The sequence below is a fragment of the Garra rufa genome, chromosome 1 (assembly GCF_049309525.1).
Source record: "Garra rufa chromosome 1, GarRuf1.0, whole genome shotgun sequence".
Classification (NCBI taxonomy): domain Eukaryota; kingdom Metazoa; phylum Chordata; class Actinopteri; order Cypriniformes; family Cyprinidae; genus Garra; species Garra rufa.
The window spans coordinates 53,647,627-53,935,984 of record NC_133361.1 but is presented as its reverse complement, the minus strand read 5'-3'; the positions used below and the strand labels follow the sequence as shown (position 1 = coordinate 53,935,984).

Sequence of the window (288,358 nt, the reverse complement as noted above, 5' to 3'; positions counted from 1 at the left end):
GTTCTAACTAAAGACTGTGGTGTTTGAGAATCTTCCCAAATGTAATAAGCTCCAGTAGCGCAATCAGTCAGCGCGCGGTACTTATAAGTCAGTACGCAGCAGAGCGATGTCGAGGTTGTGAGTTCGAGCCTCACCTGGAGTAAGGTTTTAGAAAGCAAGAGACATTTCAGAGGTACAGGAGTTCATGGCTTAACATAAAAGATGGTTTGAAAGTCAGATGGGTTTAATCAGTTAAAAAAATGTGCATGGACTATTTTGAAAAATCGTTCTAACTAAAGACTGTGGTGTTTGAGAATGTACAGTATGACTTTTCTCCTCAGAATTGTGAGATGAAATCTCAGAATTCTGAGTTTTTTCCTCAAAATTATCTGTTTATATCTTGCAGTTGTGACTATTTTCCTCAGAATTACATTTATATCGCGCAATTGACTTTTTTCCTTCAGAATTGCGGGATTAAATCTCACAATTATGACTTTTTTCCTCAGAATTGCTAGTTTATATCCCGCACTTGTGACTTTTTTTCTTAATTGTGAGATATAAACTCAAAATTCTGAGAAAAAAAAAAAGAGTCAGAATTGTGAGTTTGTCACAATTCTGACCTTATTTCTCGCAATTATTTGTATCTCCCAATTCTGAGAATGAAAGTCAGAATTGAGAGCTTGTATCATGTGATTATGAGAAAAATTCTGAGAATAAAACAGAATAAAAAGTCGAAATGATCCGTGGCCAAAATGGGTTTCTATAGTTTATTTTTAAAGAATGTGTAAAGGAAATTCTCAAAGTGTATGTAAAGGATAGTTTGCCATATAAAAGAGTTAAAAAAAACTTTTCATTTTCATATGTATATGTATATTCTTGAATCGTCTTTAGACGATTCGTTTTCTTCTCTTTTCCACTTTTTTTTTTTTAACCATCCTAGTTGGATGGTGTTTTTTGTTTTATTCCACTGTCCTGCATCTCGTTTTAAAATGCAAAAATATGCTGTTTGAATTGCCCCTTAGGCCTTTGTATCACAACTTAAACTGCTGCTGAAGCATCACAGCTTATCTTTGGATAAAATAGTCTGACAAAAATTTCTCTTGACCCTTCGACCCCTCCAAAACACATCTGATTGAGATCAGCCCAAACCCTGACTCTTTATTTATTTTTTAACCTTTTGCACTTGTTTGTGTTTTTAGCACATTGCGGTTCATATTCTGTTTATGTGGCCAGCCTTTTTATAGCTGAACTGTTGTGTCTCTTAAGTGTTTCCTATTTATGTTAAGGCTACTTTTGGTTGACTGGGATGCCTGTAACAAGGCAATAATTTACAGGTAGTTGGAAAGGTGGCATCCTTTTGACAGTGCTATTTTGACTTTCACTATGTGCGTCTTTATGTCAACATTAGTGGATGCTTTCTGGCCCTGCATAGACAGTAAAGCAACTGACATGTTCAAGGCCCAGAAAGGTAGTAAGGACATTGTTAAAATAGTCCATGTGACATCAGTTGCTCAACTGCAATGATATGAAGCTATGAGAATACTTTTTGTGCGCAAAGAAAACAAAAATAACAACTTTATTCAACAATTTCTTCTTTTTCATGTTAGTTAAGACACCTCTGCCAATTTAAACACATAGGATTTGGTCAAAAACCTTGGAAGCTACCTGTCTACTGCCTAAAAGTGCAACAGGATTCCAATAAAATTAGCATGCCTATATGCCACTACAAAGCCCAGTATATCCGGCATTAAAATGTTCAGTAATGACAACTGGTTGTACACAATCTACTTTGAATATGAGCGCCACATTTTCCCTATATTGTACTTTATGAGTCATAAAAGCCTGATGCATCAAATATGATTCTCCACAAAAACAAAACTTCATGCATATGCATCTTGAATGCATTATTTCTTTGCCAAAAGCAGTAATCTTAGAAAGCAGCACAATGTTTCTGCCAACATTTTGCATCAGAGTAGTCTAGGCAGCTTAATAGCTTTTGGAACAAAGTTCTGAAGTCTGTGAATTTGTCTAAAGTCAAGTCATCACCTTTAATTGTGAAAAAAATAAAAAAAAACAGACGAAACCAGCGGGCAGTTAGAGGGTGTCTGTGTGCGCCTCACCCCTGGATTCCCCATCCCTCTCGAGAGCCTCCATCTGGGCTTGTGCAGCTTCAGAGGAAACGTTTGGATTGATGTTGTCCGACAGAAGGGTCAAACCGACAGCCTCAAGCTCATGTCGGATATTAATAAATAATTTAATTAATTAAATAAGTAAACAAGACAGGTTTCCTCTGTATTGATGCTGAGATTTGCACTGTTTGCACAGTTTTGCGGTTCTCACCATGCAGTATGTGCCATTTCAAAGTCACACTGAAATATCTCATATATCAACCTTTTTTTCTGTAAGAGTGGCCATTTGTAAGTTTTATGGGTCTGGCTTCCTTCCAGCTGTTTTTAGCTGTACAGAACATTTCGTTTTGCTGCTTGATATTGCAAATTGGTAGAGTTGGAGTACTCGGACTTGTACTCGGACTCGAGTCCAATTTTTAGCAGACTCGGACTTGTCACGGACTCGGATGCGTTTTGACTCGGACTCAAGCTTTTCGGACTCGGGAATAATTGCCGAGTCCAGGGACAGTTGACGGAAATTTTACTGACTCGCATTATTACGAAAGTGACATTCAGTATTCGCACTTGTTTAAAAGTCTTGCCAGAACTTGAAAGCCTGCTGGTTTCTTTGCATACACAAACCCCCAAAGTGCGCTCAACAAAAGCGCCTCTCAGTCAGCGTGCAAATGCTGAATTAAGTTTACTTTTGGATGTTATTGCTACACATTTACACGAAAAGTAAAGTCAAAATGCACCGTCTTGGAGAGTATTAATGCAAATGCGGTCGGTTTTGTCTTGTGAGTGAATTAAAACAGTTGGGAGAAATACAGATGTGTCACAATATATGATCGGTGTATCCGCTCTTAAAGCGACAGCAATATAAACCTGCTGCAGCAGACTGCGTCATATTAAATTTGCCTATTTTATCTCCCAATTCAGAATTTTTTTTAAATATGTTGTTTATATGTTGTATTTCGGACTTTATAACTCAAATGAACTTTTCTGAGGGGAAAAATGTCAGAAGTGTGGGATTTAAACTCATGATTTTGAGCTGAGGGGAAACGGGAGAATGTCATTTCTTATCAAAATTGTGAAATACAATCTCGGAATTGTGAAAATAAAGTTTTGAAATATAAACTCAATTTTACTTTTTTTTTTACTCTTTTATTCCATGGCCTCCATAGACTGCTTCTTAAAAACTGTCACCTTACAGCCTCATTTTCATCCAAGAAAAACAATAATCAAAATGCCATCTACCCTGTCTAAGGTCTTAACATTCATCATATAAAACTCAAAACAGCCAAAATCAGAGATAAGAGGTGAATTTTCTGCTCCTCAGGTCTCATTCACTTAAGCTTCCTACCCCGTTGAATTTATACATTTACTACTGTATATAACAGCAAATAAAGACAAGTTCTGTCCTGCCCTATAATTTGTCACATTCTAAAAGCTATTTCACTCTGAAATATGTCACAATACATAAGTTATAACTTCTGTTACATGGCTTTAAAGTTTGCTGAGCAGGACACCAATTATAAGATGGTGTGAAATCAAAAATCCAAATGGCAATATGCAATAGCTGTTTGCTTTTTTACATTTAAATTGTTATTGCCTTATTCTAGTTGTAAAGGTTAAAACAAGGTTAAGATACCGACAAACAGTAGTGTTTAGTTGGACTCGGACTCGACCCATTTGGACTCGGACTTGACTTAGGTGGACTCGACCCAACACTACAAATTGGTGTGTCTTACCATACCATATAAGTCTCACCCATAGGCTTACTTCCACTTTAAGAAAAAGGTGGATAGGTCTGTGTCGATTGGAGTTTTTAGCATGCTGACAGGACGTCTATTGATTGTAACATTCACACCTCTAAAGAAGCGTTTAACCTCTCTGTTTAACCTCTATTTGTGCTGATCTAATTAATCCGGTTGATTATATCTTTCGCTGAGGTTGTATTATGTGGCCTTCTGCTATCTCTGAGGAAAGATTTTGCAAAACGTGTATTCAGTGATCAGAATACTTATGGCTTGACATGTATGGTGAAATGTGGACTATTTCTGTGGCTTACAACAGTTTGAGCACAATGCTCAGGCTTTCAGTTCTGAAGTGGTAAAGCTGTCATTTGGTATATTGGCTGTCAAAATAAATCAATGTTTTGACAGAAAAAACATTGTAAACTGGTCCTGAGAATTCCATATTTTGTTTAGTTTTTTTTTTATCATTTTACCAGCTTGTATGTGAGATTGGTTAGAAGCTCCCATGTGTCCAGTCAAAAAAAAAAACAATTCTTGGCCTCAATTAAACCTTCATGTCAACCTCTGCTAACAGCTCCTGTGTCAAATGCGTTTGGTCTCGCTGAGCAGTACGTGTTGGGATCTAGCACAGATGAGAAAGTCGCTGGAATGCTGTATCAAAGACAATTTAAATTTGAATGACAGGAAATGGAATTTACTGAAAAAAAAAATCTTAGAAATTTCTAGGAAGTGTTCATCTGGTTTGGAGTTTGTAAGATTGATTGAGTTGCTGTTTTTAAAAAAAAATACTTTAATTCAGAAAAAAGGCATTAAATTGGTCAAAAAAGAGAGTAAATACATATAATGCAACATTCTGGCATTTATGGTTGAGGTCATAAGTTTACATACACCTTTCAGAATCAGCAAAATGTTAATTATTTTACCAAAATAAGAGGGATCATATAAAATGCATGTTATTTTTTTATTTAGTACTGACCTGAATAAGATATTTCACATAAATGATGTTTACATACATTGAACAAGAGAAAATAATAGTTGAATTTATAAAAAATGAACCTGTTCAAAAATGTACACACACTTCATATTATTGTGTTGTTACCTAAATGATCCACAGTTGTTTTTTTGTTTTGTTTAGTGACCGTTCTTCATGAGTCCCTCCCTTGTTGGTCCTGAGCGGTTAAATTGCCTGCTGTTTTTCAGAAAAATCCTTAAGGTCCAACAAATTCTTTGTGTATTTGAACCCTTTCCAACAATGACTGTATGATTTTGAGATCCAACTGAGGGACTCATATGCATATGCTTCAGAACGAAACACAATGCATTTCGATCTGGGGTTGAAAACTTTTTGAATTTGAAGATCAGGGCAGCCTAAATGTAACTTATTTTGTCCTCTGGGGAACATGTAAGTATCTTCTGTAGCTTCTGAAGGGCAATACTAAATGGAAAAAAATATGATATTTAGGCAAAATAAGAAAAATGGTACACATCCTCATACTGTTCAAAAGTAAAAAAGTCTCAATGCATCATTTTTCATTCTGGAGCATCTGTTAGTGTTTGAACCTTCTGTAATAGTTGCATATGAGTCCCTCAGTTGTCCTCAGTGTGAAAAGATGGATCTCAAAATCATACAGTCATTGTTGGAAAGGTTTCAAATACACAAACATGCTGGAAAACCAAAGAATTTGTGGGCCCTGAAGGATTTTTTTTGTGAAGAACAGTGGGCAGTTTAACTGTTCAGGACAAACAAGGGACTCATGAACAACTATCACTAAACAAAGAAACAAAAAAAAACACACAGCTGTGGATCATTCAGGTAACAACACCGTATTAAGAATCAAGTGTATGTAAACTTTTGAACAGGGTCTTTTTTAGAAATTCAACTATTATTTTCTCTTGTGGACTATATGTAAACGTCTTTTATGTGAAATATCTTATTCAGGTCAGTACCAAATAAAAAATAACATGCATTTTGGTAAAATAATTAACATTGTTCAGAATCTGCAAGGTGTATGTAAACTTTTGACCTCAGCTGTAAATGCAAATCTAGTCTCTTGAATTAGTTACTAACATCATTTATCCTTTAGTTAATGAACAAACTTACAACCAGAAGTCACTTGATTTTAACAGTGAGGCTAGTGTAAGTATTTCAAGGGAATAATTCAAGCTGCGTGCCAGATATTGTGTGTGTGCCTTTATGGGGCCATTGAGAAGATAGAAAGGGCAGGAAAGGCTAACTAGCTTTCTTTAGAGATATTACCCTCTTGTTAAAAGAGAATTTGAAAATTATGCTCACAATACGGGCGAGATGGCCACACGGCAGTCTTTTCTCATTGACGTGGAGTTGACTGATGGTCCCAAAGGGCTTCTTCGCCACATTCAGGTTGTGTGGAAGAACACTGGTTACACTGACATTCATAAACCTGTCAGCTCCTCAATAGTATCACGTTTCTGTTCGATATTCACTGCTCTAGCTTTAATTGCATGGCCTTGAGATCATCAGCAGGCAGCTCTTAGTTGAAGTCATCCTGACCTGCCCTCATCTCGAGAGCTCCTTATTCAAAATTTCCACTCTCGGTTAGCGAATGCAATTTTCTAGCATCTATTCAAAGCTCCATTTCTTATGGAGAAAAACTGCATTTTAAGGTCAATGTTCATGGTAGACTTTGGTTATCAACTGTGAATGATGGTCTTTCAATCCTGCAGCCCATCTCCACATTCTTGTATTTTTTCCTACTGCTTCTCCTATACGTCGGACTGATATTGACAGTAGTCATTCTTAAAAAAAAGGATACATAAATTTAAACTGTTTTAAACTTTTTTTTTTTTTTTAAGGATTAGTTCTTCCAGAATGAAATTGTTCCTGATAATTTACTCACCCCCATGTCATCCAAAATGTTCATGTCTTTCTTTCTTCAGTCAAAAAGAAATTCAAGTTCTGAGGAAAACATTCAAGGATTTTTCTCCATGTAGTGGACTTCAATGGGGATCAACAGGTTAAAGGTCAGAGTTTCAATGCAGCTTTGAAATTTGCATACTTTTTAACCACAAACGCTCATCTTGCACAATGGATTTCTTAATAGAAGACGATAACTATAAAGATAATGGTAAAGGTATAGTTCAAAAAAATCATTCTCAGTATTAAAGAATAGCAGAATCCACACCACAGCTATAACGATAAAGGCAAAGAAAAACAGTTGCTGCTTCTCAATTGGAAGGCTGCGTCCTCTAGAAAGTCGCATTTGAAGGCTGCACACGTTATCAGAGATGTCTCATTTAAGAAAAGTGACCATTAAATTGCAAAAAATGAGAAATTACAGTATTTTGCACATCACAAGGAATAACGGTAAATTTGATTATGCTTACTGTTCTTAAAATCTGTTATCTTTTAAATTTGAAACGATTATTAGAATGTTATCTTTATAGTTATAGTTATCGTTCTTAACGGGCATTAATGCACTATAACTCTTAAATAACACACCATCTGCACTACACCTAAACCTACTCGATAGGTTTGATACACATAACTGCGTATCAAAAAATGATTACAAGTGCTCACTATTTTCCCACCTCCACTGTTCATTTCTGTTGGAAACTACAGTGATATTGGTACCCAGTGTTGTGCAAGTTACTTCCAAAACGTAATACATTATATATTACTAGTTACTGTCTTTTAATAGTAATTAGTTATATTACAATATTACTGTCTCTAAATTGTAATGCGTTACACTACTTTTAAGTTACTGTTGAGTTACTTTCATCAAAATATCCACAGATTATAAAATGCCAAAAAAAAGTTTATAGCTGCTCATTATACATTAAGTTTAGGATAGCTAGCATAAAATTATAAAAACATATTTAGGTAGGCCTACCGGTATGTCTATTAATGTTACGTTGTAGTTTAGGTTAAACACAGATAAGCACAAACCTCATTAATACTTTCAGAAATAACACCGGTAAATAAAGTGAAGTGTTATAATGTACAATCATTAAACACAATGAATAGCCTATAGGCTATTTTAAATGGTTTTCAGAACAAAACAAGAATGAAGAATACAAGTTGCTAAACAAGCCAAAACGAATGAGGGTAAAAGCGAAACTAAAAACAAACGGTGTTGTTCTCGTGCAGCCTACCTCTCTCATTCTGCATCAATCCAATTAAATGTGTCCATATTCGTGATGTATTTGAATGCTAAACTATTATGTAAACCAGGATTTGTATTTAACGCGCTTATAAAACATCCTCCTCACATGAGCAAATATGTGTTTGGCTCGAGCTCAGGCTGACGGCACGGATACTATGCAGTACGCACTATTTCATTTGACCAGTGACTGTATTTTATTCTTATAATTAACAGACTGCAACTTTTGCAACGCTGTGTGTGCGTGAGGCGCCGGGGCAATCGAATTGCGGAATAACTCCGTCATTTTTGGTCATACAGATCATTTAACTGCAGTGTGTTTACTTTTATTTCTGTCATCTTGGTTTCCTTTCCGTGAACTTTCGTCACAAAAGTGAACCAAACTCAGCAGCATATGTCACTCAGTCTTTTCGTTTTGAAAATCAGATATATTTCGCGTATTCATCCATTTTATATGCGGACTATGATTTAATAAAAACAGATTTAGTCATTTTTAGCTTAATTTTTGTTGCTTATGCGCTCGTCCGTCATTTTTTCTCTTCTCCGACTCCGCAGCTCTCATCATTAGTTTAGTGTTACTGGCACCAGCAGGGCCAGATTAACACTTTGTTGTACCCTGGGCAACAATATTCAAGGGCCCCATCATCACGACCCCAGGATCACCATAATATGGTCATATATAGAATATGTTACTGTAATATACAGTAAATATACTCAATACTTCAAATCCTAACTGTCATCATATTTTGATTTACAAATATTTAAATGCTCATAGAACTACAAATGCAGTACTATGTCCCCTATCAAAGACATTCACTCACATATGATGCTATGAAAACAAAACACATCAGCATATGTACAGTATAATCTGGTAAAATTGACCCACTGCATTGAGAGGGAGGGAAGTATCCTCCATTTTCACAAAAAATGAATAGATAAGCAACCACTTTCAAACCATTTGCCAGTAGCCAACGTTACTTTTTTTCCCGGTACTTTAGCCTACTTTGTGTAAAAACGAAAACATTTATTTCAGTGAAACATAAGTCCAAAACTCTCTATTTTAACATTTTGAACAATCTTTTGCGTTTTTTTTTTTTTTTTTTTAGAAATTCTTATGTGTTTTAATTTTTCTGATAATCAAATGAAAGCATAAACATTTATTTATTTTTAATCAAATAAAAAAAAAACTTTTAATTTTTGGCAAACAAACAGAGGTTTACTGTCAAAATCAATACATGGAAGAAATTATATTCAGTTTAAAACGTTTAAATAATAATTGTAGTATTTTTTCTACAATTAAGTGGTTAATCTTGTTGTAATATTTATTTTTTTGTTTTATGTAAATTATTTAAATAGGAATATATAAACACCTACATTATACTGTACAAAAGGAATACAAGCCTAATATTGTTGTTACATCTTGAACCGTACTTTTATTTTGACAGGTTGCCGGGAAGTTTCTGTGTGTACAATAAGATATGATGCTAGTTTTCTTAAATGAAACGGTAAAAGTGACACTCACAGCATTTTTGGAGATTGAGTTTATCTGTTCATGTGAGGTGCAAATGCAAAAAATTACTGTGAGCGTCACGCGTGCTTCAGTACGCGCGTAGTAAAAAAAAAACGCGTCTCCACCATTCATATTAAAACGGTCTTTTTGCATTTCAGTTTTCACAGACACTAGTCCATATCGCGATTTGAATTAAGTGACAGACAAACTTTTGATTTATTAATCCAAAAATCGACGAATTCCGTGGTATTCCGCGCTATAGTAAATTCCGTTTTTATGAATGGAGTGCGTGATCCCGTCCGTGTTTTCGCGGAGGAGACATTGTAAACGCGCGACTATGCAGAGACAGAAATGACATGCCTTCGTGTAAATAAGATAAATAACATAAGGCAATTTATTTTGCTCGTGCCCTTGCTGTCCTGGGCCCTTTAGATGTCGTGGGCCCCTGGGCAATTGCCCAGTTGCCCGTATGGTTAATCCGGGCTTGGGCACCAGTCTAGATGTTTCTAGGAGTTACTCGTGCTGTTTCTCCATAACGGGAGTGCGTCCATCTCATAAATGTAGAATCCGTCTCTGCAGTCATCTCAGCCATCGAATTCCAGCAACAGGAAGACAAAATATTTTACTTGTGGACTTTTTTTAATTCACAAATTAATGTTGAGTTAAAATATGTTGATGTAACTTGCGTTACTGAGATTGTAACGAGTAATATTATTACCCAAATTGTATTAGTAATGCGTTATATTACCGCGTTACAGCAAAAAGTAATAAACTACTGTAACATATTACTTTTGTAATGCGTTACTCCCAACACTGTTGGTACCATATGTATTTTGCATCTTCTGAAATTTCCCACAGGTATGTTTTCATCATAAGGTCAGGTTGGATGAACGGTAAAAACATTGACACAAACAGAATCAAGTAACAAGCTCAATAATTTTAAAAAGAAATGTAAATAATTTAACTAGTGGTGGGCCGTTATCGGCGTTAACGTGCTGCGTTAACGTGAGACTCTTATCGGGCGATTAAAAAAAATATCGCCGTTAATCTATTCTCAAAGTTGGGTTGGGAGCTGGGTCCAAACTACGCAAGATATGATGACTTTCACCTTGATATTTTAGCGCGGATGATGTATACCTAGTCGAATTGCACTGTAGGGGGCGAGAACGAGTCTCCAACTTCTGTGAAATTACCACATCAAATGAGACGTGCAAAGTCTGCAATGGATGCAGTTATGAAGCCGCTTCAGGGCAGGTGCGTAGCTAGACCCTTTTTACTGGGGCTCGCGCCCCAGTGAAAATCTGCTGTGCCCCAGTAAAATCTCAAGTTTGAGTTATAATTTACTTTGATAATCCCGAAATAAAGACATTAAACTATATGCAACAACTGAATTGACGCTTCTAAAAGCAACGCAGTTTAATCGAAGACTATGCACGCAGATAGGCTATTCTTTCCCGTGCGCGTCTGTGTATTTAACGGCATCGCGCACGTCGTGCAGCCTTTTGCGCAGAAGTACTTGGTTACACAAGTTTGTATAGGTACTTATGTTGTAAATGCAATTGTCAAGCAGTTTGTGATGCATTTTGGAAACAGGAGATGAGCGCCTGATCTAATGCGCCACCTGGCCCGTTCTCGAAGACTTACTTTTAGTCATTATTTGGGTAGCACACATATTCTGAATGCCTTCAGCAGAATTCAAATTAGCCATTTTAATCTAGATTAATCTAGATTAATTCCAAGATTTAATCTAGATTAATCTAGATTAAAAAATTAATCTATGCCCACCCCTAAATTTAACGCTAATATACAGTGGTGTGAAAAAGTGTTGGTCCCCTTAATTATTTATTTTTTGCATGTTTGTCACACTTTAATGTTTCTGATCATCAAACAAATTTAAATATGAACCAAATAACACAAGTAAACAACATGCAAATTCTAAATGAAGTGTTTTTTGTTTTTTTTGTGAAGGAAAAAGCATAATTGTGGTTTATCAGACCTGAGTTCAGTTTCTGTAGCCACACCCAGGCCTGATGACTGTCACACCTGTTCGCAATCAAGAAATCACTTACAAATACAAACTCAGGAACAAATGACAAAGAAAGTAATTGAGATCTATAGAGTCTGGAAAAGGTTATAAGGCCTTTTCTAAAGCTTTGGGACTCCAGCGAACCCAACAGCGAACCACAGTGAGAGCCATTATCCACAAATGGCCAAAACATGGAACAGTGGTGAACCTTCCCAGGAGTGGCCGGCCGACCAAAATTACCCCAAGAGTGCAGCGACGACTCATCCAAGAGGTCACAAAAGACCCCACAACAACATCTAAAGAACTGCAGGCCTCTCTTCCCTCAGTTAAAGTCAGTGTTCATGACTCCACCATAAGAAAGAGACTGGGCAAAAATGGCCTGCATGGCAGAGCTCCAAGACGAAAACCACTGCTGAGCAAAAAGAACATAAAGGCTCATCTCAGTTTTGCCAGAACACATCTTGATGATCCCCAAGACTTTTGGGAAAATACTCTGTGGACTGACGAGACAAAAGCTTTTTGGAAGGTGTGTGTCCCATTACATCTGGAGTAAAAGAAACACAGCATTTCAGAAAAAGAACATCATACCAACAGTAAAATATGGTGGTGGTAGTGTGATGGTCTGGGGCTGTTTTGCTGCTTCTGGACCTGGAAGACTTGATAAATGGAAACATGAATTCTGCTGTCTACCAAAAAATCCTGAAGGACAATGTCCGGCCGTCTGTTCGTGACCTCAAGCTGAAGCGAACTTGGTTTCTGCAGCAGGACAATGATCCAAAACACACCAGCAAATCCACCTCTGAATGGCTGAAGAAAAACAAAATGAAGACTTTGGAGTGGCCTAGTCAAAGTCCTGACCTGAATCCTATTAAGATGCTGTGGCATGACCTTAAAAAGGCGGTTCATGCTGGAAAAACCTCAAATGTGGCTGAATTACAACAATTCCTGCACAGCGCTGTAACAGACTCATTGCAAGTTATCGCAAACGCTTGATTGCAGTTGTTGCTGCTAAGGGTGACCCAACCAGTTATTAAGTTTAGGGGGCAAACACTTTTTCACACAGGTCCATGGGGGTTTGGATTTTGTTTTCCCTTCATAAAAACTGCATGTTGTGTTTACTTGTGTTATCTTTTATTAATATTTAAATGTGTTTGATGATTTGAAACATTAAAGTGTGACAAACATGAGTTTAATACTGAATTAATTATTTAACGCAACTTGTGAACTGGTTCATTGAAAACGAATTGACTCAAAAGAATCAGTTGTCCCTAAATCGGACATCACTATCGCGTCACGCAGCAGTTCGCAGTTTCTAAATATCTATATTAAATGTTCTTAACATCTAGTAAAAGTCATATTATTGTAGTTTTTGGAATGTAGAAAAGTAAATGTTTATGAGACAAAATACGTCGTTCAAGATATGAGTAGACCTGTTTTGTTTACCATGAGAATGGGTGTCCAGTAATGTTTCTGAGAGCATGTTAGTGGAAAAAGCCAGCACATAAAGGTCTTCCTAGTCATATTGACAGGCTGAAAAGAGTCCAGTGACTGTCTGGCCGTCCTCATCGGTTTGTTTAGCTGGTCTGTTTAGCTGGTCTCTCTCCCTCAGCCAGTTGTTTAGGTTTATTACACTGTTGGCCTGACATTCTCATGAGGTCACGGACATCAATAATGATTTCCTCCAGCGTTTGATCACAGCTGGCTTTCACACGATTTTGACTTTACCTGTCAGCAGATACCTAGTTAAGTCCTATGAGTTCCAATGGTAAGGCATTAAAATTGACTTACTGTATACTCACCCTAATGAAACACAGCTTCGCACAGTGAGCAGTATGCATTGAACTATAGATTTGCTTTCTGAAGTTAAGTTAAACAACAAAAAGTATGGAGATGAGAGAAACAGACAGGTTTGTTATTCGTCTTAGACTGGTGCAGAATGCAGACTATTTTCTTTAGAAGGAAGTGGCCCGGAAAGGTGTTGATTGACCGAAATAATTAACAGGAAGTGTGAAGTGCAGAGTGCTGGAGGACGAGCAATGGCAGTCATTACAGTGATTCGTTGTACAGGATGAAAAGGTCCTTTCTTTCTGTCTGTCTCACACGAAGCGGAGACTGTGGACGGGTCAGTGCAGGTGCATCATGTCACCTCCAGCTATATGACCTTTAACAGACGCTTGATTAAATGATCAATAAACAGAAAGAGAAAAGATTCATCCTGCATTCTTCTGGCCTCTCTTCTCTTTTCAATATCTACACTTTAATAAAGAGCCGCATGAGGGCTATATAAAGCTGGGAATATATACACCCTATAATGTTCAATATATATTATAAAATGTATCATTTTGCTCCTGGATGATGAATGCAGTATTATATAGTAAACTGCACTTCATGAAACGGATGGTTCCATGTGTGATTCAGTTGGGAAATGTTTAAATGCTTGAAGATGTTGCTTGGCAGCTAGCAGTTAGGATAGTTATTGAAGCCCATTTCCACTTCTGAATAAAAAAATAAAAAAAAAGGTTTTTTTAGACTTTTTATCTTACAATTCTGACTTTTTTTCTCATATAAACTCAGAATTATGAAAAATGAAGTTAAAATTGCGTGATAAATTCACAATTGCGAGTTTCTTTTTTTCTGTCACAATTGCAAGTTTGTATCACAAAATTCTTTTTGACGGTTGTGAGTTTATCATGCAATTCTAACTTTATTTTTTTGAATTCCGAGTTTTTTCCGAGAAATTAAGTCAGAATTGCGACTCTAAAGTTGCAACTTTTTCAGAATTGAGAGATTGTTTCTCGGAATTGTGAGATATAAACTTGTAATTGTGAGTTTATAAAGTCAGAATTGTGATATGTAAACTCATAATTCAAAGAACATAAAAGTCTTTTTTCCCCTCAAGATTGGACTTTATATCTTGCAATTGTGAATTTTTTTTTATCACAATTCAGAGATAAAAGTCAGAATTGCAAGTCTATATCAAGCAATAACTCTCAATTGTGTTTATATGGCAAACAAACTCACAATTCTTTTTTATTACACTATTGTGAGAAAAAAGTCAGAACTGTGGGAGGAAATAGTCACAATAACTTTTATTTTTTATTCAGTGGCGGAAACGGGCTATCATAGATAATGGACAACATTAGTTGGAAAAAATACCTTTTTAATAAGGATGGTTGATAAATGTTTTTAAGTTTTTAAATGTACTGTTTATAATATTCATTTTACAATATTTTAATTTTTTTATTTTATTACATTTGAATGCTGTTGTTTTATCAGCCTATTGTTTATTTGTATACTTAATTAGTTCAATTCCTCTTTATTCTTATATACATACATAGATTTAGTAAGAAATTAAGACTTAAGGATGCGTTAAATTGATCAAAAGTGACAGTAAAGACTTTTATGATGTTACAAAAAATATATATTTTAAATAAATGCTAAACACCAAGGTAGTTTTAAACATTAATAATAAAAAGAAATATTTGTTGCACAGCAAATCATCATATTAGAATGATTTATGATCATGTGGCACTGAAGACTCGAAAAAATCAGTTTTGCATCATAGAAAGAAATAACATTTTAAAATACATTCAAATAGAAAACTGTTGTAATAAACTGTAATAATATCTCACAATATTACTGAACAACAAAATTCAGTCTTGTTGAGCATAACGGGTTTCTTTCAGAAACATCCAAAAATCTTGTATGTAGTTGGATCGATATCAAAAACTGTTATATTGTGCAGTGCACCTTCAACAAGCATTAAGCATCTTTTCCTCAGCCCATAACAGACTTGCTTCAGACCTCTTCTGAGAAATCCACTTTTGTCACACAGGTTTATGTGTGTGGACAAACTGTGCCCTTGCAACACCAATAATCTGCAAAGTTGATTTGTTGAGATCCTTCTATAAGTCCGAGCCAAGGCCTTGTTTTATAGTCATTATTTATGGCTGTAATGCTAAATGTTTGCCTGTCTGAAAATCCGTTACTTCTATTTCTTTGTCTGCTACTTCATCCATAATGGAGAGTGCGGATTTATGCCGCCCTTCTCCTCCGCCCCGCAGCCATCGTGGAAACCGATACTCTGTATTGGTGCCCAGGGCCAACGGAGGACATGCAGGTTAAATCATTTCTAATACAGCCTGGCATCCCATAGATTACCTTCTAGTTTCATAGGGACAACTTTGTTTCAGCAAAGCTGACTGCTCCAGAAAAAAAACCCTTGAAAAGTTCTGATGCAGGGCTTTTGCTTCGACCTTGTTGTCACCTTTGTTTTGTTGCCAAGTCGGAAGGAAAGCTGATCAAGAAGGTTGTAGGGCAGAGGTACTCAACCCGAGCTTGTGCACGAGCCAAGCTGACTAATTTAATTTGTTCACAAGAGCTACATCTTAAAAATGCCCCTCTGAGCACTCACTGCATGTTGGGTGTAAGCTTTCATTTCTTTGATGGAGATTTTTACATTTTCTGAAGGAAATCTGAGTGCTGATTTTCTGGGCAAAGCTCATTACTATGATGCTAGTGTGTTGCTAGGGCTCTTGCTAAATTATTTTGAGTGATATTACGCTTGTTACTCTGTGGTTGCTAGTTTGTTCTACTGTAGCTGGTTTATAGGGTTTGTTTTTAACTTAAAGGGACAGTTCACCCAAAAATGAATCATGTCGTTCCAAACCTGTAAGACCTTTGTTCATCTTCAGAACGCAAATTGAGATACTTTTGATGAAATCCAAGAGCTTTCTGACCCTGCATAGACGCAACGCAACTGACACGTTCAAGGCCCAGAAAGATAGTAAGGACATTCTGAGGTTCAATAAAGTGGTATTATTGTGAGGGTAGTTAATGGCAGAATTTTCATTTTTAGGTGAAATATCTCTTTAAACCATAGTCTCTATACGATATTCTAGTCTATAGAGACATTATGAATGAATGTTTTCCCTGTTTTATAGTCCTGCAGGCATACATTTGAAGTTTAATCAGTTAGAAAAGTACTTTCCTCAAGTCCATTAATCAAAATGATAAAGGCATACACTTCTCAACATCATTGGACACAGAAATGTTCCAGTTAGCATTCCTCTCTGAATGTTTGGAGCTTCATTTCTCCACTTTATTTTCTGACAAGCATTTGTTCAATTTAGCCCCAGGTTCATTCTGATTGGTCAGCGGCAGTGAGAGCAGGAGAACATCATGATGATGTGATTTCCAACAATGCTAAAAGTTATTATAATTAACAAGACACAGCCGAAAGCTTAAAGTGCAATTTGAGGGGAAAAGTGTAACATTAAGTCATCAAAGAAGCTGCTTGGTCACATTAAAGACTTTTTCATTTAGTTTTTTAAATCCAACATAGGGAGAAATTAAAGCTTGTCCTCTTGTCTTAAGTATTTGTGGACTTAAAGGGATAGTTCACCCAAAACATTTAATTTGATGTTTATCTGCTTAACTCCAGGGCATCCGAGATGTAGGTGACTTTGTTTCTTTAGTAAACACAAACAAAGATTTTTAACTCAAACTGTTGCAGTCTGTCAGTCATATAATGGCAGTCAATGGTTACCAAATCTTTAAGAGTAAAAAAAAAACCATACACAGACAAAACCAAATTAAACCCTGTGGCTCGTAACGATACACTGAGGTCTTAACACATGAAACAATCGGTCTGTGCAAGAAACTAAACTGTATTTATATCATTATTTACCTTATGTTTTTTCACTCTTAAAGATGGCTACTGCATTTGCCAAAAATAGAGTTTTTTATATTAATATTCAAACAACCAGTACAGATTTAAAAAGTAACACAATAGTAACATGATGGATTACTTACTAAAGTTACATAATTTGTTACTTTTTAGGGAGTAATGCAATATTGTAAAGCATTACTTTTAAAAGTAACTTTCTCCAATACTGAATATGGTTTTATTATTTAAAAAAACCAAACAAATTTATTTTACAAATTGTTTTCTTTGTGATATCTTTCTTTAATATACTCTACTGTTTAAATGTTTGGGGTTGGCACATTTTTTTTTTTTTAAATGTTGTTTAAAGAACAACTAGGGCTCAAAAATACAGTAAAAAGAGTAATTTTGTGAAATATTATTTCAATTTAAAATAACTGTTGTCTATGCAAATATATATTCAAAAAGTAATTCATTCCTGTGATGCAAAGCTGAATTTTTAGCAACTTTACTCCAGTCTTCAGTGTAGGTCTGCCCTTAGTCTCGCATAGCCAGACCTTCAGACTGACGGCTGAAGGTCTGGAATTCATGGCAGCTTTCATTGGCCAAGGCCCGCCCATAAGACCGTTTGATCGACATGTCAAACAACCAATCACAGTTTGTTTCGTTCAGCGTCACGTTTCGGTACGTGGAAATGCCCCCACAACAACAGACTGGCGTGCAACAAGTCAGTCATTGAAATAACCAGCATTGAAAGTTAACGAAGAAGAGGGAGAACAAGCAGTAAGTCAGTAATTTGTTCGCAAACTTCGCAAAAGTGTATAACAACAATGGCGTCTGCATAAGCACCTTTTAGCAGAATGCAGAGTAAATCAGTCTTCGCTTTGTTTCCCGGCGGACAGAAAATAAACGCGATACTCGCGTCTCCCGGAAATCTGGTCAAATTCAACTAATCAGATGACGACTTCGACATTCCTGAAGTGTTTCCAGTTAAGTGTACCATATGCATCAGACGTTCAGCCAACGTTCCGTGGGCGTGACTTCTGAGGCTGAGACTAGTCTGCCTTTGACTAAAGATTTTTCTGGTCAACTAGTAGTTGTTTATTTTAAGCATTAGTCAACTATTAGTCGCATGTTTATTAATAAACCACATAAATTATAATAATGAGCCTTCAATTGCCTACATAGCCTAATAAGCACATGCAAAAAAGCTTGCCACAGTGCACCGGCAGATACAATACGTGAAACTGGACCACAAAACCAGTCTTAAGTAGCATGGATATATTTGTAGCAATAGCCAAAAATACATTGTATTAGTCAAATGTATCGATTTTTCTTTTATGTAAAAAGACAAAGTCTATGATATTTTGTAAATTTTCTACCATAAAAATATTAAAACTTAATTTTTAATTAGAAATATGCATTGGTAAGAACTTAATTTGGACAACTTTAAAGGTGATTTTTTTTTCAGTATTTTGTTTTTGCACCCTCAGATTCCAAATTTTCAAATAGTTGTATCTCAACCAAATATTGTCCTATCCTAACAAACCATACATTAATGGTCTAGGCCAAGATCACATATATGTGTCGGGAAAAACAGCAACGGACTGTGTTAACGTTTTAATAATTTATTCATAAAGTAGTGCTTTCTTTTTTTTTCAGCTTATGAGATGAAGTCGTCGAGACACTGACTTGTCATCTCCGCAGTAATGGATGCGCCTGTATGCATGTTTCATATGGATTACATAATCTGAGAGTATTTGTTTTCTATTTGAACTGGATCATTTAAAAGTAGACATTTCACTCTTTCTATATTTTTTTTTCATGTCTGTAAGGCAAGTATACACAGAGTTTTGAAGTTTTGCACTCAAGTTCACAGAGACTGAGATGGCAGAAAGTGCATCCTGTTTGCTTGAATTATTTTACAAAAGCACAACATTTTGTTGTTATTGTGAGTACACACAAATAAACTTAGAGTTTGTACAGATTCAAAAGGTGTATTACTTTTATCTGTATGACCAAAAATGACAGAGTATTTTAAGAGCAAGTGACCGCACCAGCGCCTCCATCTGTCATGCAGTGAACGCATTATGGTTCAGCTTCCATGCTCCAATAGCGCACATTCAACAAGGTTAAAGGTTAACATTAGATTGAGAAGCCATGTAAAGTTGCTACTACATATGTCTTTCAGATGAAAAGCCATATTTGAGGTCGATGAAAGATAGGTGAGTGTTTGTATGTCCTGCCCGACGATCTGTCAGTACTTCCTCTTCTCGTCAGCTAACGGTTAGTCGACTATTGGGGGGCATCCCTTCTTCAGTGTCACATGATCCTTTAGAAATCATGCTGTTATGCTGATCACCATTGTGCTGCGTATTAATTTTGTGAAAATGTAACTATATTTTGTTACGTAATGCAATGGCCTTCAGACATTTTTAAGTGTGACTTAAGTGTCTAAACACTTCCTGAGGCCTCTCTCTTCTCTCTTCCGTCCTTTTCCTCTCCTCAAGGAAATGTCAATGCATATCAAGTCTTTTCAGTGTTGCTGTCACTCACACACATAGATCAATAAATGGCACGCCTCCGTCCTGTAATGGGAAGAGCAGAGGAGAGTTCATTAGCACTCCGGTAATAGATTATTGCTCGACTGAATGGAAAGAATGAGCGGAAACAAACGTGATGAAGCCTCGGTCGGCATTCCCGTCATACTTGTGATGTGAAAATATGAACAAATGCATGCTTAATTATTCAGGAATTATCTATATTATTTGAAATACTTCAGCATGCGAGTTAGTTTCGCATTAGTCTCTGAACAGAGGGGTCTGCAGAATGAAAAACAACACCCTTGATAATAAGATTAAATTAGATTTGAGACCAGAGGTTGTTATTGTGTGTCAAGGACAGATGAAATATGCAGGTCACATATGCAAACATGCTCATGCTCTTTTCTGTTCTGGTTCTTAGCCATCTAGGAATACATATTAAGGTGTTTTCTTACATGGCAACCTCATGAAATCACCTTTTTGTGAAGCTGTGCAACACATTTCACATGAAGATCAAATTATGGCACTTGTGCATAAAAGGAACACTCCACTTTTTTTGGAAATAGGCTCATTCTCCAACTCCCCCCGAGTTAATAAGTTGAGTTTTACCATTTTGAAATCCATTCAGCCGTTCTCCTGTTCTGGCGATATCACTTTTAGCATAGCTTAGCATAGATCATTGAATCCTATTAGACCAGTAGCATCGTGTTCAAAAATGACCAACGAGTTTCGATATTTGTTCTATTTAAACCTTGACTCTTCTGTAGTTATATCGTGTACTAAGACCGGCGGAAAATGTAAAGCTGCGATTTTCTAGGCCGATAAGATTAGGATCTACACTTCCATTCCGGCGTAATAGTCAAGGAAGTTTGCTGCCGTAATATGGAGCAGCAGGCGGAGTAATATCACGCAGCACATGAAATTAGTTCCCAGCAAGTTAATGTTCAATGTGACTGCCGTGATATTACTGCGCCTGCTTCGGCCATATTACGGCAGCAAACTTCCTTGACTATTACGCCGGAATGGAAGTGTAGTTCCTAATCTTATTGGCCTAGAAAATCACAGCTTTACATTTTCCGCCGGTATTAGTATACATTGGTCTAATAGGATTCAATGATCTATGCTAAGCTATGCTAAAAGTGATATCGTCAGAACGGCTGAATGGATTTCAAAATGGTAAAACTCAACTTATTAACTCCAAAAAAAGGCTAGTGTTCCTTTAAAAGTGTGTTATAGACTTAAATCAAATTGCTAGGAAACTTTGTGAACAGCTAATTTCATTTTTCCCCATAAATGAAGTGTCCATTTCTACTTTACTGATGGGATTTATGGTGTCAGATAAATGCCTGAGAAAAGGTCTTTCGGCAACCAGAGTGAAAGTCACATTTATAGGCTATTATGTAATTTCCCTGATGCAGTAATTTCTTTCTCCAGTAATATTTCAATCTCTCTCTTTTTCTGTTTCACTAACTCTTTGTCATTCATGAAATTACATCAGATTGATTATGATGTTTCTCTTTTGCTGCTCTCTTTTAGAGATGGGTGAATCCATTTAGAAGAACTGATGATAGTGATATTGGATCAATTCTGACATTAAAAAACTTCCACCTACTTCAATTTAAAACTTAAGTTTAGTCACTGGCTAAAATGAAATAATACATAATCAAATTGTCTGTACAAGTGATTTGAATTTAAAGTATTAAGACTTGTATGGCTTAATATAACATTAATAAAATATAACAAATTATGGCTTTTACTGAAATAGGGGAATGATTTACTTTATACATATTTTAGACTATTTCGATGACGTGAAATGGTTGCACTCGGTGAACTATTGATGCTGCCAGTTGCTATTTTTACTAACACAACTCAGAAAATAAAACACTGATACTATGACCTGAACTAATGAAAGAGCTTACAGGTGGCGATGGATGTAAGTATAGGCTTAAACCAAATGCCGTGCCATTGATTTTTCTCCACAAAGAGTCTAATGGCGCTTTTCCACTACACAGTACCAGCTCGCCTCGGCTCGACTCGACTCGGCTCTGTTTGGTTTTCCACTGTATAAAAGTTGTACCTGTATCGGCTTCCAGGTACTTTTTTTCGTACCAAGCGAGCTGAGGCGAGCTGAGGCGATACTAAATGTGACGTGAAAACACAGCAGACTGCCGATTGATCAGAGAGAAACGTCACTATTCACTGCGTCATCATTGCACGCGCCAGCAATAGTATCCAGAATAACCCCGCCATTTTTAAAAAAGTTTGGCCAGAGATTGCGTGACATATCCAATCCAAATATTATGGCAACTCGGAAGAATACGCTGTGGTCAAACGAGGAGGTGCAGACAGCGGGTGTGTGTCGCGTAGAAGATTACATCACGGCAGTTTCTTGCAGCGTCGCTCCAGGTACTATTGTGGAGGTATAGGTACAATTTACAGTGGAAAACCAAAGAGAGCCGAGTCGAGCCGAGGCGAGCTGGTACTGTGTAGTGGAAAAGCGCCATAAAAGCCCCCGGATATTGAGTGAAATCCACTCTGAGAAACTTCTTCAGTGGCTGCGAAGTCATGACAAGCGTCGGCATGTTTACATCCTGCCAGGATGACATCTAGCGTTTCTTGTCTCTGCCATTTGTAAGCTCTTTCAGTAGCTGTGGTCTACTGAAAGCCTCAAAGGCATCAGGGCTGAAGTGGAAAGAACAAAGACATTGGTCTTTAGTAAGTTTTTATTTGTCCTCAGGCATCTTTCCATTCTTTTCTCCTCTTCTCATCGCTAGGAAAGCAGTGAAGACTTACATTGCTTCTCTTGATGCCCTTCAACTGAAAATTACAACCAAAAGCCGCACAATGTGGCACTGTATCAGTATTTTATTTTCTGTGTTGTGGTAAAAATAGCAACAGGTAGCACCAGTAGCTCACCAAAATCCATTGGTAACCATTTCACGTCATCGAAATAATGGTCCACATAGTCCAAAATATGCATAAAATGTGTTAATAATGTAATTCTTTTATGGGTGTTCTGCAACATATTTCAGTAAGAGACATTATTTACGTTATATTAAGCCATATAAGTCTTACTACACATGGTTCCCTTTAAGAAAAACCCTTATAGCTTAAAAAATTAGTTAAAATTAGTAAAATTGTATTAATTAGTTAACGTAAAACATACACACTACCAGTCAAACGTTTTTGAACATTAAGAGTTTTAATGCTTTTTAAAGAAGTCTCTTCTGCTCACCAAGCCTGCATTTGTTTGATCCAAAGTACAGCAAAAAAACAGTAAAATTCTGAAATATTTTTACTAGTTAAAATAACTGTCTACTATTTAAATATATTTAAAATGTAATTTTTGCCTGTGATTTAAATTTTTTAAATTAATTTTAAGCATCATTACTTAAGTCACGATCCTTCATTTTGATTTGCAAGTAGAATTAGAATGAGTAGAATTTTTTTGCGTTTTTTTTAATGAGTAGAAAGCTCAGAAGAACAGCATACTGAAATAAACATTGTTTGTACGTTATAAATGTCTTTACCATCACTTTTGATTAATTTAAAGTTTTTTTTTAATTAATTTATTGTTTTTCAATACATTTAGATTCGGTCTTATAGCCCTTTCCTGACTTGTGAGCAGCCACAATGCACAGCCGCAGGTCCTCAGTGAGCTCCTTTGTCTTAGCCATGACTGTCCACAAACCAACAGCAGAGAGCTTCTGTTTTTCACCTGTTGTTTCCCAATGAATCAGGGTAATTAGGATGGTTTAGAACAACTTGGACTATTTGGAATGGTACAGAACTTTGGATTTTCCCATAGACTGTGACAGTTTGCAAAGGGTATGAATAATTTTGGACATGCCACATAAAAATTGATGATAATAATAAATGTTTCTTGAACAGCAAATCAACATATTAAAATGATATCTGAAGGATCATGTGACACTGAAGACTGGAGTAATGATGCTAAAAATTTAGCTTTAATCACAGGAATAAATTACATTTTTAAATATATTCAAATAGAAAGCAGTTTTTTTAAGTAGTAAAAATATTTCACAATATTACTGGTTTTGTATTTTGGATCAAATAAATGCAGGCTTGGTGAGCGGAAGAGACTTTAAAAACAATAAAAATCTTACTGTTCAATAACTTTTGACTGGTAGTGTTTATATAATGCATACATTGCAAAAAAGATTGAAAAAGTAAAAAAGAAAGTAAACATTAGTTGTGTGTGTGTGTGTGTGTGTGTGTGTGTGTGTGTACCTGGTATTCATCACGTTGTGGGGACCAAATGTCCCCACAAGGATAGTAATACCAGTAGATTTTGACCTTGTGGGGACATTTCTCAGGTCCCCATGAGGAAACAGGCTTATAAATCATGCACAATGAGTTTTTTTGAGAAAGTAAAAGTGTGCACAATCTCCTGTGAGGGCTAGGTTTAGGTGTAGGGTAGGTGTAGGGCGATAGAAAGTACGGTTTGTACAGTATAAAAACCATTACGCCTATGGAATGTCCCCATAAAACATGTAAACCCAACATGTGTGTGTGTGTGTGTGTGTGTGTGTGAGAGAGAGAGAAATAATTACCTTGTTTAATTTCACGCCATAAAATATCTAAATTAGGAAAATAATTGTGCACAAATGTGTGTGCATCTTTCTCCTTTTCCCCTCAGAAATGAGCCGTCTTAGCTAATGAAACAAACACAACAATAATAGGCTAATTAATCACAACGTGTTTGTTTGCTCCTCACATGCAAAGCATTGTATTTCTCTAAAATCAATTAAAAAATCAATATTTACACATGAGTGCAGAGTAATGATAGTATGTGAAACATCTGTGTGCATCCTTCATCCTTCACGGAGAACGTGTTTGGTGCGACTAAATCAGAACATGAAGAATTGAGTAAAGTACATGAAGTGACATTGAGCTAAAAACATTCTATAAACGCAGTCCTGAACCACGTTACTGCCGAGGTAATGTTGTGATTAACTAAATAAGCCTTCATCGGGGGTAAGGATGATATCCGCTCATGTCAGAACACATGCGAGACCAATTTCATTCATTTTGACCTTTTTTGGTCTGTTTCCGAGAGCGTTTTAGATCTGGCAGGTGTGGGCTGACTCGATCCTCAAATTGAAGAGGTCTTTAGGGAAGCTGAGGGAGAATTTCAGTTTTGTATTAGAGACTGATTGTGTTAGCAGCTATTTATTTTCCATGGTTTAAGTGGGTGAATTGCTAAGTGCTCTTGAGGGAACAGCTGCATCTAATTTGTGGATCCTTCCCAGGTGACGTTCGATCTCATCGTAATTAAGAGCTCAGAGGTTGGGTATTGATCGTCATTTTCTGTGCATTTTACAGCATGTTATTCAGTAGCTGTTCTGAAATGGATGGACGTGAGCAGGAACTGGTGACCATTGAAGTGAGACTTGGTGAGCATATGATATGTCTTAGTTGTAATTCATAAAATTATTTTAGCTGGTCAAACTCTGCACAAGTATATTAACTCGCAGTTTGTTAGGACATTGTGTTCCTCATCCTTTCCATTTTTACACCTTTCTCCTTCCAGTCTGTTCCACCTGGCACTCACAGACACATTTCTCCCTCTCTTCCCCTGTCCATCTTTGCTTCCTCACTCCTTCTTAACCACATGAGTCTTGAGTCCCTCGGTGGTCGAGGACCAGGCTGAGAGCTTGTTCTCCTCTTAATCAAAGCAACAGATGCGATTAGTCTGGAGCGGGTGGCACAGGCAACTCTACCCCTGGGTAATCAATTTGCAATGGCAGATGCTCACAGGGGGAAAAACTTGCCTGCTGCCCAACAGCTGTTCGCCAGTAAGTATCAAGGATCCCTGGATTCACCCTCAGTCTTGCTTTCAGCTGGGGGCTATAGCTATAATCTTTCTTTGTAGTCAAACATAAATAGAGGGAATGTCTGAATGATTTGATTAAATCAGACTAAATATACAGTGTCAACAAGTTCAAAGTCAGATCGGATCAAATAGGCTATTCACACAGAACAGATTTTGTGTTAAAAAACAACTGGATTGAGCTAAATGGAGGCTGTAGGTCCATCAAGAAGCATTATTAAAAGTTGAACAGCAGGTTTCAAACAAAACATCTATTTGCGTTTACTGTAGGCCTTCAGACCAACGCTGAATCCAAATATCCCTACTTCCTTTTAGTAGATGGAAGAACAACATGTGAAGAGTAGTACATTTCCTTAAGAATAATGGTTCTGTGAAGAACCCATTGCACAAGAGGTTCTTTATAGTGGAAAAAAGTTCTTTAGATAATTAAAATGTTCTTTACACTAAACAAAATAAATGGTTCTTTAAAGGAACTGTTCACTGAAAGTCTGAAAGTCTTTGGGCAACCAAAAATGGTTCTTCTGTAGCATCACTGTGAAACTCCTCTTTTGTAACCTTTATTTTTTAAGAATGTATGTACAAATTCATAGTATCTATAAAACAGTAGGTGAAAAGTACCCTGATGATCTACTATTTCCCAGCATCTGGTTTACACTTTTTACTCTCCTTCAAAGCCATGTGAGAGCAGTTGCGAAGTGACCAACAGCATACGCTCCTAAAAATAAAGCTTCTTTAAAAGGTTCTTCACAGCGATGCCATAGAAGAACCATTTTTGGTTCCACAAAGAACCATTCAGTCAAACGTTTTTTAAAGAACCATCTCTTTCTTACCTTTTTTTTAATCTGAAGAACCTTCTTTCGCCACAAAGAACATTTTGTGAAACAGAAAGGTTCTTCAGATGTTAAAGGTTCTTTATGGAACCATTTAGATAAAAAAGGTTCTTCTACGGCATCGTGAAGCACCTTTATTTTTACGAGTGTACTTTGTAATTTGTTTCATTGTAAAAGTTCACTAGCAATTTCTGAGTGATTTATTTTTGCAGTCTAGTCCAAATTTAATTCACACTACACACACACGTTATGGAAGCCCATTTCTGCCACTGAATAATAAAGGTAATATTGGGTTTTTATCTTGCAATTCTGATTTTTTTTCAGAATTACTTGATATACAGTAGTCAACATTTGAAGTGGATCAAAAAAGTTAATCAAAATTATCTTAAGACGAGAATGAGTATTGTTTCGTTTTTTGACAACTTTGATAAAAAGTTTTGATCCACTTCAAATGTTGACTACTGTAAACTCACAGTTGCGAGTTATTGAATCAGACTTGCAAGATATAAATTTGAATTTGTGAGGAAAAAAGTCAGAATTGCACCTTTTTTATCTCGTTTTATCTTTTTTTTTTTTTCAGAGTAGCTGATATAAACTCACAATTGTGAGAAATTGTGAAAAACAAAATTTCTCACAAATGCAAGTATATCTCGCAATTCTGACCTTTTCTTGCAATTCTTTTTTTTTTTCTCAGAATTGGTAAAACTCATGATTGCGAGTTATAAAGTCCAATTCTGAGGGGATAAAAAGACTCAGAATTGCAAGTTTCTATCTCACAATAACTATAACTCACAATTTTGTTATAAAATCAGAAATCTAAGAAAAAAAGTCACAATTGTGAGATATACTGTAAACTGTACTAAACTGTGTTTATCTTGCAATTCTTTGTCCATAGTTTTTTTTTTTCGCTGTTGTGAGTTTATATCACACAATACTGACTTTTTTTCCTCAGAATTGCGAGTTAATATCTCACAATTCTGAGAAAATGTTCAGAATTGCAAGTTTGCGAGGGAAAAAAACAAACTTTTTTTCTTTTTAATTCAGTGGTGGAAACAGCCTTCCATACATTCATACCATATAGATGACCTTTTAATGTTTTTTTTTTAAATGTTCTCATTCAAATGTAGGGTAACCACCTGTCCCTTCTTTGTGCTGTACAGCACAGCATTTTGTCCCACACATCGCATATTGAGAAAATGTCCCGCATTTCCATCATTCTGTTGATTTTTATTTGATTTGCACTTTGTCCGAATCTTTTTTTTTTTTATAAGTCTTATCCAATGGTTAAAAGGAAGGAGTAAACACATCACTAAGAGGCTGTGACAGCTGTCGATGAAAATGCGGAGTGAGTGATTCCCTGTGTTCCCTGTCAGAAGACAAACTTGCCCATGTTCTGGATAACTCGGTAAAGTAAAAGTTATTTTACAAGGTAAGGCAGACAAGGCAAGGCAGAATACAAATGTTTTTATTAAGTTGGATGTTATATAACAGTTTCAGGTTGTGTTTTAGTGTTGGTAACATGTCCCACATTGTCCCACACAAGCTTAGAAATTGTCCTAAATTTGGTTTGTTTGGTAGTGGTCACCATATTCAGATGTAGTATCTGCTCAGACAGTATGAGATTTCCACAATCTGGACATACTAAAACTTGCTGTCATCTCCTATAGCCTTATGGAATAGTATATTGTCCATTGGATGCACACAGAATCTCACCAGAAGTGCTAGGTCATCCAGGGACTTTATGCCTACTGTTTTATGAATACCGTGAAGTGTGAAATTGGACATACTACTCTGTTCACATACAGTTTGTCTCCTTTTTTAAAAAAAATATTAATTTATGGGCAGGGCAGCATTGGGTGGAGAGAGAGGGGAGCAGGATTGGCAATGGACCACGAGACTGGATTCGAACTCGGGTCTGCGCACTAATCACAAGGCTATTGGCGCCTACCAGATACAGTTTTTTACACTGCAAAATTAAGTCAAAATTAAGTGTGTTTTTGTTTGAAACAAGCAAAATAATCTGCCAGTGGGGTAAGAAAAATAATCTTGTTTTCTGTTTGAACTAAGATTTTTTTTTCTTACCCCATTGGCAGATTATTTTGCTTGCTCTAAGAAAAAAATCACTTAATTTTTCATCATTTTTACCCGTCTAGAAAATCCTTCTTGATTTAAGAATTGTTAGATATTTTTAGATATATTAAGTAAGAAAAGCATTTTTTGCAGTGTACCTATGACATCGGAGGGAATTTTGTAACAGCCGATTTTCGGATGCAGACATTTTTTTTGTGAAATCCCAGTTAAAAAATGTTACTGACCAATCCTTCCTCTGTCAGTTTTCTCACAATTTTTGGATTACAAGTAATAATTTTATAAACAATGTTCAGTTGTCTGCATAGACTAATGTGTTTGTTTTAATTTTGTTGCCAGATATGCTTTTTTGCCCGTCGAAGGGACAGTAGCCACTGACTTGCATTTTATCAATCGCCAAGGACCACAGTTTTAGCTAAGAATCTTCTGTACTGTTCTACTGAAGAAAAAAGTCACCCGCTGTACATCTTGGAAGGCCTAAGGGTGTGTGATTTAAGAGCAAATGTTCATCTTTGGGTGAACTATCCCTTTAATGTTTCACTAATGCTAAAATATTAAAGCAAAGATAATACAACAATCTAGTGTTTAAAAGGATAGTTCACTCAAAAATGAAAATTCTGTTATTAATTACTCACACTAAACCTGTAAGACCTTCGTTCATCTTCAGAACACAAATAAGACATTTTTGATGAAATTCGAGAGCTTTCTGACCCTCCATAGACAGCAACGCAACTGCCACAGGTCATGCTTTCCTCTTGTTCACAAACAAGGTGCAGTGAATGTGTGGCGAAAAAGAATCGTTGAATAAAGTTTTTAAAATAAAGTCTTTACTTTGTTTTCTTTGTGCACGAAAAGTATTCTCGTAGCTTTGTAGAATTACGGTTTAACCACTGATGTCAAATGGACTATTTTATTGATGTCCTTACTACCTTTCTTGGCCTTAAACATAGTAGTTGCATTGCTGTCTATACAGGATCAAAAAGCTCTCGGATTTCATCAAAAATGTCTTAATTTGTGTTCTGAAGATAAACAAAAGTCTTATGTATTTGGAATGATATGAAGGTGAGTAATTAATGACATTAATCAATTGATGGGTGAACTATCCCTTTAACTCCACTAGTTGATCATCCTGACTGACCATCTCTAAATTAAGCAATAGCTGTACATTGATTATGGACACTATGTAGCTGTAAAAAAAAACCCAACCCTTGTTCTCCTCCATATGTTTTCCTCTCCTCTGTGGTCCTGACTCACTCCTGACGTGGCATGGATGGATATTGCTTTCTGTGCCACCAACAGTGGTCGAAAGGAGACAGATGGTGCTGTTTTGGCGCCTGCACAGTAAAACTTTTCCCGGCCTAAAAAAATATTGCAACGAATGGCGATGGCAATAAAAACAGCAACAGATTGATGGATAATTTAAGAGAAAACGATGATCGGGAATTAAATCTAATCAATGTTTGAATCGTTAAACGTGATTATGATGGACGGAAAGGAGGTGCGGGCACGGCTTTGCCTTTCGAGCAGCTGTCGATCGGAAAAGAAACGCCGGCCAACGTTTAGCTGCACACAATCTGGCAACTCGAGCCGCCAGTGCAGCTCACCTTGGCTAACTGGAATTTGTAGCATTACACTAAAAGGCAATTATTTCTACTTTGCTTGTCAAAGCACGGCAAGAGTTTGACAAATGATAGCAGGCCGTTTGCAGCAATGTTCATCCATTTTAATTAGGGCATTGGGCTCGTGAGAAGCCTCTTCTGTTGGACACTGAGTGTGGAGTGGCACAAAACCACTGCCCAGGAACAGTGTCTCCAGGAAGGACTGCGGGACAGATTGTCCTCTGCATGTAGTTAAGATGTCTGGTGCATTTAGTTTGAAACTAGTACTGATTAATGGTTTGGAATCATTAAGATTTTTTATTGTTATTGAAAGAAGTGTTTTATACTCACCAAGACTGCATTTATTGAGTTAAAAATACAGTACAAACTGTAATATTGTGAAATATCATTACATTTTAAAATAACTGCTTTCTGTTTGAGTATATTTTAAAATGTAATTTATTCCTGTGATCAAAGCTGAATTTTCAGCACCATTACTGCAGTCTTCAGTGTCACATAATCCTTCAGAAATCATTCGAATATGCTGATTTGCTGTTCAAGAAACATTTATTATTATCAGTGTTGAAAATGGTCATGCTGCGTATTTTTGTTGAAACCATGATACAGGATTTATAAACTTTATTTTGTAAACCTAATGTAATGAATGCAACCAAACCTAGCCCCTAGCCTCTCTGAGTTCACAGAGCTGGTAATAATAGACAACAGTCACTTTCTAGGAAAAAAATCATCATGACAAACCTGTCATTGAATCTGACAACTGAATAATAATGACATGCCTAGAGGACAGACATGCAATCCATTTTTAACCAAATATGTTGTTTATGTAAATCTAAGAATATATGATGTCTCATATGATTAGACATAAGTTTGTGCTGTCAGTCAGAAACTTTATCGTCAGATTTGAAGTGAATCAGTCTACCTTCTTCCAATAAAACACAAAACATGCCCTGAAGCCTGAAGTCAGTGAAAGGAGGTGCTTAAGGTTGACCAAAAGATGTCAAACTGAATATATTTTAAAGAGATATTTTATTATCTATTGATTTAAAAAATATATTTTATTAGTATTTTAGATAAATATACACTGTCGCTCAAAACTTTGGGATCATGTTTTTTTAAAGAAGTCTTATGCTTATCAAGGCTGCGTTTATTTGATCAAAAATACAGAAAAAACAGTAATATTGCAAAATGTTATTACAATATAAAGTAATGGATTGTATTTTAATATACTTTGAAATATAATTTATTCCTGTGTTGCAAAACTGAATTTTCATCAGCTGTTACTCCAGTATTCAGTGTCACTTGATCCTTCAGAAATCATTCTAATATGCAAATGTATTATTATTGTAAATCTATGCAGTTTTTGTTATTAATTTAACACATCCTTGGTGAATAAAAGTATTAATTTCTTTAAAAAAAAGAAAGAATAAAAATGTACTGACCCCCCAACTTTTGAACAGTAGGGTATATTGTTACACTGAAAACCCTAATAAGTTGACTGGACTAAAGTGATTGAGTAAACTCGTTGCCTCAATTTAATTGAGTAATGAAGTCTTGCATATTTAAGTTTATTTAACTTAGCGGTTTTGTAGACTACACTTAAATCGTTCAGTTCAATAAACTTTGTACTTATTCAATATACTTAAACGATTATGTTCAAATGCACTTATATATTTAAGTTAACTCAACATGGAAAGTAACTGAAATAAACTGAAAATTATTTTTGACTGCATTTTTAGTGCACACACCGAACTGAAATAAAACAATGAACAAGATAATTAATCTTAGATTTTTTTTATTGTCAAGATGTCACAATATTAATGAAAATACAGTTAACACTATACTGTAATCTAAATCAGTTATAGCCACACTTTAAGGTGGCTAAACTAGTGCAGTACATCAATTGTACAACTTTATGCACATATGTGACCCTGGACCACAAACCAGTCATAAAAATTTTACAAAACTGAAATGTATACATCATATAGAAGCTCAATAAATAAGCTTTCTGTTGATGTATGGTTTGTTAGGATAGGACAATATTTGGCCGAGATACATCTATTTGAAAATCTGGAATCTGAGGGGTGCAAAAAATAAAAAATACTGAGAAAATCACCTTTAAAGTTGTCCAAATTAAGCTCTTAATGCATATTACTAATCAAAAATTACATTTATATATATTTATAGTAGGAATTTTACAAAAAATCTTCATGGAACATGATCTTAACTTCAACAGTTTTGACCCATACAATGTATTTTTGGCTATTGCTACAAATATACCCCAGCAACGGTTTTGTGGTCCAGGGTCACATATATACTTCACTCAAGTATCAAGTATTTATTTTAATTTAAACATTGCATTTGACTATTTAAGCTTTGCGCAAACATAGCAAACTAAAATAAAACATACTCAGCATATTGTGTATTTCACCAAAATTTCATAAAAAAAAATACTGAAATATTACTGTCAAAACCATACTACATATGTGTAACAATATACCAAATTAACTACGACACATCAGTTGTAGAACTCTGCATTTAACAATTTAAACATTATTTTTTATTCCAAGAATGTTAAAGTATCACATTGATTTCTTAAGCAAAAGTTGGTTTGCCAGAGACTGCACTCTTGGCTTGAGAGCATTCTGTCCCATTGGCATTAGTACACGCCAGATGAAATCAATCTTGTTGGTAAGTGATCTTGGTTAATTCAGGTGTAGTGCGTATATCAGACCGAAGAGAAGTCAGATTGCCTGTGGGAGGTCCTGCACTTTGTCCATCACCACTTGGCCTTCAAGAATTATTCCAACTAAAGAAGTCAAATGCAAGGAATTGGAAGACAGAAGATCAGTGTCCTCCAATAAGATCCCCACTGGCACATCAAGGATAGTGTTGTGATGATCAGGTACCTAGTGAAAAAAAGACGTATAAATATAGTATTGTGATCAGAAATCCAAGGTTTATCATCAATGGATGTTTAACAGAATGCCCGCTTTTTTTTTTTAAACACTAATTCTAATCCAACATGGATATTTTCTTAGACAAACTGATACAAACCCCCTGGAGCCGTGTTGGGCAATTTAATGATGGACGGATGGAATTTTTTGAGATTCAAAATTTCATCCCCCATTCACTCTCATTAAAAAGCTTGGAAGAACCAGGATAAATTTTATTATAACTCTGATTGGATGGCTTGATTGTCATTAAACCATGGGGTAATAATTTTTGGGTGAACTATCCCTTTTAAGAACAGATTTACTTACTAAACATGACTGGAAGAAAGAAGAATCATCATCTCCAAGCATGATAGGCAGTCCCCGAAGAACAAGGGTTCGGACCTCAGTTGGCTGGGCTGACTTTAAAACATGAAATTCTATTAAAGCCAAAAAACTCAATTTCAATCTATTTTAAGCATTTGTATGTGATTTAAATTAAATTTTAGATTATAATACATAAAAGATTACTGATATGAGAAAATAATAAATAAATTACATTGTTAAAATAAATACTGTCATTTACTCACCCTAATTTTTTTCCAAACCAAGCTGTTTTGATGCACCACTCACATGTACATACTAAAAAGAAATTCTAGGGAAGTCAGTGCTGCACCAAAATAGTTTGATTACAAATATTCCTTCAAAATATCTTCCTTTGGTTTCAGCAAAACAAAGAAATTTATACAGGTTTGGAACAACTGCGGGTGAGGAAATGATGAGAGGATTTCCGTTTTTGGTTTCTATCTATTTGGTTTCTATTCAAGTTATGTTAAAATAATTACTGACCTTTATTTGCTGTAAAAAGTTCAACAAGCGCTGAACAGGAGACCCCCTTTTGGTTTTACAAAGGTCCATGAACTGTGTCTGTCCAGGTTTTTCTAGAATTCCTGCATTAGATTTTTGCCTTTAATTCTGTTGAACTCCATGCAAACCTTGGGGGAAACATCAGGTCACTAATCACATTAGCTTCCACACAGAAATGCTTTACAGGCTAATAAATAATTACTAAATAATGAAGGCTAAGAATTGGTTTTCTTTATCATGTTAAAGGAATAGACCACAAAAAAAAAGAAGAAAAAAAAAAGAAAATTGTTGTAAAACACATGATTTTATTTTGCTGAACAAAAATGCTTGCAGAGTCAAAAACACAATACTTACATTTCCACATGTAATTGTCTCATGTAACCTGTAACAGAAAAGTTGAAAATAATAAGTTTAACAATCAGTAAAAAAAAAAAAAAATACTCTATAATTAAGATTGTAGTCTTACAGCGTTATCCAAAAATAAACCTAAATGTGCATACTTTACAAATGCTCTGTACAAGTCAAAATTGTCGACTTTTCATTCATACTTTGATAACATTATGCACAATATATTGTTAATTAATTGATCTCAGAAGTGGCTGTCATGCTCTTTCCCACAGAAATACAAAATTACACTATGATTAAGTGAATTAACTAATATGTTTCGGTTTTACAAATCAAAAAAAGACTAATTTGATATCTCAGTTATCATACCATCTCAAATCCATATAAGTTAACGTTAACTTACTTGATAGCTACGCTGTCAAAGTTTGACCATGGCTGTGTTGTCTTTTATTATAGAAACGTACCACAAGGACTTAAATAAGCATATTTCACTCAAAATCGTCACTTTATATCAACATTTACATAATTTACTTACCGAACATAGAAGAAAAACATCTGTCTTCAAACTTGTCAGCAACAAAACAGACGACGGCAAAAGGACCAATCCGCTCTCTTGTTGCTAGGCGGAACTCCTTGCATGTCCAATCACATTAAAATAAAGAACTGCGAAATGTGAGCATGTAAGCGCGGGCCATTTTCAAACTATATTAATATGTCAGATTTCCGGTAAAGCACTTTCGCTATTAGTAGTTGGAATGTGATTTTGCGCTCTCTGTAGATTTTACAAACTAGTTTACTATATGGATTACATAAAGATTGGCATACTTTGTGCTGTTAATATCTGGTTCAAGCGTAAAAAGAAAATTCTTGCAAAACACTTGTTTTTACCATTATGCACGCACCACAGCTGAATGTGGATGTGGGGAATCGTATGATTTGCACGCCTCTCCGAAGGGAGTAGAAGCTCCTCAGCTTTGCTTAAAAGCATTAAAATCAAACTGTGCAACCCAGTGTCACAAAAAATAAAATAAATAAATAAAAATAAGTAGCCCAAATGTGTTCCCATTATGGTGAATAATTGTAACTGAAGCAATTTGTTTTCTGATTTAAAAAAGAGAAAAGACCTTGCACATGGTATTATAATTTTTAAAAAAGGAAAAAGACTACATTTGTGAAACTGACCTTCTGAAAATGTTTTTTTTTCCTAAGGATTAATCATGATTTTGAGCTCACAACACTTAAAATCTTAAGTTTATGCATTTTGATGGTAAATAAGTTAAATTAACTTAAATTTTTAAGTGACAGGACCAACACACAAAATTGTAAGTAATGTTTAGTCAACATAACTTGATTGTTTAAGTAAAGACAACATTAGGGTTTACAGTGTAGAAAACCTTTCTGTTTTAAATAAATGCTGTTCTTTTTACCTTTTATTAATCAAAGAATCCTTAAAGTATCACAGGTCCAAAAAAAAAAAAAAAATAGCAGCACAACTGTTTTTTTAGCACTGATAATAAATCAGTACATTAGAATGATTTCTGAAGGATCGTGTGACACTGAATACTGGAGTAATGATGCTGAAAATGTAGCTTTGTATCACAGGAATATATTACAGTTTAAAATATATTCACATAGAAAAAAAATATTCTAAATTAAAATAATATTTCACAATATTACAGTTTTTTTTTTCTGTATTAGTGATCAAATAAATGCCGTTTTAGGCTCTGCATTCCAGGATTTTTCTCCATATAATGGACTACTGTACAATGGGAGCCAACGGGTTGAAGCTCCAAATTGCAGTTTCAGTGCAGCTTCAAAGGGCTCTACATGATCCCAGCTAAAGAATAAGGCTCTTATCTAGTAAAACAATCGGTCATTTTCTGTCTGTCTGTATTTTTGATCAAATAAATGCAGCCTTGATGAGCATAAGAAACGTCTTTCTTTAAAAACCATTAAAAATCTTACTGATCCCAATCTTTTGAGTGGCAGTGTAGCTAAAAACTAGCAGTACACCTTAGAAAACATTTCAAATTAAACAATTATGGTTAAATTAAACTATTTAAATAAATAATAATGTAGTAACAGCAGGGTTACATGCAAAATGCGAGATGCCACAAAATTGTACTTTTTAAAAAATGTAAGTATTTATTTAAATATTTATTTATTAATTCATTTATTCACTATTTCAAGGTGGGCCACATGGCATTTGATGTGATTAAGCCATGCATAGAAAGCAGCAACTGTAGTGTTCATTTTATGTTCGTTTTTTTTTATGTGAAATTGTTATTTTGGTAACACTTTGGTACAATAAGTTTCATTAGTTAACATTAGTTAACTACATTAGTTAACATGAACTAAGAATAAACAATACTTCTACAGCATTTATTAATCTTAGTTGCATTTACTAATCACAAGTTGTTTTTTAACATTAGTTAATGCACTGGGAACTAACACGAACAAATAAAGAATAAATGAACAAAGATAAATTAATAGTGTAATAAATGTATTGTTCATTGTTTGTTCATGTTAGTCCATACATTAACGAATGTTAACAAATGACACCTTATTGTAAAGTGTTACCAATATTTTATATACCGTATCTGATAGTGTAATAGATGGGCCTTCCGGTGCCTCTGTACGATGGGTCATTTTTGTTTTTTTGCTTCTGTGCGCTCAACGGAGATGGAGAATAGGGGGAGTGTGAGTTGTGAGTTTGGAGGTCATGGTAACCAATTGGTATAACTCGGCGCCACTATCCTCCCAAAAACACCTGGTCTCCTGGGAAAGCATTGGCCTTGGTCTTCAGACAAGTTTATACTAGTCTAGAACAAACCGTTTATTGTGACGTTCTATGAGCACGAGGCCATGGTAACAGACGCTTGAGATACTGAGAGACGCGCCATAATTTCTTGAAATCAAAATGACGTGCACCCAGGTGGGGAGATGGTCGAGCCTGATCAACTTGGCTCTCTCTCTCACTTGGAGGTTGTCTTAACTGCACCCAAATTTAAAGTATAAAAGATGGGACTTTTTGTTGGCACAGTGGAAGCTCAGCCGTGGGACAAGCGCGCATCGCCCGGCATTTCTCGGACATACGTGTTGGTCTTCTACTGTGACTGCAACGGGCTCCCCAGTCTTTGAGAGGGAAGATGATGGCACGTCTCTGAGTTGTAAATATGGTCTTTATTCTTCTGCTTGGGGTTCAGCATATAACTATCCAGCTTTGTCTGTTCTTTTATGCTTTTACTTGTTGATTATTATTGATATCATTATTGACTATTATTATCATAATTTGATCAGCTGTGTTTTACATCAATAAACAGTTGAACTGCTTGATTAGTATGGTGAACGGACCTTTTATTGGCACCTCCCCTTGTCGATACACACCACACTTTGTCTCACCTTGAATTTTTCAGAAACCATACTAAAACATTATTGGCGTTGTCGGCAGGATACAAATAATTTTGTGAGACGTTTAAAGTGATTTTGGTGTTAGACAAGAGAAGGTTTCAAGGGTGTTTGGATTGAGGGTATTTTGATAGAATGTTTTGCAAGAAAGTGAAGGAGCCCGAGCCTGATGTGCTTCCCGAGTGGGATGACACTTTGTATGAGTCAGTGGCCAGAGAACTCAGAAAGGGCGGAGGGTTACCTCAGTGTTGGTCTGCTGCGCTGAGGGATGCCGACCCGCATCAAGTTGAAACATGCTTGAAAAAGGTTGGTGTCTCAGAAAAGGATCCCTTGAAGGGCTTGCAGAGCCGCTTGTGGATCGTGTTAACTGCTTACAGAAAGCAGCATGAGCGGGCAGATCAGAAAGCTAAAGAGATTGAAAATTTGATGAAAGAAATGTCTGATGCCTTAGGGCGCGCCTCATTAGCGCAAGGTCAAGCTGAAATTTTGCACCAGCATCTTGGTCAAATGACTGGTGTGGCAGAAAAAGCTGCTTTACAGGTAGCCAAAGTTAATGCTAAAAAGAAACGTAGACCAAATGTACGTAAGGTACGAGCGTTTGTAACTACAGCAAATGCAGGAGGATGGGACCCATTCATTTGGGATGGGAATATTTGGGATTCTGATGATGAGATGAGGGAAGTTGGCCTTCTAAGGAAGGACAATGGCATATTTTGAATGAGGCAGTCTCATGATTAAGCCAGATGGTCAAGATGGTGCAGAGCTCATGGAGAAATTAAGGGTAGAACACATTTAGATGATTTAGCTAGACAATTTGAACCTCTAAATTCTAATTTGATTTTTCTGTGCTGTTCATCTTTTGTGAACAATGGGGAATGCAAGGCAGGTTGAGCGGAAACAACAGACTAAAAGTCTTAGTGTCAATTAATTTGGTTGCTTGAAAATGTGAGTTGGCAAATGGCAAAACAGCTGAAATGCTGAAATCTACACGGACTCCGTTATGCCTTTGGTGGTGTTGTGCAGGACTTTGGAGCAGATTGGCAGCAGAGTGGTTTCCTCACTAAGAGGTGAGATGGATGAACCCTTGCTGACCAGGCAGCCGCGGTTGCCGCCGCACGAACGGCAGAAATCTTCACTGCTCAGGCATGTCCTCTGCGCACTGAAACACCGCACTCACAGCTCACAGATAAAGCCAAGATGCAAATCTGTGAATTTGATTGATTCTAAATCATCAGATGGATAATAGGCTCCAAATCTTGCTTCCTTTTCTGTTCACACAGATTCACAGTGTGTGTCCGTCACTTAGGCATTTTTAATTTGTTCATGTTTAAACAATATGGGCGAGGGGATTTTTAGGAAATATGCGGAAGTAGTTAACGGATGCGTAATGTCAAAAACACAATTTGGCAATCCTATTCTATTTAATTGGGAAGACCTGCACCACCAGGGCTGTTTTGTGAATTTATGATTTAATAACTCTTTATAAAATACCAGGGTTATTAAGATGTTTTGGTTATAGTTGGCAAAATTTTCACTATTAATAGCCACTGCTGTCTTAATAGTTAAATATTGGTTTGAGATATCATTCCCAGAGGGGAACATCAGGCAATACTGATTCTGACTAAAGGGAAAACACTTTAATGGTCAGGTATGTCAGGAAGTCTGTGGACTTCATTGGATTTTTATAGTACCAACAATGACATTCGTCATTTGAAAAAAGTTAATCACACTCTGAGATTATACTGGTAAATGTGGTATGTCAGGGCTAACATGGTTAGACGTGCTTTTCTGTCTGTGCATGAAATGAATTATCGGCTCAGTTTTGGCTGGAGGTCAAAAGTTGCTAAGAGAGATCTTGCTACAGTATGGCAAGTGTGCACTTAATTCAAATTTTCTTCTGATACATCGATTGGTTTTTAAATCAGGCTTTAAGATGTGTAAAAAAAAAAAAAACACCTCCAGAGGGGGCGGACATAAAATTGTGCCAAAAATAAGAGTTTATCATTAGCAACCCCAAGCAAAATGGATACATATTAGACATTGTGAATTTGCTCATTAATTTTAAATGAGACCTGGCAAATGCTGTAGAAAGGAGTCATGAGAAGAACCTTGTCTTTTAGTGACTTGGGGGCCAACCTCATGATGAAGATATGGCGGGTGGGGGGCTACGATGATTAGCTTTCACCGGACTACAGTCTAGTTGCCAGATGGTCTCTATGTTTTTCGTTTATCTATTGAGGTTATAATGGAGTCAAAATAATTCCAACAAAGTTTGAACAATTTTGGTTTTCAAAAGAACAGTCTCTGTTTTCCGTTCTCTTGTTTTTGTGTTTTCGCAGATCAAGTCTGTGGGCGACCTTCGAGAAATTTGCTGAGAGGTTTGAGCCTTACCATAAGGGGACGGTTTGTGTCGACAAACAATGGCTGACAGAATAACAGGAACTTCAGGGAACTTCAGAGAGAGAGACGGAACTTCACAATTTTCAAACTCAAGATGGTTCTTTGGGAAGAACAGAACAAGCTACAGAGACATTTCAAGAGCAGACTACTGAGACAACGAAGCGAGAACTGACCACTGAGACATTTCATGGATAGATACATTCTGGGTTACGAAAGAGATATCAGTCATTTTATATTGCTGAGGTTGTGTTTTAAGTTATGTATTTGTCATGTGAGTCAGTCAGACCAATTCATGGGTGGTTTATTGTCATCATGCTGCAAGAAAATGGTCAAACTTGACGTGATGTGATTTAATGATTTGTCATGATTAAAAAGTCATAGTGATGTGATTTTGGTTAAATCTTAAAGACCTTAAGGAAATTTTTTTCATTGGTTCAGCACATCATGACATTTGTATACAAAGATATTACCTGTATCTGGTTTGATTTTAAATGGTGCACTCCAACTGACAGTTCTACTTTTAAATTGATAAACTTGCCAGACAATTCGAATAATTACTAGGGCATTAAAACCCTGATGCTGAGATGCTAAGACAACAAGCTAAACTTCATTAAGGGCACATAATTTGGATCAATATTGGGGCCACTTTTCAATTATTTTAAAGGCTTTAGTCCCCGTTTCAGGAGTGTTTATCATCTTACTCTTGTATAGTGCCATAAGAGTGTTGATTTGTCTTATCAGACGTTTGCCTGTCACAAGGCCATTCACATTCAGGCCATCACCTAATGTTAGACACACTCCCCCAACCGATGCTTGTACGCGGGATGACAGAAATGACCTGTTCTTTTGAACATGTAGAAGGGAAAAGTATGGACTGGCCATCCAAACTTTTTGAAGATGTTTTGATAAAGAATATGAAGGTTTGCTTGCAATAATCATTTAGTTTTGTCATATATGATTAAGAGGGGGGAGTGGAGGATCTGAGGATCCTCAAATACAAACTGTGTGTGTTTTGCTTCGAGAGAGCAACCATACAATTGTGTTGTTTTATATTCCTTTTCTATATTCTTAATTTATATTTTCTGTTAGAAGAATGTGTATGAAATGTATTCGAGTTTGATTCTCCGTTGAGCGAGGGGCCGAATGTAATAGATGGGCCTTCCGGTGCCTCTGTACGATGGGTCATTTTTGTTTTTTGCTTCTGTGCGCTCAACGGAGATGGAGAATAGGGGGAGTGTGAGTTGTGAGTTTGGAGGTCATGGTAACCAATTGGTATAACTCGGCGCCACTATCCTCCCAAAAACACCTGGTCTCCTGGGAAAGCATTGGCCTTGGTCTTCAGACAAGTTTATACTAGTCTAGAACAAACCGTTTATTGTGACGTTCTATGAGCACGAGGCCATGGTAACAGACGCTTGAGATACTGAGAGACGCGCCATAATTTCTTGAAATCAAAATGACGTGCACCCAGGTGGGGAGATGGTCGAGCCTGATCAACTTGGCTCTCTCTCTCACTTGGAGGTTGTCTTAACTGCACCCAAATTTAAAGTATAAAAGATGGGACTTTTTGTTGGCACAGTGGAAGCTCAGCCGTGGGACAAGCGCGCATCGCCCGGCATTTCTCGGACATACGTGTTGGTCTTCTACTGTGACTGCAACGGGCTCCCCAGTCTTTGAGAGGGAAGATGATGGCACGTCTCTGAGTTGTAAATATGGTCTTTATTCTTCTGCTTGGGGTTCAGCATATAACTATCCAGCTTTGTCTGTTCTTTTATGCTTTTACTTGTTGATTATTATTGATATCATTATTGACTATTATTATCATAATTTGATCAGCTGTGTTTTACATCAATAAACAGTTGAACTGCTTGATTAGTATGGTGAACGGACCTTTTATTGGCACCTCCCCTTGTCGATACACACCACACTTTGTCTCACCTTGAATTTTTCAGAAACCATACTAAAACAGATAGATCTCACAAGAACAAACAAGCAGATGGATTTATGCCTCTAATGCTTAAAAAAAAAAAAAAAAATTGTGAAAAGTGCCAATGAACTATGAAAGCAGGAAGAATGTGCTTGGACTGATGAAGGTCAAACATGGCAATGACTGGTATGAGGGAATGATAGGAGATTTGTGTCTGATCATTTAGCAGTGATAGGGAGGGATGAACGCTGTAATGGAGCTTTCCCTCAAAATGATTTCTCTGAGGGAGAACGGCAGTTTTCACTCACATAAAGTCCCAGGCCTGTTAAATGTTCAGTAATCACTTTTTTCCCTGTTTTAGCTCCTTCCCTCCTTTCATTCCCATCACTTTTCTACCGTCCTCACCTCTCTCTTTCTCTCTCTCTGTGCATTGAGGCCTTTTATTAGTCCATTTTAGATCCTGGCAGAAAGGTGGAACACCGATAAGGGGGAGTCACGTTGATCCCAGAGTACAAACAATGGGATTTCTCTCCTCTCATCTCACATCATGCCAGAAGGCAAGAAAATGAATGTTTGTCCTTCGTAGCACGGGTCACTTCCTTCAGGTGAGTGCCTCTTTATTACGATGCCACTGTGTCCACAGGAGGCTGAAACTGAATCTTAAATAGCATACATGGTTATACTGCTTATGCCAGCGACAGAGATGCGGCCTATATGGCCGATATCTTAAGCAATGGTGCTTATGCAAGTTTTAATCTGGCGTACTTCACCAGTCAAAAACTCTTAAAGGATTACTTCACTTCCAGAATGAAAATTTCTTGATAATTTTTCAACCCCATGTCACCCAAGATGTTAATGTCTTTCTTTCACACATCCCAGCAGGGCCTAAAATTAACACTCGCCAAGCGTCAAATGCAAGTAAAAATCGGTGTTGGAGAGTATATGCTAGTCGAAAGGTGCGTCCATCCCTGCCTACCAGTGTGCATACTGTCCATTCTATCTGCCCTAAATAAGAATGAAAATTACTACTATCACATAAAATTTAGGATGGATAGTATGCACATTGGGATGCAGTGCTGGATTTATTTTGCTCATTATTTGTGCTAAATATGAACATGGACTGACCTGAAAATAATTACACCATAAATGCATATAATTTAAGTAACTGCCTGTTTTTGAGTGGTAAATTTTCTCACATCACTTGCCATTGGCAGATGTGGCAAAACGTTTTGGGCTCTGCATTCCAGGATTTTTCTCCATATAGTGGACTACAATGGGAGCCAATGGGTTGAAGCTCCAAATTGCAGCTTCAGTGCAGCTTCAAAGGGCTCTACACGATCCCAGCCGAGGAATAAGGGTCTTATCTAGTAAAACAATCGATCATTTTCTTTGAAATTGATATACTATTTAACCACAAATGCTACACTGTAAAAAGTTTTCCCCAGTTTCAACCTAAAAACTTAAGTTTAGCAGCTGTCTTAAAATTTTAAGTTAAAGCAACTTAAAACTAGAAGTCATTTCAACTCACGACAATAAAATTAGTTAAAATTACTTGTACTTTTAAGTTGATTTAACTTAACATTTTAAGGCAGCTGCTTAACTTAAGTTTTTAAGTTGAAACTGGTGAAAACTTTTTAGAGTGTAGTCTTGCACTATCTATGTGATGCACATGTGCGTTTTCACGCATCGCGTAATCACATTTAAAAAGTTACACGTGGTTAGTTCTTTGTCTGTGTACTTTAGTACAAAAAGATTGGGTAAAACTCATTCAACAAAATCTTATTTTCTCCTTCAACTTTAAATTCATCCGTCATCGTTGTTTTATCTTTTTTGTAAAGGGCTTATGACTTTCTTTGCACGCTCACTTTGTAAATACTGGGTCGGTACCTCCGTCTATAGCATGTGTGCGTGATTACGTAATGTGCAAGGTCGAGCTAGTGCAAGATGAACATTTGTGGTTAAAAAGTATAGAATTTTTTATTTTTCCTAGAAAATGACTGATCGTTTCTCTAGATAAGACACTTATTCATCAGCTGGGATCATGTAGAGTCCTTTGAAGTTGCCCACCACTGAAGTCCACTATATGGAGAAGAGTTCTTCAAAAACATTAATTTCTTTTGTGGATGAGTAAATTATCAGGAAATTTTCATTCGGGAAGTAAACAACTCCTTTTAAGGGGTCATTGGATGCAAAACTCACTTTTACACGTTGTTTGAACATTAATGTGTGTTGGAAGATGGTGTACACAACCACCCTACAATGATAAAAATCCACCCAGTGGTATTTTTTTTAATATTTAAAAGTAATATCCCCTTTTTAAAATCAGGTCATTCTCAGCTTCTTGTCGGTGTGACATCACACAGACAGAGGCCACTCCCACGATAGTTGATTGACATGAGTGCCTTACCTTAGACCTGTCCTCACCGAGCCGAAACAGTCCGACTCTGATCGCCATTGTGTGACTCAGGTGCAGGGCAAGACAAGAATGTCTCCGATTGAGTGATCGAGGTGTTCTGTTGTTGGATGTAATAATGAACATAGCAGTAGTCATTTACTCCTGACATCTGAGCTGCTGAAGACGCAGAGGAAAACGTTACATTCGTTTTTAAATGGAAAGCACCGATCCTGATCTACATATAGAACATCGTCTATGTTCGTGCAAATCACTCCTGATGCAGCTTCACCCACAGCAGAAGTGAGTATAAGGTTTTTTATGCATCTTTGCAAATGGCCTTTCTTAATAATGTGCTTGTTGGCAAGTTTTGCCGTTAAATGCGGCTAAACGTGGCTAAAGTAAACATTACGGCTCATAATCCCACAGCAGAGCTCATTTGCATTTAAAGGACCATGCAATAAAATGAGTTGATGTTTTGCAGAGCTGATTTTGACAAGGTAAAAGGGTGTTTTTTTTACACTAATTTTGAGAATTTTTAACCAAAGTATATTATAGACTTTTCATTAAAGGGATGGTTCAGAGTAGAATTGACTTCATTGCTATGCACTCCGAAGCCCATCTAAATACCCCATCCGAAGTTTTTTTTTACCTTAGTCAAACATTTATGGAGATATTAGAGTTTTTCGAATTGCTTGTTACAGGAGTGAATGGTACATGTGATGTATCTCGTAAATTGCACCACTAAACGTGCAAGTAATCTTACCAAACTTGTACAGTAGTGTAAATAGGTAATGTACTCACAAAACGCTGCATCAGAACATTTGTAAGTCCACCATGAGTGTTTTAAAAACACGTTTTACACGAAAACTACTAGTCTCAGAAACTACAAGTCGACGTCACTTCCCTGGTTTGAAAAAAGCACGTAAAAGTCCTCCTACTACATCTGTGTGCATGTCAACTTGTAGGAGGACTTTTACGTGCTTTTTTCAAACCAGGGAAGTGACGTCGATGTGTCGCCATTTGTAGTTTTTGAGACTAGTAGGGATCGGCTAAAACGTGTTTTTAAAACACTCATGGTGGACTTACAAATGCAATTTACGAGATATATCACATGTACCATTCACTCCTGTAACAAGCAATTCGAAAAACTCTAATATCTCCATAAATGTTTGACTAAGGTAAAAAAAACTTCGGATGGGGTATTTAGATGGGCTTCGGAGTGCATAGCAATGAAGTCAATTCTACTCCGAACCATCCCTTTAAGACCCTACAGAATCCTATGAACTTGAAAAATGTGTTCATAGAACGTTTTGTGAAAATTCCAATCAAGTTATGAAATGATTGAAGTATATGACCAGGTAACTTTGATTGAACATTCTATTAACCTTTTGAGAAGAATGTTTGTTTGTTTTTTGTCCAGAATGTTAGCCAAAGTTCTGAGAACTTCCCCTGTTGATCAGACATCAGTAGTCCAAACAGGATATCCATCAAAGTTTAATGCTTAGTAGAGGGGTTTGTTTAAATCCCTAAGCATAACTTTGAGCAATAGTAAATGTATCCAGAGGTATTACTGAAAGGTAATGATGATTTAAGCAGGGATTTGCTGAACCCGTTTGCGTCGGAATTCAGTTTCATCCCCCTAAATTACAAAATCACTTTACGACCCCTAGGCCAGCCGCTGCTGCTGCTGCTTGTAAACTTTGTGAAGTGGAACTATGAGTCTGTGTCTTACAGTAGATTAATGTTGCCATTTCTCCTATGAGTATCATCAGCTGTGTTTGGCCTTGCGAGAGAAATCAATGACTCTGAGGATCAGCTATGCGTGTGTGTTCAGTTTTGATGCAGGTGAGTGAAATAAAAAGACATGCAGTGCATTCGTTAAGTGAAATGTGGGAGTACAAACTGATGGGAGTCAGTAAGAGTGTGTTGGACCATTGGAGGAATTCAGCAGGTTTTCGTCAAAATAAAGAAACACCTAATATAAAGGGGGGCCTAAGGATATGCTTCCCTGGAGAAAGTGTTTGCAAAAACACCACTGAAATGTTCAATTCAAATTGAGAGAATTATTTAGAATTTTCTTGAAGGTTCATGTGTAGGCTTCACGATGCATTTTTAACGTTTTAACTCCCATGAGAGATAAAAACGGAAAAGAGTGAAAAACTCTTGTTTTAACTGATTCATTGGCTTTTCTAAAAAGCAACATGGAATATTCACAACAAAATTGTTTCTCAGGTTAGTTTTAGTGTGCATCGAGTGGCAGGCGCCACTGTAGGTATTTGTCTTTCAAATACCGTTTATTAAATTCGTTGCACTTGAATAATTGAAAGGTCGTAAATTAGGCAAAACTGAACTAACAGCTCTGGATAATTAATGATTGAGCATTTAAACAATCTGGCCTCATTTCTCTCTGCTGTAATAATTAGTGTGAGCCATAATGCATGAAACGTGTATGAATGGCGGTTTGTTGCTCACTTTATCACTGACTGCTTAAATGTTTCGTATACGGTTGGCGGTCGCAAGGGATTTGTTGAAATGAGATGAACCCTTAAACAATTGCGTCCAACCAGAAACTTACAGGAACAATGCAGTACATTATCATGTTCCCATATGTGGAAATATGTATTATATAAAATATTAAACCTATTATTTTTGATAAAGATCATATTAGTTTTCACAGTTAATGGAACATGGGGTGAAATTTTAATGATTGCATTACTAGTTTGAACTGATGAACTGAACTGAAAAAAAAAATGAAAATCAAAAAAATAGTTTAATTTTGCAGGAATATTGATTTGATTGCCATTTTCACATATTTTAATTTTTTATCTGTTGTTATAACATTGCAACCCATTTTATTTGCATCCTGAATTAAAATTCTGCATCATTTTTGGTTACTTTGAAAGGCCATTTCTGCCACTGAATAAAAAAATAAAAAAGGTAATCATGACTTTTCTCATAACTCTGACTTTTCTCGCAATTGCGAGTTTACATCTCACAATTCTGACTTTTTTTCTCAGTTGCATGATACAAACTCCCAATTCTGGGTTTGACCTTTTAAAAGTTTTATTTTTTTCTCAGAATTGTGAGATATAAACTCACAATCGCAAGTCATAAGGTCCGAATAGTGAGATATAACCTTGCAATTATGAAAAACTAATTCTCTTTTTTTTTATATTGCAAGATATTTTGCGATTTATAATGTCAGAATTGCGAGATATTTCAACTCACAAATATGACTTTATCTCAGAATTGTGATATAAACTCGGAACTGTGAGTTATAAAGTCAGAATATAAACTTGCAATTGCAATTTTTGTCTAAAAATTGTGAGATGAAATCAGATTTTTTTTCTCTCAGAATTGAGAGATAAACTTGCAGCTGCGAGTTATAGTCAGAATTGCGAGACATAAACTAGCAATTCTAAGAACTGAAGTCAGAATTGCAAGATATAAACTCGCAAATCTGAGTTTTTTTCTGAATTACGTAATAAACTCGCTATTGTGAGTTATGAAGTCAAAATAGCAAGATAAAAACTCGCAAATTTTGACTTTTTTCTCATAATTTCTTGATATAAACTCACAATTGTGAGTTTTAAAGTCAAAATTGCAAGATATAAACTTGCAAATCTGACTTTTTCTCAGAATTGCGTAATATAAACTCACAATTGTGAGTTACAGATTCAAAATTGCAAGATATAAATCGCAAATCAGAATTTTTTTTCTCAAATAGCGTGATATAAAATCTGAGTTGCAAGTTATAAAGTCAGAATTGTGAGAAATAAACTTGGCTAAACTTACAATTTAGATTTTTTTTTTTTTTCGGAATTGCATGTTTATATCTCACAATTCTGATTTAATAAGACAAAGTAGCGAGTTATTAAGTCAGAATTGTGACTTTTTCTCAGTATTGTGAGTTTACAACTCACAAACCTGACTTTATAACAAGCACTTGGAAGTAATAAAGCAAATCTGACTTTTTTCTCTTAAATGTGTGATATAAACTTGCAATTGAGTTATAAAGTCAAAATTTCTCACACTTGTGAGATAAAAATTCAGTTGCGAATTATAAAAGACTATGTTCTCAGAATTGCACCTTTATCTCACAATTCTGACTTAACTTGCAATTAAGTGAAAAAAGTCAAAATTTGTGAGTTGTATCAAGCAATTCTGACTTTTTTCACACAACTGCGAGTTAAGTCAGAATTGTGAGATAAAGGTACAATTCTGAGAACATAGTCTTTTATAATTCGCAACTGAATTTTTATCTCACAATTCTGAGAACATAGCCTTTTTTTCTCTCAAAGTTGGACTTTATAACTCGCTATTGAGTTTATATCAAGATGAAGTTAAGTTTATATCTCACAATTGTTTTGAGATAAAAAATCGCAATAACCTAATACACTATTACTGCTTTTATGTTGCTGTTTGGTGTCCAAACAATGATCCTATTCCTAATGATCCATAATGACTTACCGTTTTTAAAAGTTACAGAGTTCAAGAAGTACTGCTTAACAGGAATAACCCTAATGAAAAACACAATGACAAAACAAATGTTGTTGACGTGGAAAAAAAAATTAATCAGGAAAAATAAACGATAGAAATGCACGATATTCTTCTTCTAATGATGTGAAGTGACATCATCCTCCAAGAAGTGACATCATTTTCCACTTTTAAAAGTTCCAGAGTTCAAAAAGTCCTGCATAACTGGAATAACCCTGATGAAAATCACCATATGACAAAACAAATGGAATGAAAAACTAATCTGGAAACAGAAGCAATAGAAACTCATGATGTTCTTCTCGGTGGCGCCCTTGGAAACAATTAATGAGAGATCTTGGTAATGATCACAATGTGTGTGTGTGTGTGTGTGTGTGTCGCTTAGAAGAAAGTGAACAGAAAGTTAAAGGGAGGAGAATTTGTATCACTCGTTCTCCACTGCCCACCCCAGTCTATCAGTATGTACACATGTCCACCCACATGAATGTATGTATGTGTCCACGGTCTGCCACGCTCAAGGGATTAAACCCAATGACCCAAAGCAGCTGGACGTCCGCCTGGCGTTAGGCTCCGTCACATGACCTGAAACAGTTGGTGGCCTCGGCGTTAGGCATCAGTGCCACATAAGGACATTTGAGTTTCCTGTAACACTCAGCTAATGGTTTCCAGGAAGCCACCCTACGATGCTTTCAGCTCCAAGTGCGTGGACTTTAGAGTTGATAACAGCGGGCAGTAATTAGATTTCATGCTTATGTTATGCAAATGGAAATCAATCAATGCTGACATCAGCGGGAATTATCAGAAGAAGCTCCATATAGACTTTAATCAGAGTAGACGCCATGTTTAATTTGTCATGGATAAAAACGAGCCTGTGAGGGACAGAGCTACAATCTGTTTAATATGTCGTACTGTTACTTATCCCATTGTCGTCACCGAAACCATTTAAAATTTGGAGGTCTAGGAGATTACAGACATTTATAAAGAAGGACATTGATGCCAACCTTGATGCTTTTATGGCACTTCTTGTGCTTTTTCAACAGCCTTGGTCACTTCATGCTCTCATTGTACAGTGGAGATCATAATTAGAGAACAACCTTTAAATACTTGAAATATTGTTCATCTTTATCGCACAAAATTTGAAGGAATATTAGCTGTAGGTATTCCACTGCTCTACTAACATGGTTGACAAAACAAGGCCTATCAATAGAAACCTTCATTTTGTGGAAAACACAGTGAACAAAATTAGAGAACAGTAACAACTGTAGCACAAAAGAAGATTACAACTACAATTTCGGAGGGTTACAGCTGTTAGAAATTAGTAGGACGTATAAACTTGCTCTCATCACTAAAGTGAACTTTGGACCAGTTCTCCTTTAGTGACTGCAGAGTGCACTTTCAGTCCAACTTCTCTTAAACCTGCTGAGACAGATCCTTACCTTGTTCAGCGCTGACCTGACAAGATATTCCACCTGCAGTGCTGAACCGATTCCTCATTGAGAGTCTCTGCATTATTCTGTCTTCTCATGCATTTGTCTTACGTTGACGGCCAGCCTTTCAGTAACACCCTGAAACCGAGTTACACTACAGTGGTCAGGGTCATACAGAGGTTTTCCAAAATAGGTTCCATTCGAAACAGGCCTTGCAAGGGTCGATCAACAAAGTTGAGCACTCATTCTGTGCATCAGGTACAGAACTTCAAAAAACAGATGCATAAGTGCTGCCAGCATTGCTTTAAAGATTGCAGAAGTAGCTTGTCAGTGGTCAGACCATACGCCGCACACTGCAACAAGTCGGTTTGCATAAGCGTCGCCCCAGAAGAAAGCCTCATCTGAAGCTGGCTCACAAGAAAGCCTGCAAACAGTTTGCTGAAGACAACCAAGAGTATGAATTTCTGGAACCATGTCCTGTGGTCTGATGAGACTATAAGATAAACTTGTTTGGCTCAGATGGTGTCCAGCATGTCCTGGTGAGGAGTACTAAGAAAATTGTGTCTTGCCTACAGTCAAGCATGGTGGTGGTAGCATCATGGTCTGGGGCTGCATGAGTGCTGCTGGTACTGGAGAGCTGCAGTTTGTTGAGGGAAACATGGATTCCATTTTGTACTTGTACAATCTGAAGCAGAACACGATGCCTGCCCTCCAGGAACTAGGCCGAACGGCAGTTTTCCAGCATGATAATGATCCTAAATACACCACCAAGATGACAACTGCCTTGCTGAGGAGGGTGAAGGTGATGGGGTGGCCAAGTATGTCTCCAGCCTTTTTGGGAGACTTGAATGAATTAGTGTCATTGTAAACCTGCAATATTTGAGAAATCACAGATTTGGAATGACCAGCTTCTCTTGCAATGGCTGAAAGTGTCGTTCCTTTGGCCATTGCAGGGTTTCAGTTACCGTAGAGCAGCCTGCAATCTTGCAATCTCAGTGAAAATTGGAGAAGTGCTGCCAGTTAAATATGGGAAACTCGCACCAGGTGCCAGATTAAAGAAGTGAATTTGTTTTATGTTTTTTTGAGGATAACATTTCAGGATTTCTCTCCATATAGTGGACTTCTATGGTGCCCCCCGAGTTTAAACTTCCAAAATGCAGTCTAATTACAGCTGTGGAATAAGTGTCTTTAACCTCAAATGCTCATCTTGTCTAGCTCTGCGTGAACTCTGTGTATTCTGGTCCAAGATAGTTAGGGTATGTCGAAAAACTCCCATCTCATTTTTTCCTCCAACTTCAAAATCATCCAACATCATTTGATCTTTTTTGCATGTTCACTTTGTAAACACTGGGTCGGTACTTTTGAAGCTATATAGGACAATTTTGAAGTTGGAGGAGAAAATACATACCTCAACTGTCTTGAACCAAAATACCACAGACAAGATGAGCATTTGAGGTTAAAAAGTATATAAATTGTAAAAAAATTTTAGAAAATAACCAATTGTTTCACTAGAAAAGATCATTACTCTTTGGCTGGGATCATTTAGAGCCCGTTTGAAGCTGCATTTATGCTGCACTTTGGAAGTTCAAACTTGAGGGCACCATAGAAGTCCATTATATGGAGAGAAATCCTGAAATGTTATCCTCAAAAAACATAATTTCTTTACGACTAAAGAAAGACATGAACATCTTGGATGACAAGGGGGTGAATAAATTATCTGTAAATTTTAGTTCTGGAAGTGAACCGACAACTCGGAGGTATCTGTAGGTCTTCTCTCATTTTGATCAGTTATTTTTCAAATACTTCATTTAGGTTTTTTATACTGTGCTTCAGAATACAGCTAATTTATGAAATATGCTTAAAAAATGGCCCTTCTTGACACTGAAACTTAGCGAATTATAGGTTGTTCTCCAATTTTGATCTCCACTGTATATAGCAAGTAGTGTGAACATTCATATAAATATCTCCTTTTGCATTCCACAGAAAACTAAAAAAAAAAAACATACTGTGCTGCTTTGGAACAACTTCAGGGTGAGTAAACTATGACAGAATTCTCCTGTTTTTGGTGAAATATTCTTTTAAATAATATGTCTACTTTGACTATTGCCCATAAATTTACCTTGTGTCTGCACAGCTTTAGTCTGCATAGAGGTATAGTGGTGATTCACTGGGTAAAGGTCTGGGCTGATCCACCGAAAGTTCAAACCCTGGAAGGCATGATATAAATTAGTACCAGTGTGTTGCCAAAAAATGTTCATGCTCTATTTGCATGAGAAATGAAGAGGCCATTTTTGGATATATTAGAACAGCTCCTTTGCTCTGACCTCACGACACCACTGATTTATTGTGAAGTAGGGCGGTCATCTGATTAAATAATGTAATCAATTTAATTACACGTTATGTGGAATTAATCTCAATTAATCACAAATATATACATATACATATATATATATATATATATATATATATATATATATATATATATATATATATAAAATTCTAAGAGATTTCATTATAATGGCAGATGAAAGCCTTAATAGTTTCCACCCTGACATTTTCTTATCATTTTCATTTCATTTTAGGTGTTTTTTACAACCTTTAACACCTACTTTTTAATAATTAATTGTATCAAATGAATGCATTAGATTGGCAGCTGGCTTGTGAATATATGTGTACACATGCTTTTTATTAGCATACATCTTTTTTTCGTGTTGTCTGCTGGACTTGTACTGTCTCTATCAAGCCTCAAGCCATTTCTTTCCTCACACACTCCTCTACTGATAGGATCCGGAGAGCTATTCTCAAGGTGACTCTTAACATCTGGGAAAATTTATGGAGTGTGAGGTAATTTATTCAGGGTGAGGATGTGCAGGGAATGCTGTTTCATAGCTGCTCCCTGTATGAAGAATATCAATTACTGTGTGTGTGTCTAGCTCATATAGGGGTATCATAAAATTAACATGTGATGAGATGACAGAAGATCACTGGGGTGCCTCTCAAATCCGATACATTGGAATGAGTGCTTCAAGTGCTTAATTGGTGGAACTGTTAGTTGTCCGATAGCGTTTCGCTTCATTGGACGGCAGTTTGCCAGTTTGCCTAGTCATAGACGCAAAGAATTGTCCTCAGTTTGTTCATCTTTGGAACACAAGTTAAAATGTTTTTGATTGAATCCGAAAGCTTTCTGACATGTTCAAGACCCAGAACGGTATGAAGGACATCGTTGAAACAGTCTATGTGACATGGTTCAACCATGATGTTATGAAGCTACAAGAATACTTTTTGTGCACAGAGAAAACAAAAAATAACTTTTTTTCAATAATTTATTCTGTTCTGTGTCAGTCTTCGATGTGCATTCATCAGAGCACCATGGCACCCTGCCGATTTTATCCCATGCATGCACCATTTAGATTTTCTAGAGATAATGCATGAATTTAGTGATCATGCTGTAATCTGTCGAGCCATTTTGTCCATTATCCGAGCGGCTCATCTCTAACCACCCATGAGAGTCCATTTGAGTGACCAGCAGAGAGGGACCTCCCAATGGGAGCCGGACCCATCTGCACGGCCATAAAGTAATGGATGATGAAGATCAGATGCCATCATGGTCTGCAATCTGCTGCTGCCCCGCTCGCTGCATTGACACCAGCTTTACTGCCCCTGTGCCACCTGACTCATGGTGCACACTGATGAGTTCCCCAAGATGTCATGGCATCTGCCCACAAAATCGAGGCTCATGCCAGTGCACACGGAAAGGGCAGTGCTTATAGTTTGCAGGCGGGGTCTGTTGGAACCTGGGTGGATGCCAAGCAGATTGTTGATGAGGTCTTTACTATCTGCATTAATGTGATAGTGTCTGGCTCATACGCTCTGCTTGTGTGTTATAGTCTAGATGCAGTACTGATGTTTGAAAAACTTACAGTATATATAGAAGTAAAATACCAAACTGCAAAGGAAAAAAAAAAATAAAGAGATGGGAGTTTGGTTTGGTTGATTCAGAAACGTACAGTGCCTTGCAAAAGTATTCATACCCCTTCATTTTTTTCACGTTTTGTTATGTTGCAGCCTTATGTTAAACTGTTTTAAATTCCTTTTTTTACATCAATATACACCCCATAAACCATAATGACAAAGCAAAAAAACAGGTTTGTAACAACTTTGCAAAAAACTGAAATGACAGTTTGGGACACTTGAAATGTAGCTCAGGAGCACTCATATCGCTTGTAGATCAGTTCGAGTGGAGTTAGACTTTGGCAAATTCATATTCAAATGCATATCAGAGCGAAAACCAAGCCCTGAGGTCAAAAGAACTGCATGTAGTGCTCAGAAACAGGCTTGTGTCAAGGCACAGATCTGGGGAGGAGTTCAGAAAAAAAAAAACTACTACATCAAAAGTTCACAGAACCATGTAGCCTCCATTATACATAATGAAGAACCTTGGAACAACTAAGACTCTTCTAGGACTGAGTAAATGATGCAGAAGGGACTTGGTTACATTGATGACCATGAATCTGATGGTCACTTTAGTTGAGCTCCATGATCATATATGCAAATGGAAGAAGCGTACAGAAAGACAAACTTCACTGCAACCCTCCACCAATCCGGTCTTTATAACGGTGTGGCCAAACTCAGTCCTCAAGATTCTCTGGTCTGATGAACCTCAATTCCAAACATGTTTGAAGTAAACCAAGCACTGCTCATCACCTGCAGAGTACCATCCCAAAAGTGAAGTGTGTTGTTGGCAGGCTCATGCTGTGGGGCTGTTTTTCAGCAGCAGGGGCTGAGGGACTTGTCAAGAAAAGCTCAATGCACCAAAATATAGAGATAGCCTTAATGAAAACCCAGTCCAGAGCATTCAGAACCTCAGACTGGGCAGACGGTTCACGTTCCAACAGGACAATGACCCTAAGCACACAGCAAGAGTGGCTTATAGACAACTCTGTGAATGTCCTTGAGTGGCCCAGCCACAGCCTGGGCTTGAACCCAATCAAACATTTCTGGAGAAACCTGAAAATGTCTGCCAGTCCCCACCTAATCTGACAGAACTGTAAAGGCGCTTCAACTAAGTACTGAGTTAAGGGTATGAATACTTATGCAATTTACTTATTTCAGTATTTTATTTTTAATAAATTTGCAAAGTTGTCACAAAGTTGTTTTGTGCTTTGTCATTATGGTGTATGGAGTGTAAATTGATGTGGGAAAAAGGTCATTTAAAGCTGTGTAACATGATAAAACGTGAAAAATTTAAGGGGTATGAATACTTTTGCAAGGCACTTTATAGTACAACAAAGTGATAAATCAACCAGACGTAATTCATTTTCAATGACAGTTTCTGATTTGCCAATGATATGTGGGTGTGTCCATATTTTATGCAAATGAGCATTAACGTGATGTGTGAATCAATAGCTTATCAGATACTGTCAGATAAAAAAAACAAACAAGACACTCTTATTCTGCTTGTTTTGGCTCAACAAATGGTACAAGTTTAAAGCGGGGCTATTTTTTTTGTTTTTGTTTTTTTTTGTTTTTGTTTTTGTAATTACATACTTCATCTTAGATCTTTTAAAAAAGAGAATTTAAATTAAAAAAAAATCACAAAATTGCTTTTTAAAGGATTAGTTCACCCCTGAATTAAAATTTTTGAATTCATCCCATGTCATCCAAGATGTTAAAGTCTTTCTTTCTTCAGTCGAAAAGAAATTAAGGTTTTTGAAGGAAACATTCCAGGCTTTTTCTCCATATACTGGACTTCAATGGGGAATCAATAGGCTGAAGGTCCAAATTGCATTTTCAATGCAGCTTTAAAGGGCTCTATGTGACCCCATCCAAGGAATAAGGGTACAGTCTTGGAATAAATGCTAGTCTTGCACTAGCTCTGTGATACGTGTCTACAGACTTTATGCATTAACAGTGGTGGACAGTAACGAAGTAGTTGTACTTCGTTACTGTACTTAAGTACATTTTTCAAGTATCTGTACTTTACTGGAGTAGTTTTATTTTGAGTAATTTTTACTTTTACTTCACTACATTCCAAGGCATAAGATCGTACTTTTTACTTCACTACATTTCAAAAACATGTCGTTACTCCTCATAATATATCACGTGTTCCGAGACGCAGAAGCTGATTCTTTTCAATCGGTTCGCAAATCGCAACAAACGATTCATTCACGAATTGGACTGATCCAATTGCATCTGTTCTCGAGTCGACAACTTATTGATTCAAATGAGCCGTTTAGAGCGAGTCTCCCGTCAACTGGATTCACAAACAAGAACCGGGAGATCATGTGAGCGCGTGCGCGAGTGATGCTGCGAAAAGTAAGTTATAATGTCGCATTTTAGGATTAATTATTGTTTCTGTCAGTTGTTTGCGAACTAAATCTGCTGTAGAGGGTGATGTATTTAAGCCCTCTGAAATGCTTGAATGCAGACACATTAACATCATTGTCTCTTTTTAGGTAAAAAAACATTAAAATAACGGATTAAATAAAATAACTCATGCACGTTCATATTCCTCGCTGCTATAACATTAACAGCTTTATTAAAATGCTACGTAGCCTATGTATCTCTATGTGACGTCTGTTTTTAAATTGTTTATTAACGGTATATTTTTTTTTATATTGTTCGGATCAACTAGCCTAGTAGACAGATGTTTATACAAATGTTAACCATACTGAAAATAAGTAAATATTGTTAGCTGATGCTAACTTCCTAACAAACAAGCTTGCTGGTGCTAAGTTGAGGTAATTTTCAGATATGAAGTCCACATATTTATAATCAACCACCTAGACAGTTTACATCTGAGGGAAAAACAAAAGATGTGATGTTCAGAACATGGTACAGAACTACAGTAATTATCAAAGTGGGAAGTAAAGCCCTCTGGGGGCATTTGGCCAGGAGTGTTTTTACACAGACAATGTTTGAGAAAAAAGGAGACATTTATAACTGTGCCGTTCTGCAAAATAACAAGCTTTAAAAATAACACCTTTTCTTACTGGTTGAAATGAGATGGTCAAATCAGTTTTCCCTCAGGTACATGGCAATGTAAGCTTCACAGTGAACATTACTCTTGTCAACGTAGTCCATATCAACAACACTTGACTCCATGTAGGCTAGTGATTATTTTGGGAAAATCCAAGGCTTTTTGAACAGTAGGATGTTAAAAAAAAAAAAAAAAAAAAAAATATATATATATATATATATATATATATATATATATATGCTAATATAAAATTAAATTAAGTAACCTTTATAAAATATCAAAATAGTTCAGTACTTTTTTACTTAAGTACACAAAAAATGTATTACTTTTGTACTTTCACTCAAGTAAAATTGAAAAAGGAGTACTTTTACTGGAGTAATATTCTATTATACATATCTGTACTTTTACTCAAGTACTTGATTTGTGTACTTCGTCCACCACTGTGCATTAAGTAATCCAGTTGGAAAGGTTAGTTCCTCATCTGAGTACTTTGGTTCAAAAAGGTATCCCATTTTCTCCTCCAACTTCAAAATTGTCAGACGTCATTGTTTTACTCTTTTTTGGTAAAAGGTGTTTGACTTTCTTTGTGCGCTATCTTTAAAAGTTGGTCAGTACTTCCATCTATGCTAGCCTAGGTTGAGCTGGTGAAAGACGAGCATTTGTGATTAAAAAGTATTTTTTTTTTTTTAAGAAAATGACAGATCATTGGCTTGATTGTGTAGAGCCCTTTAAAGCTGTATTGAAACTGCAATTTGGACCTTCAAACTGTTGATCGCCATTGAAGTCCACTGTATGCAAAAAAATCCTGGAAACATTTTCCTCAAAGCCTAAATTTCTTTTTAACTGAAGAAAGAAAGACATGAACATTTTGAATGTTTGAATGAACTGTTTGAATGTTTGAATTTTGAATGAACAAATTTGTATAATTTTCAATTCTGGAGTGAACTAATCCTTGAAACCTTATAAAAATGTTTTTATTTATGCAGTTCTTGTTACCATCTACAATTTCAACTCTTCCTTTGTTTCATTTTGTTAAAAAAAATTCAGCATTCATTGATCACAGCCTTAATGACATTGTATGATCTGCCATGTCAACAATCCCTCCTTTCTTATTAGATAAAATTAAATAAGGCTTCTTGAAACCATTCTTCACCTCAGTGTGGTTATGAAAAATGATAGCTCATGTAGGCTTAGAAATTGATCGGTCTGTCATCAAGCTTTGATAAATCTCAGCAGTGAAGGGCTTTCAATATTGATGTCATTTGTTTCCTAAAGAGGTCATCGTTAAAACCCTAACCTTCTGATCTTCAGCCACGCCCACTGTTCCCTGAAACCCCGCCCATCAGACGTGCTACGCAGGACCTGATGAAATAGATCCATCCATCACGTCCCAGTTATCATCGTGGCTTTCTCTCCCACTCATGTACATTCATGAGCCCCAAAGTCATCTGACTAGTCTCTGCCAATGTCCAATTATTCATGTTGTGGCTCAGACAAAACACCATCGTGGATGGGAGTGTGGAGATGAGAGGATAAGCCTCAGATTGTTTCTGCGTGCCAACTGCATTCTCTTTTTGAGATGAGACAATAAATCTTGTGATTGGGAAGTTGGCGGATGAAGTTCCTCCGATAACAATGAGCGGCAAAATGAATCGCGCGCATTCGCAGACCAAATCTCTCTTAATGAAAAGCTTCTTCTGTCAGCAGCTTTGAATGACACTGTTATATGTGCTATCTCTCTGGTATGGCTGAAAGGAGAGTTCAAGGTTTCATTCTTCATTCAAGAGCCTGGTCCTCATGGTCCATCTTGTTTCATCTCAAGGGTACTAAATGAAGGTGGGTGGACGCTATAGGTCAATATCGTGTCCTGGCTGATTGGCTCACTGCCTAGATGTGCATCATCCTAAGTTGGCATGATTAAACATAATATTCCCCAGGGTCAATCGGCCCATTTGTCTATCCATTATTATACTGACCTTTGCACTTTACAGGCGGAGCGCTGGAGCCCTTCCAGTCCTCCTGGGGCCCTGAGGGAGAGCTAAGACCACAACGGTGCTCAACAGAAAAGATGAATGTTAGCAACCCACGTCACATCTTAAAGACATAGGAAGGTGAGTGAGATTAAGTGCATGCAACCTCCATGCTGAGTCAGCGTTTGACCTATTCGCCATGCGTCGACTGCTTCAAAACAGGAGGTCAGCAAATAAAAGACCACTGTTTAATGTCATACTGGGTTCGTGTATGCCTTTTTAATGCAGTCCATGCATTCCCTCCACTGATATATAAGATTCCTACAGCATAATCTGCAGATGTAATGGCTTTTCCATTTGGCAAGTATGAATAGTAATACATTTGCCACTATGTAGAGTGAATGAAGAGTGAAATTGTATTCATGAAACATTCTTCATCCTAGGACATACGTTTATGGGGTTATATGCATGCAATGTTTTGTAGACGTTGTTGTCTAGACTTTATATTTCCAAGAACGTTAAGGGAGCAAGAAGATTAAGTGAAAGTGGCTATAATATTTACCAGTGCAAAATGCATTAGATTTTAGAAAGTTGTACTTTTCAAAGGTTAGTTTTGGCTTTAAAAGGTTTATTCTTATGAGGACTGGGGACATCAATCTTTCATTGTTCTAGAAAATACTTTTGAATTTCCAAAACAAATCATCATTACTTCACAATTAATGATCACCAAACTTCTCCAAGAAGTTGTCTAATACAGTGAGGGAAAAATTATTTGATCCCTTGCTGATTTTGTACGTTGGCCAACTGACAAAGACATTATCAGTCTATAATTTTAATGGTAGGTTTATTTGAACAGTGAACAACATAATAACAACAACAACAAAAAAAGTTAGCATTTTAATGAGTGAAATAAGTATTTGATCCCCTATCAATCAGCAAGATTTCTGGCTCCCAGGTGTCTTTTATATACTGTAGTAACTGAGGTTAGGAGGACTCTCTTATAGGGAGTGCTCCTAATCTCAGTTTGTTACCTGTATAAAACACACCTGTTCAAAGAAGCAATCAATCAATCAGACTCCAAACTCTCCACCATGGCCAAGACCAAAGAGCTGTCCAAGGATGTCAGGGACAGGATTGTAGACCTACACAAGGCTGGAATGGGCTACAAGACCATCACCAAGCAGTTTGGTGAGAAGGTGACAACAGTTGGTGCGATTATTTGCAAAAGGAAGAAACACAAAATAACTGTCAATCTCCCCTCGGTCTGGTGCTCCATGCAAGATCTCACCTTGTGAAGTTTCAATGATCATGAGAACTGTGAGGAATCAGCTCAGAACTACACGGGAGGATCTTGTCAATGATCTCAAGGCAGCTGAGATCATAGTCAAACAATTGGTAACACTACACGCGAAGGACTGAAATACTGCAGTGTGTGCAAGGTCCCCCTGCTCAAGAAAGCAAATGCACAGGCCTGTCTGAAATTTGCCAGTGAACATCTGAATGATTGAGAGGAGAACTGGGTGAAAGTGTTGTGGTCAGATGAGACCAAAATCAAGCTCTTTGGCATCAACTCAACTCACCATGTTTGAACACTGCAAAAAAAGGCTTATCTTACTTAGTATTTTTTAAATCTTGTTTCTAGTCAAAATATCAGAAAATTCTTAAATTAGGATGCATTTACTAAATAAGCAAAATGACAAGAGATTAAATCTTGTTTTAAGCTAAATGCACTTAATTTAGTTATTTCTCTCTGGAAAAGAGTAAAATTATCTGCCAGTGGGGTAAGTAAAATACTCTTAAAACAAGAGTATTTTATTTACCCCACTGGCAGATAATTTTCGTTTTTTTAAGCAAACTGCACTTAATTTAGTTTATTCCCCCTAGAAGAAACACAATCTATCTAATATCATTTTAATTATTTAGTAAATGCATCTTAATTTAAGAATATTTAGATATTTTGACTACAAACAAGACAAAAACACTAATTAAGATAAGTCTTTTTTGCAGTGAATGAGGAGGAATGCTGCCTATGACCCCAAGAACACCATCCCCACCATTAAACATAGAGCTGGAAACATTATGATTTAGGGGTGTTTTTCTGCTAAGGGGACAGGACAACTGCACTGCATCAAAGAGACGATGGATGGGCCATGTACCGTCAAATCTTGGGTGAGAAGGCAAGGCAAAAAAGGAGTGGCTCAAGAAGAAGCACATTAAGGTCCTGGAGTGGCCTAGCCAGTCTCCAGACCTTAATCCCATAGAAAATCTGTGGAGGGAGCTGAAGGTTCGAGTTGCCAAACGTCTGCCTCAAAACTCTAATGACTTGGAGAGGATCTGCAAAGAGGAGTGGGACAAAATCCCTCCTGAGATGTGTGCAAATCTGGTGGCCAACTACAAGAAATGTCTGACTTCTGTGATTGCCTACAAGAGTTTTGCCACCAAGTACTAAGTCATTAGTACTTATTTCACTCATTAAAATGCAAATCAATTGATAACTTTTGTGAAATGTGTTTTTCTGGATTTTTTTGTTGTTATTCTGTCTCTCCCTGTTCAAATAAACCTACCATTAAAATTATAGACGGATCATTTCTTTATCAATGGGCAAACGTACAAAATCAGCAGGGGATCAAAAAAATATTTCCCTCACTGTATTCTTGCATTCGACTTGTTTGGTTCAATGCATCAAGATAAGAAATTACTTGAACATGCAGCTGACGCAACATTTTTGGTTTTTCATTACCAGAAGACACAAAGACGGAAGTCCTTTTCAATTGGCCTCATGGCCATCCCATCATTTATTAAACAGTGAAATTGCTGTGGAACTACAGATGGCAAATCAATTCTTCACCGTTCTTGAAATCGGATCTGAATTACATTGGTGGAGTGACAAAATTGGACAATTAATGGCTTTCTCAAACCCCTGGATTTAGAAAATTCTTGGAAGACATTTTTGTGTGGCTATGTTATAAAATTCTCCTGTGGTTCTCCGGATTTAAAATGGTTAAATGCCCTGGCATAAATAAAAAACAGTTTTCAAACCCTTTTGGTTTTTAAAGCTGCCTTAAAACATGCTACATCCAATCGTTTGCAGAGAATGAGTGTTAACTGGTGTAATGGCATTTAAAAAGTTTAAATAACAATAGGTTATAGATTAAGAACAGTTCATTATTTGTAACTCTTATTTTTTTTTAAGTATACTGAAACAAGTCTCCACAGTAATCACTTGTACATTCCCCCGTCCCATCCCTGCTGTCTGAGGGTATTATTGCACTGAGATTACCACCTTTAGTCCACCTTTATCTTTTTTGCTTAACTTTGTTTAGCAGTTCCCAGCGTTGCTCCCTCAGGGGAAACTGTCTCTGGAGATCTCTTAAAAGGTTTTTAAACCTCTGATTCCAGACTAGATACCCTACCCCAAGGCCGTGGGGCATAGGGACTGTGTACGTTCCGTGCCACTAGAACCTGCCTGCGGTCCCTGCGCACGGAAGAGACCGGTACAGTATGCATTGACTCCTCGTTTGAGCGTACAGCCCCCTCGTAGCCTCCAATAGCAGTGTTCTGGTACAATACAGGTCTGCCGCCTAACTGGGGAACCAAGGCGGCATTTTCAGGGCAATGGTTGATGCATGGGAACAGATGGCACGTGTCTTTAGAATGCTCATGGAAGTGAGCGGGTCCTTGCGGTAGAGGACCCAAATAGACCGGCAGGTCTGTGTAAGAGTTCAGGTACGTTGAGTAGTGTCCGTGCACTAGTGTGGACGAGGAGCGCCGAATGGCCGCCGTATTCTGTAGAATCGCCTCCCGGTATGAAGGAAGGCGGATGGACTTTGAGTACTTGAACTTCTGCGGCTTGTACGGATAAGAGCCCATGTGGGCTGGGTCCAGATAGGCTGGCTCCACAGCCATGTTGTAGCGTAGGTTGTTACCAGTGTTGCCGTACATCTTCGAGGGCTTGGGATTGGTCACCACCACTCGAGGGAACAGATCGGGCATGTTAATGCAACCGGTAGAGGATGCTGAGGTGGAGGGCTTCTCATCCAGCTGCCGGATCCTGTCACCACCCCACGTGGCCCTGAGAAAAGAGGCGCGGCGGTTCATTTTATCTTTCCCCAGAAGAGGAACGTCGTCCATCTCCGGTTCCAGATACAGCTTAGTGCAGGAGTTGCAGCTAGAGCCGGGTCTCTGGAAGTGGCTTCTCATGCAAGGTGTAGTATGGGAATGGTTTTCAACAAGGTGGTTGCTTTTGAGCTCAGCCAGACAAGACTGGGGGACATCATAGTCGTCCCTTCGCCGAGTTTCCGGAGATGCTGCTACATAGCTGTGGGACCTCTTTTTGCGACCTAGACCTGCCATGTATTGTTTATGGCTTCCCGAAGGTTCCTGGTGTTCTACGAAAATGTCTGGTACCTGAAAGTCACGGTAAGAGACATAGCGAGAGGTAGGGTGGTGACAGGACTGGTCTATGTACACATGGGGTTTTGGGGCTGTGGGAGGTGGTGGGTCTCTCATGGCAATGTGGGGACTGCTGAGGCTAGATATGGGTAGCGTCCGTTCGTAGATGTGGTGGTGGCTGGTACGTGCGGGAAGAGTGTAGCGCAGTGAGGTAGGCCGTGTTCCCCCAAGAGGCTTCTCCAGCAAGTGCTGAGTGGTGCTATTTATGGTTTGAGGGTACGGTGAGTGGTTATCCATAACGCTGGCTATGCAGGGTAGGCGGCTATGGCTGAAGTCCGTTCCTATGAGGCAGGTAGGAAGACTAGGTCTGGCTGCTTCTGGATCACGTCGACTCCAGTTCTCGATGGTCTTTGTGGCATTGTCCAGGGAGTTTTCAACTCTCGCAGATGAGACAATGTCCTTAGCGGTTTGGAGCATCTTCAGCATGTTGGCCTGAGTGTAACTGGTGGTGACATCTGGGTTCTGCATGCTTCCTTTATGATCCGTATCCTCCACACCACTGAAGCAGCTGTAGATTCCCTTTAGGGAGGAAACAAGGAAAAATGAGGCTGGTATTTTAAAGTGCATCCACTTAAGAGTTAAGGGATTAGTTCACTTCCAGAAAAATTTCCTGATAATTTACTCACCCCATGTCATCCGAAAATGTTCATGGCTTTGTTTTTTTCAGTCGAAAAGAAATTACGGTTTTTCTCCATATAGTGCACTTCAATGGTGGCCAACGAGTTGAAGGTCCAAATTGCAGTTTTAAAAGGGCTCTGCACATTCCCAGTCAAGTAATAAGGGTCTTATCTAGCAAAATGATCAGCGCCTTCTAAAAAAAAAAAAAAAATAAATAAAAAATAATTATATACTTTTTAACCACAAATGCTCATCTTGCCCTAGCTCAACCTTATACATTACGTGTCACAATGGAAAGGTCTCGCGTGACGTAGCCGGAAGTACCGACCCAGGGTTTGCAAAGCAAATGTGCAAAGAAAGTCAGATGTTCTTTACAAAAAAGATAAAACAACGATGTTGGACAAATTTCGATGAGTTTTTTGCCCTACCCTACCTTTTTGAACCTAAGTACACAGATAAAGAACCAACCATGGATGACCTTTCTGACGTGATTACGTAATGCGTGAAGATGTGCACATGCATCACAGAGCTAGTGCAAGATGAGCATTTTTGGTTGAAAAGTATATATATTTTATTTAAACAAACAAAAAATTGGCTGGGATCATGTAGAACTCTTTGAAGCTGCATTTGAAACAATTTAGACCTTTAACCTGTTGACCACCATTTAGGTCCACTATATGGAGAAAAATCCTGAAATGTTTTCCTCAAAAACCTTAATTTATTTTCGAGTGAAGAAAGAAAGACATGAACATCTTAGATGGTGTGAGTAAATTATCAGAATTTTCATTCTGAAAGAAAAGTAATACTTTATGAACTAGTATATATATTGTGTTTTGACTGATCTTAAAACACTGAGAAACAGTTCTAATGAATGGCAAAGGTCTCACAAAATTGATTTGCTATAATTTAGCCGCAATGACCTAGATGAATTAAAGTCACACCCACTTTTACCACATTAAAATCCTATTAGCTGATTTTACGGGTGGTTAATTACCTGGTGACTGATAAGATTCTCTGTTTATCAGTATTATAGTTATCTCTGAGAGTGGTCGTAATTAGCCAATAGAAAAGCAGCTGCCTATGCATTTGAAATATTCCACCTTTAAATGAGGTCTTCAAGTTTGTTAAGCTTAAGAATGTGCTTAAAAAGGGCTTTGGCAGCTATGTTCATAACCCTAAGACCCTAATTTAATTTGAACAGCTTTTCCCTTGACTTTTTGTGCTCGTTCACAGCCTGGAGTTCCCCTGAACATCAATTCCACCACATGTTTATGTTTCTAAAGTCTCTGCTAAGGTCCATTTGAAACCTTCTTTGTACAATTCTCATTTGCACTGTGCTCTTGTTGATATATTTTGCTACATTCATGGTCTTACAAGTTGCTATAAAAAATGTCAAATAGTTTTGAGTTATTATGGATTTATGGATTCGTAACCTTGTGCTAAGCAATTTGTTAACAACAAAGATGACATAAAATTTACCCTGCTAATGGCCAGCAGGCAGTCCAAGCGCTCAGACCTACGGACAGAATGCCGTAGCTTCCAGTACAGTAGATGTTCCCAAGCAAAGACCAGCAGACTGAGACCCATTGCCACTAGAAGCATGTAAAACACTCCGGCCATGTTGTCAATGTCGAGCTTAGAGCTCATCACCTCCTTCTTCTCGTTACGACAGATACCAGTGAGCCACACTGTCTGGAGCTTCTGAGTGTCACCTGTGATAGATAAGACATTTCTGTCAGACTTGCGAATCAGAGCTCATCTAGCAAAAGTATGTTTCTGAAGTACCATCAGCAAGGAACTGGAGAAGAGCGAGGTCTATGGGGCGCTTCCAGCGAGATTCTTTCTGAAGGGCGATACCGTAGCCTGTTGTTGCGAATACCTTCCCACTACCGATTGTCACCAGTTTACACCCTTCATCTTTACCGGCCATGTAGTTAAGCACAGCTGCATCGTATATGAAGGCATCCAGCTTGCTGTTAGCATGAAAAACAATTGAGATAGTTAGTAGAAAATATAACACATTTGTTTTAAAGATTAAAGAGATGATTACAGTAAACGCACCCAGTTTTGAGACTGTTGAGTGCATCCTCAACACCTTTCTGGTTGTACTTAACCATGTGGGAATGCATTTCGGGATAATTGCTCCTTATATTTCGTTCTGTGCTGCCATTGGGCACGGTCCCAAACCGGAATGGAGGATATTGGTCTTGCGGTTTCTGGAACTGAAAGGCATTTCAACAAGTATTTAACTTTGTGAACAACGTACAGTCCAAGTGTGTGCTAAAGAAGTGGTAAAAATAGATTCCTGGATGAGTTACTTGGTTAAGGATTAATGCATTTTAATAGATTTCCAGGACTGCTAGATATGCCAGTAATGGCTTTTGGCTGGGAAAGCTACGCTGCTGGAAACTGTGATTGATTTTTCTATAAGCTGGATTTCTGTATGGGAATTTATTCTAGGTTCAGACTTCGTCTTCGCCCTCATCCAAGGATTCTCACGATTCTGTATCTGCAAATGCCACATTACATACAATCTAATTCCAAGTTAGAATATGACTGAAATTAATCCTCAGGAAGAAAGCAGGAAAAAAAAAAAACGGCTGCAGTGATAAAACTCGGACCAAAGCCACTGGGTCATCATTGCTCTTCTCAGTCTCAAGCCCCAAGTGCTTCTCAGTCAATTAATTCTCAGCTCTAACATTTGAACCTCAAATTGTCCTTACAAAGTCAAGAAATTATCTCGGCTGCCTGACCAAACATGCGGGGAATTTTAATATTACTTTTGCCTTGCTAAATTTCTCCTCGTTTAGTTTTTACGTGATTCCAGCCATGTTCATTAAGTGCTGGTAATGTAATATCAAATAAATGTAATATAGCCACTAAGACAGCACTTCAGAACTCAAGGCATGAATAATTGTGTTGTAATGTAGGTAACCTTGCTAGTGTGAATGAAGGAGAACAGTCTCTGAGGAGCGAGTGGACGTGATTGTATTCTGGCTGAGTGCGTGTGACGGACTCCAGTGCCAATGAATGCGTCATTCTAAGTGTGTTTGCTGTCGCCTGATGGAAGAACACAGCATAAGTGTTGTCTTTCATCTGTCCTGTCGCCCCTGACCACACTAAAAGTTTACTGCTAACTGAGAAAAAGCAATGTAGAGCAGAACATTTCTTTTAGGAATGTATGCATCTGCACTTGTTTTGACGTATCTATTTAAAGTGATGCGTCCATGTAACGTACCTTCTTAGTTTCTATCTTGCCATTCTGACTTTATAACTTGCAATTGCAAGTTTATATATTACAATTCTGAAAAAAAAAAAAGTCAGAATGGCGAGATATGAACACAATTCAGAGAAAAAAAAGGCTGAAGTGCAAATTTTTATCTGTCAATTATGGCTCAATTCTGACTTTGTAACTCGAAATTGTGAGTTTATATCGTGCTATTCTGACTTTATAATTTGCAATTGAGTTTATATCTCACAATTCTGAGAAAAAAAGTCTGAATTGCAAACTATAAGCTCATATTTCAGAGAAAAAAAGTCAGAATTACAAGTTTTTATCTCTCAATTCTGGCTTCATTTCTTGCAATTGCAAGTTTATATCTCACAATTCTGAGAATAAAGTAAGAATTGGAAAATATGAACACATTTCTGAGAAAAAAGTCAGAATTACAAGTTTTTATCTCTCAATTCTGGCTTCATTTCTTGCAATTGAGAGTTTATATCTCACAATTCTGAGAAAAAAAGTCTGAATTGCAAACTATAAGCTCATATTACAGAGAAAAAAAGTCAGAATTACAAGTTTTTATCTCTCAATTCTGGCTTCATTTCTTGCAATTGAGAGTTTATATCTCACAATTCTGAGAAAAAAAGTCTGAATTGCAAACTATAAGCTCATATTACAGAGAAAAAAAGTCAGAATTACAAGTTTTTATCTCTCAATTCTGGCTTCATTTCTTGCAATTGCAAGTTTATATCTCACAATTCTGAGAAAAAAAAGTCTGAATTGCAAACTATAAGCTCATATTTCAGAGAAAAAAAGTCAGAATTACAAGTTTTTATCTCTCAATTCTGGTTTCATTTCTTGCAATTGAGAGTTTATATCTCACAATTCTGAGAAAAAAAAGTCTGAATTGCAAACTATAAGCTCATATTTCAGAGAAAAAAAGTCAGAATTACAAGTTTTTATCTCTCAATTCTGGCTTCATTTCTTGCAATTGAGAGTTTATATCTCACAATTCTGAGAAAAAAAAGTCTGAATTGCAAACTATAAGCTCATATTACAGAGAAAAAAAGTCAGAATTACAAGTTTTTATCTCTCAATTCTGGCTTCATTTCTTGCAATTGCAAGTTTATATCTCACAATTCTGAGAAAAAAAGTCTGAATTGCAAACTATAAGCTCATATTACAGAGAAAAAAAGTCAGAATTACAAGTTTTTATCTCTCAATTCTGGCTTCATTTCTTGCAATTGCAAGTTTATATCTCACAATTCTGAGAAAAAAAGTCTGAATTGCAAACTATAAGCTCATATTTCAGAGAAAAAAAGTCAGAATTACAAGTTTTTATCTCTCAATTCTGGTTTCATTTCTTGCAATTGAGAGTTTATATCTCACAATTCTGAGAAAAAAAAGTCTGAATTGCAAACTATAAGCTCATATTTCAGAGAAAAAAAGTCAGAATTACAAGTTTTTATCTCTCAATTCTGGCTTCATTTCTTGCAATTGCAAGTTTATATCTCACAATTCTGAGAATAAAGTAAGAATTGGAAAATATGAACACATTTCTGAGAAAAAAGTCAGAATTACAAGTTTTTATCTCTCAATTCTGGCTTCATTTCTTGCAATTGAGAGTTTATATCTCACAATTCTGAGAAAAAAAGTCTGAATTGCAAACTATAAGCTCATATTTCAGAGAAAAAAAGTCAGAATTACAAGTTTTTATCTCTCAATTCTGGTTTCATTTCTTGCAATTGAGAGTTTATATCTCACAATTCTGAGAAAAAAAAGTCTGAATTGCAAACTATAAGCTCATATTTCAGAGAAAAAAAGTCAGAATTACAAGTTTTTATCTCTCAATTCTGGCTTCATTTCTTGCAATTGCAAGTTTATATCTCACAATTCTGAGAATAAAGTAAGAATTGGAAAATATGAACACATTTCTGAGAAAAAAGTCAGAATTACAAGTTTTTATCTCTCAATTCTGGCTTCATTTCTTGCAATTGCAAGTTTATATCTCACAATTCTGAGAAAAAAAGTCTGAATTGCAAACTATAAGCTCATATTTCAGAGAAAAAAAGTCAGAATTACAAGTTTTTATCTCTCAATTCTGGCTTCATTTCTTGCAATTGCAAGTTTATATCTCACAATTCTGAGAATAAAGTAAGAATTGGAAAATATGAACACATTTCTGAGAAAAAAGTCAGAATTACAAGTTTTTATCTCTCAATTCTGGCTTCATTTCTTGCAATTGAGAGTTTATATCTCACAATTCTGAGAAAAAAAGTCTGAATTGCAAACTATAAGCTCATATTACAGAGAAAAAAAGTCAGAATTACAAGTTTTTATCTCTCAATTCTGGCTTCATTTCTTGCAATTGCAAGTTTATATCTCACAATTCTGAGAAAAAAAGTCTGAATTGCAAACTATAAGCTCATATTTCAGAGAAAAAAAGTCAGAATTACAAGTTTTTATCTCTCAATTCTGGTTTCATTTCTTGCAATTGAGAGTTTATATCTCACAATTCTGAGAAAAAAAAGTCTGAATTGCAAACTATAAGCTCATATTTCAGAGAAAAAAAGTCAGAATTACAAGTTTTTATCTCTCAATTCTGGCTTCATTTCTTGCAATTGCAAGTTTATATCTCACAATTCTGAGAATAAAGTAAGAATTGGAAAATATGAACACATTTCTGAGAAAAAAGTCAGAATTACAAGTTTTTATCTCTCAATTCTGGCTTCATTTCTTGCAATTGCAAGTTTATATCTCACAATTCTGAGAAAAAAAGTGTGAATTGCAAACTATAAGCTCATATTTCAGAGAAAAAAAGTCAGAATTACAAGTTTTTATCTCTCAATTCTGGTTTCATTTCTTGCAATTGAGAGTTTATATCTCACAATTCTGAGAAAAAAAAGTCTGAATTGCAAACTATAAGCTCATATTTCAGAGAAAAAAAGTCAGAATTACAAGTTTTTATCTCTCAATTCTGGTTTCATTTCTTGCAATTGAGAGTTTATATCTCACAATTCTGAGAAAAAAAAGTCTGAATTGCAAACTATAAGCTCATATTTCAGAGAAAAAAAGTCAGAATTACAAGTTTTTATCTCTCAATTCTGGCTTCATTTCTTGCAATTGCAAGTTTATATCTCACAATTCTGAGAATAAAGTAAGAATTGGAAAATATGAACACATTTCTGAGAAAAAAGTCAGAATTACAAGTTTTTATCTCTCAATTCTGGCTTCATTTCTTGCAATTGAGAGTTTATATCTCACAATTCTGAGAAAAAAAGTCTGAATTGCAAACTATAAGCTCATATTTCAGAGAAAAAAAGTCAGAATTACAAGTTTTTATCTCTCAATTCTGGTTTCATTTCTTGCAATTGAGAGTTTATATCTCACAATTCTGAGAAAAAAAAGTCTGAATTGCAAACTATAAGCTCATATTTCAGAGAAAAAAAGTCAGAATTACAAGTTTTTATCTCTCAATTCTGGCTTCATTTCTTGCAATTGCAAGTTTATATCTCACAATTCTGAGAATAAAGTAAGAATTGGAAAATATGAACACATTTCTGAGAAAAAAGTCAGAATTACAAGTTTTTATCTCTCAATTCTGGCTTCATTTCTTGCAATTGCAAGTTTATATCTCACAATTCTGAGAAAAAAAGTCTGAATTGCAAACTATAAGCTCATATTTCAGAGAAAAAAAGTCAGAATTACAAGTTTTTATCTCTCAATTCTGGCTTCATTTCTTGCAATTGCAAGTTTATATCTCACAATTCTGAGAATAAAGTAAGAATTGGAAAATATGAACACATTTCTGAGAAAAAAGTCAGAATTACAAGTTTTTATCTCTCAATTCTGGCTTCATTTCTTGCAATTGAGAGTTTATATCTCACAATTCTGAGAAAAAAAGTCTGAATTGCAAACTATAAGCTCATATTACAGAGAAAAAAAGTCAGAATTACAAGTTTTTATCTCTCAATTCTGGCTTCATTTCTTGCAATTGAGAGTTTATATCTCACAATTCTGAGAAAAAAAGTCTGAATTGCAAACTATAAGCTCATATTACAGAGAAAAAAAGTCAGAATTACAAGTTTTTATCTCTCAATTCTGGCTTCATTTCTTGCAATTGCAAGTTTATATCTCACAATTCTGAGAAAAAAAAGTCTGAATTGCAAACTATAAGCTCATATTACAGAGAAAAAAAGTCAGAATTACAAGTTTTTATCTCTCAATTCTGGTTTCATTTCTTGCAATTGAGAGTTTATATCTCACAATTCTGAGAAAAAAAAGTCTGAATTGCAAACTATAAGCTCATATTTCAGAGAAAAAAAGTCAGAATTACAAGTTTTTATCTCTCAATTCTGGCTTCATTTCTTGCAATTGCAAGTTTATATCTCACAATTCTGAGAAAAAAAAGTCTGAATTGCAAACTATAAGCTCATATTTCAGAGAAAAAAAGTCAGAATTACAAGTTTTTATCTCTCAATTCTGGTTTCATTTCTTGCAATTGAGAGTTTATATCTCACAATTCTGAGAAAAAAAAATCTGAATTGCAAACTATAAGCTCATATTTCAGAGAAAAAAAGTCAGAATTACAAGTTTTTATCTCTCAATTCTGGCTTCATTTCTTGCAATTGAGAGTTTATATCTCACAATTCTGAGAAAAAAAAGTCTGAATTGCAAACTATAAGCTCATATTTCAGAGAAAAAAAGTCAGAATTACAAGTTTTTATCTCTCAATTCTGGTTTCATTTCTTGCAATTGAGAGTTTATATCTCACAATTCTGAGAAAAAAAAGTCTGAATTGCAAACTATAAGCTCATATTTCAGAGAAAAAAAGTCAGAATTACAAGTTTTTATCTCTCAATTCTGGCTTCATTTCTTGCAATTGCAAGTTTATATCTCACAATTCTGAGAATAAAGTAAGAATTGGAAAATATGAACACATTTCTGAGAAAAAAGTCAGAATTACAAGTTTTTATCTCTCAATTCTGGCTTCATTTCTTGCAATTGCAAGTTTATATCTCACAATTCTGAGAAAAAAAGTCTGAATTGCAAACTATAAGCTCATATTTCAGAGAAAAAAAGTCAGAATTACAAGTTTTTATCTCTCAATTCTGGTTTCATTTCTTGCAATTGAGAGTTTATATCTCACAATTCTGAGAAAAAAAAGTCTGAATTGCAAACTATAAGCTCATATTTCAGAGAAAAAAAGTCAGAATTACAAGTTTTTATCTCTCAATTCTGGCTTCATTTCTTGCAATTGCAAGTTTATATCTCACAATTCTGAGAATAAAGTAAGAATTGGAAAATATGAACACATTTCTGAGAAAAAAGTCAGAATTACAAGTTTTTATCTCTCAATTCTGGCTTCATTTCTTGCAATTGAGAGTTTATATCTCACAATTCTGAGAAAAAAAGTCTGAATTGCAAACTATAAGCTCATATTTCAGAGAAAAAAAGTCAGAATTACAAGTTTTTATCTCTCAATTCTGGTTTCATTTCTTGCAATTGAGAGTTTATATCTCACAATTCTGAGAAAAAAAAGTCTGAATTGCAAACTATAAGCTCATATTACAGAGAAAAAAAGTCAGAATTACAAGTTTTTATCTCTCAATTCTGGCTTCATTTCTTGCAATTGAGAGTTTATATCTCACAATTCTGAGAAAAAAAAGTCTGAATTGCAAACTATAAGCTCATATTTCAGAGAAAAAAAGTCAGAATTACAAGTTTTTATCTCTCAATTCTGGCTTCATTTCTTGCAATTGCAAGTTTATATCTCACAATTCTGAGAATAAAGTAAGAATTGGAAAATATGAACACATTTCTGAGAAAAAAGTCAGAATTACAAGTTTTTATCTCTCAATTCTGGCTTCATTTCTTGCAATTGAGAGTTTATATCTCACAATTCTGAGAAAAAAAGTCTGAATTGCAAACTATAAGCTCATATTTCAGAGAAAAAAAGTCAGAATTACAAGTTTTTATCTCTCAATTCTGGCTTCATTTCTTGCAATTGAGAGTTTATATCTCACAATTCTGAGAAAAAAAGTCTGAATTGCAAACTATAAGCTCATATTACAGAGAAAAAAAGTCAGAATTACAAGTTTTTATCTCTCAATTCTGGCTTCATTTCTTGCAATTGCAAGTTTATATCTCACAATTCTGAGAAAAAAAGTCTGAATTGCAAACTATAAGCTCATATTTCAGAGAAAAAAAGTCAGAATTACAAGTTTTTATCTCTCAATTCTGGCTTCATTTCTTGCAATTGAGAGTTTATATCTCACAATTCTGAGAAAAAAAAGTCTGAATTGCAAACTATAAGCTCATATTACAGAGAAAAAAAGTCAGAATTACAAGTTTTTATCTCTCAATTCTGGCTTCATTTCTTGCAATTGCAAGTTTATATCTCACAATTCTGAGAAAAAAAGTCTGAATTGCAAGTTTTTATCTCTCAATTCTGGTTTCATTTCTTGCAATTGAGAGTTTATATCTCACAATTCTGAGAAAAAAAAGTCTGAATTGCAAACTATAAGCTCATATTTCAGAGAAAAAAAGTCAGAATTACAAGTTTTTATCTCTCAATTCTGGCTTCATTTCTTGCAATTGCAAGTTTATATCTCACAATTCTGAGAATAAAGTAAGAATTGGAAAATATGAACACATTTCTGAGAAAAAAGTCAGAATTACAAGTTTTTATCTCTCAATTCTGGCTTCATTTCTTGCAATTGAGAGTTTATATCTCACAATTCTGAGAAAAAAAGTCTGAATTGCAAACTATAAGCTCATATTACAGAGAAAAAAAGTCAGAATTACAAGTTTTTATCTCTCAATTCTGGCTTCATTTCTTGCAATTGCAAGTTTATATCTCACAATTCTGAGAATAAAGTAAGAATTGGAAAATATGAACACATTTCTGAGAAAAAAGTCAGAATTACAAGTTTTTATCTCTCAATTCTGGCTTCATTTCTTGCAACTGAGAGTTTATATCTCACAATTCTGAGAAAAAAAGTCTGAATTGCAAACTATAAGCTCATATTTCAGAGAAAAAAAGTCAGAATTACAAGTTTTTATCTCTCAATTCTGGTTTCATTTCTTGCAATTGAGAGTTTATATCTCACAATTCTGAGAAAAAAAAGTCTGAATTGCAAACTATAAGCTCATATTTCAGAGAAAAAAAGTCAGAATTACAAGTTTTTATCTCTCAATTCTGGCTTCATTTCTTGCAATTGCAAGTTTATATCTCACAATTCTGAGAATAAAGTAAGAATTGGAAAATATGAACACATTTCTGAGAAAAAAGTCAGAATTACAAGTTTTTATCTCTCAATTCTGGCTTCATTTCTTGCAATTGAGAGTTTATATCTCACAATTCTGAGAAAAAAAGTCTGAATTGCAAACTATAAGCTCATATTTCAGAGAAAAAAAGTCAGAATTACAAGTTTTTATCTCTCAATTCTGGCTTCATTTCTTGCAATTGAGAGTTTATATCTCACAATTCTGAGAAAAAAAGTCTGAATTGCAAACTATAAGCTCATATTTCAGAGAAAAAAAGTCAGAATTACAAGTTTTTATCTCTCAATTCTGGCTTCATTTCTTGCAATTGAGAGTTTATATCTCACAATTCTGAGAAAAAAAGTCTGAATTGCAAACTATAAGCTCATATTACAGAGAAAAAAAGTCAGAATTACAAGTTTTTATCTCTCAATTCTGGCTTCATTTCTTGCAATTGAGAGTTTATATCTCACAATTCTGAGAAAAAAAGTCTGAATTGCAAACTATAAGCTCATATTACAGAGAAAAAAAGTCAGAATTACAAGTTTTTATCTCTCAATTCTGGCTTCATTTCTTGCAATTGCAAGTTTATATCTCACAATTCTGAGAATAAAGTAAGAATTGGAAAATATGAACACATTTCTGAGAAAAAAGTCAGAATTACAAGTTTTTATCTCTCAATTCTGGCTTCATTTCTTGCAACTGAGAGTTTATATCTCACAATTCTGAGAAAAAAAAGTCTGAATTGCAAACTATAAGCTCATATTTCAGAGAAAAAAAGTCAGAATTACAAGTTTTTATCTCTCAATTCTGGCTTCATTTCTTGCAATTGCAAGTTTATATCTCACAATTCTGAAAATAAAGTAAGAATTGGAAAACATGAACACATTTCTGAGAAAAAAGTCAGAATTGTGAGAAAAAAGTCTGAATTGTGAGATTTAAAATTGCATTTCCGAGTTTTTATCTCTCAATTCTGACTTTGTAACTGGGAATTGTGAGTTTATATCTCACAATTCTGAGAAAAAAGTCAGAAATGCGAGATATGAACAAATTTTTGAAAAAAAAAAAAAAAGCCAGAATTGCGAGAAAAAAATCTGAATCGCGAGATATAAACATTTCTGAGAAAAAAAGTCATAATTATGAGTTTTATCTGTCAATTCTGAGTTAATTTCTCTCATTTCCAACTGCGAGTTTGTATCTCACAATTCTGAGAAAAAAAGTAACAATTGCGTGAAAAAAGTCTGAATTGCGAGATATGAACACATTTCTGAAAAAAGTCTGAAATGCGAGAAAAAAAGTCTGAAGATATAACATTTTTGAGTAAAAAAAGTTGAGTTTATATCACACAATTCTGACTTTATAACTCGCAATTCCATGTTTATATCTCATAATTCTGAGAAAAAAAGTCAGAATTGTGAGAAAAAATGTCAGAATTACATAGTTTTTATCACTCAATTCTGACTTTGTTTCTCGCAATTGTGGGTTTATATTATGCAATTCTCAGGAAAAAAGTCAGAATTGTGAGTAATTATTAATGACAGGATTTTCATTTTTACAATATAGTATATAATAAAAAAAAATATATATAGTATATAAATAAATTTTTTTTGCTATAAATGCAAGTGCACTAAATTGCAGCTATCGAAGTTTGCGCAGTTTGAAAGCAACAGTCAGATCTCTACATGATATTCTTGCCCTCTGGCTATTTTGCCCTTCAGGCATTTCGTACTTTGTGTAATGCCTCCCAGGCAGACTCCAGAATCCAAACGCATACAAAAACATCTTGCTGTCAGTGTCTAATTCCCTGGTAGTCAACCCGTGTGGCTCTTTAATGACAGTGTTGTGGCTTGAAGTCTCACTTTGTCTTCAAAATTGCCCTTTAACAGTTTTCATCTGAAGCTCGTCAGTTGTAACAGCTTTCAATATCATTGTAAATCACTTCACCTTGATGTGTCCCTACACAACCAATTAAAACAGTGTCACAGAGTTTTCTAAGTAGGATAACTAGTTAAAGCGATGGTTTCTGTCATTAATTACTCAACCTCATGTCGGTCCAAAACCGTTAGATCTGAAATGAGCTTTCTGACCCTGCATAGATACCAATGCAACTACAAGTTTTAAGACCCAAAAAGGTAGTAAGGACATTGTTAAAAAAGTTATTTTTGATTCCTTTGCACAAGAAAAGTATTCGTGTAGATACATGAAATTAAGGTTGAACCACAGATGTCACATGGACTATTTTAATGATGTCCTTACTACCTTTCTGGGCCTAAACGTGTCAGCTGTGTTGCTGTCCATGAAAGCTCAGAAAGCTCTCGGATTTTATCAAAAATATCTTAATTTGTGCTCTGAAGATGAACAAAAGAAACATGAGGGTGAGTAATTAATGACAGAATTTTCATTTTTGTGTGTACTATCCCTTTAACTAGGAAATCATTACAACTAAGCACAATCCTTGATTACTTTTAGACATCAGTATGGCAAAAATGACACCTAGTGTACAGTACATGATTAACAAAAGCATACTGTATATAGAAGAGCAGATATATACATTAAAAAAAGTGTTGGCATTATACTTGCACCTCTAAGTACTTTGTCATATTGCCAGTGTTTAAAATAGTTTTAAGGCTTTAAATTGCCCATAAATGTCTTATTAGAAAAACACAAATTAATGATAGTACTTAAATCAAAGTATTTCATCATGAAAGTGTACATATTTATATACTTCATTTTATCAGCATAAATCCTTCGGCTTTAATTAAAACCCGTGCCCAAAATGGCCATTTGTGATGAGAGAGACACTGGCAGCTCTTACCTTCTTGTCACTCAGTCCAGAAACGGTGTCAATGTACTGCTCCTGGATCATGAAGGCTGCCAGGTTGGCCGTGTAGCTGGCTAGAAAGATCACGGCAAAGAAAGCCCACACCAGAACCATGATCTTACTGGTGGTGCCTTTGGGGTTTTCAATGGGCACTGAGTTGTTGAAGACGATCCCCCACAGCAGCCAAACCGACTTCCCGATGGTGAACGTCGGCCCACCTGGCTCTGAAATAGAGAATATTAAAGTTCAGTTCAGGTTTTGGAAGAGCTTGATGAAAAATTTGGTACATTGTTGGTACAGCAATGGGAAAACTAAACAAAAATTATTTTTTCCCCCCCTTATTTATTATACAGTGATTTACTTGCTCTCTCTTTTGGAAGCCCGTTTCTGCTACTGAATAAAAAAAACAAAACAAAAAACAATTGCCAAACAATCTCACAATTGCCTGATATAAAGTCACAAATCTGAGAAATAAAGTCAGAATTATAACTCACAATTTTGACTTTATTTCTCAGAATTGCGTGATATAAACCCGCAATCGCAAGTTATAAAGTCAGAATTGCGAGACAAACTGCAATAAAAAAAAAAAAAATCGCAATTCTAAAAAATGAAGTCAGATTTTCATTATATAAACTCAAAATTGTGAGTTGTAAAGTCAGAATCGCAAGATATTAACTCGCATCGACTTTTTTTTCTCAGATTTCCGTGATATAAACTTGTAATTGCGAGTAATGAAGTCAGAATCGCAAGATATAAACTCACTATTTTTTCTTTTTTTCTCAGATTTGCATGATAGAAACTTGCAACTGATAGTTATAAAGTCAGAATTGTGAGATAGAAACTTGCAATTGTGAGTTAAATCATAATTGTAAGACATAAACTCGATTTCCCCTCAAAAGTGGCCTTTTTACTTGCAATTGCAAGTTTATATCACAATTTCGAGAAATAAAGTCACAATTTTGAGATTCACAATTTTGACTTTTTTTCTCAGAATTGCATGATATTAACTCGCAATCGCAAGTTATAAAGTCAGAATTGTAAGACAAACTGCAATTCTGAAAAATAAAGTCCCAATTCTAAGAATTGAAGTCAGAATTGCATGATATAAACTCAAAATTGTGAGTTGTACATTTAGAATTATGAGACTATTTCATTTTTGACTCTTTCTCAGATTTGCATGATATAAAATAATTGCTAGTTATGAAGTCAGAATTACAAGATATAAACTCGCAATCGCAAGTCATAAAGTCACAATTGTGAGTTAAATCAGAATTGTGAGATATGAAGTCGCAATTTTGAGAAGTCTTTTTCCCCTGTAAATGTGGACTTTAACTTGCAATTGCAAGTTTATACCACAATTTCGAGAAATAAAGTCAGAATTGCAATTCTGAGAAATAAAGTCCCAATTCTAAGAATTGAAGTCAGAATTGCATGATATAAACTCAAAGTTGTGAGTTGTACAGTCAGAATTAAGAGATATTAACGGGCATTTCTGATTTTTTTTTCTCAGATTTGTGTGACATAAACTTGCAATTGCGAGTAATAAAGTCAGAATTGTGAGATATACACTCAAAATTGTGAGTTGTACAGTAAGAATTGTAAGATATTAACTCTCATATCTGACTTTTTTCTCAGATTTGCATGATACAAACTTGCAGTTGCGAGTAATAAAGTCAGAATTGTGAGATATAAACTGACCATTGTGAGTTGTAAAGTCAGAATTGCTAGATATTAACTCGCAATTCTGACTTTTTTCCTCTTTTTTTCTCAAATTTGCATGATATAAACTTGCAATTGCGAGTAATAAAGTCAGAAAAGCGAGATATAAACTCAAAATTGTAAATAAAGCCACATTTTTAAGAAATTAAGTCAGAATTGCGTGATATAAACTCAAAATTGTGAGTTGTACAGTAAGAATTGTGATATTAACTCTCATATCTGACTTTTTTCTCAGATTTGCATGATATAAACTTGCAGTTGCAAGTAATAAAGTCACAATTGTGAGATATAAACTCACAATTTTTACTTTTTTCTCAGATTTGCGTGATAGAAACTCCCAATTGCAAGTTATAAAGTCAGAATTGAGAGACAAACTGCAATTCTGAAAAATTAAGTGAGAATTGCATGATGTGAACTGACCATTGTGAAGAGTTGTGAAGTCAGAATTGCAAGATATAAGCTCACAATTTTGATTAGTTTCTTTTTTTCTCAGATTTGCATGATATAAACTTGCAATTGCAAGTTATAAAGTCAGAATTGTGAGATATAAACTCAAAATTGTAAATAAAGCCACAGTTTTAGGAAATTAATTCAAAAATGTGTGAGTTAAATCAGAATTAAACTTGCAAAACTGAGGTCTTTTTCCCCTTAAAAGTGGGCTTCAACTTGCAATTGTAAGGTATATTTCACAATTTACAAAAAAGTCAGAATTGCAAGAAAAAGTCTGAATTGCGACAAATAAACATAAAAGTCACAATTGCTAGTTTTTCTCTCAATCTCTCAATTCTGACTTTATAACTTGCGATTGAGAGTTAATATCACATTTCTGACTCTATAACTATAAATTGCAAGTCAAAATCTCACAATCCCGAGAAAAAAAGTCAGTGGAAAGCTAGAAACCTTTTAAGCTAGTGGTGGAAACAGGCTTCTGTAAACTCCAAATTCCATTATAATTAGAAAACTGCACATTACTATAATACTAAAGATTATAATTAACAACAAACTATTGAAAACTATTCATTTCAATTGATATTTATTTTTAGATAAAATAATCAACACACAAAAAAAACAATTGTAGGCATTATTTTTTTGTAACTGCATACTTACTTAATTTACTCAGGTGAACAATAATAGCCATTTATTTGAATAATAATAACAACACAAGGTCACTGACATTTATTCATGACATATTTCATATTTTCAGAACTCTTGTATTAGTGAGATATGTTTTTTGAGTTTTGCTGTTCAGATGGATAGGAGAAAGACAGCGACAATCCATACGAAAGAAAAATCCCAAATGAGATATCTTTAATATCTCAGTTGTTTCTTCTACACAGCAATGCTTTTAAAAAGAAAGCAAATGCTCCTCAGATCTGTAATCTCATGTGTTTCTGTAGAGATCTCAACAGAATCGTAAACTGTGCTCACAAGTCTGCAATCAGAAGTTAAAATTCTCAATATGAACTCAAACATTTTTCATCAAGCTCTTCCAAAACTAACTTACACTCAGCTCCTACTGTAATGGCAGCTATCTCATTTGTATTTCACCAAAGAAATTTTATGAAAAACTAAATGAAGTTAAATTAAACATAAATTAGAGCTCATTTAATTTAACTGAGCTATGAAAGCATAACATCTGAGCAAAAATATGTTGCTCTAGTTACATTAATTATCTTTTCTCCTAGCTTAAGTTCTATCAAACCTGTCATGTTTGATCGTTTCCACTGTTTGTGACATCTGTCACAGTTGCTGAAGTGTTAGCAGAGGCAGTGAACACTGACCTTTGGCACTGACCAGGCTGCGGTTGTAGCCCACAGGACTAAAGTATTCAAAAACGAACACAGTCACCGCCACGACTGTAAGACACATGACAAACATCATCACCCACACCGCTGGGCTGTAGGGCTCTGAAAGAGAGAGACGAATGACGTTATTCCCAAATGACACGCTTTTTATTCTAGCAGGACTGTGAAACCTTTTTAAATTTGTATACGCGCAAAATGAGGTGCAAATTAAAGTAAGCACAATTCATATGCCATTAAACAAGAGAAACACTGGTTTCTGTCTCACACAAATAAGGCTGCACAGTAAATATTTAAAAGTACAGCTTGTTTTATGAAATGACAGTATGCTATTGTATTTTACTATGAATTCTGGGTTCTGGGAAAGTTTATTGTTTGCAGTGTAATGGAAAAATGTGTGAAAGGATTTATAGGATGGCTAACCGACCACATCAGTGAAAATGAAATAGTGCCAACAGAGGATTTAAGAATAACAAACCACTGTTGTAGTCAGCACTGCAAACCGAAAGGATGTCACTATTATAACTAACAGTGATAAAATATAAATATTCCATGGAATGTCTGGATACTGGATTCTGATTGGCTGGCAGGTGTGCAGTAAAACCGTTGCCTTGGTAAGAAATAAAAATATATTCCATTTTGAAATATGACTTAAATCTCATAATCTTAGATTTTCTTATTTCTTAACGTGGCACCAAAAAGCATTCATACCTTGGCAAGTAACTAAAATAAAAAAAGTTTGTTCAAGTACTAAAATGCAAATGGCCAAGATTGAGAGCACCGGTAGAAGTTTCGACTTTATTCTCGAAATTTTTACACTTTATTCTCAAAATATTTTGACTTTATTCTTGTAATTTCGAATTTATTCTTGAAATATTACATTTTTTTATCTCGTAATCTTAGATTTTTTTTGAAGTTTTGACTTTCTTCTCAAAATACTTTGACTTTATTCTCTTAATTTCGACTTTATTTTCGAAATATTACAGTTTTCATCTCATAATCCTATATTTTTTTATTTCTTAACATAAATACTAACTAAAATGCTGTCATACCTTGGCAATTGACTAAAATAAAAAAAGTTTGTTGAAGTACTAAAATGCAAATGGCCAAGATTGAGAGCACCGGGAGAAGTTTCGACTTTATTCTCGAAATTTTTACACTTTATTCTCAAAATATTTTGACTTTATTCTTGTAATTTCGAATTTATTCTTGAAATATTACATTTTTTATCTCGTAATCTTAGATTTTTTTTGAAGTTTTGACTTTCTTCTCAAAATACTTTGACTTTATTCTCTTAATTTCGACTTTATTTTCGAAATATTACAGTTTTCATCTCATAATCCTATATTTTTTTATTTCTTAACATAAATACTAACTAAAATGCTGTAATACCTTGGCAATTGACTAAAATAAAAAAAGTTTGTTGAAGTACTAAAATGCAAATGGCCAAGATTGAGAGCACCGGTAGAAGTTTCGACTTTATTCTCGAAATTTTTACACTTTATTCTCAAAATATTTTGACTTTATTCTTGTAATTTTTGCTTTTTTTTAATATTTGACTTTATTCTCGTAATTTCGACTTTATTCTTGAAATATTAAATTTTTTATCTCGTAATCTTAGATTTTTTTTGAAGTTTTGACTTTCTTCTCAAAATACTTTGACTTTATTCTCTTAATTTCGACTTTATTTTCGAAATATTACAGTTTTCATCTCATAATCCTATATTTTTTTATTTCTTAACATAAATACTAACTAAAATGCTGTAATACCTTGGCAATTGACTAAAATAAAAAAAGTTTGTTGAAGTACTAAAATGCAAATGGCCAAGATTGAGAGCACCGGGAGAAGTTTTGACTTTATTCTCGAAATTTTTACACTTTATTCTCAAAATATTTTGACTTTATTCTCGTAATTTCGACTTTATTCTTGAAATATAAAATTTTTTATCTCGTAATCTTAGATTTTTTTTTAAGTTTTGACTTTCTTCTCAAAATACTTTGACTTTATTCTCTTAATTTCGACTTTATTTTCGAAATATTACAGTTTTCATCTCATAATCCTATATTTTTTTATTTCTTAACATAAATACTAACTAAAATGCTGTAATACCTTGGCAATTGACTAAAATAAAAAAAGTTTGTTGAAGTACTAAAATGCAAATGGCCAAGATTGAGAGCACCGGGAGAAGTTTTGACTTTATTCTCGAAATTTTTACACTTTATTCTCAAAATATTTTGACTTTATTCTCGTAATTTCGACTTTATTCTTGAAATATAAAATTTTTTATCTCGTAATCTTAGATTTTTTTTTAAGTTTTGACTTTCTTCTCAAAATACTTTGACTTTATTCTCTTAATTTCGACTTTATTTTCAAAATATTACAGTTTTCATCTCATAATCCTATATTTTTTTATTTCTTAACATAAATACTAACTAAAATGCTGTAATACCTTGGCAATTGACTAAAATAAAAAAAGTTTGTTGAAGTACTAAAATGCAAATGGCCAAGATTGAGAGCACCGGGAGAAGTTTCGACTTTATTCTCAAAATTTTTACACTTTATTCTCAAAATATTTTGACTTTATTCTTGTAATTTTTGCTTTTTTTTTAAATATTTGACTTTATTCTCGTAATTTCGACTTTATTCTTGAAATATTAAATTTTTTATCTCGTAATCTTAGATTTTTTTTTAAGTTTTGACTTTCTTCTCAAAATACTTTGACTTTATTCTCTTAATTTCAACTTTATTTTCGAAATATTACAGTTTTCATCTCATAATCCTATATTTTTTTATTTCTTAACATAAATACTAACTAAAATGCTGTCATACCTTGGCAATTGACTAAAATAAAAAAAGTTTGTTGAAGTACTAAAATGCAAATGGCCAAGATTGAGAGCACCGGGAGAAGTTTTGACTTTATTCTCAAAATATTTTGACTTTATTCTTGTAATTTCGATTTTTTTTCTCAAAATATTTGACTTTATTCTCATAATTTCGACATTATTTTCTAAATAATATGACTTTAACCTCGTAATCTTAGATTTTTTTATTTCTTAACGTAGCACTTAAACGCTGTCATACCTTGGCAATTAACTAAAATAAAAAAGTTTGTTGAAGTACTAAAATGCAAATGGCCAAGATTGAGAGCACCGGGAGAAGTTTCGACTTTATTCTCGAAATTTTTACACTTTATTCTCAAAATATTTTGACTTTATTCTTGTAATTTTTGCTTTTTTTTAAATATTTGACTTTATTCTCGTAATTTCGAATTTATTCTTGAAATATTAAATTTTTTATCTCGTAATCTTAGATTTTTTTTGAAGTTTTGACTTTCTTCTCAAAATACTTTGACTTTATTCTCTTAATTTCAACTTTATTTTCGAAATATTACAGTTTTCATCTCATAATCCTATATTTTTTATTTCTTAACATAAATACTAACTAAAACGCTGTCATACCTTGGCAATTGACTAAAATAAAAAAAGTTTGTTGAAGTACTAAAATGCAAATGGCCAAGATTGAGAGCACCGGGAGAAGTTTTGACTTTATTCACGAAATATTTTGACTTTATTCTTGTAATTTCGATTTTTTTTTCTCAAAATATTTGACTTTATTCTCATAATTTCGACATTATTTTCTAAATAATATGACTTTAACCTCGTAATCTTAGATTTTTTTATTTCTTAACGTAGCACTTAAACGCTGTCATACCTTGGCAATTAACTAAAATAAAAAAGTTTGTTGAAGTACTAAAATGCAAATGGCCAAGATTGAGAGCACCAGGGGAAGTTGCCGGGCCACCAGAATTGATTTAAATATATGTGGTATTATTAGCAAAAATCATAACGTGTTATACTCGCTGGGACAGTATGCTTGGAAAAATATTTCACATCTCTGCATTCATTAGGCCTATTTGTAGTGCGCCAGCAACCCAATAATAGCAATAAGCTTTGTACTTTTGGTATTTTTAATATAAAACAAGGTCTCGGCTTTCAAAATCTGTTTTGTAATAAAAATACAAACAATGTGTCATGGCGGGTTAATTTGCTGTATTCATTTCATTAAATTATACCGTTTTCGTTGTGAAAATTCTACCACTTACTACGCAAAAACATCCAATCTTTCATTGCTCACATGTATTTAATAAAAACAAAAATAACACATTTTAAAGGTTGAAGTGGACTCCAACTCGTTAACATAACATATACTGTTTTCTTTTCTGAGGTATATAAATGACTATTCACAAGCTGTTTTATTCATGGTATAATACAGTAAATGATTGGAAATAATATTTAACATCTTCCATTAATTATTTGTAGTGTGCCAGCCACCCGGTAATCACAATAATTTAGTGCTTTTTTGCTTTTAATATAACACAGCTCAGGTTTCAAATTCTCTCAATTTCATCACGAAATGCAAATTATAAATGTGTTTTTCCTGAGGGAACATCAGACAAAATTAAATTCTTTTTTTTTTTTTTTCAATTTTAATGAATGAAACAAATGTCTCATTGAATATTGAAAACTTCAGTCAATTCTTATAGGATGTTTTGTAAAGCGTATTTGAGTAATGAAAGGGATTGAAGGGTAAATTAGCGATTACTGTAAAGCTTCACTTAATTTCAATTATACGGTACATATATACAGAGTAATAATTGGTCCACTTTCACATCTGCTATATGCTTTAGCCATAAAAACAAAAACATGACCAGCTTTGCTGTTTTGCTGTCAAATGTTTCTGAATACTCTAAAATGTTATACAGTGTGGTTCACTTCATTAATAGTTTTAATTTTAGTACATTTTACATTAGTAATTCTTACCCAGGAAGGCTGACGGAGACACGGTTCCATTGCTTCTGGCCACCATCACACTGATGCCAGTCTCCACAAACGGCACAGAGAAGTCAATGATCTCAGAGCGCTCCTCATTTATGGTCAGAGAGCCAATAGCCATGTCCGCTCGCTTATAAAACACCTGAGAAGAAAGACACAAATATATATACTAGCAATTTCTGAGTGAAAATCTTTTTTTTTTCATTGTATGTACATATTTTCGTGAATAAAATGCAATGCAATAGAAGTTGATTAAGAACTGTCTAGACATCTACAGCAGAAAGTAAGTCATACGGGTTTGGAAATTTCATTTTTGGGTGAATTGTTGCTTTAATATCCATGAACAAGTCTTGTGGCTGTGCTACTCTAGTAATCACTATGTGTGTGTGTGTGTGTGTTTGCAGATTTACAGTCCAGGTTCTCTCTCTCTCTTTCTCTGGTTAACCCACACCATGCATAATGCCCCACTGAGCACAATAGTTTTTCTGCATCCCAGAAAAAAAGAAAAAAAGAAAAATAGGACAAAGCAGGAACACGAGCCACAGTCTGAAACTCTTTAGACGTCAGCGTGCATGAGACGTCGACTTACTTGATGGAGATGTTTATTTACAAGGTTGTTTGTGTCGTTTTAATGCCAGTCACGTCGGCTGGAATGAACAAGCTTTTAGATCCATTCAGGAGTCAACAGTCTTTCTCTCATATAGGTTTAAGTTTTGTTTTCTTGTTTGGCTTGACATCGCAAATGCTAAACAACTTGTAGAACTAGTTTACATAGAATAATAGCTTTATGTGAAAAACATTTAAAGCATTTGTAACCCATTTTACTTACTGTGTGCATAATGAAGTATTTTATTTAACAAAATGTTATTTAACAAAATGTTTTCATCAGGAACTGATTGGATGCTGAAAAGTGGTCTTAAAGTGAGAGGTTGTTGAAGGACAGGGGTTTTGGTGACATTAATGTAGAGAAATACGCAGAGAACCAATGCATTTTTTCAAAATAGGACCAGCAATGTGTATTAAGAAAGGTAATTGTGACAATTACTAATAATAACTGAAATGTTTTCTCACCTCTCCGATCATACCGTTCCAGATTCCTCGCACCAGCTTGCCATGTTTGCCATTGGTGACCAGGTAGAGGTCGTAGGAGAACTTAATGTTGCGAGATAGCTTTTTTAATATGTCTATGCAGAAGCCTTTGCAGCACAATTTGGTGTAAGGCTCAGTGTGTCCGACTATCCTGTGGGAACATAACAGGAACAATACCATGTTAAGTTTATGATAGCAACACTAAAATCATACAACAAGAAAAAAAATCTGTTGGAAGATACATCCAAAGCTGTACTTTTCAATAGCAGAATCCACAAGAATTTTAAAACCGAACTTATATGGAACAGTAATGTATATGGTAGTGCAAATACATTAATACAGTTTTTTGGATATTTGTACTTTACTCAGTATACTTTTGTTGACTTCTGCTTACTTTGTTGACTTCTTCTTACTGTAATGCAAATTAAAGAGAAAACTGAAATATCTGTTGATTTCTCGAACACAATGTTAATCAGTATCCACTCACTGCTCCAAACACTTGAGTTTTGTTCAGTGCTGAGTTCTGAAAGCCCATGAATCCTCTCATTATAACAAACAAAGTGTAGACAGTGTGTAAATAAGAGATTAATTGTGGAGTGTAGGGAGCTTCTTTGATTATAATGGAGCTTTGTGAAATCTCACAAGATGAGTGACCGCTTTTAATGATTATTAAGGGAGTTTGCAAATGTGCAGTGTTGGGAAGTTACTAGTTACATGTAACGGAATTACGTAATTTAATTTCAAAATAAATGTAATTGTAATTAGTTACAGTTACTAAGAAAACATGTGTAATTAAATTACAGTTACTTCTGAAAAATGCCAGCGATTACAAATGGGATTACATCTGAATTTTTTCACACACTCACCCCCACTTACAGATCTAATTGACTTCTTTCATAAATTGCAATTAAATTGACTGCTCTAAATTGAGACACCAATGTTTCTGGAGTTTAGACCACAGTTTGATAATTTTTGCTTGATCATTTTTCTTGGCGGAAGCGGAAGCTTTGTGTTTGGTATTCAGTATTATGTGGACAATTTCTTAATTCTGTCACCCTGGTATCGTGGACTCACTCTATTTGCTCCTAAAAAGTGCGCTGCTCCTAAAAAAGCCCTGCTTTTATATTTCTCCAGACCCTTATGTTACATTTATGACTGCAAAATGCAAAAAAATAACTATTGTTATTAAAATAATATTGGTCATAGTGATATCCAGTTCACAAATGAATATTTTAATCACTTAAAGTTTTTTTAAAGTGTCAAACTTGTCAAACTGGTTCACAAGTATTATGGATTGATTTAGCAAATCACAAATCTGAATCGAAATCTCAGGAAGCATAAACACACCAAAAATTGCATAATAGATCTCAACAGATCTCCACAAAACTGTAAGTCTGATACCTTCCTGATTCCTCTAATTAGAAAAGTAACATGCCATCTTTCCACAATGAATCGATGAAACAAGCACTACCAGTAATGGATGAATGGAGAGCTGCAAGTGTTCCTTTTTTGGCCTGGTGTGGCCTAGTGCCTAAATAACTAAAAGGTTGTAGGTTTGCATTCAACAAGAGCTGATTTATGAGCCATGAACCATCATTTAAGTTACTCCTTATTTACGTACTTTCTAAACAATGAATGATGAGCTGTAACCGGCAATTTCAGTCTGAATGATTTGAAAATATCTCTAAATGTTCAAATCAACCCTAGACATGCACATTGTTAACTTTTAAATAGGTCAGACGTAACAAGAACGAGCTCCTGTATATAATCTATTTGCTCCTGTCATTAGTTACTCTGACTAGTTTTGTAATTATGTTCAGTGCCAATCCATTTGCCACCGTCAACAAATAAATACAAAAAGGGCCATTTCTGTGCAGATATCTGAAATGAAAAACCTTTCAGCAGTGGCTGTGCCTCATTAACATTACATTGTTTCCTCGGTCTTGGCCTGTTTCCTGTTTCCTCGATTATGAATGTCGAGTCAAAACTTACGTCCAATCACGAGTGATTAACGACAGCTCCAATAAATCCATTCACGCTGTCTAACGGCAGTGACGGCAGAGGCTGTTTGTGCTTTACTACGGCCAGATGGGGAATAACGCTGCATTCTGAATGTATAACAAGGAGCCTTTATGGTTATACTCTCTAAAAAATTGCATCAACGCACACCTGAAAACGTGTGCGTTAAGAAATAAGAAAATGTCCTCTGGGAGAACCTAAAAATGGCAAGTAACTAAGATTAGGGGAGCGCTGATAGTGAGACGTGACGAGAGGACGTGTGACGTCAGCAGTGAGTGGGCGAATGGGTAGTGGCCATCACAACGGGTCCTTGTGTTTCGTCGCAGCTGTGACAGATGGAAGGGCAGCCGGGCCGAGCCAAAACAAATCCAACTCGAATTAATCACAAACAAATAAAGATGCGGGTTCACTGGGCTGAGCTTACGTCGTATAATAGCTGTTACTGTACAGAGACTGTACATGCTGCCATCAGGATAAAACTGTTGCTCAGATGCTCTGTTCTTATAGAAAGGGACGTTGTGTGGTATTTACTCAGTTATTTACATACAAACTGAATAGCCATGTTGTATCAGTCAGTCTCTGTGTTTAGACATTGTTTAGACTGGCACAGAAAAACTAAATAGGAAATAAAACGAACTTCAGTTTTCTTTAAAATCTTATTGACAGTAATGTTATTCCAGGACCAACCTGATGTTTATCCAAGAAAAAATTCACAATCACCATGTGCAGGTGCTCTCATCTACAGTTTGGTGCTCATGTGAGTAATGCATATTTGAGTCGGACTCCTACATTCTCCTCTCTAAAAAGGAGAAAGTAATTGCAGGAATCAATATTAAGTGCAGACTCTTGCTGTTGTAGTGAGGAAGAGCATCAGTTTCAGGGAGTGGGTTAATGCATTACTGAAGTGGTAGTAATGTCCATCCAGTTCACATTAGTGGGATGTGTGGCAGAAAAGCTACCCGAAACACTTTCACTGCTACCTCAACAGGTTCACTTACTCAGAGAAACGCAATCGATACGCTTAAAATGTTTCCCGAGCACCTGTGATTTGAGCGTAAATGTGTGCCTTTAGGAGCATTATTATGGCTCAGCTTTCTGCACTTGAGCATTATTTGTTTTCAGAGCTCTGGTTCATTTCACAATGCCTGAGGAAAAATAAACAGTACAGCCTTCAGCCACATCTCCAGTCTGGATTCACAATGAGAATTACCACCCCGGAAAACAACAGCAGGCCTCCATATTGGCTTAACATAGACTGCAGGCAATAAAGGGAGCATGAACACTCCTTGGTGTGTGAGAGAGTGAATGTGAGTGTTTGTTTGTAAAATAAGTAGAGCTGGATTTAAAAATTTCCTGAAGAAAATGTTATATGTTTGCTCATATAAAAAAAATGCTGCCAGAGTGTTGGAGTATGTGATTGAAATGCATTGCTAGTTAGTTCCTAGAGTGTTCTGGATAGTTGCTAAAATGTTATGGGTGGTTGCTGGTGTGTTTTGGGTGGTTTCTAGGGTGTCTTGTACTGGATGGTTGCTAGGTGGTTGCTATAGTGTTATGGATGGTACCTAAAGTGTTCCAGATGGTTGTTAGCGTGTTGCTATGGTGTTAATGGTTGTTGGTTGAGTGTTGCATGGTTGCAAGGGTGTTGCTATGTTTTCTGTGTGGTTACTATGGTGTTCTGTATCATTACTAAGATGTTTTGGGTGGTTGCTAGGGTGTCCTGCACTGGACAGTTGCTAGGTGGTTGCTATAGTGTTATGGGATGTACCTTATGTGTTCCAGATGATTGCTGTTGTGTTGCTACAGTGTTAGGGGTGGTAGATACAGTGCTTTGCATAGCTAAAAAGGTGTTGTTATGTTTTCTGTGTGGTGACTAGGGTGTTCTAGGTAGTTGCTAAGATGTTTTGGGTGGTTGCTAGGATGTCCTGTACTGTATTGTTTTAGATGGTTGATATAGTGTTATTGATGGTACCTGAGATGTTCCAAAGGGTGGCTAGGGTGTTGCTATTGTGTTAATGGTTGTTGGTTAAGTGTTTTGCATGGCTGCAAGGGTGTTGCTATGTTTTCTGTTTGGTTACTAGGGTGTTCTGGAGAGTTGCAAAGGTGTGGTTGCTATGGGTGATTGCTAGGGTGTCCTGTGCTAAACAGTTGCTAGGTGGTTGATATAGTGCTATGAGTGGTACTTGAGGTGTTCCAGATTGGTGCTAGGATGTTGCTATTGTGTTAGTGGTTGTTAGTCGAGTCTTTTGCATGGTTGCAAGGGTGTTGCTGTGTTTTCTGTCTTGTTACTAGGATGTTTTGGATAGTTGCTAAGGTGTTATGGGTGGTTTCAATGGTGTCCTGTAGTGTAAAGTTGCTAGGGGGTTGCTATAGTGTTATGAGTGGTACCTGAGGGGTATTAGATGGTTGCTAATGTGTTTCTAAGGTGTTAATGGTTGTTGGTTGAGTCTTTCGCATGGTGTCAAGGGTGTTGCTATGTTTTCTGTGTGGTTTACTAGGGTGTTCTGGATAGTTGCTAGAAGGTAGGTAGGGTTTTCTGCGTGGTTACTAGGAAAATGTGGATGGTTGCATAGGCATTGCTAGGTGGTTGTTAAGTGTTTTGGGTGATTGTTAGACTGTTCTAATGGTTTCTGGGGTGTTGCTAGGTTTAATGATTGTTAGGGCATTGAATGGTAGTTGCTATGGTGTTCTTGGTAATTTGCTAAATGGTTGCTATGGTGTTACCTGTCATATTGCTATAGCTATGGTTTTGTGTTGTGGTAGTTAGAGCATTCTGGATGATTGGTAGGTTGTTACTGTACATTTTTTTAGATGGTTCTTGGTGGTTTCTAGGGTGTTGGCAGGTTGTAACAGTTTTCTCGGTGGTTACTAAGGTTTTCTGGATAAATGCTAGGACATTGCTAGATTGCTATGTGTTCTAGGTAATTTTTAGTGTATGTTAGGGTTTTTAGGTGGTTTCTAGGAAGTTCTGGATGGTTTCTAGAGTGTCATCAGGTGGTTGTAGCAATTTTCTGGGTGGGTGATTATTAGGGTGTTCCGAATGGTTGCTAGGGCATTGCTAGGTGGTTGCTGGGTATTCTGGGTAACTGTTGACAGTGAGGTGTTGATAAGAGGTTGCAGCGGTTTTCCGGGTGGTTACTTTTGTGTTTCAGATGGCTGATAGGGCATCGCTAGGTGGTTGCTAGGGTGTTCTGAATGGTTGCTAGGGCGGCTGGTAGGATGTTACTTACTGGTCCAAATCAAAGGAGTCCAACCTCATGACTCAATAATTGTGGTCTTGGCACACCTCTCCTAAAGTAACATCCATTTCTGTAGTGCAGATGGTATTGGAAAAGTTACTAATGTTTTTGACTTAAGGTAAAGCGTTTGTTCAAAGCAGTACTAATAAAGATGGACAAAAAGGAGAGAAAGAAAAGGAGAGAGAGGAAGACAGATGCAAAATACAAAGCACTCTAATGACACTCGACACTCTCTAACCTTCGCTGTAACCTCTTGACTAATGGTGTGTAGCATAAAGGGGATTAGAGGCAATGAGTCACACTAAACACCCACCCACACGAATCACCATGAAGCACGACAACTATTTGTTTGACATCAGTCACAGCATCAAAGCATACAGTACAACACAAACAGCCCCCCAAAACATATCTGGACTCCAAATGCAATGACATTCAGACAATGGAAGTATCTTGTAAATGTCCAAATATTTTTTCGCCCACTGTTAATTTATCTTGTAAGCCTATTTCCCATCCATGCTAATTTGTTTTGTTTTTTCGTTCAGCCCTTCAGATTTGGCCTCAAAGTAATGAGTAGAACATCCTGAGGGAATGACTCTTAAATAACATGTTAATGGGTCTACCACAACACTGTATGTGTGTGTTTGGAGAGGGGAGGCAGAGCGTGAGGGGTTTGAGACCCTCCGCTGAGTCCAGTGCAGCTTTAATCAGCTCTGCTAATTACCGCTCAGTTCTCATGAGGTGAGACACAGTCCTGTGAGTATCTAGTTATCTTCATCCAAAGCTGAACGCCAGAAGTTCTCAGATCGAAGGACCAAAAATAGACAACTGATCCTAATGCTTTACAAGAGCTGTCAATTCTTAAAAAAAAATAATTAAATGATTTGCATGATATGTTGAGACTGATGAAATAAATTGCATATTAATTATATAATTTTTTTCTAAATAATAAATAAGTAAAATAAATACAAAAAACAAAGCCAGTAAATGAACATATACACTTCCAGTCAAAAGTTTTTGAACAGTAAAATTATTGTTTTTAAGCAAGTTAAGTATATTATTTTTATTATATAATATATGTTACATTCAACTGTTTTCTATTTAAATATATTTTAAAATATATTCCTGTGATCAAAGCTAAATTTTCAGCATCATTACTCGCAGTCTTTAGTGTCACATGATGCTTCAGAAATCATTCTAATATGCTGATTTGCTGTTCAAGAATCATTTATTAGTATTATTATTATCAATATTTGAAACTCTTTAGAGAGTACATCTTTTTCAGGATTCTTTGATAAATAGAAAGATCCAAAGATCAGCATTTATCTGAAATAAAATGCTTTTGTAACATTATACACTATTCCATTCAAAAGCTTGGAGTCAGTACAATTAATGATTTTTGGGGAAAGAAATAATAGAAAATAATACTTTTATTTAGCAAGGATGCTTTAAATTGACCAAAAGTGATGATAAAGACATTTGTAATGTTACAAAAGATTTCTATTTCAGATAAACGCTGTTCTTCTGAACTTTCTATTCAACAAGGATACCTGAAAAAAAATAATAATACTCAGCTGTTTTCCACGTATAATAAAACACAATAACTAAAGTTTCTTTGAAGGTCAATATACAGTATAATATAATATTGAATTTTTTTCTGTTTCTTTTCTTTCCCTTATTTAGTTTCCTTTTTCCATGTTGACATCTGTTTTATATTGTTCTATCAAAAATTCTTTTTTGCAAAAATCTGGCATCTCAAAATAACAGCAACACCTGACCATCTGCAACCAGAATTGTATCCAACATAAGAGCAAAAAACAGTCAGACAGTCACATTTTCTCATTCTGTTCAGTAATGAAGACTCTTTATGAAGACTCTATCCCTTAAGACGAGCCCAAGTCTCCTTAATTATCCATTGATAAAGTGCTCAAGGATGCTTGTCAGAAGTTTACGGTGCTCTGCGCTTGGCTGATAATGACCACTGCAGCTTCTGATTGGAAAAGGTTACCAAAGAGGCTTCTGGGTATTTCGCTTATCACTGGCAAGGTGCAGGAAGACCTTCGTTCATCTTCAGAACAAACAAGCCTTCTAACCCTGCATAGACAGCAACGCAACTACTGTATAATAAAAACATTATTTTTGCTTTCTTTGCATACAAAAACTATTCTTGTAGCTTTATAAAATCAAGGAACCACTGATGTCACATGGACTATTTTATAAATGTCCTTATTACCTTTCTGGGTCTTGAACGTGTCAGCTACGTTGCGGTCTATGCAGGGTCAGAAAGCTCTCAGATTTCATCAAAAATGAAAAGACTTTTTAGCAAGACACAGTTACTTACGTTTCTGTCTTGTTTGATTGGCGTCTGCAGGGGACAGTGTTACTGAGGCAGGTGCCAGTAGTAGGATCCACAGCTTCTACAATCACAAAAGGCCTTTCCTCCAGAGTGGCCACTGTTAAGTGACGGTTATCAGACACATGCTCCAGGAAGGTCCCATAACGTGGCCAGACAGGGTACCTCATCTGCAGAATACCATACTCGTAATTCCCCACCTGTTAAAAAGAGAAAGAAAGTAATGTGGTTAAAGCTTAAAGCTGTTGAAATTATTCCTTAGATTTTTACAAATAAATAACTTTCACTCATAAAACAAAGGCAGAGATCCAAAACTCTATTTTATGCATTGTAATTATCCTAATATGCAAAATAAAGGACTTGAGGGACTGTTATTTATCTTGGTTTTTCTCTGTTTGCTGTGTTTACACTTGGGTTGTTATGTATTCATTGTGCAGAATTATAAGCTTTTGTTAATTTCCTCTTGAACGGCTTTAACACACATCATTGTTAGTCGTGTTAGGGCAAAGACAAGACCCATGAGGAAAGTGCCATATACAATAGGAGAACTTCTATTTCAGCCTAATCAAGGAAATGAAAGCAAGGCTGTATTTAAATGACTTCAAGCCGATGCAGATCTCTTGAGTAAGCACTTTCTGCCGGTTCCACTTTATTAGTTCGGATGCAAGTAATCTTTGTGTGATAATTATATTCATTAGATTTTATGATGCTTAGCAGTATAGACAAATTGTAATATATCGGCTAGCACCTTTCATCACCATATAGACCGCAGCTTAGGGAAAACTCAAAACCACAGAGTGAAACTAATTACTGTTTTTATTAAGCAAGAGACTGTCCACACTTAGTCATTTGGTGTGAAATTGGTCCCTGACTGGAATGCCACATGTGGTTTCTTTTCTGACAAATGCGTATGTCGTGCTAACTCATAAAGTAACAGTTCTTTGGGATTCTGATAATGAAAGATTTCAGATTTGGTCGGAAATGCATCACTTAATTACAATAATAGCTGCTGCCTGCTTCAGTGAGACACTTCACAACCAACTAAATGAAACACAACAATACCAGCCATTGCTAGTTGGTTGTAGTACTAGTTATCATAGTTATCACAGTTATAGGTAAATTATCATAGCGCTAATAGTAATTGTGTTCGTAATCGTAACATTGGTTATCACTGTTTAAAGTCAGAATGCTGGTTATGATTGTGTACATGTTCACAGTGCTAGTAATCATAAAGTTGTTTATAGTGCTAATTATCATAGTATACATTATCACAGTGCTAGTTATGATAGTGCTGGTTATCATGCCCAGTAATCATACAATTATAATAGTGTTGTTTATAGTGCTACTAATTCTAAAGTTGTTTATACTGATAGTTTTAGTACTGATTATCACAAAGCTAGTTAGGAACTTTGAAAGATCGCTGTCGCTACAGATGAATAACAAGTTGCTTGAAACGGCTTTGGCCGCTACAATGAACGAGTTAGACTTGGCTTTCCATATAAAAGAGGAACAGAAAACCGAAAACTCGAATCGTTCCTTTGCAAGACTTTTGCCGACTGGATACGGCAAGAGTTTAATCTATCAGTTCACGAGTTCACGCTTACATATAATTAGCCGGAGAATAGTAGTGCATGTTTGGCGTGCTGTCCGGTGAAGGGCTCCGAGCTCGGGAGTGGCCCGAACCCAGAGTACGTTACCCCCCAATAGGAGTAGCGAGAACTCGGAGTGATGAGATGGGGTGGTGGAGGTTTACTGATAAACCATCGAGTGAATTGAGGTGAGTCAGCTGTATTTAAACCTATGGCGCTGATTGACTTGTGATGTTTACGCTAAGCATCTGACGCGCTTCTCCCGAACTTTGTTAATGAAACATCATTTAGCTCTGCTGGTAGCTAAGCGTGTATTGTTGTGATTGGTCGTGGCGTTGTCCAATTGCGTGCAGTTAGAGTTTCAAATGCATGCTTGGTGCTGCCCCTCGAGTTAGGCAGTTTTCATTGCTCGATCCCAGACCCATAATCTTAATAGATTAGGGTCTGGATTTTTCCAGGCTACAATAATACAGCTTCAGATGCACTTTGGCATCTTTACAGCAAATTCGTTGATGTGTTAAATGAAAACGGCTTTGAAAATCAACACAAAATCCATAACTTTTTGTCAGCATGATCTGAAGATGATACGAGTCAAATTTGGGGAAAATCCAACTAACGGTCTAGGAGGAGTTCGAAAAAGTTTTCTACAATAATCAAAATGGCGAACAATAAGTTCGGACAATCTTGGCATAATTGGTATCAGTGGTCTTAGCATGACCCAAGGAATATTTTGAGATCACTCTCATTACAAGAAGCCATTTTATTAGCATTTTTCTAAATTTCCTTATAACTTTTGAATACAAGGTGCCACCAAACTTTTTGAGTACTGTCAGGGTATGGTGCCGAAGACACCTACCAAATTTCGTAACGATACGTTAATGCGTTCGTAAAATATAGCATTTTATGACAAAATTCAAAATGGCTGACGCCCAAAATGGCTGACATGGGAAAACTGCAAACCACTGAGAAGTTATAAGCTAAAATAGCCATTTTTCATATCTCCTGACCACAAGGTGGCACTGTGACGAAACACTGCAAGTAGCCTCAGATCAACACACACCAAGTTTTTGTCTCAATATGCCAAAGCGTTGCGGAGATATTCATTTTTGTGCGCTTTTCGTAGAATTCATTTGCGCGTTATTCGAGAACGGTTTGTCCAATGAAGATGATCTGAGCCAATTTTGGTGAAAATCAGACAAACCGTCTAGGACAAGTTCAAAAAAGTAGGTTTTTGAAACTATTAAAAATAGTAAAAAAAAAAAAACTAAACCTTACGATTTTTGAATTTTGGTGTTCATTCGAATCGGCATGAGCCAAGGATTCAGAGAAAAGTTTTTTTAAGAATTTTGATTTTGTGGCTTACGGTTCAAAAGTTATCAGCAAAAAGAAAGTGAAAATTTGGACAAGTGGTGGCGCTGGAGAGTTTGAGTTAGAGACTCCAAACATGCTATGGTTAATGTTGAGACTGTCCTCTATCAGTGTGCCAAATTATACAACTTTCCCGCAAGTGGTTCTATGGGCTGCCATAGACTTCGACAGCGGAAGAAGAAACGGAAGAATAATAAGAACGCTAACGGATACAATAGGTGCCTACGCAACTTCGGTGCTTGGCCCCTAATTATGATGCTCCATAAAAACTAAAGAATCGATACCCCTACAATCTTGAAGTAATTCTGGCATCTCTTGCTGTAAATCTTTACTCTGGATCACAGTACAGTGAATGAAGCAAGGCCAACGTTTGGCGTCTCCTCCTTAATGCTCTCCACTCACACCTGAGGGCACCTTAGCAGCTCCTGACAAAAAAGGTGTCATTGGAAGATGACATTAGCGAAGTCATAAGGAAAGAGTTATCACCGGTCTTCAGCCTCACTCTGTTTGAAAAGTACAATCTGCTGCCTAATAAATTACCTACACAGTAAATTACAACAGCAAAGCAAAGAGGCCTGGAATGGAAAAGCACTCTTTCAGCCCGCCGCTGAAATAGATGTGCAAAACAGCCATAGATAAGAGTTGTATATCTCCCACCTGAGGCAAAGGACAATGGACTTTACCATGAGAGACAAATCGTCAGCGAGAACTGAGAGAGTCACGTGTACAACACAGAGAGATGATCCATTCCATCAAAAGAAGTTCATCATGCCTGCTGTCATCATGCACCAAGACTCCTTGTGAATACATGAGCAGGATAAAAGAGGCCTCATTCTTTGAAGAAAGTTAAAAATCTCACTCTTTGTTTGTCAGGCTCAAAGAGAGTAGATAACAAAGCCACAGTGACTGCAACACAAAGGGAGAAATATCTGTTAAAGGTAGGGTTCACAGAAAAATGAAAACTCTGTCATAATTTAATCACCTTCATGTCGTTCTGAACCCGTATGACATTCTTTCTTCCGTGGGACACAAAAGGAGAAAGACTGCCCATGCACTTGCAATAGGGAACCAGTTTGAGAGTTTTAACCAACTTCTAGTAGTCTAACTTCTAAAGTCATCATTTACTAAGGCATCATTTACTAAAAATCATTAGCATCTGCCCTGGGGTGAGAAATTTCTGAGCGATTTCTGATTTGTGAATGAATCACTCTTTTAAGTCTGATTTTTTCAAAGAACCAGTTGATCATTGTCATAAAACCAGTTTCAGAATCATCTGAACTCATCTGGTTTTGGAGTACAGCTCACTGATTCAATGCAAATGAATAAAGTGAAAATTATCAAACTTAAATTTCAGTCTATTTTTCACATAAAGCTACCATACTTCAGTGCACAGATCACATAGACTACTTTTATGATTGTTTATGATCCATTTTTGAAGCTTGAAAGCTTCAAAGAGCCACTGGTGGTACAGTCTTTAACATTTTTCCTTTTGCATTCCACAAAAAAATTCAGTCATACTTTAGTTTGGAGACCAGATCTTACTGTTAATTCAATATTAACTATAACTTTTGCCTTAATGAACTCTTAATTTGCTGCTAGTTAGTAAGGTAGTTGTTAAGTTTGGGTATGGGGTAGGATTAAGGGATCTAAAATATAGTCATACAAAGTAAAGCATACATATCTGCTTTATAAGTACTGATTAAAAGCCAATCAGTAATGTGCATGCCAATAAGCAACTAGTTAAAACTGAGAATTGGTCCTTAATATAAAGTGTTACCATAAAGTCATATAGGTTTGGAATGATGTGAAGGTGAGTAAATAATGATAGTTTTTATTTTAGGGTGAACTGTTCCTTTAAAGGACTAGACAGTGGTGAGATTAAATACAGAGCAACATCTAATATTCCTCATCAAATCTCTCAGCTATACTATTTACATTTTTGAGCTCTACTGAGAAACCTGTATGGAAGCAGAATAAAAAAAAATGTAATTTCGACTTTTTACTGTACATCGCTTTTTTTTCTCTCATTCCTGACTTTTTTCTCACTATTGTGAATTTATATCTCACACTTCTGAGAACATATGTCAGAATTATGAGAAAAAAATCAGGACTGTAAGATGTAAACACACAATTGTGAGAAAAGAGTCAGAACTGCGAGTTCAAATGCCACAATTCTGACTTAATAACTTGCAATTGTGTGTTTATATCTTGCAATTCTGACTTTATATCAAACAATTCAGTGAAAAAAAGTAAAAAACTTGAGTCTATATCCCACAATTCTGACTTTATAACTCAACTGCAAGTTTATATCTCGCAATTCTGACTTTATATCTCAATTGCGAGTTTATATCTTACAGTTGTGACATTATAGCTCTCAAGTGCAAGTTTATATCACATAATTCTAAGAAAAAAGTCAGAATTGCAAGTTTATATCCCACAATTCTGACTGTATAACTCTCAGTTTGCAAGTTTATACCTCGCAATTCTGAGAATTGCAAGTTTATATCCCACAGTTCGTACTATATAACTCACAATTGTGATTTTATATCTTACAATTACGACTTTATAACTCACAATTGTAAGTTTATATCACATAATTCTGAGGAAAAAAAGTCAGTCGCAATTAAATTGTTTATTGTTAAAGGTTTAAAGGTTTGTTACATATTACCTTTATTTTTTATTCAGTGGCATAAATGGGCTTCCATACTTCTGAGACTTGATACTTGATAGGATGTTGATTTATAAAACTAAGCCCACTAAGTCTTATGAAAGAGCAGGTTTTCCAATTTTCTACTGCGAGGATGTTATTTATTGGTGCATGTATGCCAATTAAACTGAAAAAAGGTATTTTTGGATGTTTTGAAACACACGCTCTTGCTAGCTCTGTATCAACATCTTATCAGTGTAAAAGTGGCAGAATCCTATTGTCATGAGATTCCACTTTGTTTTAAATAGCAGAAAGCATCTGATTACAGCAGTCTGCGTGTGTTCAGCATGGAGTGATGACCGTGTTGAGTCTGATGCCAAATCAGAATGGCCGACATCTCATTTGGAGCTTTGTTACATGGTTTTTATGTCTTTCTCTCTCTGTGGTGATCCAGACCAGCATTGCATCACTCTCAGTTCCTGATATAACTTCACTCCACCTGGAGGGGGGAGAGGCTTTGGGCAAGATTCCACACCCAATATGAACCGAGTCCAACCTGAAGAAAATATCAATAGCGAGTAATTGCTTAAAGACTGCTGGACGCAGTTTTTTGAGGCCCTGAACCAAAACAAACTGTCTTTTCGGGCACCTTTCCCACTGGCTGTATAAACACTGTTGGGGTTGCATGAAAATAGTCACTTTGAAATGTTTTTGCGCACATTTCCATGAATGAATTCAGGCAGAGTGTTTCAATTTGTATCACCTGCTAACGCAGATGTGTGAAGACAGGCCGAACACTATAGATGTGCTATCATTCATGGTGACCACTATAAAAACGCAGTGCATGTGAGAATGGTTTGCTCATAAAACCAGACAGTGCACAGACGATGTCATCTAGCTCTGGTAAAAACATGAATGTTTAATAGGACGTTTCCAATTTCCATTCTCTGAACATAAAAAGTGAAAGTTGACACTTTTCAAACTAATAACGCTAAGGTGTATGTGCTATTTATCTATGGCATTTTGACTCACAACTAGCCTGAAGGCAATGAAACCTGTGGACGTGCATTAAAATTGATGACGCCATTGGAGGTGTAACCTTTCGAATAGAATATGGCAAGAGAAATTGAAACGTTTCATAGCTTCACAGGCAAAAAATATTCATACCTTATCCCACTGTCTCCCGCGGTCCAGAGTGATTATGATCATGGAAGGGTTGACCAGATATCCATCGCTGTTGAAGGAAAAGTCAGTGTTCTCCCAGGACACATTCAGCATATGCCTGTAAAAACAATCAGACAGATGTTTATATTAACATCATGTCATATCAATTATGATTCTAGGATATGTCATGTCACTTTGCAAAAAAATAAAAAATACGTCTTGAGAGTCAAAAGCATTCACTGTGTGATGAAGCATCAGAATGTAGGTCTTATGACGAAAATGTACCTGTGGGAACTTTTTCGTAAGACGCAGAATACATACCAATACCAAGTACATATCACTGCAGTTTCCAACTGAAATGAACATTAGAGGTGGTAAAACAGTGAGCACTTGCATGGAATTGGACTTAAGATGTGGAATCCTTGGGTACGAATCCTGTGAAAAACATGACTAATGACTTTGTAATATAAGTGTAAAGTATACACAGTTGAATTACGCATTCATATGAATTGTGTTAATGTTGAGCGCACAACCCAGTCTCACGGAGCGTATGGTGCTGTCCAGCTTTGAAGTCTTTCCTTTGCATGTAACAGGTTTTTTCGTTGTTTTGTGTATAGAGCCCTGAATAGGCCTAAAATCTAGCCCAGCTCTTGGCAGAATTCCTGGTAAGCGACTTGCCAGACTCCGACCCAAGATCGTCTTTTTGGCCACTTCTCCCAAAACAGCATATAGGCTACTACCATTTTTTTTAGCTATTAAAATAGTTCAGTTTTGTATATAGGCCAAATGACAATGTAATTATATTTCGTTTCAGTTTTTTTTTAAGTTAATTTAGAAAAACGTTTAAAGCATTTTTTTCCGTTAAATATAAGTTGTTGTTTTTTTAAAGAAGCGACCAGCGGCAGACCGAGTTCATATGCTTGGTCAATTTAGCTTTCTTAAATCATCACGACTTGCCTAAAATAAAATCTATAGATATTAAAGAGTTCAAGCATATCAAAATGTTAGTTTTAAACGTTTAACCTGTATGTGCGCTGTTAGACTCATATTCTATCGTCTGTGCGGAGAGCGGAGGCTAATGCGCGCTTTACTAGACATGGAGCAAGCGTGATCTCTTGCATTGCAAACAGCACGTAAAGGTAAGAGTAATAGCTATTATTCGTAACTGTAAAGGATTTATGTATATTTGCGTGCCCTCACAAACAATATCAACAAATTGATGTGCTTTTTCTATTAAAAAAAATGGAATCGGCTCTCTTGTTCAGGAACAGGAATCTTTAGGCAATTGTGAGGCAAATGCGTTAGCCTTTTATGTGCACTCGATTGCGGATTTGTGGAACTCCTAAAAAAAAAATGCGCTGAAGGCGCGCTCACTGCTGCCCGTCGGGCTCGGGCTGGAATGCAGGGCTTGTTTTAAGTTTGTGCCTATTTTTTTTCGTTTGTGTCAGTTTTAAATATAATTTAAAAGGCCGTTTTAAATAAATTTTAAATGTGGTGTGTAGGCTACCAGAGCTGCTTTTCTTTATAAAAAAAAAAAAAAGACACAATTTCTTCATTAAGTAACTTTTACGTCACGAATATCGATTATTTTCTTAGCACCCCCACATATTGGACTAGCCCCCCGTTACCCCCATTAGAGAAATGCCTGTCTGCAGATTAGAAACGACGGCGGCGAAGAAGGCGACAGGGAGCTCAGGAAACTGAGTTTATGTTGTGGACGCGATACGAACATAATGCAATTCATTGACGGACAATAGGAATAACAGGAATAATGGAAATTCCATGTAAACCGGAGAGAAGAACTTTGCTCTTGACATGTAAACATCATAATGCGATTAAGTCCTTACTATGATTATTGGAAATAATCGCATTATTCGTGCCCATGTAAACGTAGTCAATGATTCAATAATCCATACATAAAGACATTTCAAACAAATCATTTCAAAGCATTTTAAACTAATTATTTGAATGGATGATTTAATGTATCACTCATTAAGACAGGGACCTGCCATCACCTACTGGTGGTTTTAAGTATATTTAGTCTCATGCAAGTGTGTTGCACGAGTCCCGAAAAATGAAGGCAAAACGTTTTGATCGCCCCCCGGTGGCCACCTGCAGTATAGGTAATAACCCCCGCCCTCTCCGTGTAATCTGTGAGCCAAACTAAATAATCGAATAACACTTCAAATAATTTTTTCCCAAAGATGGTTTCCATCGTGTGAGGTAGTTCTTATCATGCTGATTCATGTTCAAGTGTTCGTTTTTCTAATAAGTTCGCTTTTAGGTCGTTATTTGATAAAAACGGGATGTGGTGTCATGATTGTGATCTTGCAATTGATTCTGCGGGAGTTTGGGTGGGACACTGATACCGTGGCTCCACCTCACGACTCTACTACGCAGACTCCGGCTCCAAATTACGTAATTTCCCCCAAGATGGCAGCGACCATATTGAGATGCTTTAGTTTTACTTTTCTATAGTGGAATGAAGCAGATACGTCTCATCCATCTTTTTTTACAGTCTATGGTCTCATCGGGTGTTCATACAGTGCCTTGCAAAAGTATTCATACCCCTTCACTTTTTTCACATTTTGTTTTGTTGCAGCATTATGTTAAACTGCTTTAAATTTGTTTTTCCCCACATACATTTACACTCCATACATCATAATAATGACAAAGCAAAAACCAGATTAGCAAATTTTACAGATTTATTAAAAATAAAACACTGAAATAAGTACATTGCATAAGTATTCATACCCTTAACTCAGTACATAGTTGAAGCACCTTTACAGCCTCAAGTGTTTTTGGGTATGATGTGACAAGCTTTGCACATCTGCATTTGGCAATTATCTGCCATTCTTTGCCTCACCTTTTCACCTCTCAAGCTCTGTCAGCTTGGATGGGGGCTGGCAGACATTTTCTAGAGTCCTAGTTGTTCCAGTCGTCTTCCATTATGGATAATGCTTCTGTGAACCTTCAATGCAGCAGATTTTTTTCTGAACTCTTCCCTAGATCATTGCCTTAACGCAAGTCTGTCACTGAGCTCTACAGGCAGTTATCTTGGCCTCAGGACTTTTTTGCTCTGATAGGCATTTTCAGCTGTTAGACCTTTTCTGAGAGGTGTGTGCCTTTCTAAATCATACTCATTCAAATGAATTTGCCAGAATTTAACTCCACTGGAAGTGTAGTAACATCTAGAAGCAATATGAAATCCCCTGAGCTAAATTTTGACTGTCCCAGAAAAGGGTATGAATACTTATGCAACGGGATCTTTTCAGTTTTTTATTTTTTAATAAATTGGCAAAGTTGTTACAAATCTGTTTTGTGCTTTGTCATTATGGTCTATGAGATGTAGATTGCTGTGGGAAAAAAAAGTAATTTAAAGCAGTTTAACATAATGCTTGGGAGGGGCTTCTGCCAGGTGGCTCCAGTCTCATTGCGATATGGCTGACATGGATTTTATTGAGAGGGTAGCTGCGCTTTATGTGCTATGAAAGGCTGAAAAACGACTTGTTGAAATGTTTAAGCGTCCAACTATGTGCGAATAGCGTGATTTATTTGCGATTTAAGTCGCCTCTGGTGTGAAAGCCAGCCTCAGACATCACACCCATCAAATGCTGGCTGAACGTCTGATGCATACTACACACAAAATTGGAAACACTTCAGGGTTTTCGAAGTCGTCATCGGATTTGTTGAATTATACTGAATTTCCAGCAGTATACTCAGACTGTGTTTTGTGGTATGTAAAAGTTTCAAGACACTTTTCTGTCCCCTTCTCAGTGTTTTCACAGATTTTTTTATCCTCTCAGGGTTTCGCAACATCCTAGTAATTATTGTTCGGCTTAAAAAAAGAACTCTGCAAACCTACTCTGCTGAAAATATCAAATTCCCACAGCTACAGAAAACACCAAAACCATGCCAATGTATCCACTCCAGCCTCCCAAAGGACACTGCCACTCAGACCCTCCACTGGAACCATCCACATCAAGCTGCTTCCAAACCCAGGGACAGACCTCAGCGTGGAGCAGAACCTAAATGCATGATCACCAGTGATGTGCGGTGGTGGAGGCAAAAAATGAAATGAGGAGACAAAATCCTCCAAGTTTTTTTTAAATCAAATGTAAATTTATGTCATACTCTACTCTTTACTTACTCTATCAGAAAAAGAAGATTAAAAAAACTCTATTTTATATTTTTACTTTAACATTGTAATCAATATCCTATTTATTAAAGCCAAGTATGAATCTATTCCAAAATATTAACTTGTAAGTAATGCAGTAACAATTTTATTTGTGAACATACAGTACAGACCAAAAGTTTGGACACACCTTCTCATTCAGGTGTGTCCAAACTTTTGGTCTGTACTGTAGATATGAATTCAACTGTGAAATTATCAAAGCTGAATTTTTTTAGCATCAATACTCCAGTCACAAGATCCTTCAGAAATCAATATTCTGATTTGCTGCTCAAAATACATTCAGGTTTCTTTGATGAATAGAAAGTTTCTTTTATAACGTTATAAATGTCTTTATCATCACTTTTGATCAAAATGACCCCCTCCACCCCTCCAAAAACAATTATACTGACTCCAAGTATTTAAATGGTATAGTGTATAAAGTTACAAAAGCTTTTTTATTTTAGATAATGCTGATCTTGTACAAATGTACTCAACTGTTTTAAATATTGCTAATAATAATAACAATAAATGTTTCTTAAGCATTATATTAGCATATTAGAATGATTTCTGAAGGATCATGTGACCATGAAGACTGTAGTAAGGATGCTGAAAATTTAGCTTTAATTACAGGAATAAATTACATTTCAAAATATATTTAAATAGAAAGCCATTATTTTAAATATTAAAAATATTTCACAGTATTTCTGCTTTTGCTGTATTTTGGATCAAATAAATATCCGCTTGGTGAACAGAAGAGACTTCTTTAAAAAAAACATTAAAAATCGTAGTGTATTCATTTGGCAGATACTTATATTCAAAGCGACCTGATATATATATATTTATATATTTATATATTTATATATATATATATATATATTCTTCCGATCCCCGATCCAGCTATTTTTTCAATATCGGACCCGATCCTAATATCGGATCGATGCACCCCTAGTAAAAACTTTAATAAACAGAAAAATATACAGTACAGACCAAAAGTTTGGACACACCTTCTCATTCATTTGAATTCATTCATTTGAATGAGAAGGTGTGTTCAAACTTTTGGTCTGTACTGTAGATTCAGTTTACTTTTAACTATTTTAAAATTTTAAGGATCATCAGTCATCAAAGCTTAGTAAATATTGGTTACAGACAATATTTACTTTAAATTTCACCAAGCTGATTACTCACTAAAAACTTCCACATAATATGTTTTTTTTAATGCCATTTCAAGTCTTATTTTGATGTAACAAAGTGGTTATATCTAAATATGTAAGTTGTTTACCTACTTTTTTAATTAGGTTTCCCATTAACGTTCATTCAGACTGATTTTGATAACGAGGAATGAGCATGAACACAAGAGACAGAGCCGAACATAACCAGTCATATCCAATCACATCGTACATTGACTCCTCCAAGAAAACACTTCTGATGATCGCATATTCCACCATCAAAATTAAAGTGCATCTATCACTATTACTACAATCACTGGAGAACACACATTTTATGCCAAACTGTTTAGGGTCAGGGGGTTGAAAAATCTGAAAAAATCGGCATGTAAGAATATTAATGACAATGGTATAATTTAGATATACTCAAACCAAAAATGATTCACATACCAGATACAGTTTTTGATATTTGTTTTACTAATGGGTGCAGAATACTATAGTTCATTTAGTTAAAATTCTTCATAAAGTGGATTACTAGTAAAACCGATTAAAATTTGGGACCAAACATTTGATTTGACACTTTGTTACATACCTCTCTCTTAAAATTATCTGACATTATCACGATGAATTTGTTCTGACAGTTTAACTCTTGAGTTCTTGTCATATTTTATTACTTAAATGTTATTAAATAAACTGTGATAATGTGAGAAATGTTGAAGGTGTCTAAATGAATTTTGGTTGGACTGTGCCTTGTTGATTTTTCTAAATGATCCGACTTTGATTTTCACCCACTGAACAATAAAATCAGTAGAAAATGTAAATATACAGAACTGAGCCAAATCTAGACTCTTATTGTTTGGGCTAATAGGCAAACACTTAGAAACACACAGTGCACTTTAGCAACCAGAAACTCCTATAACACCCTTGGAACTTCAAACAACCTCAAAACTATTAATTTGATTTGAGGCAATAAAAAAACAATAAGCAACCATACAGAGCAACCTAGCAACTGCATAACAATCTTAGCACCCTGGCAACTTTCTAACATCTTGCCAGTGAGTTTTGCAAAGGCAAACACAACTAAAATCCATTTCTAAAGATTGTTGCCTGCATAATTCTCCAGCTCGTTTCTTGTTCCTCTGTTCGTTCTCCAGACAGATTTTGTGGTTTGTATTATGTTTTGTCTGCCTCAGTGGAATTTGGATTGATGATTTCAGCTTTGAACCTTTTGTCTTTTATATTTGCTCATAAACTGTGAATGCTACATCTTCTGAATTCTCTCCATTAGAGACATCAAAAGTGCAATTTCTCTTCATAATACAAACCAAAAACCTCATACATTTTTTACACTGGCATTGTTATTGCAGCTGATCAGCTCAAGTTTACCAGAGCTTTTAGATCAAGTGGAATACATCATTAGACCAAACTCAATTAGCGCTTTGATACACTTTTGATACTGAACATTGCATCACAGCTCACGTTATTGAAAACATGTGCCCTTACGCACTAAGCATTAATAAATCAGATAATTGCAGCCACATGTATCATCATGCAGCATAATTCAGACTCGATGTGGACAGCCTCGTCTCATCCTCACACACACACACACACACACACACACATACGTACAGCGTCCCAGCGGAGGTGATGAAAGCCCCCTGAGTATTATGAGCAAGCTCAAGTGTCATCTGTGTGAAAAGCTAGAGTAATCTGATAATCTGCTGTAATCTCATTAACAGGTAAAATGACTTAATCGCAAGAGCATTAAAATCAGACTTAATTAAAAACGGCCCATCAATAACGAGGGTGACTCTTGTGGATCAAGATCGTTTCAGTGGCATTTTATCTGTATGCCCTAAAACTGAATGAGTAACGAGAAAATAAATCCTCTCAATAGCAAGATTATATTGTCAAAAAGTCATGCTACTAGGGGAATGTTAATGTGAACAGCTCTGTTCCAAAACCTAGAGAGCAGCCTCGCTGTCTACAAATACATTTTTGAGTTTGGCATGTTGCTAAGATAACAGTGCGTTACTCTAATAGAGGGTTTGCACTTACATTACGGTTTGGTCAGTTACCCGGATGCGCGGCCATATTGGAGATACTCAGATGTAAACAACAGCATAAATTGCATGGGTAATGTACTACTGAATACATTGTTCTGCTAATTTGTGCTGTCTAAACCATGGGAAAAAAATGTGGAAGCTGCTAAATCATATAGAGAAGGACTTAGTAAGCAGGAAAGGGCGCAATATTTTGACAAACTAAAATAAATAGGTGGAAAAGATACAAGCAGTATTAATTAAGATATTAGCCTAATATTTCACCGACCTGACCGGAAATTATAAGAACAAACACGAATGTTGTCAAGATTCTGGAAATCCTGGTTCAGTTTGGCCAACCACAAATGCCTTTTGTTCCTCAAAGAGAGTTTTTTGCACTCTTCTCTTTGATTTGTTATAACTTTTGGCAGTCTATAGCAGTGTTGCCAAGTCTGCGGTTTTTCCGCAGAATTGGGCTACTTTTACACTGTTGCCTTTTAGTAGTTCTTTTGATGTCCGGGGGTTAAAACGACCCCAGTTACGTCATATTTAGCCCCGGAAATGCAAATTTACCATGGAAACCCTGACAAAAAAAACTTGTATTTTATCCCCCAGAACTGGGGGACCCCCTCGAAACGCTATTGGGCTAGTTTTGAGCTAGTTTTGAGTAGCAATTGGGCGGGTTTTGGAGGGAAAACCTGGAAACCATGGTCTATAGTATTCCAAATGTTTATCCTGGTCTGACCGATTAGTACAGCCCAAAACATGACGATAATTGACCATTTTCAGCAGCAATAATCAGCAAAATATGCACGTTTTTTTTTTTTTCAGTTCAGTGGCATTGTATGACAGATTCATGATGCATTGTGAAAACACTCTATACGCACAAAACTACATAAAACAGTTAATTTAAAATTAAACATTAGCTGGTTACAATTGGTCTTTCAGCCTGGCCAAGCTAGTTAGCTGTTTTACCTGGGAGGTCATCTTATTTCCCAGCCTGACCTGTTGAAAAGTGTCCAAAACTTGCCAACAAACCAACCTGACCAGACTGGGAGACCAGCTAACACCAGAAAACCAGCTTAAGGGATTGAATTATCTATAATTCTCTGTATTGAACTACATATGTGACTCTGAACTACAAAAAAAAGTCATAAGTAGCACGGGTATATTTGTAGCAATAGCCAGAAATACTCTGTATGGTGTACTTTTATGCCATTAATATTAGGATATTAAGTAAAGATCATGTTAACATAAAGATATTTAGTAAATTTCCTACCGTAAATATATCAAAATTAAATTTTTGATTAGTAATATGCATTGCTAAGAACTATATTTGGACAACTTTGAAGGCGATTTTCTCAATATTTAGATTTTTTTACAGCCTCAGATTCCAGATTTTCAAAAAGTTGTATCTCAACTGAATATTGTCCTATCCTAACAAACCATACATCATTAGAAAGCTTACCTTTCAGATGATGTATAAATCTCAAATGTTTATATTTTAAAATTACCCTTGTGACTGGTTTTGGGGTCTAGGGTCACATATATGTTTGCTTTTATCAATATTTCTCTCAGTGTAAATTCCCCCAAGATGTAAATTGATGGACTGGAGTCATGCAGATTATTGTGCTGTTTTTATCAGCTGTTTGGACTCTCATTCTGACGACACCCATTCACCCAACTCATCTTCATCGTGGATGGCCTGAAGGTGAGAACATTTTCAGACATTTTTAATTTTTGTTAACCATTTCTTTAATGTAGTAAGACAAAATATATTCATAAATTGCAATATTTTATTCAGTGTCACTTCTCAAGTACAGCATCTGCATATTGTTTCAATTATATATGTGAACCTGGACCACAAAACCAGTCATTGGGGTCAATTTTGTGAAATTGAGATTTATACATCATCTGAAAGCTGAATAAAGAAGCTTTCAATTGATGCATGGTTTGTTAGGATAGGACAATATTGAAATATTGAGATATTTTGAAAGTCTGGAATCTGAGGGTGCAAAAAATCAAAAGATTGAGAAAATCACCTTTCCAGTTTTCCAAATAAAGTTCTTAGCAATGCATACTACTAATAACACAATAACTTTTGATATATTTATGGTAGGAAACATACAAAATATCTTAATAGAACATGATCTTTACTTAAAATCCTAATCATTTTTGGCATAAAAGAAAAATCAATAGTTTCGACCCATACACCGTATTTTTGCCTATTGCTACAAACATATCCATTCTACTTAAGACTGGTTTTGTGGTCCAGGGTCACATATTTTAACTGGAAAATGAAACTAAAATATATAGAACAAACAGGATTTTAGCAGTGTATGAACTTTCATGTAAAGTGTTGTGTAAGGATTCTACAATATATGTGTTGCACAGATAAAAATGACAGTATACATGTTGTGAATGACATGAGAAACCGTAAAAATACCACCTGTGGTATTTTACAGCAATGCACACACATTTACAGTTTTCCCACATGATTTACAACCAGTGACCTTGGGCTGCACCAAATGCAGCGCACCTTTCTCTGCCTCGGCCGCTCAAACTCTGGCTCCCATTGGATGATTAAAACATTTTCTGACGAAATAGGATTTGTTGCGTTCCCTGGCACAGATGGCACCAGATTGCTCTTTTGGGCAGCCCTGGCAAGAAAGTGTGCATCACACATTATATCTTCGCTCTGATCCCTGTATCTAAATCCGGATGGCACAGACTGGGCAATGTGCAGCAAAGTGAGCACCCTGCTTTTTGGCTCTGCGACAAAAAAAACTGCTGGCAGAAGTTCAAACCTTCCTGTCACTTTATATTCATCCACCTTAATTCTGCTTACGTGACCCTGTTGGGTCAGGTAAATCCGAAGGTTCTTGGGAGTTTCTGTCACTTTATTGTAGATTTCATAACATGGCACATTTGTACATGTGGATTTCCCCAATATCCTCGATCTGTTCCAAAATCTCTTTCATACCATGGCTGCATCCAAATTTACTTAGTGTCCCAACTATAAGGTAAGCGCTATTAGGATTAGTGCATCCCAAATCAAAGTCCATTGAAATTTCATTTAATTTCTGATGGACTTTATATATTACTTTCTGTTCATTTCTATTACCTATTTCTGGTAGACTTTAAGTATATTGCCCACAACCCCTTGCATTAGAGAAATGAACTTTGCCAGTGAATGTGAGGAAAAAGCTATTGGAGTTGTTTTTAATAGAGATGCACAGTATATCTTTATATTTATATACCATATTGGTTATCTGCCAATATGAAATATTTGTAATTTATTGGTATCCATTATTTGTGTTCATTTTTCCCATTTGCATTTAAATTACTTCAGCCATCATCCAAAGCTCACTTAAAAGCTCATCTTTAAAAACACTTACAATTTATTAACACTGTTAAATGTAATCTTTAGCAAATAATTGTATTATTATTTTTATTAATTACTAATGAATTATTAAATTAATCATTATTTATATATTAATAATTTTATTAGATAGTATTATTATTATTAATACTATTATATTCAAACAAAACAATTAATTGTGTGTTTTTGTTTTTATTTATTATTAAATTTTAAAATATATGCAAGTATGTACAAGTATATACATTTCCCCTTCAGTCGAATCACTTCGACGTTACATGGGATCTCGCTTGAGAGACCGATCATCTCTGAGCCTTATATCAAAAGGCCAATTGCAAATTGGCGAGTGGACGTGCGCGGCGGCCACGCCCCCGTACATACGGGTATATAAGATGGCCGCGCGCATCACTCAGTTAGACTTTTGCTTTCAGAGCCTTTCTGCTCGAGCCTACAGACTTCAATTGAAGGAAGAAAAAGAAAGACAACGTTCCTGAGCTCTTCTCCGCTGACGTGCTGCCATCTAAAAGAGATTGACTAAAAGAGTGTCTTTGGCAGCCGTCAGCGGTATCCTGCGGGCGGCCGTTTTAACGGCCATTAAAAGCCTCCTGCGCTCCAGCGAGCAGCCCCAGCAGTGCACAGAGTGCCGCGGTTCCTCCCTGGGCAGACCAGGATCTATAAGAGCAATTTCTCACGGCCGTGAAGCGTCCTTTTCAGGATGGTATTCCGGCCGTGCGCTACTGGATGTGGCAGTTTCCTCACTTCTGAGGACGGACATGAACGCTGCCTCACATGTCTGGGCTTAGAACATGCTGAGGCAGCGTTCACGGATGGTTCATGCGAGCATTGTGAGTGCATGACCATGGTCACGCTGAAAAACCGCCGCTCTTTTGCGAGACGGCTCCCCTCTGCGCCCCGCGGCCCGTCGTTAAGCCGTCAGTGCTTTTCGGCCGCCGTGGCGAGGCAAAGGGGGGATTTAAAGGTTACGGTGCAGAACGCGCCGCCGGCTTCCAAAGCCCCGCGGCCGTCTGCACCCCAGCGTGGCCCCGTTGAGTGGCCAGAGCAGTATGCTTCCCCGGTATCCGGGCCGAGCATCTCCTTTGGCGCTCCACCAGAGGAAGAGATGTCTGTCGCTGCGTCAGAGGGTGAGTCTGACGGCGAGGCGGATATCTCGCCGGGCCAGCGCCCTCCCGTGGTTGCTGCTCCGGCTGACATGGACGCTGAGCTGTCAGCTATGCTCCTCCGTGCCGCCAGGGGGATCGGCCTCGAGGTGTCAGATCTACCTCCTGCCGATCCCTCTAGGCTTGGCGACTGGTTCCTGAGGGGGGCGCCTGCGGTTCCGCCGCGCCCTCCCTCCGTTCCATTCTTTCCGGAGGTGCATGAGGAGCTGGTCAAAACCTGGCGGGCGCCGTTTTCATCGCGTCTCCGCCCCAGCTCCTCCCCCCTCGCCACCCTCGATGGCGGGGCAGCCCGGGGATACGAGTCGGTTCCCCAGGTGGAGCGCGCTGTCGCGGTGCATCTGTGCCCGCGTGGCGCCACCACCTGGCGGGACCGGCCGCATCTACCCTCCAAAGCGTGTGAGCGCTCGTCCGCCCTTGCGGGCCGCGTCTACCGCGCTGCTGGACAGGCTGCCTCTGCCCTCCACGCCATGGCCACCTTACAGGTCTACCAGGCGCAGGCGCTGAAACAGCTGGACGAGGGTGGTCCTGATCAAGAAGTGATGCAGGAACTCCGCGCCGCCACCGACTTCGCCCTTCGAGCGACGAAGGTCACGGCGCGGTCTCTTGGTCAGGTGATGTCCACGGCTGTGGTCCAGGAGCGACACTTGTGGCTCAATCTGGCTCAGATGGCGGACGCCGACAAAGCTCGCTTTCTCGACGCCCCCATCTCCCAGAGCGGCCTGTTCGGCGACACTGTCGAGGATTTTGCCCAGCAATTCTCGGCAGTCCAGAAGCAGACGGAGGCCATCAAACATATCCTGCCCCGCCGCGAAGTCAACATCCCCCGCCGGTGGCCCCGCCTCCGCCTGCCCGTCGCCGAGGGCGCCCCCCTGCGGCCAGTAGGTCTACTCCAGCTCCCGCCGAGGGTCACGAAGCCGGGATGGCTACCCGGCGCAGAGCCGGCCGCAGGAGAGCGGCGCCGCCCGCCTCTCAGGGACCGGCCAAGAAAACCCCCCGCAAGAAATCTGCGAGGCGTCCCTGATGCGGGCAACCCAGAGGTGGTGGAGATTGCTCTTCGGGGGACAGTGACATCAACTTCCCCACTCCTGGTGGAGGGCCGGGAGCTTCTGTGCACACAGAACTTAACATCGCCGCCGGCCTACGGGTCGGCGGTACCCACTTTTTCACAAAAAGAGCAAATTTCCTCACCTCTGGGGCCTCGGCCCCGAGTTCCCCTCTCGAGCAGAACTTACACTCCTCGACGTCGGACTCGGAGCCCGGCATCGCCAGCGCGGGATCCAGGGAAGAAGGTAAGCGCTGCTTTTCGCGGCCAGACTCTCCCCCAGAACTCAGCGTTCTCTGGGGTCAGTCCCCTTCCCCCCGCCCCCTTAGGCTGCCCCACCGCGGTCACGTCGGTCAACGTTCCCTTGATACCGCTAGCGAGCCGGTTGAAGGCGTGGCTTCAGCTCCCCAACCCCTCGCGGTGGTTGATACGGACGGTACGTCTCGGCTATGCGATTCAATTCGCCAGGCGTCCGCCCAGGTACAGAGGTGTCCATTTTACTACTGTCCATTCGGACACGCACGCCACTGTCCTGCGTGCGGAGGTTGCAGTCCTACTGGCGAAGGACGCAATCGAGCCAGTCCCTCCAGCCGAGATGAAGTCAGGGTTTTACAGTCCCTACTTCATCGTGCCCAAAAAGAGCGGTGGGTTAAGACCCATCCTGGACCTCAGAGCTCTGAATCGGTCCCTTCTCAGGCTGCCGTTCAAGATGCTCACGACGAGACGCATGCTAACCTGCATTCGTCCCCAGGATTGGTTTGCAGCCATCGACCTGAAGGACGCGTACTTTCACGTCTCGATCCTTCCTCGTCACAGACCCTTTCTTCGGTTTGCCTTCGAAGGCCGAGCGTATCAGTACAAGGTCCTCCCATTTGGCCTGTCCCTCTCTCCCCGCGTCTTCACCAAGGTTGCGGAAGCCGCTCTGACCCCTCTTTGGCAGTCGGGGCTTCGCATTCTCAACTATCTCGACGACTGGCTCTTGGTAGCTCACTCACGAGATCTGCTGTGCGAGCAGAGGGACCTAGTGCTCCGGCACCTCAGCCATCTGGGCCTTCAGGTCAACCGAGGAAAGAGCAAACTCTCCCCAGTGCAGAGGATCTCTTTTCTCGGCGTGGAGCTGGACTCGATCAATATGACAGCCCGCCTCACAAACGAGCGCGCGCAGTCGGTGCTGAGATGTCTGGACTTATTCAGACACAAACCAGCGGTCCCTCTCAAAACTTTTCAGAGGCTCCTGGGGCATATGGCAGCTGCAGCCGCGGTCACGCCGCTGGGCTTGCTTCATATGAGACCGCTTCAGCGCTGGTTACACGATCGAGTCCCAAGACGGGCATGGCACCGTGGCACACTTCGGATTGGCGTTTCCCCGCAGTGTCGCCGCCTTTTCAGCCCGTGGTCAGACCCTGTCTTCCTTCGGGCCGGAGTTCCCTTGGGACAGGTTTCCAGGCATGTCGTGGTGCACACAGATGCCTCCACCACGGGTTGGGGTGCTATATGCAACGGGCAAGCAGCCTCGGGCTCCTGGATAGGACCTCAGCTGCAGTGGCATATCAATTGCCTCGAGTTGTTGACCGTGCTTCTGGCCCTTCGTCACTTCCGATCGACGCTGCGTCAGAAGCACGTGCTTGTTTACACCGACAGCACTGCGACTGTGGCGTATATCAATCGCCAGGGCGGCCTTCGCTCACCTCGCATGTCACAACTCGCCCGCCGTCTGCTCCTTTGGAGTCAAACGTGGCTGAAATCGCTGCGTGCCATTCACATTCCAGGGGAACTCAACCGTGCAGCGGATCAGCTCTCACGGCAGTCCACCCACCCCGGAGAATGGCGGCTCCACCCCGAGACAGTCCAGCTGATTTGGAGTCGATTCGGCCAGGCTCAGATAGATCTGTTCGCCTCCCCCGAAACCTCCCACTGCCAGCTCTTTTTCTCTCTGACCCAGGCTCCCCTCAGCAGAGACGCCCTGGCACACAGCTGGCCTCCGGGGCTCAAGTACGCCTTTCCCCCAGTGAGCCTCCTTGCACAGACCCTGTGCAAGATCCGGGAGGACGAGGAGAAGGTCTTGCTGGTCGCGCCTTATTGGCCCACCCGGACCTGGTTTCCAGAACTTATTTCCCTCGCGGCAGCCCCTCCCTGGAAAATCCCCTTGAGGAAAGACCTTCTTTCTCAGGGGATGGGCACGATTTGGCACCCGCGTCCCGACCTGTGGAACCTTCATGTCTGGCTCCTGGACGGGACGCGTCAGACCTCGCCGGCCTTCCCCAGGCCGTGAGAAACACCATCATTCAGTCCCGAGCCCCCTCTACCAGGCAGGCTTATGCTCTGAGGTGGGGTCTGTTCGTTGACTGGTGCTCCTCTCGAGATGAGGACCCCCAGAGATGCACGATTGCAGTAGTGCTTTCCTTCCTGCAAGAGAAGTTGGAGCGCAGGCTGTCCCCTTCGACTCTCAAAGTCTACGTCGCTGCTATTGCGGCGTATCATGACGCAGTAGATGGAACATCCCTAGGTAAGCACCCACTGGTCGTGAGGTTCCTTAGAGGTGCCCGGAGACTTAATCCTCCCAGACCGCACCTCATACCCTCTTGGGATCTCTCCGTCGCCCTCCGTGGCCTACGGGACGCCCCATTCGAGCCACTTGCCTCAGTTGAGCTAAAATTTCTGTCTCTTAAGACAGCGCTCCTGACTGCACTGGCCTCCATCAAGAGGGTAGGGGACCTACAAGCTTTCTCTGTCAACGAAACGTGCCTTGAGTTCGGGCCCGGAGATTCTCACGTCACCTTGAGACCCCGGCCCGGTTATGTGCCCAAGGTTCCCACCACGCCCTTCCGCGATCAGGTGGTGAACCTGCAAGCTCTGCCCCCGGAGGAGGCAGACCCAGCTTCTGCGCTGCTCTGCCCCGTTCGTGCTCTGCGTACTTACGTAGACCGTACTCGGCACTTCAGGCGCACCGAGCAGCTCTTTGTCTGCTTCGGAGGTCAGCAGAAAGGGAATGCTGTCTCCAAACAGAGGTTGGCCCATTGGGTGGTAGAAGCCATCTCCCTATCTTACTTATATCAGGGAGAGCCATGCCCCTTAGGTGTTCATGCCCACTCCACTAGGAGTGTTGCCTCATCCTACGCGTTGGCTCATGGCGCCTCACTAGCGGACATCTGTAGAGCTGCGGGCTGGGCGACATCCAACACCTTCGCTAGGTTTTACAACCTCCGCGTAGAGGCCGTATCCTCCCGTGTCTTGACATAAGACTTAGGCGAGCGGGAGGATGGCTGGTGTCGGCTTGCTGCGCCATTCCCACGGGGATCCGTGCGCTATTTCCCAGAATGTTCCCTCCGGCGAACCCTGGGTCCTCCGCGCCCCGCAGTCTGGCCTAGATGCGGAGTAGTCCCTGACTGTGATCCTGCCTGGGTCTCCTTCGCCCCGCAGGTTGTGGCTTAGTTTTTATTATTCCAGCGGAGGAGACCGCTGTTTCCCTCGTGTATCCCTAAAAACCTTTATGGATATATTGAATTATTCTCATTTCCACATGTAAAGATTTCATGTGCTCCGCCCCCCCAACCCATGCTTCAGTACAACTGGCATCCCTGGAAGGGCCCCCTTATTGGGCCTCAGGGCGTTGGGAAGGTTACGTTACACTTCGCCTGCCGGCACGTATACTTGTCAGCACGTGAAGTCGTTGCGTAACGCGGCGTCAGGGTCGTGGCCTTTTCCATAGGGCTAGTTCCCATGTAACGTCGAAGTGATTCGACTGAAGGGGAACGTCTAGGTTACGAAGGTAACCCACGTTCCCTGAAGGAGGGAACGGAGACGTTACATTCCCCTGCCACGCCCTGGCGTCGCGCTGACGCCGGCTCGTTCGGCTCTTCAGCAAAAGCCTAACTGAGTGATGCGCGCGGCCATCTTATATACCCGTATGTACGGGGGCGTGGCCGCCGCGCACGTCCACTCGCCAATTTGCAATTGGCCTTTTGATATAAGGCTCAGAGATGATCGGTCTCTCAAGCGAGATCCCATGTAACGTCTCCGTTCCCTCCTTCAGGGAACGTGGGTTACCTTCGTAACCTAGACGTTATATTTATACTTGAATAATATTATGTATTGTTTTATTTAGTTTATATACAATAAATATTGTATACACACACACATATATAAATAATTGAATAACAAGTATGCTGACATACAATAATATTAAAATATTATTATCATATAATAATTATTAATTAATTAATTAATTTATTATTATTAATGCATGAATAATTTTATTAAATGTTATTTTTATTATTTTATTTGGACAAAATAGTATATATTTTTTTAAAACACCCATTAATCAGCCACAACATGAAAATAATTTCCATTATTGACCAGACTTTTTGAATGTATGAATCTTAGGGTTAGACGGTGGAGTTCATCCAAAAAAAAGAGTAAATTTTGTCATAATTTACTCTCCTTCATGGCATTTCAAACTTGTATGCATTTATAATTTCTGCAGCACATGAAAGTAAATATTTTAACTAATGATGGCAAACAATGTATGGGCAAAAAAAGTCACTGGAACTGAAAATGTTTGGTTACCAACATCTTCTTTTATATTCCACAGAAGCAAGAATGTAATATGTTCATGATGGGTAATATCTCAACCACTAGTGCCATCAAAAGAAAAACTGTGAGCCCTCACCTGTAGAAAGTGTCATTGGCGGATGGCCGCACCGGACTCAGACAGTCCATGTGTCCGTCAGGAATAAAGCCTCTCTGCTTGCGGAAGCTCTCCACTCCTTTCACCACGATGGCTACACCATCCCTCACCCTGTTCCTCAAGCTCATCTTCCAGCGATCGGTGATAATGCTGATCAATCCAACGGGGAAGCTTTCTGGAGGAGGCATGTTGGGGTTTCCCACCGCAAGGCTGGGGATAAACCAGATATACCCCGGACCCACCAAACCCACTTCCCTGGCCATGCTGAAGAGGTACTGGGCCTCGTCGTGCGAGCAGTACACCAGCAGCACCTGCGCGTCGATCTGCTGAAGCAAGCGGTGGGCACGGAGGTCGTTCATGCCGTCTGCCGACATGTCAAACGTCAAGATGTCCTGCAACTCCCAGAGGAAGTAAGACGTGTCGATAAAGGAGCGGATGTAGTCCACAAAGGTGTCGTAGCCCGGGTACATGCTGGTCACCACCACAAAACTGTCCCAGTTGTACTCCTCCATCATCTTGAACATCCCATTGATCTGCTGCTCGATGGAGGAGCCCAGCTGGAGGAAGGTAGAACCGTCACCCTGAGAGAAACACAGCAAAGTGACAGCTGGACATCATTTCTCCACATTAAAACATTAAATGTGTGTGATTTCATACCATATTGTAAAATACAATAGTACAAAAGTACACACAAACAACAATATAATACAATAAGTAGGTTAATTTATAATGCTAAAATATTATTTTATTATTATCATTTTCAGTCCATAATACATTATAACTGATCAAATATGAAAAGTATTACAATGATATTTTATACTATTATTATAATTCAAGTTATAAATGTATATAAAATATAGCAACATATTACTGTAGCATACTAACTACTAAATATGAATACTATATTAAATATAATTTTATATTAATGTAATAAATTAAATTGCTAAATATTATTCAATATTGAATAAAATATTTATATTAATATTATCATTATCACTGACTGAATAAACAACAAAACCTGATGCATTAATATAGAATCTAAATGAAAGATAGGTGTGTTTGTGTATATATAGATTGTTCAAACTAAAAATGTATTAATATAATAAATATTACATAATTTATACAATATGAAAAGTATTAAAATCATACTATTAGGGCAAATTATAGCTTTATTATTATACTATAAATGTGTATTAAGTATAGTAACATTACTAAAGCATACTAATATTCAGTCACAGGTGTGTTTTGACTGTTCAAATCATTTTATTAATTTAATAAATATTACAATAACAAATTATTATAATTTATCAAATTTAAAAATTGTATAATTATATGTAATACTCTACTACAAATATAAATAATAATTGTTGTTGTTGCTATTAATGTTACTATAAATTAACATTATTTATTTAAATACAGTGCCCTCCACTAATATTGGCACCCTGGGTAGATAAGAGCAAAGGTGACAGTGAAAATAAATCTGCATTGTTTATCCTTTACATCTTTCATTCGAAAAATTCACAAAATTCTAACCTTTCCTTTAAGTAAAATGATGGAAACTGTGGGGGAAGTTTCATTATGAAGTAAATGTTTTTCTCTAGTTCACGTTGGCCACAATTATTGGCACCCCTAGAGATTTGTCTAAGTAAAATATCTCTGAAGTATATTCCCATTAATATTACAATTGTTTTAGCACACCAGGGTGGCTAGGTGTATAAAATTGTTCAGCCATGACTTTCTGTTCCACGGGATTATAAATATGAGGAACACAAAAGCCAAAATTCCCTTAATCATCCATCAATCCATCACAAGAAGTAAAACCAAAGAATGTAGTTCTGGTGTGCAGAACAAGTTTGTTGAGCTTCACAAAATAGAAAGTGGCTGTAAGAAAAGAGCTAAAGCATCGAAAATCCCCATTCCCACCACCGGGGCAATAATTAAGAAGTTCCAATTAAATGAAGATGTTACAAATCTGCCTAGAAGAGGATCACAGTTGGAGAATTGCAGAGAACCGTTGAGTCTTGGGGTCAGAAAGCCTAAAATAAAATGATCAAACAGCCCCTACATCACCACATGTTGTTCCAGAGGGTTTCAGATCCCCCCCAAAAAACTCCAGCATATTCATTTGTCACACATGGTTGGAACTTCAAACAGGACTGGCTTCTATGGTCAGATGAAACTAAACATGAGCTTTTTGGCAGCTAACCCTCCAGATGGTTTTGGTGCAGACAGGGATAAAAAAAAGTACCCCATGTCCACGGTTAAAAATACAGCTGGGTCTTTAATGTTGTGGGCCTATTTTTCTGCCAGAGGTCCTGAAGCCATGTTTAGATACATTTAATCAAATACCAGCAGATAAAAAATCAAAACCTGACCGCCTCTGTTGGGAATCTTATAATGAGCCTTGGTTGCATCTTCCAGCAGGACGAAGATCCAAAACTAACATCAAAATCAACTCAAAATTGTGTCACTGAGCACAGAATGAAGCTTCTACCATGGCCGTCCCAGTTCCCTGACCTGAACCCTGCATAGAAACTGAAGAGAAGAAGCACCAACTTGAAGCTGGGAAGAGAGAGATTCTGGAGAATCTAGAGAGATTCTGTATGGATGAATGGTCTCTGATCTCTCGTCAGATGTTCTCCAAACTCATTAGACATTGTTGGAGAAAACTCAGAGCTGTTATCTTGGGAAAAGGATCTTACAATAATTGGGTGCCAATAATAGTGGCCAACGTGAACTAGAGAAAAACATTTATTTCATAATGAGATGTTTTACTTTAATGACAGGTTAGAATTGTGTGAATTTTTTGAATGAAAGATCAAAACGCTAAATTATGCAGATTTTTTTTTTTATTTATCCACATTTGCTCATATTTACCAAGGGTGCCAATATTAGTGGAGGGCACTGTATAATAATTACAGTATACAAATTAAATATTAATATATTTACTATAAGTTTACAGTATTTTTAAACAATCATCATTTTAAATAAATAACATAACTTATAATTATTCTAAATTATAAATAAATATAAATGATACATTATTATAATATCTAAAATATGAAACATAATTATACTACTAGTAATATTACCATCATTATTATTATTGTACTTTGTTATTGATGTTATTAAATATTTAAATATAACTTTCACACACAGCTATAGCATGCTCACTACTAAATTACTTTTTTATTTTTATTTTTTTTATTAAATTTATTTTAAAAGGGACCATGTACAATTTTAACATAAATGTTTCTATTTCATGCATTGTACCGAATTTAGCCATCTGATATATATATATATTTTTTTTTTTTTTGCAACGTTGTTATTAAATATATAACTATAACTGTTACATATTACTATGACATGCAAACTACTAAACTGTAATATTATACAGTATTTACTATAATTTCATATTGATATAATAACCATCATCTAAACCTTGGTGCTTTAATATAGAATCTAATTAATATTCAGTCACATGTGTCCAAAATTACTTTGAATACAGGTCATCCAATGAAATTATAAAGCCATAAATATTTATTTTATAAATGTCCTTTAATTGTGATTAATGTGGCACAAAATAAAGCACACCCTGCACATGAGGTTACAATAAAACCTTTATATGCCAATTAAAAAGTAATTGCTTATAGCCCATAATCACATTCTTCAATATTATTAAGATGAAAGGTGTTTTGACTTTGCGGTTGCATATTTAATCATCCACGCATTTCAATTTTAGCATTTTAAAACAGAATGCCAGTGATGAAATTGTCCTCAAGCTTGATTTCATCCAAATTTACAGTTCCCTTGGACTTTGAGAGAAATTACAAGATATAAATATCATAGCCCAATGACCACAATTACTTCTACAGTCTAAAATAACTGCTATCATCTCGCATGCACATCTGTCTAAACTGTCCAATATTCAACGCTTACCAAAATCTGAGCAAATTCTGACTGTCTAAACATGACATTTTGTTATAAAAGGTTTATCCACAAGAGAACGACTACAAACAGCTCAGATAAACAGGAGCCCCTAGATGTATTTAGTGTGTATAAACAGCATTTATCATTTTAGAAAGCGTACATGGGGACTGAATCTAAACTTGACCGAGTTTTTATCTCATAGATGAAGGCCGACTGCTACAGCGAGAGGATTTCATATTGAACCGCGTCCTGAGAGAGACTTTCAGCGTTACACAGTGATGTCCTTCAGACAAAAGCATTGGGAAAGTAGGGTAAGCCTGTTCATTAGACGTTCTCAGTTATTCCACCTGTTCGCTGACCCCTTTAACTGCTCTAAAAATCACAATGCTTGAATGCTCATGTCATTGAACCACCATTGCATTTGAAAAAGTACAAGTTGTGAGACCAAGAACAGTTAGAGCAATATAATGGGTTAGGTATTTATAGGTATATAAGCTGGTCCCATTACAAAATGACAAGCCTAGTTTCATATAACAAGATCTGTGGAGTTTAGACAGCACATCTGAATCTTCAAGTCAGCAGTCGTAGTGTAGGGGGTCAGAACATTTTGTAAGGACCAACCTCAATATTTATCATAGAAGAATCTGTTAAATCACTGCGTCTTTAAAAATTTTGAGTCTTCACTTAGAATACTTTTCTATAGACTCTTAAATCCAACCTGGTCTCATAACAAAAACGTACCTCTGGGAACTTTCTCGTACTGCCATGTAGGTTTCATGACATGTTCGCGGTGAAACGACCACTGAGTGACGCTAAAAGAGTGTTCGTTTCTTTCCCCCTGGGTTTTCCCGAACAGTAATTGCTCTGCTGTATAGCCATTCAAACCAGTTCAGTTTTTGCTGATGACATTCTTTTGTTTTATGCCTGCGGTAATTACGAGTGACACATGTCATTATTGTCTATTAAACAGTGCCGCCTAAAGGAATAAAGGTGAATGGCATCTACTGAATCATCAGATATTTTAATATTTGTGCCAGAAATCTTTTCATATTGTTTATAATCAATAGATTGAGGAATACTAAGAACGTTGATGTCTAACTTTAAAAAATGAAGGAGGGAGAGGGTAGTGAATGACGTATCGGGTCACTAAAAACCTGAGGTATGCATTGAAGGATTAAATATCTAGAAGGCCTTTATTAACCCCCAGAACCATGTGGAGCACTTTTTAAGATGGATAAATGCACATTTTTGGGCTTCAAAATCTCAACACCCATTCACTGCCATTATAAAGCTTGGAAGAGCCAGAACATTTTTAATATAATCTGATTGTATTTGTGTGAAAGAAGAAAGACATATACATCTAGGATGGGGTAAATTTTGTGAATTATTCTTTTAAACACCCATGCACTAGATTTACTCAGATCATTTTATTACAAAAAAAAAAAGCTAATTTACTAAATGAGAAAAGAACATAATGTGGCAAACACTCCAAATTGCTCTTATGTGAAATGCCTCTGAAAAGCGAACAGACTGCGATGGTACATTGTATTGCATAATGATGATAATGCACTGCTGGTGGAGATTATGTCAACCTTATTTCATTTTAAATGTAATCATTCTGTCTCTCTGCTCTCTCTCACCCGTATGTAGTGTAATTGGTTATGAATGTGAGAATGCATGTTATTGCTTTAAATTTAGCTGGTAGCTCAAAGATATCGCCAACCCCTCTGTCTCCACCTTGTTTTACTGACATCACTGAGCCCCAGGCTGGCTCTTAATGCAATGTTGTTCCTTCTAAAGCATCAGTGAGCATTTGAACCTTCTGTAATAGTTTCATGAGTCCCTTCAGTTGTCCTCAGTGTGGAAAGATGGATCTCAAAATCATACAGTCCGCGTTGGAAAGGGTTCAAATACGCAAAAATACTGAAAAACCACAGAATTTGTGGGACCTAAGGGATTTTTCTAAAGAACAGTGGACAGTTTAGCTGTTCAGGACAAACAAGGGACTCATGAAAAACTATCTCTAAACAAAAAAACACAGCTGTGGATCATTCAGGTAACAACACAGTGTTAAGAATCAAGTGTATGTAAACTTTTGACCGGGGACATTTTTATAAATTTAGCCAAAACTGTTGTCTGTTGTCTGTCTCATATTTAACCACTACATCGGAGTCAGCGACAAATTCCAGAAGATCTGGTGAGGCCACTGAGACCCTGAAGCTCACATCTCTAAAAACGTCAAAGCAGATTTTCAAATAGACATTATCTTTATTAAGAAACCACATATTTGAAGTCTAAACAAGTACATTCTTGCCTAAAAACTCTTAAAACTACATTGAGTGACACAAAAACAGTATTATTTATAAATTTAAAGTGGATTTGGGCATCCCCATGACACTCACTGTGAGAAATAACACAACAGTGAAACGTTTCTGATATCACAAGAATATCGCATTTCTCTCATATAATCAGATTCCACACTGCAAAAAAAGATTTTCTTACTTAGATTTTTTGTCTTGTTTCCAGCCTAAATATTTAAAAATTCTTCAATCAAGAAGGATTTTCTAGACGAGCAAAAATGATTGTCTTGTTTTCAGAAAAAAACTGTCAAAATTAAGTGAGTTTTTGCTTAGAACAAGCAAAATAATCTGCCAACTGGGTAAGAAAAATAATCTTGCTTTGTGTTAGAAATAAGATTTTTTTAGACAGATTTTTTCGCTAGTTCTAAGCAAAAACTCACTTAATTTTGACTATTTTTTTCTGAAAACAAGACAATCATTTTTGCTTGTCTAAAAAAATCTTCCTCGATTTAAGAATTTTTTGATATCTTGGCAGTAAACAAGAAAAAAAAATATCTAAAAATTCTTAAATCAAAATCTTAGAGCAAGCAAAATATTCTGCCAATGAGGTAAGCAAAAAAAAAATCTTATTTCAAACAGCAAACAAGATTATTTTTCTTACCCCATTGGTAGATTATTTAGCTTGTTTCAAGCAAAAAAACACACTTAATTTTGAGTATTTGGTCACACTTTATATTAGGTGGCCTCAACTATTATGTACTTATATCAAAAATAAGTACAGTGTACTTAATGTGGTCATATTGCATTGCAAAACACTTTTGCTTCTATTAAGGTGGGATCTGGGTAAGGTTAGGGACAGGTTTGGTAGTATGGGTAGGTTTCAGGGTGGGTTAGGGTGTAAGGGCTGTGTCAACAGTGGTAATTACAGAAATTAATTACAAATGTAATTACATATAGGTTTTTTAAAAAGATGTGGTACAATGTAAAAACATGTATGTACACAATAAGTACACTGTACCAAATTATTAATTTAAATGTAAGTACGTAGTTGTTAAGGTCACCTAATGTAAAGTGGGACCGAGTATTTTTGCTGAAAACAAGACAATAAAAAATTAGTCTAGAAAATCCTTCTTGATTTAAGAATTTTTAGATATTTTGACTGGACACAAGACAAAATAATCTAAATAAGAGAAGCATTTTTTTCAGTGTATCCACCAGGAGATGAATTAAACTAGTTTAATTTCTAAAAATCTGCAATTCATGTTCTAATCACACATACACCCTTTCACCTGGTTTTCTCTTGATATCTCTGCTTATTACTCAACTATAGGGGACCTGCTCCAACCGAACGAAGAATATAATAGCTTAGCCGCTTATGTCCGCTTTATCGCCACAGGAAACTTCCCTCGGTGTGTCTCTCCATGTGTGTGATAGATAGAGAGTCCAATGTGTTCAACTCACAAAGACCTGTGGCTCTGCGCGCAGCCAGATAAAGCAAATCTCTGCTCTGTGTCTCCGAGGAGCTTCTAGGCAAAGCAAATATCAGTGAAACGCAGCGAACCAATACAACTTATGAAGAAATCATAAAGGTATATTGGCAAAGGAGGTGTTCATTTGCCATTCTATTTCTGAAAACAGTTAACGGCGTCTGGTGTCTGAGCGGCTCGCGCAGCCGAAAGCATCACGAACGCCACATTGATCCATGATTGACTGCTGAGAGGAAACACACAATGATTTCATTCTCATCGTACGGCTGACGTATGAACGCTCGCTTCGTCCGAGATTAGATTCTGTACGTGGGCCGCAAGAACAACACAGTCCAAATAAATGAATTTTTGTTGACTAAATTGGATTCTGGCTGTTGTGTGTGGATCAAGGGCATGGTCATGAATGTCTAAAGATTTTTAGCTTTGTTTTTCAAGGTAACACATGAACGAAATAGCCATAAGACAATGTTTGGCTCACTAAGAGAGACGTAGAAGCTTTTATTTGGTTCCTTTGAACCTATTCATTGTATAAAAGATTGTTTATAGTGGAAAAAAATTCTTAGAATTACAAAAAAATGTTCTTTATACTAAGAAAAAAACGGTTCTTGGCATCTGAAAGGTTCTGGACAAACAAAAATGGTTGTTTTATGGCATCCCTTTATTTTTAAGTGTACTGCACAAAAAACTCAGAGCAAAGTTAGTTTCTAGACTAATATCCTTCCATGTCTTTTTGCTGGAGTACACGTCTAATAAACAGGAAATGGATGAAGGTGGAAGAACTCATCTGACTTGCCTGGAACGATGCCTATCGGTTAATCAATACCAGAGTCATTTTTTTTTTTTAAAAGGCCTAGGGAAAGTGTTACATTTGCATTTATCTGTGTCTAAGTTGGCCACACTATTGCAGCAGTTTTTTTTTAGGTTACTATGGCTACATATACCAGCTCATTTCTGTTAATCAGCCACTGATTATAAGTACTCTAAAGGAAATGTGTCTTAAAGTCATTGTGACCTTGCCCTGCAGTTTTGAGTGCTTTCAGTCTAGCCAATGGTTTTGTTTAATTGGATCTTGGGTTATATGGTTTTAAATGTGATTATTTTGTTTTGGAACTTTGTTTTAGTGGACACCCTGTCTCTTATTATTACAGACTATTAAATATGACCTAATCGTATTAAACAAATGAATGCAAGCTACACTTTTGACTGATTCATCTTAGGCAGTTACTTTTAAGAAGATTCTAGCCAATCATGATAGAAATCATCTATATACATAAGTCTTAAAGGTACAGACACACACACACACACACACACACACACACACACTGGTATTGCTATCATTATGGAAATATTCCATCGGCGTAATGGTTGTCATACTGTACAAATTGTATTTTCCATCCCCTTACCCTAAACCAAACATTCACCTCACACAAACTTTTTTTAGATTTTCAAAACACTTCATTCTATATAATTCATAAGCGTGTTTCCTCAAGGGGACCTAAAAATGTCCCCACAAGGACAAAATTTACTGTTACTACTATACTGCCCTCCAAAGGCAAAGCACAGTAACTACACATTTGTTCAAAATTGTCTTAAGGCTTAAAATGGAATTTGTGACAACTGTTTTGTGGCAAAGTCTCCTGGTTCAGTTTTGTACCGTTTCAGAGAAATGTTCAGAGAAACGAGAGTGTCAACATGTTTGACTAGCTGTTGTAAAAACTTTAAAGGCATTTTTCTCAGTTTCAGTGTTCGCGTAGTTACTGCACTTTGCCTTTGGAGGGCAGTATACTTGGGGATATTCAGTCCTCATAATATAGTAAATACCAGGCACACACACACACACAAAACCTTCGTAAAAATGGTCATGAAACATCAAATTACAGCCATTGTAAGTGAGAGGAACCTTGATTAACATTATAATCAGACCTGATGCTACAAAAGTGTAGAATATTGCAATAGAAATTTAGTGTCACACAAGTTAAAACAAAAAAGTAGTAATATTTTGAGAATTAAGTTAAACTTGTGAGAATAAAAAGGCTCAAATTTGAGAATAAAGTCATAACACATTAAAGTATTAAAGGAGGCCTATTATGCCCCTTTTCACAATATGTAAATGTATGTTGCTATCCAGGTGTCCCCAGAGTGTGTCTGTGAAGTTTCAGCTCAAAATACCCCTCAGATCATTTATTATATCATTTTGAAAATGCCTATTTTGAGTGGAAGCAGAAACATACTGTTTTCTTGCATGCTCTTTAAATGCAAATGAGCTGCTGCTCCCTGCCCCCTTTCCAAAATAGGGATGTGCCTTTACAGCTCAAACTTGGATACTCTGCTAAAAAACATCTGTTTGGTTTTCATTGTCGTGTCTATCACACTAAAATCGTGCATTTTAAAGCCACATCAGTTTAAACTTCTGATATACGGTTTTCTAAACACACAAATCCAAAGCGCATGCAGAGAAAGCAGCTGTCACACAGCATGTGAGTACTAAACTAAGTTCTCTTTCGTGTCTTATTGCGCTTACACTGTTAAACACACAAGTTTATGTTAAAAAGACGTTTAGTTGCAAAAACAGTTGGGTATGTCTGTGAAGGTAAACAGCTGGGAAAGAAATTGCATGTTTATATTAGATCTGTGTGGCAGCAGCGTAATGTACAGTAAATAAATCAATAAATTCACTGCTCTCTTGTCTCTCTTGTCTCTGAGGTTGGGACTCTAAATAGTGTTCAGTGCTGGTCTGTGCAGCCAGAGACAGAACAGTTAGCATCCTTTGCTTGAACTTATGGCATGGCATTAGAAGTGGTACACCATTGTCGCTTGCAAAAACAAAATGGCAGTGCCTTGGGTAGAAACGTATAGATTAAGCGGTGGTAAAATTATAATAATATTCCCTTTCTACATCACCGGGGGAGCGAAATATGATGCACATTTTGCAGAAAAAGGCTTACCAAAAAAAGTTACTGGGTTGTCCTTTTTAATGTTTTGTGGGTTGGTAAATGCACCCGATAGCACTTAACGGAACACTCCACTTTTTTTGGAAATAGGCTCATTCTCCAACTCCCTAAGTTGAGTTTTACTGTTTTGAAATCCATTCAGCCATTCTCCTGTTCTGGCGATATCACTTTTAGCATAGCTTAGCATAGATCATTGAATCCTATTAGACCAATAGCATCGCATTCAAAAATGACCAACGAGTTTCAATATTTGTCCTATTTAAAACTTGACTCTTCTGTAGTTATATCGTGTATTAAGACCAGCGGAAAATGTAAAGCTGCGATTTTCTAGGCCGATAAGATTACTCGTTGGTCATTTTTGAACGCGATGCTATTGATCTTATAGGATTTAATGATCTATGCTAAGCTAAAAGTGATATCGCCAGAACAGGAGAACGGCTGAATGGATTTCAAAACAGTAAAACTCAACTTATTAACTCGGGGGGGAATTGGAGAATGAGCCTATTTCCAAAAAAAGTGGAGTGTTCCTTTAAACACGGAAAAAGTCAGATTTTCATGATATGTCACCTTTAGCATTTTGAGAATTAAGTTAAAATTGCAAAAATAAAGTTTTAGTATCATGGGATTCAAATCATATTATTTTAAGAATAAAGTTTCAAGGAAATAACATCTAAGGGGACTTTAAGTGCTAAATGCAACTGGATGTACTGTACTTAAACAACAACCAAGAAGAATCAATCTCACATTTCCCTTGTCATATAAACATTATCTACTGCCAAAACACTTACCCAAGAGGAAGACGATATTTTCACACTAAGCACTTCCTTCCTAAACAAAAGCCATTATAAAAAACAATTAACGTGACTGAATGTAGTCAGACAGTGGAAAATCAAACTCACTTTGCACCATCCACAGCAGATAACTAACAAGCCTATAATGGACAGTAAGAGCAATGTGCAGAACTTTATGTTAATGGTTATGGTTTAAAATATATTACTATTTAACCGTATAATATTCTTTTAAAAGGTCTAATATCAAATTCTCAGAACATCATGACTTTTTTGTAATCATATACAGTTGAGGTCAAAAGTTTAAAAACACCTTGCAGAATCTGCAAAATAATTATTTGACTAAAATAAGAGGGATCATACAAAATGTATGTTATTGTTTATTTAGTACTGACCTGAATAAGACATTTCACATAAAAGATGTTTACATATAGACCACAAGAGAAAATAATAATTGAATTTATAAAAATGACCCTGTTCAAAAGTTTACATACAGTTGATTCCTAATAATGTGCTGTTACCTGTTTGTTTGGTTTTTTTGTTTAGTGATAGTTGTTCATGAGTCCCTTGTTTGTCCTGAACAGTTAAACTGCCTGCTGTTCTTAAGAAAAATCCTTCAGGTCCCACAAATTCTTAGGTTTTTAGCATTTTTGTGTAGTTGAGCCCTTTTAAACAATAACTGTATGAATTTGAGATCCATCTTTTTACACTGAGGACAACTGAGGGACAACTATTAAAGAAGGTTCAAATGCTCACTGATGCTCCAGAAGGAAAAACTATGCATTAAGGGCCTTGAAATTGAACACTTGAACTTATTTGGTCTTCTGGGAACATGTAAGTATCTTTTGTAGCTTCTGAACGGCAGTAATGCATAAAAAAAAATGATATTTAGGCAAAACAAGAAAAAATGTACACATCCTTATTCCATTTAAAAGTTTACACCCCTGGCTCTTAATGCAATGTTTTTCCATCTGAAGCAAAAAAAAAAAAAAAAAACAGCTGTGGATCAGGTAACAACCCAGTATTAAAAATCAAATGCATATAAACTTTTGAACAGGGTCATTTTTATAAATTCAACTATTATTTTCTCCTGTGGACTGTATGTACACATCTAAATAAAAAATAACATGCATTTTGTATTTTGTATTGATCTTACTTTGGTCAAATAATTAACATTTGGCAGATTCTACAAGGTGTCTGTAAACTTTTGATTTCAACTGTATATCTTTTTCTATTTATTAAAGTGGCACCAAGACTAACAATCACAGAACACAATCTTTTTTACTTCAGATATAGCTCTCAGACTGAGACAATATAGGCCAGTGATCTGCAGCGAGACAAACTGATGAAATTTCTCTGTCATATTACTGTATGTGCAGGAAAGGTGGGCAGCAGGGTGGCCATCTGGCATATCGGTGGCATTCATCAGTCAGAACCTGAGATGCCTGTCAGCAGTCCACCGGGTACAGCTGTGCAAGCCTGCAAATGAGAGCTTGAAACTTGAAAGAGCTATGAAATAATAGTTCAGAACAGATTTGGAGAAATTTAGCAATACATCACTTGCTCACCAATGGATCCTGGAGCCTGGACTCTCATTCTGACAGCACCCATTCACTGCAGAGGTGATATAATGCTACATTTCTCCAAATCAGTTCCGATGAAGAAACAGCTTCATCTACATCTTGAATGGCCTGAGGGTGAGTACATTTTCAGCAAATTTTCATATTTTTATGTGAGCCGTTTCTTAAAACTCATCCTGGGATTCATATTACACATACTAGGGCAATATGTCTTTAGAAATACGTAAGTGCATATTGTATATGGTATTTGTATTGCTTTTCCTAGTCCATTTAAAATGTAGGGCCTATTTGTCATGTTTTTACATAGGCATGACTCAAGATGATGAAAATATGACGCTCTCATGACTGACAGTGCAAAAGACTAAAGTTAAACACTTAAACACATATAAAACAAAACTCAATCTCAATCATACTTTCATCTCAATAAGCTCTCTAAACTGTTGCTGTTTCTAACAAATAAAGATGAACACATCAGTAAATAAACTTTCTACTCATACTTTGAGTGCATGAGGTTTGGGATGATTACACACAAAAATATAGCTGTAAGCAGCAATTACGGGGCCAAGCACTAGGCAAGGGAAGCATTAGAACAAGTGTAGCAAAAGAGGAATTTAAACCATTTTAAAGTTATTTTAGACCAAATGGGTGAAAATAATAAAAACAACCACTAATAATATGATTTAATCAGTTATCCCTTTTGACCACAAGTTGGCACTGTATCAAAACGTTTTTGAGTACATGAGTACTTTCAGGTCATGTGTTGTATATACAAAGTTTCGTAATGGTATACCAATGCATTCGTAAAATATAGCATTTACTATCATAATACTCTATTGAAGTCAATGGCAATTTCATGTTTTGTTTAATTATAGCGCCACCAAGAGGCACAATCCCACCAAATTTTGCATGTGTCCTTAGAGTGTGCTCATACATATGTGTGTCAAATCTGGTGAAAATATCTCATTTTGTTTTGGAGTTACAGACATTTTTATATATGAGAAGAGAAAAAATGACAGATTGCTGACTTTGTTTGCATTTTTTGCCTTACTATCAAAATTTTGGCAATTGAGCATTACCATACAATCAGCACTCTATGTTTCTGAATTTCCTACGGTAGTTTCATGTCGATCGGAGTAACGGTTTCTGAGATATTGGCCAATGTTTTTTAAGCGCTAAAATGCAACGTTGCACAAAGCATAAGGGAAAACCTGGCATGTTTGGTATCGCTGGACTGGCATGTGAATATTTAATTTGGCTCAAATTGTAGCCAATAAATTGGCTCAAAACTTCCCAGGCTCCATCAGGGCATTGTGCTGATGACCCATACCGAGTTTTGTAATGATATGTCAATGTGTTTAAAATATAGCATTTTACTACATAATTCAAAATGGCCGATGCCCAAAATGACTGACATGGGAAAATTGGGTATCATATGACTCGGCATGATGCACTGAATCTAAAAAGAATTTTTGAATTTTGGCAAAACCAGTGAGAAGTTACAAGCAAAAATAACCACCACTAGGTGACACTGCGCTGGTAGCCTCAGGTCATGCTTGTTATAACACACACCAAGTTTGGTCTCAATACGCCTAGTCTCGCGTAGCCAGACCTTCAGACTGATGGCTGAAGGTCTGGAATCCATGGCAGCTTTCATTGGCCAAGGCCCGCCCATAAGGCCGTTTGACCGACATGTCAAACAACCAATCACAGTTCGTTTTGTTCAGCATCACGCTTCGGGGCGTGGAAATGTCCCCACAACAACAGACTGGCGTGCAACAAGAAATAACCAGCACTGAAAGTCAACCAAGAGGGAGAACAAGCAGTAAATCAGTAATTTGTTCGCGAATGTTGCAAAAGTGTATAACAACAATGCCGTCTGCATAAGCACCTTTTAGCAAAACACTGAGTAAATCAGTCTGTGCTTTGTTTCCCGGCGGACCGAAAATAAACGCGACACTCGCGTCTCCCGGAAATACGATCAAATTCAACTAATCAGATGACGACTTCGACATTCCTGAAGTGTTTCCAGTTAAGTGTGCCATATGCATCAGACGTTTAGCCAACGTTCCGTGGGTGTGACGTCTGAGGCTGAGACTGAGAACATGCCAAACCGTTGCGGAGATATCCTCACATCCAATTTTTTTTTTTTTTTGTGGTCGTTTTTCAATTTTTCTTTGATAGGACAGGGGAGACATGACAGGAAGTGAATGGAAGACAGAGATGGGGGGTGGGATCGGGAAAGGTCCACGAGGCGGGATTCGATCACAGGACACCCGAGGTGCAACTGCACCATATTTCGGCACACTGCCCACAAGGCTATTGGCGCCGACCCTCACATCCATTTTTGCGTCCTTTTCATAATTCGTTTGCGCATTATTTGAGAATGGTTTGACTAATCAACTTGAATTCCATAACTTTTTGCCAGCATGGTTTGAAGATGATCTTAGCCAGTTTTAGGCTCTAGGACGAGTTTGAAAAAGTAGGTTTTATAAAAAAATTTAAATAGAAAAAAAAAACTAAACCTTACGATTTTTTAATTTTGGTGTTCATTCGACTCTGCATGACCCACTTCAAAGAAAATTCAGAGGATTCAGAGAAAAAAAGAATTTTGATTCTGTGCCTTACGGTTCAAAAGTTATTAGCACAAACATGAGTGAAACTTTGGACAAGTGGTGGCGCTAGAGAGTTTGAGTTAGAGATTCCAAACTTGCTATTGTTAATGTTGAGACTGTCCTCTATCAGTGTGCCAAATTACACAACTTTCCCGCAAGTGGTTCTATGGGCTGCCATAGACTCAAGAACGGAAGAAGAAGAGGAAGAAGAAGCAGAATAATAAGAAGAATTCTAATGGACACAATAGAATTGGCCCCTAAATAGCATCTCAAAGACAATAAACAAAACTCTCTAAGATAAGTTTCCAGAAATTATGACTTTAGTATGAAAAACAAACTATTCTTTAATCCTTAGATCCAGACACTGGCTGATAGGATCTACTAAGATCTGTCTATCTGTCTATCTATCTATTGTCAAGAACATGTCAAATGTAATATATTTCTTAGTCTGGTCAAAAATGCAATAACAGATTTATTGAAAGATGAACCTGCAATATTCTTCCACTAGGCATGCTGCAGCCTTTTAGCAATAAAGATGTTCATAGCCAGATATATGGATTTACCATTAGAAAAGGGAATATACTGCTCTAGCGCAGCGAGTGTTTTGAATATAAATATAGTCGGATGCTGAAATACAGCTACAGAATCACAAAGCAACTGTTTCAGCTCTCTTGACGTCAGCAGTCCATTTTATAGCTTCATATTGTGCCCTAAATAAACATTATATTTTTATATTTATTCATGGAGCTGTGCTGTATGTCATTGTTCATAGCAATTTGCATAGAAGCAATAAAACAGACAGGGATCATCTATTGTCCCTCGCAGTCCCATTTGGAAACGAAGCAAAGGTCAGCTGATCTTGGTTTCACTTCAGTGGCCTGAACAACACAGTGACGCACAAACACAGAAAAACGATGAAGTGCTTGGCCTTTATTAAAACTGTTCACGTACAATAGTTCTCTAATGACCCGCCCAAATCCAGGCTCTTTCCTAAATAACTCAGGTAATACCACCTATTTTAGACTTTTCATTAAAGTTGTGAGTACAAAAGTTGCACATGTGCACAGCAATTTTCTATTATGGACTGCCTACAAACAATGACGCTTATTGAACACGTCAAAATTGCAAAAGCTGACTAAAAATGGACATTTCCATTCTGTCTGGTCAATTTGTGGTATTATCAATGACATCCGCTTCTAAACATCATGTACAGAATATGAAGCAAATTAATGCTTAATGATGTTTACTGCACAACAAAACTTTGGAAACTAGCCCAATGGCAAACTATATTCAGGCTTGGAAAATCAATAGAGCTTGTAAATAATGATAACATGATGAATGATGATTCTCTAATTAGCCACTATTTCCCCAGTGCTTTGCCGAAATACAAGGGTTTCTGGAAATGAAAACTGGACTCGATCCTGTGTCCCAAGATATTTCAGCACTGAGAGCCTGCTGCTCGCGTCTAATTTGACTTTTTTTCCATTACTTTTCATCAGGGACTAATACTGCTCAGTCATACGAGTATTGTATTAACAAAGCCCCACTTAAAAAGCTTTTTACGGAATAGGAAAAATCATAATGGCCAATTAAATCAACTAGCTTCTCTAATTAAGACTGCCGTCACACTAGAGCTCTTGGTGTGGACCCAAATCAGTTTGACGTCAAGAGAGAGGTTTGTTTGCTTTTTATTGTGCGCAGCAATATTTCAATAACAGTACAACTGGCTTATTGAGTTTTTACCTAGCAACAGTTGTAAACAACCAGGAGTATTCATGAAATAACTTTTACATTTGTGATCCTAGACATTGCTTATTTGGGTCAAAATTATCGATTTTTCTTTAATGCCAAAAATCATAAGGATATTAAGTAAAGATCATGTTCCATTAAGATATTTAGTAAATTTCCTACCATAACTCAAGTATATCAAAACTTAATTTTTGAATAGTAATATGCATTGCTAAGAACTTCATTTGGACAACTTTAAAGGTGATTTTCTCAATATTATAATAGAATAATATAATATATAATATAATAATAATATAATTGCATTTCGGCTAAATATTGTCCTATCCTAACAAACCATACATCAATGTAAAGTTTATCTATTCAGCTTTCAGAGAATGTATAAATCTCAATAAAAAAAATTGACCCTTATGACTGGTTTTGTGGTCCAGGGTGACATTTATGCTTTTACATCTGGTAGATTATTTTTCCAATGCGAAAGTTGGAATTGCCCCACTTAGGCTACTCTCCCAGGTCCTCCGTAAAATGGGCTGCACACACTCAAATATTTGTGTTGTACTGTTCTGGTACTGTGGTGTAAATACAACTTAACCAGATTTCTAGTTGTGTACTCATTTGGAAGGCCAGACAAAGTACTTTCGCTTCCGCAACGAAACACACAGTGTCTCCACAACATGATGGCAGCTGCAACAATACTACAGAATAAAAGTTACCTTTTTATTTTGCGTACACATTTGGGTGGTGTTGTGCAAATCTTCCCACACTGTGATGTAGACATGTGGGGGCGTGTCTGAATGAGCCGTTTTAGGAAGGCGTGGCTTAGTCTTAACAATTAGAAAGTTAAATCTCTTTGGGTTTGAGACTTTAATCTTTGCAACTTAACAGATGCACAGAAAGCTTGTAACACTCCAAAGACAAAGGAAAATATGAAATCGCACCATATGACCCCTTTAATGAAGAAAAAATACCACAACTTTTGAAAGTGAAAAATGAAAGTGATCTGCTGTTAATTCACTCCCCCTCATCAACATTTCCTATCAGTACTGAGACTCAAACCCAAATCCGACTCTTTAACCATATGGCCACAACAGCCCCTTTTAGACCTAAAAGTACATTTATGCATTTTACAAACTTTTTTTTAGCAACTTACATTTTTCAAGATTTTAATTTTATAAGTTTGTGCATTACCTGGGATTTGAACCGTCACATTGCCATTGCTACCGCCATGTTCTACTGTTTTGAACTATTGGAATGCAAAAAGTATGATTAAAAAAACTAAAAATGTCCTTTTGTAAGGTCCCTACAAAAAATCAGTAAAAATAGAATACAATGCACTGTATTAATTTGAAGGAGTTTTAGAGTTAAAGGGATAGTTTACCCAAAAATGACAATTACCTCATGACTTACTCAACCTCAAACTATTTTAGGTGTGTATGACTTTCTTCTTTCAGACAAATACAATCAGAGTTATATTAAAAAATGTCCTGGCACTTCCAAGCTTTATAATGGCAGTGAATGGCTGTTGAGGTTTTAAAGTCCAATAAAGTGCATCCATCCATTATAAAAAGTGCTCCACATGGCTCCAGGGGGTTAATAAAGGCCATTTATAAACCGTAATCTTTAGCGTCCGCTAACTCTTGTACATGCGTTCACAAGAGAGTTAAGAGAGAAGAGCAAAATTAAATACCGGCCACAAATTAGAAGTACTACACAACTTGTAAAGAAAAATGTCAGAGGATTTCGATATAAACAGAGACTAAGAGAAGACTGCTTTTCCTTTGGTGTAAACAAAATATGGGTATTGCGAGTGAATGTGTGTACAAAAGTAAGCAAGAGATTATGGTTTATAGTTTTAAATATGGATATTTTTCTTACACTAACACATTGATTCGCTTTAGAAGGCCTTTATTAACCCCTGGAGCTGTGTGGAGCACTTTTTATGATGGATGGATGCACTTTATTGGACTTCAAAATCTCAACACCCATTCACTGCCATTATAAAAAGCTTGAAAAAGCCAGGATATTCTTTTATATAACTCTGATTGTATTCATCTGAAAGAAGAAAGTCAAATACACCTACAATGGCTTGAGGGTGAGTAAATCATCGAGTAATTTTCATTTGTGGATAACCTATCCCTTTAACGGAAATGGCTGTTTACAATATTTTAGTATAATTATAGTTTAACTGTATATCAGACTGTTGCCACTAGTTTCCTATATAGCGTTCCTAGTTTCATGTTTCTCACAGCACTTTATTTCTTCTCAAATAATAACATTATTTCATCTCAAATCGATATTTCATGTCCATTTATTTATTTATTTGGTAAGCATCCATGTAATTAGCCAGATACTGTACAGTCGGACGAAAATAAACCCCTTCAGGGTGATTCAAGACCTCTCTACCACACATCAGGGTCTGGATGACCCTGTGAGGGTTTATTTGTATGCTGAGCTTACATTATCCCTTACGAATCTTTGAAGGAACCGTGGAAAAACTCGGAGACAATCTTATCTCAGCATGAACACCCAGAAATGAGAGTATAACTATCCAGGTCAAATGACTTCAGAAACTGGCACGGTGCTCGACTCTGACCTTGTGAGGCAGGACGACGGCAGATCCCCCGCTGATGCCCACTATGGGCACGGCCGTCTGCGTGGAGATGAAGTCTAGGATCTGCGCCACGGCCTCGGACCCAATGTTATCTTCAAAGACCACCCCGTGCACCCTGTTAGCAGCCAGCGTGTCGCAGATGCGCGTCAGTAGGGTGCGCGGGTTGGTGTTGTTCACCAGCACAGTGATGGGGTTCACCTCCAGCGGCAGGTCCAGGAAGTTTTCCCGGCTCAGGCGCCCTTTGATCTCCATCTGGTAGGCGGAGCCGCTGAACACCACCGCCACGTTCACGGTGGGCTCAACCATCCCGAACGGGCGGCACTGACAGCGGGGGACGGAGCAGACAGACAGCAGCAGCAGCAACGGCAGCCACAGTGTGTCGCTGAGACAGCCTAGATGAACGCCCATCTCAGTCGCCTACTGCCTGGATGGAAGAAAACACAAACGGGTGTCAGTCACAGGGGATGGTGAAGTTTAAGTGGCTGAAACACATAATTAAGGATTACAGCGCCTCAGTAAGAAGTCAAAACATTAAAGTAGAAAACATTAATTACCAGACTGAAAAGTCTCAAAGTAAACACCTCAACTGATCTGTTGAGTTTCATCTGTTTGATCATGTAAATGCTTGAATATAGCTATCCTTATTGGATTTAAAAAATATTTTGCACATATGCACCAAGCTGTAATGCGAAGCTTTACCAGAGACCCTTTATATTAGGATATCTGTTTATATTATAGTATATTTTATTTAAGTTTAGGGCTGGGTTTAAAACATATTTGTGACCCTGGACCACAAAACCAGTCATAAGGGTCAATTTTTTAAAATTGAGATGTACAGTATACATCACCTAAAAGCTGAATAAATAAGCTTTCCATTGATGTTTGGTTTGTTAGGATATGACAATATTTTGAAAATCTGGAATCTGAGGGTGCAAAATATTGAGAAAATCACTTTTCCAAATAAAGTTATCAGCAATGCATATTACTAATCAAAAATTTAGTTTTGATATCTTTATGGTAGGAAATGTAAAAAATATCTAACATGATCATTACTTTATATCCTAATGTTTTTTTGAAAAAAACAAAACAAAAAAACATTAATATTGACCCTTACAATGTATTTTTGGTTATTGTTACAAATATACCCATGCTACTTAAGTTTTGTGGTCCGGAGTCACATTTCACAATTCAATTAGATACTGATTCATAAGCTTGCGATTCGATTCAATTTTATTTGGATTATTTTGGATATACAGTGCTTAACGAAAGTATTCAAACCCCTTTATTTTTTTCACATTCTGTTATGTTGCAGCCTTAAGTTAAACTGCTTTAAATATTTTTTCCCCACATCAATCCACACTCCATACACCATAATGACAAAGCAAAAAACATGTCTGTAACAACTTAATAATATTAAAAAAAACTGAAATTATTCCATTGCATAAGTATTCATACCCTTTTCTGGGACACTTCAAATTTTGCTCAGGAGCATTCATTTCTCTTGTTACTTCACTTTGAGTGGTGTTAACCTGTGGCGAATTCAATTGAATGGGTTTGATTTGGAAAGGCACATACCTCTCAATAAAAGGTCTAACAGTTGAAAATGCATTTCAGAGCAAAACACCAAGCCCTGAGGTAAAAAAAAAAAAAAAACCTGCCTGTAGAGCTCAGAGACAGGATTGTGTCAAGCCACACATTTGGGGAAAAGTTCAGAAAAAAATCTGCTGCATTGAAGATTCACAGAAGCATCCATAATGGAAGAAGTTTTGGAACAGCTTCCTAGAGCTGAACCCAATCAAATATTTCTGGAGAAACCTGAAGATGTGCACCTGCCCCATCCAAGCTGACAGAGCTTGAGAGGTGAAGAAGTGAGGCGAAGAATGGTAGATAATTGCCAAATGTGCAAAGCTTGCCACAACATAGCCAAAAAGACTTGAGGCTGTAAATGTGCTTCAACTAAGTACCACATTAAGGGTATGAATACTTATGCAATGTATTTATTTACATTTTTATACATTTGCAAAATTGTCACAAATCAGTTTTTGTTTGTGTCATTATGAAGTTATTTAAAGCAGTTTAACACACTACTGTACCTGAAAATTAAAGCACTGTTTGTGTTATTGGTATATCAGCATTTGTAACATGTAGCCTATCTTTGTTCTTATTTTTTAATAAAAAAAAGACAAAGATTTTTACCTTTGCCCACTTTGGCCTAAACATCTGCTGTTCTTTTTATTTTATCTTTTGTTACCTTGTAAGGCTTTGGTTTTATAATAGAAAATTGAGTTTGGCTGTACTGCTCAATGGATTTCCAATGGATATAATTAATTTGTATATTTTTCACAGTGTGTATTTCGCACACATGGAATTTATCTGTTGTGCACACACAGTGTAAAACGTGTGGTATTGTAAAAGGATCAGTTTCATCCATGTAACAACATTGCCATAATACTTCATAATCCAGACAGCAGACTCGTTCTGTTGTCAGTCAGCATTAACATATCAGTGAAACATCATTTAGAACTATTCTTGTATTAAACGTTAGAGGCCATTAGAGTTGCATCCAGAGATTGCATGTTTAGAGTCAGGGAGTCACCAGGTTGTCCAGCTGCTGCCCTAGAGCCGCCACTTTCAAACCCAATCCAACAGATGGAGTCCACAGGAAAAAAAAAGAAAGAAAAAAAAATCTCCTTTTCTCAACAAATGCAGAACGTGAGGATTTATGACCCCTAACTTGTTTGCCTTTGTGGCCTTTATTTTTGCAGAGTGTCTAACATAATCCCTGAAATGAAAAGTCAATAGGCAATAGATGGTATGAACACTGGCCTTAAAGTTACGTTATTGGATTTGAAAGATTGTTTTAAGCCGCCAATATGATATAAAAAACCTCAGACGTAAAACCATATCATATATTATCTTTCATTTATAACTCGCCCAATCTTCCTTTACGCTCTGGAGTCTCAGATCCACTAATATCAAAGCGGTGATCCTTAAACAACATCCGTATCGACACGTAGGGTTATCCGTCAGACTCAGTGCTGTTTTTAAAGGGATTCAGGTCTTTGAATGGCTTTAGCTGTCCGGCCGCCTGTAGGTCGAAAGCTGCGGAGATGCCACTTTTAACATGCTGACCAAATTTACCGTGTCTCATGAGCCAGACACTATGTAATCCTCCGTAATCCCTCCTAGTATGTCATGCTTCACGGCCTGATGGTATCACCTCATCTGACGGTCTCATGTGGCAAAGAAGACTATTCCTGCACTGAGCCTGAATGGCAGATTCACATGTTACATGTTTTATACAGAAAATGTGCCATACAGAATTGGTGCAAACTGCTGTTCCACAACCAAAAAAGCATTTAAGTATTCAAATCTTAGATGGTTACTTCTATTATCTATTGAAACCTGCAATAATATGTAAAATATCAGTAAGCTTAATATATATAATCATCATTTATTGGGTACTTTCATTTGGGAGGTGTCTGTCCCAAACGCTAACCCCTAAAATTTAAACTTATGAAAATGATATTAAAATATTTTTTTTGCATTTTAATCCATTGTTGTTTTTAAAATATCTTTTGGATTTTGTAAATGGATGTCAATGGAGGAGAGGCTGTACTATGCAGAATAAACTACTTTTTAGAGGAAATGGCTTATCATTTTATGAATCGACAGCCTATCTGCTAATCTTCAACACGTTTTACACTAAACAATACTTTTGGATTGAGCTATTCTTAGAGTTTCCCACGAAAAAAGGGCTGTTTTATAAGAGAAATCACTGACTTTTCGCACCAGGTGGGATTCAGCTTACGGCACTTTTCATTCATTCCTATGGTATCCGTAAACAGCGATTATGTGTCCCACAACTCTGACTTAAATTCAATGACGTCAAGGCTGTAATTAGGGATGGGATGATAAATCGTTGGAACGTGAATCAAGAAATTATTCTGCATCGATTCTGAGATTTCTGAACACATCACGATTCTTTCGCAAATCGATTCTGAGCTTAGTTTTGAACAGCAGATGGAACTTCTTGCTTTAGAAACAGCCATGCTCTGCTTGTGTCCAAATTGTTAATTTTTCAGCTAGGTATCTAAAATTGTCACTACTGAAACAGTCATGACCGAAACATGTTTCAGTAGTGACATCGTTTTTTTGTGTGTGTTTTTTCATAAAATTCATTTTTTATATGCTGAAAAAAAAAACAGCTAAAACCAGCCTAGGCTGGTTGGCTGGTCTTAGCTGGTTTAAGCTGGAAGTAGCTGGTTTTAGCTGGTGGTGTCCCAGCCTGACCAGCTAAAACCAGGCTGGGAAAGTGGCCAAAACCCCTCTAAAACCAGCCTGCTGACTAGCTATGACCAGCTAAAACCAGCCTAGGCTGGTTGGCTGGTCTTAGCTGGTTTAAGCTGGAAGTAGCTGGTTTTAGCTGGTGGTGTCCCAGCCTGACCAGCTAAAACCAGGCTGGGAAAGTGGCCAAAACCCCTCTAAAACCAGCCTGCTGACTAGCTATGACCAGCTAAAACCAGCCTAGGCTGGTTGGCTGGTCTTAGCTGGTTTAAGCTGGAAGTTCAATTCAATTCAATTCAATTCAATTCAAGTTTATTTGTATAGAAGTAGCTGGTTTTAGCTGGTGGTGTCCCAGCCTGACCAGCTAAAACCAGGCTGGGAAAGTGGCCAAAACCCCTCTAAAACCAGCCTGCTGACTAGCTATGACCAGCTAAAACCAGCCTAGGCTGGTTGGCTGGTCTTAGCTGGTTTAAGCTGGAAGTAGCTGGTTTTAGCTGGTGGTGTCCCAGCCTGACCAACTAAAACCAGGCTGGGAAAGTGGCCAAAACCCCTCTAAAACCAGCCTGCTGACTAGCTATGACCAGCTAAAACCAGCCTAGGCTGGTTGGCTGGTCTTAGCTGGTTTAAGCTGGAAGTAGCTGGTTTTAGCTGGTGGTGTCCCAGCCTGACCAGCTAAAACCAGGCTGGGAAAGTGGCCAAAACCCCTCTAAAACCAGCCTGCTGACTAGCTATGACCAGCTAAAACCAGCCTAGGCTGGTTGGCTGGTCTTAGCTGGTTTAAGCTGGAAGTAGCTGGTTTTAGCTGGTGGTGTCCCAGCCTGACCAGCTAAAACCAGGCTGGGAAAGTGGCCAAAACCCCTCTAAAACCAGCCTGCTGACTAGCTATGACCAGCTAAAACCAGCCTAGGCTGGTTGGCTGGTCTTAGCTGGTTTAAGCTGGAAGTAGCTGGTTTTAACTGGTCTCCCAGCCCAGCTAGGCTGGTTTTAGCTGGTGGTGTCCCAGCCTGACCAGCCAAAACCAGGCTGGGAAAGTGGCCAAAACCCCTCTAAAACCAGCCTGCTGACTAGCTATGACCAGCTATGCTAGCTATGTTTTTTTTTTTTTCAGCAGGGTACAGCTGTTCAGAACTGTGCTAGCTAACCATGTGCTGATTAGCATCTTTGAGCTAGGTTCGAAAGTATCTAAAATTGTCACTACTGTAATAGTCATGACCACAGACTGTAAAAAATATGGACGTAGTGTCCTTGACGTCACCCGTAGGTTACTGAAGAGCGTTTTTGAAGCTCATAGTGAGCGGGAGTCAGCCGTCGCCATCTTGGAATCACGTAATCACGCGTCACTCCCGGATAATTGAAAATGGGCAAAGAGGCGGGGAGGGGGTGGAGCTGGTTGCTGGAACCACGCCCACCTACAGTGACAGTGGTGACAGCAGCGGCAATCCACCTGTCACTCAAGTGACCACGCCCTTAATTATGCAGAACTGCTGTAAAGTTGGGCATTTTAACATGAGGAGTCTATGGGATTGACTCCCTTTTAGAGCCAGTCTCTAGCGACCAGTGGATGAATTGCAGTTTATGTCACTTCCGTATTGGTTTCAATAGAGAGAACGGGAGGTTGCCGCTTGGTCATGACCAAAACATGTCATCCATGTTGAAAAAAACAGCATATGCTGGTTAGGTAGGTTTTGATGCTGGGATGCAGGTTTTAGCTGGTTTATGCTGGTCCTTAGCTGGTCATGTTGCTGTTCATGGACCAGCATAAACCAGCAAAAGACCAGCATGAACCAGCTAAGGACCGGCATAAACCAGTATACCAGTATCAAAACCTACCTAACCAGCATATGCTGTTTTTTCAAGACAGATAGTGACAAAAGGGAACACATACTCCTTTGGGGAAATAAACAAAATTTTAGTGCACTAATGCAAATTTCTAGTATTTTAGTATGTTTTAGTAGTGTTTTAGTATGTGGGTTACAATTCCGTTAAGTGATGTGGTCGCTACCAAAACATTACTGTCACTACCGAAACATGGGATGTTGTGTCAAAAATAAGACGTTATGATAGTGTTTGGTTCAATGTATATTCAAACTAATGAATCCTTAACTTTAAAATCAGTATGATTAACTTTATGCCTTTTACAAAGAAAAAATTGCTTTCAAAATACAACAAATCTTATAAATCACACTCGAAATATTGTTAAAAGTGTAATTGTTATTGATTTACCTTTAAACACTTTTTTTAATAAAATTGCAAAAAGTATATTTACAATGCAGATGTAAGCTAAATCTTAATAGGTCAATGTAACCCTTCTAATTAAGTTATATATTTCTGTGTTTCAGTAGTGACAAATTTGGGGAGAGGACAAATAACCTTCTGAAAATATAATATGAGAATTAACTGCACAATTACTAGAAATGTGAACCTTGGATATTATACAATTTGCATGCATACAAAATTTGTGGGAAAAGACATATTTTTCCAAGATGTTTTCAACACTGCCTTTGCACCAGTTCTATAGAATGACCTATATACACTAACGTTCAAATTTTTTAAATGTCTTTAAGTTGTTTCAAACCTGTATGACTGACTTTCTTCTGTGAATGATGACAAAACGTTTAGTTTTTAGGTAAACTATCTATTTAAAGCCATTTGCTATACCAAATGTGAGGGATATAAATCAAGTTCTGCTACACGAGGAATCATCGATATACAGCAAAGTGCAAAATGTAACAGATTGGCCAACTGGCTCACCAGTGACCTAACCAAATGCATTACTTTTGTCGATATGGCCTTTTAATTCAGGTATATGTCAAACAGACAAATGAACCATATTAAAACATGCAGTGAATTTGATTAAAGCACATTACTGGTGAACGCGAGCTAAAGCAACGCGGAGCATTTTATACACTGACACTGACAGATTTCAACACAGCAGTTGGCAGATTGCACATGCATGCTTACTCGGAGGAAAGAGACGCACGACACACAGTCCGCATGGCCTTGTTACCCTTACACAAATATCCATCAAGTGGAACAAAAAGTAAATAGGCACACTCTCATTTTTTCCCAATAGCTCTGACATATATGGCTACACTCTAATTTCAATGCACAAGCTTGTCTGTTCGGTTGATTGATTACAGTTGCTTGTTCGCTATAACAGCTGTGAGAAATGTTCAGCAATTTATTGATATAAATTGCTACTGTAACTGATGTGAAAGCAGACGGCGTGGTGCATTATTCATAAGTCCATATGTACAGCGGATTGTGATGTACATGAGTTAATAGGGTTGTAGAATCAAACGTTTTTTAAACATGATCTGTCTTGACTAATGTTTATGAGAAATTAAAGAGCGCCCTTCTCACATCTGGGTTAAATCTCATGAAACCTTTTAAGAAGGGTCCAAATTATTTGAATATATGTATAATATAATATAATATATAGTTCATATTTTGTATACAGTATTTGTAAATGAATAAATATGTAGAAAATAAGCATATAATAATAATAATAATAATAATAATTCATGACAAAGAACTGCTTGACTTTCTATGGAAGCCCATTTCCGCCACTTGCGCAATTGCATGTTATTAAATCTGAATTGTGAGATATAAACTCGATAAAAGAAATCAAAATCAGAATTGCAAATTGAGTTTATATCACAAAATTCTGACTTTATATCTCACAATTCTGACTTTTTTTCTCTCCTTTCAGACATTTTTTCTCGCAATTGCGAGTTTATATCATGCATTTCTGACTTTGTCTCAAAATTCTTAATTTTTTCTTGCAATTTTGACTTTTTTTTCTTACAATTGCAAGTTTATATCACAATTCTGAGGAAAAAAAGTGAAATTTGCAAGTTTATATCACAATTTTGAGAAAAAAGTCAGAATTGCAAGTTTATATCACAATTCTGATTTTATATATCACAATTCTGAGTTTTTTCTCGCAATCTGACATTCTTCTCACAATTTTTATAGTTTATAGTTTTATAGTTTATAGTTTGCAATTGCGAGTTTATATCTCACAAGTCATACTTTTTTTTTACACAATTCTGACTTTATTTCTTACGACTGTCAGTTTATTTCACACAATTCTGACTATAGTTTGTATTAATTGTATTGTAATTGTATTAATTTGTGTAATTGTGAGTTTGTATCACACAGTTCTAAGAAAAAGTCAGACTTTTTTCCTCACAATTCTGACATTTTTTGCTACTTTATAGTAGCAAGTTTATATCTAAGAAAAAAGGAAAAGAAAGTTTTTATTACACAATTGTGAGAAAAAGTCAGAATTTTGATTTTATAACACACAATTCCGACTTTATAGTTCACAGTTCTGAGTTTATATCTGAAAAAAAAGTAAAAATTGTGAGATGAAGTATCAATCACCTTTTTTATTTTTCATTTAGTGGTGGAAACAGGCTTCCATAACTTCCTCATTGTCTTTACTGTAAAGCAAACAATCACACAATTCTGACTTTATATCTTACAATTCTGACTTTTTTCTTGCAATTCTGACATTATTACACAGCAAACAATCACACAATTCTGACTTTTTCCTTGCAATTCTGACATTATTACACAGCAAACAATCACACAATTCTGACTTTTTCCTCACAATTCTAACTATTTATCTTTACTTTATATCCTAATCATTTTTTGGCATTAGAAGAAAAATCGATAATTTTGAACTACTTAGAACGGTTTTGTGGTCCAGGGTCACATATATATTATTTAAATGATTTCTACATTAAATAAATAGCTAACTTTTTTACTAATTAACATTTTAGAAATCCTATAAATTTTTATCTCCTTTTTATAGCTAAGTTATGTTTTTTCTTTTAATTTAGAGGTAATATGTTTGACATAACGGCAAATGTTGAAATGTCTGAGAGCCATCTGCATCCCTATAATCTGCTGTTTGGTGCTAAAAAGTAATGCCTGCCACAACATAAAAGCATTTTCTCTCTCTAAGCCTAATATCCAGAGACAGCTATAAACAAGCAATCTGTAGGTTGTTTTCCCGGGAAATGTAAACACTGCATCTGTTCATTTGAGTAACCAAACTATCCCAAAAGAAGAAAGAAGCTCAACCAATGGCATGAATTTGAGGGCGGGCCTATCTGTTTGTCCAACCAATGGCACCCCGGGGAAACCATCCTTAAACAAGCGTCATTATTTTTCCAATTCGCTTTGGTGACTCTAGAGGCACAGGAATAAAACACTTCATCCAAGAGCTGTAATCCAGTCTACCAATCTACAAGTCTATAATTTATACTCCATTTCCCCTCCTCTCTCTCACACTATTTTATTCTCTCACTCCCTCCGCGGATTTAATATGTGTCACTGTCCTTGCCTGTCCCGAGCTGCTATCAGTAGAAAGTTTGTGTGTCTGCTCAGATTAGTGACCTCTCTGATTTGGCTCTGTGTAAATCAGAGCCGCCTCTGAGAACATAGACCGGATTAGATCAAAGTAACGCTCGCAGATCCAGCCTGGCATGAGACTCCCCACCGTCTTCCTCCCATATTTCGCTCCTTATCCGCCAGCACTCTTTTTTTTTATTTTGGACAATGTCTTGAGTGAAAAACATATGCAGGTTAAGTGTGCATTCTGCAGGCCTGATTGAATCTCTAGCAGCAGGAACTTAATACAGTGCTTCAAACCTCAAAGAAGTGTTTAACACCCTCTAGTGGAAGAAATAGAGAGGAAAAGCTCTAATCAAAGCTCTTATTTGTTTGCTATTGATATTTGATACCATAACATCAATTTGAACAAACATACCAAAATATCCCTGTAAGATCAATCAGTTTTTGAGCTGGAGTCTGATTTAGTAAGTCTGGTAACTGGTAACCTCAAGGTCATTGTCGCTGCAAGTTAAACATTTCAAAATAATCCCATTAAAAATTCCCATTCAAGTCCTCGCACATTAGAACTAGACGTTTTTCAAAAAGTATAGTTCTCTGGAAAGTATTTCCATCCATCCCTGAGCTCATTTTCCCATTCAGAGTCTTTGATATGTCATAGGAAATTATATTCCAGATCCAGTTCCATCACTCTGGCAAATTCCTCATAATGGTACAGAGACATTTAAAAGATGCAATCCTTCCCCATAACCCCATACTTGAAAAGGTACATATCCAAGAGTTGATTGTAATATCAAGAGAAAAAAGGAAATACTAGGCCAATGTAATAAGCTCTCCAAAAATCTTCTCTTCCTGTGCTTGACCTATCAGATGAAATCAAATTGAATGTTGCACAAGAATTACAGCATTTCATGCAAGAGCCAAAAGACTCTTTAACATACCGTGTAGCTTTACATATTATAATCACTATATATTATAGAAAATTTTAATTATATTAATTTTAATATATTAATTAATTTTAAATATAAGTAACAGTTTTTTATTTATTTATTTTTTAAAGATTTTTTCATGTCAAATGAACTTTTGCCTTCCTTAGTGCCATGCAAAAAATTATATATTTTTTAATTAGATATTTGATTTTTGCATGCGTCGTGGTACTCTCGAGAAACGCACGGTTTTAACCATGTCCTTACTACCTTTCCGGGCCTTGTACATTTCAGTTGCATTGCTGTCTATGCAGGGTCAGAAAGCTCTCGGATTTCATCAAAAAATATCTTAATTTATGTTCTGAAGATGAACCAAGGTCTTACGGGTTTGGAACAACATGAGCATTAGTAATTAATGACAGGGTGAACTATTTCTTTAAAATAAAATAAAATAAAATTTGGGTAAAGCTAGGTTAAACATTATAGCTTGCTTGGTGAACTGATCCCATAAAATGCCCATGGTCTTGTAGGGGATTTGAAAGAGTGATTTCAAATTAGACGCACCTTCACTGATCTCATTTTTGGACAAACAGTGTAGTCAATAAACAGGCGCCATTATTGTCACATCAGATCAAGGTCAGTGCTCCATTTTAATCTGGATCTTGGTGAGTGTGGTGCTGACGAATGTTTAAACTGCAGCATTCATTCAGCCTGCCATCAGATTTCGCCTCTTAGCTATCGTAACTCAACATCCGGCTGTCTGTCACCGGCCCGGACAAGCTCCAGGTTCATATTTACTCGTGTAGTCCTGATTAAATGATGCCTGTCATTATGGCCTTGTGATAAACATCAGTAACAAGCTGTCACATTAATGCGCAGATATACTTTCTCCCTGTTGCGCCCGCAGCCGTTCATCATAATTTTCATGCTCCACACTGTTACCCGCAGCTGACTGTACTGTACCCTACCACCAGAAATATCAGCATAGCACACATGACATTAAAATAATGCAATAAATATGAACTAAATAACAGCTGTGACATAAAAACTCCCTGATGTGCATAACTGATAAAAAAACAATAGAATCATAACAATTAAAATAAAATATAAAGTGTCGTGTAGAGAATTAGGTGATAATAATAATAATTAACTGTAAAGGTTTTGTTAAATATTATGCTTTATCCCTGAAAGTGATTTCTAATAACCAGTGCTTGTCACTGAATAGATAGATAGATTATAAGTAATTTAATAAAAAAATTTTTTATAATTTTAATGATAAAAATAACCGATACGGCAATAAATAAATAAAAATGTTTATACAGTATTTAGTAATAATACTAATACTAATAATAGTCGTGATAATAATAATTATTATTAATAATTGTTATTATTATTTACTGTACATGAAAATGTGAACTATGATAGATAAAAATATTTATACAGTATTTATTGATAATAATAATAATAATAATAATAGTCATGATAATAATAATTATTATTATTATTTACTGTACATAAAAAAGTGAACTAATGAAGATAATAATATATAATAATGTAATTATAATAATATAATTAAAAAATAATATAATTAATATAATATAATCTGACATTATTTTGATGACAAATAACCAACACGGCAATAAAAAAAAAACTAATAAATATTTTACAATATTTATGCAGCATTTATTAATTAATTAATAATTATTATTATTTACTGTACATGAAAAAGTGATCTCTAACAACTAATGAAGATAGATAACTCTGTATATAATATATTAAACAATAATATAATATAATATAATATAACATGACATTAATGACAAATAATAAACAGGCAATAAATTAAAAAATAAATAAATACATTTAAAATTTATTGATAATAATAATAATAATAACAATAGTCATGATAATAATATAATAATATGATAATAATAATTATCATTATCATTATCATTATCATTATTATTATTATTATTATTATTATTTACTGTATGTGAAAAAGTAAACTCTAATAGATAGATGACAATCAATACAGCAATAAATGAAAAAAATATTTATACAGTATTTATTAATAATAATAATAATAGTAATAATAGTCATGATAATAAAAATAATAATTATTATTACTGTACATGAAAAAGTGAACTCTAATGACTCATGAAGATAATAATAAATAAATAATATAATTAATATAATATAATCCGACATTATTTTAATGTCAAATAACCAATACGGTAATAAAAATAAATATTATAAATATTTTAAATATTTATTTTTTATTAATATTATTTACTGTACATGAAAATGTGATCTCTGATCACTAATGAAGATATATAGATAATTCTGTATATAATATATACAAAATAATCTAATATAATATGATATGACAAATAAAATATTATATAGAATAAATAAATAAAATATTTATACAGTATTTATTGATAATAATAATAATAATAATAATAATAATAATAATAACAGATATAGACAGCAAAATATTATTTTGTATGTAAGTACTATATTTAAAAATATAAAATAAAATGTGACATTATTATTTACATGACAAATAACAATATGGTAATGCAAATAAATAAATATTTAACATATTTATACAGTATTTATTATTATTATTATTATTATTATTATTAATAATAATAATAATAATAATAATAATAATAATAATAATAATAATAATAATAATAATAAAATGTTACTGTAAAAATTACTTGTTGGCTTGTTAAATACTATATTTCCACTACAAAAAGTAATTTATGTTGGTTAATTCCTTTTTTTTCCACATTAAATGTTCAGTAAAATTAAAAATACTTTCCTGGTAGATCTAATGCATTTTAAATATTTTCCATGTTACAGTTTGCCAATTAACTTTATTTTACTGTAGTTTTTTTCCTGTTAAATACAGTTTTTATTTGTTAAATGCTGACGAAGACAGTCACTGCCAAAACACCTACACACCTACACACATCTACTCTAATACAATGGAACATTTATGATTTATATATCTACTTCGAATATCAATCGATTATGATGCTTCCCAGCAGGCACACAACATCATAAGACACTGATTATTTGGTTAAATTTCGGTTGCAATGTCAGGTGACCAAAATTCAATGCAAATTCAATGTCTAATGTCAATATTAAATTGATGTCCAATACTGACATCAGCTGACTTTGACGTTTAGTTGTTTTTAGGTTGTGTAACCAAAACTAAGTCCAAGTCAAATTGATGTCAACCCAGTTTTCATTCTCAACCAAAATGCAACATCTGTCTGATGATGGGGTCCATTGACATCTGCTGGGGTTTTGCATTCAAAAGAGTATAGATACAGCATCTACTGGCAGTTGGTATCTGCCCATGCCTAACCTGCCGAACCATGACCCCCTGAATTCAATCCACAAACCTTCAAACACACAATTACACCATACAGCCCAAGCTCTCGATATCAAGGGTTTCTCTAGTTGCCCTACATCTACTTATAAGCTTATCACACTAGGTTAAGGCTCCTTTAAACCTTGGAATATTAAGCGTCCTAAATTGCGGTGCCCAAAGATCCACAATGTGAATTATTAACCCAAGGTAAATTACGAACAATGAAACACAAGGAGCAAAGTAACCCATTATGCACCACGACTGGCCTGGAGAGTTGTGCCCACTGTCTCGGTGGTATTGTGTTTGACAGTGTATTTTAGCATGCGCACGTGCTCATAAGGCACTCATTAAGGCTGCTGCATGACTGTGGCTTAACGAGCCATTAAAGAGCCATTAAGACTCATTAAAGCACAGTCATGCAGCAGTCGTGCTGGCTTAACATGACACTGACTGATTCTGAGAGCTGCTGCAGGTAGTCAAACGCCTCACTCAAGGTGACTGCTCTAACATTACACAGCCTTTTCCACGTCCAAATCTCACTGCATTTGAATGCGTAATAATGAAAGTCTTTCTCATTTTGTAGAGATCTGATAGCATCTTTTAAATAGAGAGTCGACCTTGATCTGCATCAGTAGATGCCAAATGTAATGCAAATTGATTTTACATCATCAAAACTAAATGTGAATGGCGTTTGCATGCGCATGCCAACACAAGGCTAAGTTGCCAAAGTGTTGCCAAGCATAAATCATATGTGTGATCAGTGAGAAAAGTATCAGCAGTCAAAAAGCTAGACATTTTGATGGCTCCTAAACCATAAATTCACTTACTTGAGAGTGACTTTAAGCATTTAGTTTAGCATTTATGTCTGAAAAAAAAAACACAGAAGCTATTCATTTTCCTTTAATTACACTTGTGATATCCACTAATAAATAATAAATCATGGGCTAATTCATACGTGGGTACTGTGACAACCACAGAAGCGTCCTGCGGTGTAACATGCTTCGCTCCATCTGAACAACATTTTCTAATTATTACTCATGCATTTTCATGACCTTATGTTAATTGAGAGACCACATGGAATAAACATTCATTTGTCACACCGCAGGACCATTTAGTGAACTGAACAAAATGCAAAAAGTAATTGGCAAACTTTTAAAAAGGTTCCAACAGCCCTTATACAATTTAGCTTAATATATTATACTCAAAATCATACAGTCCAATAATGACTATGATTTTAAGATTCATCTTTTCACGCTGAGGACAACTGAGGGACTCATATGCAACTATTACAGAAGGTTCAAACGCTCACTGATGCTCCAGATGGAAAAAAAATTGAAGATCAGGGTAAATTAACTTTTAAAAGTATTAAGAATCAAGTGAAGAATCAAGTGGATGTAAACTTTTGAACGGGGTCATTTTTAAAAAATTCATCTATTACTTTCTCTTGTGGACTATATTTATATGTAAATGTTTGGTACTTTCCCGACCTTAAACAAATAACCGTTTACATGCTTAGGACATTTGCATTGTGAAAATGTACAATGAGAATTCAGATATAAAAACGCTGACTTGTAATGTGATGTGTTCTCAATAAGTAAGGGATAATCAACGGTTTGCCGTGCATTAAAGGATTTTAAATGCACGACGTGGAGGCTCCGCGAAGTGCATTTTAAATCCTTTAATGCACGGCAAGCCGTTGATTATCCCGCTTATTCCATGGTCATTTGCCAAGTTATAGACAAGTTAAAACTTGAATTGATATTTGCAGCACAATATTTGACCGAATAGGTAAAAAAGACGGTTATTTTCGTCAGTTATGACACACAGCTCTAGCATTCTGCCTGCTTCAAATCAGACACAGAGATGAAATAGTGCGGTAAGATCACATTTATTTGAATGAATTATAGCATTTATTTAAAGTAAATTATCGATCGACCGAAAGAGAGCGAGAAGGCGAGGTAGATATGACAGTTTTATGTGTGTGTGTGTGTGTGTGTGTGTGTGTGTGTGTGTGTTCGTGTGTTTAGTGTATGTGCGTATCTGCCTGCATTGCTGTGCGTCTGCGCGTCTCTCTCTACAAACAACGAATTCATTCAAAAACAGCAGTTTTACCACTTCGCTGATGAGGAATATAACGTAGCGATCTAGTATGATATTTTACCAATAAAAATCGCGGGGAAGTGCTGACAAGAAGTTTATGTATGTGCGTAGCACAATCCGATCTCCGACCTCTCTCTCTCTCTCTCTCTCTCTCTCTCTCTCTCTCTCTCTCTCTCTGCTTTTGCGTGCATCAATTAAAGCAGCGCATTAATATAGAAAGGTGATTAAACTGACTTGGAACTACCAGTGCATTAAACGGTTTTACTGCACACCTGCCAGCCAATCAGAATCCAGTATCCAGACATTCCATGGAATAAAATAGTATAATTTCCTATTTATTCAATGGAATGTATGCAACTACTAGGGAATACCAATATGGTGGTGCGGTGGCTTCACTTTTATGACGTCACGAGCAATCCAGTTCTCTATTATAGATCAGTGGTTTTGACACAAATTTCACAATTTGATTTGATTCACAATTCACAAGGTTCCGATTCAATATTGATTATTTTGGATATATATCAGATTCAGTACCAGATGCCAAATCTTCTCAAGGAAAAAAAATCGCTTAGCTAACAATAACAGACCGGTGTGTAAAACTCTTGAATGTATTTTAAACATTATGCTGTGAAATTCAACTTCTGGTTCGCGAGTCAGCCAAGCTCGTTGAATTGTAGGATAAAGGATTTCTACACAGTGGTTATATTGCACATTAAAAGCAAGCAAGTTAAATAATTAACATAAATCTGATCCTAAACTCTCAACAAAAGGTCATAACCTTCTTCGCACAGTTGCTCTCTCATCAGCATTAATCTTGACCATCGTAAAGGACACGGATCTGGTCCTGGACCAGCGCCTGGGACATTCTGTAAAGATCTCTATTAACCCAGAGTCCTAGAAAGATGCAAAGAGTCCATCCATCAAGATCTTTTTCCCCAAACACATTTCTCACTCACTGTCAACCTTCTTCGCACAACAAGCCGATTTCCTTTTTCTTTTTCTGGGTCTGCTTTTGCGTGAGAGTGAGGATTTTTTTTCCAGGCTGTTTAACTGTAATAACATCTGAAAGGCAGCAGATTACGCTGGAATTGAAAATGTGTTGCAGGGGCAACGATCCATTTTACTTGAAACATGTAGCTGTAGACTCCATATATCTTATATGGCACCGCTGTTAACGGCAAACTCCATCTACTGGGTTTTCATGTATGTATAGTTACGTACACATATGTGTGTGTGAGGGCTATTTGGAGTGCGGGATCACGATAAGACGGCCTTAAGCTGAAGTTGTGGCATCCGCCACAGAATCTCCACTCAACCAGATGTCATTGGACTGCTTTAACAGCAGTGTATCTGCTTCCCTCGGCTCTCGCTTTCTCCAACTCACACGGCCACTGACCCACTCACACAGAGTAATCCGTGTATAAACATACCACTTTGTTTTGTAATCTGGCTTGAGGATTGACACCCTTTCGCCCCTCGGTCTCTCACCGTGTTGAAAATGTAGTAACTTTCAGTGACCTTTTGCACAGGGAAGGGAAGCAGCTGTGTTAGTCACATCTGTAGTGTGAAAAACACTTGATTTTACAAAAATACTTGAAGGGGTAGTTTGTCTAAAAATGAAACTTCTGTCATGATTTACTCACAAACCTGAGGTGCGTTTCCCAAAAGCATTGTTAGTTATATTGAACTGCATTGGTAACGACAGAACTTGCGACCATAGTTGCTTTTGGGAAACCCCTGTGTGACCTTCTTTTGTAAAAAACAATACAAAAAAAGAGGTTCAGAAAAATGTCCATTTAATTTCTGCCCATATGATGAAAGTCAGAGGGGTCCAACGTTATTTTGTGCCAAACTGACTAGTGTTTGCTTCAAGTAAAATGAATACTAATACTATTAATAAAAAAATAAATAAAGTTCGATTTAGAAACAAAAATGTAAAATGTAAAAAGTAGTAAAATTAATTATTTAATAGTAAAATTAATTGTTAAATATTTTTAGTAATAAAATAAAGCTAAAAAAATGTAAATGTTGAACTGAAAAACTGAAAAAAGAGTGGTAAATGTAAAATGAAGTAAGTAGTAAAATAATAGTAAATGAGTAGTAAATTAATTATTTAAAACTAACATTAATTTTTAAATCTTTTAAGTTCAAAATACAAAAATAAAAGTAAAAAGTGAAAAAGTTAGTAAAAGTAAATTAAAAAAATGTAAGTAAATTAGTAGTAAAATTAATTATTTAATACTGTCATTAATCTTTTAAGTTCAAAATACAATAAAATAAAAATTAAAAAGTAAAAAAAGTTAGTAGTAAAAGTAAAGTAGTAAAATGTAAAATAAAATAAATGAGGAGTAAATTTAATTATTTAATAGTAACATTTATTTTTAAATATTTTGAGTTCAAAATACAAAAATAAAAGTAAAAAGTGAAAAAAGTTAGTAGTAAAAGTAAATTAAAAATTTTTAAGTAAATAAGTAGTAAAATTAATTATTTAATACTGACATTAATCTTTTAAGTTCGAAATACAATAAAATAAAAAGTAAAAAGTAAAAAAGTTAGTAGTAAAAGTAAAGTAGTAAAATGTAAAATAAAATAAATGAGGAGTAAATTTAATTATTTAATAGTAACATTTATTTTTAAATATTTTGAGTTCTAAAATAAAATAAAGTAAAACTTAAAAAAAACAAAAAATAGAAATGCTGCTAACTGAAAAAATAAGTTAGTAGTAAAATTTATTATTTAATGGTAAAATTAATTTTTAAATCTTTTGACTTCAAAAAAAAATCCAACATTAAAATAAAATTAGAAATATTGCATTGGCAACTAATATAAAAAAAATAAGTTAGTAGTAAAAGTAAAGTAAGCAGTAAAACGTAAAATAAGTAGTAAAATGAGTAGTGTATTTACTTATTTAAAAGTAACAATTATTTTTTATTCTTTTGAGTTAAAAATAAAATAAAATAAAACTTAAAAAGAAATGCTGACTTGGCAACTAACTGAAAAAAAAGTAGTAAAAGTAAAGTTAGTATAAAATGTAAAATTAAAGTATAAATAAGTTGTAAAAAATTCATGATTTAATAGTCAAATAAATGTTTTAATCATTTGACTAAAAATAACGTAGTAAAAGTAAAGTAGGCAGTAAAATGGAAAATTAAATTAAATTAGTAAAATTAATTAATAGTAAAATAATTTTTACAACTTTTGAGTTCTAAAATAAAAAAATACAAATCTGAAATGTTGCGTTGGCAACTAACTGAAAAAAAGTAAAATTACAGTAAGAAGTAAAATAAAGTAAATGAGTAGTATATTTAATTATTTAATAGTAATTGTTTTAATTCTTTAATTCTTTTAAGTTAAGTTATATCTTTCTGCCTTGTGAACTGAAAAAAATAAGCTAGAAGTAAAATTAATTATTTAATTATTTAATTAATTTTAAAATCTTTTGAGTTCAAATAAAATAAAATATAAAATAAACGAAAACTAAAGAAAAAAAATAGAAATGCTGCCATGGCAACTAACTGAAAAAAAGTAAAAGTAAATTAGTTGTAAATTTTTTTTAATCTTTTGAATTCTACAATAAAATTTAATAAAAAATAAAATTAAATAAATTAAAATGAAATAAAATAAAATTAGAAATGCTGCCTTGGCAACTAACTGAAAAAATAAATAATAAAATGTCAAATAAATGTAAATAAGTAGTCAAATTAATTATTTAATATTAAAAATTATTTTTTAAATCTTTAGAGCTGTAAATTAAAAAAAATAGCAAAAGAAAAAAAAAGCAGTAAAATGTCAAATAAAATAAATTTTAATAGTAAAATAATATTTAAATCTTTTGAGTTCTAAAATAAAATAAGATTAAAATGTAAATAAAATAAGTTAGTAGTAAAAGTAAAGTAGTAAAATGTAAACTAAAAGTAAATAAATAGTAAAATTATTTAATAGTAAAACTCATTTTTAAATCTTTTGAGTTCTGAAATGGAATTAAATTAAATAAAAAATGTTGGCTTGGAAACTAACTGAAAAAAATAAGTTAGTAGTAAAAGTGAAGTAGTAAAATGAATTATTTAATATTAAAATTAATGCTTAGGTCTGTAGAGTTATAATAAAATTAAATAAAACAAAACTGCCATTGCCTTTCATCTTACATAAAAAACAGTTAAAACAAACATTTTCTAAAATATCTTTAAAATAAATTCAGAATAAAGAAGCTCATACAGGTTTGTAAAAGAAAGTAAATGATGACAAATGATGATTTATGTTTGTCTTAGGGTTAGTGATTTGAATAAACTCCTAACCCCAAGTATGAACAATGTAAAATGCAAAGTGTAAAAATAAATTTGCAAAGGCATGCATCTGTAATAATGACTGATAAATATGCCATATTAGAGAAGTAATGTTCCCATTAGGAGTCTTATGCTGCAGTGCAGGGGAGCAGAGACATGCTTTGGTGTTTGCTGTTGTTTTCTTTGCATCTCCAGCTTTCTGTTTTCTTCTTTGCCAGAGGACATTATAGTGGACAAGGTGCACTTGGATTGCATTCTGAATACAAATACAAACACGTGTTTTGTTGACAGTTACACCTGAGCGTGCCAACGGAGGTTCCCCTCTACTGTGAGAGAGAGAAAGAGAGAGAGAGAGACACGTGCGTAATCACATTTCTACCTGCAGTCAAAGGAGAAAGGTTCATTTCCTGCCCGTTTCTCAAAGGAATTAGACTGATTGACAGATTATGTGGCCTTGGGAGCTTGTTGCTTCAAAAATGTACAATTTCCCCTACATGACCTTGGAGCAATCCTGCAAGCTCTGCTCTTTCATCTGTCCCTCAGTGGCCGTGCCACGCTTGTAATATTGTTGGGTTGAACTCATTTGCATCACTAACCTCTATACCCTTTAACTCAACGTCATGTGAAAAAGGCATTGCATTTCTGTTCCTAAAATATGGCAGCAAACACGTCCAAACAAATATCTGTCTGTCCGTCCGTCCATCCAGCCAACAATTGTTCTATTTATCTATCCGTCTATCTACCTGTCTGTCTGTCTGTCTATCTATCCATTCATTTGTCTGTCTGTCCGTTCATCTGTCTATCAATCCATCCGTCTGTCCATCTGTTTGTCTATTTATCTATCCATCCGTCTGTCTGTCTCTGTTTATCTATCCATCCACCCGTCTGTCTGTCTATCGGTCTATTTATCTACCCATCCATCTACTCTTCCATTTGTCTGTCTATCAATCGATCCATCCATCCAGCTTGTCTCTTTTTCTACCAATCCACTCGTCTGTCCATCTGTCTGTCATTTTATCAGTCTATCCGTCCATCCAGCCATCCTTCTTTTTATTTATCCATCCATCCGTCATACATCTGTCTAGCCATTGTTCTGTTTACTTATCCATCTATCCATCTATTTATCTACTCATCCATCATCTTCTATTTATCTATCCATCTGTCTGCCTATTTATCGACCCACCCATCCATCCGTCCGTCCATCTATTTATCTATCCGTCCGTCTGTCTGTCCATCCATCTGTCTTTTTATCTTTCCATCTTTCCATCTATCTTTTATCTTTCCATCTATCCATCCGTCTTATCCATCTATTTCTGTCTATCTATTCATCTGTCTTGTCTATTTATCTATCCATAAGTCAGTCCATACATCTGTTTGTCTTTTTATCTACCCATCCATCTATCTATCCATTCGTCTGTCGATCTGTCTTGTCTATCTATTTATCTACCATCCATCTATCCATCCATTTATCTATCATTCATCTGTCCATCCATCTGTATTGCTTATCTATCTATTAGTCTGTCCATCTATCATTCTATTTATCTACTCATCCATCCTTCTGTCTGCATGTCTATCAATTCTTCCGTCCATCTGTCTATTTATCTAACCATCTATCCATCTGTCTATCTATCCATCCATCCGTCCATCGATTTATCTATTCATCCATCCGTCTATCTGTCTATGTCTATCCATCCATCCGTCTGCTTGTCTATCTATCCATTCGTTCATCTATCTGTCTGTCTGGCTATTTATTTACCCATCCATCAGTCCATCTATTTATCTATCCATTCATTCGTCCATCTATTTATCTATCCATCCATCCATCCTTCTGTTTATCTATTTGTCAGTCCATCTGTCCAGCCATCATTCTATTTATCTACTTATCCATCCATCCATCCATCCATCCATCCATCCATCCATCCATCCATCCATCCATCCATCCATCCATCTGTCTATTTATTTACCCGTCCTTCTGTCCATTTATCTATCCATCCATCCGCCCATCTATTTATCTTTCCATCCATCCATCCATCCATCCATCCATCTGACTGTCTATTTATGTATTCGTCCGTCCATCTGTCCAGCCATCATTCTATTTATCTACCCATCCATCCATCCATCCATCCATCCATCCATCCATCCATCCATCCATCCATCCATGTCTATCCATTTATCCATCCGTCCATCCATCTGTCTGCTGTCTATTTATCTACCCATCCATCCGTCTGTCTACCTGTCTATCTATCCATCCATCCATCCGTCCATTCGTCTGTCTATCTAGCCATCCTTCCGTCTACCCATCCAGCATTTTTTTTTTTTCAGGTGAAGCTTTAGTGCAAGGTCTGAAAAACAATGTAAAAATAAAAACAAAATAAATCTTTAATATGAATTAAAAATAAAAACAACTAAAAAGAAATGTAAAGAAAAGAAAAAATATGAATAAAAAAATTAGAGGAATAATAGACAAATGTGTCCAGAACGGAATACAAGCATACTGAATACTGTGTGGTAAAAATGTACGCAAAACTGAATGCTGTATGCATTTAAAAATAGCAACAGAAACAGCAGGCATTATTACATAAATGTTTCAAACAGTACTATGCTACATTTTTATCACGTCTTCACATAACACATTTAATTCCTGGAGTTGAAAATTGTTTTTTTGCTATTTTAAATGGTAGTTTAGTAGTTAATGTTATTCTGAAATCAGCGGGTTGTTAAAACACTTGCTGCATTTGTTACATAATTTTTTTTATTTTTTAATTCTCCATATTTTGAGAATGACCATTAAGTGTGTGTCGTTGTTATCAGGTTCTCCTCACCGCTGGAGTCAGTTTAAAGTCATTTAAACATTTCATTAAGCTGATCAGCTCTGGGCGACACATAATGTAACAACTTGCTGACGAGGCATTGTCCTGTATGGTGTGATGCAGTGCTGGATGTTGCTTTTGAGAGACAGATCTCATCAAGTGGTGAGAGCAATGCCAGTCACTTATCTAAAATACAGGACAACACAACCGTCTTAAAGGAACAGCACACCCAAAAATAACTCACTCTTGTCATTATAAACATGTATGACCTTTTGTCCACACTTTGAAAACCCTACTTCATGTGGAAAGTATTGGTTGGTTCCTCACACAAAGCTATGTGAGGAATACTGTCGCATAGAGCAGCGTGAACTTTCTGTAAAACATCTCCCCTTGAGTTACACAAAGAAAAGGAAAGTCAAAAGAGTTCAAAACTACATGAGGACTAAATGAGGACAGAATTTTAATTTTGGGTGAACAGCCATGGTTCAAACAGTCATTGAATTTACTGCACTGTCATTATGGCTTTCAGCGTCGTCTTCATAAAACCACATCTATTCATTAAACTGCCAGCAAGAACGTCACTGCTGCCCCGGTGTAATTAATTTACTCCATGTGCCTCTGTGCAAAGATTGAACGTCGTTCTGTGGCATTGGGTGATCTCAGACAACATAAGTAATGTAATGTAATTCCTCACATAAACTGCTGAAATGTTTTAGTCCCAGTGTTACCGAACTGTGTTTGTTCACCTGTGGTGTAGCCTTACCACCTTTGTGTGTGTAATGTGTGTGTATTACATAAACAAGGTTTAGTGCACATCTAACAATATCAGTGTGTGTTTGGGGTGGATATGTGGTGCATGTTCGGCAGTAGTAGGGATTAAGACAGCATCTGTTTAGAAATGTCTGTTTGACTGCTGATATGACCCATTTGCACTGGTCGACACCCTGCCACACAGAAAACAAATCTTGCATTCGAAATACAAAGTTTATAAAGAAAGAAGTGGTGCTTGTTCATGCAAACTGCATTTTACATCATTATGCTTGTGTGTGTATATTTTATAAATTATGTTTTTATATTTTCTGATTTCATTTTAATTGTACTTAATGGTTTAATAATTCAAACTGTATTTTAACATTTTTTTTTTATGTCTATAGACATTTATTTTGTTAATTTCAGTTTTAGTTATTTAAGTTTTTTATGGTTTTAGTTAAAAACCCTGATTGTAAATCAATGCTAGGTTTTTGCTATGCAGTTGCTGAGATTAAAAATCAAACAAGCTGTCTTATTTTATACAGATTAAATGTCTGCACCAAAATGTAAATACAACTGATTTTTAAGAAAAAAGGAAAATGATGATTGCCAGTGAGAAACTCACTACAAGGAAGCTGGTGTGGGTTGCCAGGGTGTTGCATTATGTCTGCTAAAAGGATTGGGCATCTATCTAAACTAAAAATGAGTCTTGATAAAGTAAAGTTGAGGTCAAAAGTTTACATACACCTTGCAGAATCTACAAAATGTTAATTATTTGAGCAAAAGAGGGACCATACAAAATGCATGCTATTTTTATTTTGTAATAGTAATAGTTTCACCCTCAGACCCTGTTTCAAAAGTTTACATACACTTGATTCTTAATACTGTGTTGTTACCTGAATTATCTACAGCTGTGGTTTTGTTTTGTTTTGTGGTTTAGTGATAATTGTTCATGAGTCCCTTGTTTGTCTTGAACAGTTAAACTGCCCGCCATTCTTTAGAAAAAACCTACAGGTCCCACAAATTCTTTGGTTTCTCAGCATTTTTGTGTATTTAAACCAATTTTGACAATGACTGTTTGATTTTGAGATCCATCTTTTCACACTGAGGACAACTGATGGACTTGTGTGACTACGCAACTATTACAGAAGATTCAAATGCTCACTGATGCTCCAGAAGGAAACATGATGCATTAAGAGCTTTGAAAATTAGGGTAAAATTAACCATTTTTGTCTTCTGGGAAACATGTGAGTATCTTCTGTAGCTTCTGAAGGGCAGTAATAAATGGAAACATTATGATATTTAGGCAAAATAAGACAAATCTACACATTTTCATTCTGTTCAAAAGTTTTCACCCCCAGCTCTTAATGCACCGTTTTTTCTTCTGGAGCATCAGTGATCTTATTCAGGTCAGTACTAAATAAAAAATAACATACATTTTGTATGATCCCTCTTATTTTGATAAAATAATTAACATTTTGAGATTCCGCAGGGTGTATGTAAACTTTTGACCTCAACTGTATGCTTTTCTATTTAAAAATTGCAGTGACATTGAGTGCTTTGAGTTTCAATTCATTTTAATTCTACTACTTTACATTTAAAGCTGAATTGGAATTATGCATTCAGTTTGCTACCTCAATTCAAACTGGATTTAAATTGTTTGCATTTAAAAATTCTGATGCATTAATGCAAATCTCAGACATGCATACATTTCAGTAAACAGCTTGGTAAAAACTGCAATAATTAATGTTTACATGAAATCTGTTGTGTTGCGAGTATTGAGTGTTGACAGACAAGGCGAGTGGACCGTCGGCTCTATGCTGGTTGTGTTCTGTGTAAGCAGAGAACAGATGCATTGATCCCAGGGTTTGCTGGCTCCACACTGCACTGACTTGTCCACCACACTACAGGGTGGACAAACGCACACACACACACACACACACACACACACACACACACACACACACACACACACACACACACACACACACACACACACACACACACACACACACACACACACACACACACACTCTCTGACATAGAAGCGCACACAGGCATTTGAGAACCAGCACACACTCACCCTCTCCATGCCTTGGCTCAACTTTCCCAATCTCTTCCTCTGATCATCTTATCACTCTTATTTGGGAAGGACAATTTTTGTATCTCTTAAAGATTGTGTGTCTCTATTACTAGCTGATACTTAATCCTATAAGCCTACTATATCATACACATTTTCCAAAGCATATAAATTGTCAAAACGATCAAAACTTTGATGAATAACCTATTGTTCACTATCAACCAGAAGTATCTCTTCTGTCATCTGAATGATAGTTTATCATTTTTTAGCAAGTAAAGTCTGTTAAGTATCATTCAGTGGTGCACACGTGTCTTTTTGCGGTAAAATCTTTACTGATTTGTGCAAAGTAAATGTAATGCAAAGTTCTGTCATGAAACTCTAGATGGTGCCAACCTAACTCAATCTGATATAATCATATAATTACGCAGCTGTTTGGTTTCTTTTCATATCAGCAGCCAGTGCGTTTGCTGCTCAATTTTTAAATACTTGGCTAGTGTTTGCTGTAGCAGTTGCAGCACACTTCAGAAACCCTCCACCTTCCCCAGCTCCACCTGTATAGGTCGGCTACAGGGGGATTTCATGCATTTTATATAATGAGGTAATTTCATATATGTTATATGTGCAGCAGCACATTTTTACATGCTCACAGAAGCATCTCTCAAGCATCATTTTATTATTATTGCATGTATTTTTATACATTTAGCTTCACAATAAAAACTAGAGCTTTGATTATAAAACTAAGCATTTGGATCATCTTCCTAAGACATATTACTCGGAGATAAAGATAATCTGCTATACTGTAAGATCTCATGATAACATACTATATGAGCCATAAAAGCCAGAAGTATCAAATATGATATAAAATACATATTAAAATACATATGCATTTTTTAACTGTGATCTCATGGCGAAAACGTACCTGTGGGAACTTTTTCCCAAGACTTGAAATATGTACCGTCATGTATGTTTTGTGACATATTCGATGTGAAATTTCCACTGAGTGGTGCTAAAAGAACAGATGATCATACATATGATACATTTTATGTGACATTGGTTTTTCTACGTGTTACTGCAGTTCTGAGTTGAAATGTCCATTGAGTGGTGCTTTAACTCTAATGCTCCATGACATTTTAAAATAAAGCACCATCTTCACTACACCTAAACCTACTTGATAGTATGAACAAAAGCTAATGTGATTACAAATATAAAAACGCAATCGCAAGCATGCCGTTTTAGCTTGTTTTTCGATCTCTCATCTTTCAGCTCATTCATCATGAGTCATGTTTTTCATGGGATTGGTACCCGAGGATTCTGCAACCTGAGTCCAATTCCTTGCCAGCTGAGCTACCGAGCAAGCTTGTTACATCCAGATAGCAAATCATATGGAGTTGTAATCATAGCTTTGTCTAAAAATGATTACAAGTGCTCACTATTTTACCACCTCTAGTGTTCATTTCTGTTGGAAACTGCAGTGATATACTGGTACGTATTTCAGGTATTGGGAAAAAATGCCCACAGGTACATTTTCGTCAAGAGATCAGGTAGGCTTTTTTGGATTGAAAAAAAAAAAGTCTTAAGGTCCAAAAACATTCTGATTATCAGGGTTTTAAGGGTTAAAATAACTCTACAAATGAATAAAGGCCAAGCCTTACAGAGATAACTGAGCCACATCTGGGAACTAAAATATCCTAGACAAACACCCAGAACACTCTAGCAATGAAAAACCTCTTTGATGCAATAAAAAAACCATTGAGAGTTCCCTCAAAAGTACACTTGTCTGTTTCAAAGACTGCATATTAGTAACTTTTAATATAGTAATCTGTACCCCTAAGATATGATTATACAGTTAATAAGGGTTAACAGTACAAAGGCGAACCTTTGAGTTTATTTTAGATAAATTATTATAGATAAATCTATAGATAATCTATAAAACAGGTTAACCTTGAGAAATCTAGTGACCAATAAGTGCTTGTGAAAAATTCAACATCATTTCTCAGCTGATTTACACTTTAGGCTCTAGGCTCATACAGAATTTGGTGCAAAGCCTGCAATTAAGTCTTGAATGAACAGAGAACACCTCAGTCTTGACGTAACAGTTTGCCACCTGATGTAACTGTCCTACACTTCTACAACGTACACTGTGTCCTTCATAGTACACACTACACACGCAGAGCCATCCCCACACAGTTCTCCCAGAAATATGCTTACAGCGACAATGAAATCCAGTCTACTTGCTTATCACTCACAAAACTCATCAAATGAGCTTAAATATAGACAAGATTCCTGTGAGGGCAAAGTTCATTCTTATTATTAAAAGCAAAATCATCTCAGTTCATAAAACACAGTGTTATTCTGAAAGCAGAGCTCTGAAGGAGAACAAGGACGCAAGGGCAATCAGGTCATTCTACAAAATCTTTACATTTTCCACATAAATGCTTATATATGACATTTCTACCCATATTGCACACATACAACAATTGCTTTTTACCAGGCATCACCTGTTTTACTACTAATTAGTTTTTTTCTTTCCTTGAAAATTATTTTATGATTGATGACTGTTGACTGAAGAGTTATAATTATGATTGTAATGATGTTTTTCCACTTGCCCCGGAGCATATATTTAGCAGGGCTCTTTCTAATTTTGAAACTGTCACCCACCACTGCGATTTCCTAATAACTTTCCCTGAACATTTTGTGCGAGATTTCTCGTGATTGGATCTGAAAGACCAGCTTTTGTCTTTTCCTAGCCATTATCCACCTTGTTCTTCTGAAGCACCCTCTTCTCACTACGAAAGTGGCACATTATCACAGCTTCAGCGGGACGAATCCCAAATGCGTCAATGTGTGTGCTCCATAATAACTGCTCCCAACAGTAATTACTGAAAGCTGTCATTGCTTCCTATCCAAGATCTCTCAGTTCACCTCTCAACGGAATTCAATTTCTGCCGCTTTAACATTCCAGCACAACGACTTGAACGGGAAACGCGCTCCATCTGCTGTGGGAAGTGATTGATCTGTGTTGTACCTGCAAGTCAGGAACCACAGAGTGACATATTACAGCAACAACGCACATTAACCTACAGGTTTGTTTTCTAGTGTCAGTCGCACACCAATGAGAACTTTACGATTTCAACAAGCATCCAACCTGTGGGTGCACCGGCTTGAGATGACACAGTTTTGCAGCGCTGTCCGAACACAGTAAGGCACTTTCAGGATGATTCATAACCCAAACACACTTAGCATTCATTTCACACTGCACAAATCCTAAGTGAAATCCCTAAAAGCACAAATTAACAGGAGCGCAACTTCAAAAATCCAATTTAAAGTGCATCTATGTGTATGTGTGCTCCAGCAACATCCCTGCCAGAAGTGAAGGTGATCAGTTACCTGCTTTGGCAAACCACATCCAGCCCGGACGCCCGACAGCACATTTTCTCCTCCGTGACTCGTCCTGATTTTTTTCTTCTTCTTTTTTTCCCCCGTCCCCCCCTCCTTCTTTCTCTCTCTCTCTCGTGGCTCTTGTTTGATTCTATTTCAGTGTAGACAGAACAGCCCACTGTGACAGTGGCATGGTCTCTAGCAGTTTGGCAGAAGGTCACATCATCTTCCGTGAGGGGAGGGTGGGACGGATGGAGGGAGGGGGGAGAGGAGAAGAGGAGGTGGCGTGGAGAGATCGAGGGAGAGCGGATGCCAGAGGAGAAATGTGAGGCAGGAGACGGCTGTCCACAAGTGTCCTGGTGCAGACGCGCATAGAGCTCCTCATCCAGGATGGTCTCTGGTTAGGACATGTGTGCCTCAACTCTCATTGGACAGGTCTAAATCTGTCAGCGTCTCATCTGCGTCCAAATCAGAGTGGAAAAAACAATCAGTGATTTTTACACATGTGCAGAATTTTATATGTTCTGTTGTTCCATGTCAAAACAAACAAATAGGAAATGGAATTTCCGTGGAATTCTGAGTTCTTCTCAGCCTAAAGAACAATTCCGTTTACCTTGTTAACTTGTTTCCAACTCGTTCTTCAAGTATAGTCCTCATTCCACTAAAAGACACCGCAGATTACTCCAAAAACTGGCAGTTAGAAGGGCACACAGGTGGCACAGGCTGACAGGCGGAGCTTCTTGTTTTAGCCGGCTGTTGATTGCTAACCAACAGATATTTTAGCGTCTTATTCCCTGGAGTTTGTCATTTTTTTCTCGACTTCTGTAGTAAAGCGGTGTCCCATTCCAAGGTGCCTTATTTCAGTTTCCCCTGATGTTTTGTTGGACTTGATGTGTTCGTCTGTGGCTGTGGAGTGCAGTTGCGGTTCTCAGATTACTGTAGTTGTAATCCCGGCTCCTTCTGCACTCCATATCAGAGGCAGGACTTGTGAGCCGTAATCATTATGTGGTAAGGATTTATTCTAACTCTCTCGCTCTCTCTCTCTCTCTAACCCTCCTCCCTCCCTTCTCCTCTTCTCTGGACCCTCTTCTCTCTCTCTTTTTAAATAACTCTTCTTAAACAGATGGCTTCCATGATTGTGAGGCATTTCGACTCATTCTTTGAAGTCCAGGCATAGCAATTTCATACTCTGAGAATGCAATACTTTCGGCTTCGCCACACATTTTACTTTATAATCTTGTTTGTAACCGTACACTTGTGTGTACAGCATCTAGTTTGGGTTTTACTAGCAATAGCCCAAATGGTGTAGGCTAATAAAAGTCATTCTCAGTGCTAAAGCTCAGGAGGTGGATCTATCTTGCTGGACTCACTCTGTTAATGGTTAAAAAGGTGTATTAAACTGTTGAGAGGCAGAAGAGATTCCACATGTTTGAATTTTGTCATGTCTGATTGGTTAATTCAGCAATCCTTGTTGAACCTCTGAATTGAATTGCTGAAGCTGTTGTAATACCCTTAAGATTAGATATTTATACTTTATTTACCCTTAAAGGAGTAGTTCACTTTCAGAACAAAAATTTACAGATAATGTACTCACCCCCTTGTCATCCAAGATGTTCAAGTCTTTCTTTTTTCAGTTGTAAGGAAATTATGTTTTTTGAGAAAAACATTTCAGGATTTCTCTCCATATAATGGACTTCTATGGTGCCCCCGAGTTTGAACTTCCAAAATGCAGTTTCAAATGGCTCTAAACGATCACAGCTGAGGAAACAAGGGTCTTATCTTGCAAAACGATGGACTATTTAAAAAAAAAAAAAAATTCAATTTATATACTTTTTAACCTTAAATGCTTGTCTTGTCTAGCTCGGAAAGATGAGCGTTTGAGATTAAAAAATATATAAGTATATATTGTAAATGTTTTTAGAAAATAACTAGGGCTGTCAAACGATTAATCGCGATTAATCGCATCCAAAATAGAAGTTTATGATTACGTACTGTATGTGTGTGTACTGTGTGTATATATAATGTATGTATAAATACAAACACAAACATGTATATTGAAGAAAACTGCTTTAGATTTATATATAAATTATTTTTAGTTCTACATATAATCTAAATTAAATACAAATATAACTATCCACACATATAAGTATTTTTATAAGTCTTTTATAAGTATGTGTGTGTATTTATATATACATAATAAATATACACAGTAAACACACATTTAGTATGTAAACATAAACTTTTATTTTGGATGCGATTAATCGCGATTAATCGTTTGACAGCCCTAAAAATAACCAATCGTTTCGCTAGATGAGACCCTTCTTCCTTGGCTGGGATCATTTAGAGCCCTTTGAAGGTGCATTTAAACTGCATTTTGGAAGTTCAAACTCGGGGGCACCATAGAAGTCCATTATATGGAGAGAAATCCTGAAATGTTATCTTCAAAAAACATTATTTCTTTACGAATTGTCCTTATTATGAAAGTCCATTTGTGTGATTTTTGAAACACATTTAAAACATTTAAAACAATCACGCTTCAAAATGGACAGGAAAAATGTGGAAATCGATCCAAAAATTCCAAACATCAGCTAAGGTCAAATCTCATTGGTTCTTGAATGTCACATGACCAAACATTATGACATGTTCAGAGTTAAAGGGATAGTTCACACAAAAATGAAAATTCTGTGTTTAATTACTCACCCTCATGTCGTTCCAAACCCGTAAGACCTTCGTTCATCTTCAGAACACAAATATTTTTGATGAAATCTGAGAGCTCTCTGACCCTCCATAGACAGCAAGAGTCCATCCATGTTGAAGGTCCAGAAAGGTACCAAGAGCATTGACAAAATAGTCCATGTGACAATAGTGGTGTAATCATAATTTTATGAAGCTACAAGAATACTTTTTGTGCGCAAAAAATAAATAAATAACTTTTATTCAACAATTTTTCTCCTCTGTGTCACCCTAGCGCCATCTTGGAGAGTATCACAAAGCATGCGCTCACTTTCCTATAAACGTGACAGAGGAGAAGAAAAGTATTCTCGTAGCTTAATAAAATTACTATTAAACCACCATTGTCGCATGGACTATTTTAACGATGTTCTTACTACCTTTCTGGACCTTGAACGTGGAAGGACCCTCGCCGTCTATGGAGGGTCGAAAGCTCTCGGATTTCATCAAAAATATTGTAATTTTTGTTCTGAAGACGAAACGAAGGTCTTACGGGTTTGGAATGACATGAGGGTGAGTAATTAATGACAGAATCTCATTTTCGGGTGAACTATCCCAAATGTCTTCTGTCAAAGAGTTTGAAACAATCACAAATCTCTGAAACAATTAATCCACGCCATTTAGTAGGACGTGGAAGGTAATGGCTAAATGGCCAATGCACATTGTTTATCATGTCTAACAAGAGCCTTTTGCTATGACTCTATATTTAAAGGTCTAAAAATACCAAAAAAAAAAAAAAATCACATCTGCTATTGTGGACAGTACAATCTGTTGGTTCATAGGGTCCAGGTTTGAGGCCTGGCTCATGTCCTCATCTCTCTCTCTCTCTCTCACTACCGTTCCCGAGTCTCTCTGCTTTCCTAATAATACAAACTAAAAGCCCATAAAAGTAAATCTGGCCATAGAGAATACTGGGATATTTGCTAATCTAAATTTATTTTCCATTATAGGACTGTTACTATAAAGTCCTGGCAAAGTCTAATTTTGGACTTCTAAACATTTTGCAGACATATCCAATTAGAAGTTTAGATAATATCAAATATATCTCAGGGGCATTTCCTCTGAGGAGGGGAGAGCGGCAGTGTCTCCTCAAAATATTGGATGAGAAAAAAAAAATTAGTACAAAAATAAAACAAAGCCAGTATTACAAAATACAACTTTAAAAACATATAACTCACTTGTGAAACAGTGTCTAACAGTGAAACTAGCAGGTAAAGCTACAGTGGGGGGCAATTGAGAATGAATGGGGAAAAGTCACGTTAGTGGACTGGATATGACTGGTTATGGTTGGCTGTGATTGGTTCATGTGATAAATCCTGCCTCTTTTGTTCTGCGCATTTCACGTTTGCACATCAGTCCAAATGAACAATATAATAGTATTAATGGGAAGACTAAATTAAAATACTAAGTAAACAAATCACACACTTAGATTTTTGAACCATTTTGATCTACATTCTGGGAGTTTTTTTAACGCCCCGATCAGACAGAACGCGTTTTTTTGCAGTGAGAGGTGCCTTTTTTAATTGTTAAAAATAGTTAAAAGCTAACTATTAAAAAAAAAATAGCTAAACGTAAGTTCACAAATAAAATATATTGTTGTAATTATTTAACTTGAGTTATTATTTTGAAATAAATGTCAAATGTTTAAAAAAAAAATAACTATGAGATTCATACTTGGATATTGAATGTTGATTACATTGTTAATGTAAAAATATAAATTAGATTTTTTTTCTTTTCCTGATAGTGTAAGTAATGTTTCATTTTACCAAGAAAATGTGGCTAGGACATGAATTCAAGTTTGATAAAAAAATAAAAAATAAAATGTATATACAGTACAGACCAAAACTTTGGACACACCTTCTCATTCAGGTGTGTCCAAACTTTTGGTCTGTACTATGAATTCAACTGAAAAAACTTGTGAAAAAATATCTTTCAGGTGGTCAAATAGCAAATAGCAAATAGCAAATAGTGGAGCTCTGCAGCCACCTACTGGTAAAAGTTATTTGAAGTTGTTTTTTTTACTTTTAAAACTGGATTTTCCAAAAGATGGGTAAAAATTTTACACTAAACCATGTGAAATTATCCATGTTATCCCCATGAATTAAAGTTAGAAATGTGGGTCTTTTATAAAGTGAATTTTACATAAAAAAGCAGTTTTTGTATAAAAAACCCATTTAAAAAATATTAATTTATTAATTTATATATATTTAAAAAAATATCACTAACCCACTGAAAACTGCACAAATGTAGAGTAAAAACTTTAATAAACAGAAAAATATACAGTACAGACTAAAAGTTTGGACACACCTTCTCATTCATTTGAATGAGAAGGTGTGTCCAAATTTTTGGTCTGTACTGTATATATATATATATATATTAGGACTTTGATGTATATTTATCAGTGGTGTCTGACTCGAACTCGAATTAGATATAGAATTTATTAAAAACTATATATATATATATATATATATATATATATATATATATATAAACAGTTTATAGCGGCTTAATTTACTCGCCTAATAATGTCGAAAAGGCAAAACATTTCTTGTCTTGTCACATTTGGTTAGGAATTACCCTGCATGATTCACATAAATGATACTAGGCTATAGAGGGTTTGCACTTATATCACAATTTGGTCAGTTACCCGGATGTGCAGCCATACTGTGTGCAATACTCGGATGTAAACAACAGCATGGATTATACGGTTAATGTACTACTTAATATATTGTTCTGCTAATTTATGCTGTCTAAACCACGGTAAAAACGTGTGGAAGCTGCTAAATCATATACACAAGGACTAAGTAAGCAGGAAAGGGCGCAATATTTTGACAAACTACAGTCATGAGGTGGTAAAGATACATCCAAGCAGTATTAATTAAGACATCAGCCTAATATTTCACCTACCTTGACTGGAAATGATAAGAACAAACACAGAATTTGTTAAAGGAGTAGCTCACTTTCAGAACAAAAATGTACAGATAATGTACTCACCCCCTTGTCATCCAAGATGTTCATGTCTTTTTTTTTTTCAGTCGTGAGGAAATTTTTTTTTTTTTTGAGGAAACATTTCAGGATTTCTCTCCATATAATGGACTTCTATGGTGCCTTCCAAAATGCAGTTTAAATGCAGCTTCAAATGGCTCTAAATGATCCCAGCCAAGAAAGGGTCTTATCTAGCGAAACAATCGGTTATTTTTTTTTTTAATTACAATTTATATACTTTTTAACCTCAAATGCTTGTCTTGTCTACCTCTGTGTGTACTCTGTGTAGAGATTAAAAAGTATATAAATTGTAAATTTAGAAAATACGCTATTGTTTCGCTAGATAAGATCCTTCTTCCTCGGCTGGGATCATTTAGAGCCCTTTGAAGCTACATTTAAACTGCATTTTTGAAGTTCAAACTCGGGGGCACCATAGAAGTCCATTATATGGAGAGAAATCCTGAAATGTTATCCTCAAAAAACATTATTTCTTTACGACGGAAGAAAGAAAGACATGAACATCTTGGATGACAAGGGGGTGAGTCCATTATCTGTACATTTTTGTTCTGAAAGTGAACTACTCCTTTAAGATTTGAGCCTTGGAAATCCTGATTCAGTTTGACCAACCACAAACGCCTTTTGTTCCTCAGGCAGATTTTGCAATCTTCTCCTTGATTTGTTATAACTTTTGGCAGTCTATAGTACTCCAGATGTTTTTCCCGGTCTGACCAATTAGTACAGCCCAAAACATGACAATAATTGGCCATTTTCAGTAGCAATAATCGTTCAGTTTCATTTTGTTCAGTTCACTGCCGCTAATATGGCGTGAAAACACTCTATACACAAGACATATTTAAGATCACTGGACATTACTGTTGGTCGTTTAACATTTCAGTTGCAAAACAGTTGTCAAATGTTACCAGTTTCGCTACTTCCATCTTACCTTGTTAAAACTTTAGTGACACATCACACTGAAATTCGCGCTCTGCTTCCGTGAACGGTAAACCCCGCTTACTTTGAATTTATTGGCCATCTCAGTCATTTTGACATTGAGGCGACCAGCCTAAAATGTAAGTTTTAAACCCGTTTTGTCAGGCAGTTTTTTTAATGGGCAAAAATGTTGTTTTCTTCAGACTCTATAGTCTTATTATAATTATATAATTGCCTGGAGGACATCCTTTAGCAGTAGCTGCGGTCGGACGTCAGCGCTGATTGTGGCCGTTAGCACGTCAGCAGTTCCCGTTGGCGAGGAGTTGGAGATTAGCTCGACCGTTTGCGGAGCAACGGCAGAAGGGACACAGGAAGACTCACAGGTGGCCGCTGGGCGGAGGAGGACACACATGTCAGGATGAGAGAAAGAGAGAGAGGCAGAGATGGGCATATGCTCTCTCTCCACGACTTGGCCGAGGCGTTTCACACGCTAGAACGCCGAGCAGCCAACAGGAACAACAGGAGAGAGAGCGATATATAAAAGAGGTAGACGCTGGCACGTGCGCTTCAAATCCTGACACGTAAAGTACGCGTTCTTCCTTGTCATGTGGAAAAGTTGGTATTATTAGTCAGGGGACTGACGAAAAACGGGAAAAGGAGGGGGGAAAGGGCCCAACTTGGCACGGACCAGATCTCAGGAGAGACGTCCAAATATAGCCAGACATCTCAGAGTATTGAACAACAGCAGCTCAGCTTACGTCCTCAAACCTGCCTGTCCCTCTTTCCAATGCCCTCTCGCTCACTATTCTATTATCTTAGTTTCCCCTCACAGAGCAAAGCTCAAAGTGTGTTTCGCCTCAAGATTTGACATCAGTTGAGCTGCATCTACAAAACCACTTTTCTCCAGGTTAACAGGTGCATATAAAAATGTAAACTGATAAAAAGATAAAACTGACTAGAACTGAGTAGAAGTGACCACATGGTTTATTTTAGGAAGCAAAAAGCACATTTACTCTTATATGTGACCCTGTACCACAAAACCAGTCTTAAGAAGCACAGGTATATTTGTAACAATATAGGCAAAAATGCATTGTATGGGTCAAAATGAGCTATTTTTCTTTTACAGTATGTCAAAAATCATTAGGATATTAAGTAAAGATCATGTTTCATGAAGATGTTTAGTAAATTTCCTACCGTGAATATATCAAAACTTAATTTTTCGATTAGTAATATGCATTGCTAAGAACTTCATCTGAACAACTTTAAAGACGATTTTCTAAAATTTTTTTTTTTTTGCACCCTCAGATTTGAGATTTTCTCGGCCAAATATTGTCTTAACAAACCATACATCAATTGAAAACTTATTTATTATTAGGTCATTTTAAAAAAAAAAGACCCCTATGACTGGTTTTGTGGTCCAGGGTCACATATACTCTCATTTATACATTTTAGTTTTATCCTAAACTAAGTAAATTATATAATGATAACAACCCAGCAGTACAGCTATAGTTGAACGCTGTCATGATGTACTGATCAGTCTGTTGACCACTTCAAGATGATTAATCTTGCTCCAGCTGTTGTGACAGAAACTGTTGCTCGGCGTCACATTTCTCAGGTTCAAACTCTTTCATCTAGTCTTGAGGAATAGAAAGCAGTTACACGAAATTGCTAAAAGTATTGGGACACCCCCTTCTAATAAACAGGTTTGACCCCTTTAGTAATTTCCATGAGTACAAATCTTAATGTTTAAGGATATAATGATATTCTAGGGGATTGTGTGCTTCTAATTTTATAGCAACAGTTTGGACAGCATCCTTTTCTCTTCTAGGATGCCTCCATGTATAATGCAAGAAATAATTGATTCAGTCAGTGTGGAAGAACGTGACTGGTCTGCAGAAAGAAATGTCCTAATCACAGCTGAACATCTCCGACTTTAAATGCACACCTTGAGCCAAAAACTCATCACCAAACACCAGTGGCTTGTACATATGGGTATAGTAATTTTAGACACTTCCAAAACTGTTGCAACAGAGAGGAAAATACATTTTTTAAATACATGAATTATGTTTCCATCTTTGTTGCCACAGTTTTGGAAGTGCCTTTTTTCTGTTCTAAAGAAGGGGTGTCCCAATATGTTTGTCCATATAGTGTATGTACAAGTCATTGTGTTTGGTGATGAGTTTTTGGCTCAAGGTCTGCATTTAAAGTCACACCAGCGGTGTTCAGCTGGAACTGGGACTTGGCTTTATGCGGAACATTCAAGTTCTTCCACACTGACTGAATCAATCATTTCTTTTTGAACCTTGCATTGTCATGTTAGAAAAGAAAAGGCTCCTGTCCAAACTGTTGCTATAAAATCAGAAGCACACAATCCCCTAGAATATCATTATATGCTTATGCATTAATATTTGTACTCTAAATGACTAAAGTAGTTAAACCTGTTTATTAGAAGGGGTGTCCCAATACTTTTGGCAATATAGTGTATGTTATTAAGCATCTGTGCGAACAGCTGCAGCCAAGTATCTGAATTGTTTGATGGTGCCAAACCAATTAAAACTATATTAAATTTGTGCACTTTTTAAAACTTGGTGTACACTCTTAAGTGCTGGTCACATTACACTTTTCATTCACAATGCATTCATACGCAATGCAGGAGAACTGAAGCGCAAGTTAATGCAAAGAATTTCAAGTTCAAGTTTGGTGAACTCTAGTGTGAATTTGCACCAAGTGAAGCCAAAATAATAATAATTTAAAAAAATCCCCATTCTATGCATTTTTTTTATATAACTAGAGTTGTGTTCACACTGAAAATCCAAAAAAGCAAAAGTGCACTTCAAATCCCTAGAGGATGCACTGAATTACCTTTAAAAAATGGGCCTTTAGGCACACTGTTGCAGCATGATTCATATACTGTACGGCTGAGTATAGCCCACATAGTGCATAGAATAAGAATGCTTTGTGCAATTAAAAAGTTAAGGGATGTTCACTGAACCATCAATGCCAATAAAGAACCTTTATTTAACGAGTGTACAATTCAAATGTACCATGTTTGATAAACTGATGTCTGATTCTAATATCGCGCTACCCTTAGCAGTCCTGTGATGTGTTTGCCAACAGCACTGGAAACAAAAAAGCAGTATTATTCTGCCCTCTATTGATGTCACATGGAAGCTCCCCTGAGTACCTGTGCTAAGCACATGTACTGTATGGATTAAAAAAAATGTACCACAGTGTTTCCAGTTTTAAGTTCTTTGCGAAATTACAAAACACTTTTCTTCTAACAACTGTAAAGCAGCTCAAGTTGACAAACATTGACTGGCCTGGGAAATCTTTAGGTGAGAAAATAGCAAAGGAAACCACAAATGCCAGTGAGAAACATTTTCTATTTTAAACCAAACTCTTCATGGTCTAACTGAAAATTTCCACCGGACCTTCTGAACTTCTCTCTACTGTAAACATTCTTGCAGTGCTAACCACAAGGTATCTAGAGGGAACAAGACCTTATCAGTTTTACTTGGCTGTTTTTTAATGCTTTGGGTGGGTCAGTAAAGTTTTTTTTTACTGATTTTTTTTTTTTTTAATCAAATGAATGCATCCCAGGTGAGCAAAGAGAGACTTCTTTTAAAACTGACTCTAAACTTTTGATGGTAGTATGTATGTAATACATAATTCAATGTACAGTTGAGGTCAAAAGTTTACATACACCTCGCAGAGTCTGCAAAATGGTAATTATTTGACCAAAATAAGAGGGATCATACAAAATGCATGTTATTTTTTTCATTTAGTACCGACCTGAATAAGATATTTCACATAAAAGACGTTTACATATAGTCCGCAAGAGAAAATAATAGTTGAATTATGAAAAATGAACCTGTTCGAAAGATTTTTAATACTGCATTGTTACCTGAATACACAGCTGTGTTTTTTGTTCATGAGTCCCTTGTTTGTCCTGAACAGTTCAACTGCCCGCTGTTCTTCAGAAAACTCCTTGAGGTCCCACAAATTATTTGTGTATTTGAACCCTTAGCATGACTGTATGATTTTGAGATGCATCTTTTCACACTGAGGACAACTGAGGGACTCATATGCAACTATTACAGAAGAGTTCAAATGCTCACTGATGCTCCAGAAGGAAACACGATGCATTAAGCTGGGGTGAAAACTTTTTTAAATTTAAAGATCAGGGTAAATTTAACTTATTTTGTCTTCTGGGAAACAAGTATCTTCTGTAGCTTCTGAAGGGCAGTGCTAAATGAAAATAGAAATATGATATTTAGGCAAAATAAGAAAAATGTACACATCTTCCTGTTCAAAAGTTTTCACACCCTAGCTCTTAATGCATAATTCTTTCTTCTGGAGCCACAGTGAACATTTGAACTTTGCACTCTAAATAGTTTTCACCAGATTTAACTTAAAAATCTTAGTTCAGCAGCTACCTTAAAATTTTAAGTTAAATCAGCTTAAAACTACGAGTCATTTTAACTTACTACAATAAAAATGAGTTGATTTAACTTGAATTTTTCCAAAAAAAATTTTAAGGCAGCTGCTAAACTTAAGTTTGTAAGTTGAAACTGGTGAAAACTTTTTTACAGTGTGTGTAATAGTTGCATATGAGTGTTTCAGTTGTCCTCAGTGGGAAAAGATTGATCTCAAAATCATAGATTCGCAGAAAAACAATGAAAACCAAAGAATTTGTGAGACCTGAAGGATTTTTGTAAGAACAGTGGACAGTTTACCTGTTCAGGACAAACAAGGGACTTATGAACAACTATCACTAAATAAACAAACAAACAAACAAACAAACAAACAAAAAAATTGACAGTATGAACGGGATGTTTTTAACCATTCAACTATTATTTTCTCTTGTGGACTATATGTAAACATCTTTTATGTGAAATATCTTATTCAGGTCAGTACTAAATAAAAAATAACATGCTTTTTGTACAGTATGATCCCTCTTATTTTCTTTCTGTTGGTTCTTAATACCAGCAAGGGTGGTTGGCTTTGCCTTTCTTTTTTCTTGGTATATCGATGAGCTGCTTTTCTCAGAAATGTCTGCGAGATGCATAATGTGACAGTCTGACAGGAAAGTACCTTGGCAAGTAAATACACCCCTTCACATTACCACATATGATGTTTTCGTGTCACGTTCGCCATTTTTTTGGACAGGATGTCGCACACTGATGTTAAGAATCTGCAGTTCAGACTCACTATCACACCGTAGGTGTGAAACCCCAGGTTTCAAGAGTAGCTGATGAAAAGAAAGTGCAACTAGATAGTTGAAACAATTCACAATTTTAGAAATTATTAATTTATTCATATTTTAAATTAAAAACATCTGGATTTCATTTGATAACTGCAAAGGCACAACCATTCTCATGGTTCAGATTACTCAAAACACTGCCACACTCGTTTTTGTTTCTTTTCTTTTTTGACCAAGGAATGGAAACAACTTCAAAAAAGTGAAAAGGGAAATTCAATTTGTTATGAAAATGGCTGTCATACAGAGAGGATCCCCAGATCTTCTGATATGTTTCCTGTGGTTCTGTCAAGAGAATCAAAGGGAAAGAAAAAAAAACATCACGCTGGTTTGAGATCAGTCAGCATCTTGTGCGCTGCTCAGATATACAGCAGAAATAACCGTAGCTTACATATGCTGAATGACATATGATATAGAGTTTTAATGTACCGTAGGTCTCTCAAATCGATCAATAAATATGCCACAACACAAGAACAGAATTCAACAAACGAGTCTTAAGAGGGAAACAGCCGAAAGATCTTTCGATCTCCGCTTTTCCTAGCTACTATGGGCAGTGGTGTCAAGTTTGTTTGAAGGGTTTCAATAAAATATCTTGACCCAAATCTCAAATACACAGCAAACCATCAAATATGCACTAAACTGTGTTAGACAACGCTGTACACATCGAGATTGTCACTTTGTGACCATAGAAAAAAGTATGTAAGGACAGAAACATTTAATGTTTGGCAAGAGGGAAAAAGTGCAACAAAAAAACTGAGAGGTGAACATACTGGGGGGAAAAACCAGTGGCAAAACTGCTGTCATCTGCAGAGGTATGTATAGACTAGCCCTAAAAAAAAAAAAAATCAAAATACACAACCCAGCTGAATCACGTACACTCGTACACACGTACAGTGGACTCATGGGAAATTGAGTTTTGAAAGAGCCGGGCTATCATATATGGCATGGCAGTCACTGAAGGCATCAAGAACTAAGAAAGGTACCACTGACGAAAACAACTATCAACACTTCTCCACAGCCACAGATGGTCATTCGCACATGCACAAAAACACACGCGTTCACGCTAGCCGACGAAAACGATCCCGGGTCACTCACAATCGCACGAACAACACACGGATAGGCAGAAAGGATACATCAACGCACGACACGCACACTTACAGTCCATCTTTTCTCCCAAACAACCCTTTCAGGTTAACAAAAAGCTTGACTGAGCCAGTAGCCAATCAGAGTTCAGTCCGTCGCGAACGACTCTTAGGATCCAGTTGCAGCAGGTTTCATTTGTGTTCTTGCGTCGAGATTCGAGAGCTATTTTAGTGACCTCTACACCCTGTTTAAAAGTTTGATATGATTGGTGATCGTGTTCATGTTATGAGTGAGTGAGCACTATTTGTGTTTCTGTTTGCCTTGTGTGTATGTGCGTTTGAGACGTGGACAGGCATGGGAATGTACATACAAACATGTTGTGTAGATATGCAAGCTGCAGCATTTTGTTTTTTAGATGCATGTGTTGGTTTAAGTGCATGAAGGATGGGTGAGTGTTATGTGGGGTGTGTGCTTGTGTGTGTGTGTGTGTGTGTGTGTGTGTGTGTATTTAAGTTCTTAGTTATCCATGCTTCCTGTGGTGAACAGCACCCTCTGGTCGGTTCGGGCTAGCTTGGCGGGCGGTTCTAGAGATTCGTCCCCGATGGGGCCTCCATCGGACTGCAGAGACAACTCCTGACACTCATCATCGGTGTCTTCTTCTTCCTCCTCTTCCTCTTCTGAGTCACAAAGACATATAGAGATTGTCAGTTGTAAAACTACATGTTTTATTAAGTAGTGAAAATCATTTATAATCTGCCAGATATTTAAATTACAATGAAGTTTAAATTACATTTTACATTAGTGAAAATAATAATTACTTCATTTTAAATACATTTTGCCAAATTAACGCAATTTCATATATTTTTTTCAAAATATTGATTATACATTTGCTAATTCTATGACATAAAATGACATTAAAATTTAACTTGCATTAATTGTAAGTGACTGTAAATAATTTGAAATCCATGTAAAATTATTTTATAATAAATAAATGTATTTTTTATATTTATTTTTGTAATCGTTTTTCAAAATATTGATAATCCATTACATAACATTAAAATTAATTAATTATAAATTATTGTAAATAATCACTTCAATTTAAATAAATCTAGATTTGTATAAATTAAATGTATTTTATTTATATTTTTAATCTTTCAAAATATTGATAATATTTATGATATTATATTAATATACTATTTTAAATGACAATAAAATTACTGAAAATAATTGTTGCTCAATTTTAAAAACTTACATTTTTTTATTAGTGTTTTTATATTTTTAAATAACATTAAAATTTTAGTTAATTATAAACTACTGTAAAAAAAATAATCACTTTATTTTAAATACATACAGAATTTTATTATTGATTATTTATATTTTTAATTTTCTTTCAAAATATTGATCATCCATCTGATATTTTTAATAATATATAAATAATATAATTATTTATTTAATTAATAAGAATTTATATATTATTTTAAAATTACTATAAAATAACTGAAATAACTGATTATTGCTTAATTTTAAATACAGATATATTTTATTATTAAAAATTCTGTTTTTTTTATATTTTTGCTTTTTTCCCCAAATATTAATAATCTGTCTGATAATTATAATTACTTTAACATTACATTACATTTTTAATTAATCATAAATTACTTTAAATAATTATCAGTTAGAATTAGAATTTTATTATTTTATTATACTTTTTTAATATTTATATTTTCAATCTTATATTAAAATATTGACAATTTATCTATTTTAATATAATATAAATTAATCTATAATTAGTATATTATAGATTAATATATTATTTTAAAATGATAATAAAATTACTGAAAATAATTATTGCTCAATTTTAAATTTAAAAATGTTGTTTTTATATTTTTACCTTTTTCAAAATATTGATAATCCATCTGATACATTTAATTATTTTAACATTACATACAAATTTTTATTAATTATAAATGACTGTAAATAATAATCTCTTCATTTTAAATACAAAATATTATTTTATTATTTTATTATAAATCAAATTTATTTTTATATTTATACTTTTAATCCTCTTTCAAACATTATTAAAATGTCAGATGGATTATTAATATGTTATATATTATAGATTAATACATTATTTTAAAATTACAATAGAATTAGTAATAATAATTATTGCTCAATTTTAAATACTTATATATTTTAATATTAAAAATTAAATGTGTTATTAAATTTTTATATATTAATATATTATTTTAAAATGACAATAAAATTACTAAAAATAATTATTGCTTAATTTTAAACACTTACATATTTTATTATTAAGAATTCAATGTATATATATATATATATATATATATATATATATATATATATAAATACTGATAATCCACCTGATATTTTTATTATATATTATTTTAAAATGACAATAAAATTACTGAAAACAATAATTGCTTCATTTTAAATGCTTACATATTTTATTATTAAAAATTCAATGTGTTTTTATATTTTTACTTTTTTCAAAATATCCATCTCATAATTATAATTACTTTAACATTACAGTACATTTTTAATTAATTATAAATTACTGTAAACAAAAACCACTTTATTTTAGATACATATAGAATTGTATTATTTATAATTAATAATTATATTATTTTCTTTTGAAATGTTGACAATTCATGTGCTACTTTTAATAATGTTTAATTAGTTCAACATTACATTACAAATTGAATTATATATTACTGTAAATAATTACTTCTTCATACATATACATAACATTTTTATTATTTTATTATAAATCAAATGTATTTTCATATTTATATTTTTAATCTTCTTTCAAAATATCTGATTTTTAATAATATATATTATATGAATATATTATTTAAATTACAATAACATTACTGAAAAATATTATTGCTCAATTTTAAATACTTGTATATTTTATTATTAGAAACTCAATGTGTTATTAAATTTTTTCTTTTTGTAATATTGATAATTCATCTGATATTTTTAACAATATGTTATATATATGAAAATTACTGAAAATAATTATAATACTGCATATTTCATTATTAAATTAATATTCAAAATATTGATAATTTGATTATTATTAGTAGTAGTATTATCATCTGATAATTATTTTAACATTACATTAATATTTGCATTAATTATAAATTACTGTAAATCATAATTATTCTCTTCATAATAATGATAATTTATTATTATTATTATTATTATAAATTCAGTGTAGATTTTATTTAGGTTGGTTGGTTAAATTGTGGTTAGTTGCTTGTCTGTTGCTATGTGGAGATCTGAGATTTCCTAGGGTGTCTTGAGAAGTTGACTGATTTTTTTTTCCTCACTAAAATCTGAATTTAGTAAATGACAATTACAAAGTGACTTGATTAATGTGTGTTTGGATAAAACTACTAACCTTTATCAGGATCAAGTGGATTTAAACTTCGACCAAGACTTGCAAACTTAAAAAGCAAAAAAGAGAATTGTGACATTTAAAACACAACAGCCAGAATCGGACTTTCACAGTTCCTCAGTAATATCCTGTTATGATATGCACGATTGTCTTACTCACTGAAATGAGTAGTGTCTGAGATTAGCTAAAGATTTTTTAAAGAAGGTGTCTCTTTAAGCGTGTGTTTGTACCTCTCCCATGACTGCAATGGGAGTTTCACCCTTGGCCTGGGCAACTCTGTGCTCTATCAGATAGTACATGTACTCATCATAAAGCAGGCGGATTAGGTGAAATGAGCCGAAGCTTGCAGCACTGCGGAGAGTCAGGTCTCTGATCACCATAGAGCTAAAGAGAGAACAAAGAACAGATACAGGAAGCGTGAGAACCAGAAGAGCACAGTAGGGTGGGTAAGACACGTAAAAGGATGAGTAAAAGAGGGAAACATATTTGACATTACAGTTACTGGCTCCAACAGTCATTACAACTCTCTTTGAAAACCTAGTGTGCAATGAAAGGACTGTTACAAACCATAAAATCACACTTCCTTAGAGGATTCACTGCTTTAGATACATGTACAGTGCTTTGAGAAAGTATTCACACCCCTTCCTTTTTTTATGTTTTATGTTGTTACCTTACAACTTGAACTGACAACATTTTCAGGAACATTAAAAAAATTATTTCTAACCTCAACCTTTTTAACTCTAATTAACTAAAAACTCAATAATGTGCTGTGTATTAACTGTAGATATTAAATCTAGGATTCTCGTCATCTTGTTCTTCCTGTCAAATCGTGTCATCACAGTCTTGTATATAGGGTCCATGTAAGGACAACCTTTTGAGGCTCACCTGTAAAAACTCCATTTGAGCAGGAAGAGTTTAGCTGCTTTTGGAAAGGCAGCGCTAGATTGGTACGGCTTTAAGACCTGCGAGACTACACCATCCAGCCAGGCTGCCCACTGCTCCAAAGAGTTCTGCTGCTGGAGGGTCAGTTTGAAGTCCTGCTCCAGCCTCTGCACCACCCGATCCTCACATCGGCACACCCAAGAGGCCTGTTCCTAAAAGGGGAAAGCGCATGGGGATTCAAAAACCCCAACTAAATTAAATATCCATTAATATATATATATAAAAAATAGCTGATAATTTACTCACCACCATGTCATCCAAAATGTTTATGTCTTTCTTTCTTCAGTAGAACAGAATTAAGGTTTTTGAGGAAAACATTCCAGGATTTTTCTCCATATAGTGGACTTCAATGGGGATCAATGAGTTGACGGACCAAATTGCAGTTTCAATGCAGCTTCAAAGGACTCTACACAATCCCAGCTGAGGAATAATGTATGAAAATGTATATACTTCTTAACCACAAATGCTTGTCTTGCTTGACTTCACACATTACATAGTCACGTTGGAAAGGTCACTCATGACGTAGGCGGGAGCAGTTTCAGTGCAGCTTCAAAGGGCTCTACATGATCCAGCTGAGAAATAAGGGCTTTATATGGCCAAACGTTCAGCCATTTTCTAAAAAAAAGGTACAGTTATTTTACTTTTTAACCACAAATGCTCATCTTGCACTAGCTCTGCGATGCATGTGTGCGACTTCACGAATTCCATTATGACTTTGGTAAGGTCTTGTGCGGTTAGTATGTGTACTTCGGTTCAAAAAGGTAGGGTCAGGCGAAAAACTCTTGACTTTTGGATTTGTGGTTAAAAAGTTTATACATTTTCATTTTTATTAGAAAATGACAGATCATTTTGCTAGATAAGACCCTTATTCCTCAGCTGGGATCATGTAGAGCTCTTTGAAGCTACATTAAAACTGCAATTTGGACCTTTAACCCATTGATCCCCATTGAAGACCACTATATGGAGAAATCCTGGAATGTTTTCCTTAAAAGCTTTAATTTCTTTGCGACTGACTAAAAAAAGACATGGACATCTTGGATGACATGGAGGTGAGTAAATTATCTGAAAAGTACAAAAATTATAAAATTTTATTTGGGGAAGTTGTTGGACCCTGTGTGAGGAAAGTTAGTAAGTTTTAGACAAATGCAATCGCATTAACTAGCATTTTTTGGGAAAAGAAAATGAAATTGATTAGATGACAACAGAAAGCTTACCCAACAGTAAAATAAACTACATTTTTAAATGACCCCATATCTTTATACTATTCTGGCCTGTAGATATGGCTCAGTTCCCTTTAGCAAGAGCCACTAATAACGATACTACTCTCAAAATTTCTCAGAAGGCTAGTATTTCCCATTTTGGTATGGACTCGCAGTTAAAGCTATGACCAAAATGCAACCAAAATACTTTTAAATGCCACAACGGTTGATCCAAAAACTTTAAAGACGTCCAAAGATGTTAACTTAAAAAAAGTGACATTCAAGAGAAAAAAATTACTTTTAGCATTATTCACTCGCCACCATGTTGTTCCAAACCTCTGGAACATTACAAAATATATCCTGAATAAATGATAGAACATCTTCAAAACATCTTCTTTAATGTTGTGCAGAAAAATGTCATAAAGATCTGAACAACATGAGGGTGAGTAAGTTTTTGGGTGGACTATCCCTTAAATATGTGTACCATCAGTCACTTAATATACTGTACGTAAAATCATCCACTAAATGACTACTGACATACTCACCATAAGCCCTTTTTGAATGACTTTCAAGGAAATGAACTGCATGTTATGCTAAACACTCACTTGTGTTTCCGTTTCCCTGACAGTTTGACAGACCACAAACACCTACATGCATGCCAAAATTGAATTGGTGATGTCTCAGATGGTGAAACATTAAAGCTCTAGTTCAGCCTTAGTAGAAACAGTGTTCAGCCTCAAATCTGAGTGGGTTGTGAGTGATTTGTCCAGTCACGCATATACCTGCACATTGGCAAAATCCACTCTGTTGAGATCGCTGAGCATCTGGTTGATCTGTGCGGTGTTTTGCAGGACGGCACGAGCTGCCTGGGCCAGGTGGTTTAGAGAGGTGTACCTGCGCAGGGTCTGAGCAAACGCACTTGCAGACGTCACCTAAACAAAGACAGATTCACAAAGAAAAGAGTTATCTTGTAACTCTTGGATTTACTAGGGATTTTGTTTTTGCTATTAAATATTATTTATTATTTATGCCTTAATGCAGATGTGACCTTTGCATTCTCCCAAATGAAATTCATTAGGGAAAGTTTACGAACTCTTTCAAACCCCCCTGGTTTAGTATCGTATGTCTGACTATGCGTCATAAGTACACAATTTTAGCTTCCTGTCAGCATTAGTCATTCATAAAACAGAATTTTTGTGGTATTGACTGTACTGGTTGACTCATAAAAGAATATAAAATGTTTCCATGGTTAATGCAGATAACTAGTGAAAGGTGGCTGATAAAATACAAATATATTGTAAAAAAATAAAAATTAATGAAAGCAAATGAGACGTACACCACTGTTTAAATGTTTAGGGTAGTAAAATGTTAAAATGACAAAAATAATCAGGGTACTAAGTAAAGATCATGTTCCATGAAGACATTTTGTACATTTCCTACTGTAAATATATAAAAACTTGATTTTTAATTAGTAATATGCATTGCTAAGAACTTCATTTGGACAACTTGAAAGGCGACTTTCTCAATATTTAGATTTTTTTGCACCCTCAGGTTCCAGATTTTCAAAAAGTTGTATCTCAGCCAAACATTGTCCTATCCTAACAAACCATACATCAATGGAAAGCTTATTTATTCAGCTTTAGATGATGCATAAATCTCGCTTATGAGTGGTTTTGTGGTCCAGGGTCACATTTTTAAAATATAATTTATTCCTGTGAAGCAAAGCTGAATTTTCAGCATCACTGCTTTAGTCTTAAGTGTCACATGATCAATCTAGTATCAATCTAGTATGCAGATTTGCTGCTCAAGAAATATATTTTTGTGGATACCATTGTGTTGTGTATTATTTTATCAGCTATTTGAACACTCGTTCTGACGGCACCCATTCACTGCAGAGGATCCATTGGTGAGCAAGTGATCATCTGTTGGATGATCATCTTGGATGGTCTGAGGGTGAGTACTTTTTAAGCAAATTTTCATTTTTTGGTGAACTTTGTTTCTAAACGTTAACAATTTGTTGCGAACACTGACCTTCACACGAACCATCTCTTCAGGAATGTTCATCATGGCGTTAGTCAACCAGCTCTCAAGACTTTTCGCAAAGTTTCGGATGGCTTGTGTTAAGGCACCTGGAGAAGAAATTACGATACTTCAGCAAAATATATGATTTTGTGTGGATGATTCGCCCATAATTGGTGCCCCAGCAGCTTGAATGCTGACCCACATCCAAATTGGCAAGGAGAATGTGAATGTGAGTAAAAATAGGCCAATCTTGGCAAAAAGTGACTCACCTGATGGATCACCACAAGCTCTGGCAGATACTGCTGCATAGTAATAAGTAAATCTGTATTGAGGGAACATGCGGGAACTCACTGGGAATAGGTCTCAGAACGTCTGGAATGAGCATTTCCACCAGGCCCTGGTACAGTGTGTTGTCGCAGTCACGACTCCAGCGAAGTACTGGATCGTATTTACAGAGCAGCACCAAACATGACTTGGGCAGCCGCTTCTCAGACTCGTCATGCCTAAGATAGCCAAAGAAAACAGATAACAGATAGTTTATTGTCTCTGTCTCTTTATTCATTAAAGGCATAGTCGACCCAAAAATGAAAATTCTGTCATTAATTACTCACTCTCATGTCCTTCCAAACCTGTAAGACCTTCGTTCATCTTCGGAACGCAAATTAAGATATTTTTGATTAAACCCAAGAGTTTTCTGACCCTGCATAGACAGCAATGCAACTGACACATTCAAGGCCCAGATAGGTAGTAAGGGCATCATTAAAAATGTTTTATCCAGCGTTTGGTTCTTTTGTGTACAAAAACTATTCTCGTAACTTCATAAAACTGCGGTTGAACCACTGATGTCACATGGACTATTCTGTCAATGTTCTTGGTACCTTTCTGGACCTTAAACGTGGAAGGAACCTTGCTGTCTATGGAGGGTCAGAGAGCTTTTGGATTTTATCAAAAGTACCTTAATTTGTGTTCTGAGGATGAACAAAGGTCTTACAGGTAAGTAATTAATGACAGAATTCTCATTTTTGGGTGAACTAACTCTTTAGTGCTCGCCCTTGCTCAGCAGAACAAACTTAATAATAACTAACCATCTAAATAAAATCCTCCTGAAAGAATGAAACCATGACATGTAGTATTAGTCTAAAGGGGTTTGTTGTGCTGAGAAGCAAACTTACACAGCTAGTGTTGCTGACTCTCCTGCCTGACTTTCACTGAACCTCCAAAATGTTTTCCAAAGAGTCTCCACCAAAGGGAACTGAAGGTTGACCATCACATCCAGAATAGCCTGCAGAAAAACACAACATCAGTAAAACATCAACTTGAAAAGATATTTAGCTTTACACAGATATACATTGTGATGCCGACAGTCAACCTCTGGTTTCAAACCGAGAAGAAGGTGAAGACTCACTTCGCAGTGTTCTCTGTAGAGCAACTGAAAGCTTTTAAGATGTTCCAGCTCAATGCCGTCTGGTAAAGCTCTGCCCTGCAGGTCAACATCAGGGAATTCCGGGAGAGCTCGGGACGCATCTAAACATGAACGATAACAGCAACCATATCATGATTTGTTGGAAATATCCACTTGAAAGCTTTCACACATTTGACCTGGGGTTATGGTTGTTTCACATTTGTGATCCTGAACCACAAAACCAATCTTAAGTAGCACGGGTATATTTGTAGCAATAGCCAATAATACACTGTATGGGTCAAAATGATCGATTTTTTTTTTTTATGTCAAAAATCATTAGGATATTAAGTAAAGATCATGTTCAATGAAGATATTTTGTAAATTTCCTACTGCAAATATATCAAAACGTAATTTTTGATTAGTAATATGCATTGCTAAGAATGTCATTTGGACAACTTTAAAGATGATTTTCTCAATATTTAGATTTTTTGCAGATTTTCAAAAAGTTGTATCTCAGCCAAATATTGTCTTATCCCAACAAACCAAAAATCAATGAAAATCTTAGTCTTTCAACTTTCAGATGATGTTTCTGTGATTTTGTGGTCAAGGGTCACATTTGTAATTTAGACATTAAAGGTTTCCGCTAATGTCATGACTCACCTAGAAACTGCTGGTACTGTTGAACCTGGGTGCTGATGTCCGACAGACCCGAGCTCTGCTGCTGCTGCTGTTGTCCAGATCCCGAAGACATTCCGTTAGTGATTCCCTCCACCTTCTGAACTGGCTTCAACCTGCAGGGAGACAAAACCAGACAGACTTAGAAACACAGGAACCAGAGAGACTGATAGCAAGATATGAAAGAGAGCATGTGTGTCCACCTCTGTTTCTGGGAGAAGGGCTGCTGCCTCATTGCCAGGTGTTGCTGGTCCTCCATCAGACGTAGCAGAGATGAGCTCGCTTTGATCCGCAGTCCATAGTAGTGATATTTGGAATTCCCTCTGGAACAAACACACCAAAGCTTCAGTGCACCTGCATGACCTGAACCAGGGGTTCATGGAGGCTTTTAACCACGTATATGTGTGAATCACACACACATTACCATTCATTTTTTAAAAAGATTTTTATGTTTTTTTATGCTCACCAAGGCCGTGTTCACACTTGGCGTCTTTTTTGAGAAGAAAAAGTTGACTAGGGTGTTTTTTTTAGTAAAAAAAAAAAGCTGGCAGCGTTCTGTTACAAAAAGCAGCCGAGTGCGTCTTTTGTTGCTATAACAACAGCTGCAACAGTAGCGTAGTGCTGTGTGGTGAAGGAATGTCGAGAAAGAGCCTCTTTGTGATGTATATTATGATAGAGTTGTTTACTCATATCATACAACTCCTTGTGCTCCAAAACTAGTACGATAAGTTTATTTACCGGCAACTTCTCCCCTTTTTTCTTGTTTTTTGTTGTTGTTATGGAAACGATAGGTCCCGCTAAAGTTAACAGAGCTTGTCATCCCACGGAAGAGAGAGGGGCGGAGCAGAGCTCATTAGCATTTAAAGGGACATGAACCAAAATGCGTCGCTGTGAACAGAGCTGTTTTTGACAAGGTAAAAAAGGGTGTTGTTGATTTTAACCAAAGTATGTTATAGACTTTTCATTCAGACCCTATAGAATCCTATTAACTTGTGGGAAATGGGCATTCGATGACCCCTTTAGGTTTAGTTTGTATGGACTATGTTTAGATTTGACTTTTGTTCTATCTGCCCCTGTGGATTTGATTATCATTTTTTGTCCTTTTTTTGATGGGAGAATAAATCATCCCTGAATTTGACCACAACTGTCCTGCTTGTTTTTGGCCACCATCACAAATGTGACCATAGACCTCAAAACCAGTCATAAGGGTCATGAATAAATCAATAAATATACAATTACAATTTATATACTTTTTAACCTAAAACACTCGTCTTGTCTTGCTCTGCATGAGCTCTGTGTATTCCGGTTCAAGACAGTTAGGGTATGTCGAAAAACGCCCATCTCATTGACTACGTTTACATGGACACCAGTAATCTAATTAATGACCTTATTCTGAATAAGACAATAATATGATTAAGCTGTTTACATGAGTTGCTTTTAGAATATTCCTTTCATGTTCCCATTTTACATGTTATAGTACATAGATCGATTAATGACACATTAGGTCCACACGCGACGCTATCAGTTCATCTTCCTTATAGACTTTTGGATGTTTCGGTTTTAATTTTACAAAAACTTGAAGTGGCTCTGGACATATGCAACAATTTTTTTAGAATGTGTGAGTTAAAATTTGCCGTGGTCGCATTTGTGCGAGTGCATGCTGTGCTGCTCCAAAGCGTCTGCTCCATACAGCGAGCGTTTCAGAGCCAGTCAGTTTTCAGGAAAAAAAACACACGCAGGTCGAAAGCCAGTTTAGTTTTACTTTTTTTTTTTTTTTTTTTTTTTCATTTTGAAAACCCTGTTATCTTTGCCGTTTACCTCACATTACGCTTTGGAGGCTTTCTTTTATTTATTTTTTATTAATTGATTTGATTGCTCAGTGTTTGCGCGCCCTGTAATAAATTGTTTAGTCGGCATATAACACAGCATGTGATGGAGTCCATGCCTCGTCTTATTAGTTTTTGTTAATAAATGATATAAGCTGGTTTTATTTTATAGTTGTTATGCTGTTTAATTAAAAATAACAAATCCATCTTTTAAAAATTAGTTTTAATCTTAAAATTGATAGGTGTAGCCTATATATGTTAGCAAAACCAAGATCATGAATTCGATAGTAAAAGTGAAAAGCATCCTCCTAAGACATTCCAATAGCGGAAATCCCGTTCACAAAATTAAAATCACAAACAATACTAATGAAAAAGAACGGGTTGAATGTTAACTACATTTCCATAAAACTATAAATTATGATAATAGACAAACCATTTATCAGCAATGAGCATTGATTAATCCCATGTTGTAGCAAAAATAAATAAATAAATAAAAATGAAACCAAAGCATAAGCACGTGCGACCAACTGAGAGCATTAGCCGCGTTCCAGGCAACCCGTAACCCGTGTTTTTCCAAACTTCTACCCGTGAAAGTGCACTGGAAAGGCAGTCAAACCCGTGAATTCCCACCCCTGAACTCATACTAGATCGACGTACTACCAGTTCCAAGTTCTGACGTTACATAGCCCGCGAAACAACAATAAAGCCTCTGGGGTGCTGTGTTTATGCAAGTGGCACACGGTGGAAAATAGAGTTTAGGACAATATAACATTGCAATCAAATTATTAATAATATAGCTAAAACTAATAAATGCTTCGCGTGACTTGCCTGGAACGCTACAAAGACCTGAGTCGTGGTTTGAAGACGTGATTTACGAGCTCAAAAACCTGCCTGGAACGCAGCATTAGTGTGTATCCTGTCACAAAATGTGGCGAAAAGTCCTACACAAGGTGAATAGTGTGATTAAGGTGTGTACATGTCTTCCATAATGCGACTAAAATAGGAATACTCCACCTGTCTTAATTCGATTTGTGTTTACTCCGATTATGACTTTAGTCGGATTAAATTAATCAAAAATCTCAGTTTACATGGTTGCTTCTTAATCAGAGTATTATCTTAATCGCGTTAAAATCGGAATATTGTTGTCCATGTAAACGTACTCATTGTCTCCTCCAACTTCAAAAATCATTTCAAAATCATCCTACATCACTGTAGATGTACCGACCCAGTGTTTGCAAAGTGAACATGCAAAGAACATTAAACACCCTTAACAAAAAAGGTAAAACAGTGATGTAGGACGATTTTGAAGTTGAGGGAGAAAATGGAAAAAATAAGTTCAGGTAGAGCAAGACAAGACGAGTGTTTGAGGTTAAAAAGTATATAAATTGTAAATAAAAATAAATAAATGACTGATCGTTTTGCTAGATAAGACCCTTCTTCCTTGCCTGAGATAGTTTGAGATAGTTTGAAGCCGCATTTAAACTGCATTTTGGAAGTTCAAACTCGGGCCACCATAGAAGTCCACTATACTGAGAAAAATCCTGAAATATTTTCCTCAAAAAACATAATTTCTTTACGACTAAAAAAAAGAAAGACATAAAGATCTTGGATGACAAAGGGTTGAGTACATTATCTGTAATTTTTTGTTTTGGAAGTGAGCTTTTTGAAAAAGAACACTGATCAAAATGAGAGAACATTTAAGGCCAGGACACACCAAGCTGACTTCAAAAAACTAGCAGCAACAAAAGGCAATGGTGTTGTCGCCTCGCGTTGACAGTGTCTGGACCAAAAAGCTGGGTGTGAACACACCAACATATTGAATCAGGCAAACTGCCACCAACATGAGCCCAATGAGAGCACCCCAAACACCCCAAACAAACTAGCCAGACAGACAGACACTGGCCGATGGTCTGGTGTGTCCCGGACTTTACCTCCAGATACCTCCAATTTATTAGTCCTTATCTAGCTGGTGTTAAGATTGCAAGATGGTGGGCCACTCTAAGGTGACGGAAACCCTGCGACAGGAGGTTGTCCAGATGAAGGTTAAAGAAATTACCCTTTTAGCCATAGCAAGAGAAGCTGGTCATTTCAGATGTGTGATTTCTTACAATGACGCTAATTTATTCAAGTCCTCCAAAAAGGCTGGTCATCCACATAAGATAAATGCACCAGACAGGATAAAACCACGGTCACACTAGACTTTGAGCATGCAAAATTCCCTCGGATGATGCAACAGTCGTGTTATGACGTTATGCTCTGCAACGTCTTTTTGAAAAGTCAAATTCAACACATGACAAAAATGTAAAAACATACAATCTACTGCAGTTTTAAATTTAAAGTTCTTTTCATTCATACGAGGTTATGCTGTGGCGTATTGATCTGCTGTTGGTCACACGGTCAGAATTCACCAAGCTTGAACTTTGCAATGCAGCGAAATGCAAAAACTTTTCGCACAGGCTTGTGTTTTCGGTCTGACACATTTGCATGCGTACGCATGGAAGTCAATGGAACGAAAAGGTGCAGTGTGACCGTAATGGGGAATCGGTTCAACACTGCAGCTGGAATTGTTTGCCAGTTCAGTGCTGAACAGGGTCACGATCTGACTTGGCATGTTCAAGAGAAGTCGGACTGAAAGTACACAATGACGAAACCTCACATTTGCTTGTGGAGCATGTTGTATGGAGAGAAAGGACTTGTCCAAAGTTCACTTTAATGATGAGAGCAAGTTTAAAGGTGCCATAGAATGCATTTATACAACATTTTTAAATTGTTCTCTGATATCTACATAGAAGGTATATGGCATAGGAAAGGGCAAAAAATCTCCAGAAATGGTTTTACAGGTCCATTTACAACCCTAGGATTTGTCCCTAGAATGAAATGCTCTGTTATTGCCTTATTTGGAAGCTTCATGAATATTAATGAGCTCTGCTCTGATTGGATGTTTCACAGACTGGCTCAACTCTATAGCTCGCACATGGATAAAAATATATATTTAATTAGGAGCTCTAGCCGCTTTTAATATGCGGTTTGTTGAATCTGCCGTTTTGAATCGCCGACATTTTAGTCTGATTACTGTGATCGCATGTGCTCTGTGTAACGTTATAATGCAGAGGGAGTGCTTCTTACCACACAAGTTGAGCTGCTCGTCAGTGATTCTCAAGATCTGTAAATCTTTCGCCATCATCAGCGCAGTTATTTCTCCATCATCAGGCTGTTATTTCTCTGTTTATGTGGTAAGTGAAATCCTATGAATTGCAATGTAACAGGGTAGCGCTAGCATTAAGCTAACCATGTCCCTTGAGTGACTCGCCTTGTTTAACTGTTGTACTGACGTTAGTGATGATTGGGCGATGCAAATGTAGGAGGCGTAACTATTAACCATCTCGGGAAAATTTCGTAACAGTCTCTGTTATGTTGGAATTGACCTATTTTTCGGTGGTCTTTTGCAAACACTAGATTTATATAAGAAGGAGGAAATGTTTGTGTTTGAGACTCATGGTATGTCATGTCCATGTACTGAACTGTTATTATTTAACTATGCCAAGGTAAACACAGTTTTCCATTCTATGGCACCTTTAATTTATTTTGGTCTCATGGGAAACATTTTGTTTAGCATCAAACTGAGAAAAGGCTGAAGCCCAAGTGTGTAAAGAAGTCGGTGAAAGGTGAAGGAGGAAGTGGTTTGGGGGATGTTTTCTACAACAGGAGTTAGGCCTCTTATACAATTACATGGCAGGGTGAATGCAAATGTTTATCAGAACTTCCTTCAGCAACATGCAGTTCAATTTAACTTGGACAAAAATAATATATATATATATATATATATATATTTGTTTTTGGAAAAATTAATTCTCTGAATGAATTGGTTTACTAAAATAAATTTGGCTCTACCAGTTAGAAAGTACATGTTAAGTGATTTCTCTCACCGTGTGCCCAGGCGCCTGGTCCTCAACCCCATGAACACCGAGCGGATGAGTTTTCCGAAGGATGCCGCATTGACAGGTTCCAGCTTTTGCTCCTGACAGTGCAGCAGGTAGTGGCAGTAGAGAGTAGACCGGGGCAAACTCACCCCTTCCGCTGTCTCATAATTATCCAACAACCACTGCACCTGAGGGCCAGAGGACAGCTGCCGGGATAAGACACACACACAGCCACACACACACTCAGACAGAGAGCCCAGGCTAAAAGATAAAACAGACAACACGCAAACCCGTGCATATGTCTTTGCATGCAGACACCGCACATGCACAACACTCATGCATTTAAAGTCAACAATAAACTACATTCACTAACCCATTTTAGATCAATTTGAAGTAAACGAAAATATTCAAGTGGAAATTGATGTTGGACAGGGCTTGATTATATCACCATGAGTTGATTGGATGATAAGTAGTAGTTGTTTCAGACCTGAAATGTCAGTTTGCAGTGGATTTAAAATTCATGTTGACTTTAAATGAATACAGTGCCCTTGAATTTGCAATGAATGGCATTATTTAGCAATGTCTACACATATGAATATTGTTATTCTGACAGCTTCATGAAAACATACAGTGCTGTGAACGGGTTTTTGTCTGAATTTCTGAGTTTATGCACATTTTTTGTATTTTATGTAGATTGGTTTAGTATATAGTTTAGTAGTAAAATGAAAACAGTTTCTAGTCTTGCATTTCTTTGCAGTGAAATGTTTCAGTTGTACAATAATGAAACTGTGAAGAAGTATGCCAACAGATGAATCAAAAGCAGAACTGTTCAGTAGGCATGGGTGAAAAGGCATTTTGTTTGGTGGAAAACCACATTAACAGTCAGCTGTTTTGGGGTCAGTATTCTTTCATGTTTTTAAAAGAAATCTCTCAGCTACATTTATTTGATTGATAATACAGTAAATCAGTAATATTTTTACCATTTAAAATTATTGCTTAAATATTTGAGAATATTTTTTAAAATGTAATTTATTCCAGTGATGCAAAGCTGGAATCTTTCAGCACCATTACTCCAGTCTTCAATGTCACATAATCTTCAGAAATCATTCTAACAGGGTTCGTACAGATATACTGCAAAATTAAATTCCACGACTTTCAAGGACTTTTCAAGCACTACTTTATTTTCTAAAGCAAAAGATGCAAAACCTGTTCCGAAGTTCCGATCTAAATCAAATGATTTGCAATTTGTGCTACGAAGTTCTAATCTCAAGCAAAAGATTAACGAAATTCTAATCTAAGTGAAATGAAGAGCGATCCACACTCCGAAGTTCTGATCTAAATCCAATGACTCTCCAACTCACTCCCAAATCTTGACTTGCTCCGAAATCCCAATCTAAATTAAACGATTCGCGCTCCGCGCTCCAAAATTCCAATCTGATGCAAAAGATTCACGAACCAGCTCCAAAATCCCAATCTAAATTAAGCGATTCACAATCCATGCTCCAAAGTTCCAATCTGTAGCAAAAGATTTACGAACCCGCTCCGAAATCCCAACCTAAATTAAGCAATTTGCGCTCCAAAGGTCCAATCTGAAGCAAAAGACTCACGATTCCACTCCAAAATCCAGCTCTAAATCAAATAAGTCACAATCCGCTCTCAGAAGTTCCAATGGGAAGCAAATATTCACAAACCTGCTCTGAAATCCTGATCTAACTCAAACAATTCACAATCTGCTTTCCGAAGTTCAAATCTGAAGCAAATGATTCACGAACCCGCTCCGAAATCCCAATCTAAATAAAGCGATTTGCGCTCAGCGCTCCAAAGTTCCAATCTGAAGCAAAAGATTCTCGATTCCACTCCGAAAATCCTGATCTAAATCAAATAAGTCACAATCCGCTATCCGAAGTTTCAATCTGAAGCAAAAGATTCACGATTTCGCTCTGAAATCCCAATCCAACTCAAATAATTCACAATCTGCTCTCCGAAGTTCAAATCTGAAGCAAATGATTCACGAACCCGCTCCGAAATCCCAATCGAAATAAAGCGATTTGCGCTCAGCGCTCCAAAGTTCCAATCTGAAGCAAAAGATTCTCGATTCCACTCCGAAAATCCTGATCTAAATCAAATAAGTCACAATCCGCTATCCGAAGTTTCAATCTGAAGCAAAAGATGCACGATTTCGCTCTGAAATCCCAATCCAACTCAAATAATTCACAATCTGCTCTCCGAAGTTCCAATCTGAAGCTAAAGATTCAGAACCCGCTCCGAAATTCCAATCTAAATTAAGCGATTTGCGCTCAGCGCTCCAAAGTTCCAATCTGAAGCAAAAGATTCACGATTCCACTCCGAAAATCCCGATCTAAATCAAATAAATCACAATCCACTATCCGAAGTTCCAATCTGAAGCAATAGATTCACGATTTCGCTCTGAAATCTAAATTATCTAAATTAAGCGATTCGCAATCTGCGTTCCAAAGTTCCAATCTAAAGCAAAAGATTCACGATTCCACTCCGAAATCACAATCTAAATGAATTGATTTGCGATCTGCACTCCAAAGTTCCAATCTGAAGCAAAAGATTCACGATTCCACTCCGAAATCATGATCTAAATTAAATGATTTGCGATCTGCACTCCAAAGTTCCAATCTGAAGCAAAAGATTCACGATTCCACTCTGAAATCATGATCTAAATTAAATGATTTGCGATCTGCACTCCAAAGTTCCAATCTGAAGCAAAAGATTCACGATTCCACTCCGAAATCATGATCTAAATTAAATTATTTGCGATCTGCACTCCAAAGTTCCAATCTGAAGCAAAAGATTCAAAAACCTGCTCCAAAGCAAACGATTCAAAAACCTGCTCTGAAATCCCGATCTAAATCAAATGATTCACGATCCACTCTCTGAAGTTCCAATCTGAAGCAAAAGATTCACGATTCCACTCCGAAATCACAATCTAACTCAAATAATTCACAATCTGCTCTCCGAAGTTCCAATCTGAAGCAAAAGATTCACAAACCCGCTCCGAAATCCCAATCTAAATTAAGCGATTCGCAATCTCCACTCCAAAGTTCCAATCTGAAGCAATAGGTTCACGATTTCGCTCTGAAATCTAAATTATCTAAATTAAGCGATTCGCAATCTGCGTTCCAAAGTTCCAATCTAAAGCAAAAGATTCACGATTCCACTCCGAAATCACGATCTAAATGAATTGATTTGCGATCTGCACTCCAAAGTTCCAATCTGAAGCAAAAGATTCAAAAACCTGCTCCAAAGCAAAAGATTCAAAAACCTGCTCTGACATCCCGATCTAAATCAAATGATTCACGATCCACTCTCTGAAGTTCCAATCTGAAGCAAAAGATTCACGATTCCACTCCGAAATCACAATCTAACTCAAATAATTCACAATCTGCTCTCCGAAGTTGCAATCTGAAGCAAAAGATTCACAAACCCGCTCCAAAATCCCAATCTAAATTAAGCGATTCGCAATCTCCACTCCAAAGTTCCAATCTGAAGCAATAGATTCACAATTCAGCTTCGAAATCCCGATCTAAATTAAGCAATTCACGACCCGCTCTCCGAAGTTCTAATCTGAGGCAAAAGATTAGAGTTTCGAAAAGCTCCCTTTCACCCATAACTATACGTGTTTTTGAAAATCATTAAAAGTGATGTTGTAATTCTAAAATGTATGGCTCTTTAAATTTAATCTGGTTTTTGCTAGTGAATCACTTGAAATGAGTTTGAATCAATCTGAGAAGTTCTAGCGTAAATGACTCAATTGATTTGGTTCATCTGTTAGTCTTTTTGCATCCTGAGCTATGTTCACACTACTTCGGCTTAGCTCGCTTTTTTATGAAATTAAATGAAATAAGTGGAAAAAAGTATGATGGTTTTTGAATTGTGTGAATTTTGGGTGAAAAATATGTGCTTATTAAAAAAAAATTAAACACTTATTTCATAGATACATTGCATATCAATAAATTAGTAAATAGAGTGAATATTCCTTCAGGAATGTTGCTATTTTCAAGGGTTTTCCAGGCCTTAAATTTCAAAAAGTGAAATTCAAGTACTTCAAGTAAGCTTTTGTAACATTATAAATGTTTTTACTGTTACTTTTGACCAATTTAATGCATCCATGCATTTTACAGACTCCAAGCTTTTGAACAGCAATGTATGCATCCACATGTTTTGGTTGTAAATCTGATGACATTCATTGTCAAATACGCAAAAATACAGAAAATCAGACAGGGGCAAACACTTTTTCACAGCTCTGTATGCCTCTCGACAACTGTTTCCGCGTACCGTGGCATACAAGACAAGTATGCAATGAAATACTAAATCAATAAAATCAATCCTTAACTAAAAGAATTTTGTAATAGAATGTGCAGCAAAACTGGAAGGCTGCTGCAGATAGGAACATGTTGAACACAAGGCCATCTGTCTCTCATGGATATTATGAATATGGTTATGACTGAATTAATAATGTTTTCAGCGATGAATATGACAGCACAGTGAAAGCCTTATGTGTACTCAGTGAAATGCTGTTCCCGACAAGTCAATCTGATTACTTTTTTCTTCACTGAATAAAACAGAAAAAGAAAAAAAAATTAGACTTGAAAGTATCACTGTGCTCTCAGACACGTGGAGCGATGAGATCACCATGCGTTTAAATTCATTTGGGTGGCGGGAAGAGGGGGGGATCTGTGAGTGGCGATGAGTGACGAGTAAGCCCCGCCCCCCTACTGTCGTCATACCTTTTTGTCTGCCGACGGCACGCTATTGTCCTCCCCTTCATTTATACTCACGGTGGCCGGAGAGGCTCGGGTGGGGTGCGGATAACCGTGACCGTTTCCGCTGCTGCCGGTCCCGCTGCCGGCCAGCATGTAGCCGCCCTGAATCACGTAGCTCCCGCTGCTACCGTTAGCCTCGCCTCCGGAGTCTCCAGAACCGTTCGCCGCCGTCCCAGTGGCTGCCACTACAGCTGTGACTCCGCCCCCTGCCACTGTTGTGGGATTGGCCACGATCTGCCCCGTCCCCGCCACAAACATGGACACCCCTGGGGATCCTGTGGTCACGGAGACGGTGAGAGGGGTGCCGGGGGACGTGGCCTCAGAACCAGAGGCAGGGGTGGTCTCATAGTACTGTCCAGCAGTGGTCTGGGTATACAGAGGCGTCTCGGTGTACGGGAAACTGCTGGAACGACTGGGAGAAAATCAAGAGGGTTAGGATTCTGAATTGAATAATAATCAAATATAATGACTTTTACTACCTTGGGCTTTTTAAACTTTGCAAACATAGTCAAAACTTTCTCAAAATAGTCTTGCTTTATTTTTAATACTGTTGATATTAGACCTTGGGTTAGGTTTAGCAGTTGGGGGTAATGCATTACATAATTAGATTGCTTTTTTCAAGTTTCTAGTACAATGTTAATTTACCAAAATAAGAGGGATCATATAAAATGAATGTTATTTTTTATTTAGTACTGACCTAAATTTCTAAAAAAGACCCTGTTCAAAAGTTTACATACACTTGATTCTTAATATGGTGTTGTTACCTGAATGATCCACAGCTCTGTTTTTTTTTTTGTTGTTGTTGTTGTTGTTTAGTGATAGTTGTTCATGAATCCCTTGTTCGTCCTGAACAGTTCAACTGTCTGCTGTTCTTCAAAAGAATCTTCAGGTCCCACATATTCTTTGGTTTTTCAGCATTTTTGTGTATTTGAACCCTTTCCAACAATGACTGTATGATTTTGAGATGCATCTTTTCACACTGAGGACAACTGAGGGACTCATATGCAACTATTACAGAAGGTTCAAATGCTCACTGATGCTCCAGAAGGAAAAAACAATACATTAAACTTTTGAATTTGAAGATCAGGGAAGATTTAACTTATGTTGTCTTCTGGGAAACATGTAAGTATCTTCCGTAGCCACTGAAGGGCAGTACTAAATAAAAAACATATGATATTTAGGCACCCTTGGCTCTTAATGCATCGTTTTTCCTTCTGAAGCATCAGTGAGCATTTAAACCTTCTGTAATAGTTGCATATGAGTCCCTCAGTTGTCCTCAGTGTGAAAAGATGAATCTCAAAATCATACAGTCATTGTTGGAAAGAGTTCAAATACACAAAAATGCTGAAAAACTAAATAATTTATCTGAAGACAGTTTAACTGTTCAGGTCAACTATCAGTAAACAAAAAAGTTTCAGATAACAACACAGTATTAAGAATCAAGTGTATGTAAACTTTTGAATGGGGTCATTTTTATAAATTCAGCTATAATTTTCTCTCGTGGACTATATGTAAACATCTTTTATGTGAAATATCCTTTTCAGGTCAGTACTTGACTTCAACTTTATATTTGACACCACAACTGAGATTCAGATTCTACAGTAAAAAGCAGTGCTAATCTTTTCTTAAAATGCAAGTGCAAAGCTTAGCTTAACCTATGGTTAACAAAGGCCTTAACAAAGAGCTAGCTGTAAATTCAGGAAATATCTATATCCTGAAAAGCCCTGTAGCTGATTCAGCACATGTGCACAGGGCTTACAGAGTTTCCTGTAAATACTCACATGGTGCTGGTGGTGTAGTTTGCATCTGCTCCTTCCACATACTGCACCTGGTTAGTATACACATGCTGGACTGGCACCTGTTGAAGCTGTTGCTGTACCTGCGGTGCACATACATTACAAATTCAGAAGGCAAAATTCACACAATCACAGTTCTACAACTCAACTCTTCAAAAAGACATGCCTGCAGCCACATTCAGTGCACTAAATCAGTGTTTCCCAACCGTTAAAATAGTACCTTTCAAAAACATCCTCAGCAGTACGGTTCAAGTGCTTGTCCTCAACAGTAAACCCAAAAATATGTTCATTTTACTCATATTACAGATAGCATTAATTATAATAATTAATATAATTGAAACAACAACAAAAAAAATCACTTTTTAACTTAAAAAACTCAATAATGTAGGTGAAAAATAGTCGATTTCTCCAAAAAATTAAGCAGAAATTATTATTTTATTTGAGACATTTGATAAAAAAATAGTTTATAAAGATTTTATTAAGATAATATTTAAAAATATATAACTGATCATATAAAAGTAATATAAAAATATTTGATGTCTACAAATGTTTAATCTTTTGAAAAAATGTGAGATTTTTAATATTTTTCTTAAGAAGTATCTTATGCTCACCAAGCCTGCATTTATTTAAACAATAACAATAACATTTTGAAATATTTTTACAATTTAAAATGACTTTTTTCTATTTGAATACATTTCAAAATGTAATTTATTCCTGTGATTTTAAAGCTGAATTATTAGCATCATTACTCCAGTCACATGATCCTTCAGAAATCATCCTAATATTCTAATTTGCTGCTCATAAAACATTTATTTATTTATTTATTATTATTATTGTTGTTATTATTATTACGTTAAAAACAGCAGAGTAGAATTTTACTCAATTCTTTTAAATATTGATAATAATAAAAAATGTTTCTTGAATCAGCATATTAGAATGATTTCTGAAGGATCATGTGACACTGAAGTCTGGAGTAATGATACTGAAAATTTAGCTTTGCATCACAAAAATAATTAGTGTTTTAAAATATATTAAAATAAAAAACAGCTTCTTTAAATTGTACAAATATTTACAATATTACTGTTTTACATAAAAAAATCTTACCAAACCCCAAACTTTTATAATGTAGGCTCCCCACAGACTCTTGGTTGGAAATCACTGCACTAAATGATCTACAACAATCATTTTACTCTCAATGACTGACCACGCTGTGTTTTAACTAAAGTCACCTACACTATAGGTAGAGGGCATCTCATAGAGGTAAGACTGCACATCTGGCACAGGAGCAGAGGTGCAGGAGACCCTGTCCGTCTCCCAGCCCACTGACATGACAGGTAGGGAAAAGGTGACAGGTGCATAGGTGACAGGTAGGGATGGAGGGAAACAGGATGAGCATTCCAGCAAAGCTCTATTAAGAGATGCATAAGATAAACTGTCTCCGATCAGGTTACTGCTTTTCTCTAGTAGTACTACTGTAGGCCTACACTCCAACCAGTCTTCTATCTGCCTCTGTCTCCTCGCTTCACTCTCTCTCTGTGCATCACTTCCTCTCTGTCTGAGAAAAGGGTTCTGAAAGCAACCGCCAGAGGGTTAGATGACTGTCTGCTTCGTGAATTTTGCATTTAAGGAATAGTCCAGCCACTTTTTCATTAAAAAACTATTCCTTTTAATGCAATACTTTCAAGATGACATGATTGGGAACATAAAATGCATTTTGAAGAGAGGGAGCATCAATTTGACTGTAAAGCCAGTCTCCACTGACATATTAGCACACATTTATATGTGTGAGAGAGCTCACCTCCTGTGTCAGGTGTACAGATTGTAGGCTGGTGACATTCAGCTGGGTCCCCGGCTCTGTTTTCGTTGTCTGAGATGTGGCTTGAACTACTGACCTCTGTTAATAGATGACAGGGAAAAATGAAAAACATCAGCTGATTGAACAAGCGAGAATCTAGTATATCTTAGGATGTTACAAAAAGAAGCTTCTCAGACATTCAACTTAATATTTTTTTCTCATTAAAAAGCCTTACGCCTGACGAAATGAATCGCTCTTGTGTTTAAAATGAGATAAAGACTCTAGTCATATCAGTGGCCTAAAAAACAGTATTTGGGGCAGAGATGTGAAGATCACATGTTAACCTAAATAACACTCTCTTTACCTCAGTAACCCTCCTGTTTTCAGATGCTTCTTCTTATGGATAAATAGACTGCATCTTACTGTAAATTGTGCATGTCTATAATGCTATTGGGAAATGTGAACTTCCTAACCAAAGCACACACACTTTGTGGTTAAAATATATATACATTTTTTTTTTTTTTTTTAGAAAATGGCTGATTGTTTTACTAGGTAAGACTCTTATTCCTCGACTGGGATTGTGTAGAGCCTTTTGAAACTGCAATTTGGACCTTCAACCCACTGATCCCCATTAAAGTCCACTATATGGATAAAAATACTGAAATGTTTTCCTCAAAAACTTTTTTTGACTGAACAAAGAAAAACATGAACATCTGGGATGTCATGGGGGTAAACTAATCCTTTAAATCTAAGAAAAACAGACATTATATGGCTTTGTGTGAAGTCTGAGAATACAAGGAGGTCTGCATTAGCACTTGGATATATAGATGTGCTCCAGTTAACCTGAAGAAAAGGTTATCTAGCACTGTGCATATTTACCAGAATCTGTGGGACATTCCAACAGAACTGTGACACTACCAGTTTGTCTTTAACAAATTCTTTTTTTAAAGCAGTGGTTTCCGCTGGTGACCTCACATTAACACTAGGTGCTGTTCAGGGTTTTTGTGATGGTAGACAACAGTAGAAACACTCAATCGTCATGTCTCATTCGTTTGAGGACTGCAGGGCAAGGCTTTTTCTAAGAACTGCTGTTCTACAAAACTCAAACAGACTCAACAACAAGCAATGCTGTATATTTCCTCCATCTGTGGACTGACTGAGGCCCAGGTGTTAAAAAATCCTCTCCCAGTTTTCTAAGCTTCAACAACACTTCTTCCAATCTGATGAAATCTAATTTAATTAGACCACATTGAAGTAAAAAAGGCACTTTGTATTAAAGAAAGTTTTTGGATTTTTACAGTTATGTATTTTTATGTATTACAAGACCTAAATTGTAATGCATTCTTTTGAACACTTAAGATCGTAGTTTTTAACCATTTAAGACATTCACATACTAAAATATATGACCTTGATTACTTTGTTTTATTCATGTACAGATATTCGTGTTATCATGACCTTGAATTTGGTTAAAAGTTTGAATATGGAAGTTTTTTAAATGTTTTTAAAAGTAGTTTTTGTTCACCAAGGTTATATTTACAGCTGCCCCTTAATAATCGACTAACCATTAGTCAATCAAGGCAGGCAGTCTTTGACGGACAGATCGTTAACGGCTGGTCTATGTGGTAAAATAGTACATCAGGCAGAACATCCAAACACTCACCTATTATTCATCGACCTCAAATATGGCTTTTCATCTGAAAGATGTAAGTAGTAGCAACTTTACATGGCAGCTCAATCTAATGTTAACCTAGAAAAATGTGCACTATTGAAGTGTCAAAGTGTGCAAAGTGTGGAAGCTGACCAGTAGCACACTCCCTACATGACAGATGGAGGTGCCAATGCGGCCATTTTTTCTTAAAATACTCCATTTTTAGTCATACAGATAAAAGTAATAAATCTTTTGAAGCTGTAAAGACACTAAGTTTATCTGTGTACACTCACAATAACAACGAAACGTTGTGCTTTTGTAAAATAATTAAAGCCAACAGGATGCACTTTCTGCCATCTCGGTCTCTGTGAACTTGAGCGTGAAACTTCAAAACTCTGTGTATGCTTGCCTTACAAACATGCATATATATAGAGAGAGAGTGAAATATCTACTTTTAAATGAACAAATTCAAATAGAAATCATATGTTCACAGATTATGTAATCCGTATGAAACATGCATACAGGCAATTAAATGCTCATTATTATGATTTGCATAGTTTATTAATTAACATGCGACTAATAGTCAAATAATGGTTCAAATGAACGACTACTAGTCGACCAGAAAAAATCTTTAGTGGAGGGCAGTTTAATAGTGAAATATTATTACAATTTAAAAGAACTGTTTTCTATTTGAATATATTTTAAACAGTAATTTATTTATGTTAACGTTTAGGGTTAGTGTTACCTGTTGGGCGGTCTGCACCTGTTGCACCACCTGTGTTGGAACTCCAGTCTGGACTACAGCAGCAGGAGGACTAGAATCTGACACAGAGTCACTGGAATGAAGCGAACCCTCTACAGGAAGGAACATGGAGGAAAAGAGTATATTAATATTTATGTGACAGTTCTTTCTAGGTACTCAAATCTGATTGGCTAAAAAGAGTGTCATATTAGAGTATATCAGAACTCCAACCGCCGCTTCACCATTTGTAATTGTATCACTCCGCTTACACAGCGAAAATCCACTTTAATTAAAAAAAAATATTACTGTTTTTGTGTCACGGAATGTAGTTTAAATTGTTTTTCAGGCGAGAACGTACATGTTTATAGTTCAAATATGCAGTTTGTTAATAGTTAATAGATAGTAGATAGCATCTACTTGAAAATTTGTTTTGACATTTTTGGAGATGTAAGCTCCAGGGCGTCAGCCCTGAACCACCCGAGAGCAGCCTCACCTCAGCCAGATCTTCTGGAATTTACCGCCAACTCTGATGTCTATATAGTGGTTAAACGTGGTAAAATTTGTTTTGGGTAGATCTAACAGGCAGTCTTTGGTCTAATTCATCTATTATTTGAGAGCAAATTGTTTTGGAAAAATCTCATCATGTTTATGTAAATTCAATGATGTATGTCAGAGCGCTGCCTGTGTACTTTTGACTGAATTGCCTATAAACTTGTATGATGGCTGTTTTTGTTTATTAAATATAATTATTCAATAAATAATTTGATTATACTGTTAAGTATTGAGAAATGGTGCATGTGTTCATGATGGTGATTTACGTCACATTGTTTCGACATTAAATGCCAACAAGACACTGTTTTTACGAGTCAGCAGTAAAGACTTTTATATAGAAAAATTAACAATGTCATAAATAGAAGTTATTTTTCCTTTTAACAACAGATTAATGCAGCTAACAAATGCACTGATCAGCGCTGTCATTGGGAAACACAATTAACAGATAAAAGGATATTAATGTTACGACAAAGATATCGCTTTTCTCAGTGGATATTCAAACTAATGTTTTATTGTAAGTATGAGATTGAGCTGAAAAATGAATGCTATATCAGATGCAGGTAATCACACTCACTCAGTCCATCTCTCTCTCATAATACTCTACTACACATAATATGCTGCTTTTACTACAGTAATACAATAAGCTTTTAATGAAGCAACTCAATGTTTCTTTGTTTCCCGTTTTTTTAAGCGACGTTTCGAATTAGTAATGGGGCTTTGGCTCAGCTGTTCAACTGTCAAACTGAGATTTAAATCTGTGGCAGAAGGAAGTAGGTCTGCACAACAGAGAAATTTTAAAGAAACTCTGATATTTTTACTTATGTATTTACACACTCATGCTGTCGAACTGTTGTATAAATGCAATTTTAACAGCCATATCTCACATAGACGAGTGTGCTATTGCTCATTTATGAAACTGTTCTTTCTGGTCCTCGAATCTGATTGGCTGAGTGGAGTGTGATATTGTAGTGTTGTCAGCACTCCAACCATTTCACCATTTGAAGTTGCTAGCACCATGCTCTACTGTTTGAGCTTTTTTTTGAGCAGACTACAGCATGTCATTCATACTTAGGTTGAGGTAAGATGTTTATTAACTCTTACCTGTAACTGTGACAACGATGTACTGTGGTGTATTCTGACTGCTGGACTGCGTTGGTGAGCTCTGAATCTCAGCTGTGACATATTGGGTCTGTGTGGGTGGGGCTTGTGCAGGCGGTGCCTGGGCGATTGCCTGGCTCTTCTGTGCTTGTGAGGGAGGGGGCGTGGTCTGGCCGGTTGGTGGGGCCGCTGAAGGTGTGGCCCCTGTAGTCTGAAGTTCAGCCAGGAATTGTTGGGGAGTTGCCGTCACGGTGGCAGTCTGGGCTGATGTGGGAGTCACACCGCCTCCCTGAGGCTGGGAGGTCTGCTGCAGCTCCCTCACATACGCTGGAGTTGCCATTAGATTACCCTGGACTGAATGCAAAAAAGGGGAATCACTGCTCCACATGATAATATATACAATAAAATAAACAAAAGAAAATGGAAAAGTACATTTAAATGCAGTTGTATTATTAGAGAAGGTGAATTTTGGTGTATTGCTAAGATAATAGATGCCTTCTACATAAGTCAATAACTAAGGAATAATTACAACCAATTACAATTACAACGCCACGTGTCGGGGTCTTGATTACCATTTCAGGGGTTTTAAAGGATTAGCTCACTCCAGGATTTAAATTTTCTGATAATTTACTCACCCACTCCCTCATTCAAGATGTTCATGACTTTCTTTCTTCAGTCGAAAAGAAAGGTTTTTGAGGAAAACGTTCCAGGATTTTTCTCCATATAGTGGATTTTTATGGGGATCAACTGGTTGAAGGTCCAAATTGCAGTTTCAATGCAGCTTCAAAGGGCTCTACATGATCCCAGTTGAGAAATAAGGGTCTTATCCAGCGAAACGATTGGTCATTTTCCAACAATGTTGGATGATTTAGAAGCTGGAGGAGAAAATGAGATGGAGTTTTTCGCCCTACCCTACCTTTTTGAAACGAAGTACACTAGAAAAACCAACCTCGCGTGAACTTTACAACATGATTACGTAATGCATAGAGTAGTAGATGCGCATCGCAGAGCTAGTGCAAAATGAGCATTTGTGGTTAAAAAGTATATATATATTTTTTTTTTTTAGAAAATGGCTGATTGTTTCGCTAGATAAGACCCTAATTCCTCAGCTGGGATTGTGTACAGCGCTTTGTAGCTGCATTTAAACTGCAATTTAGACCTTCATCTCGTTGATACCCATTGAAGTCCACTATACAGAGAAAAACCTTAATTAAAAGAAAGAAAGACCTGAACATCTTAGATAACATGGGGGTGAGTAATTTATCAGGAAATTTTAATTCAGGATTGAACTAATCCTTTAATGTGTATTATCTCACTTATTACAAACTGACTTGCCACATATATCAGTTCCTAGCAAACAAGTTCAAGATGAACCTTTCAAGGGATAATGCACAATCAAACAATCAAACCAATTATTACATGGATTTTCACCAAATAAATATTTACATTGACATGAAACATTGATTTGAGTTGAAACATTTTGAAAATCTCATCAGTTTATTTTGCTATAATTCACTAGAAATGTGCAAAATATTCATCCTGGCAACAAGATAAACACTACAACAATATTACAGTACTATAAATATTACAGTTCTCTGAATAAATTTTCAATGCAGTCAATAAGTGATACAAAATCAGCATTTGTATGAAACAAGAGAGTAAGTTAGCGGAGTGATATGAGAGACATATTAGACCCTGTTGAAAAAACAGCATATGCTGGTTAGGTAAGTTTTGAAGCATGGTCGCTAGTTTAAGCTGGTACTTAGTTGGTTATGAGCTGGTTTCAGCTGGTCAAAAGCTGGCCCTAAGAAACTGGCAAACCAGTTGCAGTTGCAACCTTACCAGCATATGCTGTTTTTTTTTTAAAAAAGGGGAAGCTGCAGCCTCGGACAACCAGATGACCAGTCTGTTATTCAGCATTGCTATGGATGACAGCAATTACTGGGGAATATAAGTCCTCCAAAGACGCAAATGACAAGTCAGAATCACGCACTTCAGAGAGCCATGCAATTTTTTACATTTCACCATCGCCATTAACTTGCCAATAGTGTAGCATGAGTTATGCACAGATGTAAAAGGTCTAAGTATGACCAGTAATACTACAGATCCTTGCCACATCTAACACTATCAAAGTTAGATGGCTTTTCATTATTATCACTAATCACATTCACTAAGCACCACTTTGGCACAACCATACGGCTCCAGTAAAGCCCTAAAGACTACAACCATTGTTGGGCCAGCAAAAAGAAGAGGAGGGAAGGTTAGGGCAGAGCTTTAGGTGTCCTGTTACCAGTAACCTGATCACTGCTTGCAAATGAATGAGGGCACAGACCATTGTCAAGAACACAAAGTAGGACATGGGCACAAAAAAAAATTAAAAATGAAATTAAAAATAAGGTGCATTTCTCTCATTTTGAAAAAATATCTTAGACATTAAAATCTGCAGTACATTTTACTTTCTTGACAGTATTGTTCCCAGAATTTGTAATGCATATAACTGATATCAATGTCAAAGTGTTACTCTAATCGGGCAAATGTATGATTCCATACAATCCTCAAATCAAGCCTGTAAGCATTTAGCTTCCTTCTTTAGGATATTAAGTAAAGATCATGTTCCATGAAGACATTTTGTAAATTTCCTACTGTAAATGTATCAAAAATTTATTTTTGATTAGTAACATGTATTGCTAAAAACTTCATTTAGACAACTTTAAAAGGGATATTCTCAGTATTTAGATTATTTGCACCCTCAAATTTGTTTCTTGGCCAAATATTGTCCTATCCTAACAAACCATACAGCAATAGAAAACATATTTATCCAGCTTTCTTTTAAATGAGGGTCACGTATATTATGAATTTGTATTGTTGCACTTGTTTTATTTTGCATTACTTGTGCATACAAACAAAAAACGTTCTTATATGACTACAAATATTTACACAATATCATAATAATTATAATAAATACATAATCTAATGCATAGCAATGAAATATTTGCATGAATTCACAGGTATTGGCTCATCAGTAGGCTTCTACAATATACACATATGCACCTATTGGGCATTAATAAATCAATAGAAATGTCAATAAATATATATTAACAAAGCAAACACATAAAGTAAGACAGAATCACTCAATATTAGACACACAAAAGAATCTACTCGTGAACGTGCACAAATTTAGACCCAGTGTCTGCGCAGGCAAATTTCCTGCTTTGCATCTTATTTACAATGCACTGACTCGCATGAAAGCTATATTTCATATGGTTTAATATCCAGTGAGCACCGAGTGGTCAGTAAAGGTTAAGAACCGGAGAGCATCTGGTTTATCCAGCGATAACTGCAGGTTTGTCAACTTGGTCGTCGGTGTAACTATGCCAACAGCGTTTATAACACCTGGCTCCATAGCAACGCTAGCCGAATGCTACGGATGGGTGGCTATCCAGCAATGTGTATGGAGACTCACGTATTATTGCAAACAACACCCGCCATTTTGTACAACCTATCTAGTATATCGTCATAACAACGAGCAGCATTTTGCTGAGGCTGGTAATGGTAAGGTCTATGCTTTGCGAGACGCGTCTGTCTAGCGCACGACCCGATCGCTTAGCACGCCCGCTCACCAATAATGATTATTGGACATCGATAGACGCCTAAAATATCATCATCCTCGCACCTGTTTCTGTTTTCCATATAGTGTGACTTCATATGAAATATAAAAAACGAAATCACCTCTTATTCCGACTGACTTTTCCAGCGGTACTTTTGATTTAATATGCTTTTTTCAATGAATCGGGTTGTTGTTGTTGTTGATTCTCGTTGCTGGGTTCTTGTCACCACGACTACCGTGGCTATGGCGCTTCGTCCTCACCCGGGCAACTGTTGCTACCCACTCGCTGCGTTCCCGCCCCCTTTCTTCGCTCTGATTGGTTCGAATACAATAACTATAACGCCGCGTCTTGCTATTGGTGGAACCTTGGAGGCAATGTGACATGCGGCATCTGGTTCGTCTGAAGCGTGTCAATCATAACCGAGCCAGACAGGGGTTTTGAGGACTGATCTGAAAGCAGTCGTGTTGGTAGGTTTACGTTCGCTCATACTGATAGCAACTGATAGAAAGCTGATCTGAATCTACGTCGTATTAGAGCTTTTAACACGATCCTGCAGTCTCTTCTTCCAAATACAACGAAATGTACATATAGTATTTGGATATGTATGTATGACTCAACATGGACAACAAAACCAGACATAAGGGTCAATTTTATTAAACTGAGATTTATACATCAGCTGAGATACAACTATTTGAAAATCTTAATATTGAGAAAATTGCCTTTAAAGTTGTCCAAATGAAGTTAGCCATGCGTATTACTAATTAAAAATCAAACTATTGGTCGATGCCTGACCAATGAACAACGCTAGCCATCGCGAATCTTGGATTGCAGTGCAGTAAGAAACATTTTCTAATGCATATGTATCAGTTATTAGTAAAACACTGGAAACTATTTTCATTGAATATCCTTACATTTTAGGGGATTTTGCACTGCATTCATCTTGTCATTTAGTTATAATCTGCTAAACAAATAATGCAACATCTTTCATATGTATATCCTACTGCAGATCAGTATCAGTATCAGATCAGTAAGATCGCTGTGCCAGAACCGCTGAGAAACAGTTACGACATGCTTTGATCTCGCCGCCACACGGTCACGTGGTTCATGGAGCTCTCAACAGTTCCAAAAACTCTGTATTTGCAGCAATTCCTAGTAATTATTAACACATAAAGTGCATTGATTTTGGTACTAAATAATATGCACTATAATATAATAATAATATGTCTATTATTCCAGTGCAAAAAGGCAAATTAGAGGCATTTAGTGGCTAGAAGGATAATATTCATATGTAATGCCATGGTTTAACCACTAGATGCTCTTATGGCTTTTTAATAAATAATTTTAGCTCTAGTTTCTCAAAACAGTATTGCCGGTCATATACTGCTCATGTTTTTAGATATAGCTTTTTAATGTACATTTAGGCATTATCAAGCACTCGATTTTTATACGTTTTTTTTTTATTGTTGCATTTAAAAGGTTCATTAATGACATCCCATGTTATTTTATTATATCCATATAAGTACAAGTGAATATTAATAAAGACAAGCAAATTAGGAATTTAAAGAAGTTTAAATTATATATTTTTTTTAAAAGTTATATGGTAAATCTGGTACAGCGATATTCATTGGTCAGGCATCGACCAATAAAATTACTTAATTCCCACCCTAGCCCCACCCCCGACTCTGCGCTCTCACGTCTGCATTTACAAGTGCACGAGTGAGTTTTGCAACAGGAACATCGCAAGAACAGTAGCAAAAGTCAAAGCACTAAAATTTGAAGTTGTACTGCCAGATGTGAGAGGCTGTAAGTGCCGACTTGGGGTTGTACAGTAAAACTGAAGTAAAGTGCGAAAGCAAATATGTCGTACACACTTGTATCTTTCCTTTTGTTTATGTGAATGTCATTTTACACATTTGTAGCTATTAATGTGCAACTTCAAATTCAAAACACGGGTGTTTTGATCATTGTCTGTGTGTGCAAATCAACAGATTCAGCTTTTCACATCAGAGCTGTGAGTTCAAATTTCAGCTTACAAATACGAATATTAATATGACAAGTTTTCACATTCAAATCAACAAGCTCTCGAGTTTTGCTACTGTTTTACCTTCATCCTATGTACTCACAATGTTGCTATTGTTGCTATAAGAGAGAAAGACATAAAAGTATTTCCTGATTATAAATGTAGGGGTGTAGTTAAAATCAGTCTCAGCCAATGGACTAAAACATACACTGTTTCAGTAGTGACATGAAAATGTATGCATGACCACCATCCCCACAGGCAAAGCTGTACGTCAAATATTGTGGTTAATGTCTCTCGAAATGTCATGCTGTTGTCATTGATATCATCACATTCGTTAAAAAGTAATTATTCTGTTGTCATTTTGGATATTGGTGACCTTTGTCCGTGTGGTTGCGAAGATCGCTCGTGTGCAATGGACTGCGTTATCACACTTTGAAAATGCCATGCTGCTACATCTCTTTGTCTCTTAACCTCTACACCTCACAGTCATCACTCCGTCTGAAAAAAATGGAAAAAATTAATTATGCATTAAAGTGCAAAGAAGGTGAAACAAGCTTTCGGGTGAACTCAGGACACAGATTTTATGAGAGCTGTGCTATTGCTTTCATCAGTGAATAGACTGATATACAGTGAATATATATGTGTAAAAGTTTTTTTTTTTTCACATTTTGTTGCAACATTATGTTAAACTGCTTTAAATTAGTTTTTCCCCACATCAATTTACACTCCACACACCATAATAATGACAAAGCAAAAACCAGATTTGCAAGTTTTACAAATGTATTAAAAATAAAACACTGAAATAAGTACATTGCATAAGGAAAGGAAAGGAAAGGAAGTGAGGTGAGGCCAAGTATGGTGACCCATACTAGGAATTTGTGCTCTGCATTTAACCCATCCAAGTGCACACACACAGTAGTGAACACACACACACCGTGAACACACACCCGGAGCAGTGGGCAGCCATTGCTGCGGCGCCCGGGGAGCAGTTGGGGGATCGGTGCCTTGCTCAAGGGACTCACCTCAGCCGTGGTATTGAGGGTGGAGAGAGTGCTGTACATTCACTCCCCCCACCTACAATCCCTGCCGGACCTGAGAATCGAACCTGCAACCTTTGGATTACAAGTCCAACTCTCTAACCATTAGGCCACGGCTGCCCCCAAAAGTATTCATACCCTTAACTCAGTACATAGTTGAAGCACCTTTACAGCCGCAAGTCTTTTTGGGTATGATGTGACAAGCTTTGCACATCTGCATTTGGCATTATCTGCCATTCTTTGCCTCACCTTTTCACCTCTCAAGCTCTGTCAGCTTGGATGGGGGCTGGCAGACATTTTCTAGAGTCCTATTTTTTCCAGTCGTCTTCCATTATGGATAATGCTTCTGTGAACCTTCAATGCAGCAGATTTTTTTCTGAACTCTTCCCTAGATCATTGCCTTAACAAAAGTCTGTCACTGAGCTCTACAGGCAGTTATCTTGGCCTCAGGACTTGGTTTTTGCGCTGATATGCATTTTCAGCTGTTAGACCTTTTCTGAGAGGTGTGTGCCTTTCTAAATCATACTCATTCAAATGAATTCGCCACAGTTTAACTCCACTCGAAGTGTAGTAACATCTAGAAGCAATATGAAATCCCCTGAGCTAAATTTTGAGTGTCCCAGAAAAGGGTATGAATACTTATGCAACAGGATCTTTTCAGTTTTTTATTTTTAATAAATTTGCAAAGTTGTTACAAACCTGTTTTTTGCTTTGTCATTATGGTGTATGAGATGAAGATTGATGTGGAACAAAAAGTAATTTAAAGCAGTTTAACATAATGCTGCAATAAAACAAAACGTGAAAAAAAATGAAGGGGTATGAATACGTTTGCAAGGCACTGTATGACCCTGGACCACAGAACCAGACATAAGGGTAAAAGGGAAATCTGAAAGTTGAATAAATAAGCTTTCTATTGATGTATGGTTTGTTAGGATAGGAACATATTTGGCCGAGATCTGGAATCTGAGGGTGCAAAAAAATCTAAATATAGAGAAAATCGCCTTAATTTCCTAACGATTTTTACCATAAATGAAAAAATCTATAATTTTGACGCATACAATGTAGTGTTGGCTATTGCTACAAATAAACCCATGCTACTTTAGACTGGTTTTGTGATCCAGGGTCACATATATTTGTGCATTTTTTCTTTACAGCATTTAAACAAAAACATGCATTTAAGAATATACCTCACCTATACATTTTAACTTTAATTATTACTTTAACTATTACTAAATTAGGAAAAAATAATAAAGCATTCAGTATTTCAAACAGTAATGGTTATAGGTTTAATTCCCAAGAAATGATCAAATGTGTGTCTTGAAGCATCTGCCAAATGCATAAAAATCTAAATAAGAAGATTAACTGCAATGAATTTAATGGAGAAACAGACAAACATCTTAATTCAATCACTGCACGTACGGAGCAATCACTGTTGTTCATTAAGCAATATCCTGACATGAGTCGTATGGCAAATATGATTCATCGATTTAAATGAAGAAAGAGTGTTTCGTGTCACAGAATGCCCTTATAATTACACACTCACCTTTCCTGCTCATGCTTTTGTTACCAGAAAGGTCTCTGCCGCTATCTTACAGGGTTATCTGTGACTCCTGAGCTTGCTTGGAGGGGGGGTTTGAGCATGTTTGCCCCTCACCTCTTTATAAGCAGGAACAAGGACCTGGGAAAAATCACAGAACTTTGCTATCAAACAGGCACCTGGTTCCAAACCAAAGGGAGCCCAGCAGGAAACCAGCTTCTGAACATCAACCGCTGCTGTCAGTGAATATCTGCTCTCAGCATGATGTGGAAAACCACAGCGCTTGCAGTGTGTCTGCTGCTGGCTGGAGTACAGGCTCTGGACGGCCCCTCGTACGGAGTCAAATTATGCGGGCGGGAGTTCATCCGCGCTGTCATCTTCACCTGCGGAGGCTCTCGATGGAAGCGCTCCTTGACAAATACAGGTTAGTATTACAGCAGGTTTTGTAAAACTTTAAAGACAGTATCAGTATCAGTATAAGTAATATTTGTTTTTAGCCTTGCTAATAATAGAAAATGTTTCTTGAGCAGCAAATCAGCATATTATAATGATTTCTGAAGGAACATGTGATACTAAAGACTAGAGTAATGATGCTGAAAATTCAGCTTTGCATCACAGGAATAAATGACATTTTAAAATATATTCAAATAGACAGCAGTTATTTTAATTTGGAATTAAAATTGTGATTATTATTACAATTACTATTGTAATAATAACCACAATAATTTAGATTTTACTGTATTTTTAACAAATAAAAGCAGCTTTGGTGAGCATAAAAGACTTCAAAATGAACACACGCACAGTCGCACACACAATCATATCAACCCTGAAAGGTTTTAAGAGTATAATTTCAAAACTAATTAAAACTCTAATATATTTGAGATTGTTCAAAGTGTATACAGACTTGTAGTGTACATACAGTTGAGGTCAAAAGTTTACATACACCCTGCAGAATTGGCAAAATGTTAATTATTTGACCAAAATAAGAGGGGTCATACAAAATGCATGTTATTTTTTAATTAAGTACTGACCTGAATAAGATATTTCACATAAAAGACGTTTACATATAGTCCGCAAGAGAAAATAAAAGTTGAATTTATAAAAATGACCCTGTTCAAAAGTTTACATACACTTGATTCTTAATACTGTGTTGTTACCTGAATGATCAACAGCTTTTTTTTTTATTTAGAGATAGTTGTTCATGAGTCCCTTATTTGTTCTGAACAGTTTAATTGCCCGCTGTTTTTCAGAAAAAAATCCTTCAGGTCCCACAAATTCTTTGTTTTTAGCTTTTTTTTTTTTTTTTTTTTTTTTTTTTTTGTATTTTAACCCTTTCCAACAATGACTGTATGATTTTGAGATCCATCTTTCACACTGAGGACAACTGAGGGACTCATATGCAACTATTACAGAAGGTACAAACGCTCACTGATGCTTCAGAAGGAAACACAATGCATTAAGATTTGGGGGTGAAAACTTTTAGAATTTGAATATTAGGGTAAATTTTACTTATTTTGTCTTCTGGGGAAAATGTAACTATCTTCTGTAGCTTCTGAAGGGCAGTACTACATGAAAAAATATGATATTTAGGCAAAATAAGTAGAATTTAAAGAATTTGTGGGATCTAAAGGATTCTTCTGAAGAACAGCAGGCAGTTTAACTGTTCAGGACAAACAAGGGACTCATGAACAACTATCACTAAACAAAAAAAAAACAGCTGTGGAACATTCACAACAACACAGTATTAAGAATCAATGGGGTGTAAAATTTTGAACGGGGTCCTTTTTTTTATAAATTATACTCTTATTTTCTTATGTGAACATATTTTTTGTGAAATATCTTATTCAGGTCAGTACTAAATAAAAAATAACATGCATTTTGTATGACCACTTTTTTATTTTGGTAAAATAATAAAAAAAAATTACATAACAGGCATACGTCGAAGTCTTTGACATTTCAATGTGTTACTTACTGTTTCTTATTTTTAGAGTGAAGAGTTTCCTTTCTTATTTCACAGATGAAATACTGGACTTATTCAACTCGTATGACAATAATGCTCCAGACAGCGCAGTGCTGTATGGTGCTGCATTGTCCTCCCAGCATGTCACTGACTCAAATCTACCATCACTGGCACAAGGTGAACAGGAAGGTGGCATGTTCAGCAGACCAGCGCGCTCTCCCATTTCAGAGGAGGTGCTGGAAGCGTTGCGTACCGTGGACAGAAAGGGACGCGATGTAGTGGTGGGACTGTCCAACGCCTGCTGCAAGTGGGGCTGCAGCAAAGGAGAAATCAGCTCCCTTTGTTGAGACTAACCTTCTTTATGGCATGAGTGAATAAAAGTGTGAGTGTGTGTGCTTCCCATCCTGTTTAATTTTTTTGTCTCTATTAATATATTGTGCTTGAGACTTTAAATAATGATTTAATGTTGTAATGTAATGAGTCACTTTTTTGTATTTAATTCAGTGTGTTGGCTTTTTAATCTTTATCTGAAGTATATTTCACTCTTGAATAAAAAGGATTATTTGCATTAATCGCTAATGAATCAGTTTGTGCTCATTTGCATATTTAATCATAGCAATTTATAAAAACGTGTGATTAAAAACAACCTATTGTTTCAATAAACTGTGATTAATCAACTTTGGAAGTACAGTTGAGGTCAAAAGTTGTTAAATTGTTAATTATTTTACCAAAATAAGAGGGATCATACAAAATGCATGTTATTTTTGTTTTTTTAGTACTGACCTGAATAAGATATTTAGTCCACAAGAGTCCACGTTCATGAGTCCATTGTTTGTCCTGAACAATTAAACTGCCCGCTGTTCTTCAGAAAACTCCTTCAGGTGCCACAAACTCTTTGGTTTTTCAGCATTTTTGTGTATTTAAACCCAACAATGACTGTATGGTTTTAAGATCCATCTTTTCATACTGAAGACAACTGAGGGACTCATATGCAACTATTACAGAAGATTCAAACGTTCACTGATGCTTGAGTAGCAAACACAATGCATTAAGAGCCAGGGGTGTAAACTTTTGAACAGAATGGAGATTATTTCTTTTTTTGCCTAAATATTATTATTTTGTATTTAGTACTGCCCTTCAGAGGCTACAAAAGATAGTTACATGTTTCCCAGAAGATCAAATGTGACCCTGGACCACAAAACCAGTCTTAAGTCGCTGGGGTATATTTGTAGCAATAGCCAACAATACATAGTATGGTTCAAAATTATAGATTTTTCTTTTATGCCAAAAATCATTAGGAAATTAAGTAAAGATCATGTTCCATGAGATTTTTTTGTAAAATTCTTACTATAAATATATCAAAAAGTAATTTTTGATTAGTAATATGCATTGTTAAGAACTTAATTTGGACAACTTTAAAGGTGATTTTCTCAGTATTTAGATTTTTTTGCACCCTCAGATTCCAGATTTTCAAATAGATGTATCTCGGCCAAATATTGTCCTATCCTTACAAATCATATATCAATAGAAAGCTTATTTATTGAGCTTTCATATGATGTATGCATCTTAGTTTTGTAAAATTTAACCTTATGACTGGTTTTGTGGTCCAGGGTCACAAATAAGTTCAATTTACCCTGATTATCAAATTCAAAAAGTTTTCACCCCCTTCTCTAAATGCATGTTTTTTCCTTCTGGAGCTTCAGTGAGCGTTTGAACTTTCTGTAATAGTTGCATATGAGTCCCTCAGTTGTCCTCAGTGTGAAAAGATGGATCTCAAAATCATACAGTAATTTTTGGAAAGGGTTCAAATACACAAACATGCTGAAAAACCAAAGAATTAGTGGAACCTGAAGGATTTTTCTGAAGAACAGCAGGCAGTTTAACTGCTCAGGACAAACAAAAGATGAACAACGATCACTTAACAAACACAGTATTAAAAGCTTTTGAACAGGGTCATTTTATAAATTCAACTATTATTTTCTCTTGTGGTCTATATGTAAATGTCTTTTATGTTTGGGTCAGTACTAAACAAAAAAAAAGTTAGTAGGCTATTGGCAGACTTTTGGATCCCACTGTCTATCTTTAGGCAATTTAGTGTCAAGGGGATGATAAGGATTTGTTTATGATAGCCAGTTTCCCAAAGATCACTTTCTGCATCCGGGAATTATGACTAATCATAAATTAGCCAGTCTGTGCAGTAAAAAAAGAAAGTCCTAATTTAAAGAGCAATTTCTGCATCTGGCTTTTATTTTACCTGAGTGTACAGTGTGAGTTCAGATGGCTTGACCCCACAGACACCAGGAACTTTGCACTTGACCACTTTGACGTATGTCGTGTATTTGGCCCAACTTGTGTTCACGTGAGCGTGTGCATATAGCTTTTCACTAAGCGATGTGACACATTTATAGTGTAAAAATGCAAGTGTTTAGAGTGTTTTGCATTTTTAAATTAAGTTCAGTAAACAACGTTCTTCTAATTAAGTGCACGTACTTCTTGTCTCGTGCATGCGCTCTCAAGCGGCCGATACCGCGTGTTTAGACAAGCCCAAGATAAGCGGTTTCCCATGAATCTCATTTGCGCTGAAAAAACGTGCTGAAAATAATCATCTTTAATCTGATTGGCCAAATGACTTTGCTTAGACGACGTAAGGGGCGGAGGCGTTTTTGGTGTGCACTCACGGTGTAGTCCGAGGCGTGATCTACTGTATGCTTTTTTCACATAAAGCGAGTTGTAGCTTGTCTTTTGAAGAGGTTTGATTACTGTGACAGCAATTTAATCGACGAAAAGTGAACTTGTGTCGTTATCACAGGAAATAGAAAATGCTCGTTCCAGGATCAAGAGAATGATGCTAACGTTACTTTTTAAAACGATTCTTGAAACTAAGACTGACGACTGAGAAATACGCTGAAGAAGAACTTTAATGTGCGTTTTGCGGGTCAACGATGCCACTTGAGTCAAACAAACAAACACGGAATCGTGGACTTTCCGTTACTTTGTAATTAAGTTACTCGGTTAACGGGACGTTGCGTCACACTGGACTTTTCTTGCTTGCGCGAATGCCTTGAGACGTGAGCAATGGCATGGCAGGATGTAAAAGTGCATTTTGTTTTACTTTACATCTGGATATGCTCTCAAGGTGAGCAAACGTGTTTGGTTTTGAATATTTCTTTCTGTCATACACATGAAAGTAACAATGTGTTGTTATTTGTGCAAAAAAGTTTTTAAAACAAATTCTAAAACTATATTGTTTTCAATCAACGTATATTTTAACTATAAATAGTTTAAATTATGAAAGAATGCATTTTATTTCACAATTAACAGTACTTGTTTCTGAAAAGTTAAGTTCTAGCAGCATTTTTTGAAATTTGAAATCAGGATAAATTTACCTTATTTGTCTTCTGGGAAACATGCAACTATCTTCTGTAGTCTCTGAAGGCCAGTACTAAATTAAATAAATATGATATTTAGGCAAAGTAAGAAAAATGTACACATCTCCATTCTGTTCAAAAGTTCTAGCAGCATTTTTTGGCAGATGCAACTTTATTAAGAGGGCAAAAGTGACCTTAGACCACAGAACCAGTCTTAAGGGTCAATTTTTTAAAATTGATATTTGAAAACTGTATAAAGAAGCTTAACATTAATGTATGGTTTGTTTTTGTATTTGGCTGAGATACAATTATTTGAAAATCTGGAATCTGAGGGTGCAAAAAATCAAAATACTGAGAAAATCGCCTTTAGAGGTGTCCAACTGAAGTTCTTAGCAATGCATATTACTAATCAAAATTTACATTTGGATATATTTACAGTAGGATATTGACAAAGTATCTTCATGAAACATAATCTTTATGTAATATCCTAATGTTTTTTGGCATAAAAGAAAAATTGATTATTTTGATACAATGTATTTTTGGATATTGCTACAAATATACCCGTGCTACTTTTGTGGTCCGCGGTCACAAATACGTATTTGGGTTACTTTATATTAAGACAAAATAGTGGTTTTCATCAGCAGTAAACAATACAGCAAATAATAATGTTAAACTAAGTTGAACTGAGTTATCATAGTTGTGTTGCCTCAACTTGTTCTTCTCGCCTTCTCTTGTCTTTTTCATTTGTTTAGCCTCTTGTGAAGTGGCTGTAAACTGCTGGTGGAATCGAGCTCTTCATGTAGGGCGCAATGTGTCTGTTTTGTGCCAGACGAGTACATGGGGAAACAGTTGTGGTCTTTGCCAGCATTATGTTATCACACTGGGCCACAGGCATCAGTTTGCCAGAGCTTGTGCCAGTACCAGTGAAGCCTTCAACTTCTCTATCGCGACCGAACACAGAGAGCATATTCGCTGCATGTGCAGTGGAAATACACCAGATAACTGCCATGTTACTGTAAGAGGAGGCTGTGAGTATGACCTAACTGATCGTTTATCTCTAGTGACCTCATTACTAGCTCTCGGAATGATTTGTTCACAAGGTACGCACAACGGTCTCAAAAGGGAATTGTTTACAAGAAAAAAAACGTCATTACACACAGCATTTGGATATTCATAAACAGAAGTTGTCCGGACTAGATCAGAACTTTACAGTACACGTATTATAAATTAAAGAATTACTGTATAAAGGCTTTAGCAAAAATACAAGATGCATATTTTGTTTCTAAGCCCTCTGGGATTCCCTGCCATACAGATGAGGTCAAAAGTCTACATCCCCTTGTTTGTCCTGAACAGTTAAACTGCCTGCTGTTCTTCAGAAAAATCTTTGAGGTCCCACAAATTCTTTGGTTTTTCAACATTTTTGTGTATTTTAACTCTTTCCAACAATGACTGTTTGATTTTGAGATTCATCTTTTCACACTGAGGACGACTGAGGGACTCATATGTAACTATTTAAGAAGGTTCAAACGTTCGATGCGAGGAAACACAATGCATTAAAAGCTGAGGGGTGAAAACTTTTGGAATTTGAAATCAGGATAAATTTACCTTATTTGTTTTCTGGGAAACATGCAACTATCTTCTGTAGTCTCTGAAGGCCAGTACTAAATAAATATGATATTTAGGCAAAGTAAGAACAATGTACACATCTCCATTCTGTTCAAAAGTTTTCACCCCCGGCTCTTAATGCATTGTGTTTCCTTCTGAAGCATCACTAAGTGTTTGAATCTTCTGTAATAGTTGCATATGAGTTTGTGAACAACTATCACTAAACAAAAACACAACTGCAGATCATTCAGGTAAGAACACCGTATTAAGAATCAAGGGGATGTAAACTTTTGAACTGGGTATTTTTTTATAAATTCAACTATTGTAAACATCTTATTCCTGTCTTATTCAGGTCAGTACAAAATAAACAATAACATGCATTTTGTGTGATCCCTCTTATTTTGCTAAAATAATTAACATTTTGCAGATTCTGAAAGGGGGTGTAAACTTTTGACCTCAACTGTATACTGTATGCTGTTAGATTATATTCAGACTCATATTCAGACTACAGTAAATTTTTTTATTGTTTTCATTATTACTTAATATTTACAAAGTATTCATAAAACATTTGGATTTTTAAATAAAGAATAAGTGGTACAAAATCATCCTTTTCAGATGTGAGTCATTTCAGATAAAAGCATCTGCTAAATATGTAACTGTTAATTATTTGTATAATTAGTTTAACCCTGAACATTCTTTGAGAAATGCTTATGTGTTAAGATGTTGTCCAAAATTAGACGAGGAAGGGAAGTGTGCGACACCCTGGTGACATTCTTTTGCAGATTTCCCCTCATGACTTCCTGTTTTCTCAGTCTTAAAATGATGCTCTTGCAGCACATTGTGTTGGTTTGAATGGTTGTTCTTTCTACCTTTACCTTTATTTATTTTGGTTTTAATCACCGTCTTTTTCAGATCCACCATCTGCCCCGTCCCGCCCTGATTGTGCTATTGAAGACCTGGATATAGAACACATTTACTGCTCTTGGTCTAAATACAATGAGCCAATGATTCCAACTGTTTACACTCTTCACTGGAAAGATTATGATGGGTGTGTGTTTTCTTAATAGCACCACCATTGCATGGTCAAATGGACATTGTATTTGAGCACCTGACAATGTTTTTTTTTGTGTGTTTATATACAGAAATGTTAAATCAAGGGAGACCAATAGTGAAAGTGCACTCATAGAGCGGGAAGAGTATATCAAAAGCACGTACATTACAGCATGGGTCACTGCCAAAAACGTGCTGGGATCTGCAGAGTCTGAAATATCTGACTTCAACACGGAGCATATCAGTAAGTCAGATTTACATCATAAGCCATTACTCACTTTCTTTAAACAAAGGATCTATTAAAGGGGTCATCAGATGCAAAACTCACTTTTTAATGTTGTTTAAACCTTAATGTGTGTTGGCAGTTTGTGTACACAACCACCCTACAATGATAAAAATCCACCCAGTGGTATTTTTTTAATCTTTAAAAGTAATATCTTCTTATTAAAATCAGGTCATTTTCAGCTTCTTGTCGGTGTGACGGCACCCAGACAGAGGCCGCTCCCACGATAGTTGATTGACATGAGCGCCTTACCTTAGACCCGCCCTCACCGAGCTGAAACAGTCCGACTCTGATCGCCATTGTGTGACTCAGGTGCAGAGGAAGACTAGAATGTCTCAGATTGAGCGATTGCGGTGTTCTTTTGTTGGATGTAATAATGAACATAGCAGTAGTCATTTACTCCCGACATCTGAGCCGCTAAAGACACACAGGATAACGTTACTTTCGTTTTAAAAAAGGAAAGCGACGTTCCCGATCTACATATGCGTCTAGTTTGTGCGAATCGTTCCTGATGCAGCTTCACCCACAGCAGAAGTGTGTATAAGGGTTTTTTATGCATCTTTGCAAACAACCTTTCTTAAAAATGTGCTTGTTGGCATGTTCCGCGGCTAAATGTGGCAAAAGTAAACATTACAGCTCAAAATCCCCCATCAGAGAGGGGCGGGGCGAGCAGAGCTCATTTGCATTTAAGGGGACCATGCAATAAAATTAGTTGATTTTTTAAAGAGCTGATTTTGACAAGGTAAAAGGGTGTTTTATTGCACTACTATTGAGAATTTTTAACCAAAGTATATTATAGACTTTTCATTAAGACCCTAAATAATCTCATGAACTTGTGGAAAATGGGCATCCGATGACCCCTTTAAGTTGATCATATTTAAAAAAAAAAAAAAAAAATACTGTTCTTTTGAATGTTCTTGTCAAAAGATTCTTTAAAAAAGGTTTTTATTGTTTCCACAAAATATTAAGCAGCACAATTGTTTTCAACATTGATAATAATTAGAAATGTTTCTTCATCAGCATATGAGAGTGATTTCTGATGTATCGTGTGACACTGAAGTAATGATGCTGAAAATTCAGCTTTGTATCACAGGAATAAATTCCACTTTATTTCCAGTTGTGGTTATAAAGATTTTATGTTTTGGGCATTTTTGCCTTTAATATGATTGGACAGTTTTGAGCTGACAGGAAGCAAAGTGGAAGAGATGGGGGCAGGATCGGGAAAGGTCCCCGAGCCAGGATTTGAACTCAGGACACCCATAAATTAACTTTGTGCTAGCTTTTAATATTTTCCCTCTTTGTTTCTTAGAACGGCCAGAACCCCCATACAACATAAACCATACCTCTGAACCACTGGAGATCATCTGGGACATGGACTGTGAGACAGTGGGCCCGTTAGACAAGAGCTGTCAAGTGCAGTACTGTGCACACAATCAGATGCTGGACTGCATTGAGGTGAGACTAGAGAGAGACAAACTGGACTGATTTGACTGTATTCTGATTTGGAAGAATATTTCAATATTTTCCTCTAAGCTTTGATTTCATTGGCAGCTCTGGCAAATTTTAATTTATGTGTTCAAAAGTGCTATTGTAAATTGAGTTTCCGTAATGAAGAAAATTCAAAATTCCTGTAAACTTTTCAGTCCAAGGATCCAGTAAACTAATGCGTTCAAATAGAAAGTTCAAAATGAAATTCATAAATGAAGCGTAGGCTATACCCACTTTTCTTCCAGCACCACTAACGTTACACCACTGATTATCTTGTTATTAATATGACATGATTTATGGTTCATATTCATAACCGTATGTTGTCGCCAGTTTACAGGGCGATGTTTCCAAGCACTTTCGGCCTGAAATAAAGGCTGTTTTCATTTGGATTACAGATTACAATGCCTAGTATGTCTATTTAATGGTCGCGGGTGCGGGGCGCGGTGGGTTGTAAAAATAGATACAGTGGTGCGGGGCGGGTTGGGGCGGATCAAATAATTTTAAAAAAGCGGGACCCGCGGGTTGAAAAAAACCCAACCCGCGCATCACTACTACACAAGGCTGGAATGGACTACAAGATCATCGCCAAGCAGTGAGAAGGAGACAACATTTGGTGCGAATATTCGCAAATGAAAGAAACACAAAATAATTGTCAATCTTCCTCGGTCTGGGGCTCCATGCAAGCTCCTCGTGGAGTTTCAGTGATCATGAGAACGGTGAGGAATCAGCCCAGAACTACACGGGAGGATCTTGTCAATGATCTCAAGGCATCTGGGACCATAGTCACCAAGAAAACAATTGGTAACACACTATGCCGTGAAGGACTAAAATCCTGCAGCACCCGCAAGTTCCTCCTGCACAAGAAAGCACATGTCAAGGTACGTCTGAAGTTTGCCAGTCAACATCTGAATGATTCAGAGGAGAACTGGGTGAAAGTGTTGTGGTCAGATGAGACCAAAATCGAGCTCTTTGGCATCAACTCAACTTGTTTGGCATCAACTCGCCATGTTTGGAGGAGAAGGAATGCTGCCTATGATCCCAAGAACACCATCCCCACCGTTAAACATTATGCTTTGAGGGTGTTTTTCTGCTAAGGGGACAGGACAACTGCACCGCTTCAAAGGGACAATTGGACAGGGCTGTCGAAATGTACTATCAAATCTTGTGTGAAAACCTCCTTCCCTTAGCCTGGCATTGAAAATGGGTCATGGATGGGTATTCAAGCAGTGACCCAAAACACAAGGCTAAGGCAAGAAAGGAGTGGCTCAAGAAAAAGCACATTAGAAGAGTTTCTCTATGCCAGTGCCCTAGCCAGTTTCTCTATGGAGTGGCCTGACCAGTCTCCAGACCTTAATCCCATAGAAAAACTGTGAAGGGAGCTGAAGGTTCGAGTTGCCAAATGTCAGCCTTGAAACCTTAATGACTTGGTGAGGTGCTGCAAAGAGGAGTGTGACAAACTCCCTCCTGAGATGTGTCCAAACCTGGTGGCCAACTACAAGAAACGTCTAAACCTTTGTGATTGCCAACAAGGGTTTGCCACCAAGAACTGGATTTATTTGTTATTTTGTTCTCACTGTTCAAATAAACCTACCATTAAAGTTATAGACTGATCATTTTTTGTCAGTGGGCAAACAAAATCAGCAGTACAATGAATGATAATTCAATCATTTCATAGTGTCAGAGATTTGTCAAGCATGATGTTCAAACATTGTGTCTCTGTTGAATTTTTATTGTTTAGGTGGATGATCGGCAGATCATGTATGTGTTGGAGGATCCCCAGCCATTCACACAGTACAGCTTTCGTGTTCGCTGCCACTGTGGATATAAAGAAAAAGTCATGAGTAGCTGGAGTGAAGTGTATTCAGTCAGAACGCCCCCTGCAGGTGAGAGAAAGACACCTCATTGAATTAATTGAAGACCGAGTTACACTCATTTATTGCTCATTTACTTTTTTATTGAAGATGATCTTGATGCACACTCACAAATCAGTAGAATGTGGATGTCAGTACTGTTTTCGAGCAGTGTTGTTTTCGTCAACGATGACGAAATCATTTCGTTGACGCCACTTTTTTTCATGACGATAACGAGACGATGACGAGATAAAAATGGCTCGTTGATGACTAAAACATGACGAGACGTGTGTGAGTTTTCGTTGACGAGACGAGAATAGACGAAAATGTTAGTGGGTGGTCCGTCAGATGTTTAAAATGCATGACATTTCTGCTTATTGTGCATGCCAATTAAAACCGGAAAATATCTGCCGCTATGGCAAGCCGTTTTAGCATTAAATACTCTTTGCCATACTAGTATGGCAAGCCGTTTTAGCATTAAATACTCTTTGCTATACTAGTATGGCAAGCCGTTTTAGCATTCCATCCTTGTTTGTCTTTTATGTTTTAAAACATTCCTTCATTATTGTAATTATTGTTGAAAATAGTCGATCCGGAAGCTCACATTGTGTTGAACTATAGATCTGCTATTTTCAGAACTTATAAGTGACACTACCCAACAGCAAAATAGTTACTGACCTACATTAATTTGTTAAAAGACTACTTTTTCCCCTTTTTTGACTAAAACTAGACTAAAACCTTTTTGACTTTTCGTCGACTAAAATTGGACTAAAACTATCACATATAGAAGTGACTAAAATTTGACTAAAACTAATAAGCATTTTAGTCCAAAAGACTAAGACTAAAACTAAATCTAAGATGGTTGTCAAAAACAACACGAGTCCTAAATACAGAAAAAAAGAATGTTTTGAGATTGATTTACTATAATGTTTTTGTGCATTTTGAGTCTCTTTACGCTCTCCAAGGCTGCAGTTATTAAATCAAAAATACAGTAACAACAATGAAATGTTATTACAATTTAGGTGATTTATTCAGAACATTTATTCAGCACCCCTCGATCGTTTATCATTTGTTTTATTCCCTTTTTTCTACAGTTAAGTTCAAAAGTTTACATCCCACTTTTAAAATCTGCAAAATGCAAATGCTCACTGATGCTCCAGAAGGAAAAACCATGCATTAGAAGCTAGGGGTGAAAACTTTTTGAATTTGAAGATCAGGGTAAATTTAGGATTCAGGACAAACAAGGGATATTTTTATAAATTCAGCTATTATTTTCTTATGTGGACTATGTGTAAACATCTTTTATGTGAAATATTTTATTCACGTCGGTACTAAATAAACAATATGATCTCTCTTATTTTGGTAAAAAAGTTAACATTTTGCAGATTCTGAAAGGGAAATGTAAACTTTTGACCGCAACTGTAAATATCGTGCCATATAACAAAATCAATGATGATGACCTTATGTCTGTAATATTCTGTCTTTTAAGCACCGGTTGGAAAGCTGGATGTTTGGAGTGACTGTGCCCCTAATTCTGACAAGTCTTCCTGCAATGTCTATTGGAAGGTAGGGTGTACTTCAATAATTCATCAATCTAATTGGTTCTTGTTTAGTGGGTCAGTAACGATTCAGTAAATCATGAATGAGCTGTCAACATTTTACTGTCTTTCAGGAAATGCCCCTGTCTCAGGCTAGAGGGGAAATTATTGACTATATTGTAACGCTGAAGCTTAGTAATGGCACTGAGGTCAAGCAAGTCAGCAGGCAACGGAGAGACACTGAAAGTCAGCATCCTGCTGAACAGAGCTGCCTGCAGCTCAGACGTTTCCCACTCATCCCGGGTGTTATGGGAGTTTTTGTGTCAGCCAACACCACAATGGGCACATCGGACCCAACATTGATGCCGTTTGCTGTAAGGGGTATGTCAATGCAAATTTCTGATTAAAAGATTAATTATTGTATGAAATAGTCATTTTTATTTGTGACCCTGGGCCACAAAACCAGTTTTAAGTCGCACAGGTATATTTGTAGCAGTAGCCAACAATACATCGTATGGATCAAAATAATTTATTTTTCTTTTATGCCAAAAACCATTAGGATATCAAGTAAAGATCATGTTCCGTGAGGATATTTATTAAATGTCCTACCATAAATATATAAAGGTGATTTTCTTAATATTTATTTATTTTTATTTATTTTTTTTGCACCCTCAGATTCCAGATTTTTAAATAGTTGTATCTCAGCCAAATATTGTCGTATTGTCCTAACAAGACATACATCAATAGAAAGCTTATTTATTCAACTTTCATATGATGTATAAATCTCAATTTCGAAAAATTGACCATTATGACTGGTTTTGTGGTCCAGGGTATAAATGTAAACATTTTGTCTACTTATTAAATGTTTATCATTTATATTCACTACCGTTGAGAAGTTTGTGGTCAGTAAGATTTGAAAGAAAAATTAAATGGATCAAAAGTGACAGTAAAGACATTTTATAATGTTACAAAGATTTCTAATTCAAATCAATGTTGCTCCTTTGAACTTTCTGTTCATCAAAGTATCAGGTTTCACAAAACTATGAAGCATCACAGTTTTTTTCAATATAAATAATCATAAGATATGTTTCATGAGCAGCATATGAGCATATTAGAGTGATTTCTGAATGACTGGAGTAATGATGCTGTAAAAGACAGCTTTGCATCACAGGAATAAATTACATTTTAAAATATATTCAAATACAAAGCAGTTATTTTAAATTGTACTAATATTATTGTTTTTATTGTATTTTTGATCAAATAAATGCAGCCTTAACCTTAAAATCTTACCAACCGCAAACTTGTATATTTACAATTGTATTTATATCATATTTATGCCCTGTAGGACAGACTACGCCTGGGGTGAATCTGAGTGTAAAAGGTGAAAACCAAATGCTGCAGGTCTCATGGGATGTACACCCACAGTTCTCTGACAGCTTCCAAGAGTATGTGGTACAGCACGTGTCTTTACCACATACTCCTTACCGCCAGTGCTTGAACTGGGTCAGAGTGAACAGAACCCGGAGATCTGTCACACTCACAGGTTTGTGTGTGTGTGTGTGTGTGTGTGTGTGTGTGTGTGTGTACCTGGTATTCATCACGTTGTGGGGACCAAATGTCCCCACAAGGATAGGAATACCAGTAAATTTTGACCTTGTGGGGACATTTCTCAGGTCCCCATGAGGAAACAGGCTTATAAATCATGCACAATGAGTTTTTTTGATGAAGTAAAAGTGTGCACAATCTCCTGTGAGGGCTAGGTTTAGGTATAGGGTAGGGTTAGGGCGATAGAAAATACGGTTTGTACAGTATGAAAACCATTACACCTATGGAATGTCCCCATAAAACATGTAAACCAGTGTGTGTGTGTGTGTGTGTGTGTGTGTGTGTGTGTGTGTGTGTGTGTGTGTGTGTGTGTGTGTGTGTGTGTGTGTGTGTGTGTGTGTGTAAGAGAGAAAGCTGTAGTTTAACCAGATGCTGACAGTGATTTTGCGTTTGTCTCCATCCACAGGTGACTTCAGCAACTACACAGCTTATAATGTGTCACTGTTTGCAGTCTTCAACAACCACAGCACTTTTCTCAAGTCAGCGACTGCATACACACTTGAAGGAGGTATGACATCTCTTAAAGAGTTGTTCACCCAAAAAATTCTGGCATTAATTACTCACCCTCATGCCGTTCCAAACCCATAAGACCGCAAAGTAAGATATTTTTGATGAAATCTGAGCGCTTTCTGACCCTGCATAGACAGCAATGCAACTGACATGTTTAAGACTCAGAAAGGTAGTAAGGGCATTGTTAAAATAGTCCATGTTACATCAGTGGTTCAACCATAATGTTATAAAGCTGAGAGAAGTCTTTTTGTACACAAAGAAAACAAAAATTACTTTATTTAACAATTTCTTCTTCGGGTTTGAAACAACATGAGGGTGAGTAATTAATGACAGAATTATCATTTTTGGATGAACTTTCCCTTTAAATCACTGAATGCACTTTTATTTAATTGTCCACATGCCAACATATAAAATTAGTCTTTTTTTTTTTTTCATAGAGGCAAAATTCTGAAAAGTATTATACTTAAGACCAGTAGCACCAGTAGCGCTTCAACGGACAAAAACACACACAATTATGCCAAAATGCGCAGTTTTGGTGAGATACCTCGTAAACGTAGTCTTAAATGAGTTATAAAGTCTTAAATGACCATAAAGAGTTGCAAAAAAATTGTCAGATCCGCATCATGTGCATCAGGTTTTAAAGACGCAGCACTGATTTTAAAGTGCAACCTGCTGAAGTCTGTCATTGATGTAAATTAGCTTTTGAAGCTTGAATGAAGATTAATCTGTATAGTTTATGCATATACAAATTTATAGTTATTTTAAAGCCTATTAAACGTTAAAAAATAATGGCTTTCAATTATGCTGTAATGTTGAATGGCTATAATTAATAGGTAAAATTGATGAGAAATGCATTTAATAGAGATACCAGTAGCAGTACTGGTTTAAATAATACTTAGTAAAATGCCATTAAACACATATTTAAAATATACTATCTTTATGTTGTTTATACGTTAATTTGGAGGTTCAATGTGAAATTATGACAATATAAATCTGCGATTAATTAATTACAGAAAAATGAATCATGACCAGGTAAAAAAAAATTGGCAGGTGTGGCAAAAAGTTGGTTTTAGGCCCTTAGGCCATTAGGTTTGTAAATGTGAGATCATGTAATCAGATTGTCTAGCCATCTAGCCTTCATGTTCATATCATCTCTTCATCTCCTCTGTCAGTTCCTCCTAAAGTCCAACAAATCCATGTGAAGAACATCTCTCACTCCTCAGCCACTTTGACATGGAGCCCCATCCCTGTACATGAGAGCAAAGGAGTCATCCTGCATTACTTAGTCGGCATCAAAGAAACAGGTAACCCATGGTCACTCCTTTAACATGAGACCCTGAGATTCTATGATTTGACAAACCGTTTAAATTTTTACTCAAAGTATCCTGATAAAAGGTACTACAGTTGGCAAAAAAAAAAATTTTCAATACTGATAATAAGAAGTGTTTTTAGAGCAGCAAATCAGAATATTAGAATGATTTCTGAAGGATCATGTGACACTGAAGACTGAAGCTAAAAATGTAGCTTTGCATCACAGGAATAAATTACATTTAAAAAAATATTCAAATAGAAAAGGGTTATTTCACATTGTAATATTTATGTAATAATACTTTGGCCTGTGTAACAGGGTCAAAGATAAGCAGTGACAGAACCAGTGTGCAGTTGTCAGAACTGCAGCCGGCCCAGCAGTACCAGGTCTGGGTGAGCGCTGTGAGCGCTGCTGGTGAAGGCGACAGGGCCTTGACCACTTTCTCCACCGATAAGAAGAGTATGTATGAAGACAAGCTGTTTCTTTCTTCCTTTGGGATTTACAGTTGATGTCAAAAGCTTAAATACACCTTTCAGAATCTTTTTTTAGTACTGACCTGAATAAGATATTTCACATGAAAGACATTTACATATAGTCCACAAGAGAAAATAATAGTTGATTTCATGAACTAAATAAAAATGACCCTGTTCAAAAGTTTACATACACTTGATTCTTAATACTGTGTTGTTACCTGAGTTTAGTGACCTGATGCTTCAGAAGAAAAAAAACATACATGGCAGTACTAAATGAGTATTTAGGCAAAATAAGAAAAATGTACACATCTTCATTCTGTTCAAAAGTTTACACTCCCGACTCTTAATGCATTGTTTTTCCTTCTGGAGCATCAGTGAGTGTTTGAACCTTCTGTAATAGTTGCATGTGAGTCCATCAGTTGTCTTGATGGATCTCAAAATCATAGTCTTTTTTGGAAAGGGTTCAAATAGGCCAAGATGCTGGAAAACCAAAGGCCTTGAGGTCCTTCGCCAATCCTGCTCCCCTCTCTCTGCCCATTAATATAACTTTAAATAATAAAAAAGGAATCAAGTGTATATAAACTTTTGAACAGTGTCATTTTTATAAACTGAGCTATTATTTTCTCTTGTGGACTATATGTAAACATTTTTATGTGAAATATCGTATTCAGGTCAGTGTTTAAAAAAGAACAACATGCATTTTGTATTACCACTTTTATTTTGGTAAAGTGCATTTTGCAGATTCTGCAATGTGTATGTTAACGTTTGGCCTCAAATGTAGACCACAAATTCAGCTTTTGGTAGTAAACCGATCATTTCTATCCATCTCATCTCCTAGGTAATGGTACCCTGTTGGCTGTATTCATAATAGTGGTGTTCCTGGTGTTATTTGTTGTTGTTTTAATGTTGGTGTAAGTATTGCCTTTCATCATAATTCCATCTATATGGCCAAAAGTACACGGACACCCCCTTATAAAGGGCTGGTTCACACAAAATGTATGTTTCTATTCCATTCCATAGTTTTTGTACATAAAAGTGCACTAGACTGATGTGTTTGACTGTTGTGCTTACATCTTTTTTGCAGCATCTCTTGAAATGAAATGCTAAAAAACTTCTCTCAAGCTTTTTCCTGACATTCTAATGTCTGTGTCTCATATTTTTATAAGTAGGCATCGGTTTTTTGTGAGTAGGGTAGGAGATAGTATTCTGAACCAGAAAAATAAAATATAAAAGACCTGATACTGACCAATATCCTATATGTGAACCAGTTATGCTCTGCTTTCAATCACATCACTTTATTTTTCAGCATTGGCATGATTAGCATTGTATGCTGTGTACAAAATTAGTTTAACTGGTAAATTTGACATTTTGTGATCAATTAATATCCACTCTAGGTTCAGACCAACTTCGTGCTTTATGAAGATCCCAGATCCAATAAACAGTAAAACGTTTAAACATATGAACTTCCAGGTTAGTATCTAAAGTCTTTTGAGTGTTCCATATGAAAGAGATATCACACTTACATAAACGGTACAATATTTGTTGACATCTTGGCTTTTCTTCCAGCACACGTTGCCACTGCTCTGTTCACCTTCTGAATTGTCTCTGAAGATCTCTGAGCTGGAGATCGTGGAGAACCCGGATCCCGACACACCTACTCCTCCATCAGACACTATATCGGACAAGGTTTTAATTGAGGTGGAACCCCAACGTTTTCAGGTGCCAAATGGACTGGGCAGAACAAATGAAGGTGGAGATAGACCTGAGGAAGAGCCTGAGGAATCAAACAGAGGACACATTTTAAAGCATGACAGTTGGGCAAAGGAATACAGCGAGATGGTGGACACAGATGAAGAGAAAGATGACGGTGATAATGAAGAGTGGTGGGACCAGCAATGTGTCTCGGACTATGAAAGACATTTTTTGCCTGCTGTTGAGGCGAATTAACCGTTGATACCTCAAGATGTTTCAATTGTACTGTAGTGCCTTGAACAGAACAATCAGAAACTGCTTGTTTTACTCAAGTACAACGTGTGCTTTTTAATCCGACACTGAAGAGTATTAAATCAAGTGTTATTCATGAAATGACACAAATTTATCCATGAGAGAGGTCTTGCTGAGCTAACATTTATCGTTGAAGTTGAAGTGGAATGGACTAAAGACTGTACAGGTTTTCCGCAATACTCTACCATTTTGCCATTGGTCAGCCAAACAAATGTTCCTGCCTCAAACTCACGCCATTGGTTGAGCCAATATTAGGTGGGACAGGGTGCATGTGGTTTACATTTTTCAGGGAATTCAGCCTACAAATGTCTTGAAGTTATCTCTGCACATTAAACAGTGTATTTTAACATGAAAAACATTGCACATGCAAAACAATCAACACATTATTACTAGCAGATACAGACTGTTGAATGAATGTAAAAAGCCTGTTTTTGTACATAATAAATATTTTTTTTTATATATGGTTTTTAATTGTGGCCATCAAATGTGTAATACTATTTATATTTGAATTTCTCAGATGTTTTGCAGTGATTTGTTTGTAATTTGGGCCTGTAAACATAGGACTAGTCACATGTAGTCTGCGATATAGGAAGCCTTCCCTGGTGAAAAAATTACCCCCTGTGGGTATGTAGGTCTAGATCAGGGATGCCCAACCCTGTTCCTGGAGATCTACCATCCGACAAAGTTCAGCGGCAACCCTAATCAAACACCCCTGAACCAGCTAATTAATCTCTTGGTAGCACGTGATAATCACAGACAGCTGTGTTTGAGCAGGACTGGAACTAAAGTCTGCAGTTAGGTAGATCTCCAGGAACGGGGTTGGTCAGCCCCAATCTAGATGGTTTAGATCCGGACTACTACTTAACATCCAACTTGCACAACTTAACCCTGCCCCTTTGGCACAAATCGCCCCAGCCTGACAATTTTGAAAGATTAGCATGATCCAGCAGTTTAGAGCTAACAATGTGCTAACTGTATAGAGTCACTGTGTAGCCTACTAAAACACGTGTGAAATATTTTCAAACTTGTATATAATTGTTCAGACGCAACAATCAAAAAATAATATATAAATTTTACTTTGCAATGCAAAAAACAGTTTTTTGAGCTAAAATGTGCTTAGCCCTCATGCCATGTGTCTCTCTTCTTTGAGGGAAAGGTAAATTGGATGGCTCTTCAAAAGTATGTGGTCACATGACCAATTTCTTCTATGGTTTTCTAGAAACAAGGGGTGGAACTACTAAAATTATAACTAAATCGGCTGTTTTGAACTAGTTTTTAGCTGTTTTTACTAAATCAGCTCATTATAAATGCCTTTCCTGTCAAATCTGATCAATTTAACAATACCCGTTCTTGTCTAATGACAACTTTGATGACCTTTTTTGATCCACTTCAAATGTTGACTACAGTAGACAACCAGCCTAGGCGGATTGTATCAGTTTTTTTTTATTGAATCAACTGGTTTTAAATGATTTTTAACCGTTTTTGTGCTAAATCAACTGGTTTAAGGTGGTTTTTAGATGTTTTTGCTAAATAAGCTGTTTTCAGCTGGCTTCTTTTTTGCTAAATCAGCTGGTTTTAACTGGTTTTTAGCTGTGTTTTATACTAAATCAGTTGGTTTAAACTAGTTTTTAGCTGTTTTTACTAAATCAGCTCATTATAAATGCCTTTCCTGTCAAATCTGATCAATTTAACATATCCCTGCTGAATAAAAGTATTATTATGATCCCAAACCTTAAACAATGTATTATGTGACCCTGGACCACAAAACTATGTAAGTAGCACATACATTGTATGGGTCAAAATTATCGATTTTTTCGATTTTAGGATATTAGGTAAAGATTTTGTCCATTTCCTACCCTTAATATGTCAAAACATAATTTTTGATTATTAATATGCATTGCTAAGAACTTCATTTGGACAACTTTAAAAGCAATTTTCTCAATATTAAGATTTTTTCCACCCTCAGATTTCAGATTTTCAAATAGTTGTATCTCAGCCAAATATTGTCCTATCCCAACAAAGCATACATCAATAAAAAGTGCATTTATTCAGCTTTCAGATGGTTTGTTTTTGGTTTTGTGGTCCAGGGTCAAATATATAGGTGTGTGTTAACTACATACAGTCAAGCCCGAAATGATTCATACCCCTGGCAAATTCTTACTTAAAGTTACTTTTTTTTACAAGGTTTTTTTGACCGGAAATGACACAGGCTTCTCCCAAAAGACAACCAGACGATGTACAAGAGGCATCATTGTGGGAAAAAAAATATTTTTCAGCCAAACTGATTCATACCCTTTGCAAACTGTCACAGTTTGATTGCTGTAATAGCCAATAAAGGCTTTTCTATTGATTTTTGAGAAGGGTATGAATAATTTTGGGCATGCCACTTTTTGTTCAAATGTAAATAAAAGCTGAGAAATATTTTTTTCCACAATGACGCCTCTTGTACATCGTTTTGTTATCTTTTGGGAGAAGCCTGTGTCATTTCCGGTCAAAAAACACTAGCTGGTTAAATAAAAGTAACTTTAAGTCAGAATTTGCCAGGGGTATGAATAATTTCGGGCTTGACTGTATTTGTGTTCATGGAATGTATTTGCTAATATATTTGCAAAAACACTTCAGAAGCCATAGTAGCCAACAGGAACAATTTAACTCAGAATCTGTGCTGTTTAGTAGGCATTGCCATTTCAGCAGGCTTTTAAGCTTTTCCGGAATTTTCTGTGATAAGGAGCCTGCTTGTTCAGAACCTGATTTACTATGCTACAAAATAGCAGTTATTTACTGTTCATGACAGACATATGAACAGTAATAGAAGCAAAAACCGAAAATAATGTACATAGTCATAAAAATATATATAAAAGTAGGTTTCCATAAGGCAACCAGCAACACCCATCCCCCCATTCAGCCAAGCAGCCTACATTCCGCTCTGCATGAGGCTCAAACCAAGCAGGAGCTTCCGGTCGTATATGTTAGGGGGCGCTAGCGAGCCGCTGACTGATGCATTGAGGCCGCTCTAGAGATACAATCAGACCAGATGGGAGGGGGAAGCGAGAGGGAAAGGAACTAGCTGAGCTGCCCTTTGTTTCTAGATTTGCCGAAGAGTACGGGGAAGAGACCGGCGCGAATCTGCACTGTAAGTCACGCTCGAAACACAACACAATCGCCGTAGAACACATGACGTCAGGGTGGACTTTTAAATTGTTACATTTCGTGGCCGTTTTGGAAAACGGAGAAGTTGTTTGTTTCGCCGGTTTGCTGTGCTCGCTTCAGTCCGACATTACACTACCACAGCAGCAGCGGCAGAATGAATGAATAAGTTTTGGGAATGTAACTCGAGCGGGGGACCGGGGTCAGCCGTACGGGATGCGGGTGGGCTCAATCATCTTAAAAAAGATGCTCGCTGTATTTACCTCAGCGTCCGAGGTTTTTAACTCAAAATATTCCGTTTTAAAAGCACACACACGGACATGGAGAAGCACAGCATGGCCGACTGTTAATCACACATACACACAACCGGGTCGTTTGCCTTTCTTTGTCTTTCCCCTTGCCTCTTGTTTGTGGTTTTTAAACTGATTTAAATAGTTTAAATAACGTTTAAACTCTCCGTCAACACAAGCAGTCGGGTATATAAACATATCGGGGATGTTTTAACCGGTTAAAAGTTGTTTTGTTTTATGTCTTCGGCTTTAATGGAGCTGTAATCTTCCTCTTGTTCCCTGGGTCACGTCGTTAAATATCACTAAAATGGTTTACGCTTTGTTATTATTTTATATACATTTCACAAATTACCTACAACATTGTCTTGGTTTATTAAAAAGTTTAAAACAAAAACCTGTAACGATTGTGAGAAATGATTGTCTAATGTTTAGCTATACAATGTTAGCCGGCTGCTAATTCACGTTAGCCTTGGAAAAAAAACTGACATTGGCATTTGATTTCTTAATAAAAAAATCTTTAAAACTTATTTCATTTTATTGTATTTTTTTTAAAGAAGAGCGTTTTACATCAAACCTAATTGTACTTGTTTGTAAATATTTCGTTGTTTTGCTAAATAAACAGCTTGTTAATCGGCTTATGCATTTTTAAGTAGTAATTAATCATTCAAGTTAATTATTTTGTATTAATTGGTTTACTTGCAGCTGTTTCATAAATGAAATACTGCATATGTTTGTGACATTAAGGTTAAAAACTGTTGCTAAGAGCCGGTAGAACACGCAAAAGTGTTGTTTAATTGACACTGGGGCTAGGTGTCACAATGTTATATTTCTATTATTTACTAGAGCAAATGTGTTTACATAAAGGTTTATATATTTGTTTACATAAGTGTTTATATACTTTTTCTTGTCTAAAAAAACGCTAATGAACATTTCCATTGTTATTAGACAGGGAAAACACCGTTTATTTACCCCTGTGACAACTTGCCCCAACGGGGACATTCAACATTATTAAAGGCCTTCAGCCAAATTTAAAACGTAAAACAGTTATGAGAATAAATTTTCAATGCTATAGAAATTTAGTAGTGCAATTAATTTTTTAGTATTGTCCTCTAATTGTAATCTGTAGTTTTTGTTTTTTAAGATCAAATAGTTTTGTAATGGTTTTTCATATTTAAATGCTATAGTGTTTTTAACAGTGCAATGTCCTGTAATCAAGAGTGGAGTCACCTTTCATTATTTCTAAATATTTTAATGTTATAATAATAATATATTGTTTTGCATATCAATATTTTTACTGACTTTTAAAATATCTGATTAAAAAAACCCTTTGGGGGGTCTTCACTGGAATATTTTAATGTAGTCATTGACATACATTAAGGCTCAGATTAATTGACCCATTTTTGTGTCATTTCAAGGGCTGTGCTTTTATAGTTTTAACTGGAGTCATTCAGTGATTTATGAAGTGCAATACAGATATGTTTTACATATGTACAGAAACTGAGCTTTTAAAGTATTACGGTGAGATCAGACATTATTTTAGTGTTGTATTTTTAAGATGGTAGTTGCTATATACATAATGTTCTGTTCCTTTTATTCCCATCACCATCGTTAGTTAAATTTTTAACATATTTAAATAAAAGTATTTAAAAATACTAGATTAAAATGAGTTGTATTTCCTATTGCAGGCTTTCTGAAAACGGATACACTGTTTTTTCTGCCTCTCACTTCTTCCGGCTCTGCTGAGAGATGTCCACCCCTGACCCACCAATGGGCGGGACCCCTCGGCCGGGCCCTTCCCCAGGCCCTGGGCCGTCTCCAGGGGCCATGTTAGGGCCTAGTCCTGGACCCTCACCTGGCTCTGCCCATGGCATGATGGGCCCCAGCCCTGGGCCCCCTTCCTCAGGACACCCACTACCTCCACAGGGCCCCTCAGGTTACCCCCAGGACAACATGCACCAGATGCACAAGGTACAGCCAGGTTTTATCAATACGTGTCTGATTCATTTGGATGGTTTCATTGAGTCATTCTTTATTTTGTGTTGTTTTGAAGCCTATTGAAGCCATGCATGAGAAAGGCATTCCTGAAGATCAACGCTACGGTCAAATGAAGGGTATGGGCATGAGACCGGGTGGGCACAGTGGCATGGGACCTCCACCCAGCCCTATGGACCAACACTCTCAAGGTAGCTGTCTGTCTACCCTTCTACCTGTGTTTCTCTTTGTCTGACGGTCGCTTTTTTCTTTCTTTCTGTCTTTTGTTTGCCTGTCTGTTTCTTTGTATTTGTTCATCAATTTTTGTTCTGTCTATCATTCTTTCTATCTATTGTTATATATCTATCTTTCTATCACTATATTTGTTTCTTGTCTGTCCTTCTGTCTGTCGCTCTTTATCGGTCTGTCTATCGTTCTTTTTATCCATTGTTTTATATTTGTCGTTCTATCTGTCCGTTGTACCACCAGTTTTTTTTTTTGTATCTTTCTGTCGCTATATTTGTCCTTCTGTCGTTCTGAGGTGCGTTTGCCAAAAGCAACTATGGTCGCAAGCTCCCTCGTTACCAATAGAGGTCAATGGAACTAACAACCATAGTTGGCGAATGATGCTTTTGGGATACCCCTGTCTGTTTGTATCTGTATTTGTCTGTCCCTCTTTTTGTTGTTGTATCGTTTTTCTATCTGTTGTTCTGTCTGTCTGTTTATCCACCTATGTTTTTATTTGTATCTTTCTAGCACTCCGTTGCTCTTTCTGTCGCTATATTTGTCTGTTGTTCTTTATCTATCTGTTGTTCTGTCTGTCTTTCATTTGTCTGCCGCTCTATCGTTTTGTCTATCGTTATTTCTATCTATCCATTGTCCTATATCTGTCGTTCTATCTGCCTGCTGTTCCACCTATGTTTTTTTTTGTATCTTTGTCACTCTATTGCTCCTGTCACTATTTGTCTGTCATTGTTTTTTGTCTATCTTTCATTCTGTCTGTCTGTTCTGCTTGTCTGTTGCTCCATTGCTCTTTCTGTCATTTTTGTCATTCTTTCTATCTATCTGTGTCCTTTTCCTGTCTCTTTCTGTATGTCTTGACGGTTTTTTGTTGTTCTGTCTATGGTCTTTTTATCTATTGTCCTGTATCCTTCTTTCTATCTGTTTCTTAGTTGTTCTACCTATTGTTTTTTTGTATCTTTCTATCACTATTGCTCATTCTGTCTGTATATTTGTCTGTCTTTTATTAGCCTGCCTGTTTCTGTATTTCTGTCTGTCACTCTTTTTGTTGTTCTCTCTTATTCTTTCTATCCATTGTTCTATATCTGTTGTTCTATCTGTCTGTAATTCCACCTGTTTTTTGTATTTTTCTGTCACACTATCGCTCTGTCAGTCGTTCTACCTGTTTCTGTCGCCATATTTGACGTTCTTTCTGTCTGTCTGTTGTTCTGTTTGTCTGTTTCTTTGTGTCTGACAGTTGTTCTATCGAATCTGTTGTTCTGTCTGTTTTTCATTTGTCTGTATCTGTTGTTCCACCTCTTTTCCCTTTTCAGCCTACTTTTTTCTTATCTTATTGTCACTCTATTGCTGCTCCTGTTTCTCTTTCTGTCACTATATTTGTCTGTCGTTCTTTCTGTCTGTCTGTTGTTCTGCTTGTCTGTTTCAGACTTGTCTGTATCTGACTGTTGCTCTGTCGTTCTATCTGTTATTCTGTTTCTGTAATTGTCTGTTGCTCTTTTTATTATTCTATAATTCTATTGTTTTTCCCATCTGTGGTCCTATATTTGTTGTTCTGTCTGTTGTTCCACCTATATTTTTGTATCTTTCTGTCATTTGTTGTTCTTTTGCTCTATCTGTGGTTATGTCTGTTTTTCTGCTTGTCTGTTTCTTTGTATCTGACTGTTGTGCTATCGCTCTTTATGTCGCTCTGATTGTCTGTTTGTTGTATCCTTCTTTCTGTCTGTCGTTCTCTTTGTCATTCTGTTATTGCCTGTCGCTCTTTATCGTTCTATCTATTGTTCTTTCCTTCTATTGTCCTATATTTGTTATTCTGTCCGTTGTTCCACCTTTCTTTCACTCTTTATAATTGTATAGGTTTTTTCTCTTCATTTGTCATTCTACCCGTTTCTTTGTATATTGTCTGTTGCTCATTGTGTCTGATTATTTTAATTCCATTATAGACAAAACACTTACCATTATCATTGTCACTTCTTCTGTCTATCTGTCGTTCTGTCTGTCATTCAGCCTGTCTGTTTCTTTCTATCTGTCTATTGCTCGCACTCTTTCTATCTTTACCGTTCTGTCTGTCTATCTATCTATTGTTCTTTGTATCTGTCTGTTGCTCTGTCTGTCATTTTGATGTTCTGTCTATCATTCTTTCTGTCTAGCTGTTCTGATTATTCTTTCTATCTTTCTTCTGTTCTTTTTGTCTGGTGCTCTATTCTATCACTTCTTTTGTCATTCTGTCTGACTTTTTTGTCATTCTCTTTGTTCTTTTCTAAATATAAGATATGCAGATGTTTCATGTACTCTGTTTCTGTTATATGGAGAACAGATGGTGTGCTCACTCACTGCTAAACTGTTTAGACTAGGTATAGAAAAGCCATCCAACCTGTTTGCTCGCATTTCCCTTTAATGTGCATTGCTTTGTTCCTCCGCTGGGGCTGCTCGTGTGCTTGTTTTCCATACAGAGAGAAATGTTGGGTGAACAGGGTTACCCTTTTGAAACGGAAAAACCCACAGCTGTTGGAAACCACAAAGTCATGACAGGAAAAAGAAACTAATATAAAAGTTCTGCAGTTCTGTAATTGTTGTGCACATTTATATTTTAGTGGTAAAACTAGGGAGTTTTCATTCACAAAATGAAACCTTTTTTTGTAGGTGTTCTTTGAGGTTTTTTTTCTCCCTCTGAATTCCTGCAAACTTTGCCTTCACTATTATTATTGCTCATTCTAATGAATGACACCTCAAATTCAGAAAGCATTAGTAGTTACATTAGAAAACATTCAATGCTTGGCAGATTTGTCTTTTTCTTCTGAAAATGTACAAATATAATGCTCTCTGTCATAATTTTTTCTAGGTTACCCCTCTCCTCTGGGTGGTTCTGAACATGCTCCCAGTCCAGTACCTGCTAACGGTCCTCCATCTGGCCCCATGATGCCTTCTGGTCCCGGTGCCGTGGAAGGCAGTGACCCGCAGGCCATGGCTCAACAGAACAGGAGTGGTGGTGCCGGTGTTGTTGCAGGTTCAGGACCCAGTGGAGGACCTCCAAACGCAGTTGGACCCGGTGGACCTGGTGGTCCCACTCCTTTTAACCAAAACCAGCTTCACCAACTGCGGGCACAGATCATGGCCTATAAGATGCTGGCACGTGGGCAACCTCTACCTGACCACCTCCAGATGGCGGTGCAAGGAAAACGGCCCATGCCTGGCATGCAACAGGGGATGCCCAACATGCCCCCTGCCTCAGGACAAGGAGCAGGACCACCTGGACCAGGAGTCCCTGGACCTGGGGGACCCAACTACAATAGACCACATGGTAAGACGATATTTTGTAATAAGTTCAGATCTCTTCAAAATGCTGAAAAAAGCACCATATGAAATTAAATGAAAATGAAAAATGAAAATTACTCCATGACACTCACCCTCAAGCCACCTTAGGTGTATATGGCTTTCTTTTTTCTGACGAACACAATCTGAGTTATATATAAAAAGTTCCAGGCTTCATAATGGCAGTGAATAGGGTTTAATTATGGGCTCTGGGGAAGTTAAAGAAGGCCTTCTGAGGTGAATTGATGCATTTTTTGCAGAAAAATATTAATTTTAAAAACTGTAATGCATAGATTTTCTTCAGAAGGACATTCATTACCCCCCTGAGCCATGTGAAGCACATTTTATGATGGATTTATGCACTTTTTGTGAACTTCATCCATTTAAACCCCATTTACTGCCAGTATAAAACTTGGAAGAGCCAGGACATTTTTTTATTGAAACTTAGATTGTATTTGTCTGAAAGAAGGAAGTCATATACACCCAGGATGGCTTGAGGGTGAGTAAATCATGGCTTAATTTACATTTTTGGCTCAATATTAGTCATTACTTAAATGTTTAGGTATACTGTAATGAGGACACCGTAAAGTGTAACCAAATATTTTAATACAGTATTGTAATCTTTTAAAATTTGCTTAAATCTTTCAAAATGTGGAAATGGTCCTAAAATGTAATTTATGTTTATGAAAGTAACTTTTTGTATGTTACAGGAATGGTCGGACCAAACATGCCTCCTCCAGGACCTTCTGGTGTTCCTCCAGGCATGCCGGGACAGCCCACCAATGGACCACCTAAATCCTGGCCTGAAGGTTAGTAAATTGTGAAAATGATCCACAATCACTAGCAATTATTTAAATTTTTTTACCTTTATATTGAATTTTGCAAACTAGGGCTGCAATGATAAATTGATGCATCAAGATTCATGAATGGATTCCAAATGCAACACAATTCTTTCTGGAATCGAGTCTGAGCTTAGTTTTTAACAGCAGATGGCGCACTAACCTAGTTTTTAACCACACACTCAAATGCTCACTGAGAAGAGCGCTTGTGTGTTCTGTCTCAGTCTCAGAATGCTTTCATGACGCTTTAGATTTAGAAGATTTATCGTTAACTCACTGTAAACACCCTTGTAATTGACTTCAACCTTTTCAAACTGTATGAATGATCAATTTAGGTTCAAGTAAAGAATTGAAAGATGTAAGGTCTGGCCATCTGCTGTTAAAAACAGCTCAGAATCGATTTGAGGGAAAAATCCTAATTCATTTGGAAAATCTCAGAATAGATACAGAATCATTTCTCAATTTGTGATGCATCGATTATATTTTCACTTATTTACCATCTCTTTGTAATCCCAGGGCCCATGGTGAATGCTGCTGCCCCTGCAAGTGCCCCACAGAAGCTGATTCCTCCTCAACCCACAGGCCGCCCATCTCCAGCACCACCATCAGTTCCCCCGGCCGCCTCACCCGTCATGCCCCCTCAGACTCAATCTCCAGGACAGCCGACCCAGCCACCCATGGTGCTTCATCAAAAACAGAACCGCATCACACCCATCCAGAAACCCCGGGGTCTGGACCCGGTCGAGATCCTCCAGGAGAGAGAGTACAGGTGGGAAAAGGATTTGCGAAAATTGATGTTTTAAAGTAAACGCACTCTTCAAATCCTAGAACACAACTGGTTTTACCAACATTTGATGTTGTCTTTTCATCTGTCAGGTTACAGGCTCGTATTGCTCATCGTATTCAGGAGCTGGAGAACCTTCCAGGCTCTCTGGCTGGAGACTTGAGGACCAAAGCCAACATTGAGCTCAAGGCACTTAGGCTCCTGAATTTTCAGAGACAGGTATGACTTGCTTCTACTCATCTGATTTATTTTATGTATATCAGGGTTTCCGCGGGGCATTAAAAAGCATTAAAAGTCATTAAATTGATTTTGCGAAAATTAAGGCCTTAAATGGCATTAAAAAGCATTAAATTGTTTTATACAGGCATTAAAACTTTAGATAGTGTTGAAGAAACAAATATTACCAATTTATCTTGAATGTAGCCTGTATAATTAATAACTTTGATTCACTGTCGCGAAGTATGATAAACACGGAAGCAGTTTGGTAATTGCTTCTGGCCGGTCCAAAATTGTGTGACACAGACTTTTTAAAAGCAGCCAGTTTTAGCCTCTAAGAGTTCAAAGTTTATGAATTTCTTCTGTTCAGAATTGATATTTGAAATTTTGAAATCTGCAAATAAACGGTGACATTTTAAGCTGTCTCCTGATCCATTTCTAATTATGTTTAGCAGAGTAATGTATGTTCATTGTTGCCTTATTGTAAGACCGCATGAAAAAAATGCATTATAATATACACGCATTCATACACAGCCGTGTTAAGTTTTTGGTTGCGTATGGCATTAAAAATGTTAGAAATGGCATTAAAAAGGGCATTAAAAGGCATTAAATAAGATTTGAAAATCCTGCAGAAACCCTGGTATATATATATATATATATGACCCTGGACCACAAAACCAGTCATAAATAGCACGGATGTATTTGTTGCAATAGCCAACAATGCATTATATGGGTCAAAATTGTCATTTTTTTCTTTTTGTGCCAAAAGTAAAGATCGTATTCAATGAAGATATTCTGTAAGTTTCCTACCATCATTTTTGATAAGTAATATTTGATAAGTAAAATTTGAACACATTTAAATGTGTTTTTCTTAATATTAAATTTTAGAATTTATTCAGCTTTCAGATGATGTATAAATCTCAATATCAAAAAAATGTACTCTTGTGACTGGTTTTGTGGTCCAGGGTCACACATGTAGCCCAGTCCTGCTATATTTTAGTGTTTTTTTGACTCATTGTCCATCTCAACACAGCTTCGCCAGGAGGTTGTAGTGTGTATGCGGCGTGACACAGCCCTGGAGACGGCACTGAACGGCAAGGCCTACAAGCGCAGCAAGAGACAGTCTCTGCGTGAGGCTCGTATCACAGAGAAACTGGAGAAACAGCAGAAGATCGAGCAGGAACGCAAGCGCCGTCAGAAACACCAGGTACTGGACCGTTAAATCATTAAATGCATTTAAAAACAACGTTAAACCTGATTCATGATTGAACCGCCTTGTTGCCTTTGTAGGAGTATCTCAACAGCATCCTGCAGCATGCTAAGGACTTCAAGGAATATCATCGCTCCATCACCGCAAAGATGCAGAAGTTGACCAAAGCAGTCGCCACTTACCACGCCAACACTGAGAGAGAGCAGAAGAAGGAAAATGAGCGTATCGAGAAGGAGAGAATGAGAAGGCTGATGGTAAGATGCACAGACCTGACAAATAAAGATCGTTTAAACTTGTGGAGCTGAGCAGATGTCTAAAAGTGCATCTTTTGTTTCTTTCAGGCTGAAGATGAAGAGGGTTACAGGAAGCTGATCGATCAAAAGAAGGACAAACGTCTGGCTTACTTGCTGCAGCAGACGGACGAGTATGTGGCCAACCTCACCGAGCTCGTCAGAGCTCACAAAGCTGTCCAGGCCCTCAAAGACAAGAAGAAGAAGAAGAAGAAAAAGAAGGTGATCAGATTTACTGTTTTGGAAAGGGTTTCCGTAATAGAATCGTTTGGTTCATTTGGTCCGGACCAAAAAGGAAAATGATACATTTGCTTCGTTTAGAAGTATTTGCTCCATGTCGCGTTCATATTTCAATCGAACCGGACCAGTGTTTTCTCGAATGAACCGTGCTAACAGAGCAATCGCACCAGAGTTTGTTTTAAACCAACTTTTAAACCGTCTGCTTTTCTCTTAAAAGCCAGAGAACGCTGAGGGTGCAGCTCCTGTTTTGGGTCCAGATGGAGAGGTGAGATCTTCAAGTATATTTGGCTTTTTTTAATTAGTCAAAATGATTTTTTTTTTTTTTTTTTTTGTAAATTGAGTTAAATTTGTAGAAGTTAATTTAATTGCAACAATTAAAAAATCACTGTTCAGTGTTGCATATTATAATCTCATGGTGCGTTCACACCAGACGCGAATGGCGCGTTAAGCTTCTCGGTTTGGGAAAAGCACGTAAAAGTCCACTTACTACGTCTGTGTGCATGTCAACTTGTGATGTGGGCGGTGTCTCGCGACATCACCTGGTTTAGAATATCCAAATTGTTTTTCCTGAAGTATTAACAACTTAGTTTCACATAATCTTTTTTTGTGAAATTGTTTTATCAACAAAATATCATTGCATTCGTCATTAGATGCATCGCATTCTGACCAGTGTTGTTTTTGACAACCATCTTAGATTTAGTCTTAGTCTTTTGGACTAAAATGGTTATTAGTTTTAGTCAAATTTTAGTCACTTCTATATGTGATAGTTTTAGTCGACGAAAAGTCAAGAAAGTTTTAGTCGACGAAAAGTCAAAAAGGTTTTAGTCTAGTTTTAGTCAAAAAAAGGGGAAAAAGTAGTCTTTTAACAAATTAATGTAGGTCAGTAAGTATTTTGCTGTTGGGTAGTGTCACTTATAAGTTCTGAAAATAGCAGATCTATAGTTCAACACAATGTGAGCTTCCAGATCGACTATTTTCACCAATAATTACAATAATGAAGGAATGTTTTTAAAACATAAAATACAAACAAGGATGGAATGCTAAAACTGCTTGCCATACTAGTATGGCAAAGAGCATTTAATGCTAAAACGGCTTGCCATAGCGGCAGGTACTTTTTTCGGTTTTAATTGGCATGCACAATAAGCAGAAATGTCATGCATTTTAAACGTCTGACGGACCACCCACTAACATTTTCGTCTATTCTCGTCTCGTCAACGAAAACTCGTCATGTTTTAGTCATCAACGAGCCATTTTTATCTCGTCATCGTCTCGTTTTCGTCATGGAAAAAAGTGGCGTCAACGAAATGATTTCGTCATCGTCATCGTTGACGAAAACAACACTGATTCTGACAGGAAGTTGACATGCACACAGACGTAGTAGGTGGACTTTTACGTGTTTTTCCCACACCAGGGAAGTGATGTCGAAGTGTCGCCATTTAGGGTTTTGAGACTACTAGGGACCGGGTAACAGTTGTTTTTAATACACTCATGGTGGACTTACAAATTTTCCAATGCAGAGTTTTGTGAGTACATACTAGAGCCCTGCGCTGGACTGTTTACTTCATCCCGCTCCCGCCCGCGCCCGCCTAATTTCTGACCATTACCGCCCGCTCCCGCAACGTGTGTGTTACACTCCCGCCCGCTCCCGCAATATGTATGTCCACTCCCGCCCACACCCGCAAAACTCTGAGAATTTATTCCTGCACGATAATAGAAATGCATTGATTTAGCCTCTTCTCCCGTCTCGCAGGGAAAAAAAACGTATTTGTATTGCTGTTATTAAAGAGATTCATGTTTGTTTCTTTCCCTGGCCTGCATGTATTCTGACACACTGGTAGGGAATCGTAGCCTGGGCTATCGGGGACATCTAAAACGCTTAGGCTACCGACTTCAAGTACTTTTTTTCACGTAATGGCCGTATGCAGCCAGAGGAGGGAGCGCCGTGCCACTCATTACAACACACAGACTAATCCAGCGCGTTGTGCCGTAGACAGGCCGTTAGAAGTACAGAACAGATTTGCATCGGGCGAGGGAAGAGGGAGGGCACTGCGGGGCAGCCCAAAAAACGGGAAAAAGGCAAGTGGACGGAAGAAAACTGGACAGGTTTTCCCGAAATCCCCCTGCAAAACAAGTTGAGCTGTCCAATGAATGGAGTTGCACTTCTTTACCTTATTGGAATACCTCCGTATCCTGAAAAGGAAGTAAGCGCAAGACTTTTTTCCTCACTAACGCAAAGCGCGCTGAGCATCCCGATCCCGCAGTGCTTTTTTTAGCCGCCCATTCCCGCCCGCATCAAAGTTCAAACCGCCCGCTCCCGTGAGATTTGCGTTGGGTCCCAATCCCAATGCAGCCCTCTAGTACATACCCTATTTACACTACTGTAGAAGTGTGGTAAGATTACTTGCACGTTTAGTGGTGCAATTTACGAGATGCATCACATGTACCATGTATGGCTGTAGCAAGCCATTCGACAAGCTTGCTTATTTAGATGGGCTTCGAAGTGCATAGCAATGTAGTCAAATCTACTCTGAACCATCGCTTTAAGTCAATGCAAAGACGCGATAGACCTTCCTGCGGCGCTATTTGCGCGAATGAGGTGACGTATGTAATTGAAAAATCATGGACATTTATTAGCCACAAACCATGATAACTAATTTAATACATCTATGATTTTGTCTTCTTTTGTAGCCTCTGGATGAGACCAGTCAAATGAGTGACCTGCCGGTGAAGGTTATTCATGTGGACAGTGGGAAAATCCTCACCGGCATGGATGCTCCCAAAGCTGGACAGTTGGAAACCTGGCTGGAGATGAATCCAGGGTGAGTGAGGCACACTTTGGGGATCTCATTCTTTCAAAATTGAAATATGACTTTTTTTTAGTATTGAGTATCTGCTATTGAAAAGTTTGGGAGTAGCACATCATAAACAGGGGTGCATTCAAGTTTTTCAGCCTAGTTCTCATAAGAGCACCTGGAGATTTGGTCAAGCACAGTCGCTAGTATATTGAAAAAATTACTGCATTTCTTTACATTTTAACGCATCAGTTGACCTCTCGGAAAACTGGCCAGTAGTGGTATTTAATGGATCATTATTGCACATATTATTTAGTAAACTCCTCAAAATATTAACTAAATAGAACTGAACTATATACTACAATTATTTAATTGAGTTAAGTGTTTGGTCACATTTGACTGCCAAAGAGTATGAGAACATATTATGTCTCTTTATCAATCCCCAGAATAAAATGCAATTGTAAAGCCTGTTCAGAGTAGTTATCAATACACAATCAATGCACATTATGTGTTAATAATTACTCGAAATTGCTGCAAATATAGTAAAACTGCTGTCTATTCTACTTAAACCCATTCAAACACATTGACAGCGCGGAGTTGTTTGGAACTGTTGAGAGCTCCATGAACCACTTGACCGTGTGAAGCGAGATCAAAGCGTGTCGCAACTCTGTTTCTCTATGGCTCTGCACTTTACTAATCAACAATTGGCTCTTTCATTAAGAAGGCGGGGCTTCACGGCTATAATGAGCGTTGCATTTTTTCCCCCATTCAAAACTCTACGAGTTTTGTCACGTCTTGGGTATTCTATAGTCTTTGTTCAAATGCCACTTTGTTCATTTTCTGTAGGTACGAGGTAGCCCCAAGGTCTGATAGTGAAGACAGCAGCTCGGAGGATGAAGAGGTATGGCTGTTCTTCAGGTCTCATATCTGTATATATCTGTGTTGCAATTAGAAAAAAAAAGTATTAATGTCACAACCTCTATTTGCTTAATTTGATATATAATTATATAATAGTTTTTTTTTTTTTTTTTTTTTGGTTGTCTGGTAGATTTACTGTTATGCATTTCATAACTTCTATTCATTTAATTAAAGAAGAAATTCATTTCCAGAACAAAAATGTACAGATAATGTACTCAGCCCCTTGTCATCCAAGATGTTCATGTCTTTCTTTCTTTAGTTGTAAAGAAATGTTTTTTTGAGGAAAACATTTCAGGATTTTTCTTCATATAGTGGACTTCAATGGTGCCCCGAGGTTGAACTTCAAAAATGCAGCTTCAAATGGCTCTAAACAATCACAGTCGAGGAAAGAAGGGTCTTATCTAGCAAAACGATGGGTTATTTTCTTAAAAAAAAAAAAAAGTATATACTTTTTAACCTCAAATGCTCGTCTTATCTAGCTCTGTGTGTACTCTATGTAGAGATTAAAAAGTATGTAAATTGTAAGTGTTCTTAGAAAATCGATCGTTTCGCTAGATAAGACCCTTCTTCCTCGGCTGGGATCATTTAGGGCGCTTTGAAGCTGCATTTTGGAAGTTCAAACTCGGGGGCACCATAGAGGTCCATTACATGGAGAGAAATCCTGAAATGTTTTCCTAAAAAACATAATTTCTTTATGACTGAAAAAAGAAAGACATGAACATCTTGGATGACAAGAGGATGAGTACATTATCTGCAAGTATTTGTTGTGAAAGTGAACTACTCCTTTAACAAAAAGGGTAAAACGTTTATGTAGGACAATTTTGAAGTTGAGGGCGAAAATGAGACGGGAGTTTTTCGATATGCCCTAACTGTCTTGAATTTGGGGGGAAAAAAAGAGTTCAGGCAGAGCAAGACAAGACGAGTGTTTGAGGTTAAAAATATATAAATTGTTTCGCTAGATAAGACCCTTCTTCATTTACATTCACATTTGGGGTTATTTGAAGCTGCATTGCTTTTTCTCTGGGCACCATTGAAGTGCACTATATTGAGAGAAATCCTGAAAAGGTTTTCCTAGGGCTGGGCGATATGGCTGAAAACTATATCACGATATCAGTGTTTCATATCGGTCGATATCGATAATTATTGATATTTATATGACCCATTTAAAATAAGGACCAGGAGAAAAATATATTACACTCAAGCATTTTTATTTTAAACTTAACCTGCCTCTGATCATAATCCCCTCAGTTATTAAGACAGAAATGTCAACAACCATGGAAAACTCAAATAATTAAAATGTAAACATAAGTCTAAAGTCACAATATACACTTAATTATCTCTTAATCCTCAATTCAAACCCCATTCATTGTCGATGAAGTGAATGGTTTAGCTAATGTATGGCCCAGAAGTACGGCTTGACCACAGGTCAGAGGTTGTTGCAAAGTACTTGGCTGATTATATTTGGTTGCCAGTAGCCAACATTACTTCTTTCCCGGTACTTTAGCTTATACTTTGTGTAATAACAAAAATATTTATTTAAGTGAAAAAATAAGTCCAAAACTTTCAACATTTTGAACAATAGGGCCTTACAATCTTTATTTATTTATTTATTTTTTTTCAGAAATTCTTGTTTTAATTTTTCTGATAATCAAATGAAAGCAAAATCACTGATTTATTTTTAAAAATAAAAATAAACGGAGCTTTACTGTTAAAATTAATACATAGAAGAAAAATTATATTCAGTTAAAAAAAGGTTTAATAATAATAGTATTTTCTCAACAATTAAGTGGTGACTCTTTATTTTATTTTTTATCATATATATTGTTTTATGTAAATTATTTAAATGTGAACATATAAACACCTACATTATACTGTACAAAGTAATACAAGACTAATATTGTTCTGTTACACCGCACTTTTATTTTGACAGGTTGCCGTGAAGTTTCAGTATGTAATACAGTATGAATGATGCTAGTTTCACTAATGAAACGGTAAAATTGACAAAAAGTGACACTCACAGCAGCTTTGGAGATGCACTTATTGGAGTTTGTCTGTTCATGTGAGATGCAAAGGCCAAAAATTAGCGGGAGCGTCACATGTGCAATAGCTATGCGTGTAGTGAAAATAAAACGCGTCTCCTCCATTCATACATATAGAGGCAAACGGAACATGCAGGATTCTTATTGAAACGGTCTTTTTGCATTTCAGTTTTCACAGACACTAGTCCATATCGCGATCTGAATGAATTAACAGACCAACTTTTGATTTATTGGTCCAAAAATCGACGAATTTATGAATGGAGTCCGCGATCCCGTCTGTGAGGAGACATTGTAAACGCGCGATCATGTAGAGACAGAAATCAAATGCCGTCGTGTAAATAAGATAAATAACATAAGGCTATTTAGTTTGTTTGATACAACAACATGGACCCGTTCTGTAGGAAAGATAACCTTAACTTCTATTGTGTTCTGGCGCTATGAACTGAACGTTAAAGGGGGCTGGGCGGGCCGACGAAGAATACAAAATATCGAACGTTTTATCGAACACATTTTTTATTGATATCGAGCTCTTGTCTATTGCGATATATATCGTTATCGTTTTATCGCCCAGCCCTAGGTTTTCCTCAAATTTTTTTTTTTACTACTAAAGAAATACATGAACATCTTGGATGGCTGAGTATATTATCTGTAATTTTTTGTTCTGGAAGTGAACTTCTCCGTTAATTGATAAAAATGAATAATTTTCATTAATGTCTCTCTAAAAATGTCTCCATCTGTACTAATGTACTATTGTGTTTTTTTTTTTTTTCTTTCTGTAAAGGAGGATGATGAGGAACAGCCTCAGCACTCTCAGGCCTCAACAGAGGAAAAGAAGATTATTCCAGATCCAGACAGTGAGGATGTGTCTGAGGTGGACGTCCGTCACATCATTGAGTACGTTACTGGTTTAGAGCTGTGCTTTTTTAGTACATCCCGATGGGATTACCCATATGTTGTCCTGTCCCATGCTGCTTTTGGAATTCTGTTCTGTTATGGTGTTTATAATCATCCATGATGTCTTCAACAGGCATGCCAAGCAGGATGTTGACGATGAGTACGGTAATGCAGCGTTTGTTAGAGGCCTGCAGTCCTACTACGCCGTGGCTCACGCAGTCACAGAGAAGGTGGACAGACAGTCAAGCCTGTTAGTAAATGGACAGCTCAAGCAGTACCAGGTAGAGATGCACCTTACAGACCAAACAAACTGCAAACACACCTCAAAGTCTTATGTGAACTGCTCAGATTTGTTAAATGGCTTGCTGAAGTAATCTTGTCGGTCCTGTCTGCAGATCAAAGGTCTGGAGTGGCTGGTGTCTCTGTATAACAATAACTTGAATGGCATTCTGGCTGATGAAATGGGTTTGGGAAAAACCATCCAGACCATTGCACTCATCACCTACCTCATGGAGTACAAACGCCTCAACGGACCCTTCCTCATCATCGTCCCACTCTCGTGAGTCACTTTTCACTCTCTCTGTAATAGAGCTGCACCATACTGGAAAACTGACATTGTGGTATTTTGTTTTATCTGCGATTTATATATTTCAATTAAAAAAAACAGACTTTTTTTTTTAGGTGACTTATATAGCTGTATCTGGAAAGAATTAATCATTCTGTAGTGTTTGGGGTGATTTTGTTACATTGTACAAGAACCAACGCAAACTGATTGAAGCCGTTTCTGCCACTGAATAAAAAAATAAAAGCACATTTTTTTCCTCAGATTTGGGAGAAATAATCTTACAATAATCTCACTTTTTTCCTCAGAATTGAGAAATAGTCACAATTCTGACTTTTTTCTCTCAGAATTGTGAGAAATTAATTTGCAATTCTGACTTATTTCCCTCAATTCAGAAACTCACAATTCTGACTTTTTCCCCAGAATTGTAAGAAATAAACTTGCAATTCTGACTTTTTTCTCTCAGAATTGTGAGAAATAAATGAGCAATTCTGACTTATTTCCCTCACAATTCAGAAACTTGCAATTTTGACTTATTTCCTCAGAATTGTGATAAACTCTAAATTCTGACCTTTTTTCCTTAGATTTGGAAGAAACAATTTCAAAATCTCACTTTTTCTTCTCAGAATCGAGAAAATAACTCAAAATTCAGACCCCCCCCCCCCCCCCCCTTATTTATAAGAAATAAACTTGCAATTCTGACCATTTTTTTTTCTCAGAATTGTGAGAAATAAACTCACAATTCTGATTTTTCCCAGAATTACCTGATTTAAAAACTCACAATTCTGAGGGGAAAAAAAGCCAGAATTGAAAGAGATGAACTCGCATTTCAGAAATTTTCCTCAGAATTGCATGATATAAACTACAAATTCAGATTTTTCCTCAAAATTGTGTGATATGCCTTTTTTTTAATTATGAAGCGGTGGAAACCGCTAACCAACACATTAACCAACAGTAACCATAGCATTAAATGAAACATTTCATTAATATTTTAATTTTTATCAAATAAAAATCTTTAAACAAGTAATGTATTGTAACAGCTAATAAAAAAAATAACTAAAGTGTTGAGTAAAATAAAAAAATGAGTATATAAAACATTTATTGTACTGTAAAATTACAACATTTACATTTCAAAATGGTTTAATTTCAAACATTAAACCAGCAAACTTACATTTCAGCAGATTGTGTATTTATTTACATGTGTAGCTCATAGTAGTCTTTCAACATTTCAGAATGTCCTCACTTATTTACTGTCAACCAAAACACTTTATCATGAGCTTCAAGCATGCATTAAGATGAACACTGCTGTTTTTCACTCTGAAACCCACAATGCCTATTATTTATTTCAGTCTGGTCCTTCATGTTTGTGGTTGCTTTTATTTCGATAGATCCATCAGCCCTACTCTACAGTGTAGAATTTTTGTACTTTATCTGTCATATTATTAAATCATATTTCTTTTGTCATTTTGTAGTTTTGACCTATTAGATTTGGTAATATTCCAACACAAATAATTACAGTGATATGCATTAATAACCATTTGTTTTCCAAACAGGACTCTGTCGAACTGGGTGTACGAGTTTGATAAATGGGCTCCATCTGTGGTAAAAGTTTCTTACAAGGTGATTACTTGATTCATACATCAATTTTAGGCAAATTCAATGGTTTCCATGAACTAATGCTGAGTCATGTCACTAAAGCAAGTAACTGAAGGATATTACAGGAATAATAACTCTCTTTCTTTGCTGGTTTTCATTTCAGGGCTCTCCTGCTGCTCGCCGTGCATTCGTTCCCATTTTGCGCAGTGGCAAATTCAACGTGCTGGTCACCACTTACGAGTACATCATCAAAGACAAGCAAGTGCTGGCCAAGGTACAAACCTGCCCAGGCCTGGTTGCAGAATTAAATGACTGCGGGTTCTTTAGCCTTAAAGGAGTAGTCCACTTTCAGAACAAACATTTACAGATAATGTACTCACCCCCTTTTCATCTAAGATGGTCATGTCTTTCTATCTTCAGTCGTGCCCCCCGAGTTTGAACTTCCAAAATGCAGCTTCAAAGGGCTCTAAACGATCCCAGCCGAGGAAGAAGGGTCTCATCTAGCAAAACAATTGGTTATTTTCTAAAAACAAAATTACAATTTATATACTTTTTAAGCTCAAATGCTTGTCTTGTCTAGCTCTGTGTGTACTCTGTGTAGAGATTAAACAGTATATAAATTGTAAATGTTTTTAGAAAATAAATGATCCTTTCGCTAGATAGAACCCTTCTTTCTCAGCTAGGATTGTTTAGAGCCCTTTAAAGCTGTATTTAAGCTGCATTTTGGAAGTTCAAACTCAGGGGCACCATAGAAGTCCATTATATGGAGAGAAATCCTGGAATGTTTTCCTAAAAAAAAACATAATTTCTTTACGACAGAAGAAATAAAGTCATGAACATCTTAGATGACAAGGGGGTGAGTACATTATCTGTACATTTTTGTTCTGAAAGTGACTCCTTTAATGCACATCTATTTTGACACGTTATCACAATGTCAATTCTGCATGTATGTGTGGATGTGGATAATTCCCAAAACTCTGCAGCGTGTATGTGGTTGCAGGTCCTCTTAGTAGCATAAAAAAAAAAGTTTTATGCAAATTCTAAGTGGATAATATATATAGCCTAGTAATGGCTAAGCATTTTTTACACCACGCAATGAATCTATTATTTACATTGTGTCTACACTTAGTTTGTTATGAGATGATTCGCAAGCGTGCAGACAAAAAACACAGGCGATATGCTTCTGATTGGCCACCCAACTGGGCCTGAACCCACTGAGTGTCAAACTATAATCATCAAACATATTTTTTTTTTAGATGAGCTTTTTGATTGCAAAGTACTTGTTCAGTATCTGATGCTTCTCTCTTTTTCAGCTCCGCTGGAAGTACATGATAGTGGATGAAGGTCACCGTATGAAGAACCACCACTGTAAACTGACTCAGGTGTTGAACACACACTACCTGGCGCCCCGGCGTGTGCTACTCACCGGCACGCCTCTTCAAAACAAGCTGCCCGAACTGTGGGCGCTACTTAACTTCCTGCTGCCCACCATCTTCAAAAGCTGCAGCACCTTTGAGCAGTGGTTCAACGCTCCGTTCGCCATGACCGGAGAGAAGGTATGAAAACTTATAGTACATTTAAACAAGATACAATAGTGTTTTTTGTTTCATAAACTTACAATGTTTAAACTACTTTCTTGTCTTGTTCTAAAGGTGGACCTGAATGAAGAAGAGACCATTCTGATCATCCGTCGTTTGCACAAAGTGCTTCGACCCTTCCTGCTCAGGAGACTTAAGAAGGAAGTGGAGGCCCAACTGCCGGAGAAGGTTTGTTGCTTGAAACTATTTAGTCAGTCACACATTACCAAATGTCCTTTTTGTTTTTTTACAGTGAAGCGTAAACTTCTCCATCTATGTTTTCTTGTGTTCAGGTGGAGTATGTGATCAAGTGCGACATGTCGGCTCTACAGAGAGTGCTGTACAGACACATGCAGGCTAAAGGAGTGCTGCTCACTGACGGCTCTGAGAAAGACAAGAAGGTGAGAAGACATGATTCGCGTTGAGAATGTGTTAGGATGTTCTGCGTGTGTTTCTGAATGCCTCTAAAAATCCATCTTCGTTTGTTACAGGGTAAAGGAGGCACTAAGACTCTGATGAACACTATTATGCAGTTGAGGAAGATTTGCAACCACCCTTACATGTTCCAGCACATTGAGGTGATCGTTTGTTTCACGTATTCCTCATACAAGGTTATTTATATTCTGTGTATTCACCTGCTGGGTTTATAGCTCCTTGTTTGACGTATATTTGCGGTCTGTTTTGCAGGAGTCTTTCTCTGAGCACTTGGGCTTCACTGGAGGCATTGTTTCGGGGTATGGAAAATGGATAATTTTTAAGCTTTGCATTCTAATCGGTTTTCTTTGTGACTTAATGTATTCTGTAATGGCTCTCTTTTAGACCTGATTTGTACCGTGCCTCTGGTAAGTTTGAGCTGCTGGACCGTATCCTGCCGAAGCTCCGCGCCACCAACCACAAAGTGCTGCTCTTCTGTCAGATGACCTCACTCATGACCATCATGGAAGACTACTTCTCCTACCGCAACTTCAAGTACCTGCGCTTGGATGGTGAGTCAATTCAAACGGATTCACACAGAATTGCATATCCTGGAAAACTGCGACTTTCTCTGCTTGAAAGGTCTCGGATAAATAGTTCAAATCTTTGAATCTCAGATGGTTTAATCATGCTAATGTTCTTTTGTCTTTGTAGGAACCACTAAGGCTGAGGACCGTGGCATGTTGCTGAAGAACTTTAATGATCCGTCCTTCGGGTACTTCATCTTCTTGCTGAGTACCAGAGCAGGAGGTCTGGGGCTGAACCTGCAGTCTGCCGACACTGTTATCATCTTTGACAGCGACTGGAACCCTCACCAGGTACAATATTGTTCTGTTGAATATAGAGGTATTTAACAATGGGGGAAACTCTTGATGTGACGAAATGTCTTAGTGTTGTAGACAGAATAGTTTTCTATAAGAGCTTACATTAAGTGTATAATAGCATCATTAGTAAAGAATCTTTAGAATAGATTCATTGTTGAATTGAAGCTTTAGTACGGAATCATTTTATAATTGAGTTGAGTTAAAAATACTTTTTAAAATGTGTCAATTGCCGAATTGAGTCTTTAGTACAGAATCACTGTGGGATAGAATTTTCTGAATCATTTGAATAGTATAATTGTACAAAAGAATCTTTATAATTGTTTAATTGTGGAATTGAATCTTTGGTACAGAATTATTGTGGAATAGAATCTATAGAATTCTCTAATTGTGAAATTGAATCATTTGTATAGTGTCATTGTGCAATAATCAGAATCATATTGGATAGTACCATTGTGGGGGAAACATCTTTTACTTTTTTGTGGAAAAAAATATTTAGTATGGAATTAATGTGGAATATAATCTTTAGAAGCATTTGAATCTTATCATTGTGCAGAAGTTTTAGAATTCTTTAATGGTGGAATTAAATCTTTAGTACAGAATCATTGTGAAATAGAATCTTCAGAATCATTTGAATCGCATCATGGTACAATAAAATATTTAGATTCTTTAATGGTGGGATTGAATCTTTAGTAAGAAATCATTGTAGAAATAGAATCTTCTGAAACATTTGAATAGTATCATTGTGCAATAATATCTTAAATCCTTTTGTGGAATTTAATCTTTAGTACAGAATCATTGTGGAATTGAATCTTCAGAATCATTTGAATCGCATCATGGTACAATAAAATATTCAGATTCTTTAAGTATGGAATTTAATCTTTAGTACGGAATCATTGTGGAATAGAATCTTTAGAATCATTTGAATTGTATCATACAATAAAATATTTCGATTCTTTAAGTGTGTTATGGAATCTGTGTAATAGAATCTGTAGAATTCTTTAATTGTGGAATTGAATCTTTAGTACAGAATCATTGTGGAATAGAATCTTCAGAATCATTTGAACAGTATTGTACAAAAAATCTTTAGAATTCTTTAATTGTGAAATTGAATCTTTACTATGGAATCATTGTGGAATAGAATCATTGAAATCATTTGCATAGTGTCATTGTGCAATGAAATCTTCATTCATTAATCGGGGAATTTAATCCTTAGTACAGAATCATTGTGGAGTAGAATCTTCAGAGTTATTTGAATAGTATCATTGTAGAATAGAATCTTTGAATCACTTTCTTAAAAACACAATTTGTTTCATGATTATTCATTAAAAAAAATCATTTTGGAGCATTAAATGTTTAAACTGGATTAGTATATGTAGATATTAACATTACCCTAAAATATAATAAATGCTAAATTTGTACAAATTGAACCTTATTTTAAATTGTTACCTTACAAACGTAATGTGTTATAAAAAAAATAGTTACAATATATCTTTGGATTTATCATTCAGAATTTTCTCATGCAGAATTTTCTTAAAATACTTTGTCTCTGAACATTTCTTTCTTGTGTCTCGTAGGATCTCCAGGCCCAGGATCGCGCCCATCGTATCGGGCAGCAGAACGAGGTGCGTGTGCTGCGTCTGTGCACCGTGAACAGCGTGGAGGAGAAGATCCTGGCCGCTGCCAAATACAAGCTGAACGTGGACCAGAAGGTCATCCAGGCCGGTATGTTCGACCAGAAGTCGTCCAGCCACGAGCGCAGAGCTTTCCTGCAGGCCATCCTGGAGCACGAAGAGCAGGATGAGGTACAGACACTCGTTTATGATCGACAATCTCAGTGTCCTCTCAACAGCTTCCATTTTCTCGATTTAACATTCGCTCTCATTTGTTTCCTCAGGAGGAAGATGAAGTGCCAGATGACGAAACTGTTAATCAGATGATCGCTAGAAGCGAAGAAGAGTTCGACCACTTCATGGTTAGCAGCCCTACTTGTTTACCTTTAATTAAATTAACACTCACTTTGTTTGACTCCTAATTATTTCCTTTCATCCAGCGCATGGATCTCGACCGTCGTCGTGAAGAAGCTCGTAACCCGAAACGCAAACCCCGACTGATGGAAGAGGATGAGCTGCCTACCTGGATCATGAAGGACGACGCAGAGGTGGAAAGGCTCACCTGCGAAGAAGAAGAGGAGAAGATGTTTGGCCGCGGCTCCCGTCAAAGAAAAGAAGTGGACTACAGCGACTCCCTCACAGAGAAACAATGGCTGAAGGTGAATGTGGTGAATCACTACTGCATTGTGTTGAACATTTGGTTAGAAAAACAAGGTTTATTCATGTGTTTTACGTCTTCTCAGGCCATTGAGGAAGGCACCCTTGATGAGATTGAAGAAGAGGTGCGCCACAAGAAAACAACCCGGAAAAGGAAGCGTGACCGTGACCTCGACCTTCCAGGCCCGGCCACGCCCAGCTCCAGCAGCCGGAGCAGAGATAAAGATGACGACAGCAAGAAGCAAAAGAAACGAGGCCGTCCTCCTGCTGAAAAACTCTCGCCCAATCCTCCCTCGCTCACCAAGAAGATGAAGAAGACTGTGGATGCAGTAATCAAATACAAAGATGGGTTAGTCACTTCTGTCCTTATATTATGTTGCAGGTCAGTTTGACCCACACTGTTGAACCTATGAATTTTTCATGACATTTGGTGAATTTTTCTTATTTAGGATCATTCATGTGCATGTAAAGTTTCAACAATCTAATGTGATGTGGAATAAGTGTACGGATATGTATTTCATGGTTAATGGCAGTTGCAGTCTTGCAGTATTTACATTTACATATTTGGCAGATGGTTTTATCTGAAGAAATATACACTACCAGTCAAAAGTTTTTGAACAGTAAGATGTTTTTTTAAAGAAGTCTCACCAAGCCTGCATTTATTTGATCCAAAGTGCAGCAAAAACAGTCAAATTGTGAAATATATTTACTATTTAAAATGACTGTTCTCTATTTGAATATGTTATTGATTTCAAAGCTGAATTTTTTGCTTCATTAGTCACAATTTTTAGTCATACGATCCTTCAGAAATCATTCTAATATTCTGATTTGCAGCTCAAAAACAGCATTTATCTGAAATGGAAATCTTTTGTAACATTATAAATGTCTTTATCATCACTTTTGATCAACTCAAATCATCCTTGCTAAATAAAAGTTTCAATTTCTATCATTTCTTTCCCCCCCAAAAAAAGACTAATTATACTGACTTCAAGCTTTTGAATGGTATAGTGTTACAAAAGCTTTTTATTTCAGATAAATGCTGATCTTTGGATCTTGCTATGCATCAAAGAATCCTGAAAAACACATACTTAACTGTTTTAAATATTGATAATAATAAAAATTGTTTTTTTTAAGCTACAAATCAGCATATTAGAATGATTTCTGAAGGATCGTGTGATACTGAAGACTGGAGTATTGATGCTAAAAATTGATCACAGGAATAAATTACATTTTAAAATCTGTTCAAATAGAAAAAGTTATTTTAAATGAATAAATACCAGTGCTAAATGTAGTCTATAACAAATGAATGAATATGCATAGTTCATACTATATATTTTAATGTTATGATATGAATATTTGAATGATTATGAATAATTTTTTCATGTTTTGGGTAATTTATCTAGACAAAATAATATAGATCTATATTATTTTGTCTAGATAAATTAAAGACATTAACTCTTGTAGTGTTTTAATATTATATATTTTTTTTAATTAATATTATAAAAAGTACTAATATTAATGATTAAAAATATTATTAACAATGTTAATATTAGTACTAAAAATAAAGAATGATTGTTGTTTTAAATATTAAAATAATACATGGTTATTTATAAAATGTTTATTTCATTTTTTAGGGCTGCTCGATTATGGCAAAAATCATAATCACAATTATTTTGGTCAATATTGTAATCACCATTATTTAACTTTATATGATTGATTAATTTAAAGGTAGCAGTACAATAGGAAAAAAAGATACAAATGAAACTTGAGTGTTAGTCTTCACTGTAAGCATTAAACATGCTTTGTTTCTTATAAAAACTACAAAAGTCCCTTCGTCATTTTCATAATCGTTTGAAGCTAAAATCAAAACTGAGTTTCGAGTAATTGCACAGCCCTATTTATTGCCGTTTCTGAAAATTCTAAGCTCTTTCCTTTTTGTCACTGTATTTCATAACAGCAACGGAAGACAACTGAGTGAGGTGTTTATTCAGCTGCCGTCTCGTAAAGAGCTGCCAGAATATTACGAACTCATTCGCAAACCTGTGGACTTCAGGAAGATCAAGGTTTGTCCATTTTTTTCTTTTAAATTATTTATTAGCAAATGCTTTGGCTTGTGCACAAGCACCCATTGAAAAACACTAAATAATAGTAGTGAGCACTTTTTATAAAACGTTTTTATCTAATTACAGTGCAGATTTTTTGCATTTGACTCTAAATGTCCTTAGTTATTTATGACAAATACCTGGTAATTCATAATATATTAGTAAAAAAAATGATTTTGAATCATGTCTGTTTTGTACAGGAACGCATTAGGAGTCATAAGTACCGCACTCTGAATGACCTGGAGAAAGATGTCATGCTTCTCTGTCAGAATGCGCAGACCTTCAACCTGGAGGGATCACTGGTAATATATATATATATATATATATATATATATATTTTTTTTTTATATTATATTTAATTATATTTTTATATAATATTGTTTTATTTAGGGATGCATGATATTATAAAGTAAAATACACAAAAAACATTAAGATACTTGTTTGTGAATAAATGAAGCAGTAGTTGTCATAAAATCATGAGTCTGTTTTGATTTAAAGGTCAAAAGCTATAGCTCATAAGAAAGAAAATCACAAACATGACGCTTGTAAATTAAATAATTTAATGTATACAGATTTATTCAATAATATGCAATATATTTTTTTCCTACAAGATAAAGATTGTTAGAATTTTACAGCTCTTGGTTTTAGACCATTTATTAATATTAAATCCACAAATAAAATATTAAGATTTCAACTGCATTTGTCTGGGGGAAAAAAAGCAGCAGACATTGTTTTTATTATAGTTACTTTTACTTTTTATAGTTACTAAAAAATTACTTTAATAATGTTTATTAGTTCTAACAAGTGTTTCTGCATAGAAAAAGATTTGGTGTTGTTTCAAAACAAAGGAGATGTATATTGATATCGGCAAAAATGATTTGAAAAATGCCTGCATATCGGCAAAAATCTAGTTTTGTGCATCCCTAGTTTTATTAATATCGTTAACTTTTATAAAATAAAAAAAATAGTTTTTTATTTTTGTAAAGTTTAGTAATTTTTTACAAAAATCTTCTTTTTTATGTTATTTTAGTACTTCAGCTTAAACTAAATGGATAATAGAAATAAATTCAAGGTTTTTATATATTTGCATGATTTTCTTCCCAAAGTACAATTTTTTTTTTTTTATAGTTTTAGTTAACAATAACATTGGTAGGTTGTTGGAGTCATACTTCATTTGGCTGATTCAAATGGGATCATGATCTAATATTTCAGATCTACGAGGACTCTATCGTGCTGCAGTCTGTGTTCACCAGTGTGCGGCAGAAGATCGAGAAAGAGGAAGAGAGCGAGGGAGAAGAGAGTGAGGAGGAAGAGGACGAGGTAGATGAAGGATCAGAGTCTGAATGTGAGTACTGATGACAATACTGACACTAATACGGATTCTGTCAAATGCAGCTATTATCTGAGCAGGGTACCTGGCATGTACAGCTCCCTAATTAACACACATTGCTTGTATATGTTTTAGCTCGTTCAGTGAAGGTAAAGATAAAGCTGGGCCGAAAGGAAAAAGTGGAGAGAGGAAAGGGACGCCGCCGAACCGGACGCAGTTGGCGCCCTAAACCCGTTGTAAGCGACGACGAAAGTGAAGAGGACCAGGAAGAGGTACTAATAAAGTCTTCAGCATCATTCATACATTTGAAAATTGTCTTTAATCTGCCATTTTTATTTATTTATTTTTTAAATCTGGCAGTTTTTCTGTGGTTAAGTGATTAAGGGATAGTTCACCCAAAAAGGAAATTTCTGTCATTAAAGGAGTAGTTCACTTTCAGAACAAAACTGTACATATAATGTACTCACCCCTTGTCATCCAAGATGTTCATGTTCAAGACGAGCATTTGAGGTTAAAAAGTATATAAATTGTAAAATTTTTTTTTAGAAAATAACCGTTCGTTTTGCTAGATAAGACCCTTCTTACCTCGGCTGTGATTGTTTAGAGCCATTTAAACTACATTTTGAAAGTTCAAACTCAGGGGCACCATTGAAGTCCATTATATAGAGAGAAATCCTGAAATGTTTTTCTCAAAAAAACTAATTTCCTTACAACTGAAGAAAGAAAGACATGAACATCTTGGATGACAAGGGGGTGATTATCTGTAAATTTTTGTTCTGAAAGTGAACTACTCCTTTAATTACTCGCCCTCATGTTGTTGCAAACCCGTAAGACCTTCGTTCATCTTCTGAACAAAAAAATGAGATATTTTTGATGAAATCCGAGAGCTTTCTGACCCTCCAAAAACAGCAAGGGAGATGAAGTTGTTTGGGTTATGGGTTTGGAAGATGAACAAAGGTCTAAAGGTGCGTTCACACCGGACGCGAATGAAGCGGCAAGCGCGAGTGATTTACATGTTAAGTCAATGCAAAGACGCGAATAGCCATCCTGCGGCGCGAAACGCGCGAATGAGGCGGTGCGAAATGCGCGAATGGCGCGGCGCGCATTGAGCGTTTCAAGCGATTGCTGCGCCATTCGCACGAATCGCGCGAGTTCAAAAATCTGAACTTTGGCGAAAATCCGCGCCGCGTTAACCAATCAGGAGCTTGCTCTAGTAGTGACGGAGGCAGAAATCCGAAACAACAATGGCGGACAAAATCACCGTTGCTGTCTGTGGTTCCTCGGAGCTGTACGATACATCTTTGGACTTGTAGAAACAGGAATAAAAGGGATCTTGCTAGGAATAAAGTGAGTGAAGAGGTCGGACAATCTGGTTAGTTTTAAAAAACGCTCTTTACTCAATTTTACCTACATATACATACATATTGAGACTACAAGCAAGCTAAAGCTGGCAAATTGAGCTCATTCACCTATTTTACAACTACTTTCCTGCTGACGAGTGGCAGAAGCCCCTCCCTTGACGCGAATTCGCGTCTGTTGTGAAGAAAATGTCACGCGCGAGTAAACTCAAATGTTCAAGCGTTCAACTACGCGCGAATAGCGCGTTTTTTCCGCGCAAGTCGCGTCCGGTGTGAACGCACCATTATGGTTTTTTTATGACAGAATTTCCATTTTTGGGTGAACTATTGGGGGGGAATAAACTATTTGGGTGAACTAGTTGTAAAAATAGTGGTATAAGACGACAAAAATATGTATTTTGTGAGAAACTAACATGCTAGAGCAAACTGGCACTATTTTTGTAATCAGCGTCCCACAATGAATCTGAAGCAAGTATTGGATTTCATTCAGTTGTTGTTGCTCGCTTATTCTAATTCTTTTTCCGATGTTTTTGTATAGGAGCATTCGGCTAGTGGCAGCGAGGAAGATTAAACCTTCAGGAGCAATTACGACTCTCACTCACTTCTACTGCAGATACGTCATTTTACATGAGATCCGACAGACGGCCGCTCCTGAGGGGCCTAGTTTTACCCTAGAACAGCACATTTTTAGAAAGAGGACATATATACGAAAACGATTAAATGAGAAAATTACACTATAAAATGCTGACGAAAGCCCTTCCATTTGCATATTTAAGCAGACGATCTCCTTTTATGTATAGCAAGACGGTTTAAGTATTTGAAGCGTTTGTTTCTTTCCGTATGTTTTTATGATTTTTTTCCTCAAGGACATGACTTAAGACGGACAGATATCTGACAAGACTGACTCACAGTGGCCCAGTAAGAGCCGATCATGTTTCAATGTCCTCTTATTGTTTTTAGCCGTGTGAACGTCACCCCTCCGATCCCCCCACAAGACCCCAGAATGCATGTTTTTTTGGTGGAAAACGCAGCCAGTTAGTTCTCTTTCCGTTTTTCCTCTTGATTTCTCTGTTTAAATTAAGAATGCAAAGAGGATTAAGGTACTTCTTCCTTATAGACTTCCTGTCAGGAGAAATGGGGGAGAATAGGGTGTAGGATTCTGTACTGTGTCAGTGTCACTGGATTTCCAAAATGCACAATAAAGGCATCTCAGAAATGCTCTGCTTCAAATATTTATTTTTGCATGCAAGTTGAAACTAAAAGGTTACTCACCTTCAGGCCACCCAAGATGTAGATGAGTTTGTTTCTTCATCAGAACAGGTTTTCTCACTGTGGTGAATGGGTGCCATCAGAATGAGAGTCCAAACAGCTGACAAAACATCACAATCCACAAAATGACTTTAGTGCATCAATGAATGTCTTGTGAAGTGAAAAGCTGTGTGTTTTTAAGCAACAACTCCATCATTAAGGCTGATTTCTTTCTAAAATATCAGTCCATATCACTTTAAGTGAAAAAGTCCTTCCCATGTTGTCTTCTCACATCAAAATCTACTGACATTTGTTTAGAGCTGTTTTTGACTCTGTTCACTTGTAAACAGTGCCTGTTCTATGCATTTTTCTATTTTGGTCAGAAGCAATGGTTTAAAGTTTGGTTTAACGTCTTGATGGATTTGTTTCTTACAAAGCATGCAGCTATTTGCTGTAATGGAAGCAAAAAAGAAACAAATTCTAACATGGCCTGAGAGTAAATCTCAAGCAAAATTGAACTGTTACTTTAAGCCTCTGTACAATTCGTCTTCTATGTTATTCGTGTTGGTTTATGACTGCTACACGTTAAGCATTTTCATAGCACGTTATCTGACATGGGGGGTAGATGTGAATTCCTGATTTTCAGTGTGGATTCAGACTTTGACCACACAAGTCTGAAAAGGATCGTAGAAAAGCAAACACTGAATTGTTGGTTCAATGAACCAACAAAAGTTTGTAAATGTTGGGAATTCCTAGACTTGCAAAGGTAGTAAATTTTAGGACAAGTTTATTTTATCTGATTTGAAAGTAGCTTTTCTTTTTCCCTCAATTTAAGACTGTAATATTGCCTAAATTAGTGGAAATGTTGACCTCTGTTCCCAACAAAATATATTTAATACTGTAAAATCCTTATACATGTATTCTGTATAGTGCTAAACAAATACCCAAACTGTCTAACAGATATAATTGTAAAATAAAATGCTGTTTGCAGCATGCAAAATGTCGACAAAATTATTTGACCAAAATAAGAGGGATCATACAAAATTTAGTGATTTTACCTGAATAAGATATTTCACATAAAATGTTTACATATAGTCCACAAGAGAAAATAATAGTTGGATTTACAAAAATAACCCGGTTCAAAAGTTTACGTACACTTGATTCATAATACTGTGTTGTTATCTGAATGATCCACAGCTGTGTTTTTTTGTTTAGTGATAGTTGTTTATGAGTGCCTTATTTGTCCTGAACAGTTAAATTGCCTGCTGTTCTTACGAAAAATCCTTCAGGTCCCACAAATTCTTTGGTTTTTCAGCATTTTTGTGTTTTTGAACCCTTTCCAACAATGACTATGATTTTGAGATCCATCTTTTCACACTGAGGACAACTGAGGGACTCATTCACAACTATTACAGAAGGTTCAAACGCTCACTGATACTTCAGAAGGAAACAGGGTGCATTAAAAGCTGGGGGTGAAAACTTTTGAATGGAATGAGGATGTGTACATTTTTCTTTTTTTGCCTAAAAATATTATTTTTCATTTAGTACTGCCCTTCAGAAGATACTTACATGTTTCCCAATAAACAAAATGTTAAATTTAGCATGATCTTCAAATTCATAGTCTTCACCCCCCTGGCTCTTGATGCATTGGGTTTCATTCTGGAGCATCAGTGAGTGTTTGCTAACTAGCTTCAAGGGCATTTAAGTAATTTTTTATAAATGTGCTTTGAAAAAAAAAAACATTACTGGGGTGTGTTCCGTAAAACAAGTTTACCAAATAAGCCAGGCTTATTTCAGTTAGTCTGACTTATTGTCACTTGATTTGGCTCAAAATAAGTCAGAATAACTGAAATAAGCCTGACTTATTTGGTAAACTTGTTTTATGGAACACCCCCCTGGTGTGCTTCTTGAAACAAAACAAAGGCACTATGTTTTCAGATCAGTCAGTGCAAGTTTCTTTCAGTTGAGACAGCTCAGACTTACATTTTAGTTTCGGACTAACAGGCTTAAGCCTTGTCTATGAAACTGGGGTCTCCATTATATGCAGCTGTGAAATGGCTCTTAGCACAGCAAAGCACCAGTTTCAATGGAAGGATATACATTCACACTCGTATCTACCTTTTTCTTTCCCTAAACTGTGGGTGCGCCTAGGTCTAGGCTCGTCTCATCAGCATCCAGCTATTTTTAACTGTACAAAACAGTTAGTTTTGCTGCTTGATATTGCAAATTGTTGTATCTTACCATATTATTTAATGTAATATTTTAATTATGAACACACTGGTCTGTAGTGCAAACCTGCACGTTGTTATTCTTCGTTATTTCCCGGAAGTCTCGCCCATAGGCTTACTTCCGTGTTAAAGAATGAGGTAGATATTTAAAAAAATTATCCTGCTGTTCTAAAAATCTTCATTTCGTCCTCATTAAAACAAACAAGCTAAGTTGTTGCTTGACTCTGAGCTCAGGAGCACTTACCATAAAAACTGCTGTAATGACACTCTCAAACAGCTCTGAAGGCAAAAATATATATGGTAAATATATTGTTATTCTAAACCTTTCATGAACTTCAGTAGGCTGTACAGCAAAGAAATTGTCATTAGCAATTGTTTTTCTGTAGAAAGCTGACTGCGCAGTGCGCAGCATATCGACCATTTCTTGGTAAAGGGTGACAGACCTGGTGATCCACATGATATTTGTCAAAGAGCCAAAGTTCCCGACCTCTTGATTAGAGTTTCATCCTTAGATAAATGTGAAGTTGGTAAGGTTCATCTCATTTGCAGTTTGCACTTGGCTTTGGTTTATGGAGATATGGAGGTCTTGTATATGTTCTTACTGGCAGTTGCTTTATCCTGTCCTGTTCAAACTTGTAAGTAAACAACTGTTTCGCTTCGTGTTCTTTTTATCTCAGAAATCTTTTTTTATTCACAAAATGTAAAACTTGTAATTGTGACCTTTTCTGTGAGATTTTTGTCAGATTAGGCCATGTTGCAATTGAGATAAATATTAAAGGATTCAAAATAGTTAAATTCGTCAATAGAAAAGCCCGTTTCTTCTGTTTGACTGATTTAGGTGCCGAATTATCGTTCTTCCGTTTCTTTAATCAAATTACGCAAAGGTACACGGACCCAGTGTAAATGATGTTATGAAAACAGCTGTTTAGTTGCTGCGCCATTTTAGCAGAACAGATACAGCGAGCCGCTTTTTAATGGCCTTTTTCGCGAAGTGATATCCGATTCCGAAGTGCTTTGTTTCTGCTTTGATCAGCGGTCATAACCTGCAGACCCAATCAGTTCAGCTGTGGTGACACGAAATGTGTGTCTATGGCGAGAAAATGCGATGGTGTCAAGGACTGTCTGAACGGTGCGGATGAGGAAGGCTGTGGTGAGTGACATTGCTTCAATTCTCATCTTTTCTGTCGCCACGGGTGAATTAGTTTTAATTTAATTTAATTCAAGATTTAGTATATAACAAAACCAAATATATTTGGTGTGTACAAACTAATATTGTAGTTATAATGATTTTTATTAAACATGATATGAAAATTTGCAGGGGTATGGCCTTTGACACATAACAAAAATGTACAGATAATGTACTCACCCCCTTGCCATCCAAGGTGTTCATGTCTTTCTTTCTTCAGTCGTAAAGAAATAGTGTTTTTTTCATTTCAGGATTTCTCTCCATATAATGGACTTCTATGGTGCCCCTGAGTTTGTACTTCCAAAATGCAGTTTAAATGCAGCTTCAAAGGGCTCTAAACGATCCCAGCCGAAAAAAGAAGGGTCTTATTTAGCAAAACGATTGCGTATTTTCTAAAAAAAAAATAAAAAATACAATTTATATACTTTTTGACCTCAAATCTCTTCTTGTCTAGCTCTGTGTGTACTCTGTGTAGAGATTAAAAAGTATATAATTTATAAGTGTTTTTAGAAAATAACCGATAGTTTTGCTAGATAAGACCCTTTTTCCACAGCTGGGATCATTTAGAGCCCTTTGAAGCGGCATTTTAACTGCATTTTGGAAGTTCAAACTCAGGAGCACCATAGGAGTCCATTATATGGAGAGAAATCCTGAAATGTTTTCCTCAAAAAACATCATTTCTTTACGACTGAAGAAAGAAACACATGAACATCTAGGATGACAAGGGGGTAAGTACATTATCTGTACATTTTTGTTCTGAAAGTGAACTACTCCTTTAAGTTTTAAGAAGAAAATGGGTGATGACAGAGGAGTTTGCACATGACTTGTTTTTAAGCAAATAAAAAAAAAAAACACCAGATAGACATGACATAACATTTTTAACAGGGTCTTTAAAGGAGTAGTTCACTTACAGAACAAAAATGTACAGTTCCACCCCATTGTCATCAAAGATGTTAATGTCTTTCTTTCTTCAGTTGATAAGGAATTATGTTTTTTGAAAAAAACATTTCAGGATTTCTCCCAATATTATGGACTTCTATGGTGCCCCCGAGTTTGAACTTCCAAAATGCAGATTCAAAGGGCTCTAAACGATTTCAGCCAAGGAAGAAGTGTCTTATCTAGCAAAATGATCGGTTATTTTCAAAAAAAAAAAAAAAAAAAATTACAATTTATATACTTTTTACCCTCAAATGCTCATCTTCGCTCTGCGTGAACTTTATGTATTCCGGTTCATGACAGTTAGGGTATGTCAGCGAACTCCCATCTCATTTTCTCCTCCTAAGTCCTACACTGGGTCGGTACTTCTGCAGCGATGTAGGACGATTTTGAAGTTGGATGAGAAAATTAATATAAATTGTATTTTTTTAATAATAATTTTTTTTTTTTTTTTAGAAAATAACTGATCGTTTCACAAGATTCTTCCTCGGCTGGGATCGTTTAGAGCCCTTTGAAGCTGCGTTTAAACTGCATTTTGGAAGTTCAAACTCGTGGGCACCATAAAAGTCCATTATATGGCGACGAATCCTGTAATGTTTTCCTCAAAAAACAATTATTTTACGACTGAAGAAAGAAAGACATGAACATCTTGGATGACAAGGGAGTGAGTAAATTATCTGTACATTGTTCTGGAAGTGAACTGCTTCTTTTTCCAACACGTGCTGTGATGTTTTTTAGTGAAGTCCTTCAGAGACAGGATAAATGAACAAAATAAAACACTTTTAATCCTTGCTACTAACACAATCCAATGAAAATACTTATTAAAAATCTAGATAGATAGATAGACTGATTCTCAGTTTGTTTTTGTCTTAATTTCAGACAAGTCCTGTAAACCCGACCAGTTCAGATGTGGGGACAAACCGGAGTCGTGTGTGACTATGAGATGGAGGTGTGATGGTGATCGTGACTGTCTGAATGGTGCAGATGAGGAAGGCTGTAGTGAGTAACATTTCTGCAAATTTCATCCTTTCTTTTGCCACAGATACAGTATGCAAAATCAAACGCACATCTCTCTATATATTGTCCATTCACTTATCTCACAAGCTTACCTCAATTCCCACATAAATATTTAAAGGAAAAGTTCCCCAAAATAAGAAAATGTCAGGCCATCTAAGATGTAGATCATTAAAACATGGATATTTTGCATTAAATCACTTGCTCACCAATGGGTCCTCTGAAGTGAATGGGTGCCGTCAGAATGAAAGTCCAAACAGCTGATGATAAAAAAAAATCACAATAATCCACAAGCAATCCACATGACTGCAGTCTATCAGTTAATATCTTGTGATGCATATTCATAAGAAACAAATACAGCATTAAAGCATTTTAGCTTTAAACTGTCGCTTCTCACCAAAACATAGTCCATCATAGCACTTCCTTCTTTGGAAAAGTCCATCCTCTGTTGTCCTTACACATCTAAATCCACTAATATATTTGTTTATGACTGTTTTTACTTGTAAAGCAGTGCTTGATCTGTGTATATTTCTCTCTTGATTCAGACAAGACGACTTTTTCACTGAAAAAAAAGTAATATTATGAATAGAGGACTAATTTGAATTTGAAAACATCTTAATGGTTAATTTGTTGCTTACAAACCGTTTTTAGGCTTTATAAGATGTTAATTGATGGACTGGAGCCGTGTGGATTATTGTGATGTTTTTATCAGCTGTTTGGACACTCATTCTGACGGCACCCATTCACTAAAGAGGATCCGTTGGTAAACAAATGATGTATTGCAATATTTCTCCAAATCTAATCAGATTCTTTTTATTTATTTTTTATTTTTGCTCTAATCAGCGGCCAAGCCCTGCAAACCCGGTTATTTTAGTTGTGGTGATGAAATCAACGTATGTCTGCCTGTGAGATGGAGGTGTGACGGTAACAAGGACTGTAGAAATGGTGCAGATGAACAAGACTGTGGTGAGTGAAATCTCAAGAAAAAATATCTAACAGGGTAAGAAAAAGACATTTGAATTAAGATATTTTCTTCTTGTTTTAAACTTAATTTTCATACACGTTTCAGAAAGCAAGTCTTACGTCATTTTGCTTGTGTCTTGATTTAAGAATGTTTAGGTATTTGTACTGGACAACATGTTTGTACTGTGATGCCTTTTTTTTTTTTTTTTGCAGTGTATGCTTTTGAATTAAAAACAGCCGTAATAACAACAGCAGGAGGAAAACTTTGATTAAAAGCATTGATTGCATCAAGTGAAAATAGATTAAAAAAAATTGCATTTTATAGAAGCTAGTTAGATAAAGCAACAACATTCACACTGTGCAAATTTGTATGTTTTCATATAGTAGCATATAAGTTGTGCTAAGCATCAGTTATACTTTTGTGTGCAAAGTTACACTCTCTGGAGGCTGATGCAGCTGAGAAAGTATGTGGATATTTGCATGTTTGCTGCACAGAGTGTACAAAAACAGATAGATAGATAGATAGATAGATAGATAGATAGATAGATAGATAGATAGATACATACATACATACATACATACATACATACATACATACATACATACATACATACATACATACATGACCTGAACTCTCACTTTAATGCAGCAGCTTGTTTTTCTTAACCACAGCAGATTGTTCTCCATTTGTATTTGTTTTATTTTCCCTTTGATCACAGTTAAAGATTTATTAATAATTCGTAATTACAATGCAAATCATTTATAAATACAAGGCTTTTACCAAAATATCACCTCTCTCTTGATATCATTAGTCACTCAAGGTGAAGCAGCATCAGACACAAGCCAGAACCAAACAGCACAAAGTGAAGGTAAAGCTCATCATTACAATCTTGCGACCACAAGTCTTAATTAACTAAGTCAGAATTTGCCAGGAGTATGAATAATTTCAGGCTTGACTGTGTATATATATTCGTTTTTTTGTCCTAATTTCAGACAAGACCTGCAAACCCGAACAGTTTAGCTGTGGAGACAAACGCAAATCGTGTGTGCATATGAGATGGAGGTGTGATGGTGATACTGACTGTCTGAATGGTGCAGATGAGGAAGGCTGTAGTGAGTGACATCTTTTCAAATCCTATATTTTCTTTTGCCAATCAAGTGCACATACCTGGATCTCGATCTATTGATCCTTCTCTCATCTTACAAAGTTTCTGGGGGTCCTAAAATGTTCAATATTCAACTTTACAACCTAAAAAAAAATATTCATGAAAATTTTGTTACTCTGTCTTAAAAAGTCTTACGATGCACAAGAGGACTTCTGATAATGTGCTGCAGGGCCAGCTTACACCGACCACTGATCCAGACTATTTAACTGTTGAGCAAGCTATCTCATTGTCTGTAGAATAAGCAGAGGTCAATCAGTTTGCTGTTAGTAAATTATATGATCGCTAGCAGATTGCATTCGCCTGCGCCACTCAGAATTGACTGAACATTAGGTTTTTAGGTTTATTTGTTTAGCACAAGTTTAGGACACATACAAATCTGTGCAAGGAGGAAACGAAGCCACTCTAGGCTTGTACAGAGTTCCACTCCTATTCATATTAACTCATGTTAACATGACTGAACTAGTCACACACACACAAATATATATCAGAACATAACACAAATCTGCAGAGATATACTAGAGATATACTGATTCTCAGTTTGTTTTTGTCCTAATTTCAGTCAAGACCTGCAAACCCGAACAGTTCAGATGTGGAGACAAACTTCAGTCGTGTGTGCCTATGAGCTGGAAGTGTGATGGTGATCGTGACTGTCTGAATGGTGCAGATGAGGAAGACTGTAGTGAGTAACATTTCTTCAAATCTTATCTTTTCTCTTCTCACAGATACAGTATGCAAAATCAGATGCACATTTATCTCTATCTATCATCTATCATAAGGTTTCTAATTTCTTAAAAGGTTTGAAAAAGTCTTAATTCACCTTTCCATAAATTCAGGCCTACAAAATTCTTAAACTGGACCAGAGTCTAAATTTATAAAGTCATGGCATTAAATGTTGCATGCACTGCAAAGAAAAAAAAAATCCAATACAAATATCTAAATGTCCTTAATTAAAGTACATTAACTTGAGACGCAAATTGAACACATCAGTTGTGTTTTCTGAAAATTTGAACAAAATGAATTGAGTTTATGCTTGAAACAAAAACAAATATCTGTCAATGGGGTAAGAAAACACTGTGGTTCACTCCCTTGACATAACAGGAGTGAATGTTGTGTGAAAACGCTATGGGGAAACTCTGAATACTGAATCCTGATTGGTTAACTTTCGTCTAGCTGCATTAACAAATGGCAGGGGTGCCAGGGTATAAAACCTAGCAAAGGTAGATGGTGAAGACCAGCTGGTTGCCGCACAGGTATCTCCAGTATAGACTCCAATATAGACAAAGCTGGACCATGCCCATGAGGAGGCCTTTACTCTGGTGGAGTGGGCTCTCATTCTAGGGCTATAGCATTAAAGGATTAATTCCAGAACAAAAATGTACAGATCATTTACTCACTCCCTTGTCATCCATGTTCATGTCTTTCTTTCTTCAGTCGATAAGGAACTCTAAACGGTCCCAGGTGAGGTAGAAGGGTCTTATCTATCAAAACGATTGGTCATTTTCAAAACAAATTGACAATATCTATACTTTACAACCTCAAACGTTCATCTTGTCTAGGTCTACGTGACTTTTCCAGTTCAAGGCAGTCAGGGTAAGTCAAAAAATCCCATCTCGCTTTCTTTCAAACTTCAAAATCGTCCTAAATCGCCGCAGAAGTAATGACCCAGTGTTTACAAAGTTAACATACAAAGACGATCAAACACAAAAAAGAGGGTAAAACAGCGATGTAGGGCAATTTTGAAGTAGAAGAAGAAAACGAGGTGGGAGTTTTTCGACATACCCAAACTGCATTGACCTGGATTAAACAGACTATGCATGCGCATCGCAGGGACGAGTCAAGATGAGCATTTGAGGTTAAGAAGTATATAAATTGTCAATCTGTTTTGTAAATAACTGATCATTTCGATAGATAAGACCCTTTTCCTTGGCTGGTATCATTTAGAGCCCTTTGAAGCTGCATTTAAACTGCATTTTGGAAGTTTAAACTTGGGGGCACCATAGAAGTCCACTATATGGAGAAAAATCCTGAAATGCTTTCCTCTCCCTGACTCGTGTGATGACCTGAGTGAGCAGAGCAATCGGAGGGAAGGCGTACAGGTGGGCGAGGACATCTCCTTTCTTTGAGAAAAATGTTGGCCAGTGAGACTTGGCTTGTGAGGCAAAGAGGTTGACCTCTGCCCTCCCGATCTCCCAGATCATCTGAACTGTTTGGGGGTGGAGCCTCCATTCTCCTGGAGACTCATTGCCCTGTGACAGCATGTCCACTCCATGATTCAGTTTGCCTGGCATGTGAACTGCCCCCAGTGAGCACAGGTTGCACTATGCCCATAACAAGAGGTTTCTTGCCATTTTTGAAGAGGGACCTGAGACTGCCCTGGTGATTTATAAAGGCTACCACGGTCATATTGTCTGGAAGGTTTTTAGGGCCAGAAAATCTGCCATAATTTCGAGGCAGTTGATATATAGTCATTGCTCCAGGCTGGTCCAGACGCTGAACACCCATCTGCCCTCGCACAGTGCTCCCCATTCTGAGTTTGAGGCATCTGTCATGACCACCTTACTTCTGGAGGTCAGTGCCAATTGGATGCCTGTCTGATACAGGCGAGAGGCCTTCCAAGGGGCCACAGCTCTGATGCAGCAGTAAGTCACCTTGAGGCAAAGGTGTCCCAGGACACAGGCTTTGAGCCTTAATTGGAGGGGCTACATCTAAAGCAGTCACCACAGAACCACAGAGCAGCCATTAAACCCAGCATCCTCTGGAATAGTTTGTGGATGTACACCCAAGTTCAAAAAAACAGCGTTCCCATTATTTAAATAAACCAAACTGTGATGTCAAACAAACCCTGGTGCACACCAAAAGTACTAGATAAATAGATATACTGATTCTAAGTTTGTTTTTGTCTTAATTTCAGAGAGGACCTGCCAACCCACAGAGTTTAGCTGTGGAGACAAACGCCAAACGTGTTTGCCTATGAGATGGAGGTGTGATGGTGACAGTGACTGTCTGAATGGAGAGGATGAGGAAGCCTGTGGTGAGTGACATCTCTGTACCTACTGTAAATCAAAAATAAATACATTTCTTATTTGATGATGCACTTAGAAAAAGAGTCTACATGAACATGGCGGATAGTTTTTGCTGTAAACATTTGTATATAGAAGGTACAATGCAGTTCTACCAAATCAATTTTAATTAAAATGTTTTGTAATTTATTAATAATTAATAATTACAATGCAAAATATATCTGCAAGCAGTGATTACCTGGGTTCAAGCGTTTTAAGGCATTTAAGCACATAAGAAAAAAGACATTACATATTATTTAGCAAGCCTGTAACCACTTAAAATGGATGATTTAAAAAAAACTTTCTGGCAAATACAGGTAATTTGCCATAGAAATATGACTTTTTTAAATGTGTATGACTGTTATAGTGCCAGATGTGGTCTGATCTCCCTGAAACTTTGCATGGTTGTTTAGAATCACCTGTCACATGTGCTCAGCAGGTTTCACGTAGTTACGTTTAGGGTCCCTTTGCGACGGAGAGTCGAAAGTCCAACTTTTTTGATAATTATTGACATTGCCTTTCCAGAAAATCTTCCTGCACTCGTTTGGTTTCGATCACACGAAAAATCTAGGACTCATAAATCTCACCAGGGTGATGGACGTTAGGGATAGGCGATAATCTTATCATTTGCGATATACCGGTAAAACTTCTCCCCACGATAAGAATTCTGCGATTCTGCCTTTGCAACATAATGCTCACAGCAGCCTATTTTGGGTAAAATTAGGAAAGATAATACTTTTTTCTAAAGAAACAGGATTCCCTTAATTTATCGTCATTGATATCGTTATCGCAATAAATACCAGTAATTATCGTGATCAATTTTTAAGTCCATATCGCCCATCCCTAATGGACGTGCGTTTTGTCCGGCATGAGCCAAGGATTCCAACAACAAGAGACACTTGAGCCTGCGTCGAACGGTTAATAGAGAAGTTCATTTCCAGAACAAAAAAAATGTACAGATAATGTACTCACCCGCTTGTCATCCAAGGTGTTCATGTCTTTCTTTCTTCAGTCATAAAGAAATAATGTTTTCGATGGTGTCCCGAGTTTGAACTTCCAAAATGCAGTTTAAATGTGGCTTCAAACGATCCCAAATGCAGTTGTAAACGATCCCAGATGAGGAAGACGGGTCTTATCTAGCGAAATGATTGTTGTTGTTGTTTTTTTATTACAATTTATATACTTTTTAACCTCAAATGCTCGTCTTGTCTTGCTCTTGTCTTTTCTGGTTCAAGATAGTAAGGGTATAAATGATAAAACTCCCATCGTATTTTCTCCCTCAACTTCAAAACGCATTTCAAAATCATCCTACATCGCTGCAGAAGTACTGACCCAGTGTTAGCAAAGTGAACATGCAAAGAAGATCAAACACCCTTAACAAAAAAAGTAAAACAGTGATGTAGGATTATTTTCAACATACCCTATTGAACCGGAAAAAACAGAGCTCAGGCAGAGCAAGACAAAACAAGCATTTGAGGTTAAGCAGCATATAAATTGTAAATAAAAAATGATCGTTTCGCTAGATAAGACTCTTCTTCCTCGGCTGGGTTAGTTTACAACCGCATTTGGGATCGTTTGAAGCCGCATTAAAAACTGCATTTTGGAAGTTCAAACTCGGGGGAACCATAGAAGTCCATTATATGGAGAAAAATAATGAAAAGTTTGCCTCAGAAAACAATTTCTTTACGATTTAACATCTTACATTATCTGTACATTTTTGTTCCGGAAGTGAGCTTCTCCTTTAAGGAGTTATGAGCTTTTTCTTACTTTTGATCACTGTAGCATCCCAGTCCAGCTGATTGGGGCGAGCCTTGGTGACAGTGTAAATGGTGTGAGCACTACCAACCCTCCAAGTTTCAAGTCTCTGTGACTTACGCTTTGGTCTGCATTATCAGTTTTACTTGGCCACTCTAACAATTACAGTAGGGATTCAGCACTACATTCTTGAACCCATAATCATTTATAAACACAAGGCTTGGACCATAATATCAAAAAAAGTTGCAAGGTAACATTCTCCTCTCTCTTGATATCATTTGTCACTCAAGGTGCAGCAGCAGCAGTCACAAACCAAATAGTACAAAGTGAAGGTAAATCTCATCATTACAATCTTAAAACCACAAGTGTTAATTCACCAAGTTAGTTAACTAACATGTAGTAGCAATAGCGTTCTGGCAGAGAAATTTCTCCAACAAACAATGTGTTTCTGTAACTCCCTAATGTTGCTTTTTGTTTTTTAATGATGATTTAGCATGAAGATGACACCTGTGGCAAGTGGTTCAGACACTGAGACACGGAAAGACTCTACGAGCAACATTACTATGAATCATACTGGATAAACAATATAGTATTGACAAGACATTGACAGAGGAAACTAAACTGAAGGTAGAGCTACACAATCTTGAATATGGAGTGTAGATCCCATTAATCAGTTAATATATATAGTGTGTTACCACAAGGCATTTCTGCATAGAGTTATGCTAATCTGAATTAAAATCACTGCCATTACAGTATTTTTTACCAAAAGTGTCTGCCTTTTGTTTGTTTTTTCAGTTTTTGTTTTCTTTTTTTGTCTCACATCACATTACAGAATTTGACTTTACATACTAAAACACTACTAACAATTGGCATAACTGTACTAAAATTTTGTTTATTTCCCCCAAATAAAGGATTATGTGTTTCCTTATGTCACTACTGAAACAATGATGACAATGATGTCTCAGTCGTGACTGTTTCAGTAGTGACAATTATATGTGATGATAACACACAAAAAACAAATATGTCACTACCGAAAATAAAACCAAATGTTTAAGTTGTGACTGTTTCGGTAGTGACTAGGGATGCACCGATACGAATCGGCCGATCATGCTTGCGCGTTTTGTCAGTAAAGCCGGTTCTGTAATCAGCGGTAAATGCCATCAGGTGCGTGATTTCACGTTGAGCCGTATATACTACACACAGCCGTTGTTTACCGACGAGCTGCGCACATTCACACTGATAATGAACATTGATTTGCGCAGCTCGTCGGTAAACAACGGCTGTGTGTAGTATATACGGCTCAACGTGAAATCACGCACCTGATGGCATTTACCGCTAATTACAGAACCGGCTTTACTGACAAAACGCGCAAGCATTGCATCCCTAGTAGTGACAATTTGAGATACTTTTGAAGCTAGCTCACAGATGCTAATCAGCACATAAAAACTAAATGCTATGGAATAACTCCCAAAAAAGTGTTTAATTATAGAAAAATGGTGTTTGGTAGTGACATTCTTTTAAGTTACACACAGATTTTTCCGACTTTTAAACACATTTACCTCAAAATGAAAGGGTTTATCTACTCACACCTTGCTGCTACGAGAGAGAGTTACACACAAATATTTCCTGATTATAAATGTAGGGGTGTAGTTTAAATCAGTCTCAATGGACTAAAACATACACTGTTTCAGTAGTGACATGAAAATGCAAGACATTTTTTAACATAGTTTAATCATTTACAAAGAAATACTAAAATGGAATAAAAAGCAAAGAAAAAAAAAAATCCATAAGTTGAAATTTAGGGGTTAGGGTTCGGGACCTCCGAATTGAAAGTACCCACTAAACTATGAGTTTGTATATATTAAGCTTACTGATATTTTAAATATTCTTGAGGGTTTCAATAGATAATAAAAGGATCTTAGTAAACATCTAAGTTTTGAATACTCAAATGCTTTTTAAATGTTTTTTGGTTGTGGGACAGCAGTTTGCACCAATTCTGTAGAATCGCCCTTATATAGAAGAGGAAGGGTCCAAGAATTGATCCCTGAGGAACCCCAGTGACCAGTTGATGTGCTATAGATACCTCCCCTCCCCAGACCATCCTGAAAGAGCTACCTGTAAGACATTATTCAAACCAGCGAAGATGCTGATCCTGGCTAAAATTCATCCATTCACAAAAATGTCCTAAATTCACAGGTTTAAAGGGGTCATCGGATGCCCATTTTCCAAAAGTTCATATGATTCTTTAGGGTCTCAATGAAAAGTCTATAATATACTTTGGTTAAAAATTCTCAATAGTAGTGTAATAAAACACCCTTTTACTTTGTCAAAATCAGCTCTGCAAAAAAATCATTTTAATGCATGGTCCTTTAAATGCAAATGAGCTCTGCTCGCCCCGCCCCTCTCTGATGTGAGATTATGAGACGTAATGTTTACTTTAGCCTCATTTAGCTGCATTTAGCCGCGTTTTAACGGCGAAACTTGCTAACTAGCACATTATTAAGAAAGGCCGTTTGCAAAGATGCATAAAAAACCCTTATACTCACTTCTGCTGTGGGTAAAGCTACATCAGGAATGATTCGCACAAACTAGACGCATATGTAGATCGGGATCGGCGCTTTGCGTCTTCAGCGGCTCAGATGTCGGGAGTAAATGACGACTGATATGTTCATTAAACATCCAACAACAGAACACCTCAATCGCTCAATCGGAGACATTCTTGTCTTTCCCTGCACCTGAGTCGACACAATGGTGATTATAGTCGGACTGTTTGATCTCGTTGAGGGCGGGTCTAAGGTAAGACACTCATGTCAATCAACTATCATGGGAGCGGCCTCTGTTGGTGTACCGTCACACCGAGAAAAAGCTGAGAATGACCTGATTTTAAAAAGGGGATATTACTTTTAAAGATGAAACAAATACCACTGGATGGATTATTATCATTGTAGGGTGGTTGTGTACACAAACTGCCAACACACATTAATGTTCAAACAACATAAAAAAGTGAGTTTTGCATCCGATGACCCCTTTAAAATACGGGTTCTTCTGCTTTAATAATTGATTGATTCCATTCAAACTAGCTTAAAGATATTTTAAATGTGCTCTCTAAGAATGTCACTTTAAGTAATCAAGTGTCCAAAAACGTAATAAATAAAGTTTTAGAAAAAGTGCTAAGATAAAAATTTTTAGGCCATTAAATTCCAAACAAGGTCACAGTATATATATTACACTACACGGATACACTCAACCTACTAATCTAAAAAAGTCACACAAGATTAGAAGCTCAATCACGTTGAAATGTTAAACTCAACATGTTAGAGTCACAATGCTGACTGGAAAGGGAGAACTAGAAGGGAGTGTGTTTTTTGTATTTATTGTGCAGGGTTTATTTTTGAACACAAGGTGGTGCTGTTAGTGTTAGTCAAAACTAAACAAGTCTGACTGGGTCAGAAACATACTAAACTACTGGGAACCTGCATGTTTATAGTCCTGTGACAATGAATCAGTGTCTAGTGAAACAACACAATATTAAGAATCAAGCGTATGCAAACTTTTGAACAGGGTCATTTTTATAAATTCAACTATTATGTTTGTGTATTAGGCTATATGTAAACCTCTTTTATGTGAAATATCTTATTCAGGTCAGTACTAAATAAACAATAACATGCATTTTGTATGATCTGTCTTATTTTGGTCAAATAATTAACATTTTACAGAATTCTGAAGGGGGGGGGTGTAAACTTTTGACCTCAACTGTAGATAGAGATCAATTTTATAAGGTTAATCTCGTATTAGTAACCGATTTTTCTTCAAATTCTTTAGGACGTAATATTTTGGCAGTGCCTATAAACATTATAAACACCTCTTAATTACATAAACGTTATCCTTTGGCACACCTAAATCTCTCCTAACATAACGAACTTTCATTGTTAAGTCATATAATTACATGATTGGCCTGTTCCTTTTTTATTATGATGTCAGATACATTGTGTGTAGAAACATTTCCAATAAATGCTCCTGTTCACTACGAAGACCGAGAAGCATTCAAATTTGTATGACTCTTGAAAAACTCAGCAAATGAAAATGTCCATGGGGGTGAAATATGCCTTGGAGCAATGCGAAGACCAACATTCACAGAATGAGAAAATATGACCAAAAAAAAAAAACACTAACTCTACCCAAAACTGGCTGAACTCCAAAAATAAGTAGCCAGACAGGAAGATTCATAATGGAAACAGTTTGAAGGACTTACAGAAGCTTAGGCTTACTTAAAAAAAAAAAAAGAATCAATATATCTATCATCCATTTTGTTGTTCATTCTGTGTCATGCTCTGTCTATCTATCTATCTATTTCTATCAATCGTTTAACTGTCGTTATTCAAGAAAACTATTTCTCACACTATAGCTAAACACACTATAACAACAAAAGGCGTAATATATGTTCAGTTATGTACTCATGTTTTATTGTAATTGATTTCGCAATATCGACATTGTATTCTTTGACATTACAGAGTGCTTTGTGTTCAAAAATGTGAACGGTTCTTAGTCAAACACATGATTTTCTTCTGTAACACAACAGTATGTGCTAAAACCAACAGAGGTCAATACATTTTATTTGTACTGTATATGCACATGATCGAGGTCTAAGTTGATGTTTGCACATGCTAACTAAATAGTCTGACTTGCTCAAAGGCCATCTGTTACTCGTAACGCAAGGTCTGGTGATAATTGAAGGTGTGGCAAATGAGCTTATCAGTTGAACACTTCCTCCTGAACACCTATATGACACAAAATTTCCCCGTCACGTTTCATTACGAAATACAATGTGAGACAGAAATAATATTTTGCATGAAGAAAACATGGTAGGTTTTAAAAAGGGTCACCTACAAAAACAGTATTTTATGGCTGATAAGAGATCTGACAAAATCCCACTGTGCTGAAAACATTCTAGATTGTGTTTGGTGGTCCTCTATTTACTGTGACTGGTCTCATGTACTGTCATATCAGGGGTTAGGGAACGCCTTCATACTCTTATTAGGACACTGGGACCCTGAGAACATAGAGACATCATTGTTAACCTCCCACCCCCTTTTGACGATGACTTGTCATCAAACCTGCTCCATTTGAGTTCATGATACGTCAACGTGTCCGCCGTGTTTATCTGGGCAAGGCTGTCTCAAAAAAACAAATGGAGGTAAATGAGAAAGCTTTGTTTTTTCTGGGTAAAAACACGATAACGTTTACATTCATCAGCCAATTTCAGTGGATTGTGGTCTACAGTTATTTAGTTATGCTTGAAAAAATTATACATTTTCGGAAGAAAGCTCACACTTGTCGTTCTTGTTTATTTGTTTTGTTTTTTGGTTAATAGGTTTATTAACAATGTAATATAACTGTGATATACACATGAAATGTGATTTTAATGTGCAATAAAATAAACTAAATAAAAAAGTTTGTCCAGACAAAGTTGAAGTTGGCTTGAGGAAGACGGACCAGAGTTTGAAATTTTAAAGCTGAATCAATAAAGATTTACACAGTAAATATTTACACTTGATTTGAGTACGAGGTAAGTCGCTGTTAGTTTATCATTTTGTCTATGTGGATATTTCCAATACCTGCCACTCTTTTTTTTTTTTCTTTCTTCATTATCGGCCCCCTTTGTGGTTTTTGGAGCATTTCCTTCCCAAAAATACATACCATGTTCTATTGTTATTTTCTTGACAAAAATTGCATGTGTATATTTTAGGGGTGGGCATAGATTAATTTTTTTAATCTAGATTAAATCTTGGAATTAATCTAGATTAATCTAGATTAAAATGGCTAATTTGAATTCTGATGAAGGCATTCAGAATATGTGTGCTACCCAAATAATGACTAAAAGTAAGTCTTTGAGAATGGATCATAAAGCTCATAAAGCTGTTCTATGATAATTTGTTGATGAAAATAAATTATGTTTAATTAGATTTACTTGTGTTTACTAACTAACAATGAAATTATTTTTTCTACCTATTAGATTGTGTTTTTTTAACGTCAACACCTACCCAACCCATTACGTTACACCGTACTTTTATTTTGACAGGTTGCCAGTATGATATGATGCTAGTTTTCTCAAATGAAACGGTAAAAGTGACACTCACAGCAGTTTGGGAGATTGAGTTTATCTGTTCATGTGAGATGAAAATGCCAAAAATTAGCGGGAGCGTCACGTGTGTTTCAGTATGCGTGTAGTAAAAGCTCGTCTCCATCATTCATACATACAGCTAGGCAAACGGAACATAACGGATTCATATTAAAACGGTCTTTTTGCATTTCAGTTTTCACATTCACTAGTCCATATCGCGATTTGAATTAAGTGACAGACCAACATTTGATTTATGAATCCAAAAAACGACGAATTTACGTGGCATTTCGCTACAGTAGATTCGGTTTTTATGAATGGAGGACGACGCGATCCCGTCTGTGTTTTGGCGGAGGAGACTTAAACGCGCGACCATATTCTACAGTCTTCGGTATACATCCGCGTTAAACTCAAGGTGAAAGTCATCATAGCTTGCGTAGTTTAGACCCAGCTCCCAACCCAAATTTGAGAATAGATTAACGGCGATATTTTTTTTATCGCACGATAAACGCCGATAACGGCCCACCACTAGTATATTTATTTATAATGTATCTTTCAGAAGCAAAGACTGTTACACATTAATGTAAACGGTCATATAAAACCATATTTGAAAGTAAATAATTTCAATTTTTTTCACCAAAGTTGTGGCAATATCTGAGACGTCTATTTGACGTCTGCATTTAGATCTGCAAGATGTAGTTTGCTCATCTGCAACACGTCTATCGGACGTTTCCTATCAGATGTCAAATAGACATCTATTAGATGTCTTATGAGATGTTTATGAATTAGAATGTATGTAAAACTGACATCTTACAGACATCTGCCAGACGTTTGTACACATGCTTTCCAGATCAAGA

General features: G+C 36.5%; 6 protein-coding genes and 1 non-coding gene across 10 annotated transcripts; 5 read left to right on the top strand and 2 right to left on the bottom strand.

Annotated features, from left to right (window-relative positions):
• The first annotated feature begins 48 nt into the window (after positions 1-48).
• trnai-uau (transfer RNA isoleucine (anticodon UAU)) lies at positions 49-142 on the top strand. Its single transcript has 2 exons — positions 49-86; positions 107-142. It is a non-coding gene; the product is annotated as a tRNA-Ile (tRNA).
• Positions 143-62,030: 61,888 nt separating this feature from the next.
• Positions 62,031-169,462, bottom strand: grin2ca (glutamate receptor, ionotropic, N-methyl D-aspartate 2Ca). Of its 2 annotated transcripts, XM_073842720.1 has the most exons (14): positions 169,106-169,462; positions 168,502-168,950; positions 139,109-139,550; positions 119,104-119,702; positions 101,460-101,574; positions 94,677-94,888; positions 87,066-87,234; positions 85,983-86,136; positions 81,141-81,266; positions 77,635-77,864; positions 66,392-66,552; positions 66,116-66,303; positions 65,810-66,042; positions 62,031-64,231 (listed from the first exon to the last, which is right to left on the bottom strand). In XM_073842720.1, the coding sequence occupies exons 3-14, from the start codon at positions 139,532-139,534 to the stop codon at positions 62,642-62,644; spliced, it is 4,203 nt and encodes a 1,400-aa protein (XP_073698821.1). In that variant the 5' UTR covers positions 139,535-139,550; positions 168,502-168,950; positions 169,106-169,462; the 3' UTR covers positions 62,031-62,641. The 2 variants fall into 2 exon arrangements, with proteins under 2 accessions (XP_073698821.1, XP_073698812.1); XM_073842711.1 differs by having other exon boundaries at positions 168,502-169,462.
• An 11,019-nt stretch (positions 169,463-180,481) lies between these two features.
• On the bottom strand, positions 180,482-213,178 carry rfx1a (regulatory factor X, 1a (influences HLA class II expression)). Of its 2 annotated transcripts, none has more exons than XM_073833568.1 (18): positions 213,044-213,178; positions 209,318-209,668; positions 207,668-207,777; positions 205,278-205,373; positions 203,465-203,562; positions 201,699-202,095; positions 196,897-197,096; positions 191,348-191,467; positions 191,130-191,260; positions 190,473-190,591; positions 190,240-190,349; positions 189,419-189,570; positions 189,077-189,174; positions 187,828-187,977; positions 185,790-185,998; positions 185,135-185,288; positions 184,908-184,953; positions 180,482-182,157 (listed from the first exon to the last, which is right to left on the bottom strand). In XM_073833568.1, exons 2-18 carry the CDS (start codon positions 209,652-209,654, stop codon positions 181,997-181,999), a joined length of 2,688 nt encoding a protein of 895 aa, XP_073689669.1. In that variant the 5' UTR covers positions 209,655-209,668; positions 213,044-213,178; the 3' UTR covers positions 180,482-181,996. The 2 variants fall into 2 exon arrangements, with proteins under 2 accessions (XP_073689669.1, XP_073689670.1); XM_073833569.1 differs by having other exon boundaries at positions 196,897-197,078.
• Positions 213,179-217,690: 4,512 nt separating this feature from the next.
• On the top strand, positions 217,691-220,048 carry rln3a (relaxin 3a). The gene is made up of 2 exons (XM_073833567.1): positions 217,691-217,940; positions 219,534-220,048. Exons 1-2 carry the CDS (start codon positions 217,778-217,780, stop codon positions 219,821-219,823), a joined length of 453 nt encoding a protein of 150 aa, XP_073689668.1. The 5' UTR covers positions 217,691-217,777; the 3' UTR covers positions 219,824-220,048.
• Positions 220,049-222,158: 2,110 nt separating this feature from the next.
• il12rb2l (interleukin 12 receptor, beta 2a, like) lies at positions 222,159-237,030 on the top strand. Its single transcript, XM_073833566.1, has 15 exons — positions 222,159-222,612; positions 223,597-223,872; positions 225,362-225,497; positions 225,592-225,743; positions 227,092-227,237; positions 229,009-229,153; positions 230,610-230,686; positions 230,793-231,039; positions 232,004-232,201; positions 232,670-232,771; positions 233,946-234,077; positions 234,401-234,541; positions 235,394-235,466; positions 235,950-236,025; positions 236,122-237,030. The coding sequence occupies exons 1-15, from the start codon at positions 222,552-222,554 to the stop codon at positions 236,500-236,502; spliced, it is 2,343 nt and encodes a 780-aa protein (XP_073689667.1). The 5' UTR covers positions 222,159-222,551; the 3' UTR covers positions 236,503-237,030.
• Positions 237,031-239,596: 2,566 nt separating this feature from the next.
• Positions 239,597-269,045, top strand: smarca4a (SWI/SNF related BAF chromatin remodeling complex subunit ATPase 4a). 2 transcript variants are annotated; one of them, XM_073842700.1, is made up of 34 exons: positions 239,597-239,692; positions 241,682-241,964; positions 242,047-242,179; positions 245,047-245,505; positions 246,227-246,325; positions 246,872-247,124; positions 247,232-247,358; positions 248,389-248,562; positions 248,646-248,819; positions 248,907-249,077; positions 249,313-249,360; positions 251,784-251,914; positions 252,734-252,788; positions 255,626-255,738; positions 255,872-256,019; positions 256,134-256,297; positions 257,854-257,920; positions 258,060-258,170; positions 259,210-259,452; positions 259,549-259,662; positions 259,767-259,874; positions 259,965-260,051; positions 260,161-260,207; positions 260,293-260,459; positions 260,602-260,765; positions 262,346-262,573; positions 262,666-262,743; positions 262,822-263,040; positions 263,125-263,387; positions 264,996-265,101; positions 265,341-265,442; positions 266,353-266,485; positions 266,606-266,742; positions 268,367-269,045. In XM_073842700.1, the coding sequence occupies exons 2-34, from the start codon at positions 241,743-241,745 to the stop codon at positions 268,397-268,399; spliced, it is 4,878 nt and encodes a 1,625-aa protein (XP_073698801.1). In that variant the 5' UTR covers positions 239,597-239,692; positions 241,682-241,742; the 3' UTR covers positions 268,400-269,045. The 2 variants fall into 2 exon arrangements, with proteins under 2 accessions (XP_073698801.1, XP_073698793.1); XM_073842692.1 differs by having other exon boundaries at positions 262,822-263,387.
• A 2,796-nt stretch (positions 269,046-271,841) lies between these two features.
• Positions 271,842-282,138, top strand: LOC141336958 (uncharacterized). Its single transcript, XM_073842683.1, has 10 exons — positions 271,842-271,939; positions 272,338-272,454; positions 274,306-274,425; positions 275,284-275,406; positions 276,216-276,272; positions 276,397-276,516; positions 277,129-277,248; positions 279,481-279,600; positions 281,674-281,715; positions 281,877-282,138. The coding sequence occupies exons 1-10, from the start codon at positions 271,882-271,884 to the stop codon at positions 281,879-281,881; spliced, it is 882 nt and encodes a 293-aa protein (XP_073698784.1). The 5' UTR covers positions 271,842-271,881; the 3' UTR covers positions 281,882-282,138.
• Positions 282,139-288,358: the final 6,220 nt, after the last annotated feature.

What these genes read in the sequence shown, in the direction of transcription:
- grin2ca (XM_073842711.1), bottom strand. Translation starts at nt 139,534, where the DNA reads ATGGGCGTTCATCTAGGCTGTCTCAGCGACACACTGTGGCTGCCGTTG. An exon ending in CAATCAAACAAGACAGAAAC is followed by an intron (nt 87,235 to 94,676) that starts GTAAGTAACTGT and finishes ATGTTCCCACAG; the next exon opens with GATAGTCGGACACACTGAGC. An exon ending in CTCAACAGTCTCAAAACTGG is followed by an intron (nt 66,304 to 66,391) that starts GTGCGTTTACTG and finishes TCATGCTAACAG; the next exon opens with CAAGCTGGATGCCTTCATAT.
- rfx1a (XM_073833568.1), bottom strand. Translation starts at nt 209,654, where the DNA reads ATGGCAACTCCAGCGTATGTGAGGGAGCTGCAGCAGACCTCCCAGCCT. An exon ending in CATCGTTGTCACAGTTACAG is followed by an intron (nt 207,778 to 209,317) that starts GTAAGAGTTAAT and finishes TCCTTCCTGTAG; the next exon opens with AGGGTTCGCTTCATTCCAGT. An exon ending in ACCAGGCGCCTGGGCACACG is followed by an intron (nt 191,468 to 196,896) that starts GTGAGAGAAATC and finishes TGTTTGTTCCAG; the next exon opens with AGGGAATTCCAAATATCACT.
- rln3a (XM_073833567.1), top strand. Translation starts at nt 217,778, where the DNA reads ATGATGTGGAAAACCACAGCGCTTGCAGTGTGTCTGCTGCTGGCTGGA. An exon ending in GCGCTCCTTGACAAATACAG is followed by an intron (nt 217,941 to 219,533) that starts GTTAGTATTACA and finishes CTTATTTCACAG; the next exon opens with ATGAAATACTGGACTTATTC.
- il12rb2l (XM_073833566.1), top strand. Translation starts at nt 222,552, where the DNA reads ATGGCATGGCAGGATGTAAAAGTGCATTTTGTTTTACTTTACATCTGG. An exon ending in AGTCAGAACGCCCCCTGCAG is followed by an intron (nt 229,154 to 230,609) that starts GTGAGAGAAAGA and finishes CTGTCTTTTAAG; the next exon opens with CACCGGTTGGAAAGCTGGAT. An exon ending in TTAAACATATGAACTTCCAG is followed by an intron (nt 236,026 to 236,121) that starts GTTAGTATCTAA and finishes CTTTTCTTCCAG; the next exon opens with CACACGTTGCCACTGCTCTG.
- smarca4a (XM_073842692.1), top strand. Translation starts at nt 241,743, where the DNA reads ATGTCCACCCCTGACCCACCAATGGGCGGGACCCCTCGGCCGGGCCCT. An exon ending in GCAGCTCGGAGGATGAAGAG is followed by an intron (nt 252,789 to 255,625) that starts GTATGGCTGTTC and finishes CTTTCTGTAAAG; the next exon opens with GAGGATGATGAGGAACAGCC. An exon ending in TCGCCATGACCGGAGAGAAG is followed by an intron (nt 259,453 to 259,548) that starts GTATGAAAACTT and finishes CTTGTTCTAAAG; the next exon opens with GTGGACCTGAATGAAGAAGA.
- LOC141336958 (XM_073842683.1), top strand. Translation starts at nt 271,882, where the DNA reads ATGGAGGTCTTGTATATGTTCTTACTGGCAGTTGCTTTATCCTGTCCT. An exon ending in TGCGGATGAGGAAGGCTGTG is followed by an intron (nt 272,455 to 274,305) that starts GTGAGTGACATT and finishes TCTTAATTTCAG; the next exon opens with ACAAGTCCTGTAAACCCGAC. An exon ending in TGCAGATGAGGAAGGCTGTA is followed by an intron (nt 274,426 to 275,283) that starts GTGAGTAACATT and finishes TGCTCTAATCAG; the next exon opens with CGGCCAAGCCCTGCAAACCC.